This window comes from Staurois parvus, unplaced genomic scaffold (assembly GCF_062004578.1).
Source record: "Staurois parvus isolate SC_StPar_1 unplaced genomic scaffold, SC_StPar_1.0 ptg000210l, whole genome shotgun sequence".
NCBI classification, from domain to species: Eukaryota; Metazoa; Chordata; class Amphibia; order Anura; family Ranidae; genus Staurois; species Staurois parvus.
This window is the reverse complement of record NW_028318006.1, coordinates 2363919-2652276: the sequence shown is the minus strand read 5'-3', so window position 1 is coordinate 2652276 and position 288358 is coordinate 2363919. Positions and strand designations below refer to the sequence as shown.

The window sequence follows — 288358 nt, the reverse complement described above, 5'->3', positions numbered from 1 at the left end:
ATAGGCAGAGCAGAGTAGGCCATAGAGGGATTACTTTGACGCAGTTGGCCAGCTTAAACATGTATTGCAATATATGTGAACCAAATATCCCTATTTTTATTGCAAAGTCTGCTGGAAAGGGTATATACTAGTGTGCAGAGGGTTCCTTCAGAATCTCTCATATTTTTATTCAGTCACAGTTTATTATTAATTAATATCAACAAAATTTATCCCACCCCTTGGTCTGTTCTCCTTGCTCTCCTTCTCTAACTTGGCCAGTCTGGCTAAGAGAATTGAATGGAGTTTAAGTGAATCCGTTAGAAGACAAAACCTGCTATCTTGATACTGCATTACACCTTACAACATATTTTGAATTTAACAAAGTAGAAGCTACTTCTTCATCTTTAAACTGGGCGGCTCATAAAGCATCTGTAAGGGGATTTTTTATTCAGTTATCTTCACGATTGTAGTGGGCTTGTAATGAGTTTATTGCCACTAAAACTAAGACATATGATGATTGATCACCTGTAATAGAAATGCTGGGTGCAATAACTAAAAACAAGTCATATACACGCACACAATCAACATGTACTCATGCAGGTACCTTTTAATCAGCATTTAAACCATTATATATTCTACGCATGTGAAAGACCATCTACCAGAGGAACACCTGCCCTGGCACATCATATCATTCACCCGGCACTCCAAGAAATAACAGAATCCAACTGCAATATTCTTGCACTGTCAACCTGTCAAACTCCACTTTTATTATCACACAACACACAGGAGGATATATCTTATAGTCATCACAATCTGCATAATAACACACCAATAATGTGAGCATTACAGCATGAAATAGACACATCATTTGTCAGCGTCACAGCATAGAATTAATACATTACCAAATCTATATTAGAAGCTGGAAGGAACAGATCCCATCGGAACCACGCTGCCCAGGGGGTCACGGGGAAGCCGTAGGCATGACCAGTTGATAAGCCCATATAGCCATGGCAAAAATCCCAGTGTCAGAGCGTCCTCTGGCCACTAAGAGGGGCTTCTACCTGGTCTCGCCTGGACCTCTGCCTTTTAAACCAATTTTCTGGAAGCTGTCCAATAGTGGGCGGGCACTACACCCACCATAGGAGGAGCTAGCAGAATGGTTCCTTAAGGATAACAGAGTCATGTTTAACCACCATATTTGTTATCTGAAATGTCACACTTTTGCTTCTTATCTACCCCAAAACTTCTTCTCATCTATCCCAGACTTAAGGATTTCTAACTTCTTAAGCGAGTAGACATCTTTAAACAGGTTTTTGTCTCCTATTGTGAGATTACTAGATGTCATAAACATGTTCAATTTCCATAAACAAGTTTTTATCTTGCTCTAAGCAGAATATCTTGTGACTCTGTTCCTTTGGCCTAGAGAAATGACACATCAGTCACTTTTCATGCCCCTGGCATTTGGGCAACAATGCTTTATTGTAAAAATTACTCAAGAACCAAAGGGTCCAAGGCCAACACATTTCATAGGCATTACATCACCCAACACAAAAAACTCAAGATTCAGCTCTTCTATCCCGAATAGATTACACATGCACAGAATTAAAAGAGCAGTGTGGACTTTTTTCCCTCGTTTATACTTTCCTAGGTGGATGCAATATTTTTCCAATGCTGCATCATTGCCCAGCTGGCTCTAAGAGTGAGAACTCAGTGATCACATGACATGAGTTCTCACAGCCGTTCTGAGCAGAGAGCGGTGACTATCAGTCACCACTGTCTGCTCTGCCCTCCCAGCACTCACTGGAGCACTGAGCTATGGAGGGGAGGGAGCAGCTGGCTCAAGCTCTCAGTGGTTCACTCAGAGGCTGCTTTCTAGTATTCAAAGCGTTTGTAGATCACTTCTCTCCTCATTAGGAGAAGCGATTTACACCGCTTCATGAACAGACATTCAGAGGAGAACTGTCTCCTCTGAGAATGCCAGACAACTGAGCAGAGGTCATTTACTGCTGCATGATAAAAGGACACCTAAGACATTTAACACTTGGGCTGCTGCTTTGGATTCATTATCACAGGAGTTTGGTTTTCATGAAAATGCTCTGGTAGGCACAGGAAGGGCTTAGATATCCTATGTTATTGCTGGTATTGAGGCTATTGGTGGCTCTGAAAGAGTAAATATGACTGGAGATACTGATTGTTCATGAATTCTAGCCTGTAGTTGTTTATTGGAATATTTCTTATACCTGCAAGTGTGTATATTGGAATGCAACAGCTGCAAGTTCCTAGCACTTTGAAATGTAACTAGAATACACATCTTGCTTCCTCTCATTACACATTTAAAAGCTCAGGGAAAAACAAAAGTCTAGTCTAGTCTAGAGATTAACTCTTGATAAAAGCACCCTTTGGTCAATATTTTGTGAAATTACCCTTATGAGCCCTGATACCCCCCCCCTCCCCCTTTCCAGCATCCTCAGAAGCCATATACACACCACATGCAACAATGGCATCCACTCAAATACATTTAAAAATATCAAGAAGGGGAAAGGTGAACATGGCCAGGGCATTATACAAGGCAATACAATACATTTTTGTTCTGACTAGCTGAAGACCGTGCTGGTTATTGTATGCAGGAGTGGACTGACAACTCATGGGGCCCCCGGGCAATAGGAGATTATGGGGCCCTTTGTCTTTGCCCAAACTCAAAAAAGCCTATGAAAAAGGTACCGGGGGCATCTCATAGGGCCCCCTACTGACCCCGGGCCCTCGGGCAGTGCCCGAGTTTCCAAATGGTCAGTCCGCCCCTGATTGTATGTATTGGTTTTTAGATTACTCTGCCCATGTGCACCTTTCTCTTTTTTATTCACTAGGTTTAACGTTTTTTCATAAAATTTACTTTGTAGGCAAGGGGCCCCAGTAGATTAAAAACACTTAAAAATTTTACATAGTTTAAATGCCAAACCTGTAGGACAAGAGCAGTACCCATAAAGCCTGGCTGAAATACTCCCATTGTAAACAATCATTCCTAGAAACTAGTACGCACAAAACTCCATCTTTCAAAACCTGCACATGAGCAGTAAACTCTCCCTTCCCATATTGCAGCAAAGTTTCTGCAGTTGCTGAGGGGAATCAGGCATAAAGTAGCCCACCAGGCTCCATGCCTACCTTTAAAAACTGCATCCCTTGGGTTCTCTTAGTCTCTTAGTGCACAGCACAGTCCTGGACAGCAACCTATTGGTCTTGGATCATTAGTAGAGCAACTCGGTCAGTTTGTGGTCTCTACAACTCTATGCAGCATATAGTCCCATACAGTGACAATGTTTCTGGTGGGCACAGCAGCCAGTAACACACTGCAGCAGTAGCACAAAAGTAGCAACACATGACCTTGGATTCTTAAGCATACTTACCCCCAAATGCAGCACCACCACATGCTTTTTTACCTGATAGGCAGTCACACTTCTCCCCCCCCCCCGGCAGCACAGCCACATGACCTCTTTCTTGTAACCTTTTCATCCCTATCCTTTGGTCTCCCAGAAGACACACAGCCAGTGCTTCAAGCCCAGGGAAGACCTCTCCCAGTCCCTGGGCTCAATCTTATGGACTGTATCCTGCCTTTAGACCACCCTCTCTGCAATCTCCCACCCTCTCATTCTCACCTGTCGTAGTAAGTGGGTCTAAAACTTGCCACTGTGGTGGCCACTAGGAATTCTTCTGTTCCTGTTACTAGGGTCAACACAGTCCCCTGGCTGTGGAAACATCAGCCAATCAAAATCCTCCTCTGTGCTCTCCTCTCCTGTGCTACACTTTCTTCCCCACAGAAATCTGTTGGTTCCCCAAAACACAAATTTAGTTTAAACACAAACTAAACAATGTGTCTAAGCACGTTGTGTCAGGAGGAGGTAGAAGTTGTTGAATTGCTGGATTGTATAACACTGAATTCATTGTAGCTAATCATACCTTACCTGACTTTTGCACCATTGTTCTCTTGACCTTACCAAACTCTTTCTCCCCTGTTCTTTTTCATCATTATGTCTCTTATGGCCATTTAATATGCTGATTGCCATTTAGGAGCCTAGCCAGGGCTCCCCACTACTGGAGAGAATTCCCACCCTTTAATTACAGTTGATTAACCAATAAAGCAGTGATCCTGCTGTGCACTTGTGTAATTGGCTATTTTACTGACTGCAGTACAAAGCATTTCCTAGCAGTCCTAACAATTTATATTGTTATTTGTTATTATATTTGTGACGGGGGGTTAGGCAGGACAGAACACACAAAGAAGATGGTAAACACACAAAGCTTTATTAAAAAAAATGACAGTCACTCAATTGGGGTCTGCAGGTAGTGTGGCAGTACCCAGTCTAGGGGAATAGCAAGAAGAGGGCTCAAAATAATTGTAATCCATCCCTAAGGGGGCAAAGTTAGAGTCTCTAGCAATTTGTAATCCAAGTAGGGAGCAGAGTGCGAGCAGAGTTCAAGGACAGTCAAGAGACAGGCGCCTGCACATTGTGACACTCCTCCCCCTTCCATTTCAACCCGACCGGGTTCCCTTGTGGGTCCTAACTCTGCTACTGTGGGTCCTGCTGGCGGGACAGCCCATCTGCATTTTGGTGTTGGCTTCCCCGTCTATACTGAATGGTGAAATTGTAGGGCTGGAGGGCGAGGCTCCATTGGAGGAGGCGCCCGTTGTCCCTGGACACCCTATTTAACCATGTGAGGGTGTTGTGATCAGTGACAATGGTGAACTCCCGGCCGTACAAGTAGGGTTGTAATTTCTTTAGGGCCCAGACTATGGCCAGGCACTCTTTTTCTACAGTAGCGTAAGCTACTTCCCTGACCAGTAGTTTGTGGCTGAGAAGGCGACGGGGTGTTCCTCCCCAGCCTCGTTTACTTGGCTGAGGACGGCCCTGTAGGTGGAGGCGTCTGTCTGTATCAGGAAGTGTCTGCTGTGGTCAGGGGCGGCCAGGATGGGGTTGCTTGCCAGGGCTGACTTGAGGTCACGGAAGGTGGAGTCGCAGGCCGAGGTCCAATTCACCATCCTGGGGCTGTTCTCCCTGGTCAGGTCGGTCAGGGGCTGGGCCATGGAGCTTAAATTAGGCACAAATTTACGATAATAGCCGGCAGTGCCGAGGAACGCCGTCACTTGTTTTTTGGTCTGGGGGGTGGGCCAGTCATGGATGGCTTGGACCTTGGTGGGCTCAGGTTTCAAATTCCCCCCCTACTCTGTGTCCGAGGTACTGCACCTCAGCCATTCCTAGCTGGCATTTGTCTGGCCACACTCTCAACCCGGCCCTGCAGATGCGGTCCAGGAAGGTCCCCACATGTGACAGGTGCTCCTCCCATGTGTCGCTGAAGATGGCTATGTGATCTAGGTAGGCACACGTGAACCCTTGGCACCCCTCTAACAGTTGGTCCACGATCCGTAGGAAGGTGGCCGGAGCGTTTTTCATGCCAAAGGGCATGACTAGGAACTCGTACAGGCCGAACGGGGTGATGAAGGCAGAGTGTTCAGTGCCCTCCTTGGTGAGGGCGATCTGCCAGTAACCCTTACTGAGATCTAAGGTGCTGACATATTGGGCCCCGGCGAGACGATCTAGTAGGTCATCTATGCGGGACATGGGGTAGGCGTCACTGACGGTGTAGTCGTTCAACCTCCGGTAATCCACGCAAAAGCGGGTGCTCCCCTCCTTTTTTGGCACCAGCACTACCGGGGAGGCCCAGTGAATGCGGGAGCATCTCTGAGAGCTCGGCCCGGATGGCCCCCTTCATGGATTACGGGGACTCGGTAGGGGGCCTGCTGGATGGGCTTTTGACCGTGGGTCTCCACATGGTGGAGGGTTTACCCAGTGCGGCCCGGGGAGGCTGAGAAGGCGATGGCCCAGTCCTCTAGTACAGCCCACATCTGGGTTGTTTGGCGGGGGCTCAGCCGAGCCAACGTGGGAATCTGGTCTGGGGGGGGTGGTTTTTGTGGCTTGCAAGAGGTCAGGCAGGGCCCCCTCATAGGCCTCCCTTGTGGAAGCGGGGCAAATGGATAGCACAGGCAGATTCCAGTCATGGTACTCCTTCAGCATATTGATGTGGACCGTGCGCTGCTGACGGCGGGCTTCGAGGCTAGTGACATAGCTAGTCTCGTCTATTTTATGGAGGACCTTGTAGGGTCTTTCCCAGGTGTGCTGGAGCTTATTCTGGGGGTTGGGAACTATTTTGAGCACCTGCTGACCCTCGGCAAACTTGTGGGCACGTGCCCTGCGGTCATACCACACCGGAGGTGATTGCGGGCCACGACGGCCAGGTGGGTCAGTTGCTCCTACAGCTCGAGTACGTAGGGGATGACTGGGGTACCTGTGTCCTCTATTTTCCCTTCCCAATATTCCCGGAGCAGGGACAGGTGGCCTCGGACCCTCCGCCCGTATAGGAGTTCAAAGGGGGAAAACCCCGTTGACTCCTGCGGTACCTCCCAGTATGCAAACAGCAGATGAGGGAGGAGCTTCTCCCAGTCTGCCTCCTCGTCAACAAAGGACCTCAGCATGCTCTTCAGGGTCCCGTTGAAGCGCTCACAGAAGCCATTGGTTTAGGGGTGATAGGGAGTGGTCCGGATCGCAGCACCCCGCACGTGCGCCATAGGGATTGGACTACATCGGACATAAACTGGGTACCCTGGTCAGTCAGGATCTCGCTGGGGAAGCCTACCCAGGAAAAAACCATGACCAGAGCCTCCGCCACCTTAGGAGCAGAGATGCTGGACAGGGTGACAGCCTCTGGGTAGCGGGTTGCATAATCCACTACCATGAGGATGTATCTTTTCCCCGACTTAATCGGGCAGGCCAGTGGTCCTGGGATGTCTACGGCTACACTCTGAAAGGGCTCTTTAATGATGGGCAAGGGGCGAAGCGAGGCCTTGGGGTGGTCCCCTGGGTGTCCCTTCCTCTGACAGTGTCAAAGGTCCAGCAGAAGTGAGTGACGGACTGTGAGATACCTAGCCAATAAAAGGCTTGGGTCAGTCTCTGCTCTGTTCTCCTCTTCCCTAGGTGGCCAGCTACAGGGATGTCATGGGCAATCTGGAGTAGTGGGAACCTAAATAGTCTGAGCATGACCAGTTGTTTTGAGGCAGCATGGGGCTGGCAAGGGCGGCTTGGGCCCGCCCGGTGGTAGAGCAGTCCTTGCTTCCACCAAAGCTGGTCCCCACCCCCCTCCAGCTGTCCTGCGTCTGCCTGGGCCCTAAGCTTGGTCAGGGTGGGGTCTGTGTCTAACTCTCTCTTAAAGGTCCCCCGGTCCCAGGTCAGGGTGGTGTCTGGGTCAGCTGGGGGGTCACTCACCGGGTCCATGAAGGGGAAAGGTCCCGTGGTAGTTTCGTCTGTGGGAAGACCTCGACCTGCTTGGCTCCTGGTCACAGCCCCGACGTACTGGCACTGGAGCTCCCCAGATTGTTCCCGAGCAGGACATCCGCCGGGAGGCCACCCAGCACGCCAATCTGGCAATGTTGCTCCCTGAATCCATAATCAAGGCATACGGACGCCCTGGGGATATGATGTCTGGCTCCTCCCGCCAGTTTGATGGAGAATCTGGGGCCGGGTTGTATGGCTTCCGGCCTTATCACTCGGGGGTTAGCTATGGTAAGGAAGGCCCCCGTATCTCAGAAGCTGGTAGCGGGGTGCCCGTCTACCCGAACGGCCTGCAGGTGGCGCTGCCTCCGCGCAAGGTAAGTGGCTCCTGGGGGGTGAACACTGTAGACTCCCCAAGGGTTGCCGGCTTCTGGAGGGTTCATCCATTCACTGGGGGGTGGAGGCAGGGGCTCTTCTGCAGGGTTCAGCTCCAGCTGGTTGTATCCGTAGCAGCTGCGGTCCAGGGGCGGCCCTGTGAACCGGGCCCGGTATGGAAGCCCCACGGGGTTTGCCACAGTGTGCAGGGGGGGCGCCTTGGCAGGGGTGGCGGCAGGATTGAGGAGTGGCCGGATGGGTGGCGGGGCCTTTGGCAGCGCGGAGACCCGTCTCTTCCAATGGGGTTTGATGGCAAGGACCTCATCGGCCAGGTCAGCGGCCTTCACAAGGGTGGTAGGGGCTCTTTCTTTTACCCATCCACGCACCTCCACAGGGCATTGAGCATAAAATTGTTCTTTCAGGAATGCCTAAATAATTTCCTCTGAGGTGCGGGCCTGCTCCCTTTCTAGCCACCGCCAGCAGGACTGCGACATCTTGTGAGCATCCTTTTTTTTGGATGGCTTAGCATGGCAGGGGAGGTCGCGGAAACGTGCCTGGTGTGTCTCTGGGGTTACCGTGTAGTATTCCAACACGGTCTGTTTGACCCGTGCGTAATCTCGGTTCTCTTGGGAATCCAGTGTACGGTAGGCTGCGGCTGCACCCCCTTCTAGCAGACCCACGAGGTGCCGTAGCCATTCTGTTTGCGGCACCTCCATGAGTTGGCACAAATGCTCAAAGTCTTGAAAAAACCCCTCCACATCCCCGGTGGCTTCGTTAAAGGGCTTAAAGTCTCTGCGGCTGACTCGGGGAGGGGGAAGCCCACGGTCCTCAGGCAGGAGGGAAAACTTAGATCTCGGTGGTTCCCTTGGCTCTCCCTTTCATGGGCCCTCCAGATAGCCTCCCGCTTGTCATCTACCGTGGCGTCTGACCCCAGGATGGCCATCTCCTCCTCCACCCGAGCAAGCCAGGGGCTTTTGGATCCTTGGTTATGGCTTGCGGGGGAGGTCATGGTTGGTCTGCTCTCCTCCCGTGCTGGAGTGCCTTGGGGGTCAGCCTCCTCAATGGCCAAAACCAGGTTTTCCTTGGCTAAGCCCCTCCAGGCGAGGGACAGCTCCTTGGCCCTCTCCTGAAAACATGACATAGTCCAGTTTCTGTACTCACTGGCCCCAGCCTGGTCCGGCATCAGCTGGCTCTCGTTGTCTGCCATTTCTCTTAGTGTTCTGATCCCACCGCTGCCAACCAGTATGTGATGGGGGTAGGCAGGAGAGAACAGACAAAGAAGATGGTAAACACACAAAGCTTTATTCAAAAAAATGACAGTCACTCAATTGGGGTCTGCAGGTAGCGTGGCAGTACCCAGTCTAGGGGAATAGCAAGGAGAGGGCTCAAAGTAATTGTAATCTGTCCCCAAGGAGGCAAAGTTAGAGTTTCTAGCAATTTGTAATCTAAGTAGGGAGCAGAGGGGGAACAGAGTTCAAGGACAGTCCAGGGGGAATAAACAGGGGTGCATATACTCAGGGCTCCGGCAGGGATGCCCGGGTTCACAGCAGGCGACAGTCCAGGGGGCGACCCACCTCAGCACACAACAGAGGGTCCTAACAACAGGTACCAGTCCTGAGTACCAGCAGTGTACACCGTGGGGAATAATCCTCCCAATCTTAGCATCAGCATCAGCAGTAGTAATAATCCTCCCAAGCGTTGGGTATTGCTGCAGAGTCAGTAGTGGGAATAATCCCCTCGATCTCCACCCCAGGGCAGCAGTATTAATAATAATTCCCCCCCAGCTCAGGGGCGGCAATAATAGCCCTTTGGGGTCTTTTGCAGAGTGCTACAGGAGTCCCGCCTCAGCACAGACTTTCCTGGCAGCTGCACAGCATGAAGAACTCCAAGACCCTCCCTGCAGGCCTTCTTAAGCCTGTGTGGAGCGTCCCTGGTCGCCCTAGCAACCGGAGGGCGGCATGCCTCGTCGCGCGGCAACGAGGCACGCCCTCTTGACACAGGCCGTGCTCTCGGGAGTGCGGCCTTTGTCCTCTGAGGAGTGCAACCCCCGGGAAAAACTCTTGTGCCTGAGCTGTTTGTCGGGGCCGTGCGGCATCAGTGTGGCTGCTGTGGCCTGGACTCCCTGGTGAGTTGCCCGCCCTCTTCCTCCTGGGACATATGGGCTTCTCAGAGACAGGAGAGGGGGGAGTGACGAAAGTCACACCTCTCCTCCTGGATGGTCCTCATCAAAAGGCCATGACAGGATGAGGGGGGAGGCAGGAGGGGGGAAGCTGCAGAGAGGGAGAGAAGCAAGAGACACGCTGTGTAAACACTGTGACAGTCAAAAGACAGGTCCTGCACATTGTGACAATATTGTTATATGCTTAACCTTTAAATAAAGAGTATACAAATAAAGCATATGTCCGTAGTATATGAAATCTAAAAAAATGCATCAAAAAGCTATTAAAATGGTTAATTTTGTTAATTTGTTTGCTTGAATTTATGTAAAAACAGCTCTGGCATTTATCAGGATATCAGTAAAACAAACCAGTTTAATTTACACACAAACATTATTTAGTGCTTTTACATTAGTAACATTTGATTCAGTTTGAATCTTGTTTTTGTATATCTACATTATCAAAGAGCTAAGACAAGATGAAACATGGAATTTACCAATAAATACTTATTGCAATAAATAGCTATTACCTCTGTAAGATGTCTGCTTTTGGGTGTAATGTTACAAGAAAGTTCACCACATGGGGTTTGGCCTTTAAATCAGAAACAGAAGTCTGATTTTATTGTGGGACTGTTTCTGTGTGCTTATTTGCACTCTATGGGCACCCACTGCATGTTTTAGACACTATAATTAGACCCAGCAATGGATACACCTACAATCATATAAGCAGGAAAATACAAAGCGTGGAAAATCTGATGGGAGCTCATTTAGACCTTGTTCTTTGGTGTGGTTTCATGGACAGTTTTCTACCTGCAGCTTGACCACACTTAGAAAGCTATAGAAGACAGTAGACCGTTGTGGTCTAATTATTGAAAATTGTGTTAGGACAACCACACCACAAAGGCCTACTTCCACCCACAGCCATTCAACTCAGTACCAGGGGCGGACTGACCATTTGGAAACTCGGGCACTGCCTGAGGGTCCAGGGTCAGTAGGAGGCCCCATGAGATGCCCCTGGTACCTTTTTCATAGGCTTTTTTGAGTTTGGGCAAGGACACAGGGGCCCCATGATCCCCTATTGCCCGAGGGCCCCATGAGTTGTCAGTCCGCCCCTGCTCAGTACACATTTCTGGGCCCAGCTTTTGCAGGGAGCTTGCATTTGTGAGAAGCATATACATTTAGAGCTCTTATTCTGATTGGTGTTTTTTGCTGACCAATTCAGAATTGTCCATGTCCTTTAATTCACAGATTCTTTAGACTTTATTTCTAAATATTACTGTTTCTTTTTTTTCCTCGTGCTCCTTGTTGTTTCTTGATCATTTTTCCACACTGTTCTTTCAGTGCTTATAACCTTGTTAAATTGCCTGGTACTGGGTGTGATTTCGCTCCCATTTGCTTCCTCATTCAGGCTCATAGGCATGTTAAGATGACGGACAACTTGTTTAGGCTTGGTCATCAGTTCTCTTTGGTTTTGAAAAGAAGGCATAAATGATATTTGAGGAACAAAGAAAGGGAAGTATTGCTGAAAGCCATTTGGAGGCTGGGGAGCTACATTGTATTTTACTGTATTTCTTTGATAACTTGGCTGATGTCTTGTTAATTCAGGCTGAGGCATAGGAGGATCTTCGACAAAGTGAGGCTTAATTCCTGTGATAACATGGATCAAGTATGCATTGTGTCTATCTGCAGATGCTCGGATAGGCAAAATGGGCTGATTCATTGATGTCTCTGGAACTTCTTTTACAAAGGTGCACAGAACAGTTTTCCAAATGCCATCACACAGTGGATTCAGTGTTACTCTAGGCCAGTGACCAGCAAGGCTTTTTAAGGCATCTCTGTTCCAGACAGCAGAGGGAAAATTCACTTCAACATGATACATTTGTGAAAAATAGATGTCTAGACGCATTTGTGTATATTTGATCAATATATCATACATTTTGCTAATGCAGTAGTGACCATACTCATTGCAAGGGGTAAAGTTGACATACAGAGTTATGTAGCCAACTGAATCATGCTGATAGAGAAGGGAATCCAAGTAGCCATGTTTTTCAAACAAAATGGATTCTGCATGAATGTTAGAAGAAGCACAACTAGTAACTTGGCCTTTCTGTATTACTGCTCCATTAAAGGCCTTTATTTCATAAAATATGAGTTGTTTGTCTTCATGCATTGTTGGCCCATATGGGAATCCAAACGTTTCATAAAACTCCCTGTAGGTGACTCTTGACTCTTCTCCTGTTCTAATATGATACGGACATTTGGAGCAGTTCTGGTTTGGGTAAAGCCAATAATAAGGTTTCACTAATGTCCCGTGATAGCCAGAGAATTCTTGAAAAACAGTTTCCATCTAAAGCTTCTTAGATATGGCCTTCCAGCTCAAGTATTTATCTGCAAAGACAAGAACATAAAGGGAGAGATTTACTAAATTTGGTGCACACAGAATCTGGTGCAGCTGTGCATGGTAACCAATCAGCTTCTAACTTCAGTTTGTTCAATTAAGCTTTGACAATAAAACCTGGAAGATGATTGGTAAATATGCACAGTTTCACCAGATTCTGTGTGCACCTGTTTTAGTAAATCTCCCCCATAATATCTGTGTTTAGACCAGTGAGCCATCAAAGCAGGATTCACATCAATTTATCCAGTTTTCTAATCTGAACTTCTAGGTTCATTTAAAGTGGTTCTAAAGTGTAAGCAATTTTACTGAATTTTTGCTGAACTGTTATTCTCGTTTTTTTTTCTCACAGGAGACTCTGAGAGCAACAGGAGCCATAGGCTCCTGCTGCTGTCAGTCAAATCCTGCGAGGAGAGTGTGGCAGGAGGTTTGGCCAAGCTGCCCTATGTGTATCTATGATGCATGGTTGCCCCCTTAGCAGCCAGCTTGCTGAGGGGGCACTTGGAAGATGAAGGAGTGGAGAACATTGGTGGGGAACTCCAGAAGAGGAGGTAAGCCACCACACTGTGCATTGCAGTTGCACAGAGTAGGTAAGTATAACACTTTTTTTATTTTAATGTAAAAAAAAAATAACCTTTGCAATCACTTTAACAGACCACTGCTAAGGAATAATTCCCTAAATGCATTAACACTAAATGTAATAACTGTATCCTATTCAACATAAGGATACATCCTTGTATTTCTCTCTCTTTGATGGGTTCATTAATGTAGTAGCTTATGAGCATTGTGGCTATCTGTCCTTAAAATTAGACATTTCACATTTTTAAATGTACGGCTAAACATATTTCTCTTTGGATATAGGATGCTTTTGTGATCTATAACTGTGTTAAGCCCAACTTTCACATAAACTGACCCACGCAGACAAGGGGCATCTTTCACATAAACTGGCCCTTGAAGACAGGGGCCCTTGTAATTTAAAATTTACTATGTTGTTTGTAAAAATATTGTTTAATGCAAATGCCATACCTGTAGGTCTTTGCTATCATCCATGAAGCCTGGTTGAAATATGTTGTAATCCCAATGTTTACATTTCTACATCATGGCTTATTTCCAAGGCATGGACTACAATGCAATGGCCACTGATCCTTCATCCTTGGGGACAACTAATATGATAACCCCTTTAGTTGTCTTCAAAGAGAGAGGCTTAATGCCCATTTTGTTTCAGCCCAGAGTATGCAGCCACAAAGAGTCTTCTAGCTGTATGATATTTTATGCATACATCTAAGGAGAGGGTCTGTTACAGACAATCCTGGGATCTATCACACTATATAACCCCACCTTCTGACCACAGTGAAATGGATCATCTGGATTGGACTTGGGCCACAAATGAGCTACTGTCATGTCACCTGTCATGTCACCTAACTCTGAGTAAAGTTTACATTATTACACGTTGTATTAAAATTTTTACACTATCCCTGCCCTTTCTGTTTGTTCTTGTTTGTGGTTGAACAAAGACCTTACTAATTGCAAAAGGCACTATCCAATCTAAACTATCCAAATAATTATGTGCTCTATGTTGCTATTTGTGTGTAAATAGCCAATCCCACCAGTCCCCACATGACATGTACTGGTTCATGACATGTATGTGGTTCAGGCACTCTTGTATTGCAGGATAAAAAAAAAAGGGTTTTCCCAACATATGCTTACCTTTCCCTTTCTCACCCAACCACATTGGAAGCTGAATTAAATACCTGGTAACCAGTGTGAAAGAGCATGTGAGTCACTACATGTGACAGCTCTGTCACTGGTTCATTCATAGTTCTGTGTAAGTAACATGTCCGTTAACTCATAGCGTATACAGGACTTTTCTTTTACTCCCAGCAGTTAAACATAGTGATGAAGGAGCTCAAAGAAAGTAAATGTATGCATCAGTAGATATTACATACTGTATCTTTTTGGGTTTAGATATACTTCATAAAGAAAAAGGCAGAAGAAAGGCGCCCTCTGAGTGCACTATGTAAGAAAAGCCAGTAGTAGAAGGAGCAGTCAGCTCCGAGCATGTAGCCTTGTGTCCTCCCTTCAGTTCACCGCATCTCTTCCTGTGTGATGTCACTTCTGCCCCATTGCGGTCCAATCTGGTCACAGGCACTTCCAGTTCTGGTCGGACGATGGAGCCCCGGATTCTCGATCACCTCCAGCTTCCTGGGATTCTGCTTGAAACTCACCACAAGACTGTGGGACCCTCCACTCTCCCCAGCAGCCCAGGATTCTGTCATTACCTTAAGCAACGAGCTCCACATGGGATGGACCCCTGCAGGACACAGTAACGGTCTACTGATGGGCTTGTTTAACTTCTTTACATTGTGAGTTTTAACATGGTGGTTCATTAAAACCTTTCTTACATACTGCACTCAGAGGGCGCCACTCTTCTTCCTTTTTCTTTTGTATACAGAGCTGGCTTACACTGAGATGGCTGCTATCTGAAGCAGTTACTAGCCATAGACTTTATTGGGACTTATGGACATACTGTATAACACTGGACATTAGATTTCCAAATAAAGTTATTATTATACAGGACTTATATAGTGCCAACAGATTGCTCAGTGCTTTACAATATAGCGGGAGACAATACTGCAATGATACAGTTCAATACAAGAGGGTTAGGAGGGTCGTGGTCCATGGAGCTTACATTCTAAGAGGGAGGGGCTGGTGGTAAAAAAGGTAATAACTTTGGGGAATGAACGGATAGGAGGAATAGAAGATTCTGTTATTAGCTGAAGGTAGGATAGGCAGAGACAATAAAGTCTCCTGAAATAAATCTGATGCTCACCAAATTGTGACTACAGTCAGAAGATGTTTACCTGAGAATAATCGAGACATCTGTGACCTTGATCACTTCAAGATATAGTGCTGATTCATATTACTCACCCAACATTCTAAAAGAGAGAAGGATTGTACAGGATAGTCAAGTCCATTATGTTAAATCTTCTATTTGCCACAAGAGCCAAAAGTCACATCAGTGCGCAGCTGAAAATAATATGCCCCCCAGGGCACAACAATCTTATATACATAAATCAGCGCACAACGTATCCTTCAATTAGCACAAAGATCTTCATATGCTCTCACCAGATTCTTCTCTCTCTCTTCCTCTTTTTCCATCTACTGCACTGCTCCAACTCTCCCAAAAAAATCAAAATAAACTGATATAATGTAGTAAGTTCTAATAAAACGCAGTAGTATGATACACCCGTGTGCTCACTACACATAACCAAAACTTGTTCAAAATGCATAGACCATTCCATGATTAACATCCACCACTATCCACAATAAATACTCTTACCCTCAAAGAGTGAATTCTGTGCATGTAATCTATATACCTATCTTCATCAATACATCCCAAACTCTTGATTGAAGTGTACAGTGCACCATCCACCTCCAGTGTTCAAACCATTACACATCCTCCTCCCTTCCCCCTTTGAGCATGTACTTTACCCTGCATACATCGATATGTGCCTTTGAATCCTTGATTCGATCTTCACTTTCACCTCCTATTAACGATTCTTTATATTCTCCTGATCACCATATAAAATCAAATATGCAAGCTCATAGTGCAGCAGTATATGTAAAATGACATATTTATTGTTAAAAATTGTGCTTACATGGATAAAGAGTACAAATGACCTATGCCAAAATGACCACTGTGGCACTTCCAGTTATGTCTGACGTCACGTCACTTACACTGACGCGTTTCGTCATCAAATTGACTTCCTATGAGGAGCAGTGGAGTAGATGAAAAATAGAAGAAGGCAGAAGATTGAATGATATACAACACAATACTTAATTGAAAGAATCTGGTGAGAGCATATGAAGATCTTTGTGCTAATTGAAGTATAAGTTGTATGCTGATTTGTGTATATAAGTCCATTATGTTATCCCAAGCAACATATTAGGCAGTCAGATCCAGGTGGCATTAGGCATTACCTGGCCAGTGTAAAACACAATATTAATAGTAAAAACATTACATTCAAACAACACATATTTTTGTATTGTTGTTAAACTAATGGTTTAAACAATCAAAGTAATTGATAAAAAATAAGTGAGTCTCTAAGATAATGATATTTTGAAGAGAGGGTAATTAAGTGTTCTTGCATGGCAAGACCACTTACTGTTATCTCACATATATATTCTTATTATTATAGCCAAATTTATCACCCTAACTCCTCCCACAGTTTTTACACTACATATACAGTAATATACCGAAACGTGCGGATTGTTCCCGATTGGTGGGCTATCACTTTGTGGAACTTTTCGCCGAATGTTTCACGAAATATCGGCGTTTTTGTGGTGAAACTGGTCCCATAGGAATGAATGGCGGAATGTTCAAAACTAGAGTGGGAGCTGACAAAAGCTAGAGTGTGAGCTGAAAAATCAGGACATGATTTCTAAACTGCCATCACTCCCTCATTTTCAAGCCTACACAAATCGTATATCAAAATGTTCAGCTATCCCTGCTGCCACTAAAAATGTCCACGGCTAAGCCATAGTCCTGATAGTTTTCACAATATGACCATTTGTTTGCAACTCATGCCGCCCATTGACATTCATTGAAACTCCACTCTAGCCACCTTAGATTTAAAGGGCAATTTCTAAACTGCGACTGTGCTTTCATTTTTAATATTTCAGAGACACATTATGCATCAAAATGTAGGTCTGGGTCTTGTGATTCTCACAATATAAAAGTCTTTGGTGTAGGATTTATAATTTTTAAACTACAAATGTTTGAAGATGGCAACCGCCAGTGAAGTGAGCAAGTTGGAGCAGTTTGTTTTTAACCGCTCTTCTCTGCCCTCGCTGTAAAGTGAGTTGCCATAGGAACCCAGGTGTGTGAGCAGGCAGCAGAGTGACAAAAGCTAGAGTGTGAGCTGAAAAATAAAAGTTGAAATGCATTTCCAAAATTGGACTAGAACAATGTTCACATTTTAATTATGGACCTACTGTATTTATTCAACAATAACTTTATCCTTACTTAAGATACCAGAGTGATACGTGTGTTGATCTTTTTTTGGAATAAACAAGCATTTTATTTCTAGTAGCATTATCTTTTAATAATTATTTAGTTTTATATATATATATATATATATATATATATATATACACTGTATAAAAAATGTTCTTAGGCAGAAAGAAACAAACTCAAGCTGCTGCAAATAAATAGATAATACATTTTAAAAATCTAATTTTATCCTGCCACAAAACACTAAACAGTGTTTCTGGTACACAGCATGGGGAGGTTATTAACCACCTCCTGGCAGGGTGGCCACTCTGCACTGGATAAGATATCTGGCCTGCCCCCCAGCTGTGCTGTGATTTGTTACAGCACAAGCTGATCAGCGGATCCCGGCCAATGATTGATCACTGGGACTCAGTCATTCACGAAAGAGAGCTGTTTTGGTAAGCAAGACAGAGCTCTCTACACTTACAAGTGATCTTGCTGTGTTTTTATTCCCTGCAAAGCAGGGAAAAAACATCAAGGTTGCTTAGTAAAAGCAGCACATATTACACACATTACACTTAGATAGGCACACAGTTAACCCCTTGATTGACCTAGATGTTAACCCCTTTCCAGCCAGTGTCATTAGCACAGTGACAGTGTATAGTATTAGCACTGATCACTGTTTTACTGTCACTATTGATGTACCCCACAGACAGCTTCAGCTAGAGTCGGAAATCGCACTATCACAGTCCCACTATAAGTCGCTGATCGCCGCCAAAAATAAGTAAATAAAAATTCCAGGATATATACCCTATTTGTAAATGCTATAACTTTCACACAAATCAATCAAAATACACTTATTGGGGTTTTTTTTTTTACCAAAGACATGTAGCAGAATACATTTTGGCCTAAATTTATGAAGATGTGACTTTTTTTAATTTTTTTATTTGTTATGTTTTATAGCAGAAAGTAGAAAATATAGGGGTTTGCAGAAAAAGTTTTGGTCTTTTTTCATTAATGCAATAAAAAAATAAAAAAATCCAGTGTTGATCAAATACTCCCCCCCAACAAAACCCTCTATAGGTGGGAAAAAAATATATACATTTTGTTTGGGTACACCGTTGCATGACAGGGCAATTACCAGTTAAAGTAGCACAGTGCTGAAAAGAAAAAGATGGCCTGGTCATGAAGGGGGAAAAAACTTTCCAGAGGTCAAGTGGAATTAAACCCCAAACCAAAAATGTAATATATTGTAGCTTACTAATCATTAGATGTGTGTCACAAGTTAGCCTGCAGTTTCTTGTTTGTGTATTCTTACCTCCTTGCTGCAGTGCTGTTCCTGATCCATTTCACATGTGTGTTTGTCTGTGCTCACCTATGGGAGTCGCCTGCTGTTCTCTGGGTTTGATTTCCTTCCCTTCATCACTTCCTGGCCCGCCTTCTTGTTTGCCTGCCTATATAAGACATGCTCAGTCCAGCCCACTTTGCCTGAGCAACTTCCTAGTTGTCTGAGCTCCTGTGTGTTGCTATTGCCTCTATCCTGCATTGACTACTCGTGTACTGACCCCGCCTTCATTCTCTGACTGTGCTTGTTTTCCGCCCGTCCTGACCTCGGCTAGTCTATCGGATGTCCGTTTGTCTCCTCCCATTCTACTCTGCTCCTGCGAGTGGTCTCCTCATCATCAGCTGGGCGTACTCGGGGCCACGACCTGGTCCCAGCTTGCTGCAAGTCCATCCCCACCATCAGGGGCTCTGGGGAAGAAGCAGGCTGGGGCTTAGATTCTGCGCCCTGGGGAACCCCAAGCTGATTATCTACAAGGGCTCACTACCACAGGTGCTGACAATGTGGTGGCTGTGTTAGGCTGCTTTCACACTGATCCATTTTTCTTCCGCTTTTGCAGTAAAAAAAGTGAAAGAAAAATGCATGACCATGAAATCCAATGGAACTCTTCACACCACTCCATTGCGCGTCCGCTTCATTTTGTACAATTCTGCTTGGTGCATTTTTGGTGTGGTAAACCTCCCCCATTGAAATAAATGGAAAACACATCAAAAAAGGATCAAAAACACACCCTTGGTTGCATTTTTGTTGCAGTCTTTGAGTCACATGCCCTAGTAAAAATGTTCTTGCTAAGAATCAGTGCGAAAGTAGCCTTAGTGTTTTTTTCTGTCAGTGTTAAAGGGTTTATCTCAACCGTCTGATTGCCACTTTTGCTGGACAGCTTGGTCTGTTAAAGTGTTTATTCATCCCTACCAAAAAACAGCCTATGCACATAAAGGGTATCTGTAGATAAGAACAAGCTGTGCAACTTTGACTAAAGTTGACTAATGCCCTTGCTATAGATGTAGGCCATTTACATACTTCATGAAGCCTAACTAGAAAACTTCCAGGATATTGCTAGGATGTTGCTAAGGATGTTGCTAGGGTACCTTCACCATCACATTAGTGAGCTCTCAAACCTCAGCTGCATCAAGGCTCAGACAACTGTCCCTATTTGCAGCTAACTGATTTGCATATATGTATATATTTGATTTCTGCATGCTGCTTATCGCATAATCCCAGTCATTCCAGCATTCTTGCCACAGGAAGCCAGTGGCCACACCAACCCAGCCATGTGAAGGAGGCCGAATACAGCAATGACAGCTAAGAATAAGTAAGCTGCATTATATAACATTCTTGTTTTTGGTTTTAATTCTGCTTTTAATCATGTATTTGGTATTTTTACAACACCATTCAAACTAACAAACTGTAAAAAAAATGTTTGAACAGGAATGACAAAAAATTGTAAATGAACAGCAAAATATTAGCTAAGATGAAACAATTTCTGCATCAAGTAAGTTTACAAATGAAGGGTAAAATGTACACATCAATAAGTATAAGGCCTCATACACACAGGACGTTTTCTTAACTCTCCTAGAAGCCTTTCCTGCTTGCAGCAGTGGTTTGGAAAAAAAAATGCCTGATGCTTGTAAAAGTTTGTAATGAGTTTTATATTAGCCGCATCAAGATTTTGGGTGTTAATAATTTCATTAGCCAGAATAAATAATTTATTCTGGCCATTGAAATGTTTTAACACTGAAGCGCAAAACACACCTTGCATTAACTCGCATTTACATGCTTTACATTTTTTCTGCCAAAACTCTGCTGCTCCTGGATGCACTGTCAGTGTCTTTTTCCTGCCTCTAAACTCCCCTGCTACTAAACGCCTCTAAAAGCCTATGTATGCAGGGGCACATAGGCTAACATTCACAGGAGTTTAGAGGCAGAAAGAAAAACCCACTAGACTCCACTAGGAGGAGCTGTAAAAATGTCCAGTATGCATGAGGCCTTATGCAGGCCATACCTGGGTTGAATTCCAAACTAATTTTCTTTAGAAAATCTGAAATTTCGTGCATTTTGTAATCCGATGGTGCCACCATTGATTTTGAAATTTAATCAGGCAAGCTTTTAATTTCATCCCATGTTGCTGCAGAAAAGAATTTTTGTGGCCAAGAATGTTCTTTTCTTTCCAGGTCACAGCTCATGCTCATTTCTTTTTCATTTATGAGCTCCTATTATGATTTTCCCATCATTGATTCGAAATTCCTCCGTTTTTCTAAAAATTTCCAACATGCCCCATCACTCAAATTCGATGTTCACACAAAAATCAGCAGTTTCTGTGACCCACTAATGGTGCGAAATACGAGCAAAACATTCTTAGAAAAGATTTCTGAAAGAAAATCCTTTTGGAATTCGACCCATGTATGGCCGGCTTTAGACATATGATAGGAGAATTCTAAAGCTAGAAATATACTGTAGAATGACTACACATTTGCCATTTGTGATACAGGAATTTTTATGTAAAGTAAAAGCAGAAACTACTGAATGAAGAACATGGTGGCTATACTTTTATTTTATCATCAGAAACTGTAAAATACACTGCTCAAAAAAATTAAAAGAACACTTTGAAAACGCATCAGATCTCAATGGGGAAAAATATCATGCTGGATATCTATACTGATATGGACTGGGTAATGTGTTAGGAATGTAAGGATGCCTCATTGTTTGATGGAAATTAAAATTATCAACCTACAGAGGACTGAATTCAAAGATATCCAAAATTCAAAGTGAAAAAATGATGCAGCAGGCTAGTCCATTTTACTGAAATTTCATGGTAGCAACTCAAAATAGTACTAGTTTGTATGGCCCCCATGTGCTTGTATGCATGCCTGACAACATCGGGCATGCTCCTAATGAGGGTGTCCTGGGGTATTTCCTCCCAGATCTAGAACAGGGCATCACTGAGCTCCTGGACAATCTGAGGTGCAACCTGGCTGCGTTGGATGGACCGAAACATGATATCCCAGAGGTGTTCTATTGGATTTGGGTAAGGATAGCGTGGGAGCATTCAGTGGTATCAATTCCTCCAGGAACTGCCTGCATACTCTCGCCACATGAGGCTGGGCATTGTCATGCACCAGGACCCACTGCACCAGCATAGACAATGGGTCCAAGGATTTCATCCCGATACCTAATGGCAGTCAAGGTGCCATTCTCTAGCCTGTAGAGGTCTGTGTGTCCCTCCATGGATATGCCTCTTCAGACCATCACTGACCCACCACCAAAGACCACCAAATGGTCATGCTGAACGATGTTACAGGCAGCATAACATTCTCCACGGCTTCTCCAGATCCTTTCATGTCTGTCAAATGTGGTTAGGGTGAACCTGTTCTCATCTGTGAAAAGCACAGGGGGCCAGTGGCGGGCCTGCCAATTCAATGGCAAATGCCAATCGAGCTCTATGGTGCCGGGCAGTGAGCAGTATATACTGTATATATATATATATATATATATATATATATATACAAAAGTATTGGCTATGGAGGTGATTGGAACACCTGAATCTAATGATTTAGAGGGGTGTCCCAGAACTTTTGGCAATATAGTGTGTACATACAGTATATATATATATACAGTTGCAAGAAAAAGTATGTGAACCCCTTGGGATTACGTGGAGTTTTGCATGAATTGGGCATAAAATGTGCTCTGAACGTCATCTAAGTCACAACAATAGAAGAACACAGTCTGCTGAACATAATACTACACAAACATTAGATGTTGCCATGCTTTAATTGAACATAACATGTAAACATTCACAGTGCAGGGAGGAAAAAGTATGTGAACCTTTGGACTTAATAACTGGTTGACCCTCCTTTGGCAACAATAACCTCAACCAAACATTTCCTGTAGTTGCAGATCAGACCTGCACAACGATCTGGAGTCATTTTGGACCACTCCTCTTCACAAAACTGTTTCAGTGTAGCAATATTCTTGGGATGTCTGGTGTGAATCACTCTCTTAAGGTCATGCCACAGCATTTCAATCGGGTTGAGGTCAGGACTCTGACTGGGCCACTCCAGAAGGCATATTCTGTGCTGTTGCAGCCATTGTTTTGTTGAATTACTTGTATGCTTTGGGTCATTGTCCTGTTGCATCACCCATCCTCTGCAGAGCTTCAGTTGGTGGACAGATGGTCGTACGTTTTCCTGCAAAATGTCTTGATAAACTCTGGATGGAATTCTTTTTCCCATCAATGACAACAATCCGTCCAGGCCCTGAGGCAGCAAAGCAGCCCCAAACCATGATGCTCCCTCCGCCATGTTTTACAGTGGGGATGAGGTTTTGATGTTGGTGTGCTGTGCCTTTTTTTCTCCACACATAGTGTTGTGTGTTCTTCCCAAACAACTCAATCTTGGTTTCATCTGTCCGCAGTATATTTTGCCAGTAGTGCTGTGGAACATCCAGGTGCTCTTTTGCAAACGTCAAACGTGCTGCAATATTCTTTTTGGACAGCAATGGCTTCCTCCGTGGTGTCCTCCCATGTACTCCATTCTTGTTTAATGTTTTCCTTATTGTAGATGTGTCAACAAAAATGTTAGCATGTGCCAGAGATTTCTGTAGGTCTTTAGCTGACACTCTGGGATTCTTCTTTACCTCATGCAGCATTCTGTGCTGTGCTCTTGCAGTCATTTTTACAGGACGACCATGCCTAGGGAGAGTAGCAACAGTGCTAAACTTTCTCCATTTGTAGACAGTCTGTCTTACCATGGGCACATGAATGTCAAGGCTTTTGGAGATACTTTTGTAACCCTTTCCAGCTTCATGCAAGTCAACAATTCTTGATCGTAGTCTTCTGAGAGCTCTTTTCTGCAAGGCATGGTTCACATCAGACAGTGCTTCTTGAAACCAGTAAACCCAAAACAGGTGTGTGTTTTTTAAAGGCAGGACAGCTGTCAGCAACACATCCAATATCATCACACTGATTGGAGTCAAGGTTGGCTCACTCCTGGCTCCAATTAGCTCTGGGAGAAGTCATTAAGCTAGGGCCTCACATACTTTTTCCTCCCTGCACTGTGAATGTTTACATGTTATGTGCAATTAAACCATGGCAACATCTAATGTTTGTGTAATATTATGTTCAGCAGACTGTGTTCTTCTATTGTTGTGACTTAAATGACGTTCAGAACACATTTTATGCCCAATTCATGCAAAACTCCATGTAATTCCAAGGGGTTCACATACTTTTTCTTGCAACTGTATATATATATATATAGTTTTATATATATATATATATATATATATATATATATATAGTTATATATATATATATATCGATTTTTTTATGTGTATAAAATCAAACAGCTAGGCATGCAGACTGCTTCTCCAAACATTTGTGAAAGAATGGGTCGCTCTCAGGAGCTCAGTGAATTCAAGCGTGGTTGTCACCTGTGCAATAAGTCCATCCATGAAATTTCCTTGCTGCTAAATATTCCACAGTCAAGTGTTAGTGGTATTATAACAAAATGGAAGCAACTGGAAACAACAGCAACATGAAGTGGGAGGCCACATAAAATGACAGAACAGGGTCATTGCATGCTGAAGAGCACAGTGTGCAGAAGTCACCAACTGTCTGCAGAGTAAATAGCTAAAGACCTCCAAACTTCATGTGGCCTTTGGATTAGCACAACAGTGCGAAGAGAGCTTTATGTAATGGGTTTCCATGGCCGAGCAGCTGCATCCCAGCCTTACATCACCAAGTGCAATGCAAAGTGTCGGATGCAGTGGTGTAAAGCACATTGCTACTGGACTCTAGAGCAGTGGAGGCGTGTTCTCTGGAGTGACGAATCACGCTTCTCTGTCTGGCAATCTGATGGATGTGTCTGGGTTTGGTGGTTGCCAGGAGAATGGTACTTACTTGACTGCACTGTGCCAAGTGTAAAGTTTGGTGGAGGGGGAATTATGGTGTGGGGTTGTTTTTCAGGGGTTGGGCTTGGCCCCTTAGTTCCAGTGAAGGGATCTCTTAAGGCTTCAGCATACCAAGAGATTTTGGACAATTTCATGCTCCCAACTTGTGGGAACAGTTTGGGAATGGCCCCTTCCTGTTCCAACATGACTGCGCACCAGTGCACAAAACAAGTCCATAAAGACATAAATGAGTGAGTTTGGGGTGGAGAAACTTGACTGGCATGCACAGAGTCCTGACCTCAACCCAACATAACACCTTTGGGATGAATTAGAGTGGAGACTGAAAGCCAGGCCTTCTAGTCAGACATCAGTGCATCAGTGACATTAGTCAAAATTCCCATAGACACACTCGTAAACCTTGTGGACAGCCTTCCTAGAAGAGCTAAAGCCGTTATAGCTGCAAAGGGTGGGCCGACTCAATATTGAACCCTATGGGCTAAGACTGGGATGCCATTAAAGTTCATGTGCGATAAGGGCAGGCGTCCCAATACTTTTGGCAATATAGTGTAGATATATATTTATGTATATATACATATATATATATACTGTTTTGTGTTTTGCTCTATTGCATGCCCCAGAGCTGGTAATTTACAGTCACAGACAGCTCCTGGCCACAGAGTAATGACTAGGAGCAAGTACAAAGGGCTCCCAATTATATGATTATGACAGCCAGTCACACTGATCAAATGATTAGGAAGCTCATGAAACAAGACTGTGCTATTCCTTGTCTGGTGGTTTTGGTCAGAGGGAGAGGGGGCAGTGTGTAAGTATTTCTTTGGTTAATATTATTATTGTTACTACTACTAGTACTTATTCTTTGTATCAGGATTTAAGGCTGAACTAAGGTTTAAAAAAAATTACAAACAGGCAGGATCTTTACTGCAGATGAGACATGCAATAGAACAAAATGACCTGCCTGTTTGCAAACTCCTGCAGAATGTATGCACAGCTCAATTTACAATCCTAGCACAGTGCCAGTGTACTATAATGAATGCCTCCCGTGTATACATGGAAGTGATGTCATCTTGCACTGGCCAATCCAGACAGCCAAGGAACTGCACCCAGAAAAAGTCAAGGAGTTCCAGTGAAGGACTTAGCGGGTGTTGGACCCTTGGAACAGAGGTAAGTATTTTTTACTTTAGTTCCACTTTCAGATTTCTATCACTATTTATATTAAAGTGGAATTCAAGTCTAACACTAACTATTCCTAAAAATGTCCCACCACCCACACACCAACCCTGCCTACCTTGTGTATACAGTACTTACCTTTTTTTTGTCCCATCCAGTCATGTGATCTTGTAGCTCCAGGTTCCCTGTGTCATGGAGCACTGAACAATACTGGGAATTCCTGGAGCTGTGATGTCACCTATAGGCTCTCATGACCCAGCCATCGTCAACGCTTCCTCCTCTCCCCTGCAGCTACCGCTGACTGACATAGAGGAGTTGGAGCAGCAGCTGAAGCTTCAGAATCACGTGACTAGGCTGGAGCAGACTAAAAAAGAAAAGTATACATACAATTTTTAATACTGGTTAGGCAGGATAGGAAAATAGTTTTTAAGAATAGTTAGTGTTAGGCTTGAAGTTCACTTTAACCACTTGCACTCCTGAGGATTTACCCCCCTTAATGACCAGGCCTCTTTTTGCTACTCGGCGCTGCACTAATTCAACTGATAATTGCGCGGTCATGCAATGCTGCACCCAAACGAAATTTACGTCCTTTTTTTCACACAAATAGAGCTTTCTTTTGGTGGTATTTGATCACCTGTGTGCTTTTTATTTTTCATGCTATAAACAAAAAAAGACCGAACATTTTGAAGAAAAACAATATTTTTTTACCTTCAGCTATAAAAAATATATAGTAAACTCAAAGTTAGTTATAAATTTAGGTCAAAATTTATTCTGCTCCATGTTTTTGGTAAAAAAAATCCCAATAAGTGTATATTGATTGCTTTGAGTGAAAGTTACAGCGTCTACAAACTATGACATAGATACTCCAATTTACGCCATTTTTTTGCTATACAGCGCTGCGCTAGTTTAACAGACAATTGCGCGGTTATGCAATATGGTACATAAATGAAATTTATGTCCTTTTTTTCACACAAATAGAGCTTTCTTTTGGTGCTATTTTATCACCTGTACACTTTTTATTTTTGGCGCTATAAACAAAAACATTTTTGAAGAAAAAAACATTTTTTTAAAAAAACAATATTTTCTCATTTCGGTCATAAAAAATATCCAAAAAAACTAAAATTTCATCATAAATTTAGACCAAAATGTATTCTGCTACATGTTTTTGGTTAAAAAAATCCCAATAAGTGTATATTTATTGCTTTGTGTGAAAGTTATAGCGTCTACAAACTATGGTATAGATAATGGAATTTACACAGCTTATACTTTCTGACTGCTCATCACATTTCTTGAGGTGCTAAAATACCAGAATAGTACAAACACCCTCAAATGACCCCTTTTTGGAAAGTAGATACCCTAAGCTATCTGCTGAGAGGCATATTGAGTCCATGGAAGATTTATTTTTTTTCCACAAGTTTCTGGAAAATGACAAAAACATTTTTTTTTTACAAAAAATTGTCATTTAAATGAATTATTTCTCGCACAAGCCATGGGTATATGTGGAATTACACCCGAAAATACATTCTGCTACTTCTACCGAGTATGGGGATACCACATGTGTGAGACTTTTTGGGAGCCTAGCCACATACAGGGGCCTGAAATCCAATAACCACTTTGAAAGCCTGAAGGTGCATAACTTCCTCATTACACTTCCTCACTACCTATCACAGTTTCAAAGGCCCTGACATGCCAGGATAGCACTAAACCCCCCCAAATTACCCCTTTCTGGAAAGTAGACACCCCAAGGAATTTAAAAAAAGGCATGGTGAGTATTTTGCAGATCTAATTTTTTCTCACAAGGTTTTGAAATATAAAAAAAATAGAAAAAATATGTTTTTGTTTTTTTTCTTCATTTTCCAAAAACTTGTGGCAACAAATGAGATCTGCAAAAGACTTACCATGCTTCTTATCAAATCCCTTGGGGTATCTACTTTCCAAAAAGCGGTCATTTGGGTGGTTAGGTGCTATCATGGCATTTCAGGGCCTCTGAAACTGTGATAGGTAGTCTGGAAGTGTAATGAGGAAATAAAGTCCTTTAAAAGCCTGAAGGAGCTTATTGGATTTTGGGGTCCTATACTTGGCTAGACTACCAAAACGTCTCTCACATGTGGTACCCCATACTCAGGAGAAGTAGCAGAATGTATTTTGGGGAGTAATTCCACATATACCCATGGCATGCGTGAGCAGTAAATCATTTAAGTGACAATTTTGTCCAATCAGTTCTATGGTCAGCTGGCAGAAACACCGGCTGCATTCTCAGGTTCCCTGGGTTGGCACAGGACTGCCCGAGAAGGCGGTGGGGGAGGGGGCATCATATCCCACTGCTTGTAAAATAAATCCTGCAGCTAATTAGCCACCAGGATTGCTTTTACATGAAAGCCGATCGCCGGCTGAAAAAAACGATACCAGTAAGATGCCTGCAGCTGTGGGCATCATCCTGGTATAACCATTCAAAGTCCAGTGATGTACCAGTACGTCACTGGTCCTTGTTGGGTGTATATGCTATGTTCTTTTTTTTTGTATGCAGCCTGTGGACTGAATGAAAAAAAGAGAAGAAATCTCACCCAGAAATAGTGTGTGGTATGCCCACCATTAGAATATTCCTCCCTGCATCCACCCACTTCTAATGGTGGGCACACATTAGGTCACACTTTGCCACATGCGCCAGTTTCAAGATTGTACAAATGTCTAAATAGTGGCACGCTTGAATAAAAATTGTCCACGTATAAGTGGTACCCCATATGGAAAAAGGATGACACCAAGTCCCAAACTATCCTTCCACTGCTCCCCATGTAGTCTGGGCATCCGGGGGGCTCCACATGACTATCTTTTCCCTCGTAAATCCAAAACTTATAAGTATAGCCTGTTGTCCTCTCACAGGTCTTCTACATCTTGAACCCATATCTGGCATGCTTGCTGGGGAGAAATTGTTTGAATGCAAGGCGGCCAGAAAAATTAATCAGGGACTAATCAACTAAGATGTTTTGCTGGGGAGTATAGACATCTGTAAATTTTTGGTTAAGGTGATTTGCAAGGGGCTGAATTTTGTGGAGCCAAATTCAGGGTCACCCCGGGGATGACAGAGTGTATTGTCGTTGAAATGCATAAAACACATTATACTCTCATACATATGCCTGGCCATGGCAGCAGAGAACATGGGCATATGATGAATCGGGTCTGCGGACCAATATAACCGCAATTCATTTCTTTTAGTAATGCCCATGTTGAGGGTTAGGCCCAAAAAAAATGTAAATTCAGAAACTGTAATGATCCTGTTAACGCTGCATTTTTGGGGACGCTATACTAATGTGAACGCTGGTATAGTGCTGACCTGATCAAAGATATTGATTCGTTTAGACACTATACTAGCAATGGAGGTTTATTGTGCATGAGAGTCCTCCTGGCATTCAAGGGGTTAAATGTGATGACTGGTGTACTGACGGGCAACCTGACGCTATCTGGGAGGGGCGTGAAAACCACAGAAGCGCAAATCATGTATATATATATATATATTTGATTTTGCGCACCTGTGCCGCCCTGTAGCAGTATTTCTGGTAACACAAACCGCTTAGTATTACTAAGCGGTTTGTGTTATGGCACTGACAAATGCACGGTCATGCAACACTGCACCCAAATTAAATTTACGTCCTTTTTTCCCACGAATTGAGCTTTCTTTCGGTGGTATTTGATCACCTGTGCTTTTTTATTTTTTGCGCTATAACAAAAAGGCTGACAATTTTGAGAAAAAAAAACAATATTTTGGACTTTTTGCTATAAAACATGTCCAGTAAAAAAATTTAGAAATCAAATTTCGTCATAAATTTTGGCCAAAATGTATTCTGTGACATGTCCTTGCTAAAAAAATCTCAATCCATGTAAATTAATTGGTTTACGTGAAAGTTATAGTGTCTACAAATGGCACGAAAGATACTGGGATTTTTTTTTATACTAATAATGGCTGCGATCAGCGACTTATGGCGGTGATCAGCGATTTATGACAGTGATCAGCGACTTATGGCGGGACTGCGGGACTGCGCGGACATTTTGACACTGGGGGGAAACTGACTTGGGGTCACTGACATCCCCAGTGACACCAATACAGTGATCAGTGCAAAAAAAAAACACTAACACTGTACTAATGGCACTGGGGAGGAAGGGATTAACTTTTTTTAGGCAATGAAAGGGTTAACTGTGTGTTTTACTAGTGGGCAGGGGGGGGGGGTGTACTTCACAGGAACACACTGATCCTGAGAGCTAAACTCCTCTCTCAGGAACAGTGTGTTGGGAACTGACAGGGAGAAGAGCTGCATTGAAAACAATGCAGCTGTGCTCTGTGTCCCTGTTTGCCGGCAATTGCCGGGACCCGGCGGGTAATGACCAGCCGGGACCCGGTGATTGACACCCGTGGCCGCAATTGACGGGACAGGTAGGGCGGACGCACGCCTTGCGCACGCCCTCTACCTGTTTTGCAAAATGACGTTTTAAAACGTGATTTTGCGCAGCGGTGCCACATTGTGGCAATTTGTACACAGTGGCTGGACTGCCAGCAGTTAAGGGATTGAAATGTACAATGTATTATATATTCAAAAAAATATAAAGATATGAAGAAAAATGATAGTGTCCCTTTACTTATAGCCATTGTAGTCTCATGAGCAGTAACCCACCCCCCCAAAAAAATAAAATCTAAATTTTAAAGGATTTTTCTCTAATTCCATAGATATAATGCTAATATTTTTCTGTTTTGCATGTGAATGGTAGAAAAATATTTCCAGATGCATTTATTTCAAAAGCTGATGAATACATGAAATGATGCATTGGAGAGATGTCCTATATCAGAGCATACTTCTATACATCTGGTAATGATCGTGTTAATGTCAATTGTTAGTTTTATTTGGTGTTTACCAGCAACTGGAAACTTTACATTGTGCTTTGCACTTTTTTTGTGTGCGCACACCATGAAAGAGCCTTGCTTTGATTAAAGAACTGTACACATGAGGTATTTCACTTCAAAAGCATGATCATAAACACAGTTCAACATCAGTTGGAGAAAATGATGTTTCAGAAGAAGGAAAATATACAGTAAATAAGTCTTTACAAAGAGGCATGTGATCTCCCAGAAGGTTAATTAAAAGCTACAAACACATTTATATAATGACTGTTGCATTAGGTTTTATTTGGAGCTTGTTGAAACTACCCCTAACAATCTCCGATTCTGTCAGATTAAAGCTGGCTATACACCCGTAGAATTTTGCTTGAAAATGTTAAATTAAGAGCATTTGTTTGGTTTTCTAACCATTAGTAGGGTCAAAATGATGTTTGTTTTTTACTGCAGTGATGAGAAAATTCATAAGAGCTGGAAAGTAATTTTTTTTAGGAAAGAACAAATTTCTAACAATGTATGTGGTTTTTGTTTGGCAAAGTCTATTTGTTTCAAAGTCAAATGTTAAAAACAAGCTAAATATTGAGGTACATTCGAATTACATTTTTCAAGCCCTCAAATGTACTGACAATTTCTTTACAATGTTTCCACAAATATTCATATTAACGTTTGTTTGAAAATCTACTATTGTATTGCCAGCCTAAGGCTCACATATGCTACAAAGTTACATTTATATAGTTATATAGTTAGTCTGGTTGAAAAAAGACACTAGTCTATCTAGTTCAGCCAATAAAAGGGAAAACAAACTATACAATCCTATACGCACAGCTGATCCAGAGGAAGGCAAAAACCCCAATAGAGCTTGATCCAATATACTTCAGCAGGGGAAAATTTCCTTCCTGATCCCCCAAAAGGCAGATAATTTGTATTGCACCTGCAATGCAATGATATCTGCAAAAAAAAAGAAAATCTCTAATCACCTCCCAGAGTAGTATTATGGTAACACTGAGGTACTCTGATGAAAGTAAAAATAATGTTAAAATAAAATATTGAGAAAAAAAAAAAAATTTCTAACAATTTGCCTACTGCCCGCCCGCCCGCAATGTATGGCTCTGGGCAAAGCGAGGTACCCTTACTTCTTTCTATTTCTGGCTGTGAATGTGCATGCACACACTCCTCGCTACACATATATCCATGGCATGTTTTAGCAATATATCATTTAAGTGACAGCTTTGTGTTAAAAAAAAATTTTTTGGCAAAAAACAAAATCTTCCATGGACTCAACATACCTCTCAGAAAATTCCTTGGGGTGTCTACTTTCCAAAAAGGGGTCATTTGGTGGGTTTTTGTACTGCCCTGGCATTTTAGCACCTCAAGAAATGTGATAGACAGTCAGAAAGTAAAAGCTGCATAAATTCCATTATACACTCCCCAGCCACTTTATTAGGTACACCTTGGTAGTGCCAAGAAAATATCCCCCACACCTTTACACCACCACCAGCCTGAATTGTTGATACAAGGCAGGATGGATCATTTTGTTTTCACCAAATTCTGACCCTCTCATCTGAATGTTGCAGCAACCAGTCTGGCCATTCTCCTCTGACCTCTGACATCAGCAAGACATTTTCATCCACACAACTACCACTCACTGGATCCACTAATGGACCAGTCCCTGTAAATCCCAGTAGATCAGCAATTTTAGAAATACTCAGACCAGCCAGTCTGGCACCAACAACCAGGCCACATTTAAAGTCACTTAAATCCCCTTTTTTCCCCATTCTGATGCTCAGTTTGAACTTCAGCAAGTCATCTTCACCACGTCTACATGCCTAAATGCATTCAGTTACTGCCATGTGTTTGACTGATTAGCAATTTGTGTTACCAAGTAATTGAACAGGTGTACCTAATTAAGTGGCCGGTTAATGTATATCCATAGTTTGTAGACGCTATGTCTTTCACACAAACCAATTAAGATACATGTATTGGTATTTCTTTTTAACCAAAGACATGTAGAAGAATACATTTTGTGCTTATTGGATATTTTTTATAACAGAAATTAGAAACTAGTTTTTTAAAAAAATTTTGGTATTTTTTTGTTTATGTCGCAAAGAATAAAAAAACCCAGTGGTGATCAAATGTCACCAAAAAAGCTCTATTTGTGTGAAAAAAAGGACATAAACTTAGTTTGGGTACAGCATTGCACAATTACCAGGTAAAAAAGTGCAGTCCTGGTCAGGAAGGGGGGAAAACCATCCAGGGCTGAAGTGGTTAAACTCTCCAGTATCTTCCTAAATAGAAATTAAACTAACAGCAAAACTAAACAAAAAGCATTCCAACAAATTTGTGCCACTCTACCAAAAAGGGGTTAAACTTACCCTAGCATACCCAGCTTCCTATTCACCACAAACCTTCCTTTCTTCCACAACAACATGCAGCTTATGAAACATGGATTACAAATGACCTCATTTTTGTAAAGCAACTGTTTGATACTTCTGGATCTCCTAAGCCTTTTCATCACATCTTGCAAACCTTCAACCTACCTTCCCATTACTTTCTATATATTTTACAAATGCAGATTTATGTCAACTCAATTGCTCCAATCAAATCTACCAGATTTCGCACATCGATAATAGATGTATTGGTACAAAACCAAAAATACAAAATATCAAACATATATGGTCCATTAAATCTACATTACACAAAACCTCTGGAAACCTCCAAATCAGTGAACTCTTGGATCAAAGACTGTGAAAACACCTTTACAGTAGAACAACTGTTAACAGGCTTCAACTCCACATGTGCTTTCAATTCAAACGCGTTTTGGCGCAAGCAACAATTCAAGATCATGCATCATGCCTATATGCCTCGAAAGTCGAAAGTCAATCCCGCTGTGTCCACATGCCCGCTCTGCGGATGTCACAAACCCTCATTACAACACAGATTTTGGCTCTGCCCAACCATATCTGTCTTCTGGAACCAAGTAACCAGCTTTATAACATTTATCACCACTCTACAACTGTCTAGAGATCCATTGATTCTCCTCTTCAGCAATATGGAACAACCTACTGCAGGAACCTCCTCTACTCAGCTAACAATTCTCAGAAAAAAACAAACCACGGCTTTTCACTTGTCTCTTGGTAGTGAGAAGAGTTATATTAAAACAATGGGTCTCGAACTATCCACCTACCATAGCTGATGTAAAGCAAGATTTTAATATATTCGAAAATGGAGGCTATACATCACTGGAACACTTTCCTTGCCGGAACAACAGTTTTTCCTCCAAGATTCCAGAGTCTTGAGCCATAGTACTAAGTCTTCCTAATGATGTAATGTTCACTTGATTGTGGTATGCTTTTGTGAGATATAATATTCATGCCACCTCCAATATTTGCACTACCTCTCCCAAGACTATGCCTTCTTCTTCCTCATCATGTTTCCTTTTTTCCTTTCCTCCAAAAAACTACGGACTCTTGCTATATCTTATCACTAATATGTCTATATACAGAGTGTTACACATGTATACAACTACCTGGTGGCAGCTCTGCTCTGTCTAACACAAACGCCAACACATAAAGTTACAATGTAACCCCCATATTGACTCTCACAAATCCTAACACAAACACACGAACTCTGATATTGGTTTTGCCATTTTCGCCTCTAATCCTGCTAAACAGTTCTTCAGGAAGTTATTGTTCACACCCCATCTCACCTTTCCTTGCCCCTCTATTCTTCATCCACGTGCATTATCCTTCTACTTTCCACCTCACCTTTCTTGTCCAACTTTTCCTTCCCCAACCTATATTGTTTTTTTCTCTTTTATTTATCTATTGCATCCATCGTGGACATTGGCCAACATATCATCGCACCTTCGAAACCCGGAAACCCAAAACCATTAACTAAACCATACATATTATCCCTCTATACTTTTCCATCTATGTTTGTTTCCAGCTAATCACCTCACGTTTATCACTGTTACACAGCTCACCTATAAGGTACTAGACTCTACCTACCCCATGCTAGGGGTTCTTTCATTCACAAACACTTGCATTTTCTATGTCATGCTTCTCATAAAATGCGAATAGAGTTTAACTATATTTCTCTGCTGCCATGATATGTTTCTTATGTTGCTTGTTTGGTCGTTATTATGTAAGTGATAAAACCCAATAAATATTTAAAAAAAAAACACTTGGTGGCCTGTAACAAACTCCAATGATTAACTTTGAACAATGCACATCCATATGCAGTTAAACCAACAAAACGTCAGCTTCATCACTCTCCATCAATTACGGTAGGTCTTCTTTCACACTCGCTTTCAGATCACTTCTCATAAAGAGACAGATACGTGCGTTTACATGCCGCCCCAGGTCCCACAGAGTAACCAGGTCTAGACAGAAAGAGATGGTTACTTCCTGCAAAAGTGTCCCAGGTGTCCCTGTTTCTAAAAGCAGCCCTGCCAGCAGGATCCTTACAGCTTATATTTTCCCCATTAGTGACTTACTGACTTACAATACCTTGTTCTGCCCTGTGTTTTTGTGTAATGGTGGCCATCTTGGAAGAGAAATAGGGCTGTGCTTCCTCATATCAGTGCTGCCACTCTAATGACTGTTGATATGATAACTCATGGGAAAATAATCAAGATGGAATGATTTAACTCCACTAGATGTGATCATGTGGGATAGATATATAACACCCCTATTAATCCATAACTCATAATCCGGGATTGTGAGCAGTTCTGGTAAACTGACATTACCCCAAAGAGGTGTGTGAGCGTGTAAGGATAGAGCTTTTGTCTTACAAAGGGCCAATTTCCATATAAACCAGACCCTTGCGGCCACATAAGAGGGTTGGATAGCGCGTAGCACTTAAGAGGATCTGAAAGGGATGGATCATCACCCCAGTAGTGCATGAGAAAGTCAAGGGGATATAACGATCTTTATCCCCTTTGTCAAGATGGAAAAAGTGGGACAGTTGAGCAACTAGGTAGTATAAATTGAGATCTGGTAAGTCAGCGCCACCCAGATCTGTGAGGTTCTTTAGGGTCCGCAAAGATAACTTGTGCTTGGAATTTCCCCAAATAAAAGTATTTAACATAGATTCTAAGGAATTGAAAATATGAAGAGGCAAATATACCGGGTAATGCCAAAAATATACAATAATTTTGGTAATAAAATCATCTTTACTAAGTTTATGCAGCCCATAACCCCAAGGGAGAGATGGGCCCATGTTTGTGTTTTGGATTTAAGTATAATATACAAGGGTTCCAGTTTAAGTTTGACATAATCTTCCAAGGAGCAGGAAATTAGAACCCCTAGATATTTGATTTGGGTTGCCCTTACCAGGGGGAGAGAAGTTTGCTAAGCTGTGGGGGCCCCAAGATCCAGAAGAAGGATATGGGATTTGTCCCAATTAATTTTCAATCCTGAATATGTCCTGCAGTGTGTAATAAAGTTTAAAACTATAAAACTTGCACCACAGAAAACTTATGTATATACTACAATCAAAATCTAAATGCTGCTGTTCATGAAAGGAAAAGACCAATCAATTATAAATATAAACACTCCACAGTGCAAAAAAATGATTAATGCTTTGAGATTGTAAATGGAAGTAGATTGAAGTGGATTGGGAAGTGGATTGGAAGGATGAGGTGATATAGGGTTAATAAAATAGATTTGGCTTAATGGAGAAAGGGGAGGAGTATTGGGGAGGTATAAAGGATGATAGGAGGTGGAAAATGGTGTCTTGGATAATGCCCCGGAGGAGGGGCGAAACGCGTCAACGTATTTCCAGTTCCGGTGGATGTGTAGTGACATCACATCCGGTGAGTGGAGCGCACGCCGGTTTGCAGCGCTCTGGAGTGACTTCCTGCTTTCCTTTTAAAGGAATTCATATTATTCACTGCCAGTCCACTTCTGCAAAGTATGGATTTGTGTCATATAATATGAAAGCGTGAACATATCTTTTATCATGTGAGTGCATGAAGGGCAGCTTTTTTAGATTAAAGAGTTTTTTTTACAGTATTGCACTATTTGTGTCTTTTTATTTGTTTTTCATTGCCATCTAACCGTGGGAATCGTTTTTGGAGGATATCAAGTGCAGAGGTATCTGGGGAGGATATGCCCAGTCTATAAAGCTTGTTTGACTCTTTAGTCATACCAGCAAAGAGTCCCTTCAATCTGGTGAGTGGGAATTGGATCAGTAATCACGGATGGTGTGAGCACATTTTGGTTGAAGATGGTGTGAGCACTATTTTTGGGATTGAGCACAATTTATATATTTTTTATATATCTTTGGGACTTTATTTGGACTTTTTTACACATTAATATTTTTCTTTGCGCTGTGGAGTGTTTATATGTGTAATAAAGTTTAATGCCGCCAATAAGATGAACCCACATCTTCCAGATACAATAACATATCATCAGCAAAAAGGCTGATTGTTTCAATTAGCTTTCCAAACTGAAGGCCTGTAATGTGAGGGTGGGTCCTAAGGGCTATGGCTATTGGTTCTACTGCTAGGGCATAGAGTAACGGGGACAATAGACATCCCTAGAGGGTACCTGTCGATAGGTGTAATGGGTTGGAGATCCTACCATTAACCTAGATCCGGGTCACTGGGGCCTGATATAGAAGTTGAAGCCATTTAATGAAATTTGGCACGAAACCTTACCGACATAGGCATTCCCATAGATATTCTGACTGAGTCAAAGGCCTTGGTGACATCAAGACTGATCACTGTACAGGAGCCGACAGAATCATGTGAAGCCTGAAAATTCATAAATAGGTGCCTAAGGTTGAATACCTAACCCTCATTCTAATCCCAACCTTACCAACACTAGATATCCACACTGCCCCTGTGTTGCAGACACTCTCCTACTGACATTTAACAGTCCCACACTGTAAGATACTAGGAAATTATCCAACAAAACAGGAGTAGATTTGCTAAAGCTCGTGCACTCAAAATCTGGTGCAGCTGTGCATGGTAGCTAACCAGCTTCTAACTCCAGTTTGTTCAATTAGGCTTTGACAATAAAACTTGGAAGATGATTTCTATGAAGAGTTCCACCAGATTTTGCACGCTACAGCTTTAGTAAAAAACCCTCAGTGTCTGAAAAATACCAAATGTTTGTTGTTATATGAAACATATGTTGCTTTAATAGAGATGAGTATACTTTGTCACACAAGCCAGAACTCAAAGCAAATCAATCTGGTTTTCTCTAAGTTGGAGCGTGCCAGGAAGAGACAATTTGCTGCACTGGTTATCCAAGTTTGTTTGTAAGTGAACTTAAGTTGTTGTCCAAAGGGCCAGAAAAAAATTGCTGAATTGAGTCAAAACTGGCAAACTAGAACAAAACTAGTGAACCTTCACAGAGGGAGAGGCTAGTATTAGATATGGATGCTACTGATACAGTACTATCATCCTGTGTCATTTGTGTTTTTCAAAATAGGGTAAAAAAGGGCATAAAAAGTAATCATTAAATAGCAAACAAAAGTGGCAAAACTAGCACACATTTGCTTGAATATTTTCAATATCAGTAGGGGGAATGTACACTATAGGAGAATTCTTCCTTAGCTGCTCAACGTGGGCTGAGAGTCATTCAAGCATGTGTGATGGGTGAGGAGTAATGCAAAAAAAAGGGGCTTGAGGCTTTGATGTGAAGAATCCATTTTTTTACTAAGCAAACAGGAATACAGCCAAAGTGTTTTGGAGGTTTTGAAGCACCATTTTCATCAGGGCTGTAGAATCATATGAAAATGATATATAATGGCAACACCCCTGCAACAGTCGTTTCCATCAGTAAAACTATATGAATGTAGTTTCTTTGTGCCCCATGTGTTTGCACATGGTTTCCTCTAATACATGTACTGATACTGTATATACACTAGTCACCACATTCAATTGTAGGCTGCATAAATGACAATGACTAATGTGAATGGTTCAATATGATTTTGTAGCAAGGTACTGGACTACAGAAATATGGAGAAAGATACATTGTTTGCTTTCACTTTCTACTGCTATGCTGGATGTTGTGTTGCACTATTCCCTCCAGTCAGCAGGAGGAGCGCTATAGCCAGGAAAGCCTATATACCTCTATGCAAAACTCTGAGGAGCATGAGAATTGAAGTTCGGGACATCAGCCATAGAATTGTACTCATGGACCTTTACACTACAGTTCCCATAGGAACTTTTACTCAACTGCCTTGGAAACTTCTTCCTCTTGTTAGAGTGGGAGTCCATGTGAGCACATCAGCCTGTGTGCACACGTCTTTGTGGGAGACCAGACCAGCGGGAATTGGAGCTTGAGGCCTGAGAACAGTGGCACAGAGGCAGCACTGATTCAAACACGCCCTTGCTACTGGGAGGATAGAGTATTCTCTCACTCTCCCCTTCTTCACTTCTAATCACCGGAGCCATCTGTGGGGAGACCATGGGCCCTTTCTGCTAAGAGGGCTCATTGCCCACTATTTGCACACTGATAGCAGAAACTGAATTACTGGCAGCCTGTTACTTAGTACATAGCACCTACACTGCATGCTCACGTAAGACTAATGATAAGTGTACCAATGCTGCTTATGGGCTCCAACTATAGCCCACAAAAGAATACAGTAAAGGACTTCCCAATAAAGAAATTCTACAAGCCCGCTATCTATTACTCATTTAACCACTTCAAGTCCAGACACGTTCAACTCCTTCCTGTCCAGGCCAATTTTCCGATTTTATCACAATTATTACACTTTGAATGACAATTGCGCAGTCATGCAACACTGTACCCATATGAATTTTTTAGCATTTTTTGAGACAGATAAAACTTTATTTTGGTGGTATTTATTCACCACTGGGATTTTTATTTTTTTGTAATATAAATGAAAAAGTTTTGAAAAAAAAGTGTTTTTCTGATACAGTTTTGCAAATAAATAATCTTTCTTCATAACTCTTGGCCAAAATGTATTCATCTATCTTTTTAGTAAAAAAAACAAATCAGTTTATAACCAAAAATTATAATTTTTCAAAAACATTTTTGACATTTTTATTTTATTTTTTATTTTTATATTATTATTTATGTTTTTTAACATACTGTCACCCTAGCAGCACAGTGTCACCATAGTGACACTGTACTACTTGTGGGGGGTAATGAAGATTATTTTTTTTTTCTACACAAAGGCTGTAAAAGAAATCATTTCTCCTTCTCTCTGGCTGCATTCTTACAGCCATTGAGAAATACTGTGTGAGCAGTGATTGATCACAGCTTGTCACATGGTACAAGGCTGTTGTGAATAGCCTTGTACCATGTGACCTCTGTGATCATTCACAGATTTCACTAGTGGTAAGCAATGATGTCAGAAGTGACATCTTAGTTACTACTATTCATGTGATAACTGATTGTCCAATCAGTGATCGCATGATCGGGACCTCACACAGAGGTCCTGTACACCAATTGGTGCCCCCCCAGGGAGCGTGGAAAGGCAGGGAAGCGGGGAGGATGTTTATAAACGGCCACTGGCCCCTGCACTGCTTCCATCTGGCCATTTATATACATGGGCTGGACAGGAAGTAGTTAAAGGGTTCCCACTTCCAGTTATCCTAGGCCTTGCACAGTCACCCTTAATTCACTCCGGCAGTTTAGTCTTCTGAACACGGTCAATTTCAGCCACATTGCTGTCCACTGCGGTATTCAGGGTGAGTTTGTGCTGATCCTAGTGAATTGTGTTATCCCATACCTACTGCTGACTACTGATCATACTGTATGTTGAGTTGTACTATGACAATTGCTAATCCACTTTCATGCCTTTATTGTTACCAATGATATATTGTGACAATATGTTCAAACTTGCTTTTACTAATTTGCTTGGAGACTGTTTCCTGCCACAGCATCATTATTGTGTACCTGGTATTGCCGTCAGTATTTTCTGTGATATTGCAAGCTTTGTTCACGTAATCTAGTGTGTCAGAGGGGCTGAAATCATTGAGGAGGTCAAGGCAAAGAACAGAGAAACCATCCTCTCCAGAGGCTTTTGCAGGGGTAGTGCTACACTTTGCAAACTGATGTGAAGAAACTGTTATCTTTGTATGAAGGTGAAATTTAAACTATAGTGGGATTTTTAAAAGAAGACTCCATGTATGTGCTTTCAGGCGTAGGGGGGCAGCAATGGCTCAAGGGCCCTAGACCTGTAACTTTCCCTCACTTTCATAGTTCCCCCCTCCCCCTAAATCCCTCCACTTTTTTTTTTCTTTTTCTTTTTCCCATACCTCATACCTGTACTCCCATTTCATTGTAAGGTCTTTCCCCTTACGCTCCACCTCTAGGGTCTTCCCTAAAACCCCTTCTCCCAAACAGGTTACTTAGAGGTAATACCTTGAACATGGTGATATCTGAAATCTGTTTGAAAGGTTATTTGTTGTAGACACATGGTCTTGATAACCTTATCGCTCAAGATGTATTGTATACTGTCACTTTCTGACCTGTCCTTATGTTCTTTAACCTTTATGAGTCAGCTGAGTCAGACTTTATAGAAACCTTTTTGGTTCATGTATGTGCTTACATGTTGAAGAATCTGATTTTGGTGTTGGTTATACTTTGTGTTTATATACCATATTCTATCTGACTGTACTGTATTAGTATAGAATATATAATGACTGCGTATTTGTCTGTATACACCTTGACCAAAATAAATAATTAAAAAAAGAAAGAAAGAAAATTTCATAGACTTCATTATACACATTAGAAGAAATTCTGCATTAACATTGTAAACTTGATTTGATCATACTAAGAATCTTTGGTGCATGACAGGCAAATGTGACTACTATTTTAAAATTGTAAGTATTTTAAGTTTGCTATTTTATATTTAAATAAATTTGATCAATATATTACGATTAATATTATGATTTCATACATTGTTACATTAATCATATAATATTCAGTTTGAGTAGCTATTGTACGTTGTTGTATACTTGTGCAGAATCCATTTTTCCACTGTAATCTCACTTTTAATTAAATATTCTTTTTAGCAATTTGAAAGCACGTCATCACAACTGATAGGAATATATTTTCTTACCGTTAATGATCTGTTGATTAAGGATTCTGTAATTTGTTGTAAGCCTTTTTTCAGCAGTGTAGATCTTATATGTCCCTGTATTTATTTATTCTCGATACAAAACTGTTGCTAAGTCAAGTGCCTGTTACGTCTCTCTAGCTAGGTGTGGCTAAATTACGTTACAAGCCAGACATCACTAAAGCATTCCTTTCCTATTTGTAACATAATACTCACATACAGGATTTCACGCTTCAAGAATTCTCAAAACTGCAAAACCGAACATAATAGACTAACAATAGACTGGGTTATTTCATATCTTACAGCAAAGGGCTGTCTTGCCTGAATGACTAAAGAAGGAGTAAATTCAATGCATCAAAAGCTAGAAGGACTTTCAGAAAAGTAATTGCATAGTTTCAGAATAATTTGTAAGTCACCATGTGCAACCATGAAGGCCTAAATCCAATCACTAAAACATCATACAAACCTAAATATGTTAGATTGATTTTTAAAGTTTTCTTCAAACTTTTGAAATATGCAGATTTTTAAAACTTTAACTGGTGATCATGCCATGAAGACCCTTGTTCAGGCATTTTTTTCTTATGGAGTAACAACTTTCTCCCAATTGTGCTTGTATGTTGTAACCTTATGACCATGATGGAGACTATATGCAGCCGCACTGACCTAACTCAGACATGTTCCATCATTGTCACCATCAGGGAGCTGGTCTAGAATGACGTTCTGCAGTCAACACTGGAGCAAGTGCATGTAGACAGGAAGTGGCTGAGGAAGGCCGGAGGAGATAAGCAGCACTGAGCTACAAATTAAAAATGATTAAAGTGTTACTAAACCCAGGACCCTGAATTCACTATATCTGGTCTCCAACAGTACACAGATTATGGAAATGCAATTATTTTAGTAAATACAAACTGCTAAAAACCTTTTCTCATCAGCAGTTAGAGCAGTCTTGTGACTTCTATCAGTGTACAGCAGAGCACTGGTTAAAGCTTGTAGCAGGAGTTTTCTCTAGAAGGAAGCAGAACCTCTGACCTCTGTCTGGGCAATACTGATAGGTCCTGTGCTGATCACTTGCACTCTCCCAAGAAAAAAAAAACCTCTCTAGCAATACACACCAAATTTAGCATGTGTAGTGTCTCCACACAATATGTCTTATCAGGAGATAAGAGGGAGACACTGGAAGAAGGGGAGGATCAGAGAAGACAAGATCACACACCCTTTTTACACAATGCAGTGAATTAACCCCATCCACAGGTTCCCCACTGAGTATAACAAGAATGCTTTACTGCAAATACAGATTGATTTTACTGTTGTGGGTCTAGTAACACATTAAAAGGGTGAAAATCACATTTTATGAGAAACAATTGTACAATTCATTACCATATTAGATATCGGGTTTTGATCTACTTTAACCTTTTCTCAGAGCCTTTTCCTGCCTTCCTTCCCTTAAATCATGTATTTTTCTATTACGAGATAAGTGAGTTCTGTGATCTATAACTTTTAGCTACTGACATATGGTACAATTTGTTGGACATATAGGGCTTTCATTTTATAGCAGATGTTGCAGGAGAGATATTCACCCCAGTGTTCTTACCAAATGTCTTCTTTATTGGCTTAGTTCATTTGTTCATCATGTAGTGTTAGGTTGTCTTCCTATGTTTACTTTCAACATGGCACCTCCGATGGTGCTTTGGGCTGGAGCACTAATGCAAGACAGGATTCAAGATGATGGTTGCAGGCTTCCAGTCCCAGCACTGTTGTTCCAGTCTGGTCTAGAGGAACACCATTTATACAGAAGAAGATGTATTTAGTACAACTCACATGACTAGCCTAGGTAAGCCATGGCCATTGCCCTCACACTCAGCGCTACTAACCCTTAACAGTAAAACATAGGTGAGCTACTGGTGCACACAGACCCTACGCTATTCAGCTATTCAGAACCATGAAGAACTTATCAGATGAAAAGAGACAAGCAAAAAGTGCACAACCACAGTGCAGCACACTTGAACCGCCAAGATAGATTGAGATAAAATACTCTTATATTTTCATAAAAAACAGAATTAATTTTATTGAACTTGTCAAGATTTACCTGGTACTATCTTATTGTCTGCTGCTGGCTATTAGAGGCAGATGAGAAACATTGCTTGGCTTCATCTATTCACCTTTCTGTCTTGTATGCAAAGAAGAATGTATTATTCGTTACATTTCATTAAATCAGTGTTCAAGCGTATTATACTATGATCATGAGCTTTCTCTTTGTCTTCTTCTATCACTAAAGACATATTGTTGCCTTATAATGCAGTGCAAAGTATCAGTGCCCTTCAAAGTCACCCCATTATAGAACCCTTACCAATGTCTATGGAAAGTTCCTACCTCTGCTACAGTTGGCACCAAAATGCAAGGTGTCAGCTGGTGTAAAACTCTAAGGGGATCAATAACGTCGCTCCCCCAGTCATGTAACAGTGTTTAGGCTTTACAATTGGCCCCCAGCATTGCCTCATGGAAGAAGGTCACATACTCCCATAACCAATAGCTATGACTATTTCTTCTGGCTGTGAAAGAGACAAGAGTGACAAGAGCTTTCTGGTAACAGGAATGTAGTTGCTGCAGGGTGCCTTTTACAAAGAGACTGTAACTTTGCCCTGTCTACCACCGCAGCAACATATCAGTGCTAAAACATTTACACTGTGTTTGTCAGCTTCCAGGAGGCTTCAGAGGATCTGATGTCCCAAATTGCACAGCAACACACGGAGCTGAGTGTAATCTGAGAGTTTAATTCAGGGAAAGGACACACTCCCTGTACACAGTTAATAGGACTGTGATAAAGCACTATATCATGCAAAAAAAAATTGTCATGGTAACTGGGACTTGTTGCGATCGTTCTCCTTCCTACTGCGGATTTTAGATGGTTGTTCCTGGCTTCCTTGCAGTCCACTGAGGTCACTTCCGGTGCACTGTGATGTCACCTCCGGTGTTCAATCTGAGGAGGTCCACCCTGCTCCTCTCATCCCTCCTGTGGGGTTTCCTTTAGACTGCTGGCCCTGTACACCATCTATTGTGGCTCACTCACCTTCCATCTACAGAGCTCACAATCCAGGCTCTCCATTGCTATGTCTACAAAACAGTAAGCCGCTACCATCATTCCTTCAGTCTATGGTTTGCACCGATCCCTGTATGACATCCATTCATGGATACATCCTTTTATTGCTCCATTAAACTGTTTATATTGTCTGCTAGTCATGAACATTATTGTTTTTTATTCTGGACATTGGCCACGAGTGCTCCGATTTTTTATGCTTTTCTTTTGACTACATACTCTCAATGGTCATTGGAGCAGCTGTGGGATTGCCTGTCTTTTCTTCACTCTCACCCGGTGCTGGTTGCGGGCATTAGTGCCTAGTCATGTGTTTTTGCTAATAGGGAAACATGCACAGCTGAGGCTGTCCATCACCAGCTGTGTGCTGTAAAGAAAGAGGGGGAATCTCGTAGGATTGCTTGGTGTCAGCATAGTTTGTCAGAAATTACAGCAGCAAAGGAAAGAGCAGACAGAAATCACACAAGGTGCTTTGGTTTGAGGCAAGTACACATTATAGAAGGATATGCTTTGTTCATTTTGAGAGTTTACAAACACTTTAAAACTGGAGGCTGAAATAGTTTCCTTTTATCTGGCCTTCTTTTTTTATTTTCACCTGGTAATCCTTTGAATAATCCTTTCTATTCCTGGGTAGCTACACGTCTTCAGTATATTTGTGGAGGGCACAAAAGTTTTAATACTCTCCTGATTTGAACTACAAACTGGACTTCTGCTATTCATCTCTTGACAGGTTGGGAGGGTAATTAGTAGTTTACAGCCATTAGCTTGAAAAGAACATAAGGATGTTTGTACTTTTAATTAATCTCACAGAAAGTGAGACACTACATTTCTTTGAAGATCAACAAGTGATTTTTAAAGGGTATCTCCACCATCGCACCTAAAAAAAATTTAATCCTTCCCATCCTCTTCTGCAGTTTATGGTGACTGGTTTGCATCTCTGTATATTTGAAATATCCATACATAGTCCTGGAAGCTGTGTGAAATTTTAATCTTTGCAATGGCTCCTAGCCAATGATTAGCACGGTCATGTGACAGCACTAACCAGTGATAGTCTCTTCTTACTTCTGAGAAAGAAGAGACTCTCATTGGTCAGCGCTGTCACTTAACTGCACTTACCAATGACTGAGAGTTTGCCTCTACACAGCTTCCAGGGCAGGTGATGTTAGACAAAGACAGAAAAGTGCACAGGGGGCAGCAGCAACGAGGAGGCTGTTTGGAAATATTTTTTATTTATGTGCGAAACTGGAGATACCCTTTTAAACTTGCTGAAAATGTTTTTTAGCCTGAAAAGTAAGCTGCAATATATTACAATTTTGTTCTTGAGTTTAGACATCCTTTAATCAAAGCAACTCTTGCTTCAGCAGAAAATAGTATGGAGGTTACCTGATACCTGTAGAAAATGGAAATAGATAGAAATGGTGGCAATAGGGTCATTACAGACACTAGTGGTGGATATTTTGCGCAGTAGTTTCTGAAAGAGGTGGATGGCTGGAAATTGTCAGTTTTCTAGGATGAATTCATTTTGATAAAAGTTAAAGCTCATCTACAGGCATACCTTTTATCTGAGCTTGGTATAAATGTGGAAGTGTTAGAGCGTCTGTTACATTTTTGTCATTCCCCGTTACCCTATTGGGGAGATTTCATTACACTTCTGAGGAACTGCCAGCAGACAGAGTGTTTAGACATTCTTCGAAGATGAAAGGACTATGACTTACAAGGAGGGATGGAGCTGTGCTAAGGAAATTATATAAAAGTTGCCAGTCAGCACTTGGTGAATGTAAGAAGGCAGCCAGCAACAATGTCAATGTGCCCAAACCTTTCTGGTTTGTTCCGCTACACCTTATTTACAGTACTTTAATGTGCTAGGGAAATGACTTTCCTGAAGTCATCAAATTTGCTGGCAAGTTTTTAGCAACAATGCAAGAGAAAAAACAGTTGTTAATTTAAGAAAATACTGTAAGTAAGCATTTCAAATGTTTGATTTCTACCCAAACTTCATTTTACCTAAAATGTTCTTAAAGTAGAACTTCAGTAAGGAAATTGAGTCCTGCTAGATCACTCCAGGATGGCCCCTTTTTGCAGATATAGCTATGTAAAATATTTAAAAAAAAGTGCCTGTGCTGTTTAGCATTCAGTAATAGACTGTCTCACCCTGCTCTGCACATAGTACTATTCAGGGGCTCTGGGCTCTTCAACAACATGACAGCCTTCAGCAAGAAGAAACAGGAACAAAGGTAGAGGCAATTTACAGCACATACCAATTTTGGTAGTATAATTATTAATAAGGAATATGCACTATATTACCAAAAGTATTTGGATGTCTGCCTTTACACGCACATCAACTTTCATGGCATCCCAGTCTTAGTCCGTAGGGTTCAATATTGAGTTAGCCCACCATTTGCAGCTATAACAGCTTCAACTCTTCTAGGAAGGTTGTCCACAAGATTTAGGCGTGTGTCTATGGGAATGTTTGACCAAGTCCTGTTCTCCTGGCAACCGCCAAACCCAGACATGTCCATCAGATTGCCAGACAGAGAAGTGCGATTTGTCACTGCAGAGAACACAGCTCCACTGCTCTAGAGTCCAGTGGCAGCGTGCTTTACACCACTACATCTGATGCTTTGCATTGCACTTAGTGATGTAAGGCTTGGATGCAGCTGCTCGGCCATGGAAACCCATTCCATGAAGCTCTCTACACACTGTTGTGCTAATCTGAAAGCCACACGAAGTTTGGAGGTTTTTAGCTATTGACTCCACAGACAGTGGTGACTTCTGTGCACTGTGCGCTTCAGCATGCACTGACCCCACTTTTGTGTGGCCTACCACTTCATGGATGAATTGCTGTTGTTCCCAGTTGCTTCCACTTTGTTATAATACCACTAACAGTTGACTGTGGAATATTTAGTAGCAAGGAAATTTCACAGATGGACTTAGGGCTCGTTCACACTAGGCTGTTTTGCCAACGCTTGCCAAACGCCCCTATAGCGTTTGGCAAGCGTTGGTCCGGCGTTTGCGGAGCGTTTTTTAACGCTCGGCAAACGCTCCGCAAACGCCGCATGCGCGGTTTAGCGGCGGTTGCTAGGGCGTTAATAACGCCCCACAAACGCCTATAATGCAGTTTGAGTGGTGTTACCGCTCCGCAAACGCCCCGCAACCGCGTCGCAACCGCACCACAAACGCCGGCCGGGCGTTTGCGGAGCGGCACCATAGACGAGAATAGGAGGCTTCAAAGCCTCCTGACTCGTCCAGAGGCGTCCGTTTTGCCGCGACGCAAACGCTCCCGTTAGAACAGCACCATGTGCTGTAATGTGCAGAATTGGCAGAGGCGTTTGGGAAGTGGTAAAAACGCTTCCCAAACGCCTCTCTGCCGCCTGCACACAAGGCTAGTGTGAATGTAGCCTTATTGCACAGGTGGTAACCTATCACGGTACCACGCTTGAATTCACTGTGCTCCTGAGAGCGACCCATTCTTTCAAAAATGTTTATAGATCAGTCTGCATGCCTAGGTGCTTGATTTTACACACCTGTGGCCATTGAGGTGATTGGAACACCTGAATCCAATGATTTGAAGGGGTGTCCCAATACTTTTGGCAATATAGTGTATGTTCCTTGCTAAAAAACACATTTTTTATCAAGTTGTGATGGATAAAGTTTTATTTTATGTAATATCCCTTATCACCCTTCTTTTTATGCCTGAACCTGAATTTTGTTCTTCAACCGCTGTATCAATGTCAGTGGTATAAATACAGCAAAGAAAAAGTGTTACTAGGTTCTGCTATCAAGGTGTATAGTGACAAGTTGACTCAAAGATACATTAAAGCACTGACAGTAGATGGAATCACTGTTGGTAATGGCACATGCCGGTAATGGGATGAACCTGAAAACAGCAAACAATACTGAAAACATGCCATATTACAAAAGATATGTATAGTATAGGGATAATGTTATTAGCAGAGAAGTGGAAGTTTCTTCCTGTGAGGTTGAACATATTCTCCTAGGTTTAGAACAGAGCTTGTATCAAACATCTATTACTGAGGTGACTACACCTTCCATTTCTTAGCTAGATGAACAATTAGTTGGTAGACAATGGGTTAATTGAGCATGTATTTCTGTTTCCTATACAGACACACCTTGGTAAGTATTGAGTGATAGAAGAGGGAAGAGGTTAAAGAGGCAGCAAATGAATCACTTTATTTCATTTTATTTTTTTCTCAGCTCTTCATGGCTACTACAGACCAGAAAGTTTGTAGACTACTAGAAGTACAGTACATTGGGCAATGTAATCAAAGGCATGTTACAGTGGTGTGGTTTGGGAATCTAAATGTGAACCAGGCTGATTGCAGGTGCAAGAAGCAAGGATTGATGTTTGTTGATCACTATTTTTTACCACAAGAAGATATGATGGCTTCTCATGTTCTGTGAGAGAAAACCTTTCCAATGTGTGCCTGAATTGCAGTTGAAAATAGAAATGGATTTGTTGTCTGGTGCTGCAGAGAACACTTTCTATATCTCTTTGGGCAATTTCCAATCAACGTCGTCATACCATACTTCTATTCTTTAATTTCTATATTCATAATTGTTTTGTTGACACCCAGATCCAGTAATGCAGCACTGCACTACTGTTTTTCATCTTGAACCAATTCCCACATATCATTCACCACTATATCATCATCAGACAAGGGTGTTTTCTGAACACAGTAAGTCTGCATGCAAGATCATAAGTTGGGCCCCCAGTGAGCCGTCAACAAGGGAGGGCCATGCCACACTCTAACCACCTACATATGTACACTCCAGCCACGCTAATTGGTGGGTGTGGCCACAACATATTGTCCCTCTGTTAGCAGGTAACTGGCCGGAACAATATCCCCCAAAGCACTGGTGGTCAGAAGCTGACAACCAAAGCTGAAGGCCAGCTATATTTACAGCCTGGAGCAGCTCTGATGATTGAGCTGTGAAGTGTACAATAGAATTCCTCAATGCACAGAGCTGTCTGTGCCAGGTTTCCTCCACCAGTATCAGATTGAATACTGGGCAGAGGCTTCTTTCAGTGATGGGTGCTGAAATGCATTCCAGTAAACAGCACACTCTACATACTGTATCTGGCCACACTGTAAGTGTTAGTACCTGGTGCAGACTGTACCCACAATGTGTGCAGAGAGTGCACAGTGGGCCCCAACTCTCTACGGATATGATAGTGTTACCAGACCAAAATAAAGTTGTTAAACATAGTTAAAATTTCCCTAAACTTGTTTTGTTAACCAATTTTAATTGCAAAACCAACCATTTAGATAATTGCAATTTACCACCAACAGTTTATGCCAAGATCATGAGACAAGCAAAATTGCTGGTAGCATTTTGGCTTGATCAGTTTGGGTGCTTTTTTAAACCAAAGTGTTAAAAAGTGGTTGAAATTGCCATCTGTATGGTTAGAATTAATCTTTGTCCAGTTCAGGAGACAGATCAATATTGGTTGTGAAACACTAAGTTTATAGCTTTGAGTAAACTAGGAATACAGATACAGTGTACATATTTATATATCTATATATATATATATACAGTATATATATATATATATATATATAGTATTTACACACTATATTGCCGAAAGTATTGGGATACCTGCCTTTGCATGCACTTTAACTTTAATGGCATCCCAGTCTTAGCTGGCCTTGGTCAATATTGAGTTGGCCCACCCTTTGCAGCTATAACAGCTTTAACTCTTCTGTGAAGGCTGTCCACCAGGTTTAGGAGTTTGTCTACGAGAATGTTTGACCATTCTTCCAGAAGCTCATTTGTGAGGTCAGGCACTGATGTCGGACAAGAAGGCCTGGCTCGCAGTCTTCACTCTTATTAATCACAAAGGTGTTTTATTGGATTGAGATCAGGACTGTACAGGCCAGTCAAGTTCCTCCACCCCAAACTCGCTCATCCATGTCATTTTGAACCTTGCTTTGTGCACTGGTGTGCAGTCATGTTGAAACAGGAAGGGGCCATACCCAAACTCTTCCCACAAAGTTGGAAGCATGAAATTGTCCAAACTGTCTTGATATGTTGTATATATATATATATATATATATATATATATATATATATATATATAAAAACACTATATTGCCAAAAGTATTGGGACACCCCTCCAAATCATTGGATTCAGTTGTTCTAATCATCTCCATGGCCACAGGTGTATAAAATCAAGCACCTAGGCATGCAAACTGCTTCTATAAATATTTGTGAAAGAATGGGTTGCTCTCAGGAGCTCAGTGAATTCAAGCATGGTACTGTGATAGGTTGCCACCTGTGCAATAAGTCCATCCGTGAAATTTTCTTTCTACTAAATATTCCACAGTCAACTGTTAGTGGTATTATAACAAAGTGGAAGTGGCAGAAAACCAGCGCTAGGGTGACCATGGCTTGGAATAATGATGAATAGTAACCATAATTCAATTCCATAAAGGGTATACTTAATTAAAACCCTACTTCAGTTCCATAAAAGGTATGCTTTATTACGTGCAAATTGGGTACAATGTAACCAGAATAGCTCCAGATGCAGCAGTGTGGGCCAGACACAGCTGGAAGAATGTCCGCTCACGTGCATCCCCAGGCCAGGAGCGGTGTAAACTCAGATGGCTAACCTGGCCAGGGACTAAGGCGCACTGGAAGGGACGTCACACCACCAGAGGGGTAGCAGAAGTCAGGCACTGGACGTGGACCACAAGCTGGGGCTGGGGACAATGTGGGGCTGTCTTTCAGGGGTTGGGCTTGGCCCCTTAGTTCCAGTGAAGAGAACTCTTAAGGCATCAGCATACGTAGACATTTTGGACAATTTCATGCCCCCAACTTTGTGGGAACAGATTGGGGATAGCCCTGTCCTGTTCCAACATGACTGCGCACCAGTGCACAAAGCAAGATCCATAAAGACGTGGATCTCCACGACAAACGTGTAAGTTTGTAGTGGAGGAATGTGACTGACCTCAACCCGATAGAACATCTTTGGGATGAATTAGAGTGGAAACTGCAAGCCAGGCCTTTGCGTCCAACATCAGTGCCTGACCTCACAAATGCACTTCTGGAGGAATAGTCAAACTTTCCCATAGACACACTCCTAAACCTTGCGGACAGCATTCCCAGACCAGTTGAAGCTGTTATAGCTGCAAAGGGTGGGCAAACTCAATACCAAACCCTACGGACTAAGACTGGGGTGTCGTTAAAGGTTATGTGCATGTAAAGACAGGTGCCCCAATACTTTTGCCAATATAATGATATATATATATATATATATATATATTTATTCAGAGAGAAAGAGAGAGAAAGAAAGAGGTCGGCCATGTGTTTGCTAAGAAGCATTGTCCTGAAAAGCATAGTCACTCCATTCCCTGTAAAGGGGCTATTGCTTAGACTCTTCACTGAGGAAGGCACAAGCTCCTTGATACTGTACTGCAGAACCTGTCCACTATCTGCTACACAGGGACAGTGGTGTTCAGTGTTTCAAGAAGCCTGGTAAGGCTTAGTTTAGTGTCCTCAAGTTTATTATACCAAGTTGTTGAAGTATCCTACCTTCCCCAATCCCCATCCAAGTTCAACCCTTTATAAACATCAAAACCACCAACCCTAGATGGATTTGTGAGCAAAAAGAGTAAATGTGCATATGTGCCTGGCTGTGGGGCATTTTCAGGAAAAGACTCAGGTACCTAAAAGAAATGCTGGCTCCTACAGAAGACCTGCTACATATATATAGATTCTGAATAAAATAAACATGATCAAAAGATAAAATATTTTATTTAGTTTAATTTAAACATAATAAAAAAAGCTAAAATGGATCAAATCTTTATAAAAAACACTTCTGATGTATACTAACCTACATGTTATTACATTTAAATGTAATTGGTTCCTTCCTTACAATAGCTATTCATATAAGGGAATGTAATAAATAGAGGATATTATGATTGTACTTGGTCCAGGGAGTTTTCCAGTCTTGGGGTTTTTTGAGTTTAGATGGCATTTTCCTGGTCTTAATTGGCAGTAAGTTACTTCGCATATCAGTATTAGTTTATAAAGTGTACTAAACAAATTGTCTTATTCAGTATCCACCCAGTGTAGTATAACATGTAAAAAAACAACTTTTCCTAAAACATTTTGATAAATAAATCCCAGTTAAATTGGTCATATATATTGAGATTTAAACAATGATATTAAACAGAGATATTGCCATACACAAATCTTCCGCCTCTGATGATTATGGTTAGCTAATACATATCTAATGGAGTAGTGGCCTCCAGCCTCCCTATCAGTCTTATACAAACCTGTACTTGACACAGTAAAATATCATCTACACAACTTGTGGATGACACCAGCCACTTGTCAAAATCCTTTCAGCCAGTCTGGGCATGCACTCTGTACTCTCCATTTAAAGTGTTTGTAAAGGCTCAAGGTTTCTTTACCTTCATGCATTCTATGCATGGAGGTAAAAAACCTTCTGTGTGCAGCAGTGCCCCCAGCCCCCCCTTATACTCACCTAAGCCCCCTCTTCATCCAGCAATCTTGGCAATCCTGGGACTCCCTCTCCTCATTGGCTGAGAAAGCAGCAGTAGCCATTGGCACCTGCTGCTCTCAATCACAGCCAGTGAGCCAATGAGAAGAGAGAGGGGGTGCAGCCAAGCCGATACTCTGTGTGTGAATGGACACACAGAGCAGTGAGTACCCCCATAGCAAGCTTCTTGCTGTGGGAGCACCCGACAGGAGGGAGGGGCCAGGAGTGCAAGCGGGGGGGTCCAGAAGAGGAGAATCCTCTCTGTGCAAAACCACTGCAGAGAACAGGTAAGTATGATGTGTTTGTTATTTAACCACTTGCCTGCTGGGCACTTATACCCCCCTTTTTTACCAGGCCAATTTTCAGCTTTCAGCACTGTTGCACTTTGATTGACAATTGCGTGGTCATTGAAGATTGTACCCATATGAAATTTTTATCATTTTTTTCTCACAAATAGAGCTTTCTTTTGGTGTTATTTAATCATCTCTGGGTGCTTTACTTTTTGCGCTATAAACAAAAAAATTGCAAACAATGTGAAAAAAAAGTGGGTTTTTTTTCGTTGTTTCTATTATAAAATTTTTCAAACAGGTAATTTTTCTCCTTCACTGATGTGCGTTGATGAGGCAGCACTGATGGGCACTGATAGGCAGTACTGATGGGCACTGATAGGCAGCACTGAAGGGCACTGATAGGCAGCACTGAAGGGCAGCACTAATGAGGTGGCACGGATAGGCGGCACTGATAGGTGGCACTGATAGGCGGCACTGATATGCGGCACTGATAGGCGGCACTGATGATGGGTACTGATAGACAGCACTGATAGGTGGAACTGACTGGCATCACTGCTAGGCATTGACTGGCGCAACTGCTGGGCACTGGCTGGTCACAACCGCTGGGCACTGACTGGCAGCACTGCATTGACGGGCACTGGTGGGTAGCCCTGGTGGGCACAGGTGGGTGGCACTGCTGGGCACAGGTAGGTGGCACTTCTGAGCACAAGTAGGTGACACTTCTGGGCACAGGTGGGTGCACTGCTGGGCACAGGTGGGTGCACTGCTGGGCACAGGTGGGCGGAACTGGTGGGTGACGCTGCTGGGCACCGATCATCAGAGCACTGATAATCAGTGCCCTGATGATCGGTGCCGATCCGTGCTCTGACAACTGCTGGTTCTCGGCAGTATTTTCCTCGCGCTCTGACAGCGTGAGGAAAGTGCAGCCGAGAACCGGCAATTGTATTTCCCGGTGATCAGCGTGTCATTGGACACGGCTGATCACGAGGTAAAAGTCCGCTGTGATTGGCCTTTTACCACATCACGTGATCAGCTGTGTCCGTAGGACACAGCGATCGCGGAGATCTCCGGGGGCGTGCCCCCAGGGGCGCGCAGGAGAGCGCATTCTGGGAGGACGTCATATGACGCCCTCCCAGAACTGGCCGCAGTGTAGCCGTCATTTGGCTATCTGAGGTTGGCAGGTAGTTAAAAAAAAAGTAACCCTTTAATATCACTTTAATTGTATGCTCCATGCTCTATTGGAGTTTAAAATTAGTTTGGAAGGACTTGACCTTTAAATTTACTTGATGTTTTCAGACCATGGCATTAAATATCCAATAACAAATAATTACTTTGATTGCCAACTTTGGTACTGCAAAGAAGGTGCTCAGAAAGTTCCAGATCATATTCCACTGCTGCCTTTCCATCCATTTCTTGCTGATTTCAGTTGTTCTAGAGCAGGGGTCTCCAAACTCTGGCCCAAGGGCCCAGATATGGCTCTTTGCTACCCTTTATCTGGCCCTTGGGGCACTATTCCTCCCACTGAGACCAAGCATGGGGCAGTACTTTTTCCCATGAAACCAATAATAGTGTACTATTCTTCCCACTAATACCAATGGTTGGGCACTACTCCTTATCCTACTGACCAACAACACTGAGGCCATGTTTATTCTCACTGATATTTTCTATCCTCAATGGCCCTAATCCAGCCCTCCTAAAGTCTGAAGGATAGTATACTGGCCCTTTGTTTGAAAAGTTTGCTCTAGAGGTTTTTATTCCCGCCCTATACCTCTACTGAGAATGTTCTAGGATAGCGGAACAGAGATATATATTTCCTTTTTTACTCTAAACTAGTTAGTCTAAACTAAGTAGGGTGATCCTCTCATGTGGAAATATGTTTATTCCCATAGCTTTGCACTGGCACTAAGATGCAAAGCCAGATGATTATTTATACTCTTTATTCACCAGTGAATCTGGAAACTGTCCGTGTGGAGACCACACGGAAAATATAATATTGACCATTACAGATGGATCTACAGTATGGATAACATTTGTGTTGCTCTGTCAAAGTTCACCTAATTATAATTATAGTTCCTGTTTGTTTGAGAGATTTTCACAAAACTGGCTGAATCAGCAGCTTATTGTTATTATTACAGTAAAAAAAATAAATGTATTTATATCTTTTATGTATTAAGTATTCTCAAGTCTACCTGAATAAAACATAAAAAAAAATAACAAAACCCATTTAACCAAAATTCATACTAATTTGCAAAAATAATTACCGTTAAAATTTCTAGTATCAAAGTACAAAATACATTTTTCTAGTTGTACAATATCGTATATGTTCTTCATTTTGAAATCCTTTGCAATATTGACACACCCAAAGAACATATATTATTTTAGAAATGTACATAAATAAAATCATAAATATGTATCCTAGGGAGTCCAGACTCCCCACTGTATTCTCAACTTTTCTAGGAGAAGCGGTTAGTGAGCAACTTCAAGATTTGCAAACCAAGTCTTGTTTTTGTTATTTTACAAAGTGTACAATACACATAATTATCTTTACAAAAATGCTCAGTTATTCACAGTTAAATCTTTCTATACAAAAATCTATCTGCTCTACACATACTTTACAATAATCAAAGTTCATCTCGTGATGATGCATCAATTGTTGCCTGTGGTGATAATGCTTCGGTGTTCTGAGCATCAGTGTGTATTTCACCTTGTTGCCTTGTCTTTCCTGAGTATCTTCTGTCCCAGTCTGTTGATAAAGTTTCATTGTCCCATATAGTGGATGTTTCTGTGTCACTGAAGTATCCTGGCTGACCTGTGTAATGAGTAGGGTAGACAAGCAAGGGCTCAGAGGAGAAGGCCTTCAGGTTCCGCAGATTATAAAACTCCATGTATGTTTCTCTAAAAACACAAGAGTGGATCAAGTTAACCTATGAAGATACACACAAACTAAAAGCCACCTTCAAATAACACTGTGCAGATACGTTTGTGTTTTGAGAATTTATTTTGGCATCCAAATGCAGTCAAATAGTTTACGTAATTTTAGCTGATTAAATGTTGATACTGTATCAGATGATGAAAAATTAGTTACAGTACATTTTAAAATAGTTAACATGTTTATTGAATAGATGTTTCAATGGTGCATTAGCCATCTTTTTCAAGACATGTGTAGCGATCTGCTGCTCTCTACTGTCAACCGTTAACATCCCACTGTACTGTAAAATTATAATTATCACTTCCTGACTTGGGGTTGTTGGGAAAAAAATCCTGGAAGAAGGAAGTGGAGAGAGAGAAGGTCCACATGTCCTGTCCATGCTACCAGTACCAGATCAAAAGAGATGAGTATTGATAGATAACTTGGTCTATATTCCAGACTAGTTAGGTAATGGCTAGAGGGTCTTCTCATCACAGCAGATCTTGTCAACCGGACTCTGACACAAAGACAAATGCTGTATCATCCTCAGGGGCCCCAGCAATGCGTGTTTTGCTGCAAAAGATATCTCTATGAATAACTATTCTAAATATACTGTATCCTGATATATGTGCACAGTTTCACTGATATCAGGTCCTTTGCTGATAATATCTTTGCACATTAAATGTATGTACTGTTATTAATCTTTCCTTATACAAAGCTATTCCTTCTATACCGGAGTGCATCTATATGCTTATAGTTAATGTTATATGCTGGTTGCAGTAGTTCTGTTGCTTCCAATTACTTTTATTACATTACTGGTTCATTCCACAGGAAGGGAATCCTGTTCACAGAGGTCCTGTCCTGGGTGGAGGCACTGACAAATGTATTACCAATCCCACTCTTCCACTTAGCGAAGGTTCTGGTTCTTTTATTTACTGACAGGTTTAGCGCTACATCCTGTTTGGGAAGGGCCATTTCTCATACCCCCCAAAAGGGCTACACGTGTGTCTTGAGAAAGTCAGCCTGCTCACAGTCAACATGCCGATATGCTCAAACATTGATGAGATAAACCTTGCTGATATGTGCTAGCTGCTGTTTCAAGAGCTATGAGTACCTCCAACACATCTGGATTTTTGTAGCATACACCTGCTACCCTGATATATATATTTATATACATATATATATATATATATATATACACACACTATATTCTTTACAGTGACCAGTGAAAGCAGCACAAAAAATCAAATATACCCACAGTGACAAAAATAAATACACAGTTAAATATTGTGCTATAACAAATAAATATAAATATATAAAAATCAATTAAATTAAATTAAATCAGTAAAAGTCCAATTCTTTAAACACATAAATACTTCAAACAAGTCCACCAAAAAAAAATTTATAAAATGTGATTGAATAAAAAAGTCCTTCTGATCCACTAAAGTCACCACATGAGCAAATGAAACTCATTGAGTAAGTGCATGAAATTTTACTCAAGTGTCACCACGTGCTGCAGAGTAAAACCACCCCAAATTCAGTGGCACTCATCAGATATCATGGCCCATCTAAACTTGATAGGCAATCGCGCTTATGGTGAGCGTCAGACGTTATGAGGATCTTCAATCACTTAGCCCCTCGGCAATTAAAGGCTGATTAGATGGCGGGACATCCTCCAAAATATTTACTTCATCACAAGGGAAAGAACTAAAAGAGAGCTCATAGCGTAATTCCGCTAAAAAACATTTATTATATAGAAAGTAATGAACTCACATAGGAAAAATACAAGCATGCCCAACATCAACAATATCCATGGAAGGTAGCAGTGTATCATATAGACAGCACCTCACCCGATCCTCCTCGCTGCTCATGAGCGGTACGGCACTTTCACTGGGGGATGTGAGGTGGATGATGTTACAACAAACGTTGTGCAGTCGTCGGACCATCAAGGAGTGTCTCTTCTAAAGTCACTACTCAGTTTAGCTGGTTAGGTCATTGAATATGACATATGGATTGATTCATATTTCTCAGTAGACTTTAATAAGTTGTTTAGTGGGGCAGCACAGTGGCTAAATGGTTGGCACCACCTGCCTGGAGTTTGCATTTTCTCCCTGTGCCTGCGTGGGCTTCCTCTGGGTACTCCGGGTTCCTCCCACACTCCAAAGACACGCTGGTAGGTTAATTGGCTCCTGTCTAAATTGGCCCTAGTATGTGTATGTATAAATGTAAGTTAGGGGCTTTAGATTGTACTCCCCTTGAGGGTTAGGGACTGATGTGAATGTACAATATATATGTAAAACACTGCATAAATTAACAGTGCTATATAAGTATCTGTAATAAATCCAAATATTGTTAATGCTAATTTCCATCTGTCCTTTTCTAAAAAAAAACTACCATTTATATAATCAATAAGAAACCCATCTTCTACTAAGATTCAATGGCACTCTAAAACACATATATAAGATGGCTATTGTTTTATATTATATTTTGTTCAAATTTAATATTATATTGTATTCTTTATACTCTCCTTATGATATCACACAAACTTATGCTTTATAAAATTTAAATTTTTTATGATATGTTTCTACTTGTTATCTACATTTCCCTTTTACCTCTAAACTCATAGAACGCCTAGTCTACAATCACCTGAGTTCCAACCCCACTGACAACAGTCTTCTTGACCCTCTACAGTCCAGCTTTCGCTTACTCCACTCCACTGAAACTGCCCTACTAAAACTCACTAATGATTAGCTGCTAAAACCAATGGCCACTACTCCGTACTCTTACTACTTGAACCCTCTGCAGCTTTTGATACTGTTGACCAACCCCTCCTAAAAAAAAACTCCACTATCTTGGCCTCCGAGACTCTGCTATCTCCTGGTTCTCCTCCTACCTATCGCATCGCTCCTTCAGTGTTACCTATAACTCTGTCTCCTTCTCTCCACTTCCTCTTTCTGTAGGAGTCCCTCAAGGTTCTGTCCTTGGACCCCTTCTCTTCTCCATCTACACCTCCTCTCTTGGTCACTTGATAAACTCCCATGGCTTCAAGTACCATCTCTATGCTGATGACACACAAATCTATTCTTTTCTTGCTACTCCTCACCTCACCCCTTCAGTCTCCTCTTGCATCACTAACCTACTAAGTGACATATCTGCATGGATGTCACTCCACTTCCTCAAACTCAATCTTTCTAAAACTGAGCTCATACTTTTCCATCCAGCCCATGCCCCCTCCCCTGACTTCTCCATCAAGATCAATAATACAACCATCAGTCCCTCCCCTCATGCTAAGGTACTACATAAAATCCTGGACTCCCATCTGTCCTTTCAGCCCCAAATCCAATCACTGTCCAAATCTTGTAGACTTCACCTCCGTAATATCTCCAAGATATCTGCCAATCCCTCCACTGGCTTCCCATTGCCCAAAGAATAAAATTCAAAACATTAACAATAACAGCGATTTATAACTCTGCCCACAATTACATCACCAATCTTCTTTCTAAATATCACCCAAACCATACTCTCTGCTCCTCCCATGACCTCGAGCTCTCTAGCTCCCTTGTTTTCTTCTCCCATGTCCATCTCCAGGACTTCTCCAGAGCCCCCCCCCCCCATCCTCCGGAAGTATCTACCCCAATCTATTTCAATATTGCCTAGTCTGCTCACTTTTAGGCGATTTCTAAAAACCTATCTCTTCAGGGAAGCCTATCCTGCCTTCAGCTAATAACCAAATCTTCTATTTCTCCCATCAGTTCGTCCCCCACAGTTATTACCTTTTGGACCACTAGCCCCTCCCTCTTAGATTGTAAGCTCCAAGGAGTAGGGCCCTCTTAACCCTCTTGTATTGAACTGTATCATTTTATATATATATACAGTATATATATATATATATATATATATATATATATATATTATTATTATTAAGTATATGTATCTCCCTTTATATTGTAAAGCGCCAAGCAAACAGTTGGAACTATATAAATCCTGTATAATAATCTACATATATATCAGGATGTATCAGGATGTGTTGTCTTCCCTTTATTTATTTTCATTTCAGGTACTTATATAGCACTTTCAATTTATGCAGTGCTTTACATATATATTGTACATTCACATCAGTTCCTAACCCTAAACAGGCATACAATCTAAGGTTCCTAACTCACATTCATACATACACATAATAGGACCAATTTAGACAGGAGCCAATTAACCTACCAGCGTGACTTTGGAGTGTAGGAGGAAACCAGAGTACCCAGAGGAAACCTACGCAGGCACTGGGAGAACATGCAAACTCCAGCCAGGTGGTGCTGTGGCTGAGATTTGAACCAATGACCCTAGCACTGCCAGGCAGAAGTGCTAACCATTTAGCCACTGTGCTTCTCCTTAAAACAAAAATACCATACAGCAAGGAGAGGGTCCATTTCTTGTAGCATTTAAAGTGGCATGGAAACATCACAAATTCTTTAAATTACAGTTTTAAAATTGTACAAGGTAATTAGTGATGAGTCGAATGTACCTGGGTTAAGTTTGGTAAATATTCAGGAAAGGTTATTGAAGTTCAAATTCAGAATCCAAACACCACTGAAATCAATGGTAGCCAAAAGTTCCATTTCAGTAATGGTCATTTTTTAATCTAAAAGTTAAGGTGAAGCTATTTTAGAGTTCAAGATTGGGATGCCACTTTGGAGCAGCTTGCAGGGCTACAAACAAATATGCAATTCCTTAACACACTTGGGTGATGCCTTAAAACTGTATGTGGATTTATAGAACATTTTTAGGAAAGACACCATATTCTGGCACTACAAAAATTGCATGTATAGTAATTTTCTTTCCTTTTCATAATTGTTTAGCTCACATAAACCAGTAGCCAGCCAATATGATTGATTTCCATTTTTTGTAGGAGTTTTTGCCAAAACAACAATTTTTTTGTGTAGCAGTCATAATTGAGTGTTGAATGCAGCAGAGGCATTATAGCCATAAACTAAAACTGTAAATGTCATAGAAATTGCCAAAACAGGGGCAAAACAAACCATAATCCACAAACCCACATTGCAGAGCGGAGGCAGTTGTTATCCTGAAGAGAAACTGCCCTGTCCCCCAGTGGGCTGTGAATGATATATTACTTTGCTGTTGACCAAGTGGTTCAGCGATGTAGAAACATTGGCTTCCAGATGATGGTGAAGAGCAGGGATGGTCTTACGTGCAAAGAAATGGCAACCAGGAAATTGCCACTGTGACACAGCACAGGCTGAAAATTCCCTTAAGAGGACAGGATCCATGAGTTAGAAAAGTAGGAATTGTAAAGCCAGCAATTGATCAAGCTAGCATTTAGTTGCTAGGCATGTGGGCAGTTAGTGGTGTATTTTTTTTTTTTTCACTCTAGCAGCTGGGGCAATGAAGCTTGCCTGCTTAATGCTACAGATTTTTGGGTGGGGTTAGCAGAATCAGAGCAAGGTTGCAGCCTACACGTACCCCTACTCTGCATGCTCCCATGCAGACCTTCATCCCTGTTGGAGGAGCCACAGGGTCAACTTAATATATCATCATCCCTATTCCTGGAGCCTGTTGATAGGGAATCATGTATAGCGGGTGTAGAGGTGAAAATGGAGGAGCTAGAATGAGGGACAAGGAGGAGTGTTGTCCTTTTCCTGATGACTAGCATTTTTGCGTTGTTCCCAATGAACTGTGTGGTGAGAGGCCATGTAGAACAAAGAGAAGGCGGTTCCTTTGAGAACGTGTGTGTGCATAAAATGCATCAGGGAGGAGCCTACGTGCTGACATCACGCCGCCGAGTCCATGTTTTTGGTCCAGCGGCCATCTTTGTAAGTGCAGTCGCATTTTTTTTGTTCTATGTGGAGTGTATTTGTTTGTATTGGAAATTAATAAATACTACACTAGATAGCTCCATCTTGGGCTCTGTGTGGTGAGCTCTCCTTATTTAGGACACATTACTGAAGGTCACATATGAGTCCTTGAGAGCAGGAGATATCCATACCTTGGAGGATTTTTACTACAAGCCTGTATACTTAAGTTCTGGTGAGTGCATAGTGGTGAAGGATTTCACAGCTGTCTTATTTCCACATTGGGATATCACTTCACTCTATTCAGGACTGCGGTTCATGCTAATTGTGGGTGCAGCCCTTTATGCCACTGAGCACCTTTTGCATGGAATATTATTGGATCAAGGACTTCTTCTTTTATTCATTTGGACTATTTGTTGAGCCACTATTATTTATGATTGCACGTTTCATAATATATTATTTTTTGTATATTTATCGACTTGATATGTAGCAACATTCATGGGCTACTGTATCACATTTCCTCTATATGAATTGATTGTTTTTTGATTTTCAGGTATATACACTTATCATTATTATCTCATATAGCGCAGCACTTTTGGTATGTTTTATTACGATATGGAGTGGGTTCACTATTTGTGCTATCTGCTCCCAGTTTTTTCTCTTAATGCTCACTTTACTGTATACAGTTTTTGTTTATTTAATCATTTTACTATGAATTTTAAGCACATCCAACAGGGCTGGATCTAGCCTGTCCAATGTGTGGGTCAGTAAAAAATGGCACCGGGGCAGAGGATAGGAGACCAGCAGGATAGAAGACAAGAGTCACTGCTGGCAGTGAAAGCAGAAAAAACACCTTCTGCACTCAGGGACCCAGATCAGAAGTAGGTGGATGGATCAACCTCTATGGACGTTCGTCCACCAACGGATCAAAGGTTATGCAGCTCTTAAATAAGGCTGGGGAAGCCCGACCAATACTGCAAATGAGAACAAAAGAAAGCGCACCAACCTTGCGCATTACCTCAGTAAAAAGATGTGATTAGCTCTGATGAAGAGGGGATCTCCATTTGAAACATGTCAGCCTTATTCTGAGAGTCTCCCTTTTTTGTTGGGATTCACACTTGTCTCGTACTCCAGTGTTCCAATCTTGGACTCTATATGCATTTTATATTGCTACATTTGTGAGTATACCTCTTATTTTAATAAAATCATATCTTTTTACTGAGGTAATGCGCAAGGTTGGTGCACTTTTTTTTTGTTCTCATTTGAGTCCCTGCTGGCAGGGTAGAGCACAGGCAGCAGAGCTCCTCCTTCCCACACAGTGCATACCAGAGATCAGTATAGAGTCAGTCAAGGACAGTATAGTGTCAGGCTAGGGCAGTGTCAAACTAGGGCGGTAAAGTATCAGATTAGGGCTGCATAGTACCTATTTACATAGTACCTATTCAGGGCAGCATAGTACATATTTACTGTACTGTTTGTTACATAAAAAGAAAATCACCTTATGCAATGTTTTTTTTTAAAGAAAAAGGTACAGAGAGTGCTGAAAAAAGTCCCATTCTACTTAGAATGCTTTCAGTTCATTAGCCCTCCAGGTTAGAGCACTGCTCATCTGATTCATGCCAGACAGTGAATTGCAAGCTTTCCAAAACAACAGAAAGTATTTTTGCATTCTCTATGCCCTATAAACATCACTTGTTTTTCTTTTATATATTTGTGAGAGCATCAGTCCACCTTAAGTAATGGCTTTACTTACACTGGATGCTTGTTATACATCACTGGAAGAAACTCATCCACCGGCAGCATTTTGTTCAAAGGTTCCGCATCAACAAGTTTCCGAGCTCCTTGCTGGGAGATGGCATAAGCCAGTGTCCAGTATGAATAATCAGCTTCAACTAAATTCATTATATTGGGAACAGCTTTCTCAGGGCGTTGCACTTGCATTCTTTTCCTGCCAATGTAGCTTTAAAAATCAAAAACAAATATACATTAAAACAATTACTAAAATTGCTACTTACGTGGCATGGAAAACATTATTGCATGCTTCCATATACACATACCATAGATACTAAACTTTCTTTCCTGTCCAATGAGATCAAATTGACATCTAAATCATACTAGGCATATTTATTTAATCCAGTTCTTGTGTTCTACCATGAAGGTCATTTCTTAGAGATACCTTAAAGCCTAAGTTTAGTTAAAAAAAAACAAACAAGGGACATTACTTACTATCAATACAACTTGTCCCTTGTGCCGATATCTCCTTGCTTAGTTGAAATCCTCCTCCTCCAATCCCTCCCAGCCCCGCTGCTGTAATATTCTGGTGTGGTGGGAGTCATTAGTGCTGAGGGAAATTTGACAGGCACTCACATAAGAGTTCCTGGCTATGCTCACCATTTCCGTCCACCTGTACTATCACTTCTATGAATGAAAAACAATATATGAATGGAGGAAGAGGTGGATAAACAAAAGGTCTGCCTCCTCCATTCATTGATCATTTTCATTAAAGTAGTACTGACAGAGCTGTATTTCTGAAAGGACCAGAGGGAAGGAAGACCCCACGGTTTGCAGCACCTTGTGTTGTATCCAGCACAGCTAAGTGTTTTCTGCTTTTGATCCTACAATCTGATAATTCTGCTTGTTGTATTATTTATCCTGCTATTTCTGTTTTATATACATGGACTTTATTGTCAGGGCACTTCACATTTCTTAAAATGTTCCCCTCTTCTCCTTTTCTTCCCTTCTCCCCTTAACCGCTTCCCATTACTAGGAAGTTTTTATATGCTCTTGGGAGCAAGTGGTTATACCAGCTGCAGTCATGAGCCAGATATTGATTTTTAGCTTTCATGTAAAGTGATCTAAGCACCAGCCATTTGGTCACTATTACAGGGCTTGGGAGGGGGCCCTCCTACTTCCGCCATTTCCTGGTGTATCCATTCCATCATGTACTCCAGGATTGCTGTAACCAGCACAGTGTATCAGAAAATATATCATGTTTTGGGGTTCTAAGTCATTTTCTAGCAACAATATGTGTTTGAGAAATGCAAAAAATGCTCTGGACAGCAAATGGTTAAGCAGGCTATAAAAAAATTAACAAGAAAAACTGTAATTCTGCAGCAGTTCCAATCAAGAGAAACACAATAATATACTATAGTCTAACTGTATAATAAAAAACAAAAGGGCTCAGACATGTCCATGAATATATACACACAAAACTGCCTACTGCAGTTTCAGGCTCCATGCACACTAGCAGGGTTTTTTTTAAGCTCAAAAAATGCTGGATAAAAAATTCTGGTAATAGCATTTTTTAGTAGCATCCAGAAGCGTTTAGGAGTATTAGCGCTTTATTACCATTTTACAGTACATTTAAAGTAAAAAACTAAAAAAGCTAAAATAAAAGTTGTTAGGAGTCAACATGTTTAAATACATCAGTGGTTCATATAGTGAACTTGGTGTAGAGCTATTCACCCTGAGGTCATCACAGAGGACAAGGGGGCACTCTTTACGTCTGGAGGAAAAGAAATTTAATCTCCAAACTCGGAAAGGTTTCTTCACAGTGAGAGATGTGGAATAGACTCCCTCAAGAGCTGGTTCTGGCCAGCTCAGTGGATTGCTTCAAAAAAGGCCTGGGTTCTTTCTTAGATACACAGAATATAACTGGATACTAACATTTATAGGTAAATTTGATGCTGGGAATATCCGATTGCCTCTCGGGGGATCAGGAAGGAATTTTTTCCCCAGCAGGTGCTAATTGGATCACGCTTTGCTGATTTTTTTTTTTTTGCCTTCCTCTGGATCAACTGTAGGTATAGGATTATAACTTTTTTTTTTTCTATGGTTGAACTGGATGGACTTTTGTCTTTTTTCATCCGGACTAACTGTAACTATGTAAGGAGCGTTTTAGTAGCATTTAGCAGTGTTTAAGAGTATTTAGTGTTTTTTCTGCTTAAAACAATGCTCCACAAAATTCTACAAAACTTTTTTTTCTGCTCCTAGATGTGGAAGCTCAACAAATACCTAAAGTAGTGTGCATGGACACATAGGATAACACTAGTTTTCTTCTAGGAGCAGAAAAAAATGCTAATAGCTTATAGGAGCTTAACAAAACACTAGTGGGTATGGAGTCTCAAAATTAAACTATTACTCTCCTACTTTAGTGAATATTCTGCTACATCTAAAGATGGATAATCTTTTATATGCTCTGCTATGTTTTCTATTCTGTTATTTGGGGGGGAGGTTGTTGTTGTTTTCTGATTTTTGAATATCTTGGACCATGTTCACCATTCTCTTTGTGTTATGTTTCATTTTCTCTGAGGCATCTGGATCATGTATATTTTTACCACATCCGCTAAGACAATTACAGTTATGTTTACCTCTTACCGTGCCTGTGTTCTGGTATTTCATGAGTCATTACATACATTAACAGATCTGGTTATATCTTAGTAATTCTATCTCTGCTAGTGCATTTGCTTCTTTACAATGTATTACTTCTACTGCAGAATTTGTATCCTGTGCTCGTTTGAAGTAGAAGTGATTTCATCTACTGTCTTGGAAATATCTGTATACATGTTATTTACAAAGTGCAACAGTTGCATTCTTGAGCTTGTAGTTAATCCTTTTTCTAATCATCTGAATCCAGTAACTCCAGGACATTTAAAGGTGGGAACATCATTAACAACAGTTTTGTTTATAGTTGTAAATGACTCACTGGGGCATTTATTCTGTTTGTGATGTATGCATATCCATGGAAAACAAAAACATATAGTCCCCTGTGTCTTCCATGTGCCTCATCATGAGCAGCAAGATACTGCCTGCCTAAAACTGCTATGGCAACCAGCAGTAGAACCAGCTTTCCATTTTGGCATTAGTTTTGATGGAAAGTATTGTGTTATCTGGGACTTGGATGATCACATTAGGAGAATCACTGATTTGATCATTTTTGATTTGTTGGTTTGAAAAAAACCAACTGTCGTCAAGACTAGATGATATATGGGTTCAGAAGAACTCAACATGTATCACTAACAAAGTTTTCTCAAAGGCTGCTGTGTCAATCTATAATACAAAAGCATGTGTTAGTAACACCTAAGTGTTAAGATTTTTTTTCCCATTCCTTCTAAAGTAGCACTGTCACTATAACGGCAGAACTAAGTAAGCACAGTGTGTAAAAGAAAATGCTTTATACTTACCCTTCCGGCAGCTCATGTGTTGAAACTTCAGCATTTTGCATTTCTCTGGCTACTGTAGGTATCCAACACTAGCAGGTGTGTGAAATACCTGCTCTCTGGCCACACAGCTCATAAATCACTACAGGAATTCTTTACAGTGATTGTAAAGGATCACTTTTTATTTTTTTATTTATTTTTATTAATTTTAACAGTAACAAACCTTTTATACTTACTCTGGTTTTGCACAGAGCAGGCCCGATCCTCTTCTTGCTGGGTCCCTTGCTGGTGCTCCTGGCTCCTCTCCCACGCCGAGTGCCCCCAGCTTGCTATGGGGTACTTATTCGTGCTTGCTCCTGAATTGGCTCTGTGTTTCCCTCCTCATGTCTGTGATTGCCAACATTGGGAGCCATTGGTTATTGGCTATCTCTAAGCCAATGAAGAGGGAGAAAGCTGAGAGAGCTGCTGCTCTCATGCACATTGCTGGGTCGAAATCGGGGTCAGGTGAGTATAAGTGGGGGGGGGGGAATTCAATCAGAAGGTTTTTACCTTAATGCATGGAATGCATTAAAGTGGTTCTAAATGCTTCTGGGTGAAGCTCACCCCTCAGCCCCCCATAATAATTACCTGAGCCCCATCTCGATGCAGCAATGTGCATGACAGTCGCAGTTCTCCCTGGTCTCTCTCTCCTCATTGGCTCACACAGCAGTGGGAGCCATTGACTCGTGCTGCTGTCAATAACAGCCATTCAGCCAATGAGGAGAGAGCTAGGGGACAGGGCCGAGCAGCGCTGTGTGTGTGAATGGAGCACTCAGCAGGGAAGAGGAACTAGGACCGTCAGCAGGGGACCCAAAAAGAAGATTGGGGCCACTCTGTGCAAAACAACTGCACAGAGCAAGTAAGTATAACATGTTTGTTATTTTAAAAAAAATACAATGTTTAGCATTACTTTAAGGTAAAAAAAAGCCCTGTGTCTTTAGGACCACTTTAACCTCCCTGGCGGTATTCCCAAGTGTAGCTCGGGGTAAAGTTTCTGTACCAAAAGCGGTAACCCCGAGCTACACTCGGGCTTACCATGCGGCGCTGCATAGGGAGTCCCTGCAGAGCTTACCTTGTCCTTCGCTCCTGCGATGTGTCCCCTGCAGCGTCCCTGGCCATCTCCTCCGGCTGATGACGGCATCCGGCTTCTGTGTTCCGGTCCCTGTGATGTCGGGACGTACGGGCGCCGGCGGCGGGAGGTTAAAACAGTTTAAACTGAAATCCATTTCAGATCCACTTTAGAAAATATTTTTTCCCCCGCTGATAGATCTATAACTCTGAAATTAGCAGTAGTATGATTGTATTTAATTTGTGGCAATACACCCAGTCTTCTGAGGTTTTCCATGGAGTCCCTTTTCATGAAGGATGCAAAGCTTGTTTTTAATCAATTGGGCATTGATTGCAATGATTCCTATAAAGTTCTTGGGAAAAGTAACACTAGAAGCATTTTCTACATTCACCCAGGTTTCTAGTGGCATCCACATTTCAGGACAGAGAAGTGATATGGAGGTTGGCAGGAGGAAGTACTGAGCAGAGTAGGGATCAAGGAAACGGACTCTCCCAGAAGAGTTGGTTTCTTAGCAGAATTCAAAGCACCAGGAATGTAAAAGGTAATATTACTCTCTTTTTTCACTCTTTTTTTTTCTTCTTGGCAGGGTCCTTCTAAATTGCTTATCTCTGCTTCTGAAAACACTTGTTGCCTTTCTTTCATTCTTATGTTTTAGCTTTAATACTTTCTAGGTCCCCTGCAACTTATGTGCACCTGAAAAAAGTATAGCAATAAGGAATTCTACCTCTTCTTTGATTTTCATTTGCTGTATGCTTGTTTCAGGTCTGTATGGAAGCCAGACGTGTAAGCAACTAGTATTTTCAAAACATCCACCAATGGCAGCTCTCATTTTTCTCTCATAACAGGTGCACTTTTTAGCATTGTACTAGTTACCAGGCCTATGTGAAATTCTCATTAGGATATAACTTAGCTTTAATAACAACCTAACTAAACATACTTACATTAGGTCCCAATCCAACTCAGCCATTGCAACATCATTCATTAGCTTTAGCAGTTTGCTCCGAAACTGGTACTCAAACCGGACGTCATCTTCTATTATAAGAGCTTGCTCTAGTCCCCTTTCAATCACCTAAACAAGTATACAAAAACAAGTTAAGAACATTTTTTAAGATCATACTCCACTTAAAGGTTAACTTAAAGCGGAACTTCACCCAAAAAGGGAAGTTCCACTTGTTTTTATCCTCCTCTCCTCCACTGCCATATTTGGCACTTTTTGGGGGGGGGGGGGTACAGTGGGTAACTTGTTTTGACAGGTACTCTCTCCCACTTCCAGCTCAGATCGCAGTGGTGATCTGAGTCGGAAGTTTGGCCCCCCTTTCTTCCCCTGCAGTCTTTTGGGACCCTTCACAGGTCCCAGAAGACTGTGGGACCATTCAAAAAGCACAGCATGCTTCATGCATGAGCAGTATGAGTCACACACCATCAAAATAAAATACATAATAAATACATCAGCCCACTCTTTGCTGTGCCAAAAGGTTCTTCTTAAAAGTGCTTCACCACTTGTGCCACTCCAATGCGCTTCCCACAAATCCATGACCTCCTTAATTAAAAAGACAGTCAAAGAAGGGCAAACTATATGCACTATATTGCCAAAAGTAGTCGGACACCCCTCCAAATCATTGGATTCAGGTCTTCCAATCACCTCCATGGCCACAAGTGTACAGAATCAAGCTCCTAGGCATGCAGACTGCTTCTACAAACATTTGTGAAAGAATGGGTCCATCTGTGAAATTTCCTTGCTACTATATTCCACTGTTAACATTTAGTGGTATTATAACAAAGTGGAAGCAACTGGGAACAACAGCAACTCATGGCCACGTAAAATGACAGAGTGGGGCCAGCGCATGCACGCAGTTCGCAGGAATCACCAACTGACTGCAGAGTCAATAACTAAAGACCTCCAAACTTCATGTGGCCTTCAGATTAGCACAACTACAGTGCTCAGAGAATTTCATGGAATGGGTTTCCATGGCTGAGCAGCTGCATCCAAGCCTTACATCACCAAGTGCAATGCAAAGCATCAGATGCAGTGGTGTAAACACGCCACCACTGGACTCTATAGCAGTGGAGATATGTTCTCTGGAGTGACAATTCACGCTTCTCTGCCTGGCAATCCGATGGACATGTCTGGGTTTGGTGGTTGCCAGGAGAATGGTACTTGCCTGACTGCATTGTGCCAAGTGTAAAGTTTGGAGGAGGGGGGATTATGGTGTGGGATTGTTTTTCAGGGGTTGGGCTTGGCCCCTTAGTTCCAGTGAAGGGAACTCTTAAGGCGTCAGCATACTAGGACATTTTGGACAATTTCATTCTCCCAACTTTGTGAGAACAGTTTGGGGATGGCCCCTTCCTGTTCCAACATGACTGCACACTGGTGCACAAAGCAAGGTCCATAAACACATGGATGAGTGAGTTTGAGGAGGAGGAACTTGACTGGCCTGCACAGAGTCCTGACCTCAACCCGACAGAACACCTCAGAACACCTTTGGGATGAATTAGAGCAGAGACTGCGAGCCAGGCCTTCTCGTCCGACATCAATGCCTGACCTCACAAATGCACTTCTGGAAAAATGGTCAAACATTCCCATAGACACACTCCTAAACCTGGTGGACAACCTTCCCAGAAGATATGAAGCTGTTATAGCTGCAAAGGGTGGGCCAACTCAATATTGAACCCTACGGACTAAGACTGGGATGCCATTAAAGTTCAAGTGCATGTAAAGGCAGGCGTCCCAATACTTTTGGCAATATAGTGTACGTCCTTAGGAATATGGTGGACTAGAGCTTCCCGAAGACGCTAAGTGGCGAAACATGTAGAGGCAATGAGCATGTTCGTCATATCTGGTTAAGCACTGACGTTATTTTCGGTTCTGGGGGATTGGAACTCACGCCGAGGTCCAGGAGGTACAGCGGCAGCACACATGCACTGAATGTATTGGTGCCAAGATACTGGGCATCTCTATTTGTAAGTGCATTTCTTATGTTTTATGCTTTATATGGAGATTTTTAATAAATACTACACTGTGAGAAACTATATTTTGTGATCCATGTTTCAATATTGGTGGAAAGCAGTTTGGTTCTGTGAAGAGTTTACATATAGAATAAAGTTGTGAGCAGTAAACTGGATTAGAGTATCTGGGATATCAAGCATTCTTTGACTGTCTTTTTAATTAATTAATGGTCATAGATTTGTGGTGATTGCAATGGAGTGGCACAAGCAGTGAATCACTTTTAAGAAGAACTTCTTGGCACAACAAAGAGTGTACTCATGTATTAATATTTTATTTTATTTTGATTGTGTGGGATTTCAGCACATCTTTTCATTATCATTATTTTATATTTTTTATCCTAATATTTAAAGTCAGCAGCTACAGTAATTGTAGCTGCTGACGTTTAATTTTTTTTTGGGGGGGGAGCCTGGGGCTCTGCTTTAACCCTTTTCTCACAATTTTTTTAGTTTCATCATATTTTAATAGAATAACTTTTTGTCTTTACCTGATATTTATATGTAAAAATATGAGTTGATAGGTTATTCATAGACATAATTAAAAGCACATTACCCCCTGATTCTTCTGCAGAACTGTCACAAACCTAGGAAATAACCAAAACTAATTCTGTCTAATGCTCCCAATTATTGAAAGGGTCTGTTCTTTTTGCTGTGAATAATGTAAATAATCTATGCACATATTTGGGAATCTTTTATCATTCATAACATTTTTTTCTAAACAAAGATCAAACAAAGATCATGTAAAGAGAATACAGTTAAGGTGTCACTAAACCCATATCATAAAAAAGTTCTGCAAAAAACCTGGTTGATCCTGCTGCTCTCTATCTCCTCCTTCTGTCCATGTCCCCAACGCAGTTGGGGATTTTGCAGAGCAGTATTGGCAGCTACTGCACATGCTCAGCTTTGACTGATGTTCCATGCTGAGCATTCCTTACCTCCTCCTCCATGCCCACTAACCAGCTAAACACAATAGGGGCGGGACATTACATCATGATTGATGGAGGTTTCACCTCTGTGTTCACCTCTGGCAGAAATCTGTACACACCATGTTATTTCTATAAAATAATAAAGATTTGATTTCAAATATGTATTTGTATGGCAATTTAAAACAGTTTATTGATATTAGTTATTTATTTTTACTCTGTATTCCAAAGGCTGTTTTTTTAAATTTTGTGTTTACTAACATGTGACCAGCAGCAGAAAACTAGAAGCTCCTCCTGCTTCTGTTTCTCTGCAGATAGGCTGGGAAAGAGCTGGGTCATGTGACAGCTGTATATCAATTAGGAAAAAGGCACTTGGATGTTTTTTGTTATTAAAATAATTACAGTGCCATCATTTAAATAGAGAAAGAGAAGAGATAATATAAATTAAACAGTGTGTGTTTAATATCACTAAAAATGGTATTAACCTTAAAAATATAAAACAAATAAAATAAAATTGAACTTAAAGCAGTTTAGTTTCACTTTGAATACCTAAGGTGAACCATACAATTCCTTTTGCCATCCTAACAGTTCTGTGTATAGAGTGCTATGTGCTCTTTATTGTACCCTCTATCTTTTATTAGCTCTCTAAGAAATGCTTAGATAACGGCTGTAAAAAAAATGGTTTTGCCTTTAAAAGTCTACCTAGATATAAATCATCCATCCTTTCCCAATTGGCATGAAACATTCTTCTTTCTTTTGGCTAACAGCCATAATAATATATAGTTCCAGTGGTTTAGGAAAGGAGCACTGATTTCTGGGTGTCTGGACAGAATTACTACATGGTCCCACTGTGTAACTGTGGACATCTGACTTCTGAATGTAAAATTGATTTGTTATACAGCTGCTGTTTGGGGATTCTTAGAGTGCTGGGGAAGGAGAGAGTGTGCAATAAAGAGCTTACAACAGCCATTACATTGTACATGTGCAGTGCATGTGCTGTTAAGATGATCACACATGTACATGCTGGGCTGTATATGAGAAATCCATAGATTCCCCCATCCACGCTAAATAGCATGGATGAAGCAATCTCCCGCTGCTGGCTATTGTATTCTGGCAGCCAGCACCTGCGACTCTCACAATACCCAAAGAGAGATTGCAGCCAATTGGCTACAGTTACTTTTTGGCCAACTTTTTCCAGCTGACTTCTTTGACTTTTCAGTTGGAGATCATCAAGCCAGTTGCAGGGCCATCCATGGTACGAATTTTGCCCAATCCACGGGAATCACCTATAATTTGAGTCATGTTTAGGCAGCTTCAGATGGGATACAACACAAATAGTATGATTTACTGGCTTATTACCTCTTTCCATATATAATAATGACTAAGGAAACATCCAATCTCGCCTCTTGTTAGTGTTCTCCCTGAATACGGGTCATGATATCCTGGTATCACATCTATATTCAGAGCTTTAAGCTGGCTTGTATTAAGAGCCCTGAAGGTAGGAAAATCAATGATCAGTAACTATAACCAAGGTAACAATAACAAACAATTTATTGTACACACTATACTGTACTTTGAACTATGCAAACAAAATATAACAGACTGCTATGACTGCATAAAAAAAAGGCTATGGACTCAGCTATATTATGATGTAAAGGTATGTGTACATATGCAGAGACCTTAGACTGTAAGCTCTTTGTGTGCAGGGACTGATGTGAATGTACAATATGTAAAGTGCTCCTATAAAGTGCTGGTGCTATATAAATACCTGTAATAAATAAACAAATAAATAAATATACTGTAGATTAATCTGTGGGTGCACTTAAAAATGAATGGCATGAGTTAAGCATGGGTCACTACAGAGAAAATTCATATCTCTGGTGCTGTGAGTCCTGCATATCTTACAATGTTTAACTGCTGTGGATGTGTCCTAACACTACATATTCTGTAAGGATGCATTCACCACAATTTAAAGTGATATTAACTACTGCACTTTAACCCCCTTCCTGCCAAGGCCAAGTGCTTTCGGCACTCTCACAGTTTGAATGACAATTGCCCGGGCATGCAATGCTGTACCCAAACTAAATTTTTATCTTTTTCCACACAAATAGAGCTTTCTTTTGGTGGTATTTAATCACCACTGGGTATTATATTTTTTTGCTACATAAATGAAAAAAGACTGAAAATTTTGAAAATAAACACATTTTCTTTTTTTCTGTTATAACATTTTAAAAATAAATAATTGCACTTCATAAATTTAGGCTAAATGTATTCTGCTACATTTCTTTGATGAAAATAACCCAAATCAGTGTTTATTATTTAGTCTATAAGTTATAGAGTCCACAAACTATGCTATATACAGTTGTGACCAAAATTATTCAACCCCCAATGCTGTAAAGGGGTTTAGGGACTATAGTGTACATTTGGAATTGTATTCAGAATCAAATCCTACAAGGACGTTGTAACTACCCAAATGCAACTAAAATGACATCAATTGTTTATGTAATACAGTAGTAAATGGTTCTTATGTGGTTTCTTCATTGCCACAATTATTCAACCCCTTAAAGACTACCACTCTGAAGAACAGAGGTTCATACAGGTGCTTTCCATCAGGTATTGAAAACACCTGTGGATGTCACCGAGCAGCAATCAAGCATAATAAGCACCAATTAGGCAGCTTTAAAATGACTGTGATACTCAGCTCCTTCTAGACATTTACTGGTGTGGTTACAAACATGGTGAAGGCAAGAGAATGGTCCAGGAAGACAAGAGAAGAGGTGATTTCTCTTCACAGGAAGGGCAATGGCTATAAGAAGATTGCAAAGATGTTAAACATACCAAGAGACACCTTAGGAAGCATCATTCGCAAATTCAAGGCAAAGGGCACTGTTGAAACGCTACCTGGTCGTGGCAGAAAGAAGATGCTGACTTCGACTGCTGTGCGCTACCTGAAGCGTAGAGTGGAGAGAAGTCCCCGTGTGACTGCTGAGGAACTGAGAAAAGATTTGTCAGATGTGGGTACAGAAGTTTCAGCCCAGACAATAAGACGCACACTGCGTAATGAAGGCCTCCGTGCCAGAACTCCCAGGCGTACCCCCTTGCTGTCTCCAAAGAATAAGAAGAGTCGACTGCAGTATGCCAAAAGCCATGTGGACAAACCACAAAAGTTGTGGGATAGTGTTCTGTGGACTGATGAAACAAAATTAGAACTGTTTGGGCCCATGGATCAACGCTATGTTTGGAGGAGGAAGAACAAGGCCTATGATGAAAAGAACACCTTGCCTACTGTGAAGCATGGTGGAGGGTCAATCATGCTTTGGGGCTGTTTTGCTTCTGCAGGTACAGGGAAGCTTCAGCGTGTGCAAGGTACCATGAATTCTCTTCAGTACCAGGAGATATTGGATGGAAACGTGATGCAGTCCGTCACACACCTGAGGCTTGGGAGACGTTGGACCTTTCAACAGGACAATGATCCCAAGCATACCTCCAAGTCCACTAGAGCATGGTTGCAGAGGAAAGGCTGGAACATTTTGGAGTGGCCATCGCAGTCACCAGACTTAAATCCGATTGAGAACCTCTGGTGGGACTTAAAGAAAGCAGTTGCAGTGCGCAAGCCTAAGAATGTGACTGAACTGGAGGCCTTTGCCCATGAAGAATGGGCGAAGATACCCGTAGATCGCTGCAAGACACTTGTGTCAAGCTATGCTTCACGTTTAAAAGCTGTTATAACTGTAAAAGGATGCTGTACTAAGTACTAAGATTGAATGTCACTTGGGGGTTGAATAAAACTGATAATGCTGTGAGCACAGAAAAGACATTTGTGGTTATTTCATTATAACTGTTATGTTATATTTGTCTGACCTACAAGTGCCTCTTTAATGTAAATGTAAGCAAGATGACTGAATGATCAAAAGCAATGTCAAACTGGCCAAAACACTCAATTTCAGTGGGGGTTGAATAATTTTGGTCACAACTGTATCTGAAAGTCGATCAATCTTGATGTACTGACTGCCTATCTCTCATTTCTTGAGGCCCAAAAGTGTCAGGACAGTACAGATAGCTCCTAAATTACACCTTTTTGGAAAGTAGGCAGTTCAAGGTATTTAGTAAGAGGCATGGTGAGTTTTTTGTAACATAGTTAAGTGACAGCAGAAAAAAAAAGGTTTGTTTGTTTTGTTTTTGTTAAATTTATTGAGTATAGATCTACACTTGTCCCAAGCATGTTTGAAGCTATTTATTGTTGACTGGCTCACTACCTCTGCTGGAAGTTTATTCCAAGCACCATCTACTCTTTCAGTGAAATAGTACTAGATTCGTTTTGAACTTTCCTCCAGTTAGTTTAAGGTCATGTCCCCGTGTTCTTGATTTTTGTTTCGTGTTGAAAATACTGCCCTTTTGCAATTTATTTTTACATACTGTCACCAGTGCATTGCAGTGTCATCACATGGTGTAGCTGTGATCATGAACACTGACTGGTGACAGTACGAAAAAAAAACCTTTGAAGATTTAAATTTATTTTTATTATTACATTTTTTTCCATTTTTTTATGATTATTTTTTCACACTGACCAGAGCAATATAATGTTACCATAGTAACATTGTACGATTTTTCTTTGTTATACACATTATGATTGCTTATAGCAATGAATTTCACTGCTATAAGCAAGCATTTTACTGAATGGAATCAATTCATTCACTTTGTTTTTTTGTGATTAGCTGTGATTGGCTACAGCTAATCACATGGTACAGATGGGCTGCTATTGGCCTTGTCTGTACCATGTGACCAATCACAGCAAACAACATAATTGTAACACTGAATGGCACAAATCGAAGGCATTCATTGTTTACAATTGCCATGTGACCTGCTGTGATTGGTCACATGGCACCAGTCCAGTACACTGATCAGTCATCAGCTGTGTTCAGTGGACACAGACAGCGACAGATCACACCCACAGCATGGCTCGTTCCCGGGAGGACGTCATATGACGTCCACCTAGAACAACGAAAGTCCCACCCAACCATCAAATTGCTATAGGCAAGCCAGGAAGTGGTTCCATCCCCAATTTGTTAAGCACTGTCTACAGCGTATTTAATCACTTCCTGGGTATGCAGCTTCTTTATTTTTTTGCTCCTTTCCCATGATCCAGTTTAAGGTTCCATGATCACTGCCCCAGATCTCCTGTTTCAGGGTTTCACTCTTGCATATGGGGGGCTAGAGATGCATCACCCTACACTGTGTGCATCAATAGAAACACACAACTCTATAGTGTAGGATAGCAAGACACTCCCCTTCTCCTCTCTCCTTCCCTAGCTATCTCCACGTTAACAGACTGGTTTAAGACTGCATTGTCCACTGTTAACTCTTTCCTCTAAAGACTGGAAGATCAGGGAAGCAGTACTAAGAAAGCAGGAGCTAGCAGTAGTGCATGATGTAAACTGCAAGTGCTGGGGTAAGAATTTAAAAAATAGTTTACTTGGGAATGTTAATTTTATTGTGTTCAATGTTTTGTGTAGTGCATACTAGGCCCATGCTTACAAAAGTGATGAGTTATCTCTACAGTGACTTTGGGTTAAAAGCTGAATGACTATGAAAAATACATACATGGGAATTACTTTATCTGTCAAAGGATTTGTAATTCTGTGCAGCCACAATCACGATCAAAGTAACCCTGAGACATCATAGCCTGATCCTCAACTTTCATTACAGCAACAGCACAACTTGGTCAAAACACACCTCAGCCTACTTACTGTACAACATCAGAGTACTGATGAAGTCATCACACAGCGTGCTTCCCTCCTATCCAGGGGTGGACTGACCATTTGGAAACTCGGGCACTGCCCGAGGACCCGGGGTCAGTAGGGTGCCCCATGAGCTGCCCCTGGTACCTTTTTCATAGGCTTTTTTTGAGTTTGGGCAAGGACACAGGGGCCCCATGATCCCCTGGGGTCAGTAGGGGGCCCCATGAGATGCCCCTGGTACCTTTTTCATAGGCTTTTTTCAGTTTGGGCAAGGACATGGGGGCCCCGTGATCCCCTATTGCCCCATGAGTTGTCAGTCCGCTCCTGCTCCTATCAACACATGTTATCTTACGTCTAGAGTTTCCCTTCCTTTTTCCAGTCCCAGGGCACCACAAGAGGATAATATCATGACAAATTCAGGTACTAACACTATTTGCATTTCCATGCAACCCTGTGCAGGCAATCCAACCAATGTCAATTGCAGATGCACGGACACAGACGATGCTTCCAATGTGAAATCTGTGGTGGTGCATGGGCCCGAACACACACTGGGGATAATTTAGTAAAACTGGAGAGTGCAAAATCTAGTGCAACTCTGTATAGAAACCAATCTGCTTCCAGGTTTTATTGCCAACGTTTAATTGAGCAGGCTAAGGTTAGAAGTTAATTGGCTACCATGCACAGGTGCAATATTGATAAAACCAAGAAAATCAGAGCACTCGTGGTGAAAGCTAGAATAATTAGGCAATAACATACATATCCAGCAGTCAATATATCTGATTTAAAAGTTTAATAGATGGATAAAACCATAATCACCATATTCCAAAATATCCATGCAGTAGTGTGGCACAAGTAAAGGGACTGGCACAAGTCAAATCAAAGTCGCCATGAGCACTTTGATTTTCTTGGTTTTATCAATATCACATCACACGCCTAATGGTCATCGAAGCAGCTGTGGAGCTAGCCTTGTTTTACCCTACGTTGGTTGTGGGAATTAGTGCCTAGTGGTTTGTCTATCATGCACAGGTGCACCAGTTGCTAAGTGAACCAGCTTTAGTAAATCTCCCCCACTGTCTCCATTAGGGGCCATTGACTTGCACCTGCATAAATGTATCTGTCTGTGTATCAGTTGACATGAATGTGACTGCCTGCACAGGGATCCATGGAACAGCCGTCCACAACTGTATACTTTAGTACACCCTATGTGAATGATGCCTTATATTATTATTTTTCCCAAAGTTGGATAAAGTTATTGTGTCATAAATAAGCTGCACTCATACAGCAAAAATGGCATGTAGAATGTGACACTATTATACACTGTCATATATGCAACCATTGCATTAGAAGTACTTACTTGCCATCCACAGCATCAAATATCTTCACCTGAATTTGCAGCTCATAAAGACTACGCAGCATCCGAACACGCCGATCTTGGCGACGTTTTAAATTAATCAAGAAAACCTATTTATAAGGAGAAAGACAGATAAATAAGTTATATAGATGTATTCGGTTTAATGTTTTCAAGCATATACACTCATTTAGTATTATTTTGATGAATAAAAGTGATATATGTGAGTGTCAGGAAGCTTAGCTACGGCAGCCATATCTATGTGTACAGTGACACACAATTATTGCAACAGAGGCCAAGTGACTAAAATATGACAACAGATCGGCAGGTCTCCACTGTAACCAAGCCTGCCCACTGAATGTATGCAAATGCTATGTGAATGAATGAGAGACATATAACACTGTAGTAGCACTGTAGTAGCACTGTAGTCTTCTAAGGTTTGGACAAACTATTTTCAGGACTGCATTTTTGTTAGAAGTACAAAAAACACAATACAATTTGTGGCAAGATAATAAAAGCTGCAAAATGTTCAACTTAGTGTAAAAAAGTTCCATGTTTCCTATAATTCTCTTGTCAGACACCAGACGTTATTTTGTAGCATTCTATTGTTTCTATTGCAGTAGCATACACTGAAAAGGAGACATATCTATTAAGCTCAAAATAATCTATTATTACACATATGTCACTTTGCTTTAGCGGAAGTGGGGAATTCATCCTGATCCTACTGTACATCACATGACTCTTTGGATCAACATTTTTCTATTTTTTTCAACTTTATAACCAACACTTTATATTTGTACTTTTAGGTGTGCTTTACTCATCTTCCACTTTAATCTTCAGTCAGCTGTAGATCACCTGGTATGTAAAATTACAGGGCTATGAGTTGTTTATTCTGCCTTCAGCAGGGAAATGTATTACGTGTTCTCACTTCAATATTAAATTTGGCTACAAGATGGAGTCTGGAAAAAAACTACTGTTTTTAAGAGACAAGAAACTGTTAATAAAAGCTCCCATCATCCTTCATTCTAAGAAAAGGAAATGTGCATTCTGGGAGATCAGACTTCATTTTAAAGTATAACTAAAGGCAAATCTTTTTTTTTTTTAGTTTTGGATGGAGTATAGAGGAGTAAGTGCCCCCGTTAGGGAAATTCTGTGCCCCCGTTAGGGAAATTCACCTTCTCTGTTTGTCCTGTTTACCATTATAATTGAAAGTGAAAGTAAAAGAAAATCCCAAAATTTGGGTTGTCCCCAAAAAATTAATAAAGGGAGAAACCTTCCAATGGGGACACTAGTTCTGGTGACCTGGGGGTCCCCAATGAATTCTGTTCATTTTCAGGGATTTCCTCTCACCTCCTGATTGGCTATGGGACAGGAATGATGGGAAATCTGCACAGCAGGATACAGATTCTGACAAAAAAAATCTGTCAGGGGTTATAACCCTCCCTTGCTCTATCCAAAATAAAAAAAAAAAAATTTTTGCCTATAGTTCTACTTTAAGAACTGAAGGAAAGAAACCATAATTCTTTGCAGCACATGTTGTGGACTGAACTTCCATCCCCTACAGGCAGCATTGCTGGTGAGCATAGAGTTAATGCCATCTGGAGTCTATTTATTTAATTGTATTTTGTATGTCTCATATATTGATTGTATGTATTTCTCATCTGTTTCTTTCAAGTTTCATCCACCCTGCTTTGTTAATAAAGCTTCAAGATTACATTCAGTCTGGCCTATGGCAGAATAGAAGGCTTTAGCTGCATTTTGAGTTACACACAGGAAAATGTGTAGTGAGGACAGAACATTGTTGCAGAAGTCATTTAGTAGTCCTCAATCTTACGTTCTCTATACCAACTTGCACAGGCTTACACCAGCCCCCCACATGACATTGCTCAGAACCAGTGATTTGTACTGTCAAATTGACTTTTCTTGCCATACATGAGAGGACAGGGTACTTTGGAAGGTTCCAAGCATGCTGGAATGATTATTCTAACAATGATATTATCTATCACTTTTTTGTGCATGCTTTTTTGCAGTTGACTTAGCTTTAGGCCTATTTCTGTTGGACTTTTTCCTGTCCTATTTTTCTTTTCAGGTGAGTTGTACAGTCTACAGGGGAATGAGTCCACATTCTACATGCCTGTTGTTGCCTTCAGATTACTGTCACTAGGATGTGTTTCTGTGTGATCCTTTTATCTTGTTCTTGTCTTTATTGTTCTTAGTATCCTGTGTTTAGAGTGTTCCTAGGTACTTTGTCATTGGCAAGTTTCTCTTCCTACATTCTTGGCTTTGTCTGCTGTCTTGTTGGAATCGTGGTTGCTTGGTCCCTGATCCTGGTGACTCCTTCCTGTGACCTAGTCACCCTAGTACTAACCACTTGCTTAACCTGTCTTAACTAGTACTGTACCTGTCCTGACCATGGCTGTGTTTCTGACTATGTTTCTGCTCAGCTTCAACTGACCTAGCAAGCGACCTTTGACTTCTCACCTTGACTGAGAAATGGCCTCCTTGTTATAACGGATATATGGAAAATCATGCTATTCAGGAATCCAGTCAATGTTGATTTATAAACTGTAAGATTCTCCACAGACAGGACAAGTCTGCATGAATATATTTAAACAAATACAATGCTCACAATTTGTCTGCAATGCAAGTGGATTCCATTATCCCTACAGACTGCAGACCTCTACCACCCAATGAGGTCTAATGGAGTTTCTGCACTCTGATTGCAATGTATGTGATGTGAGCAGATCTGCTTGCTCCCCCACCTACAAATCTTTGACTTAGCAACTAAAAATGTGTTCCAAAAGAGATTTATTTTTTTCATGGGTTTCAAGTAGCACCTACCTCTATTTAACCATTTGCCCTCCAGAAGATTTACCCCCTTCCTGACCAGGCCATTTTTTTGTGATACAGCGCTGCGTTACTTTAACTGACAATTGCGCGGTCGTGCAATGCTGCACCCAAATAAAATTTACGTCCTTTTTTTCCCACAAATTGAGCTTTTTTCAGTGGTATTTGATCACCTGTGTGTTTTTTATTTTTTGTGCTATAAACAAAAAAGTCAGACAATGTTGAAAAAAATATATATTTTTTACTTTTTCTATAAAACATATCCAATAAAAAAATGTTAAAAATCTAATTTCTTCATAAACTTAGGCCAAAATATATTCTGTTACATGTCTTTGCTAAAAAAAAATAAATCCCAATACGTGTAAAATAATTGGTTTACATGAAAGCTATAGCGTCTACAAATGACGGTATATATACTTGATTTTTTTCTTTTAAACTAATAATGGCGGTGATTAGCAACTACCACAGCAGGCATTCTGACACTAGAGGGGACTGACTAACTTTTTGACACTTTCATTGACATGCCCAGTGACACTAATACAGTGATGAGTGCTAATGAAAAGCACTGACAGTGTACTAATGACACTGGGTAGGAAGGAGTTGACATCTGAGGGTTAACTGTGTGCTGTGTGTGTTTTATAGTGTAAGCACCCAGAGGAAACCCACGCAAGCACAGGGAGAACATGCAAACTCCAGGCAGGAGGTGCCATGGCTGGGATTCGAACCAACGACCCTAGTACTGCCAGGAGGAAATGCTAACCATTTAGCCACTGTGCTGCCCATGCTATGCTTTATTTTCATAAAATACTGTTACAACAACAGATAATGCATTGTATTTCAGCATGGGTACCTGCTGTCTCCAACAGAGGTGTGTGGACCAAGCTGACAATGCAGGTGCACACCTGGAAAACAGGCACACATCCCATTTCAGGAAACATCTGGAAAAGATTTAGGATCAATAGGTCTAAAGCCGGCCATACATGGGTCAAATTCAGAAAGATTTTTCTTTCAAAAATCTTTTCTAAGAATTTCCATTAAAATTTCGCTCCATTAGTGGGTCACAGAAACAGCTGATTTTCATGCAACCATCGAATATGACTGATCGGACGTGTTAGAAGTTTTTTTAAAAACTAAGAAATTGCAAATCAATGATGGGTAAATCATGCGAGAAACAGAAACAAAACAAAAGTGAGCATGAGTTGTGATGTGGAAAGAAAAGTAAATTCTTGGCCACGAAAATTCTTTTCTGTAGCAACATGAGGGGAAATTGAAGGCTTGGTTGGTTGAATTTCAAAATCGATGGTGGCACCAGCAGATTACAAAACGCACACCAATTCCAATCTTCTAGAGAAAATTTGTTTGAAATTTGACCCATGTATGGCCTGCATAAGTCCCCTTTCACACTGATGGTCCGATTAGGTCAACCTGTCAGTTTTTCAGGCGGACCCAATTGGACCATTCATAGCTCTCTATGGAGTGGCAATTTTGTCAGTGGACATGTGTCCGCTGACACCTGCCGATATCATATCCTGTATGCTAAAAACTGACAGATGGGAATCCGTTCCCCATCCGTCCGGTGGATCGGATGACAGTCGGGTGGAAATGAACAGGCGGTCCGTTTCCATCCAACCACCCCATTGAAAACAGCAGGCTGACACAGACCTGTCATCCACTTGCTCAGCGGGGATCAGTGGAGAGATCCCCCACTGAGCAAGTGCATCCGCTGATGGGTCTGCCCTGTCCGAAAAGGGCCTTATTCTAAAGAAAACTGTATATTTAAGAAAAATGTAAAGAATGTTTAGAATTGCTTTAGCATATTTAGGTGTATTTGAGATTACAGTGATTACATTTATATCTTCTTTATGAAAATTGCAATACTTTATTTAGAGCCCCCTCCCACCATTAATGCAATGATATAGCTTTTTATGTTCCTGATTTAGACTTGCTCGGATATGCAGAGAAGAATTATTGTCTAAAGACAGGTTATATTTTTTTTTTACTTTTTTCCTTCATGTGTATTATTTTAGCGCCATGGGGGCGCCATAAAAAGTATTGCTTATATTTTAGGAAAAGCCACTGTTTTACTGTAATTCCTTGGGTTTATGCTATGTAGTCAGTTGAGAAGCAAATAGTAATTAGAGGTGTACTGTAAGCACAGTGAGCTGGGGGTGAAAACTTTAACTAGGAAATTGCCTCCATTAGATTAGCAGGCACTTTTGAAAGTGTGCAAATACGTTGCTAGGTACTAAAATGAATTAAGTTAAATTCATACAACTTGCGTGTGTGTACGTGTGTGCTGTGTATGTATGTGTGTTGGTGGCATTTAATCTTTGGATCCAAGAAAAAGCTGCATAAATTCTCTAACTTAGTCCTGGAACACCTGAGGGTAATCATTCAGGACTGTAAACAGCAACTAGACAATTAGTAGAACAATGTTCTTAATCTTTGGCATGAATCCTGCTCATTAATTTTAACAACTTTTCGCTGCTAACCTCAAAGTGGCCCCTGTAACTTCCATAGATCTTGAAGTCTTGTGTTTTCAAAATTACAGATAACTAGGAGACACAACAATTCCTTGTTCTTACATTGTACTTATAATTGCAAAACTGTTTTTAAACCCAGTGCCTGAAACCCTAAAATCTGTGTACTACACAATGAACATGGTAATCTGCAATACATTAGATTTGTGAAGCATACTTAATGTGCTCCAACCAGTTTTTGTATAACATAGAAGACTATTTCACATCTATACTACTTAACTACTTTCCCTCTAGAGGATTTAACCCCCCCCCCCCCCTTTGTGTATAGATATATTAAAAAAAAAACATTATAAATACCTTTTTTTCCTTTTTTAAAATGTTCTCAGCTGTATAAGAGCTGGGGGAGAAAAAACAGCAGTACGGTCTTCTCATTTAATGGCTGTGCAGGGGATGGGGGGTGTTGTCAGAAGAAGTCTGATCGTTGGAGTAGAGCAGGCTGAGTTCTCATCACAGCTACAGAACTAAGCTGTGTTCTCATGCCTAGTGTGGTCAGTTTTTCATAGGAAAGCAGAGGAACTGGCAGGAACACAAGGGATTTCACACAAAGGAAGCAATACAAAGAGAACAGGATACGGGTTCATACAAGTCCATGGTACAGCAGGCAACTATCAGGGATATGAAATGTTGGGTTTACATAAGAACCCCTTTACCAGCTGAAGATTAAGCCTCTTCTCCTCTATGTGCATAGGTGACTATTTTATTATCATACCAGAATGATGACCCTGTGATTATAGCAGGCAGATTCAGAAAGCAGGAATGGACAGGAATTTAAGAGTGCATGTAACACATAACTGAACTGGAGATTCTTTTTTTCACTCAATAGCAGGAGAGTTTCAATATTTCCTATATTTTAAATGACCTTAACCCTTAAACTATCACCTAACCCCATGAACCCTAACCTTAACCCTAACCTTGCCCTGCTAACACTTGATCATGTCACTAAACCTAACCCTTCACCTATCCCCAACACTAAATTTGCCCTTTGAGTACCAGGTGCCTGAATCATTGGGACTAAAGCTTTTCAATCCTTTGATGATGGCAAATGTTTAATCTTTCAGACAGTTATTTAACTATAATGCAGTCAAATGTGACTTACTTAAGAAGGCAAATATGTTCATGTAATCTAAATTTAAACTATTGTAGCGCCCTTCTAGTTTAGCTAGAGGGAGCTAGAGTCCTGATTGTCAGTAAGGAAGGCTAAGCAACAGCCTGCATGTAATAGTCAGAAGGTCAAATTGAAGGTCAGAGCTGAGAAACTCTGCAGGCCGGCCCCTCTGGAATTTCCCCCTGCTCTAGGGCTTTGGAGGAATGCCCTAGAGGCAGTGGGTGGATCTGAGGAGCGGCTGGCTTGCACTCTGGATGGATACTAGCTAATCCCCAACAGGAGGTTGGAAAGGAGCTGGGGCACTTAAAAGTGCTGGAGCCTGCTCAGCTGCGGGAGAGTTCTGGTGGAAGACAGAGAGGAAGATATGAGGCTGAAGGAAGAAGGCTGCGAGGAGGCCCAGTGGGTTGGGGTCCACCTGCAGGGCTAGAGATGGAAAGGAAGAAAACTCCGAGCTCACCGACCCCTGTATGGCAGGGAAGGGGCAGACCAGCTGATAGGCCTGGTAGCAGTCACCAACCCACCAGCAGTACAAGAGATAATCTAAGTGAGTACCGCTGCACCCCCTGGGCAGATAGGGAAACCAGATTTGACACCTATCAATGGCTATTCAACTCTTAAAGTGACAGGAACCACATCCCCTGTTCAGGGATACCTCCAGATTTCTAGGTGAAGAGGAGAAGTTCATCTAGGGTCTGGGTGGTACATCGGGAGAGGCTGGCTAGCTCTCCATCAAAGACTGGGCTGCGGAGAAAGCTTGTAAATAGTTCCAGAAAGCTCAAGGAATGATTCCTGACTCTGGATGCAAGCCTATGTGAAGATGCTTGTTGCCTGGCTATGCAGGACTATAGGGGGACCCAAATCTTCTACTGACTCCTAAGGGGGTAGTGCTACACTATGTTTTTGATCCTTGCAAAACATAGCATGTTACCATACTGGAAGAATCTAAGATTTCATAATGTTAATTACCCACCATTAAACAAATAACATAGATAAAATGTGTCTGGTCATTTATTACAGATTCTCTATGTCTTCCGTGCACATTTTGCCTTGTTTCATTTACCTTTCGTCATTGCCTGTTTCAGATTCAGCAATGTGGACTAGTAAGTGTAATGCAATGCAGGTTTGGTCATAATTCTCTTAAAGCCCAAATCTAGGAAATTTGAAGATTCCCATTTGCAGTGGGGCATCACCCACATTGCAGGGAACAGCTGCTCATTTGGGTCTAGGGGGCATGGAAAATGCTCCTCCACTTCTTCACATTGCTAGATTGGTCCCTGCTACATGTTTTCCCCAATGTTCCAGCAGTTTAAGCTCTTGATGTCAAAAAGACAGATGCAGGATCCATATCCCTGCACTGGTTGTGAGGATGCCAAGAAGCAGTCAAGCATTTTACCCTTGCAAAGTGGGTCCAGCCCCACTGCAAGGGAGAATTTTTAGATTTCGCAGAGTTGGGCTTTAAGACTCCTTCAAAGCAGTCATCTATACAATTCTCCCCTCACTAATAACCCCTGGCTCTAGTGGGCATTGCTAGTGATAATGGGATTGATTTACTGAAGGCAAATATGCTGTTCACTTTGCAAGGGAATTACGCCTTAGCTTAGTGAATGTGGTGAAAATTCACTTTACAAAGAATACCCAATTACTTGCCTGGAAATTTAAAAAAAAACTGTATTTTTGCTTTCATGATTTCCTTGCAAAGTGAAAAAACTTTGTGCATTTAATAAAAACCCTAGTAAAAATCTCAAAGCTACCCCACTCACACTTTTTTCCAATGTGAGAACAGCTGTGGGGACAAGCTCAAGATGGTGCACCACCCCCAAATGTTCCTCATGCTTTGGTGTGCTAAGACCATTTTTCCCCCCATTTCTCTGTCTCTCCTATGTTTCTTCCAGGAGGGAGTGGGCGCTGCTGTTGAACCCTGAAACCGGTAGAGATCACAGGTGGCTATGCCATCTTAGTTAATGGGAGAGCATGCCTATTACAACTGCGCAGGAGCAGCTGCTGGACTCAGGGACTGACAGAGCACACAGGCAGCCACGCCAGCTGGTCCACTAAGACAGAGTGCCTATTATAACAAGCACTCTGCTCTATGTCCTTGGTCTGCTGACGTGGGGCCCAGGGGGGAGAGTGTGCCACCATCCTGCCATACAGGAGTTACGGTGACGCCAGAATCCGTGAGAGTTCCTAGTAGCTATGCCATTTCACTACACAGCCGCTCAGACTGATTCTCATGGTCTGCAGCAGCTTGACTCACTGTGGTTATGACGGCCATCTCCATGTGTCAAAGACCACTGTCTACCAAAATAGATCACCTCCAGTTGGAAATCAGTCTTATAAGAAAGGAATTGGATTAATTCTGGGACCGCATTACCAAGGTTGAGCAAGGTGTTCCCTCTACGGAAGATAGATAGCAGGACCATGCGACTGATCTTCATACCCTTAAAATCAAGATCCGCTACTTAGATGCACAGGCTGAAGATGCAGAAAATCGCAATTACAAACATAACGTATGTGTTATGGGTCATTCAGGGGATTCAGAGATTTCAGACCCTACTACCTTCACATTTTGTAACATGTTACACCCATATTAAGGATGTAACATGTAACATGTTGTGATCGGACTGGCCCCCTCACCCCCATAATCCCCATTGTGACAGCTAATGGAGGATCTTCTCCTCCCTGCTAGCTGTCACAATTTTAAAAAAAGTTATTCCGTGAATGGGAAAACTACAAGTACGGGATGTACGAGCAAGCAGATATACTGAGAAATCAGACCTGCATGGCACCAGCAATCTGCTGATCGCTCATGCAATGCCTTAGAGACTCCACAAACAAAAAATAATAAACGTACATTTTTTACCTGCATAAAAATGTGCAGTTATTATTTTTTGTTAAAAGGTGAACTTATCCTTTAAAATATGCTTGCGCAACTACTTTTGAATGCCAAGTTTTCTCTCATTTTTACTTTGGACGGGCTCATTGTATCCCTATGGCCAGGGGCTGCCCAGGACACCACCTTGCACCTTCGTCTTTAAACTGCTATATTTTAACTGCTTCCCGACCACCCTATAGCAGATATACTGCTACAGGGAGGCAGGGGTGCACAAAATCTTGTATATATATGTGATTTTGTGATTCCGGGTAGGACGGCCGGGGCTGTCAATCACCGGGTCCCGGCCTATGATTCCCCGCCGGCGCCCGGTGATTACCGTGCATCTCTGATGGGGAGGAGGATTGCTTTGTTTACTAAGAGTCCTCCTCCCTGTCAGCTGGGGCACACTGCTCTGGATGGCTGTGCACAGCACAGCCATCCAGAGCAGTGTGCTTACAATGAAGCACACGCACACCACCCCCTATGTAAAACACTCCCTGCCTAGTGCCATTACTGCAGTGTCAGTGATCTTTTTTTTAGCACTGATCACTGTATTGGTGTCACTGGGGAGGTCAGTGACACCAAGTCAGTTCCCCCCAGTGTCAGAATGCCTGCTGGAGTCCCATAAAAACGCACTGATCACCACCATTACTAGTTAAAAAAAAAATTTTAAATTCCAGTATCTATACCACCATTTGTAAAGGTTATAACTTTCACTTAAACCAATTAATTTACACGTATTGGGATTTTTTGTAGCAAAGACATGTAGCAGAATACATTTTGGTGTAAATGTATCACGAAATTTGATTTTTTTTACATTTTTTTACTGGACATGTTTATATAGCAAAAAGACAAAAATACTGTTTTGTTCTCAAAATTGTTGGGCTTTTTTTTTTATAGTGCAAAAAAAAAATGCAAAAGGCGATCAAATACCACTGAAAGAAAGCTCAATTCATGGGAAAAAAGGACGTAAATTTAATTTGGGTGCAGCGTTGCATGACCGTGCAATTGTCAGTTAAAGTAACGCAGCGCCGTAAAGCAAAAAATGGCCTGGTCAGGAAGGGGGTAAATCCTTAGGAGGGCAAGTGGATAAAGACCGTGATCTGGTCCCTTGCGAAGTCTGCTCTCACATTGCCACAGGTTGTGTTTGGACTCGTAGGCCTGAGTGTGGGAGCTCATGGGCACAAAGCCTTGGTCACCAGGGAACTATGGTGACTGTAATGATTGTGCGCAATAGGGACATGGAAGCTGTAGGAGACAGCCATCTTGTTAAGCTATCAGCCATTTTGTTTTCATGAGCAGTGATCTTACTCCCTCCCTCCTCCTGCAAAATATGGAATTTGGAGCAATAACTTTTAACAAGCTTCAAAAGAGCCTCTTATGTCAATCAGGGACAACAGAATGCAACAAACAGACCTGGTCAGAGCTGTAAAACATTAATTGAGGTCTACAGCATGTCTGTTTCCAGGAACCATGAAAAAGTCTTCCATCTGGCCTATCGTAAAACAATAATAACTCAGTCAAGCCTGTCACACATGACATGTAAGGCCATTAAAGCTTTAGGAAAGCAGAGCATGCCACAAAACATCTATCCCACAACTTAACAAATTCACACACAATTTGCAAAATCCAACAGGAATAGGACATATTAATATTAGGTATATATTTGAACGGGGAATATCATACCGATTAATTCAAGGTCATACATGACTATGTTAGCACATACGAAAGGGGAGAAAGCAGTCTCCTCCTTCCTGGGTGACAGATACATCCAAGGTATGCTGTGTTTGGTATCCCTGGATATGAAATATAATTCTGAATATTAATCTGTCAGTTTCTAGAATACCACCTGCACATACTGGAAGTCATTAATATTAGTATAAAGCTGTAGTTGGCACCCATCCCTTAAACCGGATGATTGGTCAGTTGGTCTCTGTCGACACTCCTTTAAAATCACAGAAAAAGGGAATGGCAGGACCTGGTAAGGTGGCTCTTGTTTTAACATCAACCAAGGAACACCCAAGAGAGCCACGGCAACATTTTTGCTTGGACAATTTGACTCTGCTAAAACCAGTACTTTGCAAGTATTCTCCATTTTCTACTCCTTTTATTTCTCTGTTGCGTTACTGTTCTCTTTATGTCTTTTGTAACATCCCTTTCTGTAAATATTTTAATTGCACCATTTGACCTTTTCATTAATAAACCCTATTCCTAAAAGTGTTAAAACTATCTGTAAGGCTTTTAATGCAAACTAAAGAATCCCTGTCTCTTGAAGAGTGCTACTGTATATAATAATCCTCTTAATATACCTGTCTGTGGTGACAGTGTGTAGGTTACAGACGTTTATTGTTCACATTTGTTCTTGCTAACATTGTGAAGGGTTGATAGGCCCAAAGCTATCTGGTGGCATTTTGGAGTTTGCAGGGTTAATTGCTTAATTAATTAACCCAGTGATAATCACTCTCAGGCTGATGGCACATAGATGGTAGACCCGCAAGCTGGAAAATCTTTGTGCAGGGTGCAACTGAGAGTGGCATTGTTACATAGTGACAGCACAGTGTAAGATTGGCTGATTCTTTATTTGGTGAGAAGGGTAGGGGTCGGAGACCGCGTATGTCACAGTGATCATGTGCAGCACAAATGTGAAAAACACAGTACTCCATGCAATTATCTGAATCATGCCAGAGACATTAGAACAAGGTATATTGAAGTCTAACTCAGGGTATTTAGGAATTATTAAAATGGTCTCTGTCCACTCCAAACCCCCACTACTAAAGAAGGATCTTCTGCTCATTTTCTTTCATGCTTGAGTAATACACACTAATATTCACTTTAATCCACAGTTTCATGATCTTCCATCTTTCAAGTTCTCGGTTGTGATGACTGGTCCCCAAAGCCTCTTTTCTTGCCTCCTCCCTCTTCTTATGACTTCATGACATCATGAAGAACTAGGGCCATGTCAATAGGCAGTATGACCACAGGTAGGAGTATCCACCCACATTTCAGTGCTGGAGAGAAGAGGACCTTACTACTGGTCCATAGAGTACTAGTGCTTGTTACCCATACCCTAGAAAAAAATGAGAACTGGATCCTTTAAAATCAAGCGGGCTGGGACCACTTTAGTTATTCCTGTACTGCCTGTGCTGAATTAGTCTTTAAGCTCTTATAAGCTGCCAAATGCAGTCCTTATACAATAAATATATGAAGCACCAATAAATAATCCATTGGCTGTGAGAGTGATTCATTATATATTGATTGCACACCAACTCTCGCTGAGAGAATATGGTACATGTAAAAAAAAAACAGTTACCTTATTTTTGGTCTAATTCAATTAATTAATTTTCTTGACAAAGTATTTAATCTTAAGTGTCAGATGACTAACCTCATCAAATCCCATCTTGTCCGGAAGTTTAGGTGGCACATAGATATATCGTGATGTCTCTAGGGGTGGACGATCAACTAGAAAGCAATAAGGGCAAGTTTACAAATAGAATTAGATTAGAGATTTGCATCTATTTTCATTTAAAAAGCGATATAAAACCTGGGACCTGTTATTCAGATTGGTTATTATGCTTTAGCATCTGTGTTCTCTATATTGTTCTTCGGAATCTTCAACACTATGACAAATGTACATTACAGCATAGCATGTCATGATCAGACAAGGACAGGAAAATAAAGCATCAGAGGTTATGTCATGGGTCTCAATAAAGGACTTTTGAAGCTCTGCTTATTTCCATCATCCAATTATGTGCAAACAAAATATGCTGTTTTTTTCTTTTTCTTAAACCTGATTGGGTGTTCTTTACAGTCAGGCTTCACCACATTCACTAAGCTCTGGGAAAATGAGCACAACTGCACTTGCAAAGTGCACAGTCTATTTGCCTTTAGTAAATAAACCCCAATGTGTTTGACTGAAGGTAAATGTCTCCCTACTTACCATTTGAGGTGGGACCTCTGCCCATTTACAGTATGTACAACTTAAATGAGGGAATATACAGAACTTTTGATAATCATGGAGCCTAAGTTCACACTATGGCGGGTCATGCGGCCTGTGTTTGCTCAGACATGGCAGCACATTCATTGAAATAGGCTGCTGTGCCTGCGTTTCCTGCAGAAAAAAGGTGCATGCACCTTTTTAAAAATGCGGCCCCAGGGAAACTTCTTGGTCTTTTTGACCATATGCGTTGCGGCTGAGATGCGTGCTGGTGCCATTCAGAATGAATGGCATGCATCTTGTAAGAGTAGTGCAATTTGGCTGTGGGTGAGTTGCGGGTGCAGGAACGGGTGTGATCTCTGCACCCGCAACCAACCCGCAGACAGCGGACCAGTGTGAACAAGGGCTTAATGAATGTACTGCAAGTCTCGTAAATATACATGCATTCAACATTGTTCACAGTCAACCCACTGCAGCACCAACACTTGTGCAAAGGCATAAACCACACAAAATATGTAATTTGCTTAATATCACCAAATGCACAAAAATGCCCAATGTACATCTACTCTTTAAAAATGGACCAAAACTGCCCATACACTGTGAGATTTCTAAACAGTGTGAATGGAGGAATCTCTTCTGCCAGCTATTTCATTCATACAGTAGGCACCCACAGTTGTTCAAATACCCAGATATTGTATCTGAATGGATGTTGCCTCTGTTCAGGTAATAATTTACAACCTAGCTTTTTTTCAGGCAATTAGGTGCTGACAGAGTCATCTACCAGAATGGGCCAAAAATTGATCTGTATTTGGCCAGCTTAAGCTACAGCACATGGACGTGTACATACTGTCTACGTAAAGGGAATGTACTTTTTAAATTGTTTCAGATAAACAAATAATAGAGAATTTTTTTTCCAACTTCTATTTAATTAAGATGACCCTTGCACTACATAATTATTGCTAATCTAACATATAACTTGTAAGCAAAAACTGTTTTTGGTCTGCTGGACCTAATTTTGTTTTGAGTGTGTCTAAAAATTGTCTACCTTCATCTTAGTAGCACCATGCAGGAAACCAGTTGGCATGTGTTAACTATGAAATATCACTGATTCTCCTGATTTAGTCATCAAGGACTGGCTTCTTCCTTTCCCCACAAGTAAATACAATAAGGGTGTTTACAAGATATGCTTTTACTTGACATGAGTTTACATAATTGTAGACTAAGTTTATTATGGGATTACACTGTAATGGAGGACCTGATGGTGTAATAGAGGACCTGCGTGGAGTAATGGAGAACCTGCGTGGAGTAATGGAGTACCTGCGTGGAGTAATGGAGAACCTGCGTGGAGTAATGGATGACCTGCGTGGTGTAATGGAAGACCTGTGTGGAGTAATGGAGAACCTGCGTGGAGTAATGTAGGACCTGCGTGGTGTAATGGAGGACCTGTGTGGCATAATGGAGAACCTGCATGGTTCACAAGCCTCCTAACATACTTTTTATGATGGTATGTGAAAATACATGTAAAAGTTATCACACATACAGTAAAATGTATTATAAATACATACAATGCCGCCATTGGCAAAAATGGGATGTACAGTAAATCCTGCTAAATGCCTAACATCCACCAAGTGGTCCCTGACCCCCAGGACAGAATAAGTGTACTGCACTGTATGAGCCAACACAGAAGAATTTATTTATTTCACTGCAAAGACCTGGAGGCCGTGGACTGCACCATATGTCAGCTATGCTGTTGCAGCATTTCCCGGCTTGCAGAAAATAGAAAGTAGGAAATGTACTATATTCCTCAAGCTTATACGTATAGCTCCTACAAATACACTTATATACATAAGCCTAATGCACTTAAAATGATAGAAATACAGTTATATACCATATTTCCTCTAAGAATGAATGTCACTTTCATGTGAGACCGTTCAGTACACAAGAGAAAAGTAATTTAACATGTATGTGGTTAAATAAACATTCCCAGCAGGGATGCAATCACAAAGTCATAGGTCAAATGGCAAGAGATGGCTTCAACATTGCTCCTCTAGTATACAATTACATTAAAGGTGCACCCTCCTGGAATTAGATTTCCACGGATTCCAGCAAATACTTCTTTGAGTATTGTCTGTTCCTGGAGACCAAAAGACTCCCTATACTCACAAAGAGTGCTTGGCATCGCACTTTAATTCAACCAGAAAACATTTATAAGATTTTTTTACTTAATTAATGAAACAGTATAGTGTATTTTTGGTGAACAAATATGGCATAACTGCAGCTTTTACCTTAAAGTGCAACTGTACTTTTAGTGCACTTATATGGGGGCACGTCTCCTCACCAAATGCTGTACTCATCTGTACTCGGCCTCCTGAGATTTGGATAGTGTGATCATTTTAAAGTAATTTTTTGCTATTACATATTTATTATTTTACCTTCTATATTTTTTTCTCAGAGAATAGGTGCAGGAATTTCACCCTTCTGAGTCACTTCTTGTCCCTGCCCCCCTACCCACCTCTGAACACTGTCCCTTAGTTCCATCCCCTACCCACCTCCCAGTACTGCCCCATATAGAAAATACAGAACCAAGTATCATTTTGTGGTGCTATGTAATTTGTGTGCAATTTGTTAATGATAACAAGAAAAGCGTATATCCCACAGAAAGAGAAGAAAAAGACCACCCAAGGAACAATAGTTCCCCCGGCAACAATGGGCCTCCAGAACAAAATATCCGCCCAGCAACAAACGATCTCCCAGCAGTCAGAATCAATAGTCTCTTCAGCAGCCGGCAAAAGCCCCCTTCCTCAACAGTAGAATTCTTTCAGCAGCAACTGACCCCCCCCCCCAAGCAACAACAATCCCCCACCTAAACATTAAACCTGCCAGCAACAATAGACCTCCACCAACGATAATCCCCCAGCAGCCAGCAACAATAGACCCCTCATTCAGCAGTAGATCCCTTCCAGCAACACAAGGCCCCCCCCCTCCAACAACAAATGACCACCATGCAAAAATAGGTCCCCTCCAGCAACAATAGATTCTCCAGCAGCCAGCATCAATACAACCTCCGGCACACGCCAGAACCCCTAGTCATTATATATATTCAGTGCTGGAGGTGCAAGAACTGTGTTCCCCGCATTCCTGCTGAAAAAAAAGCCCTGAATATAAAAAATATGTAGCTTAGGGAGTATCAGAAGGTCTGTGAGTGTAGGTCTTGGATTGTGAGAATGAGAGAGTAACCATTTTAAGCATGTATATGTATTATACAAATATGGCTGCCCCATGTACACAGAGAACTACATATAATCCACAGAAATTAGGTTCTGAAAATATTAACACACATTGATAAGATTTTTTTGCAGATCTATTTTACATGTACAGTATAGCTAAGAAAATAAAAACAAAAAATCAGAAAACAGTGAAAATATTTTGTTATAAAGTGATGAAAGGAGAAAAATAATGTATTTTTTTTAAAGACAGAAGAAGGCTCCAAGTACACCAGAGGCAGTGGTTTCAATTTAGCTGGAAAAAAAACCTAGGAGATAAAGCTGAGGCCAGGGTCCACTAGTGCTGAAAAAAGGGAAGGAAAAAGCTATTTTCATTTAAATGTGCTGCTGTGCCTGCATTTCCTGCGAAAACGTTTCTTGCATCATTTTCAAAATGCAGCTGCAGGAAAATCCCATGGTGCTTTGGCCCCATAGGATTTCCCTGCAGTTCCCACACATGCAAATGTGCTGCGGGTTTAGTTGCATGGGGGTGCCATTAAGAGTGAATGGCAGCCCTGTGTATCTATACAGAGCAGCGAGTTTTATCTGCGGAAGGTTGCTGGTGTGGAAACAACTGTGATTCCTGTACCCGCAACTAACCAGTGTGAACCTAGCTTTAGAGTTATTCTGATGAGCCCTGCTTACAGCAGTGGTCACAAGGGGACTGTCCATTTACACAAACGTGTGCAGTTTTCTGTGTGCAGACATGGACAAATTTGTTGGCACCATTCCAGGTAAAAGAAAAACCCTTTTCTCTGAAATAACCTTAAACTGACCAAAGTAATTGGATTCCATTATTGTGTACTGCACATTTAATACAATCAGACTTTGCTTTTGATTTTTGGTATAATGGAATATTTTAAATAAAATGATATGGACAAAAATGATGAGACCCTTAACCTAATATTTTGATGCAAACCCTTTCGACATGATCATTTGCTACAGCTCTATATGAGCCTTCTGACCACATTTCTTTTTTTAGCCCACATTTCTTGAGAAAACTGCACCAGCTACTGTATCTCAAGTTTAAGGGGTTCCTTCTCCAGATTGCATGTTTTAGCTTATTTCATAGATGTTCGATAAGATTCAGATCAGGGTTCTTAGAAAGCCACTTCAGGTTAGTCCAATGTTTTGTTCTTAGCCATTCTAGGGGTTTATTTACTAAAGCAGGAGAGTGCAATATCAGGCTCACTTCTGCTAGAAACCAATCGGCTGCTAACCTCAGCTTCTCCAATTAAGCTTTGGCAATAAAACCTGGAAGCTGATTGGTTTCTATGCAGAATTGAGCCTGATTTTGCACTCTCTCCAGCTTTAGTAAATAAACCCCTTGTGTGATGTTGCATGTGTGTTTTGGCTAATTATCCTGTTGGAAAACCCATCACCTGCAATTGAGACAGAGCTTTCTGAAACATGGCAGTATGTTCACTCTAGAATTCCTTGATAGTCTAAAGACTTCACTGGGCCCTTCACAGATTCAAGGAACCTTGTGCCAGATGCCACGGAGCAGCCCAAAAGCATAACCAAAGTTCTTCTACTGTATGTTTCACAGTAGCTACAGCTTTCTCTTTTCTGTAAGTCTTATTTTTTCTGTGAACATAGAGTTGATATAACTTATCTCAGAGCTCCAGCTTTTCTCCCTGAAGCAATGGGGTTTATTTACTAAAGCTGGAAAATCAGGCTCACTTCTACATATAAACCAATCAGTTTCTAACGTTAGCTTGTTTGATTAAGCTTTGGCAATGAAACCTGGAAAATGATTGGTTTCTTTGCAAAAGTGAGCCTGATTTTGCATTCTCCAGCTTTAGTAAATAACCCGCAATGTGTCTTGTCAATATACATTTTGGCTAATCACAGCCTGTTTTTTTTTTATTTTTGTCAACAGTAGCATCTTCCTGGGTCTTCTTTGACATACTAGTCTAAATTTTCTTTCTGATCTTTTCTGGTAAGTGTCCAGTGTTGATTATACCAAAGAGCAGAATGACAATTTTTTCATCATTTAAATAGGCTGACTGTCTGATTAGATTACTGGAGACATGTGTGATGCTAATTACATAAACCATTTAGTTGCTATGGTCCAATTATTTATACTCTAGGCCATTTAGATCATGCAATGATTTATCTATTTTCTCATTTTCTTTGCTTTATTCTGTGTCATACCAAAAGGCAAGCAGGTATACATGAGACAACTGCTTTTACTTGTATCACTTTCAGGAGGAATGAAGTATTCTTTCAATGAGCTGTATGGGTACCAACAAAATTGTCTTGTACTGAGTCAACAGTTTTACATAAACATCTGGTCACTTTTTCCCTGTAGGTTACCCTAGAGCTGGAACCTTCTTGATCTCTGTATCCACAAATAAGTTATGTCATAAAACTACTGATAACTTAAATAGAAGATTTTTACTTATATTCTACCCATTCACTCTTCACTTACTCATTGCTTCTGTAAGGACATGAGTAAAACTCTCAATGTCATCTTCTAAAGTTTGATGTGGTTTAAGAGGCACAGGAAGATATCCATAATGCTCCTTATTGCATATATACATCTGAATTCCTGAAAAAGACAAAGACATATTAGATGGCATGCCGTTTTAAATATGTAAACTTTAGTGCACAAAGTGATTAGGTTTGTCATAAAATTATGCCGTTTAGTGCATTATAAATGGTAAATATTATTTTGAAGGGACTCAATTTTAAATCTAGGTGATCTTGACTTGTAACAAAAAACATTAGGCACCTCAATCTGGTAATGTAATTGTAATCAAAATCCATCCCAACTTGTGCTTGAGCTTATTTACTCCCTAGGTGGGATATTTTCACATATTTTTTCCAATAGAAGTTCAGCGTAATGTAGCCAGAACTGTTGTTTTTGCAAATTGTGGCAAGCATCTATATAGACTTTATGAATTTTCCCTCCCATGGCTTACACATTACAGGCCACCATTCTGGATAAATTGTATTTCTTAAAGGATATATTCACCTTTTAAGAAAAAAATAATAAATGCACATTTTTTGCAGGTAAAAAAATGTGCATTTACTTTTTCTTTTTTTTGGGGGGGAGCCTGATTGCTGGTGCGATCATCAGATTGCTCGTGCTATGCAGGACTCCTGCAGATCTGTCAGTGTATCTGTGTGCTCGTACCTCATACAGGCAAGCAGATACACAGACAGGAAGAATCAATGAACTACCACAGTACTCAATAGCACCGTGGTAGTTCATTGAGAACTACAGGTCAACAGCCTCAAAGTTTATTGGGACTCGGAACTTGTGGTTTTCCCATTCACAGAATACTGTGTATGAGTGACACGGCCAGGCAGGGGGAGCCCCATATGACTACTTTTTTTAAAATTGTGATAGCTAGCAGGGGGGAGATCACAATGGATTGTAACAATTGTAACTAGTAACAATTGTAACTTGTTATATCCTGAATATGAGTGCAACATGTAATATGTTATGAAAGGGGAACTTCTCCTTTAATTGTACTTTTTCATCATAAGGGCGCATGAACACTGCAGTTGTCAAACACCTGTTTCACAGAGGTATGGCATTTTTTTCTGACCCTAAACACCCCTCTATGTTAGCTTATGTGTTCATTCACACATAGGTATTTACAGGCATTTAGTGGCAGGGGTGTTTAAGGGCAGAAATATGAATGCAATAAAATCATGAACACACTTGATGCACCTGAACACATCTAAACACATCTCCTAGATTGTAAACTCGAAAGAGCAGGGCCCTCAAACCCCTCGTGGATTGTTTTGTCACTGTATTGTCTCATGTTCTGTCCCCCAATATAATGTACAGCGCTGAGCAAACCTTTTGGCGCTATATAAATACTGTATAATATTAATAATTTGATAAATGCAGTTTTAAGTGCGTCTTTAATGCTGCTTTTCTGCTGTCAGGAGAAAAGTGTTCAGAAAAACATAGTGTGCATGAGGCCCTAGGGAGTCTGACAAGAGTAGACTAAATTCTCAAATTACAGAGTGACTCTTCAACCAACTTAGTATCTAAATTTGTTATTACATTATAACATTACAAGTCTTTAAGTTTAGTCAATAAAGCAGTGCAAAAGGCAAAGGTACAATGCAAAGTGCATTGATAGAGTATCATAGGTTTCAATAGACCACCTGTGTTGCTAATGGTGGACTTAATCTGCCACAATGGCACAAATTTTAAGGAGTGCCTCCCAGTTTTTAGCACTACCCTATAATAAAACCATTGGAACTAGGTAGCATTGTCCCCCTGACCCTTACTGGTATAAAGTCATATCTTGCACCCTGCGTCAGCAATGTAACAACCTTTTACACCTCTGAAGAACCCAGGACCTTTTCATTTGGGGCACTCTACTATTGTAAGTTCACTGCAATGCAGCAAATAAGATCAATAAATGGAAAGGGTTCATGGCAAGGGGAAGAAATTACCTAAGGTAAAGAAGTTCAAATTCCAATTGTGCATTAAAATCCCTTTGTCTGTAACTAAATCCTGATTACTCCATGTGTTTTCCTATGCATTTGTATATATTTGCTGTTTACATTTTTTTATTGATTGTACTGTAATTTTCTCATTCAGCTTATACACACACCATTTATAATACTGTGATGTTAATATATTTGCAGTGGCATGCAAAGACTACAAACATGCACAAGATGGCAGTATATTTCAGATAAAAATATGAAATTTTCTCTCAAGGTTGGGCAATTACATGCATTTAAAGTGACACTAAACAATATTCTTATTCTCCAAAATTTTTTTCATTAAGTCATGTACAGGGGCGGACTGACAACTCATGGGGCCCCCGGGAAATAGGGGATCATGGGGCCCCTGTGTCCTTGCCCAAACTGAAAAAAGCCTATGAAAAAGGTACCAGGGGCATCTCATGGGGCCCCCTACTGACCCCGGGCCCTCGGGCAGTGCCCGAGTTTCCAAATGGTCAGTCCGCCCCTGGTCATGTATTACTGTATTTCTTACTGTATTTTTTCCCCTTACTTCATGTTTGTTTGGAACGAGCAGTGCATGTTAGTGCACACTAAAAATACCAATGGTTCATAATCAAGAGTGCCTAGACTATCTCGGGAGTGAGAAAAAGACTAGACATACAGTAAGACCATGGAAAACAAAAGTAGTCCCCCTCTAACAGGGTGCAGCAGCGAGAAAAAGATATTTCGAGATTTGGTGGGGGTTGAGAGCAATAGAAAGTACTTTTCTGAGTTAAAAATACATGATTGGAACAACCCCTTCTTATCGATTACTGACCAGGGACACTGGTTGAGTTGCTTTGATGGACTTTCGGATCTGTTCCTGGAACTATAGTTTCATCCTTCAGCATTCTTTTCATAGCCTGGATTTTCAAGTATACTCATACTTTACACTTGAGGGTGCTGACTTTGCTTTGGTTCATGACCAGGCCCCTTGAGAGGATATCGAGATTATCCCTGTCCCTTCTTTCTTGTACTCCCCCCACTCCTCTTTTCTTCTCCCCCCCCCCTTTTTTTTCTATCTTCCTTCATCTCATGTCTTCTTTGTTTTTCTTCTTCTCAGCTTTACCCTTTAGTCCTCCATAGTTCCAGACTCTGCAAGCCGGATGTGTTTTATGGTCTGACAGGCCCCTAGGGTTTAGGTTCTTAGATTCCCTTTTATACAACATTTCACTCTTGGTACGATAGATGCCCTACCACCGTTCCTGTAACTGGATAGCTAATTAAAATGTTTGACTTTACTGGCCAACAACTGGAACCCTTTGGAATGGTTGCCTCTTCCACGCGTGTTGGAGGTGGCCTATTGTCAATACTTGTTTCTGCTTGCTGTTTGGTACATCTACTGTTTATGTATTGATATGTTACATCTCTTACTTAACATTTCTGATGTACATTTTACATATCTTGGATTGTGCTGTGGTTTTATTTTTCTTCTTGTTTTTATTTTCTTTCACGTTTTGGGCTTTGTTACAATCATCATGATGTGACTGTTCCTTGTATATGTCGAATGTCAATAAAGTTCTTAAGAAATTAAAAAATATATATACTTGAATAGAATATATATATATACAAAACCCAGAGTTTTGTGGCAACTTAAAGCCATGTAAACATAAACATTGTGATTCAACGGAGACAAAAGCATCCTTTGTATTGTAAAGCATTTTTGTTAGGATGTGTTTATGATGTGTTTGAAAAGATTATGCATTTGTAATAAACCCAATGTAAAATTAGTAAAACAAAATGTAAGCTAATGCACACCCAAATCATAACATCAGTACATAAAGGGTAATCACATAAATAAAGGTGCTGAAATCATAGATTGGGTTTCCTAAAGAAAGACCCAGGAAAATTATTATATAAATAAATAATAAGCAGCATTCCAAACAGCTAAATTTTAGATTTTCATATATTAGTGAAAGAAAGCACCGTATAGAGACATAACAGTACATCAGAGTACAGATCTCCCCACAGCTCCTCTCTACAGACAAAAGCAAACTCTCAGGTACACGCTATATATCAGGGGTGGACTGACAACTCATGGAGCCCCCGGGAAATAGGACATCATGGGGCCCCTGTGTCCTTGCCCAAACTCAAAAAAGCCTATGAAAAAGGTACCAGGGGCATCTCATGGGGCCCCCTACTGACCCCGGGCCCTCGGGCAGTGCCCGCGTTTCCAAATGGTCAGTCCGCCCCTGCTATATATACATTTTCACTAGAACATGGAGGAGATCCAGGCTTAAAAGCACAGCAATTAACTAACATCATTACACATAGATAAATACCAGAAAATAACCTTCAGCTGGCATGCAGACACTCAGGATCAGGCCGAGGTGGGAATCAAAATGTTTCAGAATAAACACTCCTTTCTTAAGTGAGCCGTACCTCCACTTACTTTTAGCCTGGATTTCCTCCCTGTTCTAATGAAAATTTATATTATGCTGAGAGTTTGCCTTTGTCTAGATAGAGGAAGATGTCTCTATATGATTTTTTCTTTCATTAATATATGAAAATCACGTGAAAGTTAGCTGCTTGGGGTGCTGCCTATTATTTATTGATAAATCCAACATACCTATGTTCAGTTTGAGGCAGGTTCAGTGAATGTTATTTAAGTTTAGGTACCACAGCAGAACCCAGCTGTAGTCAATGTGAGCCAGATTTAAAAAAACAGTTGTAGACATTTACTTAGCTAACAGGCAAGGGATTGTCAGACAAATGGCATGGGAAACTGTACTGGCGTACCATGCAATGTCCAGGGGAATCAAAGCATAAAAAGAAAAAAAATAGCATATACTTCTGTTTGGCAGGGAGCAAACACTAAAAATACAAAATTCCATTAAATAGCAGGTCCTGTCCCTGTCTGTGAAGTGACGCATCTGTATGATGTATACAACCTTCTAAAGCAAAACTGATATTTACAAGAAAAATTGTTTAAATCGTCAGCAAAATGAGAGCTCCCGGCCACTTCTTTTGGTTTGTAAACAAGTGGCCGATGAGGGTCTGATATACTGTAGATATTAATGGGAGACCCCACAAAAAAAACACAAAGGGGTTCACCCACGTTGATGAGGGCGCTTGCCCTCATCAACATGGGAACTATGTGCTTTCTCCCTTGACAAGGTACCCCCCATGTTGAAGGCATGTCACCTGCCTGGTATGGTTCAGGAAAGAGGGGGAGCATATGCCCCCCCCCCTTTCTTTTCTTGGCCAGTCAGGCAGAATGCTCAGATAAGGGTAAGGGTGGATTTTTAGGAGAGACATAACACTTTTTCTTTCTATATGTTTGCATGGGGTCCCTTCTTAAAATATATACCAGACCCAAAGGGCCTGGTTTGTATTATGGGGAAACCCCCCATGTTTTTTTTTTAACTATTCCTGGTCCCTTTGTTTACAAGACTGGGGTTTCCCGGCCAGTAAATGAATGGGGGTGGGTGATGTCCCTGGCAGATGCTGGCACTCGCTGCTTCCTTACCAACCAATGACAGGAGAATGAAGCTGCATACACTATATTGCCAAAAGTATTGGGGTGCCTGCCTTTACACGCACATGAACTTTAATGGCATCCCAGTGTTAGTCCATAGGTTCAATATTGAGTTGGCCCGCCCTTTGCAGCTATAACAGCTTCAACTCTTCTGGGAAGGTTGTCCACAAGGTTTAGGAGTGTGTCTATGGGAATGTTGGATAATTCTTCCAGAAGCCCATTTGTGAGGTCAGGCACTGATGTCAAATGAAATAAGAAAAATTAATAATAGCGCCTATGGTCAAAATTATATAACTTACTAATAGTGTACCAGCTGCAAAAAATCACCATATATAAAGTGTACCAATAAATAAATAATTTGCGCTAGTAAATGTGTATAAAAAGAAATCATCAAATCATAAGTCCAGAAAAAAATATATATATGCCAATACCACAAAAAAATAAAAAAAACTTTTAAGTGCAAAAAACTTTTGTGCAAAAAAAGTGTCTAAATATGAAAAAAAATTTTCACCAAAAAACCTTGATAATATAATGGCAGATCATCCATAAATATATCTTCAGAAACGGAAACTCTGCAACACACCGATCCTCATCGATCGAAATAACAGGATGAAAAACTTTGTAGTTAATCGAAAATCCACTTCTCCAATAGATAAAGGACCACCTTCAAACGTATCCATGGGGGGAAATGCCAAGCACTCGAGAGAAACAGAAAGACTTCATGGTGCAATATTATAAAAACCAATTCCTTTATTAGGTACTCATTGCACTTACTCAAGCCAAAAACATAATGACGTCACATCAATCAAGCTCCGTCCTACGCGTTTCGTCATCGACGTCCTCCCGCTCCGTGAGGACGTCGATGACGAAACACGTAGGACGGAGCTTGATTGATGTGACGTCATTACGTTTTTGGCTGCCAGCTACTGCGCATGTGCTGAGTAGCCAGGCTCGTTTATGTGATTGCTGTTATGCTGTTGATGCTGGTGTCGGCTGGGACACCTCTTGAGTAAGTGCAATGAGTACCTAATAAAGGAATTGGTTTTTATAATATTGCACCATGAAGTCTTTCTGTTTCTCTCGAGTGCTTGGCATTTCCCCCCATGGATACGTTTGAAGGTGGTCCTTTATCTATTGGAGAAGTGGATTTTCGATTAACTACAAAGTTTTTTCATCCTGTTATTTCGATCGATGAGGATCGGTGTGTTGCAGAGTTTCCGTTTCTGAAGATATATTTATGGATGATCTGCCATTATATTATCAAGGTTTTTTGGTGAAAATTTTTCATATTTAGACACTTTTTTTGCACAAAAGTTTTTTGCACTTAAAAGTTTTTTTATTTTTTTGTGGTATTGGCATATATATATTTTTTTCTGGACTTATGATTTGATGATTTCTTTTTATACACATTTACTAGCGCAAATTATTTATTTACTGATGTCAAATGAGAAGGCCTGGCTCGCAGTCTGTGCTCTAATTTATCCCAAAGGTGTTCTATCGGGTTGAGGTCAGGACTCTGTGTAGGCCAGTCAAGTTCCTCCACCCCAAACTCACTCATCCATGTCTTTATGGACCTTGCTTTGTGAAATGGTAGGCAGTAATGTTGGAACAGGAAGGGGCAATCCTCAAACTGTTCCCACAAAGTTGGGAGCATGGATTTGCCCAAAATGTCTTATTATGCTGATGCCTTAAGAGTTCCCTTCACTGGAACTAAGGGGTCAAGCCCCTTTTCCCTTTCGTAAAAAAAAACAAGATGGTACTTTTCAGGTACTGATTGTTCAATAAATTTGATTATACTATTCAACTGTAAAAAAGGATTTGTGTAGCCAAAAATTCACTTTAACACGTCTTTTCTCTTCTCTTACATTTTCCTTGGCAATGGTTCCGACTCATTTTATATATTTCTCTGTGCTAAAACAATGTTATTTTACTATGGTTGTATACTTTTTGTACATTTTAAAAGTAGGAGCGCAGCCCTATTGAAGTAACAGTGGAAGATACTACTATCCTACTTCTTCAGCAAGGATGTGCAAATTGTAGTACCCAGACACCCATCAGTTTGATGGCATGATTCTTTAATAGGTGCGCTTGCTAATCTTACTATGCACTTAGTCCACTGCTTTATTGAAAAAGCCTGCATATGTGTAAAAACATTTGCTGTGTAAATACATACCTGCTTGCCTGCAGGAGAAGGCAAATATAATGATGTCATCAAATGACCAAGTAAAGTCTGGATGTGGAGGATAAAACTGAAGATTTTGAGATGCTTCTTTTCGAAGGTCAATGAGCATTGTTGAATGGATCATTGGTACAGGGTAACAACCTGTTTTCTTCCATTCTCTTATGACAGCATACTCAGGAGTCCTTTTATAATACCCCTTAAAATGGATTACAACAGGAATACAAAATTACAAAATATAGGCCAGAGAAAAAAAAAGTTACATTTATCTTATATGATAAAATAATAGTTTATCTTTTTCTAAATATAATAAAGCCACCATTTTATCTCTAACAACTGTGTGATTCCAATGTAACATTAGCAGGTGTTTGCACTACACGCAGTGGAATAGGCAAATATAAGTTTAAAATTGCAATTACATATAAGTGCAAACCTTTTTTTATAGTACCAGCTACAAAATGGTTGACTAAATGGGAATGATTCACTGAAGAAATAAGAGCTTGTTCACTTATTCAAGCGAATGTTCACTTTAGAAGGTATAAAAGGTTTGCATCAGTCATCCTGTCACATGTAAGCAAAACTCCTGTATGTTTTTTTTTCTTTTCCCTAACACATGATTGGGTATATAAAGCAAACAGAGCTTAGCTTTATTTACTAAGCTAATGGGATCTTCTTACTGACAGGTCATATCATGGAGCTCTCTTCCTGGCTTTTGCCCTCTCCCATTCATATTAATTGTGATCTGCTTTGTGTTTAGAAGTTCTCCAAACAAATGGAGCTTTAAGCACATTTGTAAAGCACTCCGTCATGCTTTATAAATTTTAGCTTTGTTTTTTTTTAAATGATAATATCTAACTTATTGCGTGATTATCGGGCATTGAACAGTTAGATTGTGTCACCTAGTTTTTTGCTACACATGGCTTCTGTAGCAAGACCCTCACAACAGCACCTCTCAACAATTTACATGAGGAGTTACTCAAGTGCATACAAAATATTAGGAACCATTTTATAAATGTAGCACTACCCTCTTGAGAGCACAGCCAGGCAACCCGCACTTTCCACACTTGCAACCACAGTCAGTGAACAGTCCATGAGCTTGGTTTTTCTTATTTTATTAGGGGATATAACTTGGATAGGGTAATAGGGATTATGGGATGCCCAACTTGACTGAATCAATGCACGGGAACAGCTTCCTTTGAATTTACAGAAACAGATCTTGAACTGTTCTTTTCCTTGAAAGTGGTCAGTCATTTTGGATCAGTAGCAACTGCCCCTTACAGGGTAGGAGCTAGCAGCCTCTCTGAAAGTTAGCTTAGCTTGTTGCAAACTATGTGCATAGATATCTCCTCTCCCCTGTAGAACTGCTCCCATCTTCACAGCCTGCAGACACTACCAGCCCTCCTGGCTGTTCTGAAGATCTCCCAGGACAAGAAGGACAAGGATAAAAGATTAAGCACAGCACTGTCCTTTGAACACCTGCTACATGTGGCAGTCTTTCCCCTTATGAATCCCTGGGTGTGCTGATGCACACACGCTGTCCTTCTTGCTCGCACTGCTCCCAGACCTTGATCCTGTTCATATTGTGATGCTGAATGGATTCTCCTGAGTCAGCCTAACCCTAGTCTGGAGGCCAGCCCCCCTAGACCTAGGAGACCCCTCCAGGCCACTGGCAGCCTCCTCAGCACTGCATCTTCCACCTGACTCTCTTGCCAGCCTGACTATCCCATATTTATTGGTTGGTCTCACCACTCTACCAGGGCCTCAAACATGGGATTGGTTAGACTCTTATAAGCATGCAGATTAAGTCTCCACCCCTTCTGCCATTTGGTTCTGGAAAGTTCCATGGTCCTCCAGAACCAGGTGGAGGTGATTGAGTCCCAACCTGTTAGGCCATCCAGCCTAACCTGCAGTAACCCAACCTAATTACAGACTCACACAGTTACCATGAGTCATACACAATTAAATTACCTACACTAGCCTAGTAGCACACTACAGGGTGCTACATAAATATACCAATTTCATACTACTGCAAAGTCATTGCATGAGTAGAGGAAGTCTAACATAAAACACTGGTACTATTCTTTTTTTACAAATGTCTAGCCTGTAAGATGAAAATTGCTTAAGATCTCGACAATAACATTTTTATTAAGGAACAGTAACAGGGTGAAATGTATTTGAAAGTATAAAGAATACATTTCATTGCTGTGTAACAGTGGTCTCCAAACTGCCCTGGGGGGCTGGATGTGGCCCTTTAACTGCCTATATCCAGCCCTTGGGGCACTACTCCTCCCACTGACACCAACAATGAGGCACAATTCCTTCCACTGATGCTGACGATGGGGCACTGTTATTCCCTGTGACACCAACAATGGGGCTCTATTTCTCCCAGTGACACCAACAATAGGGCACTATTCTTCCCACAGACACCAAAGATGGGGCACTATTCCTTCCTTTGACACCAATGATGAGGCACTATTCCTCCCACTGATACTAATGATGGGGCATTATTCCTCCCACTGATGCCAACAATGGGGCACTATTCCTCCCATTGATACCAATGATGGGGCACTAATCTTTCCATTGATACCAGCGATGGGGCACTATTCCTCCCATTGATACCAATGGTGGGGCACTATTTCTCCTACTGATACCAGTGATGGAGCACTGTTCCTCCCCCTAATGCCAAAGATGAGACATTGTTTACTACCACTGATGTCAGGACATTTTCTAATTCTGCTGTTCATACTGTGGCCCCCCCTAAAGTCTGAAGGACACTAAACTTGGCCCTTTGTTTAGAAAGTTTGGAGACCCCTGCTGTATAATGTAGAAACCAATTTGTTCATGTTAAAACCTCCATATATTAGAACAACTTTAGCAAAGTTTTGTTCTGAACCATATCTTACACTGCAATGGTCAGCCATATTTTATTAATGATTTAATACTTGCCTGAGGTGTCATACCACACCAGAAATTGGAGTATAATGTCCGAGATTCCAGCACAGGGGCCACAATTGTTTTATTTTCTTCAATCAATAGATTTAATGTTTGAGGATTAGTTAAAAAGTTGTCTGCATCGATGTACTATCAAAAAAAAAGGGATTCAAAAAAGAAAGTACATATTACATGAATTCGAAAAAAAACCCTCTATAAATATATTTTTAATTTAGCTTACACTGAGAGTTGATCGATGTTTTTATTATTATAATTGATGACGGCAAAGGTTAATTGCAAAATATTACTCATTTAAATCTTAATTGCAGTTGGTTCCAAATAAAACCAAAAGGAACCAATGCGTTTTAATTACTTTAAATGACAAATGTTCAATAACTGACTTACAAGGATATAATCAGACCATTTTTCTCTTGCAGTGCGCAGTGCAGCCTGACGAAGTTTAATCACATGGACAAATCTGGAAGATGGCCAGTGCTTTGGTCCAAATTCATCAGTATAAGATCTACAGAAAGAGAGTAAGAATGAAATTCCAAGATCAACTTTCTGATAATTATTAGGTTCACATAATTAAATTAAAAATTAGTTTTGTACATAGTATGTTTGCAAACTACAGCTGTGATCAACAGTCGTGAAAATTTCCAACAATTCTCCTGAGCTTTATCCTTTTCATTTATGTACTGCACTTGTTCTTGCAGAACACCTGGCCATGTAATCATTAAATGTACCATATATAGGAATATTGTATTTATATTACAGATTTTCTCCAGGCCTGAGCACAGCATTAAACAATAAAGTCACAGCAACATCTCTATGTCTGAATTTTGGATTGAAAACCAATCATTATTAAATATATGATTTATATTAAACCACTGCCTTGGATGGTTTCATGGAAATAGCTAAATACACAGATAAAATACATACAAAGGAGCTGTTTTACAAGACAAAGGATTTGTATTCTTGTTCATCCAGTTCTGAGATATACTACTGAAAACAACTCTAAAGCTGGCCATACATGGATCAAAATTTGGCCAGTTCAGTAGGGACTGGTTGAGATTTGGTTCCTGTATCGGCAGGCTATAGCTGCTAGCAGTAATCACTGTGTTCTGCCAGCTGAGAGGGCAGAACACAATAGCGATGCAGGAGGCATGTGCCCATCACACGGACTGTGTTGATGGAGGAATCGAGTGATGGTGGAAGGAAGGAAAATGGAGTCAACTATGGGCTACCTTAGAAGAATCTCTATCACAACTTTTTATTCCTCTTTTTCTCCTGTTCTCTGCTCACCCTAAGCACCACTGATTAATATGGTCGGTCAGTGTTGATACAGCTTTGCCAGGAGTTTAGAGGCAGGGTGTTCAGGGACAGAAATCTTTTGGACAGAAAAAAATACCTGACTCATCTAAACATGTGTAAACATATAACATGCCTAAGTACTAGGCACCTTTAGAACTTGAGTGTTTTGTCATTTCAATAGCCAGAATAAAATAAAATTCTGGTCAATAAAAAAAACCCCCAAGCATGTGATGCACCTAAAAACATGTTTGCAAAAATGTGGGTTGGGGACATTTTTGAAGGTGCTTTTCTCCAGCTAGATGAAAAGTGTTTACAAAAGCCCCAGTGTGAACAAAGCCTTACAGATTAAAACTGGTTATACACTAGTAAATTTTCCTTTGTAATTTTTCATCTTTAGAACATTCATTCTATTTACTAATGGTTTGTGGGTTCAAATCGATATTCGTTTTCGATCATACTAATGAGAAATTTCAAAGGAGCAGGATGGAAATGATTTCTTGAAAGAACAAATTTCTAGCAGTGATAATAGATTTTGTTCAGGAAAATACATTCATTCCAAAATCAAATGTTAAAAGCAAATTATTTATTATTATTTATTTCAGGTACTTATATAGAACCGTCAATTTACGCAGCGCTTTTACATATATATTGTACATTCACATCAGTCCCTAACCCTCAAGGGGCGTACAATCTATGGTCCCTAACTCACATTCATATACAAGGGCCAATTTAGACAGGATCCAATTAACCTACCAGCATGTCTTTAGAGTGTGGGAGGAAACTGGAGCACCCGGAGGAAACCCACACAGGCACAGGGAGAACACGCAAACTCCAGGCAGGAGGTGCCGTGGCTGGGATTCGAACAAACGACCCTAGTACTGCCAGGCGGATGGGCTAACCATTTAGCCACTGTGCTGCCCGCAAATGAATTTTTTAAATACTTTTTACATTCACGAAGTCATTGAATGTACTGAAAATGCTTGTATGAACATTTTTCATAAAACTACTAGCCTATGACCAGCTGTATGCACACCTAACTGTCTTAATCTGTATCTCTTATATCTGCTTGGAGGTCGAACTTAAAAATAGTTAGAGCTCTCAATACAATAATCATATTTTGTATTTGGAAGAAAATATACAAATATTTAAATCAGATTATAATTTATAATGTCCTCAAAATCCTGTTTGTGAAGAAAAAATTTATTATGATACTTTGAACAATATCAGCCATTACAGACTATTTAATCTGATACCACATTCAAAACACCCAGATGCAGGGAAATGGGCTGTACATGTCAGTAAAATTACCCTTTAGGTCACATCTAAACCTTTTATAGACACAGCATTCACCTGTTTTATTTCTGTATTTTTGGCTGCACACTGATGCTCACAATTTACAAACTTGCTGTAACAAAGGGTAAATCTTGTTACTTGTGTAAGGATCGTTCTTAAAAAAAAACTTGCATTGTATGTAGTCACTACTTTATTGCCCAGAAGCCATAGAAGCAGGATGTTATCTGGGTTCAAAATTCGCTATAGACACACAAATTTATAAAAAAATAAATAAATAAAATAAAAGCAGAGTCAGTAAATAGTTGTACACTGTAAATGTATTACTTAAAGTGTTACTAAACCCAGGACCCTGCATTCACTATATCCAGTCTCCCACAGTACACAGAATATGGAAATGCGATTATTTTAGTAAATATAAACGGTTAAATACCTTTTCTCATCAGCAGTGTATAGCAGTCTTGTGACCTCTGTCACTGTCCAGCCAAGCTCCGGTTAAAGCTTGTAGGTGAGGTTTTCATTTTGCTCTAGGAGGATGCAGAACCCCTGACCTTTGTCTGCATTGTGCTGATTGGTCGTGTGCTGATCACATGCACTCTTCCAAGAAAAAAAAAAAACTTTCTAGCAATACACACCAAACTGGCCATGTGCAGAGTGACTCCACATGATATGTCTTATCAGGAGATAAGATGGGGGGCACTGGAAGAAGGGGAGGATCAGAGAAGTCAGGATCAAACAGCGTTTTTACATAATGCAGAGGATTAACCCCTTAGGCTTCACGAGTATAACAAGCATGCTTTACTACATATACAGACTGATTTTACTGTTGTGGGTATAGTAACACTTTAAGTTTGCATTTTGCCTGAGGACACTGAGGATGAAACAATATATTTTTTGTTCCTTTTGCTTCTGGAGCGCTTAATACTTTAATCACTGTGTAAAGGTCATGGCACATACTAAACAATTCAGTCCAAAAGCATTAAAAGTGAGGATCTTGTCAACTGAAAACAAAAAATATTCATATTGTACAGTGCATACAAAGTTGTATAGTGGTGTGGTTTTAAAGATCCATGTAGGATTTGGTACACTATATGGCCAAAGTTTGTGGATCTGACCATCACACCTATACAAGTTTGTTGGACATCTCTTTCTAAAAACATTCATGCTAAAATGAAGTTGCCCCTTTGCGGCTATATCAGCTTCTACGCTTCTGGAAGACGCTTCTGCAAGACATTCAGCTGAAAGAGCATTTGTAAAGTCGGGTACTGATGTTGGACAAGACCTGGCGCACAAATTGTGTTTTAATGTGTCCAAAGGTTTTAATTTAGGTTAGGGTCAGAACTCTGTGCTGGCCACGGGAGTTCCTCCACACCAAACTCATTGCATGTCTTTTTAGACCTTGCACTGATTACAGGGACACACAATCCTCCTGAACTCAGTAATTTGCAGGGGGTCCTCACATCCTTTAGGCCTAGTGTATTGTTGCAACATCTCATAATCATTAACATTTTTTGAACAATAACACAATACTCACTGAGGTTCTGACATAGGTCTCCACTCCACAAAATGGTACAGTTTCTGTACATTTTTTAACCATTCCCGTAATATGGCTGTAGTGTTATCAATATTGTGGTCTGTTGCTGCCCTAGGACAAATGAAAAACACAATTTTATGTAGGACTGCACATTTCAAGTTGTATGGTGTCTTGATACTTTGCATTATGTTTACTATCCACATCCATTTATAGTCAGGTCCATAAATATTGGGACATCGACACAATTCTAACATTTTTGGCTCTATACACCACCACAATGTATTTGAAATGAAACGAACAAGATGTGCTTTAATTGCAGACTGTCAGCTTTAATTTGAGGGTATTTACATCCAAATCAGGTGAACGGTGTAGGAATTACAACAGTTTGCATATGTGCCTCCCACTTGTTCAGGGACCAAAAGTAATGGGACAGAATAATAATCATAAATCAAACTTTCACTTTTTAATACTTGGTTGCAAATCCTTTGCAGTCAATTACAGCCTGAAGTGTGGAACGCACAGACATCACCAGACGCTGGGTTTCATCCCTGGTGATGCTCTGCCAGGCCTCTATTGCAACTGTCTTCAGTTCCTGCTTGTTCTTGGAGCATTTTCCCTTCAGTTTTGTCTTCAGTAAGTGAAATGCATGCTCAATCGGATTCAGGTCAGGTGATTGACTTGGCCATTGCATAACATTCCACTTCTTTACCTTAAACTCTTTGGTTGCTTTTGCAGTATGCTTTGGGTCATTGTATATTTGACCTTAAAGCAACATGATTTCTTTTAGCTTTCTTTGGCAAATTGCTTTATATTATTCTTAAATCAGAAGTTTAATATGTTTATATGATGTCTTCTTTGATTCCTCCTTTTTATCCTCATCAATATATAAATTAACTTTTTAAGTTAAGCTATTGTTTTAATTACATATCTTATGTGTCTTTTCTGTGAATCTCTATGCAATGCGGGCAGATCATGGCTTGTAGGAGGGGCCATCAGGGTGCTATACAATGCTTTCTGAAATATCACAGCACCCTACTTCAGAACTCCTCCCAAGAGCTCTCAGGCAGTTTCCCTTCACTTCTTGTCCCAGAGACCCAACAGGAATTGAGAATAAATCTCTCCAAACTGAGGAAAAACATCATTTTAGACCATTTTCAATGGAACAGGTGTTCCCATTGGAAGATTTCACAACACCTCTTCCTCTAGTGACAAATGGTGCATTTCTTTCTGATGACAATGATCACCTTGACAAATAGAAAGGGTGCATTTCCCCAGTGGGGACACAGACAGTAATAAAAACCTGATAGGGGGTCTCGTCACTCTATCCAAGAACACAGTTGCGTGGGTAGATATTTGCCTTTTTTTTTTATTAAAAGACTATAGAAAATCAGAAGAATTTTTACATCTGAGAAATAGTGAGAAGTGAAGGTTTTCTAAAGGTGGACTACAGTGTAACACAGAATCACTAATATCTGTGTTTGGTTGTGAAATTTTCTGTACAGGTCCTATACTTCTAATACTGTAGATTAGGGACCCTCTGCAAAATGTTTTTCGAAGCTCTCCTAATTTATTCCGTGTTGCATTTTCCTGCCAAATGATGTTGACTGTGGTCAAAGTATCCCTTCTGATTATAGAGCTCTGTTCTGGTTACTGGAAGGGTGGTAGCAAACACATATGGAAACATTCATTATTTCTTTCATATAGAATGGATTGCTTAGCCATTGCTCAGAGTTGTCATCAATCATAAATTATCGTTCTATTGTGCATTCCTCTTAAATTGGTTTCACTTGGTAACAATGGACTTCCCACTAAATTGGTCAGAGCAAAGAACCAGGGTTGATGAAAACTGAGCTAGACACCGCAGATCACTCAGAGAAGAATCATTATGTTTATACCATAAAAATAATGGGTGAATACAAAAATACTCTCTATACAAAAATTAAAACATCAGTACTATCCAAATTGCTGTACAAATATGTAATGTACATTGTATGTTACATAGTTCTGCCAGCTGCAATCTGTTTGCTGTATCATACAGAGTGCAGTGGTCAAAAATATGTAATGTGCAGCTCAGCTCAGCAGTGTAGAGCTCAGGAGTATGTAGCATACACCCCATTGTATACAGTGCAGCATTCATGAGTACAGTCTAGTGGCCATTAATATGTAACATACGACAGTAAGAGATACAAACTATAGTGGCAAGGAATATATCATTTACAAGGTATGTGACAGCAGCACCCTAAAAGCTGTGACCACTGAACTGTGTAGGCTTTACTGGCCCCAGCGAATCTCCTCATGCCAAAATATCCCCCCTTGCTCAAGCACCCCTCCCCCATCCCCCACAATGTAGCTATTCACTGCTCACTTCTTTAACACTCTTTCAACTCTTACCTTTGCACCCATGTCAACATATCACCTCTGCACCCCCCATCCACTGTGAAATTCCCCACCCCCAACAGCTCATCCCTGCCCCATCCACATTTCACTTTTCCCCATTATCTATACCTGTCAGCATTGCCCCGCCCCCCCCCCCCATTGTCCACAGCTCTCACTTCTGAACCCTCCTTTTCACATCCATAGCTGTCGCATTTGCACCCCTTTCCCCAACCATAGCTTGCATTTCCACCCCCTCCTCTTTCTACAGGTCTCACATCTGCACCTTATCTCCATCCACAACTCTCACCTCTGTATCCCCTTCCTCCATCCACAGCACTCACTCTTGCACCCCCTTTCTCCATCCACAGCTCTCACCTCTGCATCCTCCTCTCCATTCACAGCTCTGTACTCAGACTTCCCCTCACATCTACAGCTCTCACCTCTACATCCCTTACCTCATCCACAGCTCTCACTTTGTTGTGGCTGAGCTGACAGCTATCACATTGTGTACACAGTCAGTACTCTAATAGGTCTTGTTCCTTTGAGCTGATCTTTAAGAGGGGTGACCAAAATGGCCAATAGGAACACCAGCCCAAGAACACAAGGCAAGAACTAATGGTATGTGCAAGTGTCATTTGGTACTTACAGTACGATGTAGTGCTGAGTGCACTGTAATGCTGAATGTTAGCATAATTTGGGTATAGACAAATTTACTTTAAATAGTGACCTGCTGACACAGCATGCTCTGGCATCACTGTTTACCACCATCTGTTATGGATATATATTTTTAGTGTTAGGTGTTAGAAAAGAACTTTGTGACTTTGCAAGAATTATAGAATATTGTAGATCAGCACAGCAGTTATTGCATTTGGCAACTCTTTGTTTTATTATCCAATTATACCACTCTTTAGGATGTAACCTTCTGTTATCTCACAATACTGCCACAGTATAGACAAGGCAGGATTTTGGTGAAAGCACCTCAATAACCGCCAATCCCCCCCCCCCCCACACACACACCCATAGGTCATTTATAGAATACCAATCACAGCTCTTCATGGCTACACTGTTCTTTTTAATTGGTTGCAACAGCCTAACTCCAGACAAAAATTGTTGAAATTACTTTTGCATATACTTGAACAGTAAATACTCCTGCAATAAATGTATTGCTGTCCTGGAGTCCATTAGGTAGAGTTCTCTTTGTGTGCCAGTGACAGCAATGCAGAGAGTAAAGGCTGTGGTTGTCGCTAGAATTCAGAGGAAAATTTCTTAAATGAGGGCACAGTCAACAAATGGAAACTTCATTGTGTCTATCCCTACCCCACTCTGCCCAAAACCAAAGAAAAAGCTTTGCTTAGAGTTGGGGGTTTGCGTTTCTCTTTTGAGCTTTCTTTAGCTCATATAAATAAGATACTGTATATATTCACCAGCTAAAACAGGGCAGCCTGTTGCCCAAGAAATTTTACTGTCTGTCTGGGCTTATGTACTGTATATTATGGTTGGATGCCAAAAAATTATCCATTTTCATCTGATCACGTAATTACTCACACATTATACATGGAGAATTCAATTGCTGTGGTCTAATGATATGTCTCCACATATCAAAAGGCAAGGTGATAAATGTATTTGAATGATAACTGAATTTAAAAATGCAGCTGCCGTCCATATTGGACAAGAAAATGTAGCCTCGGTCCTGCAATAGTTTACAATATGGATTCTCTAATGTGCTGCTGTTCTGCAGATGAATTTCAGCAGGTGGAACGGGCGGTCTGTCTTGGCCTGGATTGCTGCCCATATTGGTGAAAAGAGTCCAAGAGGTAAGCATTGCCTTGCAAAACCCTTACTCACCCTCTTTAGTCATCCATGTACTGAAATATGAATGTGCGCTTTCAAAATGTTTCTGTGATTTTCCATGTTGTTCATTTTGCTCAGTTTAGTACACAACGTGATTACAGCACAACTCAATGTGTTTTGTTCTAGCACTAAAAATAACTTTGCAAACTTCGCCATATATTTTTCAGACAGATAGTGAAGAGAGCTACTGTGTTCTACAAATGGAAATGGAGAGCCTCTGCAAATAAACAGATATTTCCTGTAACCTGGACATTCAGAAAACCAAGTCTGCTCTCTCTGCAAAAGATCTTTTGTGCTGTGGGCTGACTAAAAAAATGCTGCATTCTGTTGATTCAATAACTTGTGGTAAGGACATACGACAATAACACAGATTAAATAGAAAAAAGGTTCATTTTGTTTTCTAAACGTAAGTCTCATGTAGGTCTCATTTTGATTGACATATATAGACAAATGATAAATTCTAAATACCAAAGTTATCATTAGAAAATGTTAAACTGTATGTAAACGTTACCAATATATTTCTCTTATTTGCTCCCTTTTGGTCTGTTAAATATACCATTGAAGGAGTTTTTAGCTGTTCAACAGGTGCAAAAAAGTAGGTATCCATCCCGTGAGAAATCATGTAACCTGATAACTTCCTGTATTCTCTGTCTCTGAATCCTTAATCAGTTGCCATTGTTCCCTGCTATCTCCTTGGACTACAAAACTCCTCTCTTTGTTATGGAGAAGAGATGGATCTGATATGTAGTCCTAACAATGTGTTATGTAGTCCTAACAATGTGTTATGTAGTCCAAATACATTAAAGTGATTGTAAAGGCTCAAGTTTTTTTTTACCTTCATACAATCTATGTATGAAGGTAAAAAACCTTCACTGTGCAACAGCCTCCCCCCAACCTCCCCTTATACTTACCTGCGCTAAATTTTGATCCAGTGATGTGCACAAGAGCCTCGGCTATCACAGGTCTCTCTCTGCCATTGGCTCCAGCTACTGTCAATCATGCCAGTGAGGGGGGAGTGGGGGAAAGGCTAAGCCACAGTCCGTGTTAGAATGGACACAGAGAGCAGTGGCTCAGGAGCGAACCTGCACGGGTGCCCCCATAGCAAGCTGTGCAATATATATACAGTGGGGATCGAATGTTTGGGCACCCCAGCTAAAAATTTGTATTAATGTGCATAAAGAAGCCAAGGAAAGATGGAAAAATCTCCAAAAGGCATCAAATTACAGATTAGACATTCTTATAATATGTCAACAAAAGTTAGATTTTATTTCCATCATTTACACTTTCAAAATAACAGAAAACAAAAAAATGGCATCTGCAAAAGTTTGGGCACCCTGCAGAGTTAATATCTTGTACTGCCCCCTTTGGCAAGTATCACAGCTTGTAAACGCTTTTTGTAGCCAGCCAAGAGTCTTTCAATTCTTGTTTGAGGTATCTTTGCCCATTCTTCCTTACAAAAGTCTTCCAGTTCTTTGAGATTTCTGGGCTGTCTGTCACGCACTGCTCTTTTAAGGTCTATCCATAGATTTTCAATTATGTTGAGGTCAGGAGATTGTGAAGGCCATGGCAAAATCTTCAGTTTACGCCTCTTGATGTAATCCCCCATGGATTTTGAGGTGTGTTTAGGATCATTATCCATTTGTAGAAGCCATCCTCTCTTTAACTTCAGCTTTTTCACAGATGGCATCAAGTTACCATCCAAAATTTGCTGAAATTTTATTGAATCCATTTTTCCTTCTACTCGTGAGATGTTCCCTGTGCCACTGGCTGCAACACAACCCCAAAGCATGATTGATCCAACCCCATGCTTACCAGTTGGACAGAGGTTCTTTTCATTAAATTTTGTGCCCCTTCTTCTCCAAACGTACCTTTGCTCATTCCGGCCAAAAATTCAATTTTAACCTCATCGGTCCACAGAACTTGTTTCCAAAATGCATCAGGCTTGTCTATATGTTCATTTGCAAAGTTCAAACGATGATTTTTGTGGTGAGGACGTAGAAGAGCTTTTCTTCTGATGACTCTTCCATGAAGACCATATTTGTACAAGTATCTCTTTATAGTGGAATAGTGTACCACAACTCCAGTGTCTGCCAGATCTTTCTGGAGGGATCGTGCAGTCAAACGTGGGTTTTGAATTGTTTTTCTCACAATCCTGCAAGCTGTTCTGTCTGATATTTTTCTTGGTCTTCCAGATCTTGCTTTAACTTCCACTGTTCCTGATGACTGCCATTTCTTAATTACATTCCGAACAGAGGATATTGACATCTGAAAACACTTTGCTATCTTCTTATAGCCTTCTCCAGCTTTGTGAGCGTCAACTATTTTCAGTTTCAGTTTTCTAGACAACTGCTTAGAAGAACCCATGGTGCTGATTGTTGGGGCAAGGTCAGATGAGTCTGGGCATTTAAAACCTTTGAGATTGACATAACCTGGTCTTCCCAGACGATGACTGAGAACAATCCATGACACTGGCAGGTCTCAGCTTGGCAAAGGGGGCAGTGCATGCTCTAAATTCTGCAGAGTGCCCAAACTTTTGCAGACGCCATTTTTTTTGTGTTCTGTTATTTTGAAAGTGTAAATGATGGAAATAAAATCTAACTTTTGTTGACATATTATAAGAATGTCTAATCTGTAATTTGATGCCTTTTGGAGATTTTTCCATCTTTCCTTGGCTTCTTTATGCACATTAATACAAATTTCTAGCTGGGGTGCCCAAACTTTCGATCCCAACTGTATATATATATATATATATATATATATATATATATATACTGTACACTCTATATTGCCAAAAGTATTGGGACACCCTACAAATCTCTGGATTCAGGTGTTCCAATCACCTTCATGGCCACAGGTGTATAAAATCAAGCACCTAGGCATGCAGACTGCTTCTACAAACATATGTAAAAGAATCGGTTGCTCTCAGGAGCTCAGTGAATTCAAGCATGGTACCGTGATAGGATACCACCTGTGCAATAAGTCCATCCGTGAAATTTCCTTGCTACTAAATATTCCACAGTCAACTGCAGTGTCAGCGCATGCTAAAGCGCACGGTGAGCAGAAGTTGCCAAGTGTCTGCAGAGTCAATAGCTAAAGACCTCCAGACTTCATGTGGCCTTCAGATTAGCACAACATCAGTGCGTAGAGAGCTTCATGGAATAGGTTTCCAAAGCTGAGCAGCTGCATCCAAGCCTTACATCACCAAGAGCAATGCAAAGCATTGGATGCAGTGGTGTAAAGCACTGGATTCTAGAGCAGTGGAGACGTGTTCCCTAGATGACAAATTGCGCTTCTCTGTCTGGAAATCCGATGGACGTGTCTAGGTTTGGCGCTTGCCAGAAGAACAGTACTTGCCTGACTGCATTGTGCCAAGTGTAAAGTTTGGTGGAGGGGGGGATTATGGTGTGGGGTTGTTTTTCAGGGGTTGGGCTTGGCCCCTTAGTTTGAGTGAACTCTTAAGGCATCAGCATACAAAGACATTTTGAACAATTTTTGCTGCCAACTCTGTGAGAACAGTTTGGGGATGGCCCCTTCCCATTCCCGTCCCGAGAATATATTTAATGTGAATTGTAGGTAGCTGTTTGTAAGAAATATGTTCATTTTATGCATTTGTGAGAAGCATGTTTACAAGCATATTGTAACTTCAGTTTATGTAATTGTATTGCAGTTTTACAGAACTATTCATAGAAGTAAATTCAGTTTTGGAATGAAACACAATTCTGCTTCTGTCAGTTTTGCTGCTGTCAGCTAACTGTTAGTAGGACAGTATAATGTACCTGCTTTCTTTTTAAAATGTTGGTAATAGTTCACAGTGCAAACACAGATTATATTTTGCTTGATACTCCTTTCTAATGCTGCAGCTTCTGCCTATGCTTTAGGCAGCAGCTATAGACACTTCTTTTTCTATAACATAATAAACAAGTGACTTGTAATTCTGGCATCGTGACACTGCTTTTTTTTTTTAGGAAAAAGGAATATGTGCTTTCAGTGTCTATCCCAGCATAGAAATATTCCATATTTTCTCTCCTATCTCCTCATCAAGGAGATAATTTCGGGCCACATATGCATTGAGTTGGGGAGATAGGTCAAATATAGGGCTAGAGTGAGGGGAAAGCTAAATACTAAGGCCAGCTTAGGGACCAGGCTAGGGGTAAGGATCAAGGGAGGTTGGGTAGTCACTGTACCACCTATATTTGGCACTGGAACCCCTTCAAATATCACCACCTACAAGGTTGTCAGTATTGAAATCCTGCATTTAGTATCACATTTTATTAGATTTCATGTGATGATTTTGCTACATTTGTGTCTCCACAAGAATTTGCAACCTTTGGTGCTAAGGTTGTCTTTAATTCTCTCCTGAATTTAAACTTTTAAAATTCTTTTGAGCCTAGTTCATATGATCTAGTATATTTTTATTATACATATCAGAAAAACAGTCTTGATTCTGTAGAACACACTGAAATTGACATTATAAATGAGTAGAGGCCCTTCACTCAGCAAAATGTATGTTCTCTTTTCTAAGTGGATGTTAATAAATAAGGTGAGCCTGTTCTAAAACTCTCTTCAGCCTCAGGGGGTGGACAGTGAAGGAGTGGCAACCAACTGAGTAGATCATCAAGGAGTCCTCCTGTAAGCATGTTTCCTGTGCTGTTGTCAGGAAAGCTGAGTTCATAGCGCATGTGCACAGAACAGTCCACAGAACTGTACACAGAATCAGCATGCACATTTGAAGACCTTCATTGATTGCTCTAGTACCACACCTCTGACTTGCTTCTTGACTACGCAACTTGTTAATGCCTTCATCTCATCTTCTCCACGGGTGATACTGACCTCGGCTTGGCTCCTGTTTACACTCTTGCCTTCCACATCTGTACCTCTGCTGCCTACCCATTGCCAACTTTTGCCTGTCTGACCACATTCATGCCTCCTGTTTCTCAAAGACCTCTGATGACATCCGACACAAGTTCCTGTTCTTCAGCTTCTACTTCATTGCAAGATCCAGTTCTTCTGCTGGCCAGTACTTACTACAGGAGCCCCTGCCACCTTGTGTCCTGTCTATTCTGCCATCAATCTTTGGGGAAAAACAGAATAGGAGGTGTAAGGGAGAGCCTTCTCATGAGTTCGACCTCTGCTAGTCCTGTGACAGCTATATTGTCAGCATAGTGTGAAGAATTACAGCACCAAAGTGCATATTTTTTATCTTTCACTCCCAGTGTGTTGCTGCTCAGAGATTTTTGATGTTGAACATTTTGAATCTTCGAGCGATAAAGTGCTCAGCTGTGACTGGATCCTATTGATTTTTAACAATTACATAACTGGAGTAAATTATGTTTTATTATGTGTCTGGAATTCATCTGCAACTGTTCCTCAGGAAGACAATAATCTACCAGTGGCTATATCATAAAGCTATATAACCGATGCTAGGGAAGTCACTGTAGCCAGTAGGATACGGGAATGTGATCCCTTTACCATCAGGCCCATGGTTTCCACTAATGTCAAAATTATTGCCCAAATGAAATGAAAGACAAAACTCTTTGCACTAAAAGGTGCCTGAAAAAAAGCCACTCAGAATGCTGAGATTACAAAAAGATGGCTTAGAACAGCAGTACAGCATCACACCTGACATTATAAAAGAGTAGAGGCTCTTCACCTAGCAAAATGTATATTCTCTTTTCTAAGTGGATGTTAATAAATGAGGACCATCTCAGAAGAGGGACATGGTGTAACCATTATTTATCCATTACCAACTTACCAACATGTAATTTCAAGTAAAATTCAGAGAGTACAGATTCTCTTCATAGTGGTAATCATGATTTACGTCAGGTCTTCACTGGAATTTCAACCATCTGGAACTTAGGGTGCCTCACACATCAGTATGTGAAAAAAAATATCTTTACCGGTCTCAGCTCATCCCTTGTCCAATTAGGACTTAACCTCTACACGGTGTCAGATGTCACTTTTAAAGCCAACATGTACATTCAGCATGTCCTGTCTATGTTTACATTCCTCACACACACTGTCCTGGCTAAATGCGCACAAAGCCAGTCATTCATAGTCAGTCATACAAAGAGAAATCATTGTTTGTAATAACGATAGCTTTTATGGATCACTATGAGAAATGAATAAGTATGCTGTCTACCAGTTACCAGTACATGATGCGGAATTTTATAGGACTTCTGTCTTTCATCAGAGGTAAAAAAATTCAAAATTAATATAACATTTCAATATTCTCTCTTCTAAAGGCTACTGAAAGGAACATGAAGTTAATAAACAGAGAAAAACACACAAATGTATGCACAGTTTTTAAGAATATTTTTTTAAATTAATATAACATATATAATTTTTACACAAATCATTTTGTAATTTAATAATCTCACTGTTCAGTAAGCCATTGAGTATAGCAATACTAATACTGTTACTAGCTGAGCAAATTAAAAATGCAAGCTTTACAGACTGCTCTGGTGTCTCCTTCACACCTATCCACTTAATGGTCCTCCTAAAGCCGTCATATTGTAGCATCCAAAGAAATCACAGACACAAGACTTTTGCAAAAAAATTATAAGATCTAGCTACTGTAATTTCATATGTATTAGTGGTCTCTGAGCACAGTAAAGTGCAGAAGGACAAATACATATATCATCATCACACCACTGTTCTGAGGGCAGGTGCTGGGTATTATACATCTCTCCTTGTACCAGTAAAGTGTAAAGCAACAATTTTACAAATTTGCTTTAAATTGTAAAGGCAAAAAATATATATACAAAAATACACATTTAGTACCTTTCTGAAATATATGCACATTTCCCATATTTTATCCATTTACTGCTGAATTCCAAGAATTCAGCCACTTTGTATAATATGCTTGGTTACTGGAAAGTGCATCCCACATCATGGACTTATCTCTTTCATTTACAGTTTACATGTTTACTAAGCGTAGGGAGCATAACTATCATCACACTTCTGGCACTCCAACACTGGACCTTCTGAAAACAGTGTATCTCCTGTCAGGGTGCCAGGAGAGTAGTGATAGCAGTATTCACGGAGATCAATAAAACTGTGAGTTGAAAATAAAAGAGTTAAGTCCATAAGGTGACATGCACCTCATAGTAAGCCAGCAGAATTTGCAAGGTGGCTGAATTCCCAGAGGTTAACTTTACAGAAAAAAACACTGCTCATGTGCCAGAAATATATCACATCACTTCAAAAGATTTATTACAAAATCAACAGCACTTATTGAACAGATAAAACAAAACACTTTAAATGGTGCATGTGACAAAGCATGATTTTTTAAAAATAATTTTTTTATTGTGTTTTTGATGTATTGTGGAAGCCATTGCTGTGCTTTGGAAAAACTTTGGTTTTCTCTGGTTTGGCATCTTAGCACTTTTAGCATCTTAGCTATCGAACCACCAGCAGTGGCTTTTTGGAAAAATCCACAGATTACTAGATTTGTTAGAGACAATGGGGAGGATAAAATAGTACAGGCAGATGATGCCCTGCTATTTCTGGGAGATACCACAACCTAATTGGAGAATGTAGTGGCCATATTACAAGGCTTTGGTCAATTTTCAGGCCTAACAAAAATTGGCATAAATCACCTTGAAACCAATAAACCAACTTCAACTCCCAATACATAGCTACTTGCAGAAAATTAAGATTATTGGTTCCTTCCTTTATTAAGTTGTGATTGTGTCTTTAGATGCCTGAGATTATATAAAACTTGATATACACTACTTAAAAGTTGAACCCAACTTCCTTTGACTACTGTTGGAAGGTGTGAAGAAATGGTTCCACAAGTTAGGTGTGCCATTCCTAGAACATATCTAGAGTAGCAGACATCATTGATTCAAGTAAGGAACATTCAAGTTAGAACATCTTTCTTGGGAGGAGTGGAGGATGGTGGTTCTTAACCATTGGTTATATTATCTGGCAGCAAAGCTTTGGCATGTTGGTGGATTGCATTTGTCAGACCTGACTGATCCTTAATATTAACTGCCATCATCTCTTATAAATCAACTTTAGAGGCTGGTGAACTCTAAATATTGACACAGCCCTACCTTAATTTAATTCACAATATACCATAGAATATTAATCCTTAGCCCCTTGGGTTTCAAGAAGTATAGTTCAATCTTGGACAATAAATACCCTACTTAACTGTCCAATTTGGAAGAATCATAGCTGTATAAAAAGTTGGCATAACAAATCTCTCTCAGTTATACTGTGCTGACACACTTAAATCCTCCCAGAAACTACAAATTTAGTTCTCTCTCCCAAGACCCATGCTTATAGGCATCTTTATCTTTACCATGCCACAGTTAAAAAACCCATTAACCTAACACTACATGCATAGGATGATTTTACTGAGCCTTATATCTAAAACATTTACTGCCCTACATACTAAACTTCCCAACCCAATGATGCTATTAAGAAAAGAAGAGTGGATACAGTATTTAAGCTCCTTAACAGATGAAAAGTGGCTCAAAGCACTGCAACAAACACTTTAGATATTCAATATGTCCCTTTCTGAGATTCACACAACTGTTACAATTACATAGGGTTAAATTGGACAACCTTACAAATGTATCACTTTTGGCATACAGATTATCAGCTACTGTATGTCCTAGGTACATATGGGACAGAGGGATCCTACTCACACATTCTAGAGATGCCTTAAACCATTAAAGAAGAAGTATGGCCAAAGCTCTTTTTTCCATATTTTTCCTGTGGGTCACAGGAGTGCTCTTAGTTCTGCACTCCTGTGACCCAGGTTCATCCAATAGAAGGCTATAGAATATGTCCAGATGTCTGACTGGCAGTTGGCCAGTTGCTCCAGCCCCCTCCACAGTCCAGCACTCCAGTGAGCGCTGGAGGGGCACAACACAGAGCGGTGACTGACAGTCACTGCTCTCTGCTCAGAGCGGACCCAGGAACTGAGCAATCTGCAGTGTTTGATCACTTCGTTATCGGTGTAGAGCCAGCAGGGAACAGCTGTAGCATTGGATCGATGCTGCAGCCATCTAGATGAGTACGTATGTTTGTTTTTTCATTCCTCTGCTTCTCTTATAATCTCTTACCATGGCAGCATGTACAGGCAACGACATACCTGTACATCATTTTGCCTGTACAAAGGAGGGTGCTGAGTAAACCCCCCCTTCTCCGTGTACTCGGGACCCGGTAATCATGTGATCATAATGTCAAAAAAGCTATTATGAATAAATATGATTTATAACAGCTTTGCTTCCTATAGTAATGAGCTGTGATAGGCCCACAGCTAGCACATGGTACTTGGGCCAATCACAGCACCCTATATCATGTGATTAGCTGTAAGCAATCACAGATCACTAGTGTTCACAGTTGTCATGAACTTAACCCATTCATGACAGTTCAAATAATTGCTGGTACAATGATCTTACACAAGATCACCCCCCAGAGTAGTACAATGTTACTATGGTAACATTGAACTACTCTGATGAAAGAATTAAAAAAAATTGTGAAAAAATAAAAAAATATTGAAAATATTGAATAAAATAATGATTTAACTTTTTAAAAAATGCTGTCACTAGCCAGTGTCCCTGATCACCACACCAGTCATACCATGACGCTGCTCTGTGCTGGTGATGGTGAAAAAACAAATTGTGGAAAAAGAAATGTCTTAATCTTCCACAAAATTGTGACAAAAAATCACAACTTCAACAAACGTGCCATGCCTCTTACTAAATATCTCAGACTGTCTACTTTCGAAAAAGGGGTCATTTGGGGATATTTGTCCTCTCCTGACATTTTAAAGGCCTCAAGAAAAGAGATAGGCTGTCAATACATCAGGATTGATCAATTTTCAAATATAATGTATATCCCATAGTTTGTGGATGCTATCATTTTCATACAGACTATATACACAAACTGGGGTTTTTTTCAACAAAGACATGTAGCAGAATACATTTTGGCCATTTATAACAGAAAATAATGGGGGTTTTTTTTCAACATTTCTAGTATATTTTCATTTATATAATATAAAATAAAAAAAATATCAGTGGTGATCAAATACCACCAAAAGAAAGCTATATTTGAATTGTCTATCTCCCCAACCTCTTTGCTTTTGTAGAGACAAGGTAAATTCCATCCTGCATTTCTAAACATATGAGGAGAAATGAAAAAATGGTATTTACACAATGCAGAACCAACATAACCTGTTTAAGGTCTACTATATACATATAGGGGGTTATTTACTAAAACGGAAGAGTGCAAAATCTGGTGCAGCTCTGCATAGAAACCAGTCAGCTTTCAGGTGTTATTGTCAAATCTTAATTGAACAAGCTGAGGTTAGAAGCTGATTGGCTTCCATGCACAGCTGCATCAGATTCTAAGTGCTCCAGTTTTAATAAATCTCTCCCATAGTCTGAATGTACAATCATTTTTAGATCTACCTATAGCTATGTAATGCAAGGGCCTACTGTACCCCACTGGATACAAAGTGAAAGGATTACTTAGGTAGGCCTTCATATTGCATAATTTGATAAAACACGATTCTACAGAGATTGTACAATTAGATTCGAAGTCTGCATTGTACCCTCTGTCACTTTTTACCTGGCTCTCTCTGCTAATAGTAATGAAATGAGGAATGTACTTGACTGCGCCAAACTGTTCATTATTATCAGTTGTGATGATGTGAGTTAAAAAAATGTGTATATACTGTAGGTATAACGTCCAGAAACCATTATAAGTTTCACTTTGTTAGCACTAGTGTTAGCACTAGTATGTAAATAGATAGAAAACCGGCTAAAAGACTGAATTTAGAGAGTAGTGGTTAATGATTCATACTCTGAATGGTCTAGGGTTGTCAGTGGTGTACCCCAAGGTTCAGTGTTGGGACCCTTACTTTTTAATATATTTATAAATGATATAGAGTCTCGGATTAAAAATACCATTTCAGTCTCTGCAGATGACACCAAGCTTTGCGTGGAATAACGTCCTTACAGGATGTCCTCAATGTACAGGCCAACCTCAATGCACTGTGCAGTTGGGCAACTGTGGCAAATGAGGTTTAATGTTGATAAATGTAAAGTTATGCACTTGGGGGCTAAGAATATGCATGCATCATACAGACTAGGGGGAGTACAACTGGGGGAATCAATGGTGGAGAAGGATCTGGGAGTTCTGGTAGATCACAAGCTTAATAATGGCATGCAATGCCAAGCTGCAATTTCTAAAGGAAGCAAAATCCTCCCTTGTATTAAAAGAGGTATAGACTCCAGAGAGAGAGATATCATTCTACCCCTGTACTAATCATTAGTAAAACCTCATCTGGAATATGCAATTCAGTTTTGGGCACCAATTCACAAAAAGAGTATTGGGGAACTGGAGAAAGTGCAGAGAAGGGCAACCAAACTGATAAGAAGCATGGAGGAGCTCAGCTATGAGGAAAGATTAGAGGAACCAAATTTATTCTCTCTTGAGAAGAGGAGATTAAGGGGGGATATGATCAACATGTATAAATACATCAGTGGTTCATATAGTGAACTCAGTGTAGAGTTATTCACCCTGAGGTCATCACAGAGGACAAGGGGGCACTCTTTATGCTTGGATGAAAAGAGATTTAATCTCCAAACACGGAAAGGTTTCCTCACAGTAACAGATGTGAAAATGTGGAATACACTCCCTCAAGAGTTGGTTCTAGCCAGCTCAGTAGATTGCTTTAAAAAAGGCCTGGATTCATTCCTAGATACACATAATATAACTGAATACTAATATTTATAGGTAACTTTGGTCAAGGGAATATCTGATTGCCTCTTGGGGGATCAGGAAGGAATTTTTTAATTTCAATTGGATCTTGCTGGGTTTTTTGCCTTCCTCTGGATCAACTGTGAGTATAGGATTACAACTTTTTTTCTTTTTTTTTATGGTTGAACTAGATGGACTTTTGTCTTTTTTCAGCCAGACTAACTATATAACCATGTAACATCAGCACTAGTGAATAGCAAATTTGTTGACCATCTGATTTGCACACATTTACTGTACCAACATACCTGCATATCTTTTAGTAACTAGTGCCCGCTATGTGTGTGGAATGGTAGATTCTCAGTTTCAAGTAGAGGGGCTTCATATGTCTAGCATTCCAAGGATAGAAAGAAAAGAGAGGGATAAATCTACAAACTCTATGTAGTCTAAGATGGCATAAACTAACAGGTCTCCAATTCTGTTATTTTCCACTTCTAAAATACAGGCAGTCCCCGAGTTACGAACATTCGGTTTACTTATGATTCATACTTAGGAACGAAAGCAGTGTGCCGGCATTTCTGGCTGCTTGTGCTCCATGCTGGTCCCGGAAACCATCTTGCTGCTCACTGAGTGCTGCCATCTACTGTCCTGTGGACCTGTCCGCAATCCCACATCACTACATGGCCAGAAAAGCCACTATGAGGTTTTTACTGTTGTCTGTATACTCATTGGAAAGATTTAATCTCACTTCCTGTCCTGAAAACAACAGGAAGTGAGAGGAAATCTACCCCTAGGAAGGAAAATTCACTCCTGTAAGAGTTACCGTGAGAAAAAGAGTCTCCACTGAAGCTTTATCACCAATCAGTGTTTCTACGACAACCCAAAATTTTCAAAATCCAGTTTTTACAGGGACAGAAAGTAAGGTGAAAACAAACATTACAGGGGTGTTAACCCTTCCCTATGCTATCCAAAACATAAAAATAATTGTTTGGCTAGAGTTACACTTAAAAAATATACCTGTTCCAACTTACATAAAAAATTCAACTTTAATAAAAACCTACAGAACCTATATTGTTTGTAACCTGGGGATTGCCTGTATAGGGCACAGTTCTGGGTATCACACTGTAAAAAAAAAAAAACAGTTTTGGAGAGGGAACAGAGATGGGCAACTAAATTCATGAAAACCCTACAATGAAAGTTTATACAAACTAGGTATGCTTGGAAAATATGAAAGTGATGTCATCATCATTATGATACACCCAGAAGTGACGTAGTACACCCGGAGACGGAGTCATCCTGCCTGGCATGGGGCAGGCAGCCGAAACACCTATGTGACTGCATCTAACTGCGACTATACCCTAGGGCTATGCTAAGCACTAGTCTTGTGGGTAGAATTTTTATTGGTTTTAACATTATAAAAGCATCTTAAGGTTGTTATGCTATGGTGGTCTTTCTTTACCTCTATATGGCTTAATATGAGTGTCCTGGAGAATAAGGGGAATATTCTATATTAAAGAAGTGGTGGATGGTGCCTTAGAAACACAGCAAGTGCAGCATGAGTGGTCATATTTGTCTGATGAGTTTTCTGTGTTGGTGATAGAGGAGCACTGGAATATCACACAAGACTGTGAAGCGGTGTTTGTAGAAGATGTATGGAAACACATGGTTGTGATTAATTTTCACAGACTCACTTATGTTAGCATGGTGGCACATAATATATATTTTGGTGGAGTTTTTTTCTGTATCTGTACACTGTTATGATAATTTGGAAACACAAAAAAACAAGGAAAATAAATGTTTGCCATACATTTAGGAAGGGGTTCTTTGCAGAAAGAGTTATGGGTATAAAGGCAAAGAAAGCAATTTTTGGTACCTTGGCATTTAACCAATTCCAAAGTTTGGGGGAGTCAGAAACGGTTATAAAGAGTAAAGGCTAAGAAAGCATTTTTTTTTAATCCTTGTCTTTGAACCAATTGAGCTTGGGGGGGTTGCTCTGTTGCTTTTCTCTGGATCAAAGCTCCAGGAGTTATGAAAGGCTGAACTTGATGGACATTGATCTTCACTTAATTTTATTAACTTCATCTGGTGCTTAGACTTCATTTCATGATAAGTGCAGTGCCATGTGTTGAGGGAGAAGGTGGTCATAGACATTGTGTCTTTGTTCTCCATCTCTAGCACATAATGAAGACATCAGGGGTCACTTGGGTCACCCAATACCTCTATAAAAGGGACTTACTGAACCCAGGGGCGGACTGACCATTTGGAAACTCGGGCACTGCCCGAGGTCCCGGGGTCAGTAAGGGGCCCCATGAGATGCCCCTGGTTCCTTTCATAGGTGTTTTTGGGTGTGGTTTGAGTGTGGGTGAGGATACAGGGGCCCCATGATCCCCTATTGCCCGGGGGCCCCATGAGTTGTCAGTCCGCCCCTGACTTAACCCATTATATACAATTAACAAAATGCACAGAATTAAAGTTAAATAATAAAAAATAAAGAAAATCTAGAACATACAGGTAAACAGCAAAGCCCTATTATACTTTCACATCAATTATGCCCACACAAAGTCGTGGTTTAGGAATAATTCTAAATTGATGAAGTATGAGTGCCTTCTTTACAGTTATGTGTACCTGTGATTTTAACTGTATTTCAATTAGCTCAAAAAACAAAATTTTATTTATATTATATTTACAAGAGAAGTTTGAAGTTATGTTGCACTTTATCAAAAATATCACTTTGCTAAGTATTTGCTCAACTATGAATGTGTAGAGACGTACAAAATCAAGAGTACTATCATTTGATTCTACAGGTCTTTCACTATCAGAAACAGTATAGTTTGGGGTCCTTTCACACACTTTTGAATGTGATCTTGGTATGTGAAAAATATAAAGAAAGGTTTAGCCATCTAAGGAGCATATTCTAAGTTCCTGACAGGGGAAGGGTCAGATCTAGCAAACCAATGTGTGGAATTTTTCACTTCACAAACTGAATAGCCTGGGAGAAGTGTGATAGCACCGCTTCAGAAAGTGCAGAGTGTAAGAACAACATGTCATGTTTATAATCTAGAGAAAAATATGACAGAATAAATCCTGGCAAGGTCATCTTTATTTGGTTGGAAGAACACATAAGCCATTGCCGCTGCCAAGCAGACAGTTCTGACTTCACAACTCTAAAAAAAATACATATCTGTGAGGTAAATTCTGTTTTCCAGGCAGTGGTACACTGAAAACAAGTAGATTTTTTACTTGCCTCATATTTTCCTTAGACAAGGCCTGGGACTGGCATACAGCTAATTTTTCACCATGGCAGGGAGAATTTAGGATTAGTGTTAATATAAGCAATTAAAAATGAGCAAACTTCCTTAAAACTTGCCCTTCCAACACACTGAATCTGATTTAGTAAAAGGAAATTTACAATTCATAGAGATATCCCTATGAAAATAATGTAAAGTTTGTGTTTCAGATTTACATGAACGCGCAGATATCTGTGCACCCAGCAAAAACTTTAATGCTGAAATTTAGGAATGGCAATTTTCACATAGTTACCTTGGTTCATCCTGCACCAATGTACTGTAAGGCAGGCCATAGATGAGAACCGAATGTTCTGTCAATCGAAAAACAAAAATTGCTCATATGACTGCGCCATCATCTGTTTCGTTTTTCGAAGTACTGTCCGTGATACTTTTTTTATTTGCACTAACATACAATTTTCAGGACAAGCTTTCGGTGTATGTCCCCTTCTTCAAGGTCCAAGCAGTACTCAGCGATACTGACAGTACTCAATTGTTTCTGTCGCAAGTGCACTAATATGTCTACAATCACCTCAAGCAAAATGGAAGATTTTTCAAAACAAAACCCAGATTGTTGGATCAAGCACTTTCAATTGCGACACAAAAATTGAATGTCACAGCTGGCACAATAATGATGTGAAAAACGAGCAACCAAGGATTTCCATTTGTTTTTTGACTCGTCTATGGCCTGCTTAAATATGTACGTGCCATATCTGTGAGATCTCCATGGAAGCTAGAAATCACTATAGTAGGCACCATTACTCTAGTGATCTCCACTAGCTTGTAGGTTTCGTAATGAGCGGCCGTCTTGCTGCATTGTGAACACAGCAGGTCACTCGCTTAGCAAAGGCGCCATTTAAAGAACACTTTGCATTTCGTCAATGAATGCAAAGTGTTCATTGATTGGACAAGGCGTCACAATCTCCACCTCATCCAATTAGAAAACACTTTGCATTTGTTGAGAAAAAAACACACATTTTCTCTGGATGGCATCCTTGCCAAGTGGGTGACTTCCTGTGTTCAGTAAGCAGCAGGGCAGCTGCTTGGCGCAGAAGCCAAAGAAGCACAGAAGCAAGTGGAGATAACTGTAGCAGCAGTGACTACTATAGTGATTGTCAGCTTTTGTGGGGATTCCAATGGTATGGTGCATACATGCTTTTATTCATCCAAGCTGGACCAATGTAAATATTGCCATACCTGGAATTCAGCTTTAAGCTTTTAAAGGGGTTCTAAAGCCTGCGTGTTTATTATCGTAATGCATTTTCTGCATTAAGGTAAAAAACACCCTACTATCTCCCTCCCCCCTAAACACTTACCTGAGCCTGTTAGCGATCCAGTGCTGAAAGGCTCAGGTAAGTGGTCTTCTCTCCCCCTTCTTTCTAGTCTCACAGGGACTCTGGCAGCAACGGCAGCCAGAGCCACGCTGTGGGTGCTTATGTATGCACACAGCCCATCTTGGGAGCGAGCCTGCACAAGTGCCCTCCAAAAAAACTGCTTGCTCTGGAGGCAATCGCAGAAGAAGAGAGCCAAGAGTATTAGCGGGGTACCCCAGAAGAGGAAGAAGGAGACTGTTCTGTGAAATACTGGTGCACAGAGCATGTAAGTATAACATATTTATTAAATATAAAAAGTGCAGTGCTAAAACTGACAAAAAAGTTAATAGCGATAAAAATATTGTAGTTTTATGAGTACATTAAACCATATATTACATAAAATGTTACCGTGCAAAATCATAAACAATTATCTCTACAATTGTGCAAAAAATCAATGTGCAAACTGGTAAGTATAACGTACAGAAGTGCCAAAACAGTCTTAAAGCGGAGTTCTACTCAAAAGCAAAAGCTCCGCTTATTTGCCTCCTCCCCCCTCCACTGCCATATTTGGCACCTTTTGGGGCGGAGCGGGTACCTGTTTTTGACAGCCGTGGCCAACTGACCTGGAAGTTCGGCCCCCTCCTTGCTCTTGCAGTCTCCTGGGATCTTTCACAGGTCCCAGGAGACTGCCAGACCAATCAGGAGGCACAGCACGACTCGCGCATGCGCAGTGGGCACCAGACTGCGAGGCTGCAAGCTGTAACAGCCTGGTGCTCACAGTAGAGATGCTGGCGCATAGAGAAGAGAAGGAAAGAAGGGATCCCAGGTGACTGCCGGACCAATCAGGAGGTGCGACGCGACTCACACATGCGCAGTGGGCACAAGACTGTGAGGCTGCAAGCTGTCACAGCCTGGTGCCCACAGTAGAGATGCCGGCACCGTGGAGGACAGAAGGAGAGAAGGGACAGCGTGGGTGAGAATATCGCTGGACCCCAGGACAGGTAAGTCTGTGTTTATTAAAAGTCAGCCGCTACAGTTTTTGTAGCGGCTGACTTTTAATAAACATAAAAACGTCTGGAACTCCACTTTAGGTGGACTTATTGATCAGACAAGTTCAAAGAACATAAATAAAGTGCTCCAACAAAAAATAGTCTCCTCCAGTACTCGCGTGTGGAAACATTCACACCACACTGCTGTGAACATCAAAGTGATTCTAAAGGGTTTCTTTTTCCTAAATAACAAACATGTCATACTTACCTGCTCTGTGCAATGGTTTTGCACAGAGTAGCCCCGATCCTCTTCTTCTCGGGGCGCCCGCTGGACCTATCTGGCCCCTCCCTCCTGACCAGTGCCCTCAATAGCAAGCCGCTTACTATGGGAGGACTAGTGTGTGCTCACTCCCAAGCTCTACTCTTTGCGTCCATAAGAACATAGAGCTGCTGCTAGGCCCCACCACCACTCTCTCCTCCTTGACTCACTGGCTGAATTGACAGCAGTGTGAGCCAATGGCTCCTGCTGCTATGTCTCAGCCAGTGAGGAGAGAGAGACCTGGGATAGCTGAGGCTCCCTTGAATAGTACTGAATCAAGAGAAGGCTCAGGGGAGTATAAGGGAGAGGCTGTGGGGGGAGAAGCACACAGAAGGTTTATTTACCTTCATGCATAGGATGCATGAAGGTAAAAAACCTTCAGCCTTTGCAACCACCTCAAGCTTCTTACCAGAAAACAATGACCCCCCATTACCAGAATGGTATTTATGGGCATATCATCCAGTGATCCTGCAGAGTAACACAAGGCACCCCTAGGAGGCATCCAACCATGGGAAGGTAAACTAATAATTGGTGATCTCAGCTCCACCAATCACAGGTTGATAGAATCTTCGCACAATGTTTATCCAGCAAATAACATACAGGGCAAAGAAGGCACAAACAAGGGAGGAGCTCCCAATAGCATAAGATCTTTTAAAACCGCTTTATTAAAATAAATGGTGCACTCACATTAATTTATAGTGGATAACAGTGCTGTATAAACAAATACCCAAATCCAAGATGGTGGCCAGCCAGTGCACATGTGTATGTTGTAGCACTTCCCTTTGTGTTTCATCAGAGGTGACATCATCAAAACCCCATTTCCTTTGAGGTCACTCCTTGCTTATGTTCTGGAATTTTATTTGCTAAACATTTTACTGCATACTTAAAGCAGAACTCTGGGGAAAAACATCTTTACATGTCCTTGTTGCTGATTTCCTACCTTCACTGAATATGTCATCCATCTTCTGGCTCACTCAGTAGTTGCTCTGAAATAGCCTATTCATTTTCAAATCAAACCATTAATTCTCATTGGTTCCCTGTTTGTAAGACCAGTGGTTACTATGCCTCCTATTCTTCCAGCCACTGGTCTTGGCCCATCCCTTCTGTAGTTATTTCTCCAGGAAGCAGAGATGTCATTCAACCCAGCTTGCTGTAATGGGTGGACCGAGACTCTCAAACGCATTCAATATGCACAGGCCTAGCGTACCCACCCACATTCACTACAATCATGTGATTGATGGGAACTGTAGTTTCCTTTTACTGCAGAGAGAGAGGAGAGGATATGATGTAATCCCTGCTGTTACACCTCCTCCTTGGCAGAGCAGATGCTGTTATCTTTTGAATTACAGAGATGAGGTCATGAAAAATTCACAGACTTTTCTCCTAAATGGTAAGGATTTTCAGAATGTTATTAACTGTTTAGTGTTTTGTGTAGGGAGGGACTAATGGGTGTTTTTTTTTGCCTATCCAGGAGTTCTTCTTTAATACTTTTGTTTAATTCCTAAATAAAGTGAAGCCAGATTTCCTGTGCTTTAAGACATACTTTTTCAATGTAAATGAACTTTGATGTACGCATAAAATGTTTTAGGACGTATTACCAATTTCTCTGGAATTTTGACCTGATTTAAGTCCAGCTGTTACTGATGTAATAGGTCTGGACCATATGAAGACTTTATTGCCATGCCAATGGAATACATGGTTGCACCAAATGAAGAAACTATATGACTACATATCAAATATATTGAAAAGGCATGGAAATGTATTAAATAATGCTACAATCATACACCTTTTGATACTATTTTGCATGTACTCTTTCATCATGAATAGTTATTTATATGATAGTAGATTGCGTGTCAAAATGTAGTGCATGCCAGCTAAGAGATGGTTGTGTGATCTCACAGCTCCGCAAACATTGGCTTTATAACAAAAAGACATACAAATCATGGGTCATGATTCAAGCCATAGGTATAATAATTGTCCAGATGTAGATTGCCAAGTCCAGACAGTTGAAGCAAAACTCTAGCTGAAAATAAAAAGCTAAAGATAAATTGCTCATTAAAACCTAAAGTAACAAAAGTAACTTTTGCTCAAACATTCAGCTTCAATCCAGTGATTTTCCCTGCAGTACTTTAATTTTGCTGCTAGATGTTATAGTCTAATGGCAAGCATCATTCTAACCACTTCCTTTGAGCCCAGATAGTCCTTGACTCACCTCAGTCTGTAACTGGACTGTGAAAGGAGAAGCAGAGCAGTGAGAAGCACATCTATCACTCTGCTTTCTCCTCCTATCAGCATTCTTCTTCATTCAGTACATGAACTGATTGGCTCCTTGTGCTGCTTCTTCCTCTCACATTCTAGCCCTGTTCTAAATGAAAATATGCCCAGACCACACAATTGTAGATTCTATGTATGTAACAGATTTAAGAGACATAAAGCCCACTGAGGTCTTTAGGTTTTCTTTATTTATAGTTCCAAACCTCTGTATGTTATGATTTTTATTTGGGAATGCTATAAAATACTTTTTTTCCCTTTGTAGAAATGTACTTCTTGCCCTCCAACTCCAGCATGCCGACATAGCTGTGTAACAGCCACAACCCTCATTCTAAGTGTAATCACACAGAATTTTAGTGTTGAGGAAGAGATGGTGAGAGTCTGGCCAGATCTGAAGCAGTCAACTCCGGTGCCCATTGTACTAGTGCTTATGGTCTTATTTAGGCCCGATTCACACTTGTGATAGGGCTGTTACCAATTACATACGAGAGACCCAGTAGGAATTCTCGGCAATTAGCTGCGGGTGGCAGCCCTGTTGAAAGGCTGACAGCTTCTGACAGTTTCTGCAGCTTATTGCAGCCATTCACAATGTAATCGCTCATGGAGCAATTACCTGCGATGATCGGCTCTGGGCTGAATATCACAGGTAATCCGTCCATGAAAGCTTACATGAGTACAGCTGTGATTAGCTGCAGGTGCTGTCAGCCTCCTGCTTGCAAATGGTAGAAATTCTGCTGTGTCTTTCGCATGTAATCTTTAAACGCCCATTTACAATTGTGAATGGGGCCTTAGGCTCAGTTCACACTATTGCGGGCCACATGGGCCGCATTTGCTCGGGCAAAGCAACCCAACCATTTGAATGTTTCCTGCAGGAGAAAGGTGCATGTCTTTTTGACCATGCGATCTCCCTGTGGTTCCCGCAAGCATGCTGCAGGCTAAGATGCGTGGGGGTGCCAATAAGAACGAATGCCAGCTCCATGCGTCTCGTAAGAGCAGCACGATTTGGCTGTGGGTGGTTGCGGAACACGGATTCCTGCTCCCACAACCAGTTTGCAGACTGCGGGCAAGTGTGAACCAAGCCTTACAGCCTTAGTTAACAGGTCAGAAGAAGGTCAAATTCAAGTTAAATATACCTGTCAATAAATTCTAAGTGATCTCATACATACTAAGGGGAGTACAACTGGGGGAATCAATGGTGGAGAAGGATCTGGGGGTTCTGGTAGATCATAAGCTTAATAATGGCATGCAATGCCAAGCTGCAGTTTCCAAAGTCCTATAGACTATAGCCTCCAGAGAGACAGATACCATTTTACCCCTGTACAAATCATTAGCAAGACCTCATCTGGAATATGCAGTTCCGTTTTTAGCACCTATTTACAAAAAGAACATTGGGGAACTGGAGAAAGTACAGAGAAGGGCAACCAAACTGATAAGAGGCATGGAGGAGCTCAACTATGAGGGAAGATTAGTGGAACTGAATTTATTCTCTCTTGAGAAGAGGAGATTAAGGGAGAGATATAGGCAATATATATGTATAAATACATAAGTGGTCCATATTGTGAACTTGGTGTGGAGTTATTCACTGCAAGTTCATCACAAAGGACAAAGGGTCACTCTTTACGTCTGGAGGGAAAGAGATTTAATCTTCAAATAGAGAAAGGCTTCTTCACAGTAAGAGCTATGAAAATGTGGAATAGACTCCCTCAAGAGTTGGTTCTGGCCAACTCAGTAGATTGCTTTGAAAAAAGGCCCAGATTCTTTCCTAGATACACAGAATATAACTGGATACTAATATTTATAGGTACAGTTGATCCAGGGAATATCCGATTGCCTCTTGGGGGATCAGGAAGGAATTTTTTCCCCTGCTGCAGCAAATTGGATCATGCTTTACTGGGGTTTTTTGCATTCCTCTTCTCAGCTGTGATAGGGATAGTGTATATGGAGGTTTTGTGTGTGTGCATGTGCTAGTTTTTATATGTTAGTTGAACTGGATGGACTGGATGTATGTAACTATGTAACTATCTCAGAATGCTCTCAAACTGATGTCAAAAATCTAAACACAGACCCTAAGGCAGGCCATAGACGGGCCATTTATTGGCCGAATTTTCAGCCAATAAACGAAAAATCGGTCGGCCCCGTTGCCGATCCTGCCACCCATGTCCACGAAAAATGGCCTTTTTTTGCGGATTTTCCAGCCTGACTGATAAAACTGAATGAGAAGATCAGAGAACAAGGCCCGACGGGCTGGCCCCACTAAAAGCGTGAATATCGGCCAATTTTTCGTGTGGACGAAAATTTGGCCGATAAATGACCCGCCTATGGCCTGCATAAGCCACATTGTGTTACAGCTGTAACAGAAAAGCAGAGGTAAGATTGTGAAAATGGAAGTTTTAGGCACAATGGGGGGAATCAGGGGCGGACTGACCATTTAGAAACTCGGGCACTGCCCGAGGGCCCGGGGTCAGTAGGGGGCCCCATGAGATGCCCCTGGTACCTTTTTCATAGGCTTTTTTGAGTTTGGGCAAGGACACAGGGGCCCCATGATCCACTATTGCCCGGGTGCCCCATGAGTTGTCAGTCTGCCCCTGGGGGGAATTTAGCAATTTTGATGCACAGGTAGGCAACACTAAACAGAAGCAGTGACACAGATTTGAAGCAGATTTGTTATTTCATTTGGGCAGCTTCATTCATAAATTCCCCATCAGCTGCTCTAAAATAGCACTGTGACAGAATAAAACCTGCCCCTGACCACTTCTTAAAGAGTTACTAAAGGCAAGTAAGGGGGAGCACAGGAAACTTAAAAACACTTTATACCTTAATGCAAGCAATGCAAAAGGTAAAAAACGATTTTAGGTTTAGTATCACTTTTTTGTGCATCTGTTTTAAGTAAAGTTTGTCTCATCTGAATTAGTATATCTTTTGTAGACCTGTACCACTGTGTTGTAGTTGACTGCCCAGCCTTCAGAAATGCACATAAAAACTGAGAGTGTATTTATAAAAACTTTGCAAAGTTATTTATTTTACATGTGCAAATGGGGACAACATAGAATTTTATGGGCCTATTTTCTCTCCAGGTTGAATGTTCTTCAGAGAGTGAATCAGGAAAATGCTACTTATGGCTACTAGATGGAGCTGACAATCATAGTATATAAGTATTTCTTTCCAATTAGCTCCATCTGGTGGCCATCATTCAGTATTTTCCTGATTCACTCTTCTGTATAAATGAAGATCATTCAACCCGGACAGAAATTAGCCTATTAACCTTTGAGTTTGTCCCCAATTGCACAGAGTATATGTATATACAGTACTCTATAATTTTTTATAAATATTCCCCATAGTTAACTGATAAGCAACCTGATTTACATCCTATCATTTATTTGCATAATAAATGTATATCTAACTGAAAAACTAATATCTCATGTAAACTCTAGCATGTTAATTTCAAAATGTGTTTTTAATCTTTATATATACACAGCTTTCAGTAAAAGAATACCTGGTGATCCGAACACACCCTGGCACTTCCTGTTATGTATTTTTGAAGTCCATCAATGTCCATCTAACTGAATATCTATTTTGAAGACTTTAACTGAGCTTTTATGTAAGGTCTAAAAGCTAACACTCAAATGCATTATATACCCCAGTGTTTCATTATTCATGGTTTTTTATACTATTATCAGGAACAGAGAATGCTTTGGTAGTCTAAGTGGTTATTCCAATGCCAGGGGTTTTGACCTTCACTTGCCTGGACCAGATTTTGGAGTGGGATTTTATCTCTCTCTAATTCTCCTCATTTCCTCCATTCTGTATCATAGGAAACATCTTTGGGTTTTGTGGATAGAGCCTGGAGGCATCGGTGATCTTCCCAGGTTCTAAATGAAAGCCAAATGCTAAAGCAAGAATAAAAAAGGTTTGATCTAAGGTATTCTTCCAGGAGCTCACACTGATATGAAGTCTAATTCCTAATATTACATAGTCTCCAAACACACTCTTTAATACTAAAAAACAGATTAGTGCTTCTCTTAGATAAGGTATAACCTATATTTCCAAAACCGACTGGTATTAGGAACATCATGTCATCCGTTGGAGAAAACAGATGACTTGATATAGAGTACATTCCACTCTGTGGTTTAAATGAGCATGCTAATATCATTATTATCACCTCTAACATGCACAGGTGTTCAGATCAACTGAACTGAATCTACAGATCTACAGGTGAAACTCGAAAAATTAGAATATCGTGCAAAAGTTCATTTATTTCAGTAATGCAACTTAAAAGGTGAAACTAATATATGAGATAGGATCATTACATGCAAAGCAAGATAGTTCAAGCCGAGATTTGTCATAATTGTGATGATTATGGCTTACAGCTCATGAAAGTTATGTGGAAGGGAAAAGTGTGGAAGATGTTCTACGATATTCTAATTTTTCGAGTTTCACTTGTATACTGGGTTTACTTCAACATTCTATACATATAGAACTGTTTACTCTTTCTAACACCAGCTGTGATCACAAATGCAACAAAGAGTTGGAATTCCAAAGTATTACCCTATGTCATTTGATGGAAGTTAGTATATAATATGGCTTCATTAAAATAATAATTTAAGATGTAAAATGTAACATGGGGGTACCCCATGTAAATATGAATTTTAGTAAATATGCTAAATATGAAGTTTAGCAGCAGAAACTAATAAAATAGTATACCAATGGATGTTTAAAGAAGATCTAAAACGGGCAGCACAGTGGCTAAATGGTTAGCACTTTCGCCGGGCAGTACTAGGGTCGTTGGTTTGAATCCCAACCACGGCACCTCCTGCCTGGAGTTTGCATGTTCTCCTTGTGCCTGCGTGGGTTTCCTACGGGTACTCTGGTTTCCTCCCACACTCCAAAGATATGCTGGTAGGTTAATTGGATCCTGTCTAAAAATTAGCCCTAGTATGTGTATGTATGAATGTGAGTTAGGGACCTTAGATTGTACACCCCTTGAGGATTAGGGACTGATATGAATGTACAATATATATATGTAAAGCGCTGTGTAAATTGACGGCGCTATACAAGTACCTGAAATAAATAAAATCTCATAAAAATGTTAAAGCAGAACTCCGGGCAAAACCTTATTTACTTGTCCTTGTTGCTGATGTCCTTCTTTCACTGAATAGTTAATTCATATTTTAGTTCACTCAGTAGTTGCTCTGAAATAGCCTATTCATTTTCAAATCAAACCATTAATTCTCACACAACCCTTCTTTAGTTCTTTCTCCAGGAAGCAGTGATGTCATTCAGCCCAGCTTGCTGTGGTGGGTGGACCGAGACTCTCAGACATATTCAACATGCACAGGCCTAGCGTACCCACCCACATTCACTACGATTCCCTGTGGTTGATGGGAACTGTAGTTTCCTTTTACTGTTGACAGAGAAGAGAGGATATGATGTAATCCCTGCTGTTAAACCTCCTCCTTGGCAGAGCAGATGCTATCTTTTTAATTAAGAAATTAGGTCATAAACATTCAATTAGAGTTTTCTCCTAAATGGTAAGGATTTTCAAAATTGTATTAATTGTTTAGTATTTTGTATAGGGGGGTGTACTAATGTTTGATTTTTTGCCTCTCCCGGAGTTCTTCTTTAACATGTTAATGTCATTTCAAAAGGTGCTTTAATTTTTTTTTTAAGTGTAGGTTCACCTTTTCAGAAAAAAATTCAAAGATGAACTAACACTGTACACCCTGTATTTAACTTGGGTGATACGCTGTCAGTGCCCATGCAGCTAGTGTAGCAGTTTGGAGATTTGAAATCCCCACTCTTCTCCCTGTCCTTTCTGCAGGGCTTTTGGGACAGATCAGATTAATTCTGATTGGTCAGTGTCACCACAGAGCATTGCTTTTATTCATCCCTGAAGCACTGCAGAAATAAAAGGGAGAAGAATGGGGGTTTCAAATCCCCAGACCGTGATACAGCTAATGCTAGAGCAAGTGTGTTTAGTAAGGAAGTGTCTGAAAAAGGCTGGAGGAGATCAGCAGTGCTGTATGACTCACAGATTCGCTCATTATCTGTTTTCCTACTGTTTTCAGGAAAAAAAAAAGAAGAAAACTGTTCTGTTTATATTGTAACATTTGCCTTAAGATGCAATAAAGTTTACTGTTTAAAAAAAAAAGTAGGCATGGTATGAAAAAACATGTTCATGATATTTGCTATAACAGATTAACAAGACACTAATCTTTGGTTTAAAAAAATGTATTCAAGTATATATCATTAACTAAAAAAGTACCATCTATTGCTCTCAGCCTCATCCAAATTCCTACATTTCTGCTGTGACCAGACTTCCTGTTAGAAGGTAGTTACATTCATTCTGCATGATCCCATTGCATGTAGAAACACAGCAAACCCTTGCTTGCTCACTCCTGGAATGGACTAGGGACCAGGGACTATGGACTACAGGATGTGCAGAGTGCATAGAGCAGTACACATGATGGAAACGAATGTGCACTGCTCATTCCAAACAAAGGGGAGTGAGGGAGAAAAGGAGAGGTCCGTTCTGAGAGAGTTCACAGGGGACATTATAAGGATGCAAAAACTGAAAAATAGATTACAGAGCCATTAAGTAGTAGATGTGTATGGATTATTTTTGGAGACTAAAAATACCATTTAGTGTCATTTTACATGACATCTAGCTGGGTTTAGATGTACTTCAACCAATTTTTGGCTAAAAATTTCAAAAAGTTGGATAAATACATACTACAAAGACCAACTGCTCTTTGGAGAAGAAAAAAGATCTACTTTGTACCCAATTGTAGCGTAGTCAGATATCAAGCACCTCCCACCCGCCATATAAGGACGGACGGGCGCCAGGCGGTTCTCTTGTTCTGGGAGGATGTCACATGACGTCCTCCCACTCTAACCACGTGTGAGCGGCTCTGGGGACGCGCAGCACAGCGATCAGTGATGAGCTGTGTCCCTTGGACACAGCAGATCAACGGAAAGACCCGAAGATGTCAGATCTGTCATGTGATCAGTTGTGTCCAATCACAGCTGATCGCATATAAATAAGGAAATGTCGGTTATCGGCATTTCTCTCCTCTTGAGCTGTCACGCTGACAGCTCGTGAGGAGAGGAGAGCCGGTAATCGGCATTCCTCAGAGGGGACATCTACACTGATCATCAGGGCACTGATGATCAGTGTGCCCATATGATCAGTGTAGCCCCAGCAGTGCCACCTGTCAGTGTCCATCAATGTCAGCTGTCAGTGCTCATCAATGCCACCTGCCAGTGCTTATCAGTGCCACATCAATGCCACATATCAGTGCCTACCAGTGCACATCAATGTCACATATCAGTGCCCATCTGAGCTGCCTTTCAGTGCCACCTATCAGTGCCAGTCAGTGCCACCTATCAATGCCAGTCAGTGCCTCCTATCAGTGCTGCCAGTCAGTGCCAGTCAGTGCTGCTTATAAGTGCCAGTCAGTGTCACCTATCAGTGCACATCCGTGCCACCTAACAGTGCCAGTTGATGCTGCCTATCAGTGCCAGTCAGTGCCGCCTATCGGTGCCACCTATCAGTGCCGCCTATCAGTGCCATATGAGTGCTGCCTTTCAGTGCCCATCAGTGATGCCTGTCAATGCCCATCAGTGCCACCTACCAATGCCTCCTCATCCGTGCCCATCAGTGCCACCTATTAGTGCCAATTAGTGCAGCCTATCAGTGCTCATCACTGCAGCCTCATTAGCACACATCAGTGAAGGAGAAAAATCACTTTTTTTTTCAAACTTTTCAGTGTTTTTTGGTTTGTTTAGCAAAAAATAAAAAAACCCAGAGGTGATTAAATACCACCAAAAGAAAGCTCTATATGTCTAAAAAAAATTATATAAATTTCATATGGGTACAGTGTTGCATGACCGCGCAATTTTCATTCAAAGTGTGACAGCGCTGGAAGCTGAAAATTGGCCTGTGCAGTAAGGGGGTATTAGTGCCCTGTAGGCAAGTGGTTAAATGTGTTTATAATGCTACATTTTCCTGCAGGTTAGAAGAATAGACCCGTGTTCCAAAGAGTTACAGGATCTACATCATTAGTTAGCCATTAAAATTAAGAATCCATTATAAAACATCGCTCTTTTACCCGTGCTAAAAAGATGAAAAATACTGTGGTTTATGTAAAAACGTGTTTTGATTGAAGGATGGAAAATGTAAATGTTGATATTTCAAATATGGAAAAAAAAACATGTTAATTCAACAGGAACACAAACATATAAGTAGAGGTTAATTTTCTGTTTGAAAATTCACACAAAAGCTTATTAGAATTATATAGAGAGAGGGTGATAACATCTCACTGGAAAGGTTAAAAAGCCCCGTCAAGGACAAAAGGTGCTTTCATGGATTCAGTATCAACACTTACATAACTGCATACCTCGGTGCTGTGGAAATGTGTCTACACTACTGGCATACCAGTGCCAATGCATTATTTATTCCTTCCACGAGAGGAATACCTGTCTCCAACTTCAGATTACCACAAACATCTGTAATGGTGGCAAAATGTGCTTGGAAAAATTATCAATTTCTTTCCAACTGACCTTCTCCAATTGGAATAATCAGTCTAAAGTCGGCAACCCATTCGTTCAATATGCCACACGGGGAAGTGGATTTTGATTGATAGTTAAGATAAGATCATAACTTATGATTGCAAGTCATTGAACACATCTGTGTTTCCACTATGAAATCTCATAATCTGATCAATTGAAATATGAATGTATTCATGAACAAAGTATTTCAACGCTACTGATCAATGCAAAACAACTGATAATATTGCGCCTTGGCAGACAACATCAGTTTGATTGAATTCAAATTAAATTGATCAGAAGGGAAGATATGGCTATTTGATATATTGAAGATTTCATTATTTTTATTGAATTGCAGATCAGTTGGATATTAACCACTTGCCAACCGCCAGCAGTACTTCGCGCTGGCTGTACTAACACAAAGGGGCACTGTGCACCCACTCAGCTCGCCCCCCTCGATCGCTGTGTCATCACAGCAGAATGAAGATCCTGGTAATCAGGATCCGGTGATCAAGTGACCACAATGCTAGCAAAGCTATTATGAATCAATCAGATTCGTAACAGCTTTGCTTCTCCTCCTGGCAGGGGCGTCCCTAGGGTTGGTGTCACCCGGTGCGATAACACTTGGTGACACCCCCTCCGACGATCCCTGCAGAATGGATCGGATCTGCAGATTAAGCATAATGGATCGGACTCCGATCCATTATGCTTCCCAATCCGCAGATCCGATCCATCCTGCAGGGATATTCGGCTTTCTTTACAACTTACCTTTTTGTGGAGTGGGTCCAGTGTCACCCTGTATAGGTTGCATGCCGACGATCCCCGCAGGATGGATCGGATCTGCAGATTGAGCATCATGGATTGGAGTCCAATCCATTATGCTCCCCAATCCGCAGATCCGATCCATCCTTAGGGGATCATCAGCTTGCTTTACAACTTACCTTTTCGTGGAGCGGGTCCAGGGTCACCCCGTGCTGTAGGTGTCAACCGGTGCAGTGCGCACCCCCCACATCTGCCTCAGGAAGCCACTGCCTCCTGGGGAGCTGGGGTTGACCCACAGCTCTCACATGTTACATGGGCCAATCTCAGCACCCTGCACCATGTGATTATCTGTAGCCAATCACAGATCACTAGTATTTTGAACTGTCATGAACTTAACTCATTCATGACAGTTCAAAGCAAGCATTGCATTGCAGGAGCAATACTCTTTATTGCTCCTGCAAAGCAAAGTGTAAAAAAAAAATCCCTGATCGCCCCCCCACCAGAGTAGTACAATGTTATTATATTAACATTGAACTTAAATAATAAAAAACATTGTTAATAAAATAAAATAGAGAAAAAAAATTAAAAAACTATTTTTTCAAGGTTTTTTTTATTTTTAAACTGCTAGCCAACCACCTGCCCACAATGTGCAGGCGAGGGGGGCTCTGAGCAAAGCAACGTATCCTTACATCGCTTTCTATTTCTCTATTTCTGGGTAACCTCCCCACTGAACCCCTCCCCCTTTGGTCCAGGGAGAGAAGAGAGAACTGAGTATCAGTACTACATTTTACACACACACACACACACACACACACACACACACACACGTTAGATTAGCACATTTAACTATTTGACCGCCCCCTGTTAACCATTTGATCACCCCTGTCACCCAGCCAGTGCCATTAGTACAGTGCCGGTATATAGAATTTTTCACTGATCATTGTATTTCTGCCACTAGCAACATCAGATAGCATCAGCGTGAGTTAGTGTCACTGCCAGCCAGTGTCATCAAGTGGTAGATTGCCCACACACTATCGCACTCATACTATAGGTCGCTGAACACTACCATTACTAGTATAGTATTTTTACAGATCAATATATTGTTCATGAAAAGACCTATACTAGTGCCTCCTTAGTATAGAAGCCCCAAAAGCGCAGTGTTAGTAGGCCCCATTTGCTGCCAGCACTAGCATTTAGCCCCTCCACTGTTTTTCACTGAAGATTTGTATCAACTGATTGTGGGCCAAAACAATTAATATGCACAACAATATATCGCCGCCCACTCAAACTTAGCTCTTGACAGGAACTTTGCATGGAAACCTATCACGGTTTTCGAATGTAAAACTTTTTTGGGTCTAACCCTCAACATGGGCATTACAAAAAAGAATGAATTGCAATTATATTGGTCCACAGACCCCCCCCCCTTCCCGCCTTCCACAGCTTTCTTGAGTTCTCTCCATCCACCTGGGTACCCAAGAATGCAGCCGGTGGTTCCACGGGCTGACCATAGAGCTGATCAGAGACCAGAATGGCTCCAATCATCTCTATGGTCTAAGAATCTAAGAAACTGGAAGCAGCGAGCATTTCACTGGATATAAACATTTTTAAATTGGGAAAGCATCTGATCACACCGATCAAGGTTTGGTCAGATGCTTTAAGAGCAGAGGAGAGATCTAGAGACAAATAGACCACAGATTTCTCAGACCGCAGATTTCTGTCATTGCCTATTGCTATCATAGGGGATATTTACATTCCCTGTGATACCAATTAAAGTGATCAGAAAAAAGAAATTAAAGGGACAGTGTAAAAATAAAAAAGCAAAATAAATAAGTAACCCCCCCGTGTTTGTGTGCAAAGGCGAACGCAAGCTTTGCTCTCGTGTCAGTATGTAAAAAGAGATTGCACCATGCATGTGAGGTATCACTGTGAACATCAGATGAGGGCAGTATTTCAAGCACTAGAACTCCTGTGTAAATCTAAAGTGGTAACCTGTGAAGGCTTTTAAAGCATCCCCTATGGATATTAAAAATGTATGTAGTTTGACGCCATTGCAAGGGCGTGCAAAATTTTACTGCATGTCATGTTTGGTATCTATTTACTCAGCATAACATCATCTTTTATGTTTTATGAAACAATTGGGCAATATATTCTGTTTTTGTGGATTAAAATTCAAAAGTTTATTTTTTCCAAAAATTTGCATTTAAAAAATCGCTGCTCAAATATTGTGTGACATAAAAAATTACAACACCCACCATTTTATTCTCTAGGGCCTCTGGTTTAAAAAAACATATATATATATAATGTTTGGGGGTTCAAAATAGTTTTCTAGCAAAAAACCTGTTTTTTCATGTAAACAGTGTCAGAAAAGGCTTGGTCTTCAAGAGGTTAGATGAGTGGGTGAAGTGGGTGAAGAATCTAATGTTGGCCCTGAAATGCCAGGATAACAGAATTATCCATTTTTGGAAAGTAGACACATATTTACTAAGGCAGGCCTTGAAATTTCCACTCGCCTGCTCGCATTTTGTGAGTGGAAATAACATGGGGGCAAGGGCAGATCGATCAAACAGCCAATGGATATGGAGCGGGGTGCCGGCACCAGAGGAGGAATAAGCTTTCAGGCATTTAGGCACTCACACACTACCCAAGGGCCCAGAGTCCTTAGGAGGTCCTATGACAGGCTCCTGAAAGGATGGGGAGGGCCGCAGGGTGGATTGTGCAAGCGTGCTACGAGTCCGGTCCGGTGAGAGGAGAGAGTGACTGACAGAGTCCAAGGAGAAGAATCCACAGACTGGTGAGAACTCAGCATGTAACAGTGGGAGGAAGGGGGAGAACTGTCTGTAACAGGAGTGCTAAGAAATGGAGTGTGACAGACTGAGAGAGCCAGAGGGGAGACTTGTGTGTGTCTGTGTATATGTGTGTGCTTGTCTGTGTGTGTATGTGTTTATGTGTGTGTGTGTATGTATGTGTGTGTGTGTCTATATGTATGTATGTGTGTGTATATGTATGTTTGTGTGTCTGTATGTACAGTGGGGATCGAAAGTTTGGGCACCCCAGCTAAAAAATTGTATTAATGTGCATAAAGAAGCCAAGGAGAGATGGAAAAATATCCAATAGCCATCAAATTACAGATTAGACATTCTTATAATATGTCAACAAAAGTTAGATTTTATTTCCATCATTTACACTTTCAAAATAACAGAAAACAAAAAAATGGCATCTGCAAAAGTTTGGGCACCCTGCAGAGTTAATATCTTGTACTGCCCCCTTTGGCAAGTATCACAGCTTGTAAAGGCTTTTTGTAGCCAGCCAAGAGTCTTTCAATTCTTGTTTGAGGTATCTTTGCCCATTCTTCCTTACAAAAGTCTCCCAGTTCTTTGAGATTTCTGGCCTGTCTGTCACGCACTGCTCTTTTAAGGTCTATCCATAGATTTTCAATTATGTTGAGGTCAGGAGATTGTGAAGGCCATGGAAAAACCTTCAGTTTACGCCTCTTGATGTAATCCCCCATGGATTTCGAGGTGTGTTTAGGATCATTATCCATTTGTAGAAGCCATCCTCTCTTTAACTTCAGCTTTTTCACAGATGGCATCAAGTTACCATCCAAAATTTGCTGAAATTTTATTGAATCCATTTTTCCTTCTACTCGTGAGATGTTCCCTGTGCCACTGGCTGCAACACAACCCCAAAGCATGATTGATCCAACCCCATGCTTAACAGTTGGACAGAGGTTCTTTTCATTAAATTCTGTGCCCCTTCTTCTCCAAATGTACCTTTGCTCATTCCGGCCAAAAAGTTCAATTTTAACCTCATCGGTCCACAGAACTTGTTTCCAAAATGCATCAGGCTTGTCTATATGTTCATTTGCAAAGTTCAAACGATGATTTTTGTGGTGAAGACGTAGAAGGGGTTTTCTTCTGATGACTCTTCCATGAAGACCATATTTGTACAAGTATCTCTTTATAGTGGAATAGTGTACCACAACTCCAGTGTCTGCCAGATCTTTCTGGAGGGATCGTGCAGTCAAACGTGGGTTTTGAATTGTTTTTCTCACAATCCTGCGAGCTGTTCTGTCTGATATTTTTCTTGGTCTTCCAGATGTTGCTTTAACTTCCACTGTTCCTGATGACTGCCATTTCTTAATTACATTCCGAACAGAGGATATTGACATCTGAAAACGCTTTGCTATCTTCTTATAGCCTTCTCCAGCTTTGTCAGCATCAACTATTTTCAGTTTCAGTTTTCTAGACAACTGCTTAGAAGAACCCATGGTGCTGATTGTTGGGGCAAGGTCAGATGAGTCTGGGCATTTAAAACCTTTGAGATTGACATCACCTGGTCTTCCCAGACGATGATTGAGAACAATCCATGACACTGGCAGGTCTCAGCTTGGCAAAGGGGGCAGTGCGTGCTATAAATTCTGCAGGGTGCCCAAACTTTTGCAGATGCCATTTTTTTGTTTTCTGTTATTTTGAAAGTGTAAATGATGGAAATAAAGTCTAACTTTTGTTGACATATTATAAGAATGTCTAATCAGTAATTTGATGCCTTTTGGAGATTTTTCCATCTTTCCTTGGCTTCTTTATGCACATTAATACAAATTTTTAGCTGGGGTGCCCAAACTTTCGATCCCCACTGTATGTGTGTGTCTGTGTGTATGTATGTGTGTGTGTGTATGTATGTGTCTGTGTATGTATGTGTGTGTCTGTGTACTGTATGTATGTGTGTGTCTGTGTGTTTATGTATGTGTGTGTGTCTGTGTGTGTATGTATGTGTCTGTGTATTTATGTGTGTGTCTGTGTATGTATGTGTGTGTATGTGTGTGTGTGTGTGTATGTGGTGGGGGCTCTGTATTCACTTTATGTAGTAGGAGGCCCTGTGTGTGTTCTGGGTGGGCACATTGTACCATAATGAAGACCAAGTGTTCTAAGAGGGGGGTTGTGTGCTCATTATAACCTCAAATTATGGGGGGATGGTGGCATAATTGTGAGTAGCAGAAATACTGACCAACCCCCTTTTATGCCACCCTTCCCCTCTTTTTCTCTCACCCCCTTCTCTTTCTCACCCCCCTTTCTTTTTTTAAAAAAGGGGGTAGAGGACATGGGTATGGGGGGGTGAAGGAGGGTATATATTTATTTCTGTAACTGTATTCTGCATAAAACATTTAACAGTGTCATTTAATGAGAGAATTTCTGAAGGCATGTTTAGGGGAGGGATTAGGGGTATGGCAGGGTAGCGGTTGGGTGGAGCAACTGGTGGTAAGTAACTCCTAAGGCCTGGCTAGTAGCTCAGGACTTGAAATTTTGAGCCCTGTACTAAGGGGCATGGTGATTTTTTTGCAGATCCTATTTGTTGCCTAAAGTTTTTCGAAAAACAGAAAGAAAACGAAAATGTATTTTTTCTTTTCTTTTTTTCTTTTTCAAAACCTTGTGACAAAAAATTATATCTGTAACATACTCATCATGCCTCTTATCAAATTCCTTGGGGTGTTTACTTTAAAAAAAGGGGTAATTTGAGAGGGGTATTTGTGCTATCCTGGGATTTTAGAACCTCACAAACTGTGATAGGTAGTGAGGAAGTGACATGAGGAAATATGCCCTCTGAAAGGCTGAAGGTGGTCATTGGATTTTGGGTGCCTGTGTGTGGCTAGGCTTCCAAAAAGTCTCTCACATGTGGTATCCCCATCCCCATACGGTACAGGACAGCAGACGAGAATCACAGGTCACGAGCCGGGTTCAGCAACAGAGGGTCAGATCAAAGGAGAACACAAAGAATAGTCGAGTCACAAGCCGAGTCAGATTCCAGGAGAGTCACGAGAGTCAGAACAGAGTTATAGCAACACAAAGACACAAGACACAAGTGCAAAGAGCATGTGCGGACCACAGGCTTATATGTCATCAGCCACACCCCTCTGGGGGATGGACCTCAGAGACCTGAAGGCATAAAGGATTCCCACCATGCTCAGCAGAAATCCAAGATGGATGCCAGCACATGGAGTAACATAACCTCTGGGAAAAGGTAGGACCTTGACACTCTGCAGCTATAACAGCTTCAGCTCTTCTGGGAAGGTTGTCCACAAAGTTTAGGAGTGTGTCTATGGGAATGTTTGACCATTCTTCCAGAAGCACATTTGTGACATCAGGCACTGATGTCAGATGAGATGCCTGGTTCACAGTCTCCTTTCTAATTTGTCCCAAAGGTGTTCTATCAGGTTAAGGTCAGGACTCTGTGCAGGCTAGTCAAGTTCCTCCACCCCAAACTTGTTGATCCATGTCTTTATGGACCTTGCTTTGTGCACTGGTGCGCAGTCATGTTGGAACAGGAAAGGGCCATCCACAAACTGTCCCACAAAGTTGGGAGCATGAACTTGTCCAAAATGTCTTGGTATGCTGACGCCTTAAGAGTTCCCTTCATTGCAACTAAGGGGCCAAGCCCAAACCCTGAAAAACAACCACACATCATAATTCCTCCACCATACTTTACACCTGGCACAATGCAGTCATGCAAGTACCATTCTCCTGGCAACCGCCAAACCCAGACACATCCACCAAATTGCCAGACAGAGAAGCGTGATTGGTCGCTCCAGAGAACACGTCTCCATTGCTCTAGAGTCCAGGGGCGTCATGCTTTACACCACTGCATCCGATGGTTTGCATTGCACTTGGTGATGTAAGGTTTGAATGCAGCTGCTCGGCCATGGAAACCCATTACATGAATCTCTCTACACACTGTTGTGCTAATCTGAAAGCCACACAAAGTTTAGTGGCCTACCACTTCTTGGCTGAGTTGCTGTTGTTCCCATTTGCTTCCACTTTGTTATAATACCACTAACAGTTTAGTTTCGGAATATTTAGTAGCAAGGAAATTGCATGGATGGACTTATTGCACAGGTGGCATGCTTGAATTAACTGAGCTCCTAAGAGCGAGCCATTCGTTCACAAATGTTTGTAGAAGCAGTCTGCATGCCTAGGTGCTTGATCTTATACACCTGTGGCCATGGAGGTGATTGGAATACCTGAATCCAATGCTTTGGAGGGGTGTCCCAATACTTTAGGCAATATAGTGTATTTTAATGGAAGGTGAGAGTTCTACTTAAATAAATCACCAAGTAGGGCCCCCTTTCCTTTACACTTCAAGAGTTAGTGCTTGTGTTGCCTAGCAAATGATGTATAATGCGAAGAACTAACTTTATTCCTGCAGGATTCCTCCACGCTGTAAGACTGACACTCCGTAGCTACTCCTTCTCACCACTTGTCTGGTCACAGCTCTCCAGCATTATCACATACAATGCAGAATGAGTGGTCCCACATTGTACAGGAGGATGCAAAGGACTTTCTCACATTACGGGGAAGAGTGAAGAAAAGTGGCAGCTGCTGTGGGGGGGGCACGGAAATAAGGCATTTCACCTTATTCATCCCCCTCTTGAAGAAACAAGGAAAGACAGTTGATATATGTGCATATGTGATATATTTCAACTGTGTATTTAGACGTTAAACTATTGCTGTAACACTCCAGGCACAAAAGAATTGTAATTTTGTGTAGCCAGTTTTATACATCAGGCACCCCTGGTAGACAGCAAAACAGCTCACTTTTCTCCACTGTAGTTAAAATATAGCTAAACCCAAGAATGCAATGGAACTGTAAATGATGTACCCATTGACCGTGCAAGATATAACGTACACTTGTCACCATCCCTTTATAAGTAGTTAACCCCTAGGAAGCATCTCACCTATAATATAATTCCTATTGCAGGGGATGGCAAAAATTTTTACTTGTATCTTAGTGCAGATTTCTGGCAAAGCAGTGAGGCAATCACGCAAGCAGGAAAATTACACACTTATTGTGTACAGAAAGTCTGCAGCAGGTTTCCATATTGCACATTGAATATTTAACAACAGTAAATTACTATATATATATATATATATATACACATAGTAATTAATTAATACATTTTTTTTACAAAAGTGCAGTCACCCTTTAAGAGTTAGAGAGGGTACGAAGGAATGTGCTGCCCTCCTGTGAGGCAAAAATGTAATCAGTTGCCCATAGGGTTTTGCTTTTTTTGGGCCAAAACTAAAAAGGTTAAACCTTTTGGATGCTTTTTCTATTTAATGCCAAGCAATTCAGTAAAGCTTGGCTAATAACAATAATCCAGGAAGAACAGAGAGTTACAAGAAGCTACTGATAACACAAATAGGGGTACAGTGGATATAAAACATCTACACACCCCTGTTAAGAAGTTAGAGAAGGGTACAAAATAATTTCCAAGGCATTAAATATACCATGGAACACAGTGAAGACAGTCATCATCAAGTGGAGAAAATATGGCGCAACAGTGACATTACCAATAAACGGACATCCCTCCAAAATTGATGAAAAGATGAGAAGAAAACTGGTCTGGGAGGCTGCCAAGCGGCCTACAGCAACATTAAAGGAGCTGCAAGAATATCTGGCAAGTACTGGCTGTGTGGTACATGTGACAACAATCTCCCGTATTCTTCATATGTCTAGGCTATGGGGTATGAAGAAAAACATCCAAGCCCAGATACATTTTGCAAAAACAGATTTGAAGTCTCCCAAAAGCATGCGGGAAAATGTGTTATAATCTGATGAAACCAAGGTTGAACTTATTGCCCATAATTACGCTTGGCGTAAAAACAACACTGCACATCGCCAAAAGGACACCATACCCACAGTGAAGTATGGTGGTGGCAGGATCATGCTTTGGGGCTGTTTTTCTTCAGCTTGAACTGGGGCCTTAGTCAAAGTAGAGGGAATTATGAACAGTTCCACATAGCAGTCAATATTGGCACAAAACCTTCAGGCTTCTGCTAGAAAGCTGAACATGAAGAGGAACTTCATCTTTCAGCATGACAACGACCTAAAGCATACATCCAAATCGACAAAGAAATGGCTTCACCAGAAGAAGATTCAAGTTTTGGAATGGCCCAGCCAGAGCCAAAATCTGAATCCGATCGAAAATCTGTGGGGTGATCTGAAGAGGGCTGTGCACAGATGATGCCCTCGCTATCTGACAGATTTGTAGTGTTTTTGCAAGGAAGAGTGTCCAAATATTGCCAAGTCAAGATTTGCCATGCTGATGGACTCATACCCAAAAAGACTGAGTGCTGTAATAAAATCAAAAGGTGCTTCAACAAAGTATTAGTTTAAGGGTGTGCACAATTATGCAACCATATTATTTTAGGTTTTCATTTTTACTTCCCTCCACCTAAAAGATTGCAGTTTGTTGTTCAACTGAGTTGTACAGCTTATAGGTTACATTAAAGGTGCAAAAAGTTCTGAAATTATTTATCTTTGTCTCATTTTTTTACATCACAGAAACCTGACATTTTAACAGGGATGTGTAGACTTTTTATATCCACTGTAGGTATAGCAGGTGCATTTATGTTTAATATTTGTTTATAAGTTTTGCAAATATTTTATAGTACAAAAGAACAGTGTCCATGATGCATCAAAAGGTGCAAACATATTCAGAAAAGTTAAACATATGTAGTATAACCGTACATACAAGCGCTATACAATAAAACCAGTATAAACCATACCATTTTAGTCATAGTATATCGAAGGAAGAAGAGCAATAATACTCATATCAGAAGCTATCCAAATACATACTGGGTATGGTAATATAAAATAAGCAGACAGAAGACACTAGGGTTCCCATCTATAATATAGAGGAGATAGCGCCTACATATGCAGACTTCCAGCAGTAAATCCACCGCTACATCCAGGATGCAATCCCTAAATGGTGGGCTCAAACATGAGACAACCCAAGGAGAAAAGAGTATCAAAAGAAGAGAGTGAATAGAAGAGAGGGAAGGGAAAAAAATGGGGCGGGGGGGGGCCATTGGACATTAGTAGAAGGGCATGTCCCCATAACAGGATCCCGGAACTAAGTATGCATTTAAACAGAAGTAGGAATAAAAGAAGCAAAACTGGAAGAATAACAGAAACAAGTCCAAACCATCCACATGAGGCTATGAGATTCTGATTTGTCCTCATTCTTGGCAGTCATGCACCAGTTGCATTTAAAAATACATTTATTACATTAAGGGACGCATAACTATATTACAAATGCGTTTAACCAATTACCTTCAAATGGGTTGATATTTACTGTATGTCTAGTGCTACTGTTGTGTTGTTATCCCAGCCTAGCTTTTCTCCTACAGTGCATAAAGCTATGAAATCCATTTTAAATGAGTTTGAATTGACTAGTTTCGGGGACAGGCCATTAGTACATTGACATTTCATTGCCATATTCCCATAATAACCATAGCAGTTCATTTACTGATTTACCTGACGTCTCTGCGTGAACTAAATGGCTTCCATACTACAGAAAACACACATCAATCAGTGTAAAACACCACAGGGTTGTACAAACTGCACTAATATTGCACATATGTGGAATATTTGAAGAAGTGGTTTCATGCACATAATCCATGAAAATATTGTTTTAATAAAAATATAAGGAGACATTATATAATGGAAAAAGCAGCAGAAGGCTTCTTCAGTAATATAGAACAGAATTTCACTGGCTCAGTGGCCATATTCCTGCAAATAATTTTAAAATGTTGGCATCTATGATATTTAAAGGCTAAGTTCAAATTCTCAAGAAAATTGCTTATGCAGTCAAGGGGCCCTGTTAGGAAATAAGATCTATGCAGCTTTAAAAATGTTGATTATTGTAATTGTGATATCTGTAAGCCATTTGTGCCTCCTGTGGCTAACAAAATCCATTCCCCAGTCCTGCATTGTTGCAGGGTTTTGAATAAGGGAGAATGCTTGCTCCTGTGATGCTGGGGGTGAGCGGCCAATGTCTTAGCAGTAAGGCAGAGCAAGGCAATGCTAACTATGGGAGTTTATTGACAAGGCTTTGGGAGAGGCACAAACGGCCTAAAGGTATGGAAATTACAATAGTCAACATTTTTCAAAGCTGCACAGGTTTTTTCTACCTACTGGGCCCCCTTGAAAAGCAATTTTCTTGAACTGCTGAACTCAGCCTTTAAACATTGTAGTAATTTTGATGTTTGTATTATATATAATTTATTTACATTTACTGCTACTGGTTTCATATCTTTGAGGTCTGCTGCATACAGTAACTTTTTATGCTTTTCAAGCATACTAAAGTAAACGTGTGCTTTGGACATGCAGTGCAAAGCATTATTATCACTTAGCTGCTTCTCTTTTGAGATGCACACACTTACCTTGTAAAGTAAAATATCTGGAAAGTGACTTACTGTATGCCTAGTATACACAATGTGAAAATCTGATAAAAAAAATACCACTTTCGAAGCGATTGTATGATAATCTGATTGTTAGTACTCAGCTTTCGGTGGCCGATCACAACAGTTCATGCAAAACTATCCAAAGGGACAAACACAAAAATGTTTCTTGCACAATACAGAACAAACAATTTTCATTTAATCAATACAGTATTTGTCCGAAAAAACTCAGAAGACTTAGACTATGCATGCTCAGAAACTAAAGAATACATTGTAATACAATGCAATACATTATATCACTTCCTATGTTGTATTCTGGCATATGAGAATTTTCGTCATTTTAGTAACCTCTTCATTTTTGATATTAGACTAGCATGCGAAAAAAAACAAACGATCCTTCGTCCAATATTCTCATCATGTGTACAAAGCTTTACTCTCCTTCCTCCTAAGTGACAGCGATGGTACATTAGGTTTGATTGCTTAAACACCATAATATGTGGGGATGAAGAGAGATTCTTCAGTCCTGTGTGAAGCCTTGACGTGGAGCTAACACATGGCTTATTTTCCGCCTTTTGACTTGTTGCAGCAGTAGGAGTGAAAGGAATGTGAGTATTGGAAGCACAGTTTTGCATTAAAGGACAACTGTACCTTTGGGACAAGGTTTCCTTTAAGGTATGTCCTCCTGGTCTGATAATTACTTCTGCCCCTCCCAGGTCTTCTTCATCTGGAGTATGTTTGATACAGCCCCATTCCTTTCCTATTAGGAGCCATAGTCATGCAGAGTACAGCTCACAGTAGAAATGAATTGAGCATGCATGTGCAGGATTAAGAGGACCCAGCAAGGGAGCTTTCTAAAGAAAGGCAGTGAAGCTCCAAGTAGGACTGAGCAGTGAAAATCACTGAAATTGGGGCAGAGGTAAGTAGGACTGCAGGTAGGTAGACTGCATTCAGCAGGTGAGGCCATGGCTAACAGGACAACTTGTATAAAATGTACAGTTGTCATTGTAAAGCTTGTTTAGGTGGAAAGATGTCACTATAAATTGCACCCTTTAGGATCTCCAGCTGTTGAAGTACTACAAGTACCATCATGCCTCTGCCTCTGGGAGTCTTGCCTGTGGCTGTCAGAGTTATGGGACTTGCAGTTCCTCAAACCTGGAGAGCCATAGTTTGGAGACCCCTGATCTAGACAATGTGTCATGGCATACTGACATTCTTACCTTAACCTCTTCTCGCTAGCTGAAAGCAAATGTGCGGCCTCCCGACGTCTGGGCCTAGATGCCGAGCGGCTGCACATTGGTGTTCTATTAAAAAAGAACATATGTGCTGAGAGCGTGCCCCGGTACTCACGGAAAGGTCCTGATCTCCTCTTTCGATCGGGACCTTTCCCGATCATGTGACCACTGTGACAGCGTGTCACGGCGGTCACATGACCCTAAACCCCGCTCCGCCTCTCGGCTTCTAAAACTCTTAAAAGGCCAGTCATGGGTGCAGCTGGCTACGGTAAGACGCCTGGGTGCAACTATCACGGCTCAGCTGGACCTGTGACTGACCTAGCAGACAGGAACCTGGCGGAACTGGTGTCCTGGATGCTAGCAGGTAAAGAGGACTGTTCATCTTGGATGAAGGTACCTGTGGACCCATCTGGGGGGCGAGTTCCAGAATTCGTCTGTCCGGTTCCGGTACACACAGGCGCCACTACCTTCGGGTCAGATGTCGTCCTAGGCCTGAGGAAGAAGATGAAAGAGGGAAATCTCCTTCTCTACCTCGACAAGAAGCTACATCTCAATATGTTAGCACATGACACCCGTGACAACTCATTTGATTGGCACAGCAGCGTTGCTGGGGAGAACAGCTTCCTTCTCAGAAGGAACCTGGTTCTCCCGCCGTGCATATCACCCCAAGGTGAACCCCTGGGCACAGTGGCTCTGTGCCCTGGTCAGGCAAACCTGCGGCAGCAGTTGGTTGCATCAGGAGGGAAATTGCAGTCCCCTCCCATGCAATTTCCTGTGAGGGTAAGGAACTTTCCTCAGATGAGGTTCCTTTGCTCAATCACCTCAGGCCGGATCAAGGTGACTTCTGCCCCGGTGTCCCGGAAACCAGTTACAGACCGGTTGCCCACAGTGACTGGCTGCAAGTTGGAGGGGGTTACCCGCATCTTCCTGTGGACGAACAGCACAGAAGAGTTGCTGGCTGGCTGGCCAGGTGATGTCATCTGCTTCTGCTCAGGACACTGCGTCCTGAGATGTCCAGCTTTCCCACAGGTGAAACATCTGTGGTTGTCAGTCAGGAATGGCTTGACCCCAGGCGCTGCAGGTGTTGGGTGAGGGGGAGCTTGACTCACCGGCATAGGAGGGGTTGCTAGGGGAGATTTCCCTCCTTTCCAGCCGTTCGGAGGAGCCTTGCGATGGTCAGACACCCGCGTGTGGACGTAGGTATCTGCCAACTCGGCAGCAGCTTTAGTAGATGCTGGTTCTCTTTCTAAGACAAACTGTCTGATGTCTGCTGGGCAGATATGCAGGAGCTGATCTCGTATTATGAGATCTTCTAAAGACTTGTAGGAGTCTGCTTTCAGTCCTTTAGTCCATTAGTCCACTGCCGGAAAGGTGGTGCGTAAGCGACTCGCCACATCCGTGTCAGAGTCCCCAGGTCCCTTTTGCAAGGACCTGAACCACTGGCGGTACACTTCCGGGGTCATCTGGTACTTTCGGACAATGACATAGTTTAAAGCTTCATAATCGTCGTCCTGCCCCTCTGGCATTCCAACAAACGCATCCAGGGCCTTGCCTCATAGCCCTGGCGTGAGGTACTGATGGTATGTTTTTTCAAATGACAGTAAATACGTGTCAATGTCAATATCTTTTTCCATCACTGAAAACTTGGCAGCTGTGCCCACGGCCAGAGTGGCGTCCCTATGCTCTGAGGACCTGATGTTCTGAGCCTGTTGCTGGTGCTGGAGCCTAACCATCTCCAGCTCGTGCCGACGCTCAGCTTCTCTCTCAGCCTGGCGTTCCTCTCTGTCAGCTGCTGCTTGGCGTTCTGCTCTGTCCGCCGCTGCCTGGCGTTTGGCCGCCTCTCTGTCAGCCGCTCTCTCAGCCTGGCAGTCAAGGAACTGCAAGTATGCCATGGGATCTGTCTCCATGATGCGTTTCAGGGCTTCCTGCATCTGAAGAGAGTCTCTGCTGGTTATAGGCACTCCGGTGCTGGCCTGCTCAAGCGGTGGTGTGAAGATAACATTCGGTGATACTCCAGTGTCAGTCCCTGTATGCCCATCCTGCGAGGCCGTCTCTGAGCCACTGGGAACGTAGGTAGCGGGAACCCCGTCATGGTCGAGTTCCCCTGAGTTCTGATCTGCTCGGCTATCATGCTCCTGTAGGTCCCGAATCAAATCTTCACGAGTTTTGCGACCGACGTCCATTCCTCGTGAGGTACATTCCGCACTCAAATTACTTTTGCTCATTTTCTTGTATTCTGCGTCACCAGGCATAATTGCAAGCAAAGATAGAATAGGAAGCAGAAAAAGGAAGAAGCTGTTACTATATGTCTCTCTCTCTCTCTCTCTCTCTAAAAATATGCACCACTTGTTTATAAGGACTGTTTCCACAAAGGTTACAATCCTTCAGTGCAGAGCTAATTCCTAACAATGCACTGAAGCTCTTATGCAACTATCCCACATACGCTGCCAGAGAATATGTGACGATCGCACGTCAGACCCCTGACCTTCTCACCAAACTTGTGACCGAAGGACCAGCCAATCTAAAACCACGATGTCACGTGCATAACAATGCCACGCCCAGCTGCACCCTGCACAACGATTTTCCAGCTAATGGACCACAAATCGATGTACCGGCAGCCTGAAAGTGATTGTTACTGAGTCAGGTTAATTACGCAATTAACCCTTCACACTGCCACCACCTCCTTTTTGTACAGAGAAAGAGGAAACCTGGCAATATCAGCAATAACACTATGATAGTTGAGATAATCGTCTGTATGCCACTGTCACCGCAGACAGGTTATACAGAGGGTTAAACAAACACAGTAGCGCTCTTTTAGAGGCAGGAATTCGTAAGTTACATTAACGAGCTATAGAAAAGTTCAACACTTTCAGAAAGAAAGATTTATTACTAAAAGGTCAAAAGGGTGCAATAAAAATATTTACAGAGAAAAGATGTAACCAATATATATATAAATATACAGAGAACAATAGCACAGCAAAGAGGTAATAGAAAGGAGGTTAAAGGGTTAAAGTACTTGCCAATCAGCCGTGGGTTAAGCAGATCAAGTTTCAGAGCAAAAGGGCATGTCTCCCAAGTTGGTTCTGATGTTAAACGGGAGAATTCTTCAACTTCCACTCTTAGGCCTGACAGCCTATTTTGTAGTCCCCCAGTAGGGGGTGTCTCTGAAGCCAAGGACCAATGCCTCAATTGGGGAGGGATTATCTGGGCGGAGACCCAAACTAGAACCAAAATCTTTTATTTAGCTCATATTTTGGCTCATAATTTTTCCTAGGCACAAGTACCATTCCACCCGCAGGTAGATTAATATCCAGACGCATCTGAGGAACAGTTAGATATGAGATATGAAATACATACTTGAGTGGTTCAAGAGATGTAATTTTATGCTTTCCTATGTACTTCAGCCAAGGAGAGTGACATATCAAACTGTTTGTCTTCTAGTGTCCAGTCTGAGGATATGCCTGTTTTTTATGTAAGTCTCTCATATTCCAAGATATGAGACATAGGGTAAAAATGGATTTTAAAAGTGTTATCTAGTTTCTTACTCGTCTGGAATATCTTTGAACTCAGGGGAAGGCTTGGGTTATCTCTGTACGAGGTGCCAGATTGCTCAGCTTCCCAGCCAGCCCGTCGCCTAGCTCAAAGATGGTTTATAGCTCAGGGCTCCCTGCTGTGCCATGGCCGGCCTGTGACACTTCCAACACACACACACACCGACCAAATGTCACTGTGACTCTCAGAGAGGGAGGGGGAGAATTAGGGGGGATATGTTTGTACAAGATGGATGATCCTTTACCAAGATGGAGGTTGGAGCCAAAATAGTTGAACCGTGTCCATCTCTGTGGGCATGATTGCTACAATGACGCTTGGCAGTCAGGCCAAAGAGTTCAATCTTTGTTTCATAAGACCAGAGAGTTTTGTTTCTCATGCTCTGAGAGTCCCTCAGATGCCTTTTGGCAAACTCCAGGTGGGTTGACATTTGCCTTTTATTGAGGAGTGGCTTCCGTCTGGCCACTCTACCATACAGGCCTGATTGGTGGAGTGCTGCAGAGATGGTTGTTCTTCTGGAAGGTTCTCCTCTCTCCACAGTGAAATTCTGCGTTCAATTTGGCCAGGTGGCCTGCTCTAGGAAGATTCCTGGTGGTTCCAAACTTCTTCCCTTTACGTATGATGGAGGCCACTGTGCTCATTGGGACCTTCAATGCTGCAGAAATTTTTCTGTACCCTTCCCCAGATCTGTGCCTTGATACAATCCTGTCTCGGAGGTCTACGGGCAATTCCTTTGACTTCATGGCTTGGTTTGTGCTCTGACATACACTGTTATAGAATGTTGAGTAAAAAAATGAATTTAATCCATTTTGGAATAACATAACAAAATGTGGCAAACGTTAAGCGCTGTGAATACTTTCTGGATGCACTGTACCTAGGGTGACAACACTGCATTCAGTGCACACTAAGCTGGTTGTTGTTCCCTTTTGTGAATTTCCCAAGCTTATGCAGTCTGAGCACTGAATGTCAATTTCTCCTGACACCACAATGCAATGGAAAAACACCACATGCCTTCAGAAGAAAAACAAATCACCAAAATGTTCCACAACAGGCTGTAAGGACTTAGCTTTGCGCAAAAGAATTACCAGAATATTTCAAATCTGCAAAAAAGATTCCATACAAACATATCTGACCTACAGGGGTCTCATGTTTCCCCATCTTTTAGATTGTAAGCTCTAACGAGCAAGCCCCACTGATTCTTCTTGCATGGTATTTAATTGTGATATAACTGTACTTTCTCCCTTTATTTTTTAAAGCTCTGAAAAAACTGTTGCTGCTATATAAGTCCTGTATAATGATAATCACTGGGTAATATTACAGCTTCATAACATCTAAAAAAAAAACATGTGGAAAAGCATGAGACTCCCTTAATTGCAAAAAGCCAGCACAGAGGAGGACGGGATAATATAACCTCAGAACAAATTAGCTATATCTTATAGTATATAATATGTCCATACACTGTAACACATCCCAGTTGCCAAGTTTAAAATACTTCATTTGATTAGGTAATTCCACATTTTCCAGCTGTGGTCATCTTTGGCTGATCAGCAGATCACATCATGCAATGTTTTCTGAAAAGTTTTCTGGTTTAGCGATAGATGAAATGGTTTGAAAACCAGGCAGATCTGTGAATTTCTTTTTACCCTTTTGAGTATATAAATGAAGATTTGTCCAGTCTACAGATAATTTTACCCATTGATTATGATTGGTTGAATTCTAAAATTGAATAATTCTTAAGTAATTCTTCATATTATGCAAATTTTATGGAGAATCAAAAAGTGGTGAATCAGTGATTCTCATTATTCAATCATCCCTGTTTAGCTTCCCTGGTATAGGGATTAAATATTTGTACATATGCCACACTTTTTTTAACCATAGTACAGTAAAGTCTTAAAGTGCAACTCTAGGAATTATCTTTTGGGTCAACGTACTTTAGTCCAGCTTGGTATATCCATATCTTATATCTGAATGGCTTTTGGGGATGCTGAAAACCACTGCACAAAGCCACACAACATACAGTGATAGCAGTGATCTCTAGGTCCTGCTTACGAGGATTCTCTTTTGCACACTTAAATTGTTACTAAACCCATGACCCTACATTTACTATATCTGGTCTCCCTCAGTACACAGAACATGGAAGTGCAATTATTTTATAAATATAAACTGCTAAATATCTTTTCTCATCAGCAGTTAGAGCAGTCTTGTGACTTCTATCAGTGTCCAGTCAAGCACATGTTAAAGCTTGTAGGAGGTGTTTTCATTCTGCTCTAGGAGGATGCAGGACCCCTGACCTCTGTCTGGACAGTGCTCTCTAGCAAACCTCTCTAGCAATACTCACCAAACTGAGCATGTGCAGAGTGACTCCACACAATATTAATAATATTGAATAATCACAATAAATCCCAAATTTCTGTATAAGCACACTTCACCCCTACCCTTAGAGGTGTACAAACATAAACATAAGTCTTCTTGATGATTGTTACTAAGGCAAAAGTTATTTTAAATATTGGTAAGGGTATTTACTCCTTACTTTAGTAGAAGTGTACTCTGTGGCGTGTGTTTTGAGCACAAAAAGAGTGATTCACTTGCACGGTTTTTCACTACACATTGTGTATTTGCACATGTGTTTGTATATTTTTTTATGTTTACACTTTTTTTTCACTTGGGTGAAATATCACTGGATGATCTTTATACAATTTTTATTTATTAAGGATAATGCACTATGTGGTTTTTATGTTTTTGTTTTTGAGGTAAATCAAGTTGCTACAAGAGGCTGAGGATTTGAACCAAATTTTGGACACTTGGATTTATGGATTTATTTATTTATTTATTTTTCAAACGGATATATGATTTTTGCAAGATTTTTTGATTTATCCTTGGGACTTTATTTTATTCACAGATTAGAGAAAAGGTTTATTATTATAATTATTTTTATCACTGAGCATATTATTGTTTATACTCCACACAATATGTCTTATCAGGAGATAAGAGGGGGGCACTGGAAGAAGGGGAGGATCAGAGAAGTCAGGATCAAACAGTGTTTTTACACAATGCAGAGGATTAACCACTTAGGTTCCACAGTGAGTATAACAAGCATGCTTTACTGCATATACAGACTGATTTTACTGTTGTGGGTTTAGTAACACTTTAACATAGGGTATTGTTTGGCACTACAATCACTTTGTATTTTTTTCAATGCATGCAAGGCATTCTCAGATTGGAAGAGGTGAGGGAACGGCAAATACATAATACCATGACCTACTGACGCTCAATTAGAGAACACCTTATATTTACTGAACAAAACAAGGAATTCTCTAAATGGCAGGAGTGCTGAACACACGACTTACCCTTGTGTTCAGTGTGCAGAGCAAAACCTGCATGAGCAGGACCCGAAAGATTGCTGCTATAAACATCCCCAGCTGGACTCTAGATAACAGATATGGATAATTACATCGGGTCACGCTGGACCAAGATAAGTTGACAATGAGTTAATTCTTGGAGTCCTACTTTTGTAGTGGAACTGAAGGCAAGAGATACTCACCTTTCCAACGGTTTTCTCTTCTGTTCTGGTTTTTGGGCCTCTTCATTGGCCGGCATGGGAAGATGTCACTACAGGAGCTAATCGTCCAGGCACAAAGGATCGGGATGGCCACTGTAAGCTAAGCTGCACATGCTCAGCTCAGTTTACATTAAAGGGATTGTGGTAGGTGCAGTTTATTGTAGAAGAGACATTACATGACTTTTCTGCAATAAAAAGCTTGACTTTTTAAAACTTTCAAAAGAGCTGACATTGTATATATGGAAGAGGATACATTCCCTGTTGACTTAGGCATTCCACTTTCTACACAATGATAACAGCCAATGCAGGAAAATAATGTGTTTTTGAACCTAAAAGTTGCTTACAAATATATAGGTGCAGTATAACACAAATTTTCCAAAATAATAATGATTCAGATTCTGAGGCTCCATGCACAAAGGCTTAAAAATTGCTGCTTCTACAGGAATTTTGTGTTTTTCCTGTAGAAGCAGCTCAGTGTTATCCTATGTGTCCATGCACATTAGGACGATTACAGGCATATGTTAAGCTCAACGTTTAGAGGCAGGAAAAAAAACCTTCTGGTTTGTGTCTTTGATGGCTTTCTGGCAGAAAAAACTAAAATAAACTCTTCTAAACTTGTCTAAACTGTGTACAAAAGCACTCTATATCAGCGTTTTTTTCTGCCAAGGGAACTGGCATTTTTTTTAAGTCCAGTGTGCATGCAGCCTAAAAGTTACTATTATGTTGTTGTTGTTGTCTAAAACAGTTAACTGCCACCCGACCGCCATATAGTAAAATGACGGATGCAAGGTGGTTCTCTCGTTCTGGGAGGACGTCATATGATGCGCATGTGCGGCTCCGGGGGCGCGGAGGCGATCGGTGGTGCACTGTGTCCCTCAGACACAGCGGATCACCGATCAACAGAAAGAGCCAAAGATGTCGGCTCGGTCATGTGATCAGCTGTGTCAAATCACAGCTGATCACATGTAAACAGGGAAATGCTGGTTATCAACATTTCTCTCCCCACGAGCTGTCACGCTGACAGCTCGAGAGGAGAGGAGAGCCGGTAATCGGCATTCCTCGGAGGGGACATCTACACAGATCATCAGAGCACTGATGATCAGTGTGCCCTGATGATCTGTGTAGCCCCAGCAATGCCACCTGTCAGTGTCCATCAGAGCCAGCTCTCAGTGCTCATCCATGCTACCTGCCAGTACCACATTTCAGTGCCCATCAGTGCCACATCAATGCCACATATCAGTGCCCATCTGAGCTGTCTTTCAGTGTCACCCATCAGTGCCAGTCAGTGCCACCTATCAATGTCAGTCAGTGCCACCTATCAGTGCTGCAAATCAGTGCCACCTATCAGTGCCAGTCAGTGCCGCCTATCAGTGCCAGTCAGTGCCGCATATCAGTGCCCGTCAGTGCTGCCTATCAGTGCTAGCCGTTGCCACCTAACAGTGCCAATCAATGCCGCCTATCAGTGCCACTTATCAGTGCCGCCTATCAGTGCCATATATCAGTGCTGCCTTTCAGTGCCCATCAGTGATACCTGTCAATGCCCATCAGTGCCACCTACCAGTGCCTCCTCATCAGTGCCCATCAGTGTCACCTATCAGTGTCCATCAGTGCAGCCTATCAGTGCCCATCAGTGCAGCCTCATTAGCGCACATCAGTGAAGACGAAAAATCACTTATTTGACAACACTATATAAGTACCTGAAATAAATAATTTACTAAATTTTATAACAAAAACTAAGAAAAAATGGTTTTCTTTCAAAAATGTCAGAGGTTTTTGGTTTGTTTAAGAAAAAATAAAAAACCCACCATCATAAATACCACCAAAATAAAGCTCTATCTGTCACAAAACAATGATAAAAATTTCATATGGGTACAGTGTTGCATGACCATGCAATTGTCATTCAAAGTGCAACAGCGCTGAAAGCTGGAAATTGGCCTGGGCAGGAAGGGGGTATAAGTGCCCTGTGGGCTAGTGGTTAAAGTAGTTGTAAAGTTGGGCAGCACAGTGGCTAAATGGTTAGCACTTCCGCCTGGCAGTACTAGGGTCGTTGGTTCAAACCCCAGCCACGGCACCTCCTGCCTGGAGTTTGCATGTTCTCCCTGTGCTTGCGTGGGTTTCCTCCCACACTCCAAAGGACATGCTGGTAGGTTAATTGGCTCCTGTCTAAATTGGCCCTAGTATGTGTATGTACGAATGTAAGTTAGGGACTTTAGATTGTATGCTCCTTGAGGGTTAGGGACTGATGTGAATGTACAATATATATGTAAAGTGCTGTGTAAATTGACAGCGCTATACAAGTACCTGAAATAAAATAAATAAAGGTAAAAAGGTTTTTTTTTTGCATTCTTAGCATTAAGGTAAACATTCTTTTAAGAGAAAAAACCCTAAATACTCACCTGAGCCTGACCTCAGTCCAGTGCTGTGCATGTCTGCAGCAGCTCTTCCTCCTTCTCTCACAGGCGTGGCTGAGAACAGCGGGAGCCATTGACTTCTGCTGCTCTCAGTCAAAATCTGTGTGCAAAGATCGGGGCCGAGCCAGGCTATGTATCTGAATAGACGCAAGTGGTTTGGCTTGGAAGCGAGCCTGTATGAGTGACCACCATCGGAAGTGGATTTCTATGGTGGGCACGCAGTGGGGGAGAAGTCAGGAGCGGCAGGCAGGGAACCCAAGAAGAGAAGGATCGAGGCAAGTATAACATGTTTATTGTTGCAATTTAAAAAAAACGGAAGCTTTAATATCACATTAACTGCTTCCCGTCTAGCCTATAGCAGAAATACTGCTACAGGGTGGCACGGGTGTGCAAAATCACGTATATATACGTGATTTTGCAGTTCCGGGTAGGGGCACGCGCCCTATCCACACCGCCATTCATGGCCGCGGCTGTGAATCACCGGGTTCCGGCGGTGATTAATCACCGGTGCCCGGTGATTGCCGAGGATCTCTGATGGGGAGGAGAACTGTTTTGTTTTGTCAGCTTGTGCACACTGCTTTGTATAACAATCAGTGTGCTTACAGTGAAGCACAAACGCATGGCCCAATAGTAAAACACACCCAGAACACAGTTCACCCTTTGATCACCCCTCATGTTAACCCCTTCATGCCCAGTGCCATTAATACAGTGTCAGTGGTTTTTTTTACTGATCACTTGGGATGTCAACAACAAGTCAGTTCCCCGTAGTGTCAGAATGCCCGCCGCAGTCCCGCTATAAGTCACTGATCGCCGCCATTACTAGTAAAAATTTTAAAAAAATAAACATCCAGTATATATATCGCCATTTGTACGCTATAACTTTCATGTCAACCAATTAATTTACACGTATTGGGATTTTTTTTAGCAAAGACATGTAGCAGAATACATTTTGGGTTAAATGTATGAGGAAATTTGAGTTTTTACATTTTTTTTCTGGACATGTTTAATAGCAAAGCGTAAAAATTATTGTTTTTTTCTCAAAATTGTTGGGCTTTTTTTTATAGTGGAAAAACTCAAAAAATGCACAGGCAATCAAATACCACCGAAAGAAAGCTCAATTTGTGGGGAAAAAAGGACATAAATTTAATTTGGGTGCAGCATTGCATGATCATCAGTTGAAGTATCACAGTGCCGTAATGCAAAAAATGGCCTGGTCAGGAAGGGGGGTAAATCCTCAGGAGGGCAAGGGGTTAATTATATGGTGTTTTTTTCATTATGTTGCATTATTACATACACTATTTATGTGCCTATGAGAATAATAACTAATGTCTAATAACACAATACCTGGCATGTGTTGTAGATCGTTTTTTTCTTTTTTTTCAATTTTCCACTGGAGCAAATTTGGCCAGAAAATATAACATACAAAATAACATACAAACATACTGTATTCACTCTACACATAAAGCCTCTGTTCTCAGATTAGATGAGCCACTCCTCTGGTATTGTTCTGTTGCCTCAGTGCACTGACATCAGCATCTGCAACCTCATGCATACCTTAGGGCCTATATCAGTTCACCAGGTGGTGCTCAGTCAATCAAAGGGAGGGAGAGCTGCACATTTTCCCAACACAAGCTCTCTTCTGTTTGAAGACGTCTTAGGACCCACCTACTGAGCATCCCCTGAAGCCCCTCCTCTGCCTGCCTGACCTCCAATCCAGTAAGTACCCTTTGATTCCTCTTTACTTTAATCTATAGAAAAAAAAACTTGTATGCCAGACCCCTTTAACCAAAACATGTTGGCTGTATGTCCATGCTTCCACTTTCTTACTAACTTTCTGTCCTAGTGTGACCATTCTCAAGCACTGTACTGTATTTATGGAGTTGCAGGGTTGTGAATTAAGAACAGGAAGTGTATTAGGATTACAGAAACCCTTCCACTCACATTTCAGTCTTCATAGGCAGCACAGTGGCTAAATGGTTAGCACTTCCGCCTGGCAGTACTAGGGTCGTTGGTTCGAATCCCAACCACGGCACCTCCTGCCTGGAGTTTGCATGTTCTCCCTGTGCCTGCGTGGGTTTCCTCCAGATACTCTGGTTTCCTCCCATACTCCAAAGACATGCTGGTAGGTTAATTGGTTCCTGTCTAAATTGGCCCTAGTATGTGTATGAATGTAAGCTAGGGACCTTAGATTGTGCACCCCTTGAGGGTCAGGGACTGATGTGAATGTACAATATATATGTAAAGTGCTGCGTAAATTGACGGTGCTATATAAGTACCTGAAATAAATAACATAGGGGCGTACTGTAGGCCACAAACTGTAAACTCAGCAGAGCTGATAACGTTGTTTAGCATTTTAGTGCAACAACAGGCAGGATGCAACAAACTTGTTGGATTTTTGGCAGGTTTGACAGGTAATTTTCTGTACTTGTGTTATTTTTTCAAAAGAGAAAAAAGCATGGAGAAATATGCATGTACTGGAGAGATGTACTGAACATGTTTTTTTTTCTTCACACATGACCATAATACCTAGCCCTTAACCTCTTCCCGTCCGCCCATTCTAGATAGACGGCAGACAGGAAGCAGCGTCGATGCGGGCTAACGTTCCTGTACGCCAGCCCATATCGATGGCTCGTGCACGGTTCACAGTGCGCGCAACCAGCAGCCTGGTGATCGGTGTGTCAACTGGACACAGCAGATCACATTACCGCTGTGTTCAGGCGATCATGTGGTGTTTTACCATGTGACTGCTGTGATCAATCAAAGCACTCACATAGTAATCACTATAAAAAAAAGTAAAGATCGGTTCTCTCTGCTGTCAGTGTGAGAGCAGAGAGAAGCGATCCTGCAGTGTGTGTGTACAACAGACTGTCAGGCTGCTTGTACTCTCACACACTGCAGTGCAAGCCACCCCAGTGCCCCAGTTTAGTGCCCCTGTGTCCCTGATCGTTGCCCCCCAATAACAATAATAAATAATGCAGGGAGGCCCTGTCACCTGTCCCAGTGCACACAAAAAGTTCTGTTCACCACCATACCAGTGTCCTGATCACCACCATGCACCAAACCAACACCCTGATCACTGCCATATGCCATACCAGTGCCCTGATCACTGCCATACACCATACCAGCGCCCCGATCACCACCATACCCCATACCAGCATTCTTATTACTGCCATACCCCATACCAGCATCCTGATCACCGCCATGCCCCATACCAGCATCCTGACCACCCCATATGCCATAACAGTGTCCTGATCACTGCCATACACCATACCAGTGTCCTGATCACCACCATACCATCACCCTGATCACCACCATACCTCATACCAGCATTTTGATCACAAAAAGCAAAACATTTTTTTTCTAAATTTTTGGTATTTTTTTATTTATATAGCAAAAAATAAAAAACCCAGTGGTGATCAAATACCACCAAAAGAAGCTCTATCTATCTCAAACAAAAGATACAAATTTCATTTGGGTACAGTATTGCGTGACTGAGTAATTGTCACTCAAAGTGTGATAGTACTGAAAGATAAAAATTGGCCTGGATTGGAAGGGGATGAAAGTGTCCGGACTTGAAGTGGTTAACCTTACCTTAAACTTAACCTGAAAACTAGCCTTTAACATACAGTATAGTTAAAGCCTTTTGTAAATTTGTAACATTGTACCCTTAAACTCAACCTTAGGTTCAACTTAAACCCCTGAATCTAACCTTACCTCCCAAGACAAAATTAACCCCATCCAATCCATACATAACTTATTTTTGCTGAAAATGTAGGGATCTCCTCAAAAGGAATGGCACTAATACTACCCAATCCTTGAGTCAAAATGAAGCAGTACCAAGAAGTGAAGGTCCCAGAAATCCATTATTCAGAGCGTAGTAACTCAAACAACACAAAGGTAAGGACTAAAATGAATGTTATCCTGTCCACTGGTCACATAATGCATATCTTATATCAGCCCATTCCTTACCTACTTTATCCAAAACTAAACAAAGTAGTGGCTATGTATATATTTTAGCTTTTGTGGTTGCACCTATGAAATGCAAATTTTTATCTTTATACTAACTACTTTACATGATAGTTTTGTTTATTTTTACCAGGAAATGTACAGAAAAAAAACAGATGGCACTTTTCAGGTACTGATTGTTCAATGAATTTGATTAACTATTTGAATTAAAAATCAATAGTGATTTTATTTCACACAAATTTTATTTAAAACCAGCAATAAATAAATAAAATATTATGTACATCACATGTATGTACATATACAAAACCAGGAAATGTTTAGAAGTCCTTTTGCTGTCAGGTACATCTGATTTCTGCTGCTACATGTGTAGTTCCCCATCACAATTTGTTTCAGCAGTCACAAGTTATTTGTTAGTTGAGAAATGCATTACCTGGCTAAGGCTCAATACAGAGGTATAGCCTAAAGGCCCAGTAAAGGAATTCTAATTTTCTTTATTGATGATTCAGTTAGCCAAAGGCGGTGTGGTGTCAAACCATTGTTATGTATGCAATGTTGTATGTATTCAGGACTGTCAGCAAAGAAAAGGTTTCCTTTTATTTCTTTAAGCTCCCCATTAAAGTGTGCCTAATCCTAAGAACAACATGTAATATATTGCAGCTTTTTTTATTAGCAGACTTTTTTCCTTCATTTTCATCTGTTGATCCTGCCAGTAGTACAATACCTGTCCTAAGGTGACAGTGCACACGCACATTGTTCTATATCTATGGAAAAGAAGTGTTGTCACCCTAGACTGCATGCTTCTGATTTACTGGATTACAGAACAATTTCCCGTCTCATCATTCCCAGAACTTAAGGGGGAGGTTTCTGTAGTTCCTTCTGGTGAAATGGGAAGGGCTCAAAACACTGCTTGAGATTTCAGTGCAGCACAAGCAGAGTACAGAGGAAGTTAGGATATCTTTTATGATCAACAGATGTTTTTTGCACTCACGGAATAGCTATAACTAAATGCTTTCAATTGTATCAGACCATAAGGGAGCAAATGATTGAAGTTCATTGTTGAACTTGTTGAACTTCATAGACAGAAAGGATGTAAAACAGCAACACAAGAAGAAGGTCCCTAAAGCCTTATTAAACCCCAAAACAAAAATGAATAAATCACAGTTTACCAATCCCAAAATGTGGTGGCTGCATTAATATTTTTTTTAGGGGTTCTTCCTTTATTTTCACCTTATGATCCAGCCAGTGCCACACCTCCTGTCTCATGGTGTCTCTACTCTAAACGGAGGAGTAAAGGACATCTTTGGACAGCAGCATTGTCAATCTGCGGAGAAGGTAGTGTTGGAGGCACTAGCAAATTTGGATGGATTGAACTAACAAATTACAACTCAACGCTAACATTTTTATGCAGTTACAGCAATATTTTTTTTTCCTTTTAGGAATAAAGGTTTTACATAACTTGATAAAAACTGACCACTGGTAAAGTGGTTCTAAAGGTAGAAGGTTTTTTACCTTAAGGCACTCTATGAATTAAGGTAAAAAATACCTACTGGGCGCAGCTCCCTCCTCAGCCCCCTCCTTTACTTACTCTAGCCCCATCTGTATCCAGTGTGGCTCTCCCATGTCTGTCTCTCCTCATTGGCTTACACAGCAGCGAGAACCATTGCTCCTGTTGCTGTCAATCACAGACAGTGGGCCAATGAGGAGAGAGTGTGTCTGAATGGACAATTTATATTTACAGGAGCATGGCTTCAGAGGGGCACTCGGCAGGGAGGAGAAGCCAGGACCACCAGTGGGGGGCCAAAAAAGAAAATAACCGAGGCTGCTCTTTTTTTTTTTTTTAAATTACAACTCTTAGAATCACTTCAAGTTGACCATATTACTGTCGCTTTTGCTGCACAGCTTGGTCTGTTAAGAAAGCTGAAAAATCCTGGCTGGATCAACAGGTAAAAAGAAAGGGAAAAAGAGCATAAAAAATGTACACAGCAGCCATTAAATCTAAAAATTGGTAAGCTGCAGTAGTTTTGGGTGTATTGCCGCTTTAACCACTCCCCTCCCCCCAGTCCAGACCAATTTTTATCATTTTTTTCACAGAAATAGAGCTTTCTTTTGGTGGTATTTGAATACCACTGGGTTTTTAACTTTTTTCTACATAAATGAAAACAATATCGAAAATTTTGAAAAAATGTCAGACACTGGTATGATGTATGGCAGTGATCACTACATTGGTATGAGGTTTGGCGGTGATCAGGACATTGGCATGAGGTGTGGTGGTGATCAGGATGCTGGTATGGCGGTGATCAGGACGTTGGTACAGTGTATGGCGGTGATCCAGACACTGGTATGACATACAGAGTGATCAGAATGCTTGTATGGGGTATGGCAGTGATCAGGACGCTGGTATGGCATATGGGATGATCAGGGTGCTGGTATGAGGTTTGGCGGTGATCAGGACGCTGGTATGGTGTATGGCGGTGATCAGGGCACTGGTATGGCGTATGGTGGTGATCAGGGTGCCAGTATAGTGTATGGTGGTGATCAGGGTGCTGGTATGGCATATGGTGGTGATCAAGATACTGGTATAGCATATGGCGGTGATCATGGCACTGCAATCTGTGAGTGTAAAAGAAGCCTGTCAGGCTGCTAAACACTCACAGGCTGTAGCATCGCTTCTCTCTGCTCTCAGAGTGAGAGCAGAGAGCACCGACCTTAACTTTCACAATACCATGTGACCACCGGACACAGCGGTAGTGTGATCCGTTGTGTCCGGGTGACACACAGATCACCGGGCTCCCAAGTGCACGCTCTGTGAGCCCCGCAGATGCTGGCTGATGTACAGGTACTTTAGCCCGCATCGGTGCTGCATCCCATCTGCTATCTATAGGCAATGGGTGGATGGGAAGCAGTTAAAGTAATTTTAAAGGATTTTTTTTAATAACAAACATGTGATACTTACCTGCCCTGTGCAATGGTTTTGCACAGAGCAGCCATGGTCCTCCTTCCCTCTTCTGCATGTCCACATAGCAAGCCGCTTGCTATGGGGCATTTGTGTGTGTCAATGGCCCTCCCCCGTGCTCCCTCTTCATTGGCTGTGATTGACAGCAGCAGGAGCCAATGGCTTCTGCTGTTGCCTCTGAGCCTCTGTGCTGGATCGAGATCAGGCTCAGATAAATATTTAAGGGGGGCTGGGCGGGAGCAGAACACAGAATGTTAATTTTATTATTCTCTAGACAAGATTTCACCCCATGCCCTGGGCAATGAAATAGAATACAATAGAATACAAACAGAATGAAGTGTGGACTATACTAACTAAGGACAGAGTGAACGGCAACAAAATGAGCATCATTCAACATTATTCATCATCAACAATTTTTATTATTATACAGGATTTATATAGTGCCAACAGTTTGTGCAGCACTTTACAAATTGAAGGTAGACATAACAGTTACAATACAATTTGGTACAAGAGGAAACCGAGGGCCCCGCTCATTAGAGCTTACAATCAATTATAGAGCGTTTTGTTACTGAGGTCTATGTATCGGTATTTTATAGTAGTGTTAATGAATAGCTATACTTTACATAGAAAAAAATAAGGGTTAGGTAAAGTAGGCTATCTTTTTAAAAAAAAGTACCTTGGTACCCCCAGATCACTGGACCGCTGTATGCTATATTTAGATCCATTGGTAGCACTGCCTACTGTATATCCGTTCTTTGGTCCTCATAGCTGGCTATACATTTTTGATATTATGTAGCCTCCATATTCCAAATAATTGTCCTAGAGTGGGGCACCACACAGGCAGCTAAAATGAAAGTAGAAATCATATATGTAGTGTTGAAACCTAGGGTTTAAAAGAATAAACTTTAAGGAATATGAATGGAATATGAAGTCTATCATTGCTCCTTAAACTGCTGGTTATAGAGTCAAAATTTTGAACCTGAAATAAGCATGCAGACCAGGGAAGCCAGTGAGATGTTAAAGTATATCTAAAGCCAAAATATTTTTCTATTTTGGAAAAAGTTGGGAAAGATTTCTGCTCACTTCCTGTTCAGTAGTAGATACATTAGGAAGCTAAAGCAAATTTCCCCAAAGTGAGAAAAATCACCTCTAGATGTCACTAGAAATGATTTCCCCATTGAAAGATATCCCTCTTAGTCCTGTTTAGGTGGCAACTCAAAATTTTACATTTTCCTTCTTTAGTGCCCTAATGATAATGGTGACCTGGACAAACAGAAATCTTCATGCACTAAATTGTGTGAATATTCTTTCAATTATCCAATCGTGTGAAAAGTATATTACCGTATACTTTATTTCATGAGTACATGATTGGGTATTCATAGTTAGGAGACATAATTGGATAATTAGATTGTAAGCTCCACAAGCAGAGCCCTCATATTCTTTCTGTACTGAAATGTATTGTAATTGTACTGTCTCCCTTATATTGTAAAGCACTGCGCAAACTGTTGGCGCTATATAAATCCTGTATAATAATAATAATTGAAATGAATATTCAGACAATTGTTTTGAAAGATTCTCAACTCTGTTAGTAAATTAAACTATAACAAATTCACTTCTAAAATGTTTTCAGGCAAGAAATGTCACCTTGACTTTTTGCTGCTTAAAGGAAACCTTCACTTCCCTTTAAACCCCTCTTACCTTTTGTGCAACATTGTCCTCAATTCACATACTGATCTGTCCTGCGAAACCAGTGTCATCTCACTGGAATCTGCTGTTCAGGCGATTCAACCTGGGTCCTGCACCACCATCTTTTTCCTCCATGGTCATCAGGAATGGGCTGCCTCTTCTGGGTTCAGGCAGCCAACACCCAATGATGCACGCAGTCCTGCCCACCAACCTCTCAGTGGCCCTACACCTGAAGACTCCATGAAACTATGAAAAGGATATCCCAGAAGGTTTCCTGCTCCTGCATGTACGTATCCTAAAAAAAAAATTAGGATGCGTACATGCAAGTTGCATTACATTATTTAGAGTTACAGTGTAAAATTTCTTAAAGCCCAACAGTAGCTAAAACATTTTTTTTAAGTTTCCTACACAGTGGGTAAATATCACCTCTGCCAAGTTTTTATTTCTGTCTCCATTAGGAGGTTAAAACAGGTACATATTTTGTTCAACATGTTTCGTTTTAAGAATGTCCATTTGATTTTCTAATCATTAGTGTGGTCAAATTGGCTTTTTTTTGGCAGTGATGAGAAAATTCAAAGGAACAAGATGGAAAATTTGCCTTCAGTTAATTCATTACTAACAGTCTCTGCGGTTGTATTTCAAAATCAAATATTGAATAGTATTTTTGACCGATATTTGTCAAGTCTTTGAATGACTGTGAATTTTCATACGAATGTATGAAAGTTTATTTGAAGTGTATGGTTAGCTTAACCCTCATATTCTGATCTTTCTGACACCAGCACAAGAAGTGTCATCAATGGGCCAGGCAGACACAGAGAGCAATATCAACCTGACAAATATTCTATACTTTCGGCACTCTCCTAGACAAAAAAGCTTTTGTTGCTGTAGCTGTCCCCTTCAGGAGGATGTCCTAGCACTCCATGCACTTCCTGTAGTTTTTGTCTGGGCTTTAAATTGACCACTCCAATATAACTGCCTAACTGCAAGCAGCAAGGTGTCATAGAATTCAATTCACTCTTGAGAAGCTGGACCTGTGCATCCCAAGAACCCCAGAACCTACGCAACCAATGTATGGAAATTGCAGCTTGAAGTTCAAGTCAGGCCTTTGCTCTCACCACATATCACAACGCATCCTATACTGCAGTGTGCACACATCAATCACCTATAGGGATAGAGTTAATGGTGGTACTCTCTAACATAGACTTTCTTTAGTGGATTTATTTTTAAAAATGCAGTGAAAGAGATAAGAGAGGTTCTGCTCCCTGCAACCAATGAGATGCTAGTTTGTATTCTCTGCGTGTCTTGGAAAACTGACATCTGGACTCTTATAGACTTTAGGCAGCATGACACCTGGTTATGAATCATAGTTGGCAATTCAGAGAGGGGCAATAAAATATAATACATGGACTGATGACATACAAGTACAGATAGCAGTCAATCCAAGATGCCTTTAAAGCCTAAACCTCCTACACTACAGGTTGATGTGCTTTAATAAATGATATTCCATATCTTCTATACAATCCACCAACAAACAATTTAGATCATTATAAAGTAGTCAAGGTGTTACAAATTACAATTATTATTCTTCAAGATAGCACACAATAAAAGGAACACAATTGGGCATCAGCATTGATTTAAAGATCACAGTAAATATAGTAACTTCTGTATAGTTTGAATTGGTCAAATATAGAAGGCAAACCAATGTAAATTAATTGCTATTCGTGAAGTTTTAACGAAGGTTAGCCGTAGTTAATAGTTGAATGGTGCTGATTCAGAAGACAGAAGAACATCCCTGGAGGAGAAATAGGTTAAGAGATGATGAATATGAATTTGTAACTGTGATATCATCTTACCAGATGGCGATTCTGTTCTTTGGATAATCCAGTTTATCTATACAGTCCAGGAAATAGGGCAATGTATGTGCTGCATTTCTTGCTATGATGGCAATCAGGACACTCGGCTTCTGCAGGGGAGATTCAGCAATGATTTCTTCTTCAATATTCAAGTCCTCGCCTGTCACACATGAAATGTAAAAGTAAAAGGGCAGCAGAAGCAAGCAAATACAAGCAGAGGAGACTGCAGCCATGTTACATAGAGGCTGCTGATGAGCATACTGCTCTGGTTGTGTTCTGTGAGCTGAGACTCCACTGGCATTGCAAAGGGGGGATGGAGCTGAAATTTGAGAGCGTGAGTCTACCAGTGGGGGCTCAAGGTTTGAATAGAGAAGAGTCAGTTGCAGGCATGCAGAAAGTGATGTTTAATCCACCGTAATCCCTTTCAGGAGTATGTCATTCACAATCTCTTCACTTGTCTGGTAAATGGCCTAAAAAAACAAAACAAAACAAAAAAAAAAAGATGTCTTACAAACTCTAAATAGTAAAAAAGTATTCATGGAGCAGGCAGCTGAGAGTGTCTGCTGCTGGTATTTCACTCAAACACAGGACATCTTTATAGCAAGCTGGGTAATAAATGGGAACTTTAAGAAAATGTGGAGCAGTGCCTGAAAATGTTCCACTATACTTGGCTGCTCAAAGAGTCATTTAGCATTAGCTCAGCAACTAGAATCAGCACATTAATTGAATGAAATGCTCCCAAACCACAGCACACTGTTTCACAATAGGTAAATTAGATGAAATTATAACCTTTCCAAATTCACCTGTTAGTATTAATACTGTGTACTGTCATCGCTTCGGTTTTCAGTCGTTGCAAGGCTGATTTATACTGGCTGCTTTACACTGGATTTTTCCTAAAGATGCGAGCTGATCCGAACATACGGGTACCACATCCAAAATATCAACAGGTGGTGGAAAATATACAACACGGTGGACATATCACCCATATAGAGAGAAATATAAAAATATATGGTGCCATGAATTTACAGTTGCCCCCTCCAACCATATGACCCCCAAAACCACTTTCTCTATACCTCTACACAGTACGTTGCAGATTGTATGCAGCAGGTGGGAAATATGGACGACATTCTCTATGTGTTCACAGTTATAAATGCTGTTTTTTTGGGAGGAAGACAGAGGTGTATATTGGTGTGATTAACAACCCTGCCAACTTCCAATTCACCAAAGATTCCTCTATACACAGATGCAAGGTCACATCAAGGAAGGTCCAAACAGAGAGGGGCTTCAAATATAAATAGCTCTTTCAGAAGGTACTATCATTTTAAAGGAAAATGGATGTGGAATAACCACAACAGGAGAAGCCCAAAGTGGGTCTGATTGAATAGATATTGATTTATTTTACAGGCAACAGAACCCATGTGAGGGCTCAAAGGTCCACAAATGTAACAAACAACACACAACGTAATCTTATGCACTTTGAAGTGAAATATAGGCTAGCAACTCACAGCCCCACAATGAAACCAAATTCAATGCAAACCAGACCACAAACTGAAACTTAGGTCTGTAGTGAAACCAAAAATCCATGGGATATTCCACTGTAATGTACACAAATTCACACAGAATATCCAAGTGACAGGATCCCCTATGTATTAGCCACATTCCCCATGAAAGAGATGAGCATTCCACTAATGGGTTCACTACCTCTCTAAACATCAGAAAAGCTCCAGCACCATATTATTATACAGTATTATTATTATACAGTATTTATATAGCGCTAAAAGGTTTGCTCAGCACTGTACATTATAGTAGGGGACAGTACATGAGACAATACAGTAACAAAACAAAACACAAGGGGTTCAAGGGCCCTGCTCTTTCGAGCTTACAATCTAGGAGGGAGGGGATAGTGGTACAGGAGGAAGTGGCTGTGGGGGATGGAGTGGTAGGAGAAGTGGAGGAGATCGGCTGTTAGGTGAGGGTGGGGTAGGCTTCCCTGAAGAGATTGGCTTTCAGGGTGTGCCTAAAGGTGAGGAGGGTAGATGACAGTCTGATGGATTGTGGTAGTGAGTTCCAGAGGATGGGGGAAGACCTGGAGAAGTCCTGCAGTCGGGCATGGGAGACCAGGGAGCTAGAAAGTAGGAGGTCTTGTGAGAAGCGAAGATTACGGGTAGGGTGGTATTTGGATATCAGGTCGGTGAGGTAGTTTGGGGCAGCATTATGAATGGCTTTGTATGTCTGTGTTAGTAGTTTGAATTGAATGCGTTGGGCAATCGGGAGCCAGTGGAGGGAATGACAGAGGGGGGTGGCAGAAGCGGAGCGGTTGGTAAGGTGGATAAGTCTGGCCGCTGAGTTCAGGATAGACTGAAGCCGGGATAGTCTATGATGAGGTAGGTTGTTGAGAAGGGAGTTGCAGTAGTCCAGACATGAGATAATAAGGGAGTGAAGGAGTTGTTTAGTAGTGTCTGGGGTTAGGAACGTTCGTATTTTGGAGATGTTGCGGAGGTGGAGCCTGCATGAGTTTGCCAACGATTGGACATGGGGTTGGAAGGACAGGTTTGAGTCTAGAGTATCAAGGTCTTACCTTTCCTCAGGGCTTGTGCTGCTCCATGTGCTGGCATCCATCTTAGGTCTGCAAAGCATTCTGGGATCCTTTATGCTTTCAGCCCTCTGCGGCTCCTCCCAGGAGGTGGCGGCTTATCACATTTAAGTCTGCTGTTTGCAGCTGTCCATTGCATTCGTGTCCTGTCTGTTGCACAGCAGCAAGCTCCTGTTCAGTTAACTCTTTGCTCTCCTGGATACTGACTCGGCTTTGGCTAAGACTCCTCTTGGCTTCTGACCCCGGCTCTGGTGACCATTCTTCCTGGCTTCTGACCCCGGCTCTGTCGACCATTCTTCCTGGCTTCTGACCCCGGCTCTGGCGACCATTCTTCCTGGCTTCTGACCCCAGCTTTCGCTACGATTCCCGCTGGTTCTCGACTTGATTATCCTGGAAGACAACCTCGGCAGGAGAACTTCTGTCCTACCAAGTCATCCGCTGTTGCTGTCAGACTTGCATAGACTCTTGCCTTGTTTCTGTGTAAATAAACCTACCTTTAATTGCAACTCCTTGTGTGTCTGGCTCCTCGCTCCCTGACATAGAGTGACACCTAGGACTTTGGCTTGCGGGGTGGGACTGATGGTGGCATTGTTGGTCGTGATGGAGAGGGTGGGGGCGCGGGGTAAAATCAGGAGCTCGGTTTTGGAGAGGTTCAATTTGAGAAAATGGAGCGACATCCAGTCTTATATGTCGTTCAGTAGGTGGGTGATACAGGCGGAGACTGAAAGGGTGAGGCGAGGGGTGGAGAGGTAAATTTGCGTGTCATCGGTGTAGAGGTGATAGTTGAAGCCGTGGGAGTGTATCAGTTTGCTGAGGGAGGAGGTGTAGATGGAGAAGAGAAGGGGCCCAAGGACAGAGCTTTGGGGGACCCCCAACAGAGAGGGGGAGAGAGGGGGAGCTGGTAGCATTATAGATAATGCTGAAGGAGCGTTGGGATAGATAGGAGGAGAGCCAGGAGAGAGCAGAGTCTCTGATGCCGAGGGAGTTAGTTTATTAAGGAGGAGGGGGTGGTCAACTGTGTCAAAGGCCACGGAAAGGTCGAGGAATAAGAGGACTGAGTAGTGGCCATTAGCTTTGGCGGTTAGCAGGTCATTAGCGATTTTGAGTAGGGCGGTTTCGGTGGAGTGTAGGGGACGGAAGCCAGACTGTAGTGGATCAAGGAGGTTGTTGTCAGTGAGGTGGGTGCTTAGGCGATTGTAGACTAAGCGCTCAAGGGGCTTGGAAGTAAATGGCAGCAAGGAGATGGGTCTAAGGTTGTTCAGGTCGGTGGGGTCCAGGGAGGGTTTTATGAGTATGGGGTGATGTGCGCATGCTTTAGGGGGGAGGGGAATGCGCCAGTAGAGAGGGAGAGATTGAAGATGTGGGTGAGGGAGCATATAGAGATATATATACAACTTCTCATAAACCAATACAAACAAAATGCAGGGTAACGCATGAACCAATGCTTTCAAATGGAGTGCATTTGGATGAACTGCTTCATTGCATGTTTTGTCCTGCAGGTGTTCTTCAAGTCAATTGAATGGACCAACATGTTGCATTGATTATGTGTTGTGCACCATGGTACTATGTGAATCTCAAGTCACTGAGCCTCTTTTCCAAACTTTTATATTGTGTGCTCTTGGGTATATGAAGGCTGAAGATCTGTATAAGCTGCATTTGGAACATTTTCTCAGCAAGTTTCCCACCCACTCTGCTTATTTTCATGGTATGTTTTATCTGGTCTGTCATCCATTTGCTGTGGCCAATTTCTTCCAAAATCAGTTTGTGTTTTTATTTATTTATTTGCTTAAGGTTTTGGAGGTTTTAAAGATATTGGTTTGGGCTTGGATACTTTCTGTAGTCACATAGGATATTTTGAAAACATGACACATTTAAAACACATGGTAATGAAAATTAAAGCATTTTTTCTTTGTGAATGAGCCCTCAACCTATGACCAGCTCTACCACTATCCCTATTAGTCTACTACCAAACATTCTTGGGTTGGTTAGTAATATAGTTGTACTTTAGTCTTTGCTATTTATTTAGAAATTGGAAAAAAAATTACAGTGGTAATAATGACATGGGCAGTCTTAGATAGTATCAGAATCATTCAACAATCTCCTCAACTTTCTTTTTGGTCCTTTACAGCCACAACTCAACTTTAATTGGAAGATAAAATAAAAAGACAGCTGTTGCAGAAATGCTAACCGGGAATGTAGAACAGTTTTTTAGTACTTTTTTCTCTACAACAAGATGTTAGCTTTCTGAGCTGAATGACAGCCAGGGTCATTTGCCCCACCTCCAGTTAGCCCAGGGCATCAAGGACCTTGTGCAAAGGAATGTTTCAGAGAGTGGCATCACTGTTTGTAGTGTTCAGTAGCTGTACACCACCAGAGGATGAAGTGAAAAGAAAAGTGGTATAGTTGGTTCTCCAAGGGTAGTGAGAACTGGATGGGCAGGAATGCAAAGCAGTGGAGTTGGACTCTAACAGGCAGCTTTCTTGGTTAGAACAGACTCACAAGGCAGGAGCAGCGAGGGCAAGCTTGATTTTTACAGGTGAAGCAGAGATCTGCATATAACTACAGCTGTCTAATGCAGGACATACATGGAATGAATTTCGAACAAATTTTCTTTAGAAAATCGGAAATTTAGTGTGTTTTGTAATCCAATGTTGCCACCATTGATTTCGAAATTCAACCAACTAAGCTTTTAATTTCACCTTATGTTGCTACAGAAAAGAATTTTCGAGGGTAAGAATTTTCTTTTTTTTCCAGGTCACAGCTCCTGCTCATTTCTTTTTCAAATACATTTCTCGCACGATTCTCCCAGAAATTTGTTAGTTTTTCAAAACATTTCCAACATGTCCGATCACTCAAATTTGATGGTTGCTCGAAAATCGAATGTTGCTGTGGCCCACTAATTGTGTGAAATTTTAACAAAAATTCTTGGAAAAGATTTTCGAAAGAATTTGACCCATGTATGGCTTGCATAAATCTCCAGGACCACTTGAACCTGTAGTGCAGTATGGGCAGTATAGGTAACTCTTGATATACACTGCTCAAAAAAATTAAAGGAACACTTTTTAATCAGAGTAAAGTATCAAGTCAATTAAACTCCTGGGATATTGATCTGGTTAGTTAAGTAGATGAGGGGGTTCTTAATCAGTTTCAGCTGCTTTGGTGTTAATGAAATTAACAACAGGTGCACAAGATGGGCAAAAATGAGACAACCCCCAAAAAAGGAATGGTTTTACAGGTGGAGGCCACTGACAATTTTTTCCCCTACTCATATATTCTGACTGTTTTTTACTAGTTTTGCCTTTGGCTATGGTCAGTGTCATTACTGGTAGCATGAGGTGATACCTGGACCCTACAGAGGTTGCACAGGAAGTCCAACTCCTCCAGGATGCCATTGCCAGAAGGTTTGCTGTGTCTCCCAGCACAGTCTAGAGAGCATGGAGGAGATTCCAGGAGACAGGCAGTTACTCTAAGAAAGCTGTACATGGCTGTAAAAGGCCCTTAACCCATCAGCAGGACTGGTATCTGCTCCTTTTTGCAAGGAGGAACAGGATGAGCACTGCCAGAGCCCTACAAAATGACCTCCAGCAGGCCACTGGTGTGAATGTCTCTGACCAAACAATCAGAAACAGACTTCATGTGGGTGGCCTGAGGGCCAGGCATCCTCTAGTGGGCCCTGTGCACACTGCCCGGTACCATAGAGCTTGATTGGCATTTGCCATTGAACTTCACAATTGGCAGGTCCGTCACTGAGCACACTGGCACTGTGCTTTTCACAGATGAGAGCAGGTCCACCCTGAGCACACGTGACAGACATGAAAGAGTCTGGAGAAGTAGTGGAAAACGTTATACTGCCTGTAGCATCCTTCAGCATGACCATTTTAGTGGTGGGTCAGTGATAGTCCATGGGAGGCATATACATAGAGGGATGTACAGACCTCTACGGGCTAGACAACAGCACCCTGAATGCCATTAAGTATTGGGATGAAATCCTTGGACCCATTGCCAGACCCTACATTGGTGCACTGGGTCCTGGGTTCCTCCTGGTGCACAACAATGCCTGGCCTCATGTGATGAGAGTATGCAGGCAGTTCCTGGAGGATGAAGGAAAATATACCACTGAATGGCCTCCACGCACGCCTGACTTAAATTCAATAGAACACCTCTGGGATATCATGTTTCGGTCCATCCAATGCCACCAGCTTGCACCTCAGACTGTCCAGGAGCTCAATGATGCCCTGGTCTAGATCTGGGAGGAAATACTCCAGGACGCCATCCATCGTCTCATTAGGAGCATGCCCAACATCGTCAGGCATTCATACAAGCATGTGGGGGCAATACAAACGACTAAGTACCATTTTGAGTTGCTGCAATGAAATATCAGCAAAAGAAACTCGCTTGCTGCATCATTTTTTCACTTTCATTTTCGGGGTGTCTTTGAATTCAGTCCTCTGTAGGTTGATCATTTTCATTTCCATCAAACGATGGGGCATCCTTACGTTCCTAACACATTACCCAGTCCATAGCAGTATAGATATCCAGCATGATATTTTTCCCCTTTGAGATCTGATGTGTTTTCAAAATGTTCCCTTGCTGCATTTCTGAATTCCAGATTGATGCAATGACAAGTTATAAATCATTGTCTTCAATAGGTCCAGTTTACAACACATTGTATTGGTTTTCACGTTGCGAAAATTGATCTACTAAGCAACTTATTCACTCCCTGGTTATATCTCACCTTGACTATTGTCTAACTAATTGTCTGACTATTGGACTAACTCCCTCCTCATTGGCCTACCTAATTGCAGGCTATTCCCTCGTCAGTCAATTTTGATTGCTGCTGCCAGACTCATCCACCTTACTAATCGTTCCATATCTGCCACCCCTCTCTGCCAATCCCTCCACTGGCTTCCCATTGCCCAACAAATAAAGTTCAAAACATTAACAATAACATTTAAAGCCATTTATAACTCTGCCCCAAATTACATCACCAATCTTGTCTCCAAATATCACCTAAACCATACTCTCCACTCCTCGCACGACCTCCTACTCTCTAGCTCCATTGTCCCTTCCTCCCATGATCCTCTCCAGGACTTCTCCAGAGCCTCCCCCATCCTCTGGAACTCTCTACCCCAATTTATCAGACTATCGCCAACTCTACTCACTTTTAGGCGATCTCTGAAAACCTATCTCTTCAGGGAAGCCTATCTTGCCTTCAGCTAATAATGGAATCTTCTATTCCTCCTACCAGTTCATCCCCCACAGTTATTACCTTTTACACCACTAGCCCCTCCCTCTTAGATTGTAAGCTCCAAGGAGCAGGGCCCTCCAAACCCTCTTGTATTGAACTGTATTGCTACTGTATTGTCTCCCGTTATATTGTAAAGTGCTGAGCAAACTGTTGGCGCTATATAAAGCCTGTATAATAATAATAATAACTGGTTGCATTTAAACACAGCACAATGAGCTACAACACGTTAAGGCATAAAAAATGTATTTTGGCTGCAAACAAATAAAAATCAGCCTAAGAATACAATGCATTACAAAATGTTCATCAATGCAATGCAATGTGCCAAAGAAGTGGACATCAAGTCAAGAGCATGCTAAAAGCTATGAATATAACGCAAATGCAATCTAACAACTCAATGCTAAAATTGATCCTATACTTCATTTAGTTTCCATTTGCTACTTGGGCCTGGCTGCCTCAAACTAAGCTCCACTAATTTTCATTCCCAGTCCAATGGGAGCCCTTATGGGCCAATGAGGCAGTCTCTCTGGACAGTAACGCAGAATCTATGCAGAGCATAGATGTCAGGTCCCAGTAACATAGTGAAACCAAATCAGAAAGAGGCATGGAAAAAACTTTTCTGGCTAATAAATATAAACTTAGCCCCCAAGTGATGTCTGCTCTGAGCTAAGACTATTTCTTTTAAAAGTTCAAAATGGGGTACATATTTATTGTAAATGGATTTAAATGTACTTAATGCAAACACATAAAAAGAAATTATAATACCAAATAAGATGATATTTTATGGTAATAAAATCAGAGAAGCATGAGTTCAGACTGTTTACTATAATTTGCTCATCGATGTTTGCCTTGTTAAATAACCCTGATTTTCTGTGCGATGTAATGAGACCCCTATATAGGAATTCTGGCCAGCTGCATTAGTAAAGCCCCAGGTATGTAGATGTGGTGGAACAGTACCATAACGTTCTGTTTGGCTCGGTCACCACATTTGTTTTTTCAAATGCCACACTTCAGCTACCCACCTCTCCAAATGCTCACTAATTCTGTTCTTCTGAGGTAAACCTCAGAAAACCTGTGCCTTTTTTAAGAAGGGCAGTATGAAAGAAAGGTGTTGTTACTGAATATATCTGCAGTGGTGTCCAGAATTTTTATGTGGAACTTATTAGCATTAGTTCTGCATACATTTGCCAAATCTAGATATTTATTTCCACTTCGTATACTCAATTTCCTATTTGATGCTTTATATTTTTAGTATACCTCTCAACTGTCCCTTTTTTGGAGGGGCTGTCCCTCTTCTGGAACCAAATCTCTTTGTCATTCTTTCCTCCTCATTTGTCCAACTTCTTGGTGTGATGTACAGATATCTATAAAAAATTACTATTCAATTAATAAAGTGTTATTCTGCAGGAAACCTTTATCCTATCTCATAAATATGTTATTTGTAATTAAAGCTAGTATAAAGGAAAGGTAATGATGGAAAAGAAACAATTTGGAGCATAACCAATTATCTCTGGTGTATTCATTCTTTATGGTCTGCATAACTAAAGGCATTGCAGAGATGTGTCCATTGCCTAAATACATTGTTCTAGAAGGTTTCCCTCTTTCCAGTCTCAGAAATTTTAAAGGTATGCCTTATGATGGCCTACATACTTAGATAAACGATCAGTTTCTTTTCTGATTGATCTCTTCTGATAGGAATAATCAATCTATAGTCAAAAACCCACGTAATCAATATGCCAACCACAGCAAAGTGGATCCCAATCTGTAGTTAAAATACGATGATAATAATAATCGATTACATCTCTTTTTTCCACCAGGTAATTGTATAATCTGATGCATCAAATACTGTTCATAATCATGAGCAAAGTATCTCAGTGGTGCTGATCAATGCAAAACAACTGATAATTTTCTGCTCTGGCTGGTCAGCTCAGCTTTAGGCTAGGTTCACACCTATGCAGGTTGTGTTTGAGCCATTTCTGCATTGAGTTTTGCGTTGCGTTTTTGCACCTGCATTTTTGAAGCATTTCTGATGAGTTTGGCGATTTTTTTTTTCATTTTTAAAAATGATTTCTTGTTGTTAGACAGATTTAAAATGCAAAAAAAATGCTTTTCTGCAGCAGTTTCCATTGAAGTCTATAGAATCAAAAAAGCAACGTTTCTGCATTCAAAAAAGTCCCTGACCCTTTCCTAAAAAAATACACTGGGTGAAAACGCGCAGATAAGAACATGTCCCATAGGAAATCATGTTAAATGGACTGTACTGCATTTCTGCAAAACGCTGCAGTAAATGCTTAGGTGTGAACCTAGGGTCATAGAATCTGATCTAAATTAAGCCTAATCACAACCACACATGTTTCAATAAACGAGCAATTTCTTTTCCAAACGATCGCTCCCAATAGGAATAATCCGTTTTTAGTCAGCAACGCATTTGGTTGATATACTGGTACGGGGAAGTGGATTTTGATTAATAGCTGAAAGATCTGACATAATAATCTGATCTAGCGGAATCATAATGTGATTTAAAGAAATATAGTTGGATTCATGACCAAAGCCCCTCAGTGCTGCTTACTGTTGGACAATCACTTTCCACCCTGGCTAAACAACTCAGTCTAATCTAAATCAATCAGAAGGGAAGTTATAGCTATTCAATTTTTAGCTGATGTGATCATTTTTGATCGATTCACACATCATGGATTATAAAATAGAAGATGCATGGCCAACTTGATTGAATTGTACGTGAGTTATGGCTATTCGATTGTTTACGGATTCACTTGCACATTGAACGGATAATAACATTGAACCATGTGACCACCTTTAGGCTAATCCCCTTGCTGATTTTAAAATGATCAGCAACAAGGTTCAGGTCACAACTGCCTACTCCCTGACTGACAAGACAAGTACCTGATAATAAGTGCTCAGATATCAGCTCCATGCCGATCCCTACTGCAAATGGACCCTGACCCTCTACCAACTGATGCTAGCGAAGCCAATGAAAATGGAAGTGTCAGTTGTATGGCCCAATCCTGCAGCGTGCTGTAGATCAGCAGTCCTCAACCTTTTTGGCATAAGAAACCAGTTTTGTGGAAGACAATTTTTTCATGGACCGGGGTTGGGCGATATAAAAGAGCCAAAGAAAATCGGCTAATAGTGTAGTACTTTATTAAAGGTACAGAGTACTACACTATTAGCCGATTTTCTGTGGCTCTTTTGTGAGCTAATTCCTCAGGATTTCTCATCGCGGTTTGCACGCTGCATCGTGTCATCATCCTTATCTAAGATCATCCTGGCCTTCATGGTCCTATGACTGATAGGTGTGCTGCCTGACTTACCTGGGGAAGAAACCAGCTGTTCATGCGCATTTTATATGCGCTTCTGGTGAGTGCATATAAAGGAATACTTTTTACGGATTCACCAGCACTGGATGTCACCTGTTCATGGATTTATTTTCTGGACTTTTTTTTATAACTATTGTTTATCGCAATTGTGTCATTTGATATATGTTCACTATCAGTCACTATTCATTTTATATCACCCAATGCTGACCACTCAGTGTCACGGATACCATCACCACAGTTATCAGTATATTCATTATTGCTATATTAATAACTCATGAACTCTCGCACTTTAGACTGGTAGCGCTGATCAGAGCGCCTCACTGTGTCTGCCTTTTAATATTGCTGCTATTCGTTCTATTGCTGCTTCTATTCACCTTATTATTTATTTATGTATATGCACATATTTTAGAAGTATATTTGATGTATTCATTACTTTAGCGCTGCACCTTTTATATTTCATTCACTAGTGAGGATACCAAGGGCGGTCCTTTAGTGCCAGCAGCTTATACCTTTCTACACACCCATAGCGCTCACTGACACTCCATATACAGATTTGTATGTCTGCCTGCCATCTGCATGCATGGTGGTACCATGACAATGGGGCAAAACTGCAAGCCCACTTACCATACTTCTGGTCTCTAGTGACAACTGCAGATGTCTGTGACGGGATACCAGATGCTCCAGGCCTGAAGCCTGAAGACGTGTGCGGTTCCAGGACAGCACCTCTCCTTGCCTGTCCACCACTGTGCCCTGGCTAGTCACGGTTTGCATTGCTGTTGGAGATTCTCTTTTCCAAGTGGGAATTGTTAAGGGATACTCTGCCTGACGCAGACCCAAAGGTTGCCTTCTCAATGCTCAGCCACAAGATTACTGGATTCCACTTCTGACAAAAAAAGGAGCCAGAAGCTCAGACCAATATAATTTTATTGCAACAGTCACAGTTCCATAAATGCAATAATAAATGTGTCTTTAGAATCAAGTAATACAGTCTCCAAGCATTATCTCACCCCTCTATGCATAGCATCCTCCACTCAAATGAATGCAGCAATGCTCTGTGAGAATGGTGGTGCACCTCTGTGCCCAGCTCCAGGGAACACCTCTGGAGGGAGGCAAGAAGGATAAATCTCAATCTCCAGATAGTGCTCTTCCCTATGGGACGTCCTCTTTATTTAATGAATCCTCCCAGGAAGGAAATAAAATCATCCTCCTTCCTGGAAGGATTTAAAGAGAAACACTTTTAAGGGAACACAAATTCAACCTGCCTACATGTATATTTAACCATTTAGTTTCAGCTGCTTCTAAATGAAAGAGAAAAATAAACACATCTCCTTCTACAAATAATACTTGTAACCAGTAATCAGCTGCTCCAAAGAGAGTTACAACTCATGAAGGACACAGAGCTGGAACCAATAGATCTTGTGCAGATAGCTTACATACAGCAAAATAAAGCAAAACATGAACTTTTGCAGAAGTCATTCAAGGTAAGAAAGGTCAATCTCAAAGATCCATCACAACACCATCAAGTAATCTCGAAATGCCAAACCTGGAATTAAAAGGCTCAATTTCTGGAAATACAGCTTTTCCAAATGGCAAAACTGTGCAGACCAGGAGCTGCAGCATAAACTGCCTCCACCAAGAGATAGTGAGGCTGAGAACAGAAGGGAGATTTAATCAATTTAAAGACAACTTTAGGAACAACATTCATAAGAAGACTGCTGAGAGAAAGCAGTGGCTGCAGCAAAGCTGAATTGTTTAACCACTGCAAGATTGGAAACTTTCACCTTCTTCCTGCCCTGACCATTTTTGAGGTTTCAGTGTTGTTACACTTTGAAGGACAATTAATCATGCAACGATGTACCCTAATTAAATTTAATCACCACTGGTTTTCTTAGTTTCTGTTAAACGTTTTTTCAAATAAATAATCTTTCTTCATAAATAAAGGACAAAATGTATTCTGTTACATTTTGTGGCTAAAATGAACCAAAATCAGTGTATATTATTTAGTCTGTGTGAAAGTTATAGAGCCTACAAACTATGGTATATATATGTGACACTACCCCCTTAAGGGTTGCTTGGTAATTTTTGTGTTCCCTGTCAATCTGAACCTCTCATGAAAGTCCAACCTCTGATGACACCACCATGCTCTAATGACCCAAATAAATCACTCTTGTAAAATGGACTCACACACAGAGTAGTATAAGCCAAATTGAAGCTTATATTGGAATTGGAGGTAACTGAGTCAAGAATAGAAAATAACACTGATATAGAAAGCAAATGTGATCACTCTTGGCAATTGTGAGCAAAAGTAACAACATTCACAATAAAGAAACAGTGACTATTAGCTTTCAGAAATAATCCACTATCTCCAGTGTGCAGGAATGACTATCAATAGCAGATAAGCTCACTGTGGGTCCTCCGAGCTAGATAACAAAGATCATGTCTTCTGCGCACTTGTTGGGGCTCAATTTATGTGAAGTTATATCAAGGGGTGGATGGTAGTTTCTTAGCGTAGTTACATCAAAGATAGTGAGAAAAAGAGGAATATTTTACACTTCCCTGATTGATGGTATGGAATTGGTGCAAGGTTCCCTTTTAAGAGCTCTAATTATGAATTGAGCTTGATGTAGTAAATAGCAGCAATTGGAATAAATGTCTATGGACAAAGGCAAAGGATGAACAGTAGTAAGAATCCTGCCCTGCATAAAGGGAAAGGGACTGCTTGATTCAGTTGGCACTTCTGTACCTTGATCTGTCACTGTATATCCTGCGGTCAGCTTGAATGATAATTGTACTGCAGATGTATCCCAACAGTGGTGTTGATATCACTGGGTAAACTAAGGCAACTCTATGTTCACAACTATGTGCAGATAGATAACTGAGGTGACAGACTATTAATGTTCACTTTGTTGGTGGATGCATGGGTCTCTCTCACCCGATCAATGTGGTTTGTCAGATTGCTGTGATCTGTCTTTCCCAATAGATAGAGACAGCCAATGGGCCCTCTGTTTCAGACTTGGCATTCTGCTCTGTCTTCTGCTGTCAGAGTGGCCTGCATGGCATAGTGGCAGGCAGGGCAGTCAGTAAGTTCTTCACGCTCTCTCTTCCCAGTCCTGGCTCCGCAGCCTAAATCAGCACTCCAGCCTTCAGCACACCTCCTTCTCCTTGCCAATCTCCCAGGCTTTGAAACTTATGTGCCCCCCGCCCACACACTACTTCTCCTGTGAAATGTAGTCCTAGGCACTGTTTATCAGCCAAGTCCTGCTGTTCAGAAATACAAGTTCCAGAGGGCTGTTCAGTCAATGTGAGTAACCCTGCATCGCAGGCTACCGCCATATAATGTCCACTTCAGTGTATTGCATGTAATAATATTTCAATGGGTTACATATATTTAAAAATTGACCAATCCTGTAGTGCTAACTGCCAATCTCAATTCTTGAGGCCCTAAAATTACAGAACAATATAGATACCCCCAAAATTAAGAGAAAACAGGTGGCGCACACACCTAGTGCATTATCCAAGGTTTATTGTAAAGAGTAAAAAATAATAAAAACATACTCACAAACGAAGCATGTATCTAAAAAGCATAGAAAAATGATGATGGCCACAACGGCAGGCAAGGTGTCCTCACTGTCAGTGCGGTCAAATGGCTGAAGTGTTTCAGAGACGAATCCCTTTCCTCAGAGCTAATGAGCAGCCTCTGATGCAGATGTGTAATGGATGAAAAGTGGGAGCCTTGCTGGTGATGCACTGTGTGAGGACACCTTGCCTGCCGTTGTGGTCATCGTCATTTTTCTATGCTTTTTAGATACATGCTTAGTTTGTGAGTATGTTTTTATTATTTTTTACTATTTACAATAAACCTTGGATAATGCACTAGGTGTGTGCGCCACCTGTTTTCTCTTTATCCAGTGACTGATTTCCCCGTGAGGAGGGCTGCACCCCTGAAACATTTCCTTTGGTTTTCGCTGTCCTCATACCCTTGGCTTCCCTTTTGGCTGTGCATATCCTGAGGCACTGGAGAGTACATACGATACCCCCAAAATTACCCATGCTTGGAAAGTAAATAGTCCAAGGTGTGTTTTCAGAGTTATGGTAAGTTTTTTTAATTTGTACTTTTTTCACACAATTTTTTGGAAAATGAAGAAATTAAAGAAATGTTTTTCCACCAAGTTGTCATTTTAACAAGTTATTTCTCACACACAACATATGCATACTTACAATTACACTCCCCAAAAAATTCTACTCCCCCAAGTATGGGAATATCACATGTGTGAAACTTTCACAGCCTAACAGCATAGAGAGGCCTAACATTCAAGGAATATCCTAAGGCTTTTTAGAAGCATAAATTACTTGTCTCATTTCTTGACTACCTATCACGTTTGGACAGTAGAAACACCAATTCTTTTTACACAAAGTTGTCAGTTTTATGAGATATTTTCCACACACATGCATAGCCACAAGGCATAGGGAATTTCACCCTAAAATACATTCTTCTATTCATTTTCCCAAGTATAGGGGGGATACCACGTGTGAGGTTTTTTTTGGACAGTAGAAACACCATTTTTTTTTTACACAAAGTTGTCATTTTTTTTAGATATTTTCCACACACATGCATAGGCACAAGGCATAGGGAATTTCACCCTAAAATACATTCTTCTACTCATTTTCCCAAGTATAGGGATACCACACGTGAGCTTTTTTTTAACGTTTGGACTGATCATGTATCAGACATTGTATCTTGTGTATCATAAAAATCAACCAAAATTGCACAACTCGGCTGACTTCTAAGAGCTCTCTCCAGTGAATATTATCCTGCTAAATGAATGAAATTATCCTACTATGAAGATCTGTTTTCAGGTATTTCCTTTTATGGAGTGACAACTGTTTTCCAATTGCACCTACCATGTTGTCTCCCTATCATATGGTTGACACTACAGATGGCAATGCCAACATATATTGTACAGGCATTCACCATTGTTCACCATTGTTATTATCAGGGATCAGTCTAGTGCAAAATGTGCAGCCCCAGCTGGAGTTAGTGTATGCAGATAAAAGTTGCCAAAAGAGGTTGGAACAGATCAGCAGTGCTGAATGCAATAAAGAAAAAAAAACCCTGTGAAAACAGTATTTAAAAAAAATTATTATATTTTTATTATACACAATACTTTTTAGAAAAGTAAATGTCAGCTACCTAAGGTTTTGAACTAATTTAATGGAAACCTGAGTAGTTGCCTATTATACCTGTAAAGTATTGATGATGGATCCAACGTTCTGAGACTTGCAGGGCTGCTTAGGTGCTATGCCCTCTAACCATACACTGTCCCAAACCTAGTCCAGTGCTCATAATGTCCAGTAATTAAAACACACTGTCTGGAGGTTACATGAGGTTGTAGCCTTAATCTTTGTTTCATTAAAGGGCAAGCCTAGGCAACAAATAACATTTTAGCTTTGAAAGTTTTAGCGCCCAAGGGTAAAAAATATTCCCTTTTGTAAATTATCCTCAAAGAATTTTTGCAGACTTACAAACTAACAGTTAAAAAATTTAAATGATTTATTAAGTGCCATGGATAGACAGCCTTGTACTTACTGCAGAAGTTGCCTTTAATGGTATAACGTTTTAGCATAGATTATTAACTTAAAAAAGAAAGCATCTAAAAAAATGTTTTAATAAATAGCAATCAGTAATGTATGCATTTAAAATATTGAATGTGTCGCGCTCCACTACTCAAAAGTATTTACAATACTCTCCCCTTCAAACGTGCATAATATGGACATCTATACTAATTGATAATAAATAATATAAATAAATAAAATAAATAAATAAATAAATCTAAATAAATATTAATCCATAGTGGTATAATTTAAAATTAAAACACCCATAAAAATACATTATTAAGCACAGCAGACGTTTCATCCCTATACACCAACATAAACCATGAAGGTGCAATAGAGGCAGCTAAATGGGCACTAAAAGATGATCCTGCAACTTCCAATAAGCATAAGAGATTCATTATTAAATGCTTAAAGTTCTGTCTATATCACAATTATTTTTGGTACAGTGGTGAATACTTTCTGCAAATAAGAGGAGTTGCTATGGGCGCTAAGTTCGCCCCTAGCATTGCCAATTTATACATGTCAAAATGGGAGGAGGAATATATCTACAGAAGTCAGAAAAAAGAAATACAAATATATAGTAGGTACATTGATGATATTGTCTTTATATGGGATGGTAACAAGGAAGATTTAGAGGATTTTTATGAGAACCTAAATAGGAATGAAAATAACATAATTTTGAGCTGGAATATAAGTGAAGAGGCTGTAAATTTTCTAGACATACGGATGGTAAAAGAAGGCAATGCAATATATACAAAAAATTCCTTTAAACAGACAGATCGTAATGCATATATACCAACCACAAGCTGCCATTATCGTCCTTGGATCAATAATATGCCCAAGGGTCAATTTATAAGGCTTAAAAGAAATTGTACTAAAGAAATTGACTATAGAGCACAAAGTGAAGTATTAAAACAAAGATTTATAGATAAAGGATATGCAGCGGATAAAATTGAGAATGAAAGAAACATAGTAGGCCATATGGATAGAGACATGATGCTGATTGATAAACCCAAAAAAATCACACAAAACATCGAGGTACCAGTAGTTTTGCATTACAATAAACAATATAAAGCGGTACAAAAAATAATCTCCAAACATTGGAAAGTTCTGAAGTTAGACAAACACTTAAAAGATATAATACCTGATAAACCTGTCAGGAATGGACTAGCCAGCAATGGTGGGACTCACCTGCCTTTTGATCTGCAGTACCAGGGCTGGCCAGCGGATGCTCCCAGCAATCAGAGACTCAACTTTGCAGCCAGCTAACACCTGGAACTGATTATGCTGGGGTATTTAAGGGATGGCCAGACTTGCAGACTCTGCCTTGGTGTTGTGTTTCTCTTGGGCCCTGTATCCTGTTCCTGCTCTCTGTTCCTGTCTGATTCTCTGCTACCTGTTCTGATCCCTGGCTTGTCTGACCATCCCTCTGCCTGACCCTCTGTACTACGCTGCTAGCTACCTGCTGAACCTGGCCTGTGACCCCGACCAATCCCCGCTTGCTCCCCCTGTACCTACCTGCCCAATTGATATTGACCCGGCCTGCCTGACGACGCTTGCTTGTATGTACTGTTATCTGTGGGTGGTTGGTTTGGTTTGTTTGCACTGTATTATGTTTAGTATTGCACTGCGTTTATGTTTGTATTGTTAGTGTTAATAAATTATATTGTTTATCACATATCTGAAGTCTGCGTTTCCCTGCGTCAGTCACACACCTCTGGTCACACCTGGGAGCCCTGACATTACACCAAGGCAAATCCTGACCAGAAGTGGCTGCACAGGGAAGCCATCTTGGCTTGTTGCTGGGAAGGATGGATCTGGATGAGGTTGTGTATTTATATCTGCTAGTGTTTGATGACAGGGAGTATGCTTATCAAACTCTGAAGGAGTATCCCAGGGATCAACTACTAGAATGTATACGGCTCGCTCATGTTCTAGTAGATCAGGGCACAGAGTTCTCTGAGGTGCAGCCATTGATTGAGGTTTGTGCTGAGTTGGTTTCATCTGGTTCCCCCGAATGCAGGGATGAATTTTTGCCACCATTTAGTGCAGACCAGGTAGAGTCCCTGGTGTGGTTATTAGAGGATGATGTGGGTTACTTTCTGGAGCGTTATTCCACATGTTCACCACAGACACTAAGAGATTGTATAAACGCAGTGCAGTCATTGACCAGACAGGCTTTGTGTAAGCTCAGCTTTGTTCAACCCCTACTGCAGACATGGACAGACTTGTTGCACCCAGCCTCAGTCAGCTTACAAAAACCCAGTCCTGCTTCTAACTCTACTCCTGTATTCCCACCAGCTCCTCCAGTTACAGCCCAGTATACTTGGCTATCTACCGCATGTCAGTACCCTGTTCCCACTCGCTGCACCTATCCTGCCTTTAACCCTGTAAAAAAGTCCTCTGTAGCAACTGCTCCCTCTCCTGTTCCATCCTCCAGTTTTTCTGTCTCCAGCTGCTCCATTCGTTTGCAGACCTGCGTTTACTTGCAGTGCTCCAGTAGTTAAAACCAGAAAAAAGCGAAAATTCTTTCCAACCAATACCATCCTGCCAGTATCCAAACCGGTGAACCTGCCTTCCGTGACTCAGCCTGAAGCCTCTACTCAGCCTGAAGCCTCTACTCAGCCTGAAGCCTCTACTCAGCCTGATGCCTCTCTTCAGCCGGATGCCTCTCTTCAGCCGGATGCCTCTCTTCAGCCTGATGCCTCTCTTCAGCCTGATGCCTCTCTTCAGCCTGATGCCTCTACTCAGCCTGATGCCTGCATTCAGCCTGATGCCGCTACTCAGCATGATGAACTGATCCAGCCCGACGATCCTATTAGGCCAGTTGACTCGATGCCCGCTGTTCCGCCAGTTGACTCGGTGCCCGCAGTCTTGCCAGACGACTCGGTGCCCGCAGTCTTGCCAGACGACTCGGTGCCCGCAGTCTTGCCAGACGACTCGGTGCCCGCAGTCTTGCCAGACGACTCGGTGCCCGCAGTCTTGCCAGACGACTCGGTGCCCGCTGTTCCGCCAGTTGACTCGATGCCCGCAGTCTTGCCAGACGACTCGATGCCCGCAGTCTTGCCAGACGACTCGATGCCCGCAGTCTTGCCAGATGACTCGGTGCCCGCAGTCTTGCCAGACGACTCGGTGCCCGCAGTCTTGCCAGACGACTCGGTGCCCGCTGTTCCGCCAGTTGACTCGATGCCCGCAGTCTTGCCAGACGACTCGATGCCCACAGTCTTGCCAGACGACTCGGTGCCCGCAGTCTTGCCAGACGACTCGGTGCCCGCTGTTCCGCCAGTTGACTCGGTGCCCGCAGTCTTGCCAGACGACTCGGTGCCCGCAGTCTTGCCAGACGACTCGGTGCCCGCAGTCTTGCCAGACGACTCGGTGCCCGCAGTCTTGCCAGACGACTCGGTGCCCGCTGTTCCGCCAGTTGACTCGATGCCCGCAGTCTTGCCAGACGACTCGATGCCCACAGTCTTGCCAGACGACTCGGTGCCCGCAGTCTTGCCAGACGACTCGGTGCCCGCAGTCTTGCCAGACGACTCGGTGCCCGCAGTCTTGCCAGACGACTCGGTGACCGCTGTTCCGCCAGTTGACTCGATGCCCGCAGTCTTGCCAGACGACTCGGTGCCCGCAGTCTTGCCAGACGACTCGGTGCCCGCAGTCTTGCCAGACGACTCGGTGACCGCTGTTCCGCCAGTTGACTCGATGCCCGCAGTCTTGCCAGACGACTCGGTGCCCGCAGTCTTGCCAGACGACTCGGTGCCCGCAGTCTTGCCAGACGACTCGGTGCCCGCTGTTCCGCCAGTTGACTCGGTGCCCGCAGTCTTGCCAGACGACTCGGTGCCCACTGTCGTGCCTGGTGACTCGGTGCCCGCCGCTTCGTCTGGGGGCCCGAGACCTGTCGCTCCGCCTGAGGGCCCGAGACCTGTCGCTCCACTTGGGGGTCCGGCGCCCGCCGCTCCGCCTGGGGGCCCGAGACCTGTCGCTCCATCTGGGGGTCCGGCGCCCGCCGCTCCGCCTGAGGGCCCGAGACCTGTCACTCCGCCTGGGGGCCCGAGACCTGTCACTCCATCTGGGGGCCCGATGCCTTTCGCCCCTCCTGGGGGCCCGATGCCTGTCGCCCCTCCTGGGGGCCCGATGCCTGTCGCCCCGCCCGGGGGCCCGACGCCTGTCGCCCCGCCCGGGGGCCCGACGCCTGTCGCCCCGCCCGGGGGCCCGACGCCTGTCGCCCCGCCCGGGGGCCCGACGCCTGCTGCTCCGCCCGGTGGCCCGCTGCCTGCTGCTTCGCCTGGTAATCCGATGTGCCTCTGCCCGGAGTCCTGCCCGATGTGCCTCTGCCCGGAGTCCTGCCCAATGTGCCTCTGCCCGGAGTCCTGCCCGATGTGCCTCTGCCCGGAGTCCTGCCCGATGTGCCTCTGCCCGGAGTCCAGCCCGATGTGCCTCTGCCCGGAGTCCAGCCCGATGTGCCTCTGCCCGGAGTCCAGCCCGATGTGCCTCTGCCCGGAGTCCAGCCCGATGTGCCTCTGCCCGGAGTCCAGCCCGGTGTGCCTCTGCCCGGAGTCCAGCCCGGTGTGCCTTTGCCCGATGTGCCTCTGCCCGGTGTGCCTTTGCCCAATGTGCCTCTGCCCGGTGTGCCTTTGCCCAATGTGCCTCTGCCCGGTGTGCCCCTGTCCGGTGTGCCGCTGCCCGGAGTCCTGCCCGGTGTGCCGCTGCACGGAGTCCTGCCCGGTGTGCCAGTCTTTGATATCCCGCCAGTTACCAGACCCGGGCGGTGGAACATTTTGCCCAGCTAGGACTGTTTGGAGCGTCCTGAGGCCGCTCCTTGAGGGGGGGGGTACTGTCAGGAATGGACTAGCCAGCAATGGTGGGACTCACCTGCCTTTTGATCTGCAGTACCAGGGCTGGCCAGCGGATGCTCCCAGCAATCAGAGACTCAACTTTGCAGCCAGCTAACACCTGGAACTGATTATGCTGGGGTATTTAAGGGATGGCCAGACTTGCAGACTCTGCCTTGGTGTTGTGTTTCTCTTGGGCCCTGTATCCTGTTCCTGCTCTCTGTTCCTGTCTGATTCTCTGCTACCTGTTCTGATCCCTGGCTTGTCTGACCATCCCTCTGCCTGACCCTCTGTACTACGCTGCTAGCTACCTGCTGAACCTGGCCTGTGACCCCGACCAATCCCCGCTTGCTCCCCCTGTACCTACCTGCCCAATTGATATTGACCCGGCCTGCCTGACGACGCTTGCTTGTATGTACTGTTATCTGTGGGTGGTTGGTTTGGTTTGTTTGCACTGTATTATGTTTAGTATTGCACTGCGTTTATGTTTGTATTGTTAGTGTTAATAAATTATATTGTTTATCACATATCTGAAGTCTGCGTTTCCCTGCGTCAGTCACACACCTCTGGTCACACCTGGGAGCCCTGACAAAACCCAAATATATATATAAGAAAGCACCAAATCTGAGAGATAGATTGGTAAAAAACATTTTGGAACCCCCTCACTCTAAGAACACTAGCTTTTTTCAGGGTGTAGGTTTTTACGCGTGTGGACGCTGCTACAGTTGCAGCAGGGTTCAGAGTAACCCCAGGCGCAGACACACTTTTGTTAACACCCACAGTAATAAAGAATACAAGATCAAACAATTTATTTCGTGTGACGCGAGAGGAGTCATTTATGCTTTAAAATGCCCTTGTAACCTCATATATATAGGCAGAACCAAAAGAGCTTTAAAAGAAAGGATTAAAGAACACATGTATAACATAAACAGAGGCTACAAGTATCATCATGTATCACAACATTTTCGTCAATTTCACAATTCAGATGCTTTCCACTTACAGTTTTGGGGAATAGAGAGGCACATTAAGCATTGGAGAGGGGATAATATGATCAGAGAGATTAGCAAGAAGGAGTCAAAATGGATATATGAAATGAGTTGTTTAGATCCTAAAGGCCTGAATAAGGAATTTGACTTATCTTGTTTTATCAGTAATTATTAGTGAAGGGCATATCAGTTTATAAGATTTTAAATCTTTTTTAAATAAATAATAAACACAGCATGCTACGTGCAGTGTACACTCATGTGTGTTTGTAGACAGATGCAGATATGATGTATGTGGGTATGCACATGCGTGTAGATTGTGGTTGTAGTATGATTCTATTTAAGGGTAGTGTATTGATGTAGGTGATTTTCCATATCATCATTCCATAATTATTAAAATAAATTTTTAAAAAAAGATTTTTTAACATTTTATACATTTTCTAAATATAGATTTTAATACAATAAAAGCTTAAACAATATAGGGATATGCATTAAGCATAGTACCGATTTGTGTATAGTCATAGCATTGAACGACTAGATAGCAAGGGGATAAAGTTAATATTTTTAAATAATTATTAAAATTATATTCATTTTTCTTAATTTTATTTTTATTTATATTTATTTTTATTTTTATATTTATTTTTATTTTTATTTATATTTATTTTTATTTTTATTTCATTTTATTTTATATTCATTTTTATTTTAATTTTTATTATTATGTTTATTTTTATTTATTTTTATATTTATTATTATTTTTATTCTTATTTTTATTTATTATTTTTCACATCATTTTATTTTTATATATTTTTCTTTGTAATAATAAAAATTTTCTCTTTACTTTTGTTCTTTCTTTTATAAATTTTATCTTATATATTTCAAATGGACTTATTAAAAGATTCTTATACTGTAAATTATAGGATAATAAGTATTAGAATTACTAATATGTTTAAGTAGAGGTTTTGTGCATTTAATTACTGTATTTGATGGTGCCCAGCTCGGTCACAGTCCTAGTGATATAGAGTCAGAGTAAAAGGTTGTTCTTTAATAAACCCTGTAAATATAATACAAGCAATGTGTTTTACATATACACACATTGTACGAGCACAAGTAATAATATCTGGCCCCATTGAAATGGCCGCCCCTGTGCGGACTCCGAGAAAATGGTGCTGGAACGGCCTATATAAGGGCAGTAGCGTTATGGCGTCTTATTGTATCCCCCTGAGGAAGCCACGTGACCCTGTGGCGTAACGCGTAGGGGAGGGGCTCTGACATCACGACGCCACTTTCAGCAGAACGGCGAGTACTGTTATTGTGCAAGGGCACACATTGAAAAACGCTCTGTATTGCTTTGTGGAATGTGAGTTCGCATTTTACCGGAGACAAATTAAAATCTTTTGTAAAGGATAAAGCACTATGTGGGAATCTTTCTTTTTCATGGCCTAAATTGGAGGAGCAAAAGGGAAGAAGAGGAGATAGGAGATAGACCCCCACAGGACGAGGGGAGATATCCGTATCTATCCATCCAGCCCTCATAACCCAGAAGAAATTGGGAGGCCACCTAGTGGAAGGAAAGTAACATTACAGTCCACTTCAACAGCAATATATTTTCCATATATTTTTATATACAGATTGGGACGTTTATATTTCATCTAAGTTAAGGACAATTAGTATATAGCTCTACTCACTGATTTAGGCTGTATAAGTGAGGTGAGCACACTATACCATCTGCACAGCAAGATTAAATAGAGGTTTCTTTTATTATTTATTATTTTTAAAATTGTTTTGTGTATTTTGCATTTTTGCACATATACGTTTTGCACATATATATCACTATGCCTGGAGGTTTTTTGTTTATCTGATTTGATTAATTTCAATATCACGCACATAGAATTTGAATAGATTTATCAATTTTATTAATTTAGCAGTATTGTATTATAATTAATTACAGCACAAGGGGTGTTTTAATTTTAAATTATACCACTATGGATTAATATTTATTTAGATTTATTTATTTTATTTATTTATATTATTTATTATCAATTAGTATAGATGTCCATATTATGCACGTTTGAAGGGGATCGTATTGTAAATACTTTTAAGTAGTGGAGCGCGACACATTCAATATTTTATTTGTCTATTTTTACACAGTATCATGAGTATGTGTTTTTGTGTTGATGCACCATCACATTTTTAGGAATTAGCTATTTATAAACATTTTTTATATCACCATAGTAGCTCACAAGTACACATTATTATAAAATCCATATTGTATGCATTTACATTTGTTAATGTCGTCTCAATTTGGGAAGATGAGCTTGCATCATGTAAGGGAGACGATGCCCTCAATAAGACACCTAGACTCCATGCAAAAAACATTTTTCTGCCATGCAGTGGAGCTGTGTCTGCACTGTATGGGTTAACTCAGGGCTTGAAAAACCCACTCGCCCGCTCGCCAAGTGCGAGGAGAAATTCCTCTGTGGCGAACGGCTGCGAGCGGCGAGCACAGATGAAGAAGCATGGAGCGACTGCAAATGTGCTCCAAGCCTCATTGTGAAGCCAAGTCCCGGTTTACAACTTCTGGTTTCCGCGGCATCACCATTACAGTGGCAGCGCCGCTGAGGGGACAGGTGCGGGAGAGGTCTGCTCTCCTACGCTGAGAGGAGACACCCTCTCCACCGCCACGGGGCACTCGAGCCCCACTCTCCACCGCCGTGGGGGACATGAGGCCCGCTCTCCACCGCCTTGGGGGACACGAGGCCTGCTCTACACCTCTTTGGGGGACACGAGGCCCTCTCTCCACTGCCTTGGGGGACACGAGGCCCGCTCTACACCTCCTTTGGGGACACGAGGCCCACTCTCCACCGCCTTGGGGGACACGAGGCTCGCTCTCCACTGCCTTGGGGGACACGAGGCCCGCTCTCCACCACCTTGGGGGACACGGGGCCCACTCTACACAGCCTTGGGGGACACGAGGCCCGCTCCACACCGCCTTGGGGGACACGAGTAAGGTTTGTGCCTGGCTAGTAGGTCTGGACTTGAAATTTTAACCCCTGGGTTAACTGCTCATTCTTGTCTATGGGATTTCAGAGTTGAGATATACTTACCTAATCCACTGATTATCCAAGGTCAAGACCAGTCCCCACTGCTCCTGCTTGCTGCACGCCAGCGGTCTTGTGAATAGACTGCCCCAGACGTCATCACGCCCATAGACTGGCTATGGATCTGAGGACAGCAGGAACAGTCCACCGCTGGATGTGGGGGAGCGCGGCTTTCCAGACAATTGAAGGATTGGGTAAGTATACCTTTCAGTGCGCCCCTAGACAAAAGGAGCAGTTAACCCATGGAGTGTGTGCACAACCCCACTGCATGGGAGAAAAAACGTTTCATGTAATTATGCTTTGAAGGACAACTGTGCTTTTCTTTAATTAACCTCTGTCCCCACCCCAAGTGCAGTTTGCCTGGTAAAGCACTTACCTTTCTCCCTATTTTAGCAATAGTTACTGTGCAGTCCTGTCTGTGCTCAGGAAAACTCCCTGCCAGATCCTTTTCCTACTGTGCATGCAGACTGCAGCCCTGTTCATTCCAAGACATGAACTGCACTTCACCAAGGAAATAAGAGGCCTCTATGAGTATGGATCTTTCACAGGAACAATTGGGACCTTATCATCAGTTTCTCTCTTTTCTCCCTGACCTGATAGCTTCTGATTTTAGCACCAGGCTCTGTGTTTTGAGTGTGAGTGCTAACCTTCTATTAAAATTAAACCCTTTAGGCTAGAGTAAAGCAGAGTTATACCTCTGTCAGTTTCCTTTTTTCCATTTGTGTCCCCTTGGGAAGATTTCCCTTCACTTTCTTTCCCATAGCCAGGTGTGGCATCTCTGAACTGCTGAAGCGGGGAAGCAGAGAAACATATTTTCCCTGAGCATGTCTAGGAACCCAGGGAGTTGTGAGAAAATGGAGCCCATGCTTGCATTTTTTTTAGCACATACATTTTTTGACTGACAATTGCTCGAACATGCAACCTTTTAACCAAAATAATTTTATATATTTTTTTGAGATAGGTAGTTTTCTAATGGTGGTATTTATACACACACAAAATATATATATATATATATATATATATATATATATATATATATATATATATATATATAAACAATATAATTTTTGCCATAATTTATAAATAAAGTAAATAAAATGTAAGGTTCACAAAGTTGTCAATTATTGTTTTTCTTACACAGCATGGGCATACTTACAATTACACCCCAAAACACATTCTTCTGCTTTTGAGTGTGGGGGTACAACATGTGTGAGACATTTTCAATGTTTGTACCTGGCATTGCATCTGGTGTATCATAAAATCAACCAACATTGTATAAAAAGCAGCACACTGTAACTTCATCAATAGCAATCCCTATTCCTAAAAGCCAAGCAGGCTTAGCCTACTAGTATTTAGCTATCCTCCTGCTATGTTCACTGGTCGGGAAATACAGGGGGTTGAACAAAGGGTGGTTCCAAGAGTGCAATTGCCCACAGAGGATATATTGCAAGAAAAAAGAGAAACAAGGAAAAGGACTTCCAGTACAAGGCATACTGAGACAGAATGTATTCTAGTAATCGTAGCATGAAAGAATTGTATGGTCAATTAAATCTTTGCTTTTCCTTTAGAAATTCCCCTATAAAAGCCAATAAGCCAATGTGGTGTGACGGACCGCCTGTCACCCCAATTGAGTGATTCTGTCAGAGAACTACTTCCCCACTGCAGGGACACAGGACCAAGGTATTATAGCTGGGCATTGCAACCAAAACTAGGCAACACTAGCTTAGGTGCAGAACTGGAACTCTTTATTGAAAAATAATACAGGTATACACTGCATAAATAGGGGCAGTCCCTGCTGAACAACAAAACAAATATTACACATTAGGATAAACATACCACACTGATTAGGTAAGAGCTTGATCACATTATCCCAAAAAGTGCAAACGGTAACGAGTACCACCAACAGCTAACAGTGATCTAATCAGCAGCCAAGCACCCAGACAATGTTTTGATTAATCAGGGAGTGCAACGCAGACAGCCCGGCAACAAGCCCACCCCTGAATACACAAAGTACATTACACATGCTGTCTTTCAGGTGTTTGCTTTCATTTGAATAATCTGTCCATCATAAGACAAAACTCATACAATATTCCAACAGCCTGAAAAAGTAGAATTCATCTATCTTCATAGATTTCTTGAGGGAGATTGTTGATAAATATTTCTGTCCAAAGTGGAGGAACTTCTCCAACCCAGGTAGCAGAAGGGTGCCATATTGCCTCTGACCATTACCCTGTATAAGATTAATATTACACCTTTCCATACACTCCAGAAGGGAAGCTGTACTGTCTTTACGTAGACAATTAACCCAAGCCTCGCTTTCAGCATTCATCATGTTGTTATCCATCAGTAGAGCATGATCTGCTCTCTCCATGGGCCATAATCAGTAGGTAGAAGGCTAGCCCCTAGCACCCTCCATAAGCCCCTGTCCTGGTTTGGTCTGTCACGTGTGGTATCGAGCTATAAAGTGTCTCGATATCGATGGTAACCAACCACGCACCCCAAGGAACGGAAAGGTCCTCCAGAGTGTGTAGCAGATCCCTAGTGTCTTGAATATAAGAGGGTAATGAGAGGACAAATGGCCTCAAATAATCATCTACTAGTTGACTTGCAAGCTCCAATATGCAGCCTATACCAGATACAATCGAGCAACCAGGAGGGTTTTTCAGGTTCTTGTGCACCTTAAGCAAGGCGTAAAATGTTGTCACCGGTTGTTTCAGGCTAAGAAATTATCAGGTATTATTGTCAATAAGGCCCATATAGTAAGGCTCACTGACAATATTTATACATTCTTCATACCAAGCTACCAAGCTGAGAATCAAATATGAGTCTATACCACTCATTGTTTGCTAAAATCTTTTGACACATAGTAATGTACTTATTTTTATCCATGACCACCACATTCCCACTATTGTCCTTGGACTTTATAACCAAATTCATATTACCTTTTAATTTTTGTAGTGCTAACTGCAAGGTTGGTTCCATATTGGTTTCCTCGAACAATGAAGGGGATATGTGGTTAATGTCATATGTAACTTTCTGCACGAGTACCCAAATATGGGAATTAAGTTGCAGAGAAGAAACTACTTTGAATTGTTCCTATAGAACTGCATCCCTGATGTATCCTCACTCATCTGTACATCAACGTCCTTACTTTCATCAAGATAAACTATCTGTTGCTCCTCATATAAACACATAAGGCCACGTAAGGCCCGAAAGTCTTGTATAGTGAAATTCTCCAATAACTGGTTGTCCAACTCTGAAGGTGTGGGTGTTATATAGTCCTTATTGTAGATGACATGAAATAGCAATTTCCCTGCAAAAATGATAACATCTTTGATCATCTCAAATATGTCTATCTTGTAAAAGGGACAAAAACTAAGACCAAAACTTTAATTTCTTTGGGGAAAACGTATAGGAAGATAAATTGATAAACTGTAATTCTCTGAAGTTATCTTTTTGGTCATGTATGTGTCCAAGTTGCTCTTTTTTTTCAGATCTCCTAAAGGGACTGCTCCCTGTGTTACCTGTTGAAGGACTTGTCCCTTTTTATAATCAACCTTTCCAGGGGCCATGCCCATTCTGGGTTTTTTTTAGGCTCCTCAGTCAGAACAGAATGTGAAGTACGACCACTAAATGATCGCTGGTGCAATGCTTTACAGGCTCTTGCAGACAAAAATAGTAAATGCACATTTTTTTACCTGCAAAAGAAAGTGCATTAATTATTTTTTGCTAAATGGTGAACTTTTCCTTTAAGGGCAAGTTCTGGTTTGTTGTTGAGTCTGGAGGCTAAGATATCTACATTCAGAGTCCCCCATTTCTGATATATCAGATTGAAGATGTCTGGGTGAAGGGCATATTCCTCTTGATCCAGATGATTTTGATAGTCTGCTTTACACTTTTCCCCTCCTGGGATGTAGACTGCAGAGATCACGGGACAGTGAGTTTCAGCCCATGAGATATTTTGGCTTGCTTCCTTTAAGGCTGCATGACTCCATGTGCGCCTTTGATGGTAAATGTGGGCCACGGCCATAGCATTGTCTGACTGCACCTTGATTAGGTGTCCTCGCAAAAAGAGGGTCTAATGTTGTAGACTCAACTGAAATGCTCTGAGCTCCAGGATGTTGATGGAGAGCTTGCCTTACATAACCATGAGAATCATGTTGGACTGGAACAATCCTCCCCAGCATGAAAGACTAGTATCTGTTGTTTTCACTTTCCAGTGATAGGCTGGTCTTGAAATCCACCAAGATAGGAAGTCTCTTGCTCGGATGGACAGGAACATGGGTAGGTCGTGCTTGTTCCAGGTCGATGGGATGTTGTGTGGGAGAGCTCTTGGATGAAATTGGGCAGATGGTACAGCCTACCATGAGGCATAGAACTTTCATGAAGAATCTCATTATAGGATGTCTCCTTAATCTCAATGCTTGAGCGTGGGTTCTGAGAGAGAAAAAATTTATTTTCTGGAAGAAAAAACCTTTGCTTGGGATGTGTCTAGGACCAGACCCAGGCATTCCAGATGAAGAGAAAGCTGGACAGCAGATCTTTTTTAAATTGATCACCCAATCACCCATCCGAAAGCCTGGAGCTTTCGGTGTTTCTATATCTTGTTTCTGCTCCTCCCTTACCTTTGGTTTAGTTAATGCTGTATAGATAGCCCTCCCCTTTCCCAGAAATGCATTGCAGCTCTAGCCTCATGTCATGGAGCAGGAAACATTATGATCTTTTGACCTATCAAATGTTCATTGTTGTAAGATTCTCTCAGTTTATGGAATAAACTTCACAAGATCTACAAGATGTCTTATCGATTGAGTCACTGACTCTGGTATCCAACTGAGGTTGAAGTTATCGCTATCTCATCACAACTGTAAGTTACAGAGATCACACTATCAATGCTTAGATTGAAGAGACAGAACAGTCAAAAGATCAGTGGAATGCTTCATAGGATCCTGGCTAGTCAAAAGATCAGTGGAATGCTTCACAGGATCCTGGCTAGTCAAAAGATATGTGAAATGCTTCACAGGATCCTTGTAAGTCAAAGGATCTGTGAAATGTCTTCCTAATAATCCTTGCTAGCTATAATACAGTGAGATGTTACATGGATACTGGATATAACAGTTATAGAGAGTGCAGCCACCTCTACACAAGTCTGTACATGCCTCCAAGTATATCCCAGCATAACACTCATCAGTGTCAGGACAAATTATTGATGTGAATGTTTTACAACTGCAAGTTTATTCACTGCATCTGTATGCATTACCACATGGCTGTCCTGTGAACCTATAAGAAAGAAAAAGAAAACCTTCCTGCAATCATTGCCTAGAAAAACCTGAACTCACCCACAGAAAAAGTGATACATTTCTCTTTAAACTTTCTATCAACCCCTTTCCTTACTAACATGATGTTTCAGGAAAGTAATATACAGTCTGGGGAAACTATTACACAACCACAATCAGAGCTACATCCAGAGCAAGACTTAGATAAAAGAGAAAACCGCTTAATAAATCCAACCTGGAAAGTGCAAGAAAATCTTAATGCTGACAAAGGAGAACTGCTGTCTAAAATTAATGACTTATGGTCTAATACTGTTAAATGCATGTCTGCTCTCTCCCAACAATCATATGAGCCAATACAATGAGAGGGCGCTATCCAGCAATTGAATGTTGCTTATGAGAATTATCAAAGTCTGTGTGTTAAATATATTGCTCTATTAAAGCGGTACAACACTCAAAGGTCATTGGAAGAATTAATGAGTTTTGAGCAGCTCAATCTTGAAAGAGTCAGTTTAGTGGTGCAAACAAAGACAAAGACAGAAGTGAGAATAACACAGCTCCATGAATCCAGATCTTATCGCTCTGCATCTACTAGACGCTCCTCAAGATCTTCCAAATCCATACAATCAAGGTCTTCAACACTCAGTCAACAACTAATAAAAGCCCGTGCTGATGCTGAAACTTCAAAAATTCAGGCAGCTTTCGCCCAAAAGAAAGCAGCAATAGAGGCTCAGGCCGCAGAAAAAGAGGCTCAGGCCGCATATAAGAAAGCAGAAATGGAGGCTCAGGCCGCATATAAGAAAGCAGAAATGGAGGCTCAGGCCTCACATCAGAAAGCAGAGAAAGAAACTGAAGCCACACGCCAAAAGGCAGAAATTGAAGTTTTAGAAAAACAATGTGAGCATGCCACAGCCAAGGCAAGGTTAAGGGTCTTAGAACAAGCTGCTAGTGAAAACGAAAGAGACAACAGTTCCAGACACTCAGTTGTATCTTATGTCTCAGATTCTTCACACAGCTCTCCAGAACGTCGACTCCCTGTCACGACAGCCAAACTACTCCATCAAAGTCTCTTCTCTGCACCTACTGTACCTCAAGACCATTTGCCCTTATATCCTCCAATACATCAGACTGCAGCATCTCAGCTAGCCGCAGACACTGGTGTGTATTTAATAGACCGTCCATCATACTTTGACACCAACAGAGTACCTCCTAGCAAACACACTACTCTACAAACATGCCAATGGACTCTAAGCCAGCTCCAGCATTGAATGCCTTAGCAGCAACATATGTTCCCAAATCACTCCACGTAAGTCCACCAACCGTCACAACCAACTCTGTTCCACCTGCAGTCATGCACCCAAAATATGAAAACATGGACATGTCACAGTTTGCTAAATACATGCTTCGCAGACAGCTTGTTAAGACAGGCCTCACCAAGTTTGATGACAAGCCTGAAAATTACAGAGACTGGAAATCCACTTTTAAGGCCACAATGAGTGACCTAGACATCAATGCCACAGAGGAATTAGATCTAGTCATCAGATGACTAGGTCCCTAGTCTACTGAACGCATCAAGAGGCTCAAAGCAGTTCATATTGACAACCCTGCTGCAGGCCTTAATGCTGCTTGGGGCAGACTTGAACATACCTTTGGCAGCCCAGAGGCCATTGAAGATGCTTTATTCAAAAGGTTGCAAAGCTTCCCAAGGATTTCTGCTAGTGACAATCTAAATTTTCAAGAACTCAGCGATGTTCTATTAGAGCTTCAACTTCCTAAGGCTGACATCAACTTACCGGGTCTCAGTTACCTTGACACCTCTCATGGCATCAAATCTATTGTTCTCAAGCTACCATATGGAATTCAAGAAAGATGGGCAGCGCTTGGATCAAAGTATAAGGAAGAACATAGAGTTGCCTTTCCTCCTTTTTCCTACTTCTGCGAGTTCATCAAAAGAATTGCAGACACTAAGAATGACCCAAGTTTCTCATATGGGGACTGTAACCTTCTCAGTACACTCTCTCCAAGACCTACGAGCACATTTAGACCTTACAAGCACATGTAGAGGTCCAGCGTTAGTGAAAAGGACTAATGTTCTACCTGCACCTGCTACAGTTCTTGAAAAAACTGATCAAAAGGATCAGTTCAGAAAGATCAGGATCAGAGGATTGAGGACCCAAATCGCCAGTGTCCAATACATAACAAACCAAATCCACTTAAGAAATGTATCAGCTTCAGAAAGAAAACCCTCCGAGAATGTAAGGATTTTTTGAAGAAATTTGGGGATTGCTACAAATGCTGTGCCTCCACAGAACACCTTGCAAAGAACTGTAAAGTGATCATCAAATGTATAGAGTGTGACAGTGATGACCATGTACAAGCTCTTCATCAATATTCGCACAACTCTACTACACTCACAAACAATCTTTGTGAGGCAAAGCCAGGTGTATACCCCAAAGGTCAACCTGAAAAGACCATAAGACTGTATACTATTCTGGATGATCAGAGTAACAGATCTCTTGCAAGAACACAGTTTTTTGAACTGTTGAACATAACTGGAGATGCTCTGCCTTATACTCTAAGCACTTGTTCTTAGAGTTGGGTCTGCAACCTGTTTAAAGGGATTCCCTTCCTCTGGGTACTGTATCCTTCAGCAAGGAACTTCCACTGGCTCTGCAACTCAATAGCTCCATAAAGAAGCCATAGAATAAATGCCCATAAACAGGTTGCAGACCCAATCTACCCTAAAGGAGACCTCTGGAGACATATCCTCACCTCCATACCGCTGTGCTGTCCATTCCCAGAAGAAGGACCCCTACCGTACCTCTTCAAGAGCTGGATTCATATATGCGCTTATCCTATGCGTATCTGGTAAGTGCGCATTTTTACCGGTTTTCCAGAGCACCATCACTTTGACCTTCTGGCTCACTTGAATGTTATACCACATTGACCCATGGACTTACTCATATTTAAATGACTCATCTTTTAGCGCTGCACTTTAATATATGCTTTGTATTTGAAGGTTTTATTTGGTTACCTTGAGGTGCTAGCTGCTATACTAGGAAGCGCTCACTACATTTATTTCATTATTAAATGATTGCATTGTTTTCCTTTGTTCTTCCCTTCCCTCTTGTTTTGCAGATGTTCCTGGAAAGAATCTTCATTATTTATATTGGACTTGAACTAAAGTTTATCATAATAGAAATCATAGATTTTGACGGGGAGTGTCATGTTTCACATGACTGTCATATTGACTGTCATATGCCTTTAAGCATTTCTATATCTTGTTTCTGCTCCTCCCTTTCCTTTGGTTTAGTTAATGCTGTATAGATAGCCCTCCCCCTTTCCCAGAAATGCATTGCAGCTCTAGCCTCATGTCATGGAGCAGGAAACATTATGATCTTTTGACCTATCAAATGTTCATTGTTGTAAGATTCTCTCAGTTTATGGAATAAACTTCACAAGATCTACAAGATGTCTTATCGATTGAGTCACTGACTCTGGTATCCAACTGAGGTTGACGTTATCGCTATCTCATCACAACTGTAAGTTACAGAGATCACACTATCAATGCTTAGATTGGAGAGACAGAACACAGGCATTCTGCAAATATTATACTCCTCAGTTTTTGGTTAATATTAGAGAAGAAAGCGATGGGAGGGTCAGTTTTGATCTCTGTTTTGTACTTCTTTGAAACCACTGACTGAACCCACAGGTCTGGGAGGTCTGTGCCCAGAGATAGGCAAGCTGTAACAGAAGTCCTCCACTCTTATGTGTGAAGGCACCCCTTCTTTGGCAACAGGGCTTTAGGGAAGATTGCTGGGTTTTGTATAAAAAAGTTTTGTGCCAAAAGGAAGGCCTGAACGTAGGATTTGAAACTAAAGCAGAGTGGTCAGGTGCTCTGCATTTGAAGTAGAAGCTCATGAAGAGGGGGAAGAGGGGTTGGATCACCCACTGTGGAAGTAAAACCTTCTCTCCTGTGACATCCTTGATGACTTGGTCAAATGTCTCTCCAAATAGACATATTTCTTAAAAAAAACATAGTGAGGTGCTTTTTACAGGCAGCTTCAGCTGTGCAGGCTTTTAGTTACAAGATTCTGCGTACATAAATGGGGATTAGGAACACTCTAAAATGTGTCTCATGGCATATCCTAGGAAATACAGACAAAAGCAGAGAAGAAATTAACTGCTGTGATTGCTAAAAACGATCCTGGGAAACAGGGTCATGTTGGTTGTTTGTAGCCCTAGTCAAGTTAGCTGCAATTTGATTTACTGAAGACTAGTTGCAGGGTTACACCTGCCAAAGTAAAGAGAGTCTTTAAGACTGTCTCAAACTTTCTATCTTTCTTTCTCTAGTCTTCCAAACAAGAAGCATCTTCAGTAAGTACAGCAAGATGTTTGTTTAAGACTGAGATGGCACGATCAACCACAGGGATAAACCACTTATTTTAACCTTTTTCACTGGATAGAGTGACACTGGAGGGGTACAAATCCTGTCTGAGGTGACCCAATCATCATAGATTGCACATTTTATCTGTTCAGGACCCTGTTAATGGCTGCACTGCTCTGGTGACACTAGCACTGCTATGGTGAAGCTCAAGAACCCTGTTGCTGGCTTACACTGGTCTGATGACACTGGCACTATTGTGTTTAGCAATCAAGAACCCCATTGCTGGCTTACACTGGTCTGGTGACACTGAGAATACTGTGGGTAGGGATCAAGAACACTGTTGCTGGGAGTGCGGCTAGGACGTGAAGAGGACTTGTTGCACATATAGGGAGCTCCTACTAATTCTGCTGCTAATCCGTATGTGTGGTCATTTTACAACCTGCAAGCCTGTTTCTTCACCTTCATGTGCATAGAGGGAACACTCAAGCTCTATTCTCATGTCAGCTAAAAGAAAGGTAAAGTCTCCCAAGGATCCTAGACCACAGAGACCTGTGAGAGGATGGGTCATATGCTCCACCTCCACCATCTTGCAGTCTCCTTCCTTCTCCTCCTCTGGCAAGTTTGCAGTACTTATGGTGTCGGAGGTGCCAGAATCCCCACCCAGAGCAAATTGGCACCTGTCTTCAAGCCCTCTACAACTTCTGAGGCAGCCGCTGATGTGATCATCAAGCCCACCCTGCACACGATTGATGGCTGTAAAGCTGCCCTAATGCTGCGGATTGACCACCTGCATGCACCCTGATCCGCCATGATCTTAATAAGATCTGGAGCAATCTGACAGCTCATAGTTTTCGTGAAATCTCTTTCCAGTAGGGTGGATGATACAGAGAACAGGTAATGCCACAACAATTCCCAGGTAGTGGGCCTGCCGGAGGGAGCAGAAAGATCTCAACCAGCAATCTTTGCTGAACAATTCTTCAAGCAATTACTGGCCTTCACTGATGTACCTCCTACCTATGTGGTGGAAAGCGCTCACCAGGTACCACCAGGTACCACCTTCCTGGTGAGGTTCCAGAGCTGATCTATGACAACGCTAAAATCATGTTGTTCCTGATTTTCTTGCAGAAACTCAGAAGAAGAGACATTCATTCATGGAGGTACACAATAGGATAAGAGATATGGGCTTGCAATACTGCATGCTTCATCCCAGCATGCACAGGGTGCAACAATAAGGCCCTATGCTTTTTTTGAGCTATTGTTTTGCTTACTCAACTGCTTGAGGGGTCTCCCTGCACACTGACCACGTCTTGGTTCCTATTTGTGTAAATAGAGAGAAACAGTCAGACCAATCAAGCGCACTACAAGCTCCAGCTCTCCAAAGGAAGGTCTTGTTAAGGGTATAGATAGGGAGTGGACAGTCATGCAACATAGATCCGGGATGATCCAGGATGATCGAAGGAAGCTCAAAGATAAAAGTGTCAACAAAGTGGGACATCCATCAGCACATGTCAAACATTTACTAAAATAAAAATGGAGCACACTTACATCTTAAAACTTAGATGTTCAGCACAGGGGAAATACAGAGACATCATTAGCTGGTGGTGTGTAACCAAAATCCTCTTGTGCTGGTAGGGTGAGAGTGTATGTGATCTGACAACTGTCAGAGACCCGCCAGAGCCCTGCATTCTGAAGCACTGTAGTCTGCCTTGTGGTAATCCCCATGTGTTCCTGGGAAAGGTGGGCGTTTCATAGGGAAATCCTCCTTTGTCATAACCTTTGCCAAGAGCCTTCCACGGCTCCTAAACCGCTAACACCAGCATCCACAAGCAGAGGAATCCGGGCACTGACCTCAGTGCACATCAGAGATCCATATGGGCAAAATTGGGTGTCAAAAGCCGTCCTCCATGTCCGTTCCAGACCAGCAACCCACAAACAGAGCGCTTCATCACCCGCCCTGCATTCCCGGCCTCAAGTGAAGCGTCCCTCTCAGCAGGTCATACTGCTCTTTTGGTGGATAAATAGATGTGGTAAGAGATTCTCCTGATCCTCACTCAACTCCTCCAGCCCCCTACCTTATGGCAGACATCCTAGATGACAAGATCCAAATGCTTTTATTAAACATCTGCAGTACTATATCTACTGAAGTGGGAAAAATAGAGCAGAAACTTGGGGTGGTATTGAAATAATTGGAAAACGCACAGATCACTTGGAGACTAAATTTGATGATCTGGTCCAATACGTACATGTCTTAGAGGAGGACAATCTAACACTGAAGCAACAAGTTTCTCAACTGCAATCACAATAGAAAGACCTAGAAAACAGGGGACGCCATCAAAATCTATGCATTAAGTGGATATCTGGGTCTGTTGGTGACGCCACTCTCAAAGATTATCTATGAGGTATATTCATCACCCTGGTCCCTAATATTCCAGAAATCGATTGGTGGATGGATCGTGCTCATCACTCCGTTGCTGCTAAACCTCCTGTGGGTGTTCGACCCCACGATGTCATAGTCCGCTTTCATTACTGGTCCCTTCTGAACTCTTCCCATAACAGGTTGTCAATGTCACCTATCAAGCTAAGCGACTCTTACTGAGACACATCTACAAAAGTATTGCATCACCTATTCTTGGGAATTCTAAGATCACGATGACTAAAGAGGGCATTCAGCATAACATCTGTGACCTGCACGAAGGTGAAGCTTTTCTTAAGAATCTTGAACTGGCTTTTTAGCCTGATGAAGCATTAACAGCCTATACCTAAACCTCGCCCACGAGCAACTCCGAAGAAGATCTGGACCCCAGCTAAATCCAAGACCAAGTAAAAAATCAGGCTACCTGTTCTAGAGCGTATGTCTTCACCTAGACTTCCTGTGGGAACATGAAAACCTAAGGATAAATATATTTTTTATCTCTCTGTGCTTCATCATCCTTGCACTTGAGTCCAAGCATTGATAACCCACATTTTTGGGGGGGTTTCTGTCAACTTCCACATATGGATCACACAAATCATCTTTATGTTGCTGATTTTCTGGTGAGATTTTTGGTTTCTTTTATTAAAAAGGTAGTGGGCTGTACTTGTCATATTTTTACCACCCACATGCTTCCTCATCAAGTCCATGGTTTGAACAGTGGACAGCTGAGAGAATTGTTTTTCACAGTTTTTTTCATCAAGATGTTTTTTGTTTTGTTGGCCCTAAAGGTCTCTTCTAGACCACATTTTTCTGTTATGTTTTAGGTTTAGTTTTCTCCCAGTTCATGAGAATATAAATGTGTACATGATCTTCAAATTCTTGCAAGGTTGTATATAATTGATAATATGACACATATTCTGTCATATATTGTTAAGGGTTTATGGAAGTTAGCTTTAAAAGAATTTATAAATTCCCATGCAGATATAATAATGATACAAGAAAGACACTTCTGCAAGGGGGGCGCCTTTAAATTTGCTCAATATTATTTTGCATCTACATATCCTCTGACTCTGCAGGGAAAGCAGGTGTAGTTATTTTATTCAGCCTCTCTTGCCCAGTCCATGTCCACGCCTCGGAGATCAATACTCAGGGTCAATACATTCTGCTCAATTGGACAGTGGCGGGAACCCCATGGACATTGATAAATGTATATGCTCCAAATTCAGACCAAATAGGGTTTCTTAATCATACTCTAAGCTCTTACAGGCTTCTCACTCCTAGAAGCTAGTAGGTAGAGATTTTAATTTTAGTATGTCCCCTACTAAAGACAGGAAATCTTAGAGGCCATCAACCCTAGCACACATTTGCAAATACATGTGTAAGTTACAGAGTCTCATCACGGCACCCCAGAATTCTGTAGTTCCTTACTCTTCAATTTTAAGAGCCCCCATAGTAGAGGCACATATATTTAATGGATAGACCAAGGACAGATGGATCTGAGGGAGCCTAGCCATCCTTAAAGGTACAGGAGTGCACTGGACACCCAGCAATGCAAATGTGTGCTAACTTAACCCCTGTTTTTAATGCATACTGTTAGACAAGTTAATTTGGTTTGTTTGCAGGCTGGCTGGCAAGTTAGAAATGTTTTTTTGTTGTTGTTTGACATGCATCACCCTTCCATGTGCTTCTTGCTATGAAGGCTAGTTATAGACTGGGGCAGTGGCCATTTTTTGTACCAATCAGCACTTTCCAGACAGAGGTCAGGGGTTCTGCATCCTCCTAGAGCAGAATGAAAACTCCTCCTACAAGCTTTGACATGTGCTCTGCTGGACACTGATAGAAGTCCCAAGACAGCTCTTACTGCTGATGAGAAAAAGTATTTATCAGTTTGTATTTACTAATATAATTGCACTTCCATGTTCTGTGTACTGTGGGAGACCAGACATAGTGAATGCAGGGTCATGTCTTTAGTAACACTTTAAGCTCCCTTATGCTATGTCAGACTCTTTTCAGACAGCACTAGGAATGGATGCCCACTGTCCCCTTTACTGTTTGTTTTGTGCTTTGCTGCTGCAATATGTCTACAAGGCAACATAGGAGGAGTCAAGGTACATAACAGTGAATACAAATTGTCATTATTTGCTGATGTCATCCTGCTCACTATAACTGAACCTCATACTACTCTTCTTGTTTTACACTGAGTACTGCACACTTTTATTGCCCTCTCAGGTTATAAGACAAACATCTCTAAAACTGAAGTTCTCCCCATCAATGTTCCAGGACATGTGACAGTAGGCAGGTAAAAACACCTGGTTGCGTCCTGGATGGACGATATATTTGTCCAAGGTATAGACTCTATGTGGATTTGTTCTACTAGGGGGAACTGCTGAGTCCTTCAGCACTGAGGAAATGAGCCCAGCTGAAGGTAGTGGGCTCATTAAGGCCTTTATAAAAACTTCCCAGCCTGCTTAGGGAATTGCTCCATCCTGGAACCAGATCCGTGCCTGAATTGACTGGGCAGCAACATACTATCTGTGTGCAGTGAGACAAAAGCCTGTGTGGCTAAGCCTTCAACTAGCAGGGACTAGGTATAGCATTAGGCTGTACCTGGTGGATAGCTAGGGAAGCTATTTGTACAGTACGTAGCCAAGTTGGCCAGGATTTGATTTGATGTTTCCTTTTTGGTTTGACGTTTTCCTGTAAATATTGTAAAAAAACTGCACCTTTTTGTTTTTTCACCTCCACTGTTGAGCTGTGCCTGTGTTTTTGTGTTGTGCACCCATCCAGGGGGTCACACACACCCGCTGCCAAGTGAGCCCCGTTACATAAGGTGGATCACCGCGGGCAGTTCGTGGTAAATAAAGGCCAGCATGGAGGAAATAATAAGGCAATTGGCTCTGGCAAACGTCAATCAACAACAGGCAAACGGCAATCAACAACAGGCAAATGCCAATCAGCAACAGACGAATGCAAGTCTCCATCAGAGCATTGCAACCCAGCAGAAAGCCCTGGAACAAGCGGAGGCCCGCCATAGGGAATTGCTGGTGCAGCAGGACCAAAGACATCAGCAACAAATCGAGGCTGTCATGAAGCAGCTCCAGCAGAGGCAGCAGAGTGAGGCTGGTAATGATCCTGGTAAAACACCATCATATTTTGTGGGCCGTTTATTGCCAAAAATGACTGGAGATGATGATCCTGAGGTGTTTCTAACCACATTTTAACGGACTGCTGAAAGGGAAAAGTGGCCTAAGGAACAGTGGGCTGGATTGATGGCCCCATTATTAACTGGGGAGTCGCAAAAAGATTATTATGACCTGGAGCCGGACCAAGCCAAAGACTATGATGTGCTGAAAGCGGAAATTTTGGCACGATTGGGTGTTACCCTCGCTGTCTGTGCTCAGCGTGTACATAATTGGACTTTTCGGCTTGGGAAACTTCCCAGGTCACAGATGTATGATCTCATTGATCTGAGCAGGAAGTGGCTGCAGCCAGAGACTTTGACCGCCCCAAAAATTGTGGAACTGTGGAATTGTCGTTATGGATCGGTTCCTAAGGTCTCTTTCTAATGCCATTCAAAAGTGGGTCAGCCATGGAGACCCAGAGACAGCAGACATGCTTGTGGATCTAGTGGAGAGATACTTGGCTATGGAGAACCTGACATCCTCTTCCAGAGACTCACAGACTTTCCACCCTAAGACCAGACCATCCCCAGCAGCGGGTAAGATGATACCAAGGGGTGAGGGTGGAGAGAGTGAGAGTATTACCCAATGTCTGGGAGGAGCGGCCAGGAAGGTCAAGGCCGCAAGAGGTGGCAAAAAACATTATTTCTTACCGCTGCCGGCAAGAGGGACATATTGCAGCCAATTGCCCAGTGGTGGATAAGCCAATGCAATGTGACTTTCTGAGGGACAGACGTCAGTTGCTGTTTGCGACAGTGGTATGCACTGCCAGCCAGGGCACCGAGAAACATTTGTGTAAAATGGCTATTAATGGAAGTAATGTTGTTGTGTTGCTGGATTCAGGTAGCCTGGTAACCTTGATAAAAGAGGAATTAGTCACTACAGAGGTCTCTGGGCATAAAAAGGTGGCTGTTATTTGTGTGCATGGGGACACCAGGGAGTATCCAGTGGCCACCGTGTTTTTTGAGACCCCCAAAGGTAACCTGTCTCATCAGGTAGGGTTGGTGCCTTACTTACCACATGATGCCATTTTGGGGAGGGATTTTCCAAAATTCTGGGAACTCTGGGATTGTCCTGACCCCCCCCCCCCCCCACCAGTGTGGTGAGGACTCTCTAAAGTTCCCCTTGTCGGTACTAGCAGGGGAGACCCAAGGAACTGGGGAGGAGCCCGCCTCTTCAGACGAAAACCTGTCGGCTGTTGAGTTTTCGGACCTAGAGGTTCATAGGGAAAATTTTGTCACCGAACAGTTGAAAGACCCCACACTGATAAAAGCACGGGAAAATGTGGTAGAACTAGATGGCGAACTAGTGAGCCCAGAGGAAACTTTTGCTTGTCCGTACTTCCTTGTGGAAAGGGACCTACTCTATCGAGTCGCTCAAAGGGCGGAAGGAACCATTGAGCAACTGGTGGTGCCCAGACCTTACAGGAAGTTGGTGTTGGAGTTGGCTCATGGACACATCCTTGGGGGTCATTTGGGTGCAGAAAAAACACGGGAAAGAGTATTGCAGCGGTTCTTTTGGCCTGGGGTTATTTAGGAGATAGAAAATTACTGTTCCTCTTGCCCTGTGTGTCAGAAGTCGGCCCCTATGCCCCATTTCCGGAGTCCACTCGTACCTCTTCCCATCATTGAGGTCCCTTTTGAAAGGATTGCGATGGATTTGGTGGGATCACTGGTGAAGTCCGTTAGGAGGCATCAGTATATTTTGGTCATACTTGACTATGCCACCCACTATCCAGAGGCGATTCCACTCAGAAATACCTTGGCCAAGACGATAGCTAAGGAGCTATTTCTCGTTTTCAGCCGAGTGGGTATTTCAAAGGAACTGCTTACGGACCAGGGAACCCCCTTTATGTCCCGTGTGATGAAAGAGCTGTGCAAACTGTTCAAAGTAAAACAATTGTGCACCTCTGTGTATCATCCCCAAACAGACGGGTTGGTTGAAAGGTTCAACAAAACCCTGAAACAAATGTTAAGGAAGGTGGCAGATAAGGATGGAAAGGGTTGGGATTATTTAATACCCTATTTGATGTTTGCCATCCGGGAGGTACCCCAGTCCTCTACAGGGTTTTCACCTTCTGAGTTTCTCTATGGGAGACACCCAAGGGGGCTGTTAGATTTTGCCAAAGAATCTTGGGAAAGTGAGAGTTCTCCCCAACGGAGTGTGATTGAGCACATCACCCAAATTGCAAGATAGAATTGCCCAGGTAATGCCGATTGTAAAGGAACATTTGGCCCAAGCGCAGTTAGCGCAGCAGAGGGTGTACAATCGTGGGGCCCAGACCAGATCGTTTGCTGAGGGAGATAGAGTGCTACTGCTAATCCCTACGGTGGAAAGCAAATTCCTGGCCAAATGGCATGGTCCATACGAGGTAATTGAGAGAGTGAGCGAGGTGAATTACAGGGTCAGACAACCAGGAAGGCGACAACCTGAACAGATCTACCACATTAATCTGTTGAAGGCCTGGAGGGACAGGGAATCCCTAGTTGCAGAGGCTTTGTCACCAGCGCAATCTGACTGCTTGGTTGGAATAGCAGTCACGCTATCTACAACTCAACAACAGGAAGTTAAAGAGTTTGTGCTCCGCAACACAGATGTTTTTTTCTGAGCTGCTGGGACAAACCTCGGGGGTGGAGCATGACATTATCACCCGACCCGGTGAAAGGGTAAAACTAAAACCCTATAGAATCCCAGAAGCCCGTCGGGAGGCAATACATGGGGAAGTGCAGAGAATGCTGGATATGGGGGTGATAGAGGAGTCCCAGAGTGACTGGTCCAGCCCCATAGTGTTGGTGCCCAAACCGGATGGAAGCTGGTGATTTTGTAACGATTTCTGACAATTAAATAAAGTTACAAAGTTTGACACCTACCCCATGCCAAGGATAGATGAATTAATCGACCGACTGGGAGCAGCCCAGTACATGACGACGCAAGATTTGACCAAAGGATAGTGGCAGAGACCCCTAGCTGAGTCAGCAAAGGAGAAGACTGCATTTGTAACCCCAGAAGTGTCATTCCAGTATAGAAGAATGCCGTTTGGGTTACAAAATGCACCGGCCACCTGTCAGCGCAAAATGCATCAAATTCTTCGCCCCCATCAGAAATATGCTGCAGCTTACCTGGACAATGTGATTGTCCATAGCGCAGATTGGGCCTCACATTTGCCAAAAGTTCAGGCTGTACTAGACTCAATACGGAAAGCTGGGTTTACGGCCAACCCAAAGAAGTGTACTATTGGACAGGAAGAGGCCAGGTACCTTGGGTACACTATTGGGAGAGGAGTAATAAAACCCCAGATCAACAAAGTTGAAGCGATACAGAGTTGGCCACGCCCAAATAACAAGAAGCAGGTACAGGCTTTTCTAGGAATTGCTGGCTACTATCGGCGATTCATCCCCCATTTTGCTTCTCTGGCAGTGCCCCTAACCAACTTGACAAAAGGGAAGGAGTCGGTCATGCTTAAGTGGTCCCCAGAGGCTGAAGCAGCCTTTCAGTCTTTAAAAAGGGCCTTATGTAGCCAGCCAGTGCTATACTCTACAGACTTCTCAAAAGACTTTGTGGTCCAGACAGATGCATCCGATGTTGGCTTAGGAGCAGTGTTGTCCCAGGTTTGGAAGGGGGAGGAGCACCCGGAAATCTACCTCAGCAGAAAGCTAAAATCTCACGAGGAAAATTGCGCCACGATTGAGAAGGAGTGTTTAGCAGTAAAGTGGGCCCTAGATTCCCTTCGGTGCTATCTGCTAGGCAGACATTTTGACCTGATCACGGATCACGCTCCCTGAAAGTGGACGGCTCAAAATAAAGAGACCAATAGAAGGGTAAATAGGTGGTTCCTGGCCCTACAAGAATTTCACTTCACTGTGAAACATCGCCTTGGAGTTCAGATGGGGAATGTGGATGCTTTATCCCGGGTTCATGCCTGCCTGACTACTAGTGTTACAACCCCAAGGTTTAAACAAGAGGGGGGGTATGTGACAGTAGGCAGGTAAAAACACCTGGTTGCGTCCTGGATGGACGATAATTGCTGGGTACATAGTTGCTGGCAGTACCCATTGTGTCCTGATTACTTACCCACTGCTGAGGTGTCCACGGAAGGTCCGCTGAGGTTACCTACTCTTGGAGAAAGATCCTTTTGTGATCTTAAAGGCCTGAGGGCCCATTGGGTCGCAGAGTTAAGGTGAGGGGCAATTTAGCCACAGGAGGAGTGTGTTGCCACCATCACTGGATATCACATGCGTTATTACCACCTGCATGAATTCATTTCTAAGTGGAGCACGATTATATATGAACTGTTTTATTAAGGAATTCAGTGCTTCATTTTGGTCACTATTGCACATTCACCAATCACACTTTTAGAGTGTGAAGTGCGGGGACTAACATATGTTATTACACGTGTAGTTGTTATGTTATTATGAGCTCTTTAGTGGCTACAGGACTATAGATCATCCACCTATATGAATGTTTATTTAAAGAGCACGTGTGGCATTTATTTTGTCTCTGCTTTACAGTATCGTATATGAATTATTATCATTTAATTTTTCAGTAGCGCTCCACTATATGAGCTTTTTTGTTCTGTTTACTGTACAAGGTTCCAGTTTTGAGTGCGAGCATCTTAAGACTGTAGGGACTCCATAAAGCGTAGGAAGATTATTTATTTATTTACCCCACCCATAGTAGTGTCCTCTGCCCCCCCTTTCCCCCATAGCAGTGACCTCTAGCTCCTTTCACCCACCCCCAGCAATGTCCTCTGCCCCCCCCCTTTTCCCTATAGCAGTGACTTCGTCCCCCCCCTTTCCCCCATAGCAGTGACCTGTAGCCCTCTTCTCTCCCCCCCCCCACAGCAATGTCTTCTGCCCCCCCTTTCCCCCATATCAGTGTCCACCCCCCCTCCCTCCCATGGACAAATATGTAAAAATTCTGATCTCCCAGCAAGTGGCTGGGGATTTTTCTGCCCCCCCCCCCACCACCACCACCACCACCCTGGTGCACTAAGACAGCTGACTAAGCAGCCTTAGGGCACCAGGATAGGGAGGGGTAAAAAAATCCTGATCCACAGTCACTTGCTGGGAATTCAGATTTTTAAAATACCTGCCTTCCGACAATCCCCTTTATTGATGCTCCTGGAGCATCTGAAAGCTAGCATCTCCCCCTCGCCCTCCCACCAGCGTATAGCTGCTGCAGGAGGAAAATCCAGGGGATCCATTCTAGTAAACACCTCCCCCTCTGCCCCTCCCATCCTTGTTCCTCCTTTTTTCTGCTGCCTAGCCCCTTCCCCATGGGCCCCCCTTTCAACGGAACTCCTAAAGAAATTGTGAAAAATATTACAAAATAGAAATGTAAAATTAAAAACTACTGACACCATCCACTGCCCTGCTGACACCAATCTCTGCCCTACTGATGCTGTCCACTGCACTACTGACATCATCCACTGCTTTGCTGACTGACACCAACCTCTGCCCTACTGACACCATCCACTGCCCTGCTGACTGACACCATCCACTGCTCTACTGACTGACAACAACCTCTGCCCTACTGACACCATCCCTACTGATTGACACTGTCCATTTTTAAGGTAGACTAAGTTTGTATTTTTACAGTGACATTTATTTTATTATATTTTTCTACATTTTCCTTCCTATTTATTTAGGCCTTTCTAGTTTTTGTTCATTTTTTTTTTTAATGACGCTGAACCCCGGTGATCTTTGATCTCTTTCATATTTTTCAGGTAGATCTCCACCTGTCAGTTTAGGTGGACGGCCATGTCTTGGTAGGTTTGCAGTTGTGCCATACTCTTTCCATTTTCAGATGATGGATTGAACAGTGCTCTGTGAGATGTTCAAAGGTTGGGATATTTTTTTATAGCTTAACCCTGCTTTGAACTTCTCCACAGCTTTATCCCTGACCTTTCTGGTGTGTTCCTTGGCTTTCATGATACTGTTTGTTCAAGAATGTTGTGCTGCTTCCAAGAAGCAATGAGAAAAATCTGAAGATGGAAACCTCTCTATCTGAAGCATTAAGTGCTGTTTTGTTCTGTAGAATGCAGTACTGAACATTGGCCACAACATGGCTCCTGTTTGATGTTTAAGTATTTTGTTTGAAGAGCAGTTCTTAACTAGTCTTTCTATAAGAATCTCTCATGCTCCTCCCAGGGAAGTAGGAGCAAAGTATGCTGGAAGTTCAGTCTCCATTTTAAGAACTCATGAGCACATGAAGGAACTTAACCTGGCATATCTCCCTGGAGAACACCTATCCTTTCGCTCTAAGATAGCATCACTGGTATGAGAGACTTTGTGGTACAGATCAGTGAAACAGTGGCTTTCCAGTGAGTGGAATACAGGATAGAATACAGGATAGAGGCAACACAGAAGCCTGCTAATTTGTCAGCACAACCACCTGCATACAACAACGCAGCAGTCTCTACACAGTCAGACACCTCCACAATCAACATGTCACAGAGTCGGGTATCTTAATACAACTTAAGGTCCCAAGTTCTTGATTCTTCTAGATCCTCAACAGTGAGCAATGCACTCACCGTCGCACGTGCCAAAAGCTAGAGCAGCCTTTTCTGAACAAGAAATGCAAATTAAAAAGGAGAAAGCCCAGTTAGAAGTGGGAAAACACAACAGCAAGCCCAGTTAGAAGCTGAGAAAGCCCAGTTAGAAGCTGAGAAAACACAGCAGCAAGCCCAGTTAGAAGCTGACCTAGAGAGACTTGCTATAGAGAAGGAAGCAGCAGCTGCCACAGCTGAAGCAGATGCCTTAGAGTTAGCTATGTACCCTGATAGCAAATGCAGCAATGTATTTAGCTCAGAAGCTGAACCTCAAGATCCTCTACAATGCACTTCAGAGTATGTCTATCAACAGTCCAAAGCAAGCAGCAACAATGACAACATCCAGGAAACAAACCAAAGATGCTACACAGCAACACCACAAGTCGACAACAAGCCTCAAGTCTGCAAACAAGAGAACTTTGAGGAAAATGACACCGCTTCTGACAGACTCCTAGCACACAAGGAACAAAAATCTGCATACTATCCTCCAGATCCAGCCTTCACATCAGAACGGTATACCAGAGGCTGGCCAAAACAAGAGATTGCTAAAAGGTATGATCATACACCACCTTCCTACCATAACAATACACAGACGGCTACTCAAGCTACTCAATGGACTTTGCCAAGTTCTTTGCACGATGTGAATTAGTCCCCAAAGGGCTTGAAAAGTTTAACGATCGCCCTGAAAGCTGCAGAGCCTGGCGATCTTAATTTCTGAACACTACCGCAGGCCTAGCCCTGTCCTGCAGTGAGGAAACAGATCTTCTGATCAGATAGCTTGGAAATGAGTCCACAGAGCATGTCAGACTAATCAGGACAATAAATATAAATTACCCAGAAAATGGCCTTAAAATGATCTGGGATAGACTTGATGAGTGTTATGGCACGACTGAAGCAATAGAAAGTACACTATTCAAAAGAATTGATAGCTTCCCCAAAATACCTAACAAAGCCTATCAGAAACTTAGGGAACTAAGTGACTTACTGATGGAACTTCAGGTAGCTAAATCTGAAGGAGACTTACCAGGACTTGCATTCCTTGACTCAGCCAAAGGTGTCAACCCCCTTGTACAAAAACTACCCTATAACTTACAAGAGCAATGGATTACACATGGCTCCAGATATAAAACACGGTACAATGTTCCATTTCCACCATTCTCTGTTTTTGTGGACTTTGTACACCAGCAAGCTAAAATAAGAAACGGTCCTAGTTTTGACTTCACATTAGGAAAATTCCCACAGGACCTAACCCTCGCAAACCTCCAGTAGCAGTACACAAAACTAATGTGAATTCTGCAGATTCCTTCCACAGGTCTGCCAGCTCCTTTCATCCAGAGACAAGAGTTAAAGATCCTGGTAAGCAGTGTCCTCTACACCGGAAGCCGCATCCTCTCCTGAAATGCAGAGCCTTCAGAGAGAAGTCCATGGAGGACCGCAAAGCCATTCTGAAAGAGAACAACATTTGCTACAAGTGCTGCTCATCGTCATCTCACTTTGCCAAGGACTGTAAGGTAAGTGTAAAATGCACAGAATGTAACAGCGCAGATCACAACACAGCTCTACACCCTGGACCAGCCCCATGGGCATTACAACGCACTGACATTACTAGTGAGCATGGTGAGGAGGAAGAACACACTGCTACAACCGCACCAGAGATCACTTCAAACTGCACAGAGATCTGCAAAGGAGGCATAAGTGGCAGATCCTGTTCCAAAATCTGTCTAGTCAGAGTCTATCCAGCAGGTAAAAAAGACAAAGCCATCAAGCTTTATACAATCCTTGATGATCAAAGTAATAAATCTTTAGCCAGCTCAGCCTTCTTTGTCATGTTTGACATTAAAGGCCCCAGCATTCCTTACTCCTTAAAGACTTGTGCAGGAATAGTGGAGACGGCGGGTAGAAGAGTATCTGGCTACCAGGTCGAGTCCATTGATGGTCAGATATGCCTGTCCTTACCAACTCTCATTGAGTGCAATCAGATCCCTGATCACAGACATGAAATCCCTACACCAGATGCACCTGTTCATCATCCACACTTGAAAGGCATAGCACATCTGATACCAGAACCTGATTCTCACGCTCAGATAATCTTACTCCTTGGGAGAGATATCTTATGAGTCCACAAAGCGAGAACTCAGATTAATGGTCCCCACAATATTTCATATGAACAGAAGTTAGACCTGGGATGAGTCATTATAGGTGACGTCTGCCTAGGAAACATGCATAAACCAACTTCTGTTAACAGCATGCTTACAAGTACACTAGAGAATGGACATCCCTCTCTTTTCCAGCCATGCCACAACCATTTCCTCATTAAGGAACTACTGTATGCTATCCATTTGCCTTGTCCCATCCTAGACCTCACCTGTGACAGTGACAAAGACTACATAGTGTGCACAGTCTTTCAAAGAACAAAAGAGGATAATCAGGTGGCAATGTCTATTGAAGACAAACTCTTCTTAGAGATTATGGAGCAGGGATTAGTCAAAGATGGCACAAACAGTTGGGTCGCACCTCTACCCTTCAGGCCACAGAGACCACACCTGCCTAATAACAGAGAACAAGTACTAAAATGTTCCTCTTCCCTTAGACGTAATTTGCAGAGAACGACAGAGATGAGAGATCACTTCTTTTCTTTTAAGGAGAAACTCTTTGAGAACGGTCATGCAGAGTTAGCTCCCACTCTTAAAAACTCTGAGGAGTGCTGGTACCTACCAATATTTGGAGTATATCATACTAAGAAACCGGGTCAGATTAGAGTAGTGTTTGACTCTAGTGCCAAATTTGAAGGGGTCTCTTTAAATGATGTGCTCTTGACAGGTCCAGACCTCAGCAACAAACTCCTGGGAGTACTTTTACACTTTTGCAAAGACTCCATTGCTTCATAGCTGACATCCAACAGATGTTCCATTGCTTCCTTGTCAGGGAGGAAGACAGAAACGTCTTGAGATTTCCTTGGTTCAGTGATTATGATTCCTTTAAGGATATAATAGAGTACCGCATGAGAGTACACATCTTTGGCAACAGCCTTTCTCCTGCGGTTGCTATCTATGGACTCAGACATTCTGCTCAAGAAGGTGAGCCTGAGTATAGCCCAGATGTTAGACGATTCATAGAAAAGGGCTTCTATGTAGATGACTGTTTAAAATCTTTACCTTCCAATGAGTCTGCAATCAGTCTTCTAAAAAGAGCTCAGGGAATGCTCGCCTGCTCCAATCTCAGGCTTCACAAGATTGCTTCCAACAGTAAAGAAGTAATGAAAGCTTTCCCTTCCCAAGACCACTCTAATGATCTAAGAGACTTAGACTTAGCTGCAGACTCTTCACCTGTACAACGCAGTCTTGGTTTACTCTGGAACTTGAAATCCGACTCCTTTTCCTTTTACTCGCAGAGGTCTTTTGTCTTCAATCAATAGCTTGTATAATCCATTAGGTTTTGCAGCAACTGTTACAATTCAAGGTAAAGCTATACTCAGAGACATAACACGTGAAACATCCAAGTGGGATGCCCCACTGCCCATCGATAAAAGGAACTCTTGGATAGAGTGGAGAAACTCTCTAACAGTTTTATCTGACCTCCATATATCACGCTGTATGCTCCCTCACCCTCTACTGAAGTACAAAGCCAGAAACTTTGCATATTCTCTGATGCTTCTGTCAAAGCAATAGGTACCGTTGCTTACTTAAAAATTGTAGACAGTGGGGGCGTGTCCAAGATGGCGCCGGGAGCAGATATGCTTTCCTGAGCTCCGGCACCCTGATCTCCCATCCGCTGCCATCCAAGGAACAGCGGCCATCCAGAGCAGATCCCCGGCTGCCCAGACCTTTCCTGACACCTGAGGAGGGGTGTCGAGCTACTCTGCCCCTTCTCCGAGCATCTGGGGCGCGGGACGCTCTGAGGCCTACCGCGGCATGTGAAGCCGCGGTGTATCCTGAATCCGCGGCCGGAGCGGATCGCCGCCGCGGCCGGATCGCCGCATCGTCGCACCACCGCCCTGCCCGGCCGACTCTGGAGACAGGTTAGCTGCAGGGACAGGCTGGGTGGGTCCCTTTAATCCTCCTGGTGGCACTGTGGCTTACATCACATCCCTGCAGGATCCCTGTGAGCTACTGGGGATCAGTGTGGATGCAGGGGTAGTGCTGGATGGGGGAAGAAGTTTTCTAATGACCCCCTTCCTCAAGTGGATAAATCAGGGGTGTCTGGGACATATTTTGGAAGCCTATACACAGCCTGCATACTTGGCCAAGTTAACATAACCATAACTATCTACTTTTCACTGGCCGCAGTGTTATGTTGAGCCTTCTGTGAACACCTCCCCGGTGGGGGACACGTACACGAGCCAGGAGGAAAATGCCAGAGTGACCTTCCTGTGCCGTACCACCGAAACATTTCTCTCGGCCATTGGGCTTTTACACCCTAGCGTATCACCTCAATAGTCTTAGGGGATTTTGGAATCCTGTGGACCACCCCCGACAATGCACCGCACTCCCCGCACTAAACCTAAACAGCAATCCCCTCCGCAGGGCCACATCGCTACGCTGATACCTAACCCGCCTGAGCCTGATGACAACACCCAGCTTCCAGGTGACCCTGAGTCTGATGGCGATAGTCAGCAGCAATTTCCATCGGGGATGGCTGATTCTCTTGAACACAATCCCGAAGCCTTGCTACACAAATTCCGTGCTATAGTGCGAGAGGAGATTACAGCTGCCTCACGTAAATTATCTTCTGATCTGGCGAGAGGCCTAAAGGAGCTGGGCCTTCACGCTCACCAATTGGAGCAACGTATGGATCTGGCGACTACAGTTTTGGAGGGTCATGAAAAGGAAGTGGAGGATCTACATGCTGAGCTGGACACTTTAAAAGATAAGTTGGAGGATGCTGAGAATAGAGCACGCAGGGATAATCTCCGCATCCGCGGAATCCCCGAGGCAATCACCGATTTGCAGGGCACTGCTACTGCTCTTTTCCAGGAGTTGGCCCCTGAGATTCCCATAAAACGTCTGGAGTTTGACCGTATCCATAGAACTCTAGCACCCAAGCCCACGGAGGGTCCTCCCAGAGACATTATTATTAAATTCCACTTTTATCGTACTAAAGAACGTCTACTGCAAGCGGCTCGGAACTGCTCAGCTTTGGAATTTCAGGGTCACTCTGTACATCTGTTCGCGGATTTGTCCCCAGTTACAATTGCCAAACGTCGTACCCTAAGACCCTATCTTCAAATTCTTCAATCGGCTGATATCAAGTACAGATGGGGCTTCCCTTTCAAGCTCTCGTTCTCCTTTCAAGGTCGTCAATTCCAGGCCTCTTCGCCAGCGGATCTTCGGCGTCACTTTCGGGAGCTCAACCTGGAACTGCCACAATCCCAGAGTGAGGAGACTTCGATCCCTACGCGTCTTCACAATTCCCAGTCTTCGCGTAAATCTCCTCCTAGTCAAAGTAGTTCCCAGGCTCTCAGATCCCTACAGGCTCAGCGTTTTCAGGAAGTCTCCGCGATATGATGTTTAGAGGCTGGCCGCCAGTAGCTGGCTTTGTTCCATGTGGATTTTTGCTGCCATTTTCTAGATTTGACTCTAGATTTGTTCAGGGATTTCATACCTCCGTGTGGTTTATCTCTTCCAATCCAGAGTGGATGTTTCTTTTCTCCGCACTGATTGGTTGAGATTTCTATTGTCCTGCGAGTTTCAGATTACTTATTCACAGGTGTATTAGCCTTAGTTGTCTGTATAATATTTTTATATTTTATATTAATGCCAAGTTGTTCCGGTGGATGGTCGTGTCCCCCATCGAGCTGGCTAGCGGTATGGTCTTCTGTCCTGCCCGCTACCTAGCCTTTATGTGGGTGTTTTACCCACAGTTGATTACTATATTGTTTGAATTGATATCAATGCTTCACAGATATCTTGCTTGTATATCAGATGTCTTCTGGTCTTCTCTTCTCTTTTTCGTCTCTTTCTCCTTGTCGTTTGTTATGTGTGTTTTGTGTTTTTATAATTTTTTTTCCAGGGCTCCCGGGGATCGCGGCGGATTTAATCTTCCTTTTTTTAGATCACCATGTCGTTGAACTGGTTATCACTGAATGTCCAGGGGATGAACTCTCCGCAGAAACGGGTAAAGATATTTAAGTTTCTCCGGGCTCGCCAAGTTGACATTGCTTGTTTGCAAGAAACTCACTTCTCCACTACCTCTGCCCCAAAATATTTTGATGCACGTTACCCTCAGATATTTCAAGCTACTGGCCCCACTAAACAGAGAGGAGTACTGGTCGCCTTCCATAGTAAAACTCCATTCGTCTGTGTGAGGCGTATTGCTGATCCCAATGGCAGATACCTTCTGCTCCAGGGCACGATCCATGGCATAGATGTTACCATACTGTCCTACTACGCTCCCAATGTTAATCCTGGACCTTTTCTGTCGCACCTATGTTCTCTCCTGGCTACACATCAAAGGGGTACGCTTTTGATGGCAGGGGATTCAAACCTAGTGCTAAATCCTGCATTGGATAAATATCCAGCGGAGTGCTCTGGCCCTTCCGCATCAGCGAAGTCCTTTGCACGTACGTTAAATTCTCATGGTCTGGTAGATTTATGGCGTGAATTTCATCCTCGGGGGAAAGACTACACTCATTATTCACACCCTCATCATTCGCATTCCAGAATTGATCATGCCTTCGTTTCACGTAAACACCTCCCTTTAGTTTGCTCTATTTCTATCTTAACGGTCCCATGGTCAGATCATGAGCCTATCTTGGTGGTCTGTCGATCTCTCCTATGTAGGCTGGCCTTCTCTTTGTGGATAATGAATGACTCCTTGCTTTCGTTAAAGGAGATCCAGGCGGAACTACATCGTAAATCTCAGGAATATTTCCAATTGAACTTGGGTTCTGTCTCTTCTTCAGTAACAGTGTGGGAAGCGTACAAGGCAGTTCTTAGGGGACATATTATCCAAATAGCTTCAAGGCGAAAAAAGGAAAGACAGCTTCAACAGTGTCAGTTGGAATCGAAGTTAGCTTCTGCGTCGGCCCAATTTAAACAATCACCTTCCCCGTCAAACCGTAGACTGTTGGATCAGGCTCGTTTAGAATTGGATCTTTGCTTAACGGATGAGGCTGAGCGCTCCTTACGATGGACTCGCCAGAAGTGGTATAGCAAAGCAAACAAACCAGACTCTATGTTGGCCCGTAGATTGCGTTCTTTTGCACAGCATCCTAAACCGATATCTTTACGTACTCGTCACAATACTCTTACAAGCAACCCTGTAGCAGTTTTGGAAGAATTCCGGCACCGACTAGCTAAACTTTATTCTGATCCCACCCGGGCCGACCCTCAGTCCATTTCTGACTTTTTATCTCGTCTGCCCCTGCCTACTTTAACGTCAGCCCATAAGGATTTGATGGATCGTAATTAGAGATGAGCGAAGTATTCAAAAATTCGATTCGGCTGATTCGGCGAATTCGAGGAATAAATTCGATTCGAGGCGAATATATTCGCTGCGAATTTAACTTATAAAAAGGGTGTTTCTAGGCTTCAGAGAGCCTTTATATTAGTGCAGAACACTGTACCTTTAATTTAAATGCCCTTGGAGTCTGCTGGGGAAGAGAAATAATACTGTCAGTCAGTATGACATGCAGATGAGTGCCGTCGATCTTAGAATCACCGCACACTTCACTCATTTGGGCAGTCACGGGGCCAAAACCAGAGTGTGGAGCCACAGTGTGGCGGTGGAGGCAGCAGCAATGGGAGGCCATACAGCACCCTATGACAAAATGGAACCCACCAGCAGTGTGAGGAGACCTGAAAGTGGCACATGGCAGAGTGTGGCGATGGAGACAGCAGCAATGGGAGGCCGTACAGGGACCCATGAGACACTCTGGACCTGGCAGCAGCATGAGGAGGCGGTACAGGGGCCCATGACAGATTACGGGCCTGGCAGCAGCATGAGGAGTCGGTACGGGGGCCCATGGCAGATTACGGGCCTGGCAGCAGCAATGGGAGGCCCGTAATCTGCCAGCACCCTATGACAAAATGGAACCCACCAGCAGTGTGAGGAGACCTGAAAGTGGCACATGGCAGAGTGTGGCGATGGAGACAGCAGCAATGGGAGGCCGTACAGGGACCCATGAGACACTCTGGACCTGGCAGCAGCAAGAGGAGGCGGTACAGGGGCCCATGGCAGAGTGGCGAAGCGTAAGCAGCTTAAATTGAAGGCCATACAGAGGCCTATGTTAAAAATAATAACATGTTTGGGGCATGATTCATGGCGGATTTAGTCAGTTGTGTCAGGAACTGGTGGTTTGAAATCCAGACTAATCCACGCCTGATTCATTTTCACAAACCTGAGTCTCTCCACACTTTGGGTGGACAGTCGTGTCCTCCGCGGAGTTACAATACCTCCTGCCGCACTAAACACGCGCTCCGATGCCACGCTACTGGCCGGGCATGACAGCCTTTCAAGGGCAAATTCAGCTAGTTGGGGCCAAAGGTCAAGTTTCGTTGCCCAGTAGTCAAGGGGATTGTCTACCTCGGTTGGCAGGGTGCTGTCCAAGTAGGCCCAAGCCTGTTGTTTGAGGTCCTGCTCCAGGTCCACCTGATGCTGCTGCTGCTGCTGCAGCTGGTTAGTAGTTTCCTCACTGCGCTGGTGAAGAAAGCTACTCATCATCGACTGCAGACTGAGGCAGCCGCTGCTGGTGGAGCTGCCACTGCTCCTACCACCCCACCCCACCCCTCCCCTGCTGCCATGGCAGCGGAACGCGAGCGCACAGGGCCCACAGTGTCTGAGGATGGACGTTGGCGCAGAAAGGCAGAGACCAACTGACTACATAGGTGGTTTTTATAGTACGTTATTTTGGCCTCCCTCTCAGCAGGTGTGAAAAAGGCCACCATTTTTGAACGGTAGCGAGGGTCCAACAAGGTGGACAGCCAAAAGTCATCGCTCTGTCTGATGGTTATTATTCGGCTGTCGCTACGCAAGCAACCGAGCATGCTATGGGCCATTTGTGCCAAGGAATGCGAGGGACTCCCTGCCTCCATCTCCACAGCATACTGCCACGGTGCGTCTGGGTCCTCTGTCTCCTCCTCCTCCTCTACCAGATGCTCCTGCTCCTCCACTCCTGTCCGCTGAGTGGAAAAACCACCCATTTCACTCAATAATTCCTGAGCACCAATGTCCTCCTCTACCTCCTCCTCTTCTTCCTGTCCTGCCCCCACAGGGGTCATGTGGCGTTGAGATCTGTGCGCCACGTCTACCGCACCCTGACCAGCCATTGTTAACAGCATTTGTTCCAGGACGTGCAACAGAGGAATGACGTCGTTCATCCCATAGTCCTGCCGACTCACGAATAGCGTGGCCTCCTCAAAGGGCCTGAGCAAGCGGCAGGTGTCACGCATGAGCTGCCAATGGCTGACATCTAAGTTACACAGGGGAGTACCTTTATCCGCTTGTAACATCAGGAAATCGGTGATGGCCTTTCGCTGTTCGTAAAGGCGGTCTAACATATGTAGGGTTGAATTCCACCTTGTTGCAACGTCGCAGATCAGGCGATGCTGTGGAATTCCGTTCTGCCGCTGCAGCTCAAGGAGGGTGTGCTTTGCGGTGTAGGAATGGCTGAAATGCATGCAAAGTTTACGTGACATTTTAAGGATGTCTTGCAGTGGGATGGTGGATTTTAGGAACCGCTTGACAACCAGATTGAACACGTGAGCCATGCATGGCGCATGGCACAACCTTCCTTGACGCAGAGCAGACACCATGTTCTTTCCGTTGTCGGTCAACATGGTTCCGATTTTCAGTTTGCGCGGAGACAGCCATCTGTCGCTTTCTCTGTTCATTACACTCATAAGTTCCTCCCCTGTGTGACTACGTTCGCCAAGGCATACCAGGTGCAGCACAGTGTGACACCGTTGCGCCCTGCACATGTGATATGCCGGTCGGGTAATGGGACTTGGCACGGGGGTGGCGGCTGAGGACACGGCGGAAGAAGAGGTGGTAGAGGCGGACATCTTTTCTGGACCAAGGACGTGCAAACGTGGAGGCAAAAGCGGCGTGACCTGTCCAAGTTGCTGGTGCGGCTGTGCCGGCACCACGTTCACCCAGTGGGCCGTAAATGACATGTACTGTCCCTGACCGTAGTTACAGCTCCACACGTCGGCGCTGCCGTGCACTTTGGCAGAGACCGACATGCTCAAAGACTGGCCCACCATCTCTTCTACATGTGAATGCAGGACTGGCACTGCCTTTTTGGCGAAGAAGTGCCGGCTTGGCACTCTCCACCGCGGCGCGGCACAAGCCATCATTTCTCGGAAAGGTGCTGAGTCCACCACTTGGAAAGGGAGGGACTGCAGCACCAGCAACTTGGACAGGAGGACGTTCAGCTTTTGCACCGTCGGGTGCGTGCTCGCAAACTGTTGTCTCTTGGAAACGGATTCCAAGAAAGACTGCTGACGGAATCCGTGAAGAGGAGTAGCAGGAGAAGGAGCATCTGAACGAGCGGAAGATGCCAACGAGCGACAACTCCCCTCAGCAGAGGTGTTGGAGCCTTGACTGGCTGATAGAGGGCGATTGACGTCGGGTGACGGAGCAAGTAACGGAGCGGGTGATGGAGCGGGGGCTGGGGCAGGCAGAACCGCCGTATCTTTATCACGGTTTTCCCAGGCCACCGAATGGCGACGCTGCATATGCTGACGCAACGCTGTAGTCCCAACATGGGCCCCCTGGCCACGCTTGACTTTCTGGCCACATAGTCGACATACGGCTACGTTTACTTCCTCGGGCGGCTTGACGAAAAATTGCCACACCGCCGAGTAGGAAACTTTGCCCCCGATACTCCTCACTGGCTGACTGCTACTTCCTCCGTGCACACCGGCACCACTACTGGCCGTGGTGGTAGGCTGCAGTGGAGCTGGTGCTCTACTCCATGGCCGTTTGCCTCCACTGACACTGCTGCGACCCTGCTGCCTCCTGGGCAACCCACCGACTGTTTTGCTCGCTGCCAAGCTGGCACCCTCTTCTCCTGATGATGCGGAAGCAATAGCCTGATGACGACGAGGCTGCCAAGTGCGATCAGCCTCATCATCATCAATTAGGGTCTCCGCCTCACTACTAGCCCCCTCGGCTGCGTGTGGGTCAGGAGACAGACCTGTCTCTAGACCGGCTACCGAGCCACTCTCCTCGCCAGTACTTCTTCGCCTGGCTGCTGAAGAGGCGGATGTCTCCCCCCGTTCCTGACCGCCCTCTGTTAGCTCTTCCTCACTGTACAGTGGGGCTGAGCCCACAGCATGCGATACTTCGCTTGGTGAGGGAACACCAAAGGACAGGGGCAGGTAGAGGACACGTGATTTCAGTGGGCTTGCTCCCGGGCCATGCCAACTAACGGTTGTGTCTGACGTACCCACCGACCGTTGGCTGTAGGTGTCAGAGGTGACCTGGGAAGAGGAAGACGACCGAGCCAACCAATCGATGACGGCAGGGTTGTCGGTGGAGACACGACCGCTGGATGACACCGGGAGCACTGGCCTCTGGCTGCGACTAGTGCTGCCTCGACCCCTTCCTCTGCTGCCACGTCTGCTCGCTCCTGAAACATTGCCTCCTCTGCCACTCCTCTGCGTGTTGTCTGACATACTCTTTAATTCAACGATTCTGTGTCCCTGAGTAACGATTCTGTGTCCCTGAGTAACAATTCTGTGTCTGTCCCTGAGTAACAATTCTGTGTCCCTCAGTAACAATTCTGTGTCCCTCAGTAACAATTCTGTGTCCCTCAGTAACAATTCTGTGTCTGTCCCTGAGTATCAATTCTGTGTCCCTGAGTAACAATTCTGTGTCCCTGAGTAACAGTTCTGTGTCCCTGAGTAACAGTTCTGTGTCCCTGAGTAACAATTCTGTGTCCCTCAGTAACATTTCTGTGTCCCTCAGTAACAATTCTGTGTCCCTCAGTAACAATTCTGTGTCTGTCCCTAAGTAACAATTCTGTGTCCCTGAGTAACAGTTCTGTGTCCCTGAGTAACAATTCTGTGTCCCTGAGTAACAGTTCTGTGTCCCTGAGTAACAATTCTGTGTCCCTGAGTAACAATTCTGAGTCCCTCAGTAACAATTCTGTGTCCCTCAGTAACAATTCTGTGTCTGTCCCTGAGTAACAATTCTGTGTCCCTCAGTAACAATTCTGTGTCCCTCAGTAACAATTCTGTGTCTGTCCCTGAGTAACAATTCTGTGTCCCTGAGTAACAGTTCTGTGTCCCTGAGTAACAGTTCTGTGTCCCTGAGTAACAATTCTGTGTCCCTGAGTAACAATACTGTGTCCCTGAGTAACAATTCTGTGTCCCTCAGTAACAATTCTGTGTCCCTCAGTAATAATTCTGTGTCCCTCAGTAACAATTCTGTGTCCCTCAGTAACAATTCTGTGTCTGTCCCTGAGTAACAATTCTGTGTCCCTCAGTAACAATTCTGTGTCCCTCAGTAACAATTCTGTGTCCCTCAGTAACAATTCTGTGTCTGTCCCTGAGTAACAATTCTGTGTCCCTGAGTAACAGTTCTGTGTCCCTGAGTAACAATTCTGTGTCCCTCAGTAACAATTCTGTGTCCCTCAGTAACAATTCTGTGTCCCTCAGTAACAATTCTGTGTCCCTCAGTAACAATTCTGTGTCTGTCCCTGAGTAACAATTCTGTGTCCCTCAGTAACAATTCTGTGTCTGTCCCTGAGTAACAGTTCTGTGTCCCTGAGTAACAATTTTGTGTCCCTGAGTAACAATTCTGTGTCCCTGAGTAACAATTCTGTGTCCCTCAGTAACAATTCTGTGTCCCTCAGTAACAATTCTGTGTCTGTCCCTGAGTAACAATTCTGTGTCCCTCAGTAACAATTCTGTGTCCCTGAGTAACAATTCTGTGTCTGTCCCTGAGTAACAATTCTGTGTCCCTGAGTAACAGTTCTGTGTCCCTGAGTAACAGTTCTGTGTCCCTGAGTAACAATTCTGTGTCCCTGAGTAACAATTCTGTGTCCCTCAGTAACAATTCTGTGTCCCTCAGTAACAATTCTGTGTCCCTCAGTAACAATTCTGTGTCTGTCCCTGAGTAACAATTCCGTGTCCCTCAGTAACAATTCTGTGTCCCTCAGTAACAATTCTGTGTCTGTCCATGAGTAACAATTCTGTGTCCCTGAGTAACAGTTCTGTGTCCCTGAGTAACAATTCTGTGTCCCTGAGTAACAATTCTGTGTCCCTCAGTAACAATTCTTTGTCTGTCCCTGAGTAACAATTCTGTGTCCCTCAGTAACAATTCTGTGTCCCTCAGTAACAATTCTGTGTCTGTCCTTGAGTAACAATTCTGTGTCCCTGAGTAACAGTTCTGTGTCCCTGAGTAACAATTCTGTGTCCCTGAGTAACAGTTCTGTGTCCCTGAGTAACAATTCTGTGTCCCTGAGTAACAATTCTGTGTCCCTCAGTAACAATTCTGTGTCCCTCAGTAACAATTCTGTGTCCCTCAGTAACAATTCTGTGTATGTCCCTCAGTAACAATTCTGTGTCCCTCAGTAACAATTCTGTGTCCCTCAGTAACAATTCTGTGTCTGTCCCTGAGTAACAATTCTGTGTCCCTGAGTAACAGTTCTGTGTCCCTGAGTAACAATTCTGTGTCCCTGAGTAACAGTTCTGTGTCCCTGAGTAACAATTCTGTGTCGCTCAGTAACAATTCTGTGTCCCTCAGTAACAATTCTGTGTCTGTCCCTGAGTAACAATTCTGTGTCCCTGAGTAACAATTCTGTGTCCCTCAGTAACAATTCTGTGTCCCTCAGTAACAATTCTGTGTCCCTCAGTAACAATTCTGTGTCTGTCCCTGAGTAACAGTTCTGTGTCCCTGAGTAACAATTCTGTGTCCCTGAGTAACAGTTCTGTGTCCCTGAGTAACAATTCTGTGTCCCTCAGTAACAATTCTGTGTCCCTCAGTAACAATTCTGTGTCCCTCAGTAACAATTCTGTGTCTGTCCCTGAGTAACAATTCTGTGTCCCTCAGTAACATTTCTGTGTCCCTTAGTAACAATTCTGTGTCCCTCAGTAACAATTCTGTGTCTGTCCCTGAGTAACAATTCTGTGTCCCTCAGTAACAATTCTGTGTCCCTCAGTAACAATTCTGTGTCTGTCCCTGAGTAACAATTCTGTGTCCCTGAGTAACAGTTCTGTGTCCCTGAGTAACAATTCTGTGTCCCTGAGTAACAGTTCTGTGTCCCTGAGTAACAATTCTGTGTCCCTGAGTAACAGTTCTGTGTCCCTGAGTAACAATTCTGTGTCCCTCAGTAACAATTCTGTGTCCCTCAGTAACAATTCTGTGTCCCTCAGTAACAATTCTGTGTCTGTCCCTGAGTAACAATTCTGTGTCCCTCAGTAACATTTCTGTGTCCCTTAGTAACAATTCTGTGTCCCTCAGTAACAATTCTGTGTCTGTCCCTGAGTAACAATTCTGTGTCCCTCAGTAACAATTCTGTGTCCCTCAGTAACAATTCTGTGTCTGTCCCTGAGTAACAATTCTGTGTCCCTGAGTAACAGTTCTGTGTCCCTGAGTAACAATTCTGTGTCCCTGAGTAACAGTTCTGTGTCCCTGAGTAACAATTCTGTGTCCCTGAGTAACAGTTCTGTGTCCCTCAGTAACAATTCTGTGTCCCTCAGTAACAATTCTGTGTCCCTCAGTAACAATTCTGTGTCCCTCAGTAACAATTCTGTGTCCCTCAGTAACAATTCTGTGTCCCTCAGTAACAATTCTGTGTCTGTCCCTGAGTAACAATTCTGTGTCCCTGAGTAACAGTTCTGTGTCCCTGAGTAACAGTTCTGTGTCCCTGAGTAACAGTTCTGTGTCCCTCAGTAACAATTCTGTGTCCCTCAGTAACAATTCTGTGTCCCTCAGTAACAATTCTGTGTCTGTCCCTGAGTAACAATTCTGTGTCCCTCAGTAACAATTCTGTGTCTGTCCCTGAGTAACAGTTCTGTGTCCCTGAGTAACAGTTCTGTGTCCCTGAGTAACAATTCTGTGTCCCTGAGTAACAATTCTGTGTCCCTAAGTAACGATTCTGTGGCCCTAAAGTCTCTTTGGCCCTAACTCTGTCCCTAATACAGAGAGGTCTGTCTCTCTTGAATGACCGGAGGCTAATGGAGAATTCTAAGATGGCCGCAATTTATAGCTCGACCATTACACAGTGCTGGCTGGCTGGCTGCTGATTGGCTAATGCGATCACATGTCATGAATGAATGCATTATGGGTCAGCGCGCCTTGTCTGCGCTCCTTCCCAGAGATCCCCGCTCCGTCGCCACACATGTCGCTGCCATTTTTGGAAAATTTCGATTCGCGCATCCGAAGTCTGCTAATTTTCGGATTCGGCGCGAATCGAATTTTTCCTAATCTTCGAAACGAATTCCACTTCGCTAAGTTCGATTCGCTCATCTCTAATCGTAATATCCAAGTATCTGAGGTTTTGCAATGCATAGCAGACCTGAAAATGGGCAAACACCCTGGTCCCGATGGATATACGGCACTATACTATAAGAAATTAGCTGATGTACTCGCTCCTCACCTTGCCGCTATGTTTAATGTGGTGAAGGGAGGTTCGAATTTTTCCCCGGACTCGTTAACTGCTAATGTGGTTATGATCCCTAAACCGGATCGAGATCACTCTTCCTGGGCAAACTATAGGCCTATCTCTCTTATCAATATCGACATGAAGATTCTTACTAAGATCTTGGCTACTCGACTGAATTCCTTCCTTTCTCGCCTAATCAAAAAGGACCAGGTGGGATTTGTTCCCCACAGGCAGGCCGGAGATGCTATCAGACGTATTTTACAATTGCAACATTTGGCCCATACTCGTAAATTCGATATGATGCTCTTATCCTTAGACATCAATAAGGCCTTCGACACTCTATCCTGGCCGTATCTCCTATCGGTCCTTCACCGCTTTGGCTTTGGTCCTTCCTTCCTACGATGGATATCTTCGCTATATACTTCTCCTCAAGCGAAGCTTAAATACTATGGATTTGAGTCCTCTACGTTCTTGGTTGCCAGAGGCACTAGACAAGGCTGCCCACTTTCCCCTTTACTTTTTATCCTAGCCTTGGAACCATTGGCAGAAGCCATTCGTTTACATCCTGATATTAAGGGGATTGATGTGGCAGGCTCCCAACATAAATTGTCTTTGTTTGCAGATGACATATTATTGTCAATCTCGAACCCGGGGGTTACTTTGCCCAATTTGCTCGCGGTTCTCGATTCCTTTGCAACCCTTTCAGGCTTACATGTCAACCCAGCTAAATCAAGAGCTATGTCAGTTACCCTCCCACCATCACTCTTGACCACTTTGAAGCAAACGTTCCCTTTTCAATGGCTTTCGGCCTTACCATATTTAGGAATTAAGCTTACCCCGACATATGACGGACTGTATCAGGCTAACTTTCCCACTGTCTTTCACGAGTTGACAGAGCTATTGTCCTCTTGGTCTCATTTCCCGCTTTCATGGTTCGGCAGAATTAACGCAATCCGTATGACCTATCTTCCTTAACTACTATATCTATTTCGTGTCTTGCCAGTTCCAGTACCTTCGCATATATTGCGTATTCATCAGCGAAAACTTCTGTCCTTTATTTGGAGCTCTTCTGGACCCAGAATTAGCAAACATATCTTATTCGCACGACGAAGTATGGGCGGGTTATCTGTTCCAAATCTCCAGTCTTACTATTTGGCAGCTAACATTGCCCCCTTAGCTCATGTTCATGCATCTCACCACTTCCCCGTGGGCTGTTGTAGATATGATGGACTCTCACCCGATACCGCTCTCCTCCTTGCCATGGCTTCCTATCTCTCAACGTCCATCTACCCTTAGTCCAACGCTGACGCTTTCGCTACGTCTCTGGGATTCTATCAAATATTCCGCTGGCCTTATCTCTCCTCACCTGCCGCTGTTACGTCTATTGCATAACCCATTATTCCCTCCGGGTAGGGATAATCCTAGACAGTTTGCCTGGTGGCAGACGCATGGTTTTTATGATGTTCACTCACTCCTATCTCCCACTAGAATAATTACCTTTGACGCTTTGCGTTCTTCTTATAACATCCCTCTCCGAGAACATTTTGGTTATCTTCAACTTCGTCACTTTTATTAATACACTAATACGCACGCATCCGGGACCTTACCGTCTGTCCCCCTTTGAAAGCCAGTGCAGACATAGACCTCATGCCCCGGGTTTGATTTCCTTGATTTATTCTTCCATTATATCTTATAGAACCCCTCCAGTTCGCTCCTATCATCAACGTTGGCAGTCTGAATTAGGGGGGACCTTGGATCAACAGGACTGGCAGAACATGACCCAAGCACTATCTAAATGTTCTAGGAATGTCATTATTCTTGAGAATGCCTACAAAATTCTATACCGATGGTATTATACGCCCGCTCGTCTAGCTAGTTTTATCCCTACATATTCCCCGTTGTTTTCGGGGATGCCAACAATTGGGTACTATGGCTCATATCTGGTGGACTTGCCCTAAAGTAAGCAGATTATGGATCAGAGTGTATGCCCTCCTCCGGACTATCCTTTACGCAGACATTAAGCGTAACCCGTATGAAGCGCTTCTATTTAAACCGCTGGAGGGCCTCCTCCGTTCTGAACGGCAGCTGGCATCATTTTTATTTATGGCAACTAAATTGACAATTGCGAGAGCTTGGAAAACTCCCCTCCTTAGTTTTGAGGCTGTCAAAAACCGAATGAACTTCATAATGGTTAATGAAAAATTGACGGCCATATTGTTGGATACCCATACAAAATTTCTGCAGATATGGCGTCCTTGGCTGGATATATCTCAACCTTCGAGATTTGACCAGTCCCTTCTGTCGATATGAGGATGGACCTCGCTGTGATCGCCTCGGAGCCCCCCCCCCCCCTCTTTTTTTTTTTTTTTTTTGTTTGGTGTTGTTGTTGTCCGTGTCTCTCTACTGTTTGTCTTTTCCTAACCTCCTGTCAAATCTGTCCTTAAACATATTTTTCGGATAGTGCTTGCTCTACATCTGTAATACTACCAATGCAATCTGGATTTCTTTGTAATCTCTAGGTTTTGAACATGTATCATCTTTTGGAGAAGGCCTCTTTCCGTGCCTCTCCCGTTCTCTATAATGTTGATGTAGCAAAACTCCCCTTTAGAGTTTATATTATCATTGACCCACAAAGGTTTGTTAATCGTTCTCTCCCAACCCCTTCCCTATCTCTTCCTACAGGGCACCTATGTAAACTTTTCAGCTTATGCCTTTTCAAGTGCATGCTTTGAATTAGCTTCCCCTCACCCACTACAATTTCTAATTGTTGGTCATTGAATCTATGTTCCGAATGTTTGTTTATCTTTGCTTAATATTCAATAAAGCTCTTTGTAAAAGAAAAACTGTAGACAGTTATGCACAGTGTCATATAGAGTTTATCATGAGCAAAACAAAACTGGCTCCACTTCCTGAACATACTATACCCAGGTTAGAACTTAGTGCTGCAATGTTAGCTGTTGAGCTAGCTGAACTCATTGCAGCAGAGATGGACATTGACCTTAAGCATGCCGAGCTTTACACAGACAGCAATGTGGTGTTAGGTTACATCTATAATGAGACTAGACGATTCTACATTTACGTTAGTAACAGAGTGTTGATGATTAGAAGATCTACCTGTCCAACACAGTGGCACTATGTACCTACTGACCATAACCCTGCAGATCACACTACAAGAGCTGTAGCTGCAAGTCGCCTCAAAGATACGACATGGTTTACAGGACCTGCATTCTTATACAGTACAGAACAGACTGTTCCGAACAATGACACATTTGCTGGTAGATGCCAACTTAGACACTGAAATCCGTCCTGAGATCTCCACGCTTCAGACTGCGACTGCAGGCAGTCAACTTAAATCTCACAGATTTAGTGGATTCTTAACCTAGAAGTCACTTGTTCATGCTATTACTTGCCTCCTACACATAGCTCGCTCCTTCAAACGTGACACACATTCTACCGACAGTGACTGTAAAGCATGGCACCATTGCCAAAAGATTAGTTCAGCAACAGAACGCCAACAGTCTCAAGATCTCATCATCCGCATTGTGCAATATGAAACCTATGCTAGAGAGATCAACTCTATTCTGAACAAAAGAGCAATCCCTAATGACAGTGCTCTGAAAAAGCTTGACCCATTTCTTGATCAAAATAGTCTGTTAAAAGTAGGTGGCCATCATAGGGAAGCAGAATTAGAACCAGATGAGAAACATTCCTTGATCATTCCCAGCCACCATCACATCGCTTCCTTGATTGTATTGCACCATCACCTCCAAGTGAAACACCAGGGATGACTGTTTACAGAAGGGACTTTAAGGACTGCTGGCCTGTGGATAGTTGGAGCTAAAAGATGTGTAAGCAGTGTGATTTTCGGATGTGTTATTTGCCATAGACTTCGTGGTGTACTACAGACACAAAAGGTGGCCGATCTTCCAACTGATAGACTCAGTCCAAACCCTCCATTCACCACGATTCACCAATGTTGGCCTTGATGTCTTTGGACCCTGGTCTGTTATCACACATCACACTAGAGGGAGTCATGCAAATAGTAAGCGCTGGGCAGTCATATTCACCTGTGTGACCATCAGAGCAATACATATTGAAGTTACCGAGTCTATGGACACTTATAGCTTCATGAATGCCCTTAGCCGTTTCATTGCCATCCAGGGCCGTGTTAAATACATTCGCTCAGACAGAGGCACTAACTTCATTGGAGCAGTCAGGGAACTCAAAATCCCTTCAAACATTGACACTGAAAGGGTGGAGAGATATCTCAGTGACCAGGGATGTACATGGACTTTCAGCACACCTCATTCTTCTCACATGGGAGGAGTGTGGGAAAGAATGATTGGCATAGCTTGTAGAATACTCGATTCAATTTTTTTGCAAGTAGTAACTGCAAGACTCACGAGAGCCTGACAACTTTCATGGCAGAAATCTCAGCCATCATTAACGCCAGACCTCTAGCTCCAGTTTCAAATGACCCAGAAGAGCCTGTCTTGCTTACTCCAGCAACCCTCCTCACTCAGAAGACTGGAGTAGTGTCCCTCCTGGAGACTTCAATACTAAAGACTTGTATTTGCGTCAATGGAGACAAGTTCAAAGCCTTGCAAATACCTTCTGGGACAGGTGGAGGAAACAATACATTTCTACCTTACAAGTAAGAGAGAAGTGGTCAGAGATCAAACCAAACCTGAAAGATGGTGACATTGTTCTTGTAAAAGACTACCAGTCTTAGAGGAATGAGTGGCCAATAGGTCTTGTTACCAGAACTTTCCCAAGCAAAGATGGGAGGGTCAGAAAGGTTCAGATTAGAGTCCACAGGGACGGAAAGACAAAGTTGCTCCTTAGACCTGTTTCTGAATTGACCTTCTTATTCACTCATGAGGACCAACATAGTGGTATCAAGTGATACCAGGCGAGGAGTGTGCTGCTTCCAAGAAGCAGTGAGAAAAATCTGAAGATGGAAACCTCTCTATCTGAAGCACTAAGTGCTGTTTTGTTCTGTATAACACAGTACTGAACATTGGCCACAAGATGGCTCCTGTTTGATGTTTAAGTATTTTGTTTGAAGAGCAGTTCTTAACTAGTCTTTCTTTAAGAATCTCTCATGCTCCTCCCAGGGAAGTTGGAGCAAAGTTTAGTCTCCATTTTAAGAACTCATGAGCACATGAAGGAACTTAACCTGGCATATCTCCCTGGAGAACACCTATCCTCTTGCTCTAAGATAGCATCACTGGCATTAGAGACTTTATAGTAGCTGTTATCTGGTTGTTTCTCAATTATGCAGGAAGATTTAGCTGTCTGTTGAGCTGCATACACGCCACAGGGCAACACGTGTAGTGGGGACAGAACACATGTTCTCTAGCAGACCTCTGAGGGTTTCACAGAACAGCTGTGTTTATACTGAGATTAAATTACACACAGGTGGACTCTATTTACTAATTAGGTGACTTCTGAACGCAATTGGTTGCACTAGATTTTAGTTAGGGAATCAGAGTAAAGGGGGCTGAATACAAATGCAACCCACACTTTTCAGATATTTATTTGTAAAAAATGTTTCATTTTCTTTCCACTTCACAATTATGTGCCTCTTTGTGTTGATCTATCATATAAAATCCCAATAAAATACATTTACGTTTTTGGTTGTAACGTGACAAAATGTGTAAAATTTTAAGGGAATACAACTGGGGGAATCAATAGTGGAGCAGGATCTGGGAGTTCTGGTAGATCATAAGCTTAAAGCAGAGCTCCACCCAAAAGGGTCTTTAAGTCTTTGTCCCCTGCTTCCCATTAAGGATTAGCACCTTTTGAGGAGCGGGGGAGTACCCGAATTTGACAGGTACCCACTTCCATTTCTGCTGCGATTGCCTAGGAGATCAGAAGCGTAAGTTGTCCTCCCTCCCCGTAGTCTTTTGGGACACGTGACAGGTCCCAGAAGACTACGGGGCCGTTCACAAAGCGCAGCACTTCTCACGCATCCGCTGTGGGCACCCTGCTGTAAAGCCACAAGCTGTCACAGCCGGGTGCCCACACTGAATATACTGGCGCCAAAGAGAGAAGTTGGCCGGTGAAACCAGCAGTGGTGAGGACACCACTAGACCGAGGGACAGGTGAGTGGCTGTATTTTAAAAGTCAGCAGCTACAGTTTTTGTAGCTGCTGACTTTTTTTTTTTTTTTCAAATTGATCTCCACTCTAAATTCATTTTTGAGTTTATGAAAGAGCTGGAAGGCCTTTCTATTTTAAACTTTTCTCACCAATACAAGTTAACAAAATATCGAGATAATTCGGTATTTTACATCTCCCAAGAGGCAATTGGATATTCCCCGGATCAACTTTTACCCATAAATATTAGTATCCAGTTATAATATATGTATCTAGGAAAGAATCCAGGCCTTGTTAAAACAATCTACTGAGCTGGCCAGAACCAACTCTTGAGGGAGCCTATACTCTCAATACTCAGTCTTAGAGGCAGCAGGGGACAGATGCAGCATAGATCGATGATGCATCCACCTAGAGGAGTATGTGTTTGTTATTTTGAAAACCTACATTTCTCTTTTAATTAATCAAGTAAAAAGGCACATATTTATGTGTGTGACAAAAAGAAAATATTGATCTGACATTGAAAGGGTTAAGTTTATTTTCTTCCTTAGTATACAATGCACAAGGCAGATAATATGCAGCATCTTCAGTTTTTTTCCTTTTGTATTGTAGCAACATGCCTCTACTGTTGCTTTGTCAGACTTATGCAGATACTGTAAATCATTCCTTTTAGTACTCACGTGTTAAAATTGCATCCTAATGTTAAAGCTAAGGGAGATTTAACCAGTTAATTGTAACCCAGTAAACTAAAACATCCTACTGCTGGTTTACTAGGGCAAGCAATTCTAATGGACAGCAAACATTTTTTTTATTACAAAATCCAGCTCCATATAATAACCATCAAAACATTTGTTTTTAGACAGGTTTTACATATAAAAGATATATAAATGTGAGGCATCCCTTTAGTGTAAATGTGAGATCATGGTTATGCTGCAACACTTCATTCTTTCTTATAGATACATTTCCCCATTCTGCTTTATAAGACCAGATTTCATGTTTAAGAATTGCTAAACACGCATGCCATAACACAATATTGTATTAGGCCACTGGATCAATGCCTTACTATAGAGGTTCAGTGGGGAATCACTCAAGCAAGGTGGCCAAAAACGTCAAGTGCATCTGCTGGCAAAATGTGGCCTTATTCAAGAGGGGCTGGGTGGTTCCCCACTGACTCAGATGCTAAAACATCTCAATGATCTTCTATTCAACACAGTGTTTGATGCCAAGATTTTTTATTCAATAGCTAAAAAAGATCCACACCATGGACTTCAAGTTCACATCTTATTTACTTGAAATCTTCAGCATATCCAGAGCAGTGACTGACAAAAGCACTCCATATGTACTGTACAATATATATATATATATATATATATATATATATATATATACACATACACACACACAGTGTGTATATATGTATGCATATATATTTATTTTTAGTTTGTTTGTTTTTTTAAGTGTCAGCTCATAGGCCTTATTCTCACTAGCATGATGTGTTTACAGGACATTCCTAAATTCATATATATTCATAACTGCAAATAATGATTTTTTTTTCAATTGTGTCATTCACACTCACCATTTACATTTATTTAAATGCAGCCAGTTTAGTTGCATTAGAGAAAAAATAATTGCGTGTGTACAGGATCTGATTAGAAACCCTAAAAGAATGTACACCATTTTAAGCAGGAACATCACAAGGGCTTTTGCACACAGGCATAAAATACAGCACATTGTTTAGGTATACAGTCATTTCTTCTGTTTCTTTCTGTTTTGAATGTAGATCTTTGCTTTCAATTAGCCTATTCAAGCAGATATTAGTAAGCTACATTTAGATCAGTAAAAAATAAAAAAATCTGCATATGATCAATGTACATCACACCTCTCCCCTAAATAGTAGAATATATTATTTTGAATATTTGGCATTCTGGGAGTTAGAAGAATTTTTATGGGTGTTTACAAGCATTTACAATTGCACTATGCACATCATACGCACGTTTTTGTGGAGGAACTTTCTGCCACAAAGATCTGGCATTCATACATCAGTACTGTATGCAAGGACCCTTAGGCTGCATTCACACTTGAGCGATTTGACTTAAAAAGTCAACTGTTCTCTATGGCTGCCTGTTCATGCAATCAGGTGTGAACAGGCACCATAGAGAACAATTGATTTTTTACGTTTGAGCTTCAAGCTGCAAACTACAAATCGCTCAAGCGTGAATGCAGCCTTAAACAAGAATTTCAGGTATGGCAATAGTTACAACAGTCCAGCTTGAACTAATGTAACTATGTACTGTATATACCATACATGTGGGATCTTTGTTGAAGCTTGAAATCACTGTAGTAGACACCACTATTCCAGTGGTCTCCACTTGGTTCAGGGTCCCGTGCCAAGTGGTTGCCCTGCTAGATCCTGAACACAGGTAGTCAGCTGCTCAGCACAGGTGCCATTCAGAGAATGCTATGTATTTTATTAATGAATGGAAAGCCTTCTCTGGTTGAACGAGGTGGAAAGCCTGACATCACAGCCCCACCTCTCCACCTCATCCAGAGGATTCAATGAGAAAATGCAAAGCATTTTCTGAATGGCACTCATGTCGAGTGGTTGAGCTGCTGTGTTCAGAATGCAGCAGGACAGCCACTCAGTGCAGGACCCAGAAGCAAGTGAAGGTCACTGGAGTAGAGGTGTCTACTACAGTGATTTCCAGCTGCTAGCGCAGGGGTGCTCAACCTGTGGCCCTCTGAGCCCTTGGATTTGGCCTTAGACCTAAATCAGGGAAGTGCATGCCAAGGGTTGGCAACCCATTGATCGCAATCTGGGCTTGCCGATTCGCCATCCCAAAGCATCAGAGTGCATCAAGTCGGCGCCGTGGAGGAAGCAGAAGCTTTATAAGTCTATGCTTCCTCTGTAGCACCAGGTTGGAGTGATACCAAGTGCACATCACCTGGGACCTTCCTAGCAGCCTAGAGACAAAGAGAATGCCAGCAGAAGCTGAAAGAGGAAAATAAGGTCAGTATATTAAACAAAACATACATTGCTTTTACAATGAGCATATTAGCACCTATAAAAGGGTTAGCAACTATTAGCCACTTTTCACACTGTTTTGCAGGTGCAGGGCAGTGCATCTGCAGCTTTCCTGCGGGTTAGCTGCACTGAGCCATAGACTTCTATCATATCTTGCAGGTTTGATGCGCTTTCAGGAAAACTCCTGAATGCGATATGGCAAAGCACAGCTAACCTGCAGGAAAGCCATAGGCGTACTGCACTGCACTGGTGGTGTGGGTAAACCACAATGCATTAGTGTGAAGCCAGCCTTATAGGGGACTCAGGATAGTAAGCGCTCATTTACTTTTGTGCTTTGGGGGGGAAGTAAAACCCCATAGTTCAGAGGTGTTTTTACCACACACCCCCCAACCACTGTTGTAGTGGTTACCACACCACTACAGCCGTCCTTTCACATTCTGTTTTACACTTGGACAGGAGGGGTGGCATCTACAGGAACCGATCCTCTCCATTTTCCTCCTGCAAGAGCTGAAAGCTAGCTTCTCCTCCTCTCCCTCCTGCTGGCATTTAGCGGCTGCAGGAAAAAAATGTTCATTATGCTATTCAAAATAAAAAATTGGACATTCGGAACTATTTTGTTTCATTGTGGCCCATAACCAATTGCCAAATCACATAAGTGGCCCTTACTCTTCAAAAAGGTTGAATGCCCCTGTTCTAGAGGGATACCACATGAATTGTATATACTGTACATAGTTGCATTTGTCCAAGCTTGTTCCATGTAACTATGTGAAAATATCCATCTGGAATCCTTTCTTAAAAGCTGTTTACCTTTTCCAGAAAATAGCCTATGCAATCAAGGAACCCCAGTAGATATTACAAATCCATGCAGCTTTGTAAAATGAGAATTTCTGTTCTTATTTTGCCTGTTGGATATTTGAGCGCCCTCAGAATCCTGGCTTACAGATTCCCAGTTAGCACCCTCATGTCCTGACTTACAAGGATGTGAAAACCATTGGACACTCGCTCCCAGCAAGGCAGATGTGAAAAACAACAGTTTTTGCATCCTAGCAACAAGACCATGAACATGGGGTTTGTTAACTAGTCATTTTTTGCCAGGCTTCTGTGGAGATTGAAATACCTACAGGTAAAACATTAAAACGAATAATCATTTTACAGAACTGTACAGATTTTTAGTATCTGCTGGGGCCGCTTGACTGCATATGTTGATTTCTGAAAAAGCTGAACTTAGCCGTTAAGGCAGGAAAATGTGAAAATTGTTTATACTTCCCAAATCACTTCACCTACATTTAGAAAAGCTAAAGGCAGGTGTGAAAGTGTGAATGTTGCCTAACAGTGACTTCAAGCTTGTCCATTGTTTCCTCTCCTATGGTTTTGTATGTATAGGTCAACTAGATCCTTGTTAGGCTATACCTATATATCCTTCTAAAACATTTAACAGGTAAAATTGCCTAAAGTCAACCTCAACCTAATGAATTATGATCTCTTCTTCATATCTTCTGTTAAATTTAATTAATTTCTTGTTTTTTATGTCTAACCTATTATGCCTAGATGGATATTTGATGCCCATTATATCCTTTACAACTGTTTTGGACGTGTAGGCCAATTAAGATCTTTGATAGGTTATTTCCTATTAGCTCTGTGAGCTTTCACATCCACAGTGAGCCATTGAGTCCCATATACAGTGAAGGAAATAAATATTTGAACCCCTGCTGATTTTGCATGTTTGCCCATTCACAAAGAAATGATCAGTCTAAAAATCGAATGGTAGGTGTATTGTAACACTGAGAGACAGAATAGCAACAAAAAATTCAAAAGAAATGCATGTCTAACAAATGATGCACTGAATTGCATGTTCATGAGGGAAATACGTATTTGATCCCCTATCATTCAGCAGGATTTCTGGCTACCAGGTGACTTTCATACAGGTAACAAGCTGAGATTAGAAGCAGTCACTTAAAGGGAGTGCTGCTAATCTCATTTTGTTACCTGTATAAAAGACACCTGTCCACAGGAGCAATCAAACAATTCAGATTTCAAATTCTCCACCATGGCAAAGACCAAAGAGCTGTCCAAGGATGTCAGGGACAAGATTGTAGATTTGCCACCAAGTACTAAGTCATGTTTTGTGAAGGGGATCAAATACTTATTTCCCTCATGAACATGCAAATCAGTGCATAATTTGTTAGACATGCATTTCTTTTGAATTTTTTGTTGCTATTCTGTCCCTCAGTGTTACAATACACCTACCATTCAATTTTTAGACTGATCATTTCTTTGTGAGTGGGCAAACATTCAAAATCAGCAGGGGACCAAATATTTATTTCCTTCACTGTATATATTTGATTAAATACTTTTTATTGGATATATTAAAGTTGTTTGGTAATTGCATAATTCTTTTTGATATACCTTTAGACTGCCTTGGCGGTTGAAATCTCTTAAAAAAGCTCCTCTGAAGAGGCCTGTGAGGGCGAAACACATGTAGGGAGTAACTACAACTATATAATCAAGTTTGAATCTCAGCAAGTTTGAATCTCAGTTCCACTCTTAGTACTGAAATTGCTTTTATGTTTCTGTATATTTTCTCTTTTTTTTGTTTTTTGAAAAATACGAAATAAAAATTATATAACTTTTTATTATGTTTGGTATTCATGTTCATGCACCCTGAAAGTCCCATCTTCTCTATTGAATACTTGAATAGGGTATTGTTTAGTTATGGGTCAGAAGAGAATATTTAAACCCGGTAATTAGAGTGTTACTAAACCCAGTAAAATCAGTAACCACCATGTTTCACAGTGGGGACAGTGTGTTCAGGGTGATGTGCAGTGTTTGTTTTCTGCCACACATAGGGGTTGATTTACTAAAGGCAAATAGACTGTGCACCATACAAGGTTCAGTTGCACTCTGCAAGAGCAATTGCTCCAGAGCTTTGTAAATGAGATAAAGATTAACTTTGCAAAGAATACCCAATTCCGTGAGAGGAAAATTGAAAAAAAGCACCATTGCTTGTACATGATTGGTTGATGGAAGTCAGCAGAGCATCTACTTATTTACTAAGCTCTGGAGCAACTGCTTTTGTATAATGCAACTGCACCTTGTATAGTACAGAGTCTATTTGCCTATAGTAAATCAACCCCATAGTGTTTTGCTTTTAGGCCAATAAGTTCAATTTTGGTCTCATCTGACCAGAGGACCTTCTTCTGCATGTTTGCTGTTTCCCCCACACGGTTTCTCGCAAATTGCAAATGGGACTTCTTATGGCTTTCTTTCAATAATAGCTTTCTTCTTGCCACTCTTCCATAAAGGCCAGATTTATGGAGTGCACGACTAATAGTTGACAGATTCTCCCACCTGAGCTGTGGATCTCTGCAGCTCCTCCAGAGTTACCATGGGCCTCTTGGCTGCTTTTCTGATTAATGCTATCCTTGCCCAGCCTGTCAGTTTAGGTGGACGGCCATGTCTTGGTAGGTTTGCAGTTATGACATTTCCATTTTTGGATGATGGATTGAACTGTGCTCCAATGAGATGTTCAAAGCATGGACAGCACAGTGCCTCAGTGGTTAGCACTTCTGCCTGGCAGTACTAGGGTCGTTGATTAGAATCCCAACTACGGCACCACCTGCCTGGAGTTTGCATGTTCTCCCTGTGTGGGATTCTTCCGGGTACTCCGGTTTCCTCCCACATTCCAAAGACATGCTGGTAGGTTAAATTGGCCGTAGTATGTGTATGTATGAATGTGAGTTAGGGACCTTAGATTGTACACCCCTTGAGGCTTAGGGACTGATGTGGATGTACAATATATGTGTAAAGCGCTGCGTAAATTGATGGCGCTATATAAGTACCTGAAATAAATAAAGCTTGGGTTATTTTTTTAGAACCTGCTTTAAACATCTCCACAACTTCATCCCTGACCTGTCTGGTGTGTTTCTTGGCCTTCATGATGCGGTTTGTTCACTAATGTTCTCTAACAAACCTCTGAGGGCTTCACAGAACAGCTGTATTTATACTGAAATTCAATTTTACACAGGTGGACTCTATTTTCTAAATCAGCGACTTCTGAATGCGATTGGTTCCACTAGATTTTAGTTAGGGATATCAGAGTAAAGGGGGCTTAATACAAATGCGTGCCGCATTTCTCAAATATTTATTTGTAAAAAAATTTTGAAAACCATTTATCATTTAACTTCCACTTCACAATGATGTGATACTTTGTGTTGGTCTACCACATAAAAACCCAATAAAATACATGTAAGTTTTTGGTTGTAACATGACAAAATGTGGAAAATTTCAAGGGGTATGAATACTTTTTCAAGGCACTGTAGGCTCATTAACTCTTTCCTCCAATAATCAGTCTAGGTGTGGTGTTTTTGCTGTTTTTTTTTTTTTGAATAGGGATGGGGATGCGGGAGATGAGTGGGATACTCCTAATTAGAAACGATGTACACTGAGGATGTACACTGAATCAAGTGTTGGACTTCAGCTTTAAGCAGAAGCAACACGTAACTTTCTTAGATTTCAGTGCGTTTGCCAGTTTGCAGAAATTTACTAAATTTTATTTACTATGATTTCCCATGGATTTAGTTCACATCTGTGCATTTTGAGCGTGTGTGTATTTTTGGAAAGGGTCAGGGACTTTTTTCCCTGCAGCAGATTGTGTTTTGTGTGTAATAGACTTCAATGGACCCACACAAAAAAACACAAAAAACGCAAGTGTTGCGTTTTTTTTTTTGGGGGGGGGGGGTTGCCAGTAAGAAAGTATTGACCTGGGATCAGTGCGACTTTGATGCACTTTTTTTTTTGCTAACAGGAAAGTATAACAGTTCTGTTCATGTAGTACAACTTTGATGTGATTTTACACTCTCTGGCACTCAAGTTGCATCAAAGTTGCACTACATGAACAAAACTGTTATACTTTGTTAGCAAAAAAAAAAAAGTTGCAAAAAATTTGCATCCAAGTCACACCCATCCAAAGTTGCATCAAATTGCATCCAAGTGGTATCCAAGTCGCACCCATCCAAATTCGGATCAAAGTCAATACTTTCCTATTGCTATAAAAACCGTGTTTTGAAAAATGCACTGTGAAATCGCACAATCCGTAATCTGCATAGATGTGAACCTAGCCTTAAAGGATAAGTTCACCTTTGGGAACATGTTACACGTTCCACCTATTTTTAACATATAAACAAAAACACCTGTGCTCTAATGACTCCCCCTGTACAAAATAGCTGCTGTAATGGACACAATTATGTGTAAAACCAAATATGACCCACAATATACAGCACTTACATGAATATAAAGTGCAAAATATATAAAGTGCAAACAACAAATAAACACGTATGATTCCTATTATATAGACTTGTGACTTCTTGAATATGTAAAGTACTTCATATATATCCTTCAAATTAGTCCATTATCCATAAAGTGCAAAAGTCCTTGCACAACAAAGTGCAATAATATATAACTTCTCCTCTGTGAAATAAAGTGCTTCATGCAATTCCACCACTTCCAATTTCTGCTCCTTGTGCTCCACTCCACCTCTGTGTGCCACCACCACTACTGAGAACTTAGCAGACATCCATAACCTTCTCAATTAAGAGTTAGTCTATATGCGCTTGTTTATATATATAGGTTCCCCCATCCCAGTATGTCACGCCACCACTGTCACTCCACCATGTTCCTCACTTGTAACCTCGCCAAAGGTATCGTGTATTAAAAGGGAAAAGGAGACTCCAATAGTGTAAAATACCCTTTATTAAAACTTCACATGGCAAACATAAAACCATCGATTAACCTGCTCACATTGCTCACATTTAATAGTGCATTGCGCCCTGCACTTGGGTTTGAACACTCAATATCATGCCCAGCCCGCCTTGCCACACAACGCTCAAACCGCTCCACACTGCAAGTGTGTCTGTGAGTTGTTCAAAGCTTGGGATATTTTTTTTAATTATTATTATTAATATTACATCGAGTTTATATAGCTCCAAAGGGTTTGCTCAGCGCTGTACAATAGGGGGGGACAATACATGGCACAGTACAACAATAACAAACAACGTACGAGAGGTAAGAGGGCCCTACTCTTTCGAGCTTACAATCTAGGAGGGAGGGGGTAATGCAACAGTAGGAAGTGGATGAGGGGGATGAGGGGAATGAGGGGTGGGAGGAAAGAGGGAGAATGGCCGTTAGGTGAGGGTGGGGTAGGCCTAACCCTGCTTTAAACTTCTCCAGATTTTTGTCTCTGACCTGTCTGGTGTGTTTCTTAGCCTTCATGATGCTGTTTGTTCACTAACAAACCCCTGAGGGCTTCACAGAACAGCTGTATTTATACTGAGAATAAATTACACATAGGTGGACTCTATTTACTAATTAGGTGACTTCTGAAGGCAATTGGTTCTAGTAGATTTTAATTAGGGGTATCAGAGTAAAGGGGTCTGAATACAAATGCACGCCACACTTTTCAGATATTTATTTGTAAAAACATTTGAAAACCATTTATCATTTTCCTTCCACTTCACAATTATGTGCCACTTTGTTTTGGTCTATCGCATAAAATCCTAATAAAATGCATTTACGTTTTTGGTTGTGACAAGACAAAATGTGGAAAATTTCAAGGGATATGAATACTTTTTCAAGGTACTATAATGTAATATAATATTCACTGCTCGAAAAAATTAAAGGAACGCTTTTTAATCAGAGTATAGGATCAAGTCAATTAAACTCCTGGGATATTGATTTGGTCAGCTAAGTATCAGAGGGGGTTGTTAATCAGTTTCAGCTGCTTTGATGTTAATGAAACTAACAACAGGTGCACTAGATCGGCAATAATGAGACTAACCCCAAAACAGGAATGGTTTTACAGTTGGAGGCCACTGACATTTTTTCCCCAACTCACCTTTTATGACAGTTTTTCACTAGTTTTGCATTTGGCTAGGGTTAGTGTCACTACTGGTAGCATGAGTTGATACCTGGACCCTACAGAGGTTGCACAGGAAGTCCAACTCCTCATGGATGGCACATCAATACGTGCCATTGCCAGAAGCTTTGCTGTGTCTCTCAGCACAGACTCAAGAGTTTGGAAGATATTCCAGGAGATAGGCAGTTACTCTAGGAGAGCTGGACAGGGCCATAGAAGGTCCTTAACCCATCAGCAGGACCGGTATCTGCTCCTTTATGCAAGGAGTAACAGGATGAGTACTGCCAGAGCCCTACAAAATGACCTCCAGCAGGCCACTGGTGGGAATGTCTCTGACCAAACAATCAGAAACTCAGCCAAGGCATTGAAAATGGGTCATGGATGGGTGTTCCAGCATGACAATGACCCAAAACACACAGCCAAGGCAACAAAGGAGTGGCTCAAGAAGAAGCACATTAAGGTCCTGGAGTGGCCGAGCCAGTCCCCAGACCTTAATCCGATTGAAAATCTGTGGAGGCAGCTGAAAGTTCGAGTTGCCAAACGTCAGCCACCAAACCTTAATGACTTGGAAAGGATCTGCCAAGAGGAGTGTTCTTTGGCAAAATTTTGAGTGAGCCCACTCCCTTGGCTGAGAATCAACTTCACACATAAATGGTCTCAGGATGCTTTACTGTTGGTATGACACAGGACTGATAGTAGCGCTATCCTTTTCTTCTACAAATGTACAGTTGCAAGCAAAAGTATGTGAACCCCTTGGGATTACGTGGAGTTTTGCATGAATTGGGCATAAAATGTGCTCTGAACATCATCTAAGTCACAACAATAGAAGAACACAGTCTGCTGAACATAATACTACACAAACATTAGATGTTGCCATGGTTTAATTGCACATAACATGTAAACATTCACAGTGCAGGGAGGAAAAAGTGTGTGAGGCCCTAGCTTAATGACTTCTCCCAGAGCTAATTGGAGCCAGGAGTGAGCCAACCTTGACTCCAATCAGTGTGATGATATTGGATGTGTTGCTGACAGCTGTCCTGCCCCTAAAAAACACACACCTGTTTTGGGTTTACTGGTTTCAAGAAGCACTGTCTGATGTGAACCATGCCTCTCAGAAAAGAGCTCTCAGAAGACCTACGATCAAGAATTGTTGACTTGCATGAAGGAAAGGGTTACAAAAGTATCTCCAAAAGCCTTGATGTTCATGTGTCCACGGTAAGACAGACGGTCTACAAATGGAGAAAGTTTAGCACTGTTGCTACTCTCCCTAAGCATGGTCGTCCTGTAAAAATGACTGCAAGAGCACAGTGCAGAATGCTGCATGAGGTACAGAAGAATTCCAGAGTGTCAGCTAAAGACCTACAGAAATCTCTGGCACATGCTAACATTTTTGTTGACACATCTACAATAAGGAAAACATTAAACAAGAATGGAGTACATGGGAGGACACCACGGAGGAAGCCATTGCGGTCCAAAAAGAATATTGCAGCACGTTTGAAGTTTGCAAAAGAGCACCTGGATGTTCCACAGCACTACTGGCAAAATATACTGTGGACAGATGAAACCAAGATTGAGTTGTTTGGGAAGAACACACAACACTATGTGTGGAGAAAAAAAGGCACAGCACACCAACATCAAAACCTCACCCCCACTGTAAAACATGGCGGAGGAAGCATCATGGTTTGGGGCTGCTTTGCTGCCTCAGGGCCTGGACGGATTGTTGTCATTGATGGAAAAATGAATTCCAGAGTTTATCAAGACATTTTGCAGGAAAACGTACGAACATCTGTCCGCCAACTGAAGCTCCGCAGAGGATGGGTGATGCAACAGGACAATGACCCAAAGCATACAAGTAATTCAACAAAACAATGGCTGCAACAGCACAGAATACGCTTTCTGGAGTGGCCCAGTCAGAGTCCTGACCTCAACCCGATTGAAATGCTGTGGCATGACCTTAAGAGAGCGATTCACACCAGACATCCCAAAAATATTGCTACATTGAAACAGTTTTGTGAAGAGGAGTGGTCCAAAATTACTCCAGATTGTTGTGCAGATCTGATCTGCAACTACAGGAAACGTTTGGTTGAGGTTATTGCTGCCAAAGGAGGGTCAACCGGTTATTAAGTCCAAAGGTTCACATACTTTTTCCTCCCTGCACTGTGAATGTTTACATGTTATGTGCAATTAAACCATGGCAACATCTAATGTTTGTGTAGTATTATGTTCATCAGACTGTGTTCTTCTATTGTTGTGACTTAGATGACATTCAGAGCACATTTTATGCCCAATTCATGCAAATCTCCACGTAATCCCAAGGGGTTTACATACTTTTTCTTGCAACTGTATCCTTTAACAGCCAAATCTGGGCAAATAATACAATTATCCCTTGCAGCTGGGCAGCACCTGCACTGCAAGGGTAAATCTCTTTTTTTTCAATGCAGTAATATGGACCATGCTCTGGTCTTGATAACGTCAGGTTCTTAGACTGCTGGAGTGTGGGGGAAAAGAAGCTATGTGGACTGGTCTAGCTATGGGGAGGAGCAGAGGATCAGATAAGTAAATCATCCCTTTTTGGTTCCCCTAGATCAAAATAGGCGAATTAAGGCTTGCAGTGTATTCACATCTCCACTGCAAGGGATACTTTTTTAGTTGCCCAGGGTTGAACTTTAAGAAAATAAACAAAAAGACAACCATCTCACCCCCATTCAAGGAGTCACACTTTTGCGGATTTCAGTGCGTTTTCCAGTTTTCAGAAACACACTACAGTCAACTTAACATGATTTCCTATGGATCTAGTTCACAAACTGTGCATTTTGAACCAGTGCATTTTTTTTTAAAGCGTCCAGGACTTTTTTCCTGCAGCAGATTGCCTTTTGTGCGCAATAGATTTCAATAGAACCGCACCAAAAAATGCAAATGTTAGGTTTCTGATATGTTCGGTTTTTGTTTTGTTTTTTGCCAATAGGAAAGTATTGATTTGATGCAACTTTTATGTGACTTTGGATGAATGTGACTTTGATGCAACTTTTTTTTTTTTTTTTTTTTAACTAATAGGCAAGTATGACAGTTCTGTTCATGTAGTGAAACTTTGATGCGACTTTACATACTCTGGCACTCAAGTCGCATCAAAGTCAATACTTTCCTACAGTCAAAAAAAAGCATCAAAAATGTGTAACAAAAACATTTATCACAACATGCAGAGGTGTAAGCCAAGCCTTACAAAGAAGGTATATTTTATTGCTTATCTCACAAATCATCCCAACTGCGTTGTTAAGTTGGGGAACAACGGATAATTCCATTGGCTTTGATGTCCCTAGCTATATGAAACATAGCTATATAGGGATCGCAGTTTGCAGCCTATACAAACAGGTTTTTCTTCCCTCCCTTCATCATGCCTCAAGAGGCTTCAAAAATGGTGACAATGGGTTCAAAAAAACAAAAGTGTGTAACTGAACACAATAAATGGTAACCCTACAAGTAGTGTTGGTGGTCCAACTTGTAAAGCCTGGTACACAACAGTACCACTTTTATGGCATGCACACCACACAGGACATATACTGCCACCACTACTGGTTGGTTTACCATCTATCATGTCCAGTTTTACAGTTTTGTTTTTTAAACCAATCGATACCATTGATTGAAGCCTATTGAGAAGTGGGGAAGAGCAAGAGGAAGCCTATTTTTACAATACCATGTACAGAAAGCATGGTAAGGACTTAAAGTGGTAGTAAACTCTCTCATATACCCAATGAAGTGAATAGCCTCAGGTGATACACAGAGGTGAAACAAATCCTCCTGCATAAAAGTTTTACCTGATTAAAGCAGAGTTCCAGTTGTTTTGGTGTTTCTTTAAAGTCAGCAGCTATAAAAACTGTAGCTGCTGACTTTTAATAAACACACACTTACCTGTCCCGGAGTCCAGCGATGTTCTCACCCGCGTTGTCCCTTTTCCCCTTGCAAGTTGTGCTGCACCTCCTAATTGATCTGGCAGTCTTCTTGGACCTGTGAAAGTTTCCAGGAGACTGCGGGAGGGAGGAGGGGGCAGAACGTCCAGCTCACTTCACTGCAGCGAACTTCAAAGGGGCTGATTTTAGGTAAAATCCTTCTGCATTTGTCAGTATCCCAGAGGTAGGGGCAGGAAGCTGCAGTTAGAGCTCGGTGAGAGCTGATTGGAGAAAAGGGACACCCCCCTTCCCTCTTCACACAGCACACAGGAGCTATGTTCTGTATAGACAAGCTGTCTGCTGAGTTCAGTTCCTCCCTCCCTCACACAAATGTATGTTATGTGTTGGGAAAACTTCTCAGAGGTGACTTGTGCTGATAAGAGAGGAACAGAGAGAAACAACACTTATAGCTTTAGAGGCAGACAAGTAAACACTACAGATACACTATATTGCCTAAAGTATCGGGACGCCTGCCTTTACACGCACATGAATACAAATAGCTTAGGAACGATATGTCCCTCAAAAACAAGTGGACTTTACCGGCACAACATGAGGCAACTTGTAAAATCACAATTTTTTATTTCCAAGTAATTCACATTAAAAAAAAATTAAAATCAATACCGCACCATCTCATTAATGACATTTAAGATAACAAAATACCCAACCATGAGAAGGAGTACTGGACTACACATACCATTATTACATGCCACAATAGCATCAAAATCTAAGATTAGTGATCAAAGATATGACTAACATTGATAAAGATATCACCAGCATCTCCATACTCATATACATCAATGCGTTTCGCAAACTTTATCTGCTTCTTCAGGATAAAATTGGGTAGATGTTGTCAAAAACTGTAGAATGTAACACACGTATAATTATACAAATAAACTCTATTTTATAATTATACATGTAGTAGAACAAATAAAAGAATATTCATGCATGCTTGTCTGATAAGGGTATCTTGTAAAACACAGATGATCGGATGGTAACAAGTCTTGGGGGCGGATGCAGGCTGATAACAGTAGGACAAACTACCCCATAGAGCCATTCCCACATGAACAACTGAGCAATTCACATTTCAAAGGGTACTGATAGCATATGCCCCACTGAAACAAATGTTTAAATGTGAAGACAGAGAATATAAACATGAATGTAGGTAAACTGGCCTTATAATATATCGCTCAATAATGAGTGCGCCCAACAATTTTTCCAGCCATGTGACTCACCCCTTATATGTAGTATTATCTGATATGATGTATCTCCTAGATCCCAATGGAACCAAAGGGGAAGGAATCACCGTATTAGGTCATTCATCAGTTCCCACCAATTACCTTTGTATTAGCTTCAAGGGTTATAATATAAAAATATAGACTAGACCATCCCCAGGTTTGCTGCAGAAAGGAAAAACACAGCGCATTTACTATATTCCATGTCTCCCATCTCCCCAACAATCTTCCATCGATCTATAAAGTTACCTTGTATCCCTATAGATCAAAAATGGTATCCTTATGTAAGACAGGGAATCCCCACAAGTGCTGGATCAAGATTTAATTAATGCCACAGGGACCTATCATTTCAAATAGTCAACAAAAATATCTCGGCAACTTATAACAGTGTATTCTGACCAAACAACCCCCACGTAGTGCTACAATACTCTCATCTAAGTTGTCAAAGCGCATCCGCCCTCCATGTGGACCGGGCTCAGGTGCAAGCAGCCTTCCTTAAATACCCCTAAGACGCCAGTCTGAAGCTGATCGGCATCAAAATGGCACTTTGACGATGACGTCATGTGTATGCCGCACGCAACAGTTTCACAATGCCTGGCCAAACCGAAAAGGGATCCCAAAACATATAGTTACGCCCTGCACTTGGAGCCGCCTAAAAGGAACCCACCATTGCCCACAAAAAACATGGTAAATTATGTGTGACACGCATACATCCGCCCACAAAACCGTCCATCCAAAACCATCCATTTGGTATATACAGGGTATACTTTGCATCTCATTAAATTACAATAATGTACAATATTTCAAAAAACATTATATGTAATGGAATCTTTGAGCATATGGAGCACAGATATAACGATGACATAATCGTGTCTAGAGAACAAGGTTACAGATGTTGAGAAAAGAGGAAGAACATAAAGGGAATAAAAAAACCACACAATCAAAGAACTAGGACCTCCTTCCCATCCTTTATAGAAAGGGCTTTAAAACTAATTACATCAATAAGTCCCGGGGGTAACGTCGCTCTCAAAGAGTAAATCCAACGCCTCTCGTGTTGGAGAATCTTTGTATCAAAATTAACCCCCCTGGGATCCTCCAAAATACGATCTAAGGCTACAAATTTCATAACAGTAGTGTCTCAAGCATGTTGTACTCCTACATGGCATCCTATTGGGGTAGATAATAAATTGATATAGCAGATGTGATCCCTTATTGTACGTCAACCCACCCTCACAAAACATGATATATACCACAGCATTAGTTTCCTGTCCACATGGAGTGATAGTGAGTGTAGCTGTCCACTGGGCAAATATATAGTACAATTCTTAAAGATCCATCTACAAAAATCACAGGTTGCACATTTCCATGTCTCCCTCTGTCCGTCCTCCTCTACCTCCCTCCTCTCATCATGTTGGAAATGGCTTCTAGTCAGTCTGTCCCTAAGTGATTTGGACCATCCAAGTGTTATATCAGGTTGGTCCCCAATGTATTTACTTAAAAATTAATCATTAGTGAGGAGATACCAGTGTTTCTGCAATATATAACGTATGCAAGGATGTTGTCGGGTGTATGTAAGAATAACTCTTACCCTATTGTCCTCTGTGGCCCTATGTCTTTTAATTTTTTTTGTAGCCCCTCTCTTCCTGTTCTTCCTCTTTTCTCAATATCTGTAACCTTGTTACTAGTACGAAATTATTTCATCTTTATATCTGTGCACTGTATGTTCAAAGATTCCATTATATACTGTATAATGTTTTTTTTTTAATATTGTACATTATTGTAACTTATTGAGACGCAAAGTATACCCTGTATATACCAAATTGGATAAAGAGGAAACAGGTGGCTCACACACCTAGTGCATTATCCAAGGTGCTGCACCACTGTTTTGTTTTAACCATCGGTCTACCTCATTCACATCATATCTAAACCAGTCCGAGAGGCTGGTCAGCAGCTCTGAGGAAAGGGACTCATCCCCGAAACGCGTCAGTCATTTGACCGCACTGACAGTTGAAACACCTTGCCTGCCGTTGTGGCCATCTTCTTTTTATACATGCTTCGTCTGTATGTTTTTGTCTTTTATACCTTTGAATAAATCTTGGATAATGCAGTAGGTGTGTGCACCACCTGTTTACTCTTTATCTAGTGGTTGATCTCCCCGTCTGAGGAGGGCTGCACCCCTGAAGCATCTTCTTTTGGTTGCGTCTGTCCTGGTCCCCTTGGCTTTCCTTTGGCTGTTCATTTCCTGAAGCGCTGGAGAGTACACACGATATCCGGTTTGGTTATACCAAATTGGATGGTTTTAGATGGACGGTCTTATGGGCGCATGTATGCATGTCACACATCATTTGCAATGTTTTTTGTGGGCAGTGGTGGGTTCCTTTTAGGCGGCTTCAAATGCGGGGCATGCCTATATGTTTGGGTTCCTTTCCGGTTCGACTGGGTGTCCTGGGGGAGCTGGGGTGTGAGCTTGGCATTGTGGAACCGTCGTGTGCTAGTGCGCATGCGTGATGGTGGCAAGCACATGACATCATCACCAAAGCACCATCTTGGCGCTGATCAGTTTCAGACTGGCATCATGTGGGTATTTAACCCCTTGGCACCGGCGCCTCCCAGCCCTTTAATGGTTTCAGAATCCGGGAGGCGGGGTGGGTTTTAGGGACATGTGACCACCGTGACACGCCGTCAAGGTGGTCACATGATCAGGAAAGGTCCCAATCAAAAGAGATCGGGACCTTTCCGAGCGTATCGGACATGAGTGCTGGGAGCGCACAGGGCGCGCGCTCTCAGCACATCTGTTTTTTTTTAATAGAACGCAAATGTGCGGCTGCTCGGCATCTAGGCCCAGACTCCGGGAGGCTGCACATTTGCGTTTGGCCGGCACCAAGAGGTTAAGGAGGGCTCCTTGCACCTGAGCCTGGTCCACATGGCGGGTGTATGTGCTTTGAGAACTTAGGTGAGAGTATTGTAGCACTACGTGGGGATTGTTTGGCCAGAATACACTGTTATAAGTTGCTGAGATATTCTAGTTGACTGCTTGAAATGATAGGTTCTTGTGGCACTAATTAAATCTTGGTCCAGCATTTGTGGGGATCCCCTGTCTTCCATAAGGATACCATTTTTGATCTATAAGGATACAAGGTAACTTTATAGATCGATGGAAGACTGTTGGTGATAACGTAGTAAATGCGCTGTGTTTTTCCTCATGCCTCATGTTGTGCCGATAAAGTCCACTTGTTTTTTAGGGACATATCATCCCTAAGCTATTTGTATCAATTCTTGGATGTGGCATGGTGAAGGTTTATATAGTTGTACACGTACATGAACTTTAATGCCACCCCAGTCCTCGGTCGTAGGGTTCAATATTAAGTTGGCCCACCTTTTGCAGCTATAACAGCTTCAACTCTTCTGGGAAGGCTGTCCACAAGGTTTAGGAGAGTATCTGTGAGAATGTTTGACCATTCTACCAGAATTGCATTTGTGAGGTCAGGCACTGATTTCAGACAAGGAGGCCTGGCTCACAGTCTTCTCTCTAATTCATCCCAAAGGTGTTCTAATGGGTTGAGGTCAACTTGGCCAGTCAAGTTTCTCCATCCCAAACTCGCTCATCCATGTCTTAATGGACCTTGCTTTGTACACTTGTGCGCAGTCATGTTGGAACAGGAAGGGGCCATACTCAAACTGTTCCCACAAAGTTGGGAGCAAGAAATTGCCCAAAATGTCTTGGTATGCTGACGCCTTAAGCGGTTCCCAACTGCTGAAAAACTTGGCCAGAGCCGCAACAATTTCTAAAGTAGTGCATGCACTACTTTTGTTGCGATTTGCATAGACATCTGTGTCAGATGTCTTGCAAATCGCACCTGAAATCGGCAGGTCACTTCACTGTAAGTCGCATGATTTCAAAATCGGCTTGATGTGACTGGGGGCTAATTCACCAAATAGCACCTAGTAATTTTAAAAAAGTAAATTCACTTCCCCTTGCATTTCACTTGTTCATTTACCTTCTCCGGGGGGCTGTCTTTAAGGGTTCTTTAACATGGGGGACCAGCGAACAAGTCAGAGCAGAAGAGGATGTTTTTGTGACATCCATGCCTGATAGTTTTTGTTTGTATTTTGACAAGTGACCTTTGGGTATCCATGTTGGATCTTACATCCATTTATAGCAGGCTACCTCTGATTTGTCACATTTAGGTCAGGAAAAATGGAACAGGATACAGTCCTTTTCAATTTCTTTTTTTCAAACCTGGACTGACTTGGAGTTATGCAGACTTTAAATGTCTGTTTACATCCGCCTGTCTATAAACTTGCATGTAGTTTCTGATCAAGTCTGCCTTAAAAATTTACAAGGGGGCCTAGTTAGAAAGATGTGTGCAAGGACCCTTAAACACTCACCCAGCAAATCTAGTGTTGTCTGCTGTATTCCATCTCTCTACTGCAGCAAGCCAGGTCCAGTGTTACCATCCTCTTTCCTGTGACATCAGGGTGCTGGCTGCCTCTTCCTGCCTATGACATATTTTCTTTGTTCATTGTCAGAACATAGGTTTGCAATTTTCCTTTTGACACGTTAACTTCCTGTCTCAGAGTGAATTTATATATTTCGATCTTTTCTAAACATGTTAACATTACCTGGCCCTGAACAGGTATGAAAACCAACTGAAGAGTGTTTGGTTCAAAATATGACAACCAACTTTTCCAAGTAAAAACATTTCTTTCAACAGCTACCATACAGGAGAGATTAGTTCCATCAACATGGAATTTAGATAGCCAGAGGAAAATCCCCTTTTGATTCTAATACTTTGAACTAGAAAATAACTAAAACAATTATTGTCAATCATTTAAATTATAATGTTAGGTACAGTATGTGTCCTTAAGTCATGTTTTTGCTTCAAGACATTTGGTACGTATTAAAACTTGCTAATTGTGTTGTTTTGTATAGTTTGGAAACTATTTATATTTGTTTATATGGCAGTGCTTTCATGAAGACACTGCTCACGCACTACTCCTACCCATCACCAATGCCCCACTGACACCTCCATGTTTTGTAGCGTGAAGCTACAAAATACTCACTATTAAAAATGCTATTGTTTTAATTCAGTGGTCTCCAAACTGCAGCCCTGGGCATGGATGTGGCCCTTTGCTTGCCTTTATCTGGCCCTTGGGGCACTATTCCATCTACTGATAAGACACACTATTCTGCCACCTTATACCAACAATGAGGCAGTATTCCTCCCAATGATCAGGCACTGATACTTCCCTTAAAACTGAATGTGGCGATGTCTACTCTCATTGATGCCAGGGAAATTTCCGTTCCTGCTGGCCACAGTCTGGCCCCCCTAAAGTCTGAAGGACAATAAATTGCCCCTTTGTTTAGAAAGATTGGAGACCCCTGTTTTAAATGGTGCTTTTTCACACCTGAGCACTCAGGCAGCTGTCATTTGAAAGAGTACAGGAGCTTTTTAGGTAGATTTGAAAATTTTTGGCCAAATGAAAAAGGATCATGTGGTAATAATAATAATCACAATCTAGAGAACTTTGCATGGATTATACTGATCTGTTAAGTATGGCTTAATTAAGTGCAGAACGTCTATGAAAGAGACTATGTAGCACTTGCCACACTCATTTTTATTGATTATCAACATGTGCCTATTCCTTGAAACATGACTGTGGAATGCTGTCTTCATTTAAAGGAGAAGTTCACCTTTTGGAACATGTTACATGTTCCACCCATATTTAGGATGGAACATGTAGACTATTTCAGCAGCTGCAGCAACTCTCCCTCACCCAACTCTCCCCCCCCCCCATGATAGTGAGTGGGTATCTTCTTCAGGCATCCGCTGTCACTGTAGAAAAGGCCGCGCGGGGTTGTTGGCTTGTAGTTCTCAATTAACTACCACGGAGCTGTCAAGCGCCATAGTAGCTCATGGATTCTTTCTGTCAGTGTGTATCTGCTTGTCCGTATGAGGCATGAGCAGGCAGATACACTGACAGGTCTGCAGGAGTCCTGCGTGGCACCTGCGATCTGCTGATAGCGCATGCAATGCTTTACAAGCTCCAAGTACAAAAAAATAAATAAATGCACATTTTTGTTACCTGCAAAAAGATGTGCATTTATTTTATTTTTTTTAAAAGTGAACTTATCCTTTAAGTGCAGATCATCATTTGTTATGTAGTTTGGGAAAGGTTTTATAATGTTTCAGTGTTTATGTTTTAGTAAGCCTTTGGAAATGTGAGCAGTGACAGTGTGACACTATGGCTACTCCATATATAACACAATCCTGTTATGGTCAGTGGTGGGTGCACCTTTAGTTGGTGGTCAGTGGTGGATGCCCCTCTGGTCAAGGGTGAAGCAAAGCTAACTTTGCAAGAAAAAGCAAGATCCATTCACTATCTCAGATCCCCTTCCCCTGGGTAAATCAGTATATAATATGTGGGCAAAAATTAACTCGTAGAAAAAAACTTGGAGTGCTTATAAATGCTCAAGGGTTTTTACATTAATGCACTTTATGCATGAAGGTAAAAATCCTTCTGTGTTTCCCCCCCCCCCCCAAAATCAAGCAATGTGCACAGGAGCCTCGGCTGTCCCAGGTTTCACTCTCCTCATTAGCTGAGACACAGCAGCGGGAGCCATTAGAGGAGACAGTGGGGGTGGGGCCAAACCGTGACTCTGTGTTTTTTGGAGGCATAGAGGGGAGCTCAGAAGCGAGATTCACTAGTGCCCCCTTAGCAAGCAGCTTGATGTTGATATTTACAATATTCAGAAAGGGTATAAAGAACATTCGTTGTCCAAACACTATAAGGACGTGCACCATAGAGATCCACATAGTATGAAATTTGTGGGTATTGACATTCTTAGCCCACACTGGAGGGGGTGTAATAAACGCAGGAAAATATCCCAATTAGAAACTAAGTGGATATTTGAGATGAAATCACTGGCACCTCTAGGGCACAACATTGAAATAGACATAAATTGTTTAATTGATAAAAGTTGAATATGAATATTTTATTTACCATATCTATATGATGTGAATGTACAATATATATGTAAAGCGCTGCGTAAATTGACAGCGCTATAGAAGTACTTGAAATAAATAATAATAAATCATTGAATGTGACTGTATGACTAAAACCTTTTTAAAAAATACCATATATCCTGTCAACTGTCCACTTAATAATGGACGAATATAATGTTTTGTAAATATACAGATTAGGATCCCATTAGAGATATTATATTTATATAATTATATTCTTGGTTCATTTCCTTGTATATGTATGTAATTTTATATAGACTATATTGTCTTCGTATATATCCCGCAAGGCATGAATCCCAACCACTACTATTGTATAGGTAAAAGACACACAGTGAGCACTCTTAACCATTAGCCGCCCGGCCAATGGCCGTTTGGCGGCTTCAGAAGTGTCTCTCCGTTCCGGGTACACGCCATTTGGGGTGCTCCCGCACATGCACCGTTTGCGCTAGTGCAGAGCGGCGCAGCAGTGCAATCTGTCATCGACCGTGCACCTCGGACACGGCCGATGACAGATCCGAGTACCGGCTCCCGTTGCTGGTACCATGTGACCTGCTGTGACCAATCACAGCAGGTCACATGACAGTTGTATACAATGGATGGCTTCATTCATGATGCCATCCATTGTATACTAGTGCCTAGCTGTGAATGGTCACAGCTAATCACATGCACATGTCATGTGATTAGCTGTGACCAAATCACAGCTAAGCACAAAAAAAAAAAAAAAGCTGAATGAATCGATTTCATTCAGGTAAATGCTTGCTTATAGCAAAGTAATTCTTTGCTATAAGCAAATTGTGTAAAAAAAAAAAAAATACTGATCACTTCCCCAAAGTAGTACAATGTTACTATGGTAACATTGTACTATTTTGGTCATAGTAAAATATGAAAAAAAATCTTAAAAAAAATAAAAAAAAATGTAATAAAAAATTAAATATAATAAAAAAATAAAAAAAAATAAAAAAAATATATATATATATATATTTTTTTTCATACTGTCACCAGTCAGTGTCCCTGTTCACCGCCATGCCAGTTATATGATGACGCTGTACTGCACTGGTGACAGTATGTAAAAAAAAAAAAATAGTGAAAATAATTTTTTTCATTTTTTCATTTTCCTAAAAATTATGACAAAAAAATACAACTTCAAAAAACTCGCCATGCCTCTTATGAAGTACGTCGGACTGTCTACTCTGCAAAAAGGGGTCATTTGGGGATATCTGTACTATTCTGACATTCTTGGACCTCAAGAAATTAGATTGGCCGTCAGTACTTCAGGATTGATCAATTTTCAGATCTATACCATAGTTTGTGAACTCTATAACTTTCCTAAAAACTAAAAAATACATCCTAATTTGGGTTATTTTCACCAAAGACATGTAGCAGAATACATCTCGGCCTAAATTTATGAAGAACAATTATTTATTTGTAAACTTTTATAACAGAAACAAAGAAAAATGTGTTTTTTTTCAAAATTTTTGGTCTTTTTTTGTTAATTTAGCAAAAAATAAAAACCCCAGTGGTGATTAAATACCACCAAAAGAAAGATCTAGTTGTGTGAAGAAAATGATAAAATTTTAGTTTGGGTACAGTGTTGTATGACCGCGCAATTGTCATTCAAAGTGTGAGAGCGCTGAAACCTGAAAAATGGCCTGGGCAGGAAGGTGTAAAATTGCACGGTATTGAAACGGTTAAAAAAACAGCAGCTGAACATCCAGGATAAACGCATATAAAAATCTTCAGTAAAACATATACATATAAAATGCAGCGCTGTAAAATGATCAAGTCATGCAAATCAACACAATAATAGTCCTGAAAAGGTGCTCATTAATTCCCAGTGTCAATGGAAAGAATGCAAACTAACCAGAAGTGCACTGAAAGTACACATGTGTGTAAGAAATCCTGGAGATTCCCCTCTCTCCCTCTGTTCAGAAAATGGATATGTGCTGAAATGGATGATGATAACGCCCTCTTGTGGAAAAGCGAAATTTAAATAAAAGAAGGACTATTCTGAAAATGGTGCCATGCCTGTCCGCTCAAGATATCTGAAGCTGCTGGTAGGAAGTGCTGTGCCTGGAGCACATGCAATGTGATGAATATCCCACTCAGAAATTGTGGAGTGACAGAAGAAGGGAGTCTTCGACCACAGAGTGATTTCAATCCCAGCCCGGGTTCAATTGAAGAGGAATATCCTATCCTGGGAGCTTCCTGGCCTGCAGGATTTTGCTTTTCCACAAGAGGGTGTTATCATCATCCATTTCAGCACATATCCATTTTCTGACCAGAGGGAGAGAAGGGAATCTCCAGGATTTCTTACACACATGCATACTTTAAATGCGCTTCTGGTTAGTTTGCATTCTTTCCATTGACACTGGGAATTAATGAGCACCTTTTCAGGACTATTATTGTGTTGATTTGCATGATTTGATCATTTTACAGCGCTGCATTTTATATGTATACAACCACTATTACTTTTACTGTTTTTAACTTTTTATATTCATTTTACTAATGTTATTAACGAATCTCTGGGATCAAAATAGAATCCATCATTATTACTATTTTTATATATGTATTTTTCCGCACCTTTTATACTCTTAATTTTTTAAAGTATTGTGACAACTTTTTATAAGAATTTTTATACAGTCACTCATATTCATCTTATGCACACTGCGTTTTGTTCCCCCTCTTTTATGCGTTTATATTTATTTTGTACATTTGGTATTTATAGTTCTAATAACTCTTTTATTTATTTTTATATATCGTATCTTTATAAAGATATTATGGTATTTGGTTAAACCATAAGCAGATTATATTATTCTGTGAATTTTACTATTCAATATGTGTCATTACGTTTTATTCACAGTAGGGATCACCATCAGGTTACATTTGACATTGTTATAATACATATTTACAAATCCCGTTTTTCACAGTTTTTGACACATTCTATGTGCCCTTATTTTGCTTTTCTATGAAGATATTCTTTTCCCCCAAGGTTTGGAGCAGGTATTCTGCTTGGTCCCTGTTCTCACATTCACTCTGGTGATAATACAACATCCCCTCCAAGAAAATGGCTGCCATCTAACCCATGCCCGGACTCCGACAAGATGGCCGCAGTTGTCACGTGACCATGGATCACCAGCAAAATGGCCGCGGTCACCTCATGGTCTTTTGGAGCCATGCGGGCTATATAAGGGGAGTTTTGAAAGATGTTAGCAATGGATGTCCCCTGAGGACGTATTACACGAAATGCGTTGGTTGGAGCGCTATTGCTGACCTCTAGCCACCACTACTGATGAGCGGTGTCCATTTTGGTATTTTAATCATTTATTTATTCATTTTATTACTCCACGTGGATACGTTTTTATGTTACTTGCTATTATTACCTTAAATAAAATACTACACTATAAGCACCTTTCTGACTCCTGTGGCTGAGCTAATTCCCCCCAGGACAACCAGCCACCCACCCTGACGGATGGACGGATGACCCCGTAGCTGTTAGCATACCGCTGCACCCCCAGATGTGCGATGTATTATAATCAATGCGCAATTTAATTTATGGTCTGGTGAGTGTACATCCGTACCATGGGTGGATTTCCTTTTACAAGCTTTTGCACAGTTACTCTTCACGGATAACTTCACGTGCCAATCATAGGCATTTCTTCAGCTGATATCTTTGCACAAGAGACGTTTTAAATTCACGAATGCTCTGATGAACTTATTTTATTGCATTTTATATCATCTTGAACCAGTTATATTATTATTGCACTTTCAGCACTTTACTCACATATGCGTTTATGGAATTTATGACATGCATTTTTTAGCGCTGCACTAATATTTTAGAAATTAGGATTCTGGGACTGTTACCTATACCCTGAGTGCTAGCTGCTTATAATTCATTTGAATACATATAATTTCAATATCATATACTGCATTTAGCGCTCGCTCTATTATCTTTTCTACATAGCTTGATATTGGCTGGCACTGGTCAAGGGGGAGAAGCCAGCAGCACGGGCGGGGGACCAAAAAAGAGGAAGATTGGGGCTGCTCTGTGCAAAACCACTGCATAGCGTAGCTAAATAAACCATGTTTGTTATTAAAAAAACAAAAAAACAAAGAACCTTTACTATCACTTTAAATAATCATCTAACCCTCAATTTCCAGAGTGCAAGGAATGACATGTCTATTCTTTCAGCAAGTTTCCTGGAGACAGATGACACAGGCAGAATATGGTGTAGGGCAAGAGTAAGAAACATTTTTTTCCTTACCGGCACATTTTTGCTGTACTGTTATGCAGTGATCTATAAACCAATCAGCAGGCCTTGTATTCTAGTGGATAGGTATGTGCCCCCAGTGTGGTGCTCTGTTTACAGAAGCCTACAGATGCCTATGAATAAACATGAATCACCCCAGCGGAGACACAGATAGCAATAAAAACCTGACAAGAGTTCAACACTTTCTTACTTCACTCAAAATTTAATTTGGCATTGAGTATACTTTAACCATTTCAATACCGGGCAATTTTACACCTTCCTGCCCAGGCCAGTTTTCACGTTTCAGCGCTCTCACACTTTGAATGACAATTGCGCAGTCATACAACATTGTACCCAAACTAAAATTTTATCATTTTCTTCACACAACTAGAGCTTTCTTTTGGTGGTATTTAATCACCGCTGGGGTTTTTATTTTTTGCTAAATTAACAAAAAAAGTCCCAAAATTTTGAAAAAAAAAAACAGGTTTTCTTTGTTTCTGTTATAAAAGTTTACAAATAAATAATTGTTCTTCATAAATTTAGGCCGACATGTATTCTGCTACATGTCTTTGGTGAAAATAACCCAAATTAGGATGTATTATTTAGCTTGTAGGAAAGTTATAGAGTTCACAAACTATGGTATAGATCTGAAAATTGATCAATCCTGAAGTACTGACAGCCAATCTAATTTCTTGAGGTCCAAGAATGTCAGAATAGTACAGATATCCCCCAAATGACCCCTTTTTGCAGAGTAGACAGTCCGACGTACTTCATAAGAGGAATGGCGAGTTTTTTGAAGTTGTATTTTTTTTGTCATAATTTTTTGGAAAATGAAAAAATTAAAAAAATTATTTTCACTATTTGTTTTTACATATTGTCACCAGTGCAGTACAGCGTCATCATATAACTGGCATAGCGGTGAACAGGGACACTGACTGGTGACAGTATGAAAAAAAAAAAAAATATATATATATATATATATATATATATATATATATATATATATATTTTTTTTTTTTTTTTTAATCTTTTATTACATTTTTTTTAAGATTTTTTTTTCATATTTTACTATGACCAAAGTAGTACAATGTTACCATAGTAACATTGTACTACTTTGGGGAAGTGATCAGTATTTTTTTTTTCTACACAATTTGCTTATAGCAAAGAATTACTTTGCTATAAGAAAGCATTTACCTGAATGACCGATTCATTCAGGTGTTTTTTTTTTTGTGCTTAGCTGTGATTTGGCCACAGCTAATCACATGGCATGTGCATGTGATCTCTGTGACCATTCACAGCTAGGCACTAGTATACAATGGATGGCATGAATTAAGCCATCCATTGAATACAACTGTCATGTGACCTGCTGTGATTGGTCAAAGCAGGTCATATGGTACATCGGCCGTGTCCGAGGTACACGGCCGGTGACAGATCATGCCGCTGCGCAGCTCTGCAACTGCTCGAACTGTGCATGTGCGGGAAGACGCCAAATGGCGTATACCCCGGAAATCTACAGCACTTTTGCGGCCGCCAAATGGCTATAGGCCGGGCGGCTAATGGTTAAAGACTTGTTTACACTTGTCCATTTTGACCCCAATATTGGCTAGCTCATATGTATGCACTAAGGCTTACTGTGAAAGACAAGAAAAACTCCATGGGCTCATTTACACCAACATGTATGCATCCACATGGAACAGTGTAAACCCAGCCTAAGCCCTTCACCATACTTTCCAATTTGTTTTGAGTTTGAGAACACAAGTATATAGGCAAAGGTCACCCCCCCGCCATGCCCATATAATGAGGACCATGAAAAATGTATACACAAAAAATTGTTGATTAAGCCAACAAGTACTATTTTTACTATTAATTTTCCATAAAGCAGAATTAAATCCAAAAACAAAAAGTGTAATATTTTGCAGTTTACCAATCCTTAAAAACAGGACTATACTCACCTCGAATCCAGCATCCTGGGAACTCACTACCAGCCTCTGACATCTTTGGGCAGCTGGATTCCGGGTCTCGATCGCTGGCCGCTGTCATTAGCTGGGCTGAGCTGACATCCTGCCTGAGATTAAAAATCTTGCCTATCCATCTATTTTCACTTTGGAGCCTAAAGTTCCACTTTCACCGTTTTCCCACCTGGCCACTGCACACAATCGGCCAGGTGGGATCTTCGCCTTTGTGAGTGGACATTCCTGAACATCCCTCAGAATGTGGGCGTGAGCGCAGTCTAATGTTCACTCTAGTGAACAGCTCCGTGTTCTCGAGTGTCCCCTGGACACAGCGCAACGCCGCATGGCAAAAGGGCTCTCCGATTGGCCTTCTGATCACATGACGGCTGTGTCCAATCACAGCCATAATGTAATGTCAACAAAGCCGCCATTCTGTTGATCAGCTCTGCCTCTCCTCACACAGAGCCTGCTAGTGAGGAGAAGCAGAGCCAATCTGTGTAAAACATTGAGTTACACACACATCACCCTGTGGTGTCCTTCACACAGATGTCAGTGCAACAGTGATCCACATCTGTCACACAGTACCAGTGGTCATCCACATCTGTACCAGTGATCCACATCTGTCAAGGCAAACCAGTGTGAATTCTACATCTGTACCAGCGATCCACATCTGTCACAGTGTACCAGTGATCCACATGTCACAGTGTACCAGTGTAAATTCCACATCTGCACCAGTGATCCACATCTGTCAGTGTACCAGTGATCCACATATGTCACAGTGTACCAGTGTAAATTCAACATCTGTAGCAGTAATCCACATCTGTCATGGTGTACCAGTGGGCATCCATATCTGTCACTGTGTACCAATGTAAAATTCACAACTGTACCAGTGATCCACATCTGTCATGGTGTACCAGTGTAAAATTCACATCTGTACCAGTGATCCACATCTGTCACGGTGTACCAGTGGTCTGACCCAGAAGAAGTCACGAGGTACGTGACGTAACGCGTAGGCAAAACGTAGACGCTACTTCCGGTATCCGGAGTGTCGCACTTCCGGTGTGGGACGCCATTTTCCTGGTTATCAGGAAGTACTATCAGAGGTTGCAGTTCACCCATAGAGGGACGTATTGAGGCTGTACAACCGAATGTAAGTCACTCTTTTTGCTATTTGTGAATAAACCCTACTGATTGGAAATACTACACAATGGAGGATCTGTTTTTTCACTCACTATCTTGGTGAGAGAGAGCTTGCAGACAATCGCTGGTGAGGAACCTGGGAGGCATAGCAGTGAAGGAGTGGAGGAGGCCTGATAGGAGGAATATCAGGAAGGTGCCAAAACCAGGAATTTTGAGGATCCAGGGTGATCCTAAAGGCTTGTGGGCCCCTTGGGGTCGCAGGAAGGAGGTGAGCAGGCACTGCAGCTGAAGTGGATAGAAGTGTGTTGGTTCACGAGTGGCACTACCTACAAACACTATGCATGTATATAAAGAACACTTTGAATAGATGGATGTGAATTGGAATATTGGACATTGAATGAAGTTGAAGTGGCACCGTCACCCGATATTGATTTATTTTGTTTGAAGTGACACTATCACAAAATATATATTTTTATGGATTATGACTTTATTTGTAATAGAGTGGCACTTAGTGGTTTATGAGCACTGAGAAGATCACAGCACTTGTCACATTAATTATTATTTATATCATTAATGGTTTTGTTCTATTTATGTTTAAGCGCTACACTAATTTATTTATATTTCTACACTGATTAGGGGTATTGGTTTGAGTGTTAGCAGCACATTAATTAGGAGGAGGGGGGTTGTCCATAGAAGCGCAGGAGGATTTCTAATCATCAATATCTGTCACAGAGTATCACTGATACAGAGTATCAGTGTAAAATCCACTGTACCAGTGATCATCAAAATGTCTAAAAAATTATACACCAGCGAGGAGGCTTTCCAGATACTGAGTACAACGGATGAGAGTAGCAGGGAACTCTGTCAGATTCTGAGTATGAGCCAGTTGAAAGCAGTGGGTCGGTAACAGATTCTGAGGAGGACAGAGTCCAAACAAAGGGGTTCAGGAGATCTCGGGAGGAACAGGCATCCACCAGTAGTGCAGTAGCGGGTACAAGCAGCGCAGCACTCCCAGAAGATAGGCAGGCATCCACCAGTAGCGCTATAAATCCTGGTGCCGTGGCAAGTACAAGAAGGGCCACATTTCCAGATGATAGGCCAAGCACTAGTAGCAGAGTTTCCCGTCCACAAAGAGGTAGGGCTCATACTAGCCTTCCAAATGTACTTTTATATCCCACATGGCTGCCTGCTAATTCAGCAGAACCTACAATTCCCCCTTTTACAACACAGCCAGGCCCTCAGATATAAGCAGAAAATTATACCCCAATTTGTTGATTTATTTTTTACTAATGATCTGCTAAATTACATTGTGGAGCAGTCTAACCTGTATGCCAGCCAATATATAGCCAGCAATCCCAATTCGTCATATGCTCGCTTATTTGTTTGGAAACCCCTTACCGTGGAGGAATTTTAAATTTTTCTTGGGCTTACTCTGAACATGGGATTGATGCCTACTGGTCTACCCAACCTATACATCATATGCCAGTCTATTCATCTTGTATGCCCAGAACACGCTATGAGATGATAATGGGTTTTTTGCATTTCAATAATACCTAGTGCCCTCCTCAAAATCATCCTGATTATGACAAGCTATTCAAAATTCAGCAACTAATCAACTTTGTTTGGTGTACCTTCAACAAAATGTTTACCCTCGACAAAAATACTTGTGTGGATGAATCCCTAGTCCACATTACTGAAAGGCTTAGCATCAAACAGTACATCCCCAGTAAAAGGGCAAATATGGAGTAAAATTCCACAAGGCATGCAGCAATACCACGGGATATACCTACAACTTTAACATTTATGAGGGAAAGGACAGCCAGCTAGAACCCCCTAGATGCCCTAGCTATATGGGGACAAATAGCAAAATTGTTTGGTAGCTTATAGAACCGCTGTTCGAGAAGGGTTACCATTTGTATGTAGATCATTTTTACACAAGTCTCCCATCATTCTGCCATTTCTATTTAAAGAAAACTGTGGCCTGTGGAACAGCACGGGCCAACCGCAAGGGCTTCTCACAACAAAAGGTCACTACAAAATTAAAACGGGGGGAAACAGTCAGTTTGTGGAATGAAGAGAGTCTAGTCCTAAAGTAGAAAGATAAAAGATGTCTATATCCTTTCCTCAATTCATGATCACACCTCGGTGGAATTTCAAACAAGACAAGGTCCCATACAGAAACCAAAATGCATACATGACTATAACCAGTTTATGGGGGGTGGATATGAATGATTAGATGTTACAGCCGTACTTAGCCACCAGTAGATCAATCCATTGGTATAAAAAGGTTGCCATCTACTTGTTTCAGTTAGTCCTGTACAATTCGGATGTCATCTTTTCTAAGTGCGCACAAATATCTCTAGCCTACTTGAAGTATCAAGAGAACATTGTTACAGCCCTTTTCTATCTGCATGGCCATGCCCCTGAACAAATTCGCTCTGATTCATTGACCAGACTCCATGAGAGACATTTCCCCGATATCCTCCTTCTTACCCAAACAGGCCACAAACCCCCCCCCCCCAAAATGTTGTGTATGTTCCAGTAACCAAATTCGATGTGACACCCAATACTACTGTCCCCAATGTCCTTCCCAGCCAGGACTCTGTATTGGAGAGTGCTTCCAGATCTATCACACATCACTACACTATTAGTCAAGATATTTTTCCAGTGTCCACTATCTGCTATTTCCCTGTATGACCTGGACTGTTTATCAACAATGCTTCTGCTTGCCGCCTGAACTGACCTTGGACTGTTTATTGATGATGCCTCTGCCTGCCGCTTGAACTATCAACCACGTTTCTGCCTTCCAAGTGAATTGACCTTGGCCTGTTAATCTACCATGCTTTTTGCCTGCCTCCTGAACTGATCTTATGCCCTGCCACTGTATTAGTTGGATTCAAGACAACACAGGGGTCTCATGTATGTGAGGGGCTCCAGAATAAATTTTCCAAGTGGAGAAAACAAAGTTTTTGGTTTTCTCCAGGTTTTGAAAGTCACGGACAAGGGTCTGTTAGTCTGGAGGGTTCAAAGAGATTGGGTGGGATGAAACCTCGACCCCTGTGCCCAGGTCTTACCTGACCAAGGCCCTAAGCCTGATATTTCCACCTACTGCCGACTTACTGCCATCCAGCCTTTGCCTGCTGCATAAACTGACCACACCTCTGCCTTCTACCTGTTCTGTGCTGACCATGTCTCCTGCCAAACTCCTGCTAACACTAAGGCTAGGGTCACACCTATGCAGGTTGCGTTTGAGCCGTTTCTGCATTGCGCTTTGCGTTTTTGCACCCGCGTTTTTGACGCGTTTTATTTTTTCAAATTTTTTAAATTCTTCTTGTTGCTAGGCAGATTTAAAATGCGGTAAAGATGCATAAAAAATGCAGCACAAACGCAATACATACTTTTCTGCAGCATTTCCACTGAAGTTTATAGAACCATAAAGGCAGCTTTTTTCATTCAAAAAAGTTCCTGACCCTTTCCAAAAAATGCACCGGGTGAAAACGCATAGAGGTGAACATGTCCCATAGGAAATCATGTTAAATGAACTGTACTGCATTTCTGCAAAATGCTGCAAAAAACGCTTAGGTGTGAACCTAGGGTTAGTAGTTACAACGGTTTGTTTTTACTTTTTGGAATAAAGGCATACTTTACATACATTTATAAAAGCTGACCATTGTATGCAACACTGTAAGTAGTAAATGGTTTGTCTCAATCCTCTAACTGCCACTTTTAATGAACAGTTTGGTCTCATTTTTCCTCCAGCAGTCCTGTTCCTTGCTAGCACTGGCATCTTTTTGCGCAGGAGCTAGTCATTACTGAGCTAGTCAATGGGCTAACACTACGTCGCCTCCATCCACCAGGGGGGACTGACAAGCATAAGGAGCTCAAGAGAATTGATAGTTAACAGCATTGAATCATGGGAGATGAAGTTTGGGAAAGATTTACTACGGCAGGTAATGGACTATTGGACTACAATTCTCAATGCGAGTCGGGTATAGAGAGAGTATTTTCTCAGACTGAATATCAAGAGATTTTATCTATGCTGTGAGAGTGTGTACATCAACCTGCTACTAGCCTGTAGCCATGTACTGAGAACCAGATTTGCTCCAGGAAGTGAGCTGACATCTGAACAGCAGGACCCGTTGCTTTATCATTGGGACTGGTGAGAGGAGACTGCTGCCATTAACCTTTTGCTGCTAGTTGAGACTTAGCATATAGGGACTAGCCATCTAACAATCAGCAGTATTTGCTGCATGCAGACTTTACTGGGCTCTATTCATGTGCACCACCATAAAGACTGGGCCCCAACGCTAGCTGGCAAAAGAACTAGGGCTAAAGACTGCTCACTCTGCTGCTTAGTGAATTTCATCACTGCCATTCATATAGAGTGCACTGTAATATATATATATATATATATATATATATATATATATATAGCCTACTGTTTACAGATGAGTTTTTTCAGTATTCATTTTCAATGTTGTTACAGTTTTCTAATGCCATTACGTACTGATTTTATGAATTACCAGGTTTTCTTTAATTTAGCAGCATAGAACTTCATATTGTGCTGCTATAGCCTACTGAACATATTGTCTTGTGAATTGTGATTTACCTAATCCTTTACTTACTCATTTATGTGCATATTGTTATTTATTGCAACCTGTGACAATATATTGAATTTACTACTAACTAGTGTGATGTTTCCTTTTAGATACTGAACCCTAGCTGTATGCAGGGTATCTATATATGTGTTCCTAGTAGCAGTGCAGTATCCATTTACTTAACCTAGTGTGCCAGTGGGATTGAGTTTGTTCTCAGAGTCAAGGCAGAAGAGAGAACACAGCCTACCTAGCAGCTCTTGGCAGGGTAGTGCTACATGAGTTTACATTCTGGGGATCACTGCAAGCAGGAAGGTAAGTGTATTTTATTGCAGAAGACACACTGCGTGGCTCTTCTGCAAAAAACAAAAAGCCTGCCTGTTGACAGTATGTAACAGTAGAACTGTTCCACTTTATAGGAAGTTGCATGCACAGCTCAGCATTGATCCATTGACACCCAGGGGTTTATTTACTAAAGCTGGAGAGTCCAAAATCAGACTCCCTTCTGCATAGAAACCAATCAGCTTCTAACCTCAGCTTGTTCAATGAAGCTTTGGCAATGAAACCTGGAAGCTGATTGGTTTCTATGCAGAAGGGAGTCTGATTTTGGACTCTCCAGCTTTAGTAAATAAACCCACAGTGTCCATATGCTGGGATGAATGACTCCCATGCAAATGTGGCTGGGAAGAAGTCCAGCACCACAGGAATAGGTGTGAGTATTATGCAAACTGTATTTCTACCTTAGGTTGCAAAAGGAGCCAGACAAGGTTGTACAAAAATACAAAAATTGTACACATGAAACGGATGTCATTCCTCCCACTGTGTGACATCAGAAACTGGAACGGACGAGGATTTCATGCTCATGTAAACAACCCATTAGCAGCTTGAACAAGCATCAGATCACACCGATCTTGGTGGGATCTGATGCTTTGGAGGCCAGAGGAGAGCTATGGGGTCTAAGAGACCTTAGATCTCTACAAATAGAGGACCTGCCCATGCTGCCACAAAGGATGTCGTTATTCCCTTGTGATAGTAATAAAAGTGATAAAAAAAATAATAATAAAAAAGGAACAGTGTAAATTAACTGCTTCCCGACCGCCCTATAGCAGAAATACTTCTACAGGGCGGCACGGGTGTGCAAAATCACATATATATATATATATACGTGATTTTACATTTCAGGGAAGGGGGCATGCGCGAGCCCCGTTTTGTAGAAACGCACTACAGTCCATTCAACATGATTTCCTATGGGACACATTCACAACTCCGCGTTTGTACCCGGCACATTTTTTGGAAGGGGTCAAGGACTTTTTTTAACGCAAACAGTTGAGTTTTTGGTTCTATAGACTTTAATGGAAACGCCACAGAAAAGCATGTAGTGCATTTTTGATGCATTTTAAATCTGCCTAGCAACAAGAAAAAAAATTTAAAAACTGTGCAAAACACATAAAAACACTGCAAAAACGCAGGTGCAAAAATGCAACGCCATACAGTAATTGGTCAAACTCAAACTGCATTGGTGTGAACCTAGCCTAAAGGAGGTTTAAAACCCGTCAGTTTTGGGTTTTTTTGCCGTGTGTGTTCTATTGGGGAGATTTCCCTTCACTTCTTGTCTTGTAACCAAAACAGGAAGTCCAAAGTGAGGGAATCCCGATGTGTCACCACAAGTAGTGTCCCCCTTAGACAATTTCCACTCTATTGCTGTTCTGATGTCAACCCAAAATGAAGGATTTTTTTTTACTTTTACTCGATTACAATGGTACACAAGGCAAACGGCGAGCCTGCCAGTGCACAGACCGCAATAGAACCTCTCCACTGTTCCCTTGCTGACATAACTTTCTACCCTCAGTATTCCAAATCTGCTTCCATAGTCAACTCACAGAACAAAAACGTTATAGAGCAGGGCACTCATTTTCAGATGAGAAATCATTATTTACTTCTAGGTTACGGCCATCTTCACCTTCGTTACGGCCGGAACTAGATACTGAATATTTGTTACCGGCGGAAGGTTTTCTGTGTGCACTTCTCATATTCCGGTTGTCATGGACACAGAGCGAGTCGGAATCACAGCGTTGAACGCCGGTACTCGGGAGGGGGCGGAACCCTGGATACTGGAGCACCCGAGGGTGAGGAACTGTTCGGGGCGTGTCCTGAAGAGGTGGTGATGGGCCATGCAGTTCATAGTAGATAGGGGAGCGGGCTGTGTACATACTGCAGAGCACATGGTGTGGTGGTTGTAGTCAGACAAGGCTGCAGTGCTGAAGCTGGCTGTATTCGTTCTTCCAATGTTACAGCCAGAACGTATCTGAGCGGCAATGAATGTAAAGGCAGATCTTTCTTCTGTAATCCGGGGAGTTGACGGAGCTCCGCCCCCCAGTGATTTACGTTCGCTGCAATAAAATGAATTAGGCGGGAGTACTTCACTCGCCTCAGTGCTGTGACGAGACTTGTTTTCTCACCTGCTGTGTTATGTTTGGTTTGCTCATTTTTAACCACTTCACTACCACGGTTTCTCTAGCTTTTTGCATAAATTGCAATGCACAGTTTAGGCCTGAAGATTAGTTAACCCCCAAAACATATTTTCTGAAAGCAGAGACCCTGAAGAATAACATGGTGGCTGTTACCAATTTTATTGTTATATGATATTAGCATGCGTTTATAAAATGCAAGTTTTCAGTAAAAAAAATCCCCAAATCTGGCCTCCCACAGAACATTGGGTATGCTATTACTTTACTAAATATAAACTGCTAAATCCCTTTTGTTAGCAGCAGTATAGAACAGTCTTGTGACTTCTATCAGTGTCCAGCTGAGTACTGGTTAAAGCTTGTAGGAGGAGCTTTCATTCTCCGACTGTCCTATGAGGTTGCAGGACCCCTGACCGTCTGTCAGGGGTCCTGCAGTGCTGATTGGCCATGGGCCGATCACATGCACCCTCCCAAAGAAAAAAAAAACTAGCCATATACTCTAGACTGAGCATGTGTAGAGGTGACTCCTAGAGCTCTGTACTATCAGCAGATGGATTGGGGACAGTAGAAGAAGGAAAGGGCATACCTCCCATCTGTCCCTAATTTGGAACGAAGTCCCTCTGTCCCACTTTCCTCCACTTTTGTCCCTCTGTTTGGTCTGTTCTCTATAGCTGTATAAAAAATCCCAATACGTGTAAATTAACTGGTTTATGTGAAAGGTATAGTGTTTACAGATGGCGGTGTATATACTGGGATTTTTTTTTTAATTCTTATGAGTAATGGTGGCGATCAGCCACTTATAGCAGGACCAGGGGTGGACTGACAACTCATGGGGCCCCTGGGCAATAGGTGATCATGGGGCCCCTGTGTCCTTGCCCAAACTCAAAAAAGCCTATGAAAAAGGTACCAGGGGCATCTCATGGGGTCCCCTACTGACCTCGGGCAGCGCCCGAGTTTCCAAATGGTCAGTCCACCCCCGAGCAGGACTGCGGAAGGCATTCTGACACTGGGGGGTAACTGACTTGGTGTCACCGACATCCCCAGTGACACCAATACAGTGATCAGTGCTAATAAAAAGCACTGACACTGAAATAACTAGGGATGCACCTAAATTTCGGTGGCCAAAAACACCCCTTTCGGCCGTCGGCTGATATGAAAAAATTCACCAATACAGGTGTTGAAAAAACCCTAAAATATAAATCTTAAAGCGAGCGCTTCTCAATCTAGTATAAAAGCAGCTTGCATAAGGAAACCCCTAAAATCCTTGAACATATATATAATCATAAAATACAGCGCTCAAATAATGTTAAAGTGAAGAAATGATAAACACGCAAAATGATGCGCTAGTAAGTGATACAAAAAGTGATGTCTTAATGAAGACAGTAAATATTTATTAAGTGACAATGGTATTATGTAAACACATTACATCGCATAAATATGATCAATAAATATAAAAAAGTCCATTCAAGTTTTCAGAAAGGTGCATCAGTATTCCCAAATAGGAAGATATCAATCATTCCCATTCAACTTCCATCGCATAATAAGGTGCTCGTGACCAGGGGCGGACTGAAAACTCATGGGGCCCCCGGCAATAGGGGATCATGGGGCCCCTGTGTCCTTGCTCAAACTCAAAAAAGCTTATGGAAAAGGTACCAGGGGCATCTCATGGGGCCCCCCTACTGACCCCGAGCCCTCGGGCAGTGCCCAAGTTTCCAAATGGTCAGTCCGTCCCTGCTCTTGATTTCCATAATAGGCAAAAAGGGGTGTGCTTGCAATCACCAGACTCACCTGATGCCGGGTGTAAGTGAAACCTGTGAGCAGTTCCCACTACCAGAGAGGGTCCACTGAGAGGTCCGGAGTACATTCCCTGGGTATACCAAGCGCCGTCAGAGTGCCACATCCCCACCGGGTTCCAGATGATCACCAGTACCCCATATACTACATGCGTAAAAATATATTTTACGTCTGGTGAGTGCAAGCACACCTCTTTTTGCCTATCACGGAAATCACGAGCACCCTATTATGTGATGGAAGTTGAATGGGAATGATTGATATCTTCCTATTTGGGAATACTGATGCACCTTTCTGAAAACTTGAATGGACTTTTTTATATTTATGTGATGTAATGTGTTTACATAATACCATTATCACTTTATAAATATTTACTGTTTTAATTTTTATTACTTACTAGAGCATAATTTTGCACATTTATCACTTCTTAACTTTTTAACGTTGAAAAAACCCTGCCCCTCGCTGCCGAACGGTGTTCAAACCACACACGTGAGGTATCGCCACGAACGTCAGCAAGAGAAATCATTCTCACCTCCTTTGTAACTTTACACTACTAACCTGTAGAAATTTTGAAAGCATCACCCATGGAGATTTTGAAGTACCGCAGTTTCACACCATTCCATGACATGTTGGGTATCTATTTACTCACCGTAACATCCTCTTTCATATTTTACAAAAAATTGGGGTGTGTATATAGTGTGGTTTTGTTTTTTTTAATCAAAGTGTTTTTTTTTCCTAAAAAATTATATTCATTTTTAAAAACTGCATTTCGGTTTCTGTTTTCGGCCAAGTGCATTTTGAATTTTCAGTTTCGGCATCAGAATTTTCATTTCGGTGCACCACAACTAATAACACTGGGCAGGAATGGGTTAAAATCTGGGGCAATCAAAGAGTTAACTGTGTGCTGTGTGTTTCTTACTATGGGGCTGTGTTTGGGTGCTTCACTGTAAGCACACTGCTTTGCATGAAGAAAGCAAAAAAGGGGTGCACTCTCCTTGTGCATTACTGTGATAAAAAGGAATTTATTTGAAAATGACAAAAAATGTATACTCACAAACCAAGATTCACAAAATAAGCTAGGAACCAATGTGACAGTCCCAGCAAACGGTATTCTAACAGCAGGGTGTTCTTATGCGTTTCGGGAGACGTACTCCCTTCTGTCACATTGGTTCCTAGCTTGTTTTATGAATCTTGGTTTTGTAATTTTCAAATTCCTTTTTATCACGGTAATGCACGAGGAGAGTGCGCCCCTTTTTGCTTTCTTCCAGTAATATGAAGATTCCCCGATCTTTAGAAGGCTGCACCTAAGCGAGTGACTGTTACTGTGGTCTTGGGATGCTCACGGACTTAAGCGCTTGTGTTGTGTTTTTTCTTTTGACACTGCTTTGCATGGCTGTGCACAGCCAATCAAAGCAGTATGCAGGAGCTGACAGGGAGAACTGTTTTGTTTACTAACAGTTCTCGCCCCCCACCCATCGGAGATCCTCGGCAATCATCGGGCACTGGCGCGTAATCAACGGCTGGGACCCGGTATTGCATCCACAATCTACTGATCACAGGTGCAATGCCTTACAGACTGCAGTATAAAAATATAATAAATACACATTTTTTTACCTGCAAAAGGTGAAGTATCCTTTAGTTGCTCATTTTATGTGAAAGTGACAATCCACCAAAATCCATCAGTGGACTGCCCCTTGGCATGCTCACGTCGAGAGCAAGGACTATGGATCCTGCTCTGGTCTTGATGATGTCAGAATTAGACTGGTGAAGTGTGGGTGCTGCAAACGCTGCAGGAGGATCAGGTAAG

At 41.8% G+C, this 288358-nt stretch overlaps 3 protein-coding genes across 4 annotated transcripts in view; 1 reads left to right on the top strand and 2 right to left on the bottom strand.

Moving 5' to 3' along the window:
- Positions 1–10235: 10235 nt before the first annotated feature.
- Positions 10236–12193, bottom strand: APOBEC4 (apolipoprotein B mRNA editing enzyme catalytic polypeptide like 4). Its single transcript, XM_089678855.1, has one exon. It carries the CDS (start codon positions 12170–12172, stop codon positions 11099–11101), a length of 1074 nt encoding a protein of 357 aa, XP_089534981.1. The 5' UTR covers positions 12173–12193; the 3' UTR covers positions 10236–11098.
- A 40206-nt stretch (positions 12194–52399) lies between these two features.
- COLGALT2 (collagen beta(1-O)galactosyltransferase 2) lies at positions 52400–179371 on the bottom strand. Of its 2 annotated transcripts, none has more exons than XM_089678828.1 (12): positions 179084–179371; positions 113214–113324; positions 109481–109598; positions 109091–109225; positions 106139–106343; positions 98443–98562; positions 92194–92270; positions 79454–79560; positions 73721–73853; positions 69377–69504; positions 63922–64128; positions 52400–56354 (listed from the first exon to the last, which is right to left on the bottom strand). In XM_089678828.1, the coding sequence occupies exons 1-12, from the start codon at positions 179314–179316 to the stop codon at positions 56081–56083; spliced, it is 1848 nt and encodes a 615-aa protein (XP_089534954.1). In that variant the 5' UTR covers positions 179317–179371; the 3' UTR covers positions 52400–56080. The 2 variants fall into 2 exon arrangements, with proteins under 2 accessions (XP_089534954.1, XP_089534955.1); XM_089678829.1 differs by having other exon boundaries at positions 113214–113319; positions 179084–179222.
- Positions 179372–284309: 104938 nt separating this feature from the next.
- Positions 284310–288358, top strand: part of TSEN15 (tRNA splicing endonuclease subunit 15) — a 63502-nt gene continuing 59453 nt past the window's right edge. Inside the window, exon 1 of the mRNA XM_089678854.1 lies at positions 284310–284421. Within this exon, the coding sequence (XP_089534980.1) occupies positions 284338–284421 (84 nt within the window). The 5' untranslated portion in view covers positions 284310–284337. The remainder of the gene's footprint in view (positions 284422–288358) is intronic.

Excerpts from the sequence above, each read along its gene's own strand:
- APOBEC4 (XM_089678855.1), bottom strand. The coding sequence starts at position 12,172 with ATGGAAACTGTTTTTCAAGAATTCTCTGGCTATCACGGGACATTAGTG.
- COLGALT2 (XM_089678828.1), bottom strand. The coding sequence starts at position 179,316 with ATGGCTGCAGTCTCCTCTGCTTGTATTTGCTTGCTTCTGCTGCCCTTT. Across the intron at positions 92,271-98,442 it reads TGTCCTTACAGAAGCAATGA|TTGATCGTCCACCCCTAGAG; the intron begins GTAAGTGAAGAG and ends ATTGCTTTCTAG. Across the intron at positions 56,355-63,921 it reads ATGTATAACAAGCATCCAGT|AGAAACATACATGGAGTTTT; the intron begins GTAAGTAAAGCC and ends TTGTGTTTTTAG.